Source organism: Musca autumnalis, unplaced genomic scaffold (genome assembly GCF_047663935.1).
Source record: "Musca autumnalis isolate F117 unplaced genomic scaffold, ASM4766393v1 scaffold_3, whole genome shotgun sequence".
NCBI lineage: Eukaryota > Metazoa > Arthropoda > Insecta > Diptera > Muscidae > Musca > Musca autumnalis.
Window position 1 is genome coordinate 1,342,014 of NW_027411866.1, and position 288,358 is coordinate 1,630,371.

General features: G+C 34.9%; 14 protein-coding genes and 3 long non-coding RNA genes across 31 annotated transcripts; 11 read left to right on the plus strand and 6 right to left on the minus strand.

The window, feature by feature from the left end:
* Positions 1–2,510: 2,510 nt before the first annotated feature.
* LOC141396693 (uncharacterized) lies at positions 2,511–11,329 on the minus strand. Of its 3 annotated transcripts, XM_073972326.1 has the most exons (7): positions 11,245–11,329; positions 10,877–10,968; positions 10,179–10,760; positions 9,971–10,093; positions 8,631–9,874; positions 8,381–8,506; positions 2,511–5,325 (listed from the first exon to the last, which is right to left on the minus strand). In XM_073972326.1, exons 1-7 carry the CDS (start codon positions 11,256–11,258, stop codon positions 4,414–4,416), a joined length of 3,093 nt encoding a protein of 1,030 aa, XP_073828427.1. In that variant the 5' UTR covers positions 11,259–11,329; the 3' UTR covers positions 2,511–4,413. The 3 variants fall into 3 exon arrangements, with proteins under 3 accessions (XP_073828427.1, XP_073828426.1, XP_073828428.1); XM_073972325.1 differs by having other exon boundaries at positions 8,631–10,093; positions 11,245–11,296; XM_073972327.1 differs by having other exon boundaries at positions 8,631–10,093; positions 11,087–11,247.
* Positions 11,330–22,873: 11,544 nt separating this feature from the next.
* LOC141399580 (gamma-aminobutyric acid receptor-associated protein) lies at positions 22,874–25,994 on the plus strand. Its single transcript, XM_073978601.1, has 3 exons — positions 22,874–23,125; positions 25,144–25,341; positions 25,406–25,994. Exons 1-3 carry the CDS (start codon positions 23,036–23,038, stop codon positions 25,475–25,477), a joined length of 360 nt encoding a protein of 119 aa, XP_073834702.1. The 5' UTR covers positions 22,874–23,035; the 3' UTR covers positions 25,478–25,994.
* A 9,477-nt stretch (positions 25,995–35,471) lies between these two features.
* On the plus strand, positions 35,472–53,420 carry LOC141399582 (leucine-rich repeat-containing protein 58). Of its 2 annotated transcripts, none has more exons than XM_073978603.1 (4): positions 35,472–36,080; positions 50,807–51,748; positions 52,703–52,919; positions 52,999–53,420. In XM_073978603.1, exons 2-4 carry the CDS (start codon positions 51,243–51,245, stop codon positions 53,365–53,367), a joined length of 1,092 nt encoding a protein of 363 aa, XP_073834704.1. In that variant the 5' UTR covers positions 35,472–36,080; positions 50,807–51,242; the 3' UTR covers positions 53,368–53,420. The 2 variants fall into 2 exon arrangements, with proteins under 2 accessions (XP_073834704.1, XP_073834705.1); XM_073978604.1 differs by lacking the exon at positions 35,472–36,080 and adding an exon at positions 50,655–50,723.
* Positions 36,070–37,863, minus strand: LOC141399581 (pH-sensitive chloride channel 2). Its single transcript, XM_073978602.1, has 2 exons — positions 36,845–37,863; positions 36,070–36,764 (listed from the first exon to the last, which is right to left on the minus strand). The coding sequence occupies exons 1-2, from the start codon at positions 37,767–37,769 to the stop codon at positions 36,190–36,192; spliced, it is 1,500 nt and encodes a 499-aa protein (XP_073834703.1). The 5' UTR covers positions 37,770–37,863; the 3' UTR covers positions 36,070–36,189.
* On the minus strand, positions 38,004–39,057 carry CNPYb (FGF signaling regulator protein canopy b). The gene is made up of 3 exons (XM_073978605.1): positions 38,968–39,057; positions 38,623–38,906; positions 38,004–38,568 (listed from the first exon to the last, which is right to left on the minus strand). The coding sequence occupies exons 2-3, from the start codon at positions 38,793–38,795 to the stop codon at positions 38,088–38,090; spliced, it is 654 nt and encodes a 217-aa protein (XP_073834706.1). The 5' UTR covers positions 38,796–38,906; positions 38,968–39,057; the 3' UTR covers positions 38,004–38,087.
* LOC141399584 (uncharacterized) lies at positions 41,314–43,843 on the minus strand. Of its 2 annotated transcripts, XR_012411877.1 has the most exons (4): positions 43,365–43,843; positions 42,250–42,422; positions 42,034–42,178; positions 41,314–41,972 (listed from the first exon to the last, which is right to left on the minus strand). It is a non-coding gene; the product is annotated as an uncharacterized lncRNA (long non-coding RNA). The 2 variants fall into 2 exon arrangements; XR_012411876.1 differs by lacking the exon at positions 43,365–43,843 and having other exon boundaries at positions 42,250–42,584.
* A 16,789-nt stretch (positions 53,421–70,209) lies between the features above and the next one.
* LOC141399949 (uncharacterized) lies at positions 70,210–73,724 on the plus strand. Of its 2 annotated transcripts, none has more exons than XM_073979319.1 (5): positions 70,210–70,669; positions 70,783–71,272; positions 71,332–71,456; positions 72,642–72,733; positions 72,829–73,724. In XM_073979319.1, the coding sequence occupies exons 2-5, from the start codon at positions 71,115–71,117 to the stop codon at positions 73,444–73,446; spliced, it is 993 nt and encodes a 330-aa protein (XP_073835420.1). In that variant the 5' UTR covers positions 70,210–70,669; positions 70,783–71,114; the 3' UTR covers positions 73,447–73,724. The 2 variants fall into 2 exon arrangements, with proteins under 2 accessions (XP_073835420.1, XP_073835421.1); XM_073979320.1 differs by having other exon boundaries at positions 70,372–70,471; positions 70,917–71,272.
* Positions 73,725–74,455: 731 nt separating this feature from the next.
* Positions 74,456–76,867, plus strand: LOC141399950 (uncharacterized). Its single transcript, XM_073979321.1, has 3 exons — positions 74,456–74,707; positions 75,047–75,181; positions 75,249–76,867. The coding sequence occupies exons 1-3, from the start codon at positions 74,666–74,668 to the stop codon at positions 75,402–75,404; spliced, it is 333 nt and encodes a 110-aa protein (XP_073835422.1). The 5' UTR covers positions 74,456–74,665; the 3' UTR covers positions 75,405–76,867.
* Positions 76,868–76,904: 37 nt separating this feature from the next.
* LOC141399951 (uncharacterized) lies at positions 76,905–79,518 on the plus strand. Its single transcript, XR_012412031.1, has 2 exons — positions 76,905–77,041; positions 77,948–79,518. It is a non-coding gene; the product is annotated as an uncharacterized lncRNA (long non-coding RNA).
* Positions 79,158–82,564, minus strand: ova (ovaries absent). Of its 3 annotated transcripts, none has more exons than XM_073979315.1 (3): positions 82,383–82,564; positions 82,141–82,262; positions 79,158–81,734 (listed from the first exon to the last, which is right to left on the minus strand). In XM_073979315.1, exon 3 carries the CDS (start codon positions 81,630–81,632, stop codon positions 80,166–80,168), a length of 1,467 nt encoding a protein of 488 aa, XP_073835416.1. In that variant the 5' UTR covers positions 81,633–81,734; positions 82,141–82,262; positions 82,383–82,564; the 3' UTR covers positions 79,158–80,165. The 3 variants fall into 3 exon arrangements, with proteins under 3 accessions (XP_073835416.1, XP_073835417.1, XP_073835418.1); XM_073979316.1 differs by having other exon boundaries at positions 82,141–82,249; positions 82,383–82,537; XM_073979317.1 differs by lacking the exon at positions 82,141–82,262 and having other exon boundaries at positions 82,284–82,535.
* Positions 82,565–90,453: 7,889 nt separating this feature from the next.
* Positions 90,454–94,082, plus strand: PPP4R2r (Protein phosphatase 4 regulatory subunit 2-related protein). Of its 2 annotated transcripts, none has more exons than XM_073973641.1 (3): positions 90,454–91,069; positions 91,691–91,879; positions 92,002–94,082. In XM_073973641.1, exons 1-3 carry the CDS (start codon positions 90,853–90,855, stop codon positions 93,594–93,596), a joined length of 2,001 nt encoding a protein of 666 aa, XP_073829742.1. In that variant the 5' UTR covers positions 90,454–90,852; the 3' UTR covers positions 93,597–94,082. The 2 variants fall into 2 exon arrangements, with proteins under 2 accessions (XP_073829742.1, XP_073829743.1); XM_073973642.1 differs by having other exon boundaries at positions 90,473–91,069; positions 92,005–94,082.
* A 277-nt stretch (positions 94,083–94,359) lies between these two features.
* Positions 94,360–99,348, plus strand: LOC141397456 (uncharacterized). The gene is made up of 2 exons (XM_073973651.1): positions 94,360–94,838; positions 94,890–99,348. The coding sequence occupies exons 1-2, from the start codon at positions 94,726–94,728 to the stop codon at positions 95,218–95,220; spliced, it is 444 nt and encodes a 147-aa protein (XP_073829752.1). The 5' UTR covers positions 94,360–94,725; the 3' UTR covers positions 95,221–99,348.
* Positions 99,090–101,528, minus strand: Vsp37A (Vacuolar protein sorting 37A). Its single transcript, XM_073973643.1, has 4 exons — positions 101,292–101,528; positions 100,837–101,169; positions 100,582–100,774; positions 99,090–100,302 (listed from the first exon to the last, which is right to left on the minus strand). Exons 2-4 carry the CDS (start codon positions 100,905–100,907, stop codon positions 99,523–99,525), a joined length of 1,044 nt encoding a protein of 347 aa, XP_073829744.1. The 5' UTR covers positions 100,908–101,169; positions 101,292–101,528; the 3' UTR covers positions 99,090–99,522.
* Positions 101,529–105,641: 4,113 nt separating this feature from the next.
* On the plus strand, positions 105,642–106,108 carry LOC141397457 (uncharacterized). The gene has a single exon (XM_073973652.1). It carries the CDS (start codon positions 105,726–105,728, stop codon positions 106,062–106,064), a length of 339 nt encoding a protein of 112 aa, XP_073829753.1. The 5' UTR covers positions 105,642–105,725; the 3' UTR covers positions 106,065–106,108.
* On the plus strand, positions 105,663–113,186 carry LOC141397452 (uncharacterized). Of its 2 annotated transcripts, XR_012411407.1 has the most exons (8): positions 105,663–106,466; positions 106,525–106,626; positions 106,680–107,080; positions 107,426–108,065; positions 108,124–108,225; positions 108,306–108,688; positions 109,950–112,332; positions 112,829–113,186. XR_012411407.1 is itself a non-coding variant. In XM_073973640.1 (7 exons), exons 1-7 carry the CDS (start codon positions 106,362–106,364, stop codon positions 111,883–111,885), a joined length of 3,669 nt encoding a protein of 1,222 aa, XP_073829741.1. In that variant the 5' UTR covers positions 105,663–106,361; the 3' UTR covers positions 111,886–113,186. The 2 variants fall into 2 exon arrangements, 1 of the variants encoding a protein (XP_073829741.1); XM_073973640.1 differs by having other exon boundaries at positions 109,950–113,186.
* Positions 113,187–115,600: 2,414 nt separating this feature from the next.
* On the plus strand, positions 115,601–195,871 carry LOC141397455 (uncharacterized). Of its 6 annotated transcripts, none has more exons than XM_073973649.1 (5): positions 115,601–116,435; positions 153,263–153,321; positions 154,851–154,902; positions 191,613–193,533; positions 195,507–195,871. In XM_073973649.1, exons 4-5 carry the CDS (start codon positions 193,158–193,160, stop codon positions 195,674–195,676), a joined length of 546 nt encoding a protein of 181 aa, XP_073829750.1. In that variant the 5' UTR covers positions 115,601–116,435; positions 153,263–153,321; positions 154,851–154,902; positions 191,613–193,157; the 3' UTR covers positions 195,677–195,871. The 6 variants fall into 6 exon arrangements, with proteins under 6 accessions (XP_073829750.1, XP_073829747.1, XP_073829746.1 ...); XM_073973646.1 differs by having other exon boundaries at positions 115,643–116,435; positions 195,462–195,871; XM_073973647.1 differs by having other exon boundaries at positions 115,954–116,435; positions 154,851–154,981; positions 195,462–195,871.
* A 9,372-nt stretch (positions 195,872–205,243) lies between these two features.
* LOC141396467 (uncharacterized) lies at positions 205,244–212,382 on the plus strand. The gene is made up of 4 exons (XR_012411168.1): positions 205,244–205,443; positions 205,503–206,240; positions 206,305–206,711; positions 211,976–212,382. It is a non-coding gene; the product is annotated as an uncharacterized lncRNA (long non-coding RNA).
* Positions 212,383–288,358: the final 75,976 nt, after the last annotated feature.

Below are 288,358 nucleotides of genomic sequence, written 5' to 3' on the forward strand. Positions count from 1 at the left end.
CGTTTGAAGATAAGCCATATCGGTCCACTCCTTCAGGTACCTCCCCCACAAAAGTTCAAAAATGTTTGTAAAATTTGTTCATACGGTAACTCTTGAAGGGAGTGGCCGAATTGGCCCATACTTTACACATCCTAATATATCTACTAGATATAGATCAAGTTCAAATATGAACTATATTTGTCCACTCCATCCGATACCTCCCACACAAAATTTCGGATAAGTTCACTTTAAGACCTGCTATCGAATCATTTTGATTTTTGTTGAAGCAACATGCATTCGCTGCCTCAATTACGATCGTAAACGTTTTTTCAGGGGCAAGTCCATACTTCTTGAGCAAACATCCCGAAGGGTGTAAAAGCCCCCTATGGCATCATATGTAGTGGCTGGAAATCCACTTCCATAATGGTCAATGTAGATCCATTCCTTTCAGTATCTCCTCCGCAAAACTTTAGATCTCTAATCCTAATGAACATTTTTGTCGGTTCAAATTCCCAATATTTTTAAAAACCCCTAAATACATACGTTTTTTGGGAAAAAATTATTTCAATATATACAGGCCATGGTACAATTAATTGTACCATGATACAGGCTGAGGGTATATCCATGTTAAATTTGCCTTGGGTATATCTCTGTCGGCAAAGCCGACTGATACTTTTTTACTTGTTCATTATATAAAAGTATAAATTCGTAGTATATCATTTTTCATCATATAAAAATATAACTTATGACAACGGTACGACAGTTGCACGACTACGCCAACCGTAATAAGGGTGATTGTACGTTCTGTCAAAATTGAATTTGTTTAACTTTAAATTGTAAACGCTAGACGTATTTCGGTAGTATTCATAAGAATACATGTGCTCTACTTTTGTGATGAAAACGCTTTGGGTGATAATCCATATTTACATTAGGCAATTTTACTTGCGGCAATTGTCAGTTTGTTGGTGAGAGAGGGTGCTGAGAGGCAAAGGGTTACCATATGCCTCACCTCTCTTTCCTTCAAACTGACAATTGCCGCAAGTAAACTCGGCTAATGTAATTTTGGGCATACAGACTTTATTATTTATGCCAGTAAAAAAACTTCAATTATTTATTTCTATCAAACCCATTCGTACCCATTCATTTAAAAAGAAATTTAAACACATTTTTTTATTTGCTGCAAAAGTCCAAATTTTATTGATTCCATTTTCTTTGTTGATTTCTTGAACGAATTGCACAGGGGTCTTCGTTAAGAAATATTCACTTTCAGATGGCTTTTTAATTTTTTCATTGGTTCACAGTATGTGAATCAAGGTTTGCTATGGGGATTCATAAAACGAACCCAGCAAAGGCAGCTGCAAGAAAAATCTTTATAAAAGACAAATACTGAATAAAATTATAATATATAATTAATTTACAAAAGTGTAAATATAATGCCGATAAGAACAAATAAAGAAACTTATACAACAATTCAAAAGTCTCCAAAAATAAATACAAACAAAACAATAAATATTAAGTACTTAGAAAATGGATGCATTTTGGAAATAATCTAATTAAGGCACAAGTTCAAGTTGTCTAAACAAAAATACATGATTGATTTTGATTACTTGATATGTAAATGGCATTAAGTCGTGTACATGGTACAACATTTTGAAGTTTTCGAAAGAAAATTAGATTATAAATCAAAATGATAGAGCTTGGTAAAATGAAGTTTACTAAACAGGAATTTCCCAATGGATGGGAAAATATAAAATATATATAAAAATATATAAGAAATTTTTTAAAAATTGAATTTAAATGTTTAGAATTATTTCATAAATCTGTGAAAATATCGATGTCTGTGTATGTGTGTAAATGCAAATATCACAATCATTTAATAATTATTTTTGCTATAGTTCTTCTTTTGTTACGAATAAATAAACTACTTTTTCGTATTTTTTCTCTTGTAGATCTAAAAAGTTATGTTTGTGTTATTTTTTGTACAGTAGTTTCATAAATTTAAGAAATGTTAAAAAATGTTAAAAATTAAAAATTTAAAATAAAGATCACAGTCAAATTGCTATGTTTTTTGTTTCGGTTTGGTTTTAAAAAGAGGTTATTTAGTTTTTCTATAATAGTGTGTAAGATAAGATTGGTTTTTATTTATTAGTAATTATAATGTTTGTTTTTTTAGTTTATTTAATATAACTTGTCTCTATTTACTACAAATATGAATATGTTTTACTTTTATTTTATATAAATCGCAACAATTAATGTCTTTTCGTTAGTATAATCGAAAAATCTAAGGAGAAAACAAATTACTTAAATGATTTTAGGCATAAGTCTCTTGGCGTGTCTACAAGCATCCTATCCGAGTTATTGGCATGCTAGTGTCAACAAAGAAACGGGATTTCGTATAGATATTATTACTATCATTTAGTAGTAAAAGTCAATATAAAATATTTACTTTATGCCTATTAGACTGTCGTACCATAATATTTCCCTTACAAGATTAGTAATACATCTGAGAATACATGTTCTGAAATTGAATATTTTATATGTTTTTGCTTGCTTTTAATTGTCAAAGGTGTAAGTACATTATTGTTCTTAGAAATGAATTGAACAAATGCATGTCTTTTCTGTTTAATAGTTTGTTTAATCAAAAACATTTTTTGTATCGGGTTAATGTACAAATGCCAAAGCACATCAAAAAGACAAACTTGTTAAATTATTAAATATTCGATTTTCTCAATATAACTAAATACAAATTTGATTAACAAATTATTCATCTAAGGGACAAAGCTAGTGATAGATAGATCTACCATTATGGTTGGACAATATTTTACAATCTGAATTTGCTTACGTTATGATGTTTTCTTTTTTTATTTATTTTTTTATTACAATTAAAGAAATTTTTTTTACTCATTTTAAATGTAATTTTTTTACAATATATAGAATTGGTTGGAGAGCAAAAATAGTGTAGGTAAAAGATTTTTATTGAAATTGTTTTTAATATATGCATGTTTGCTTTTAAGCAATCACGTTTGCTTTTTTCTTACGAACTAACGAAAATGGTTGTGTTGAACGAATCCTTAGATCTACTAATAAAACGTTTGGTTAATTGAACTTATCGGCTACAACTTATATCTAAATGTAGGTATATCTAAAATTATGGCTTAAAATAAGTCTCAGAACTTACAATTATTAAACTAAAATTGTAATAATAAATCAAAACAAATTAAAAATGTATATAGCAAATAAAATAGGATCGTATGCTTGTCTTTATTCAAAGAAATAATTTTTGTAAAACTGATTTGCAGACAAGACAGTAAAAACATAGTGCATTGCTACTTCAATAGCAAGACATACATACTCTAAGGGCAAAGGTCATTGTGTTTGTTTGTAAATGGCAATAATACAATAATTGATTATTTTATACTTAATTAAATAGAAAATGTTCAAATGTCAAGTAAACTTGTTTATTACAAAGCCTTTAAAATAAAGGAAAAAGAGCTTTTTTTTATATAGTCAAGAATTCTGTGTGGTCAAGACTATAGAAAAGGCGTTAGTCAAATTTGCTGAAAAAACACTTAAGATACGGTCGTTTAAAATAAGGTTAAAAATCAAAACAAAAACACATTCTCATGTAAAAATTTAAAAAAGAAAACAAAAAATCTAAAAAGTAAATTCATTAAAAAAACGTTACATATATCCTTATGTAAAAAATAGATGTGGATTACAATTGTGAGAGTATATATCTCCAATGTTCATATGTATATGTATATATGATGAATGAAGTTTGATTGTGGAAGGCAAAGAACATTTGTGGGCCCAGGATTGATTAAAAATATTGCTGCGTCACGGGAGTGTTTATCTGAATTTAGCTAAACGACAATGAGTTTAAACAACTGCATTAACATTATTAAAAAAATAAAACTCAAAATCTTTTCTTGTATGTATCATATCCTATTGACCTATAATTCTAAATGCTATGCTCTTTAACTTTGTATGCCGCAGAGAATTTCATTCAAATATAAACGTACATACACCTTTCATGTTAGCTTTCATTCATTACAAGACATAAAAATTATATAAAATATATATATATATATAGTTTGTGAATACAGTGTCTGCTTAAATAACGGGTTATAGTGAGATTTATTCCTGTGTATAGAAGTATTTGCGCAGGGTTCTAGGGTTTTTGTATTAGAATCATTTCTTTCTTCAATTGAACTTTGCTTTTAGTATTTTCTACAAATTCAAGTATAGAATAGAATTTGATTATTTTATATCGACATTAAAAGCAATATATGTATATATGGTTTCATTTGAATATGGAAAGAGTAGAGGAAAAAAGCGAAATAAGCAGAAAATATTATTTGCTCCTAAAAGCAAAGAAATAAAGAATTAATTTGTTGAACTAGAGTAGGTGTCGAGATATTTAAAGAGTAATATTTAGTCATGTTTTAAAATAATTCTTTGTGGCTTGCGTTTCGTCTCTGCACTGGAACCACCATGCGCCGGTGACTGTTGCCTACTGCTACCGTGGTTGCGTACATCCAAACGATCAAGTATGACTCTGCGTGGGTTACTACCATTTCCCGGTATATTGGTACCGCCTCTGTTACCTGTAGATGATGATGACGACGACGACGTGGTATTAGTTGAAGCTTTCAAAACTATTCTGCGGTTGGAGGAACTCAAGCTTTGCTTGGATGTTCCACCACCACCACTGTTACTACTACCACTGCCGCCGCGCATTTGCAAATGCCTCCTAGGCAATGACTTGACTGCCGGTTCAGGCGATGGTGTATGTGAGACTCCTCTCTTTTTGGTCATTGTATCTCTGGATGGCGATGTTTCCGGCTCTGAGGCCAATAAATCATCTTCGTCTAGTAAGAGATCATCCTCATCGTAATCCAATTGTACTTCGTCTTCGCAGCGTGAGGATAAACGCCTTGGAGGTTGATGGTGATTTTGTGGCTGCGGCCTAATAGCGGCAACTGTTGCTGGCGACGACGATGATGATGTGTCTTTTATGAGAACAGGTTTTATGACTGCTGTATTGTTTGCATGACTATTCGCAATATCTCTGCCCGAACCGGTCGATACACTATTGTTTAAATGATCTGTGAGGGTTTTCTTGGCCTCTGGTAAAATTTTAGCTGTAGGTATAGCTTTTCTTGGTGTGTTCGCATGCTCATCGAAATTCTCAAGCTGTGTTTGTGGCCGCTTTTTAAGAGAAATTATTTTGCGTTCCGGCACTACCTCCTTAAATTTTTGTGGCGCCTGCTGTTGTAGCCCCTGTGTTTGTTGTTGTGATTGATCATCCTTCTGTGGCTGAGATACGTTGCCGCCACGTTTTTCCTAAGAAATTTTTTGATAATGTTTTGCATGAATTTGGTATGCTAATGCCAGCTTTTGTCTAATTGGAATGAACGGTTCCCTAAATTAATCTCTTTTGCATGTTTACACTAGCTACTACTAGAAAGACATCCGTTTAACGGCTTCACTCTGATCGTTTTAATTTATTAATTTAAATACACAGTTCCGAAATGAACTCCTTAAATTAAAACACTTCAGATAGTCGTATGTTTTTACGAAAGTGTGTAGTTCCTATTCTCAAGAAGCATCGACGACTTCCCCGCAGAAAATGAAATTTTTCAAAATTTAAATTTGCTGTCGGAAAGTGCAGAAAAGGCTATATTCTCCGATTTTGCCACAAATTCTCATCAGTTGTCTTAGTTTCTTGTTTTGATTTTATCCTAGATTACCACGAAATATTCCCCCTCCCTCTATACCAGATAACAAAATTTAACGATGTGCATCCGCCCGTCAGTCCATTAAAAATTGTATTCAAACTCCAGCTCGCAATTACACTGTGATACAAATCGTGGCAGGAGTTCTGACGCATAAATTCGGTTTTGTTGGGTGTCCATGGAAGACGAAAATACCTTTGGTTTCTTAGGGCCACTTCGACACAGTGATATAATGGGGAACGAATTGGCGGATAAACTAGCACAGTCGACTGACTTACCAATAGAGTCATCTATTAGGCCACCAGTGCTACTACATTCGAAAACTTCGTGGTGGTAAATAAGTTGGGTGTACAAACCACTGGTCATATCATGGTCAGATCCCTAACTTCAAGATGGAACAACAGTAGCGTCGACTACTGTAGACTATGTGAAGATCCAGAAGAAACAGAGACGGTCGAACATCCACTATGTAGTTGCCCCTAGCTATACACGAGGAGATAAATACTCTTTCTTCTCTGACATAGATCCCATCTACATATACCAATTTGCCAAAAATCTTACATGGTTTGGCAAATATGTCTAATCAAACTCTGTCTGCTTCTCCACACAGGCGGATAACCGGATCTTTTTCATGACAATCACCCCAGCATCACAAACTCGTTCCTACCCACATCAAACCACAACTTACACTCTAAGCAATAGCCCATATCCAACCACCACCACAACTGCAGCCATCATCCCAATCCCACCAACTACACACCCTTTATCCACAGTCACCAACCATACGCCCAGTCATCAACTGCCACAACAGTAACTACAATGCAATAACCGTGAATCTTCAAACCAACATTTCTCCATCACTTTTTCACCTATACACACCCATCATCACCATTACAAAAATAACAATCAACCACCACACGCAATATTCAGGATGATGACAATGGACCACAAGGTCTCCGAGTGGAGCGGTTGCCAGCTAAGGCAACCAAACCAACCAAACTAAAACTTCCTTCCCCACTACAAAATGTAGCTATCATGATAGAGACATTTTTGGTTTGGGTCAGAAGTAATTTAATACCTCGAAATATCCTTTAAGACTGCCGATCTTAATTGATCGTCGGTCCGTAGTTCATTATAAATTGCAAGTAATGTACAAGATACAGATTATTATCTGGTATTTTATCATCTATCAAAATGTCATAATCGTGGAAAAGAAAACTAGCACCAAGTCATGGTGGTGGGTATAACATGGTCGGTCCCTTTCTTATATGTTTCATGGTTTGAAAAAAAAAAAGCTCGTTTATATTTCCCAATTCCGCATTGTAGAGGATCTACAAACAATTTTGATAGTTTGTTGTAAAAACAACAACTATCAATCGTCCATCGTACTTTGTGCGTCTATTTTAGATCGACATCGACAGTTTTGTTGAGATGTGTGTCCGTCCGCCTCGCCTGTCTGTCCATCTAATCCTTGTAATCACGCTACAAGTCGCAATTTTGATCTGATCGTCACGAAATTTTGGTTGTTGATGGGGGGTTCCATCACGCCTTTTAATTGACTGATAATATTCAGGGGTCGAAATTGGAAAAGACATATGTGGAAAACAAGTTGAAGTTTTATTCTTATGTGAATATCTCCGCTTTTAGTAGGAGCATTCAAAATGCCAATGGAAGAAGCAAAGATCACCTTTACAATAAATGATGGAAGGGTGTATGCATGATGTCTGTAGTCAAACAACGGAGATATCGCAACAGACAGTAATACATCAATTTTTTCCTTTTTATTTTTTCTTCTTTCTTTTTTTGGTTTGAATTCCCAACTTTGGTTGATTGCATTTAAAAAATGTGACCAATATTAAAGAGATTATAAGCTTTAAATTGATCATAGTTTCGTTACCAAAAGTGGTAAAATACTAGAGATATAGAAAACGGCGATCAGGTATACCTTTATTTGTGGAAATTTAATTTAATTCCATGAAGGATATCTCCGCTTCTGGTGGACATATTCCAAGAAGAGAAACTGATAATAAAAGCAGACCGTCCGAGCTTTAAATCAATACCAATACCAATGCGTTGGTGATGATGGTGAAATATCAGAGTTATTGCAATAGGCATAGGTCAAAGCCTATTACAATGAATGTGGTATCCAGATTTGAAGTAATCGATGTACATATATGTAAATTTATGAAAATATATTGATTTCGATGGTGCTGAAATTATTTTTGTTTCAGTTAGCCCTAAGTCATTTGGTATAAAATGCAGAGTGGCTGATAACTTTAGTATCTCCCAAATATAAATGATACCCGAGAAAAGCGTAAGCACAGGGCAATGGTGTAGGTTATTAGTCGACCCCGCCCCGACTAAAGCCTTTGCTCACTTGTTATGTGACAACTCCTTTATTTATTAAGAATTTTCCAAATAATTCTCTACTCTCTTATATGAATCCTTAAGTATACTACAACCCTAAATATTTTAAATATTTGAAATCGAATCATAGGTTCGACATATAACAAGTTAAGCCAATAATTTATGTTTCCTCATTTGATAAAATTTCCACATATACCCACTAATAACTACGTTAAAACACCTATTAGGAACCGTTCAGTCGAAATTAGCTCTCCATCAAAATATACTTTAGAAATAAAAAATTGTGAAGGACTTACCTCGTATTGTTTTTCTTCAGCTGCACGTCGACGTTTCATTTCTTTGTCTCGCATTATTTGTTCTCGCAGCGCCTTCTGTTTTTCAATTTGCAAACGATAGGCACGGGTTTCCTCATCTTCATCAACCTATGACATGGGGAGAATATGGAATTATTGTCATTTTTTAAAAATATTCAAATCGAATTAGATGGTCATGAACATTAGAGTACAAATTCAGCAAAATATAGTATTTTTAATGACAATAACTTACCTCCGGTTTATCACGCTCATTATTATATCGGCCTCTGTTATTTCCAAAATGTCCTCCTCTGTTACCAGGCGAAGGAGATTTACTACGACGACGCTTGCCATAGTTACTTCCTCCTCCACTTCCTTGGTAATCGCGATCTCGACTATTACCACGTCTGAAACGATTGCCTCCAGCATTGCCGCCAGTAGGGCGATTATTATACGCAGGTGCTGGACGATTGCGGTCCCTATCACGATCATCCCTGTCACGACTTCCAGCGCGACCCAATCTCATATTGCCATCATTATTTCCTAGACGATCGCGATCTCTGTCCCGATCTCGTTCTCGCTCTCGTTCACGATCTCGCTCACGATCAAAACGGTCATTACGATTATTGTTAGGGCCTCCGTTTGTTTGACGTTTTGGTGGAGTATAACTTCGTTCACGAGATAGGCTACGTGATCTTGTCCTTGAGCGACTTCGTGGAGAACGGGTACGCGAGCGTCGTACCGGAGACACTTCTCTGGCATGCCGACGTTTTTCTATATGTTCACGGTTTTTAGTAATAAATTCCTCCTGCTGTCGCAACAACTCCTCATCACTTTGTATGCGCGGTGCCTGTCCTCCTGCATTTATGCCCATATACTGGGTTTCTTGTATGAATTTACTAGTAGCTGCTTCTACTCCGCCTTTGAAATTAGGATTTATGAGAACTTTGCGTGGAGCTATCGCTGATGCTGGTGCTGGTTGTGTAGGAATTGGTGTCACAGGCTGTTGATTACTTGGTACTGCAGGCTGGCTAGTCACTTGTTGTGGCTGGGGCCCCGGTCCAGTTTGTGGTCGTATTTGCAATGGAGCAGAATTCATAAAATTTACTTGCCCTGCCATAGCATGTGGCGGTAGTGCTTGTAAGGGTGGTCTTTGCATGCGCATTGTGGGCCTCATATTTGGCGGAGGATTGCCAAGTGGTCCCTCAGGTCTAAACATATTTCTTGGTACGCCATATGGATGACTGAAAGATGCAGGACCATGATTAGCATTATATTCATTTGGTCCTTGTGGGTATATGCCGCCCGGATTCGGATGACGAAAACCTCCCATTGGCCCTGGCCGAAACCCAAATGGATGACGAGGTCGCTGATGGGGATTATTGGGATCAAGATTGGGAGGTATCGGACCATGACCAGGATTGTGCATTGAATTGGGAGAGGGTTGTGGCCCAAACGGGTTAGGGTTGTTTTGTTGGTGAGGTAAAAATGGTTGACCTGGAATAAGAGGATTTGTGGTAGTGTGTGTTAATGTGACTGTGGAAATGTTGCCCAGAGGTGAAAAATGTGCTGGAGACAACAAGGATATATTACCATGATGGGGAAATCGAAGTGGGGGGCGGGGGAATAGGGGAGAGGGACCTCGTAGGGGATGGCCTCGGATAAGCGGGGCGCCATTACGCTTCTGGTGAAGAACAAATCGATTCATGGATTTCTCTACAATAAAATATTAATAATTAATGACGTATAAATATCAATTGATTTATTGTTATGTCGTATTTATATAATTATTGGTTCGTACCTGGCGATTGCTCATTGTTCTGTTCAAATGTTTCTCTTTCATTTGTGGTCTTAATATTGGTGCGTTCTTCACGCTCATCTTCGAAGTCTTCCCTAGGATCAGATATATCGCCATGACTCATTGTAACACTAGCACTTTCTTGGGAGCTAGGTATAGCCGATGAAGCACATGATTCATTTACTAAGCCACTGGTGGTGGAATTTGACACAGTCGATGACTGTTCAATATCCAACTCCTTATTTGAGCTGGATGACACCTCTGTTGATAACGCAGCATCATTGGGTATAGTGGTAGACGGCACATCTTCATTGCAAATGTCGGCATCATTTCCCTCATTTTCACTCTTTGTGCTTCCGGTTGATACATCTTCTTCGTGATGGCTGCCTTCTGTTTTTTTGTTAACAACAGCCGATTGCACATTGGCTATTTTGGGAAGTTCCTTTACATCAGTCCCAGCAGTCGTTTTTAAATCTACATCTTCAGATGTTTTCTTGATTTTATCTTTTATTTGAGATTTAACCCATTCTTCAGCTTCAGATTTTATTTTTTGTTTTTCCTCCTTTGAAACGTCTTTTTCGAGATCTAGAAAAAAGTGCTTGATAATGCGTTGTTGCTACATGGAAAAGTAGGTGAGTAGGGTGGTGGGCGGTAGAACGTCTACACACACAAACGCACACTGCACACTGGCTGCTACTTACCTTCATCTGAAAGCAGGAGTTCATCTTCGTCGGCTCCTATTAACACTTGATCATCTATAACATCACCTATATCATAATTTAATAGGTCATCACTGAAATTTAAAACGGAAAAACAGAAAATGAATTAAATCACAATTTTTATCCTTGTTTTTTTTTTTTTTTTTTGACACGCAGAAAGTAGAAAATTTTGTACGCATAGTATTTTTTCACAATTTTCAAAAAGCCTTTTCGACTTGCGTATTTTGTTATTGTGTTTATTAATATTTAGCATCGCGGGAACATTTCCTTTATAATATTATAGTAATTTTTCGCTTTTTTTGCCCACACAAAATAAATAATTAAAAAATGAAAATTTTTACACAACTTACTTTAAGTCAGACATTTTGATAATGCTGTCAACAAACGTTGCCAATCTTGAATACCAATCAGTGTGACCAACTACGAAGAACGCTGTCAACAAACGTTGTCAACGTTGTCTTGTCAACCAGTGCTGCCAATCGAGGCACATTTATAGAAGTGGCAATCAGTAGTGTGATTCTCTAAAGGCCTGCGTACATAAGCTGCTTTGCCTGATTGCCTTGCTTACCTGCTTCATTTCTGACGTAATAAAAATAATAGAATAAAGACGAAATTTCGAACTGGGTTGCCATCTGTTGGAAATTGGGTCGGCCTTCTTTGTTCTTTTATTTTTTTATTGAAGCAGCAAAGCAAGGCAATCAGGCAAAGCAGCTTATGTACGCAGGCCTTAAAGCCCTCGGCACATACGGTCCGTTTAGTGACACGTTGCGACACGCGTTGTCCCAAAACAGTTAAATTATGTTTAACTTTAATGCGTCAGCCATGTTGTTGTTTTTCAAAAAACTTGGCTTCACTTAGCGCTTTAAGCGCTTGGCACATACGGTGCGTTCTGCGTTGCGTTACAACAACCACATGAAAAAAGTGTAAGTGATTTAATTAATTTAACTTTTTTGGGACAACTCGTGTCCTAACGTGTCACTAAACGGACCGTATGTGCCAAGGGCTTTCAAAAAACTTGGCATCACTTACAATTTTTTCATGGGGTTGTTGTACCGCGACGCTCAACGCATCGTATGTGCCGAGCGCTTAATAGTCCGTTGTGCGTCGCGTCAATAACAACCAAATGAAAAAGTGTAATGGATGCGAAGTTTGTTCTTGAAGTTTTCATGTGGTTGTTGTAACGCGAAGCTCAACGGACTGTATGCATTTGACCCATAAAGGCCTCTGCACATACGAGTTTGTTCTTGAAGTTTTCATATGGTTGTTGTAACGTGAAGCTCATCATTTTTTTGAGTTACCGACAAAAATCGATAAAATTAAAATGCTTATTGCTCTGTTCCAGAACCTGCAAGAAGCTACTAATTTTTACTACCATAACATTGTTTCCTTATGTTATCGAAAAAAATAGTAGATTCTTGCAGTACTGGAACATACCATATATATTCATTAATTAACGATATTATTCAGAAAGTAAAGCCCTCGGCACATACGGTCCGTTTAGTGACACGTTGGGACATGCGTTGTCCCAAAACAGTTAAATTATGTTTAACTTTAATGCGCCAGCCATGTTGTTGTTTTTCAAAAAACTTGGCATCACTTACACATTTTTCATGTGGTTGTTGTAGCGCGACGCACAACGCACCGTATGTGCCGAGCGCTTAAGGTGCCAATAAAAAGTAGTCATAACTTTGCATTTTAATGTTACCGATTTTTGTCGTAATTCAATACTTTTTTCATGAAATTTGACACTTCGAAATTTGCTACCATAAAGTTCTTCTTTTCATCCTAAACGTGTATAAAAATGACATACGACAGTTCTAAATGCTTTATATTTACATTTTGGTTCAAATTTGTTCTATTTTAGAGGATTTTCAAAATGTATTTACATATTTTTCCTGAGAAAATGTTTGGAACGACCCTATTATTCAACTTTTCCTTTGACATATAATGCCTGTTCCAAACCTGCAAGAAGCTACTATTTTTTACTACGATAGTCCCGGTCCACACTAGAGTGATTTCATTAAAAAAATGCATGAAATTATGCGTCTGTAGATCGACCTCCATAGTAGAGTAATTTGCACCAAGAATTCCGCGGAATCTATTCACTTCCTGAGAAATCTGAGGGAAAACGTGCATTTATCAATGTTCAGGAAGGTACATTATGCACAAAAACAACTTCAAAGCTTTCTAGGGTCTCAAGATTTGCCATCTGATACGAATTTTGTGCTTTTTATAAAGTACAATACCTAAAAACGAACAAAATTAAGCAAGGGTCAGCTTTAACGAGGTATATAAGAAATTTGACCCTAAATAACGGCATTTAACCTCCAAAAATTATTTTCTTTTCTCTAAAATATATCTCAGATACCCAGAGATATTCGCCAAAACTAAAAAATGTATAAATTTTGCTACTATTTCCATAAATTTTACGATAATACTCGTATTTCCTTGGGGTGTATGTATACTTTTCTGTGTTGTGAAAATTGAATTTCTTTAATTGTATTATACGTATTAGATTAAAATAAATTTGTGTAATTATGGTTATTTTGTCACCAAGAAGCCAAACAGTGCAGTTCTTGCTATAAAAGCCCAACGATTTAGCCAAAACTGCATTTTTGTAGGGTGTACGTACACATTTCTGTGTCACTGTATATCATTTCTGGGAAATCCATACTTCTCGAGATATATGTAGGCCTTTAAAGTTCTAAATTTTCTTTTAAATTATGATTTTCTTTTTCAATAGCCGGCCTTTGGTAGGGGCAAATCTAGGGAACGGGAACAAAAATTTATTTTAAATTATAAATTTCTCTAATTAGCCAGCATACGGCCGGGGATTTAAGACTTTCTCCTATGGACAGGTGCAAGTCTCGGGAACGGGCACAAAATTTTCTTTCAAATTACAATTTTTCTAAATAGCCGTCCTTCGACCGGGGACTTAAGACTTTCTCCTATGGACAAGTGGAAATCTAGGGAACGCAAACAAAACTTTATTTTATATTATTAATTTTTCTCTAATTAGCCGGCCTTCGGCTACATATTTTTGGAACGTAAAAGGCAGGTAGCTCGGATAGAAATCATCGGAATGGAGTTGGCATTATAGTGAAAGAACATATAGCCAAAAGTGTCATCGGATTCATTCCAAAATCTGACAGAACTATGATAATAAAAATATCAGCAAATCCAGTCAACGTTAATATAATTCAATTCTATGTATCTACAGCAGACAAAAGTAATGACGAGATTGAAACCTTTTACACTGAAGTCGAAGAACTAATAAAAATAACAAAACCCAACGAAATAACCATAATCCAAGGCGATTTCAATGCAAAGGTAGGAAGCGATACAGTTGCAGGTGTAAAAGGAAGATATGGCCTAGGAGACAGAAATGAATGAGGTGACAGACTCATCGAATTTTGTCTATGGACAGGTGCAAGTCTCGGGAACGGGCACAAAATTTTCTTTCAAATTACAATTTTTCTAAATAGCCGTCCTTCGACCGGGGACTTAAGACTTTCTCCTATGGACAAGTGGAAATCTAGGGAACGCAAACAAAACTTTATTTTATATTATTAATTTTTCTCTAATTAGCCGGCCTTCGGCTACATATTTTTGGAACGTAAAAGGCAGGTAGCTCGGATAGAAATCATCGGAATGGAGTTGGCATTATAGTGAAAGAACATATAGCCAAAAGTGTCATCGGATTCATTCCAAAATCTAACAGAACTATGATAATAAAAATATCAGCAAATCCAGTCAACGTTAATATAATTCAAGTCTATGTATCTACAGCAGACAAAAGTAATGACGAGATTGAAACCTTTTACACTGAAGTCGAAGAACTAATTAAAATGACAAAACCCAACGAAATAACCATAATCCAAGGCGATTTCAATGCAAAGGTAGGAAGCGACATGGTACAATCATTACAAGGTAGAACACAGCAAACATCTGATTACAATTTTTTTCTGTGGTCCTCCTATTGTGTCAGACCCGTTTTGACAAAGTTGACAAACGACAAAATAAATTTAAAAAATAAAATCCAATTGAATGCATACAAAAAAATATATAGAGATGTAAAATTGTGAAAACACAAATTACTTCAACATTGCCGACGGGCGCTTTTATTAAACAATTGGACCAGATTAGTGGAATATGCTGTGGATATGTGTTGTGATTGCAGCTTATTGATGTCCAACTTCCGTGTTGTGTCTGTTCGAACTTAATTTGCAACGTTTACTCGGATACGTAGCACGTACTTTTGCTGCAACAATATGGTGATCCGTGTCCATGTTAGCTCCTCGAAACGATGAATATCGAGATGCTTAAATCTGGTATATCAACCTGATTCCTTTATCAGAAGTTTCACTGGGGAGACTGAATTTTCGGACTGTTGGGCCAAAGTTATTCTCCTATCCAATTTCGCCATTAGAATCGCCTAGAATAAATGTAATGTCATGGGCAGCACAACAACCATGTGTTTCTTCTAAGCGCTCACAAAATAAATTTGTTAACTGTTCGTACTTGTCTTCTGTGGATGAATGAGCACAAATAAAACTGATGTTGCTTCTATACGAATTGTAGCAAGTCTTTCAATCGCTGGTGTGAAGCTGCGTCACCGTTAGGTCTTGTTGTGGAACCTTTCCCAATCCATCGTATTTCCTGTATGGCAGTTATATCGGTCTTGTATTTTTCAAATGCATCTGCCAAAGCGTAAACTGCACTTTCTATAAAGGGTTCGAACATTCAATGTGCAGATTCGCTGTTTATAATCTTTAAAACTTTTGTGAGGTCGTAACTTATGTGAGGGTTGTTTTCTGTTTCTTTGTTTTACATAGTACGATGTTTTGAAGGGTTATTAGCCCAATGCCCAACTCCAGTTTTTATCGTTCTTATGTGTAAACATGCTAACACACTACCCTTAACGGATGTTAAAGGTAGCTACCAAGGTGACTCCGGTGAACTCAGTGTCCATTGGGCCGAGCCGAAAGTTTCCTCCACCGTCAAGTTTTCTGAACTAAAATCTGAAGGTACCTTTATATGGGGGCTAAACCATAACGTGGACATACATACATATATAAAATATTTCAATTTAAATATTTGACAATATTTCAAATAAACAAAACCTGTTGCATTTGTTATTATTCATTTGAAGTTATAAGCAAACCGGCTTCAGAGTTGTTTTTTTATAATTTCATGAACCGGCCCAACCTTCTAATAATTGAACCATGGGAAGCGATACAGTTGCAGGTGTAAAAGGAAGATATGGCCTAGGAGACAGAAATTAATGAGGTGACAGACTCATCGAATTTTGTCTGGAATTTAAAATGAAAATTACCAAGAAGCTTATATACTTGGAAATCCCCCCAAGATAGAGTCGGCAATGTGATAAGGAATCAAATAGATTTCATACTTATAAACAGGCGACACTGCTCATCTGTAAGAAAGGTCACAACATACCTTAGAGCAGATGTACCATCTGATCACAATCTTCTGATGCCAAAAATCCACATAAAACTACCACGTCAATCAAATAAAGCATGAAATTGAAAAATTGACATCGGAAAACTTGGAAATCTTACAATAAGGTCTGACGTTTCTTCTCAAGTCAACACAGAATTAATCAATATCGACAGGAATGACGTGGAAAATATATGGAACAGTGTGAAGACCACACTCAATTCAATTGCACGTAACACACTTGGAAACTACACAAAACCAAAAAGTAAAAGCTGGATGACTGAAGAGATACTTCAACTGATGGAATGCCAAGAAATTGAACGACTGATGACACTGCGCGACGACTTTTAGTTACACAAGAAAATGAAAGAAGCAGCCGGCATATGCAGAAATAATAATTCATCAGTCCTTTACAATAACAATAATGACCCCGTTTTTGAAACCGCTGAGAAGAAAAACATCTGAAAAGAATATATTCAAAACTTATTCAAAGATCCTACTAGATCTGATTATGACTACCGGATATCACAGCAAATGACAGGCTAGGCAATCACAAACAACTAAGTTGAAGAGCAATAAAATCCCTCAGTAAACGAAAAGCCACGGTTTCTGATGAACTACCTGCCGAAATACTAAAAATGATAACAATATTGATCTGTCAACGAAACTTTTGAACTATATTTATGACACCGGAAAATACCCCTAGGATTGGCTGAAGTCGTGCAAGTGTTGGTCCAAACATGTAGAAGTGTCCATAAAGACGTTTTTATGTGCTTTGATTCCTACGAGAAGGCATTTGATACCGTACAACATGACAAGCTCATTGATATTTTGGCGTCAATTGGAATAGGGGGGAAAAGAAATTAGATGCATGGTTTAATAAGAAAGGTTAGCCAAAGCTTTATGTCAATTTAAATTTTTTCATTCGAGTATGCCTAAAACTTCAAAACAATATAAACAAACTGTGTATGTGTGTGTGGTGTTTGAATAATATGCCAAACAATTTTAAAAACAATCGAATTCAATGATTTTTAAAATTGTTTTTAGACCATTTGTATGGAAGAAATTGGTGAGATTTGCATTGAAACAATCAGTTGATCATATTCACAACTCGATTATGTGGAGAAAACTTAACTCTTCATTCATTTTTCGCGTTTTTTATAAAATGCTCAAAAAATGCATTGTAAACAAACCCACTTGTTGCTTTTATTTTGAAGTTTTAGGAATTCAAGAAAAACAAGGGTTCTATAGATTTTTTTCATTTAAATCTACCTCTTTACTTATACCCCGGTTACACTATTGAAGGTTAACCCACTGGGTTTAATAGATCCAGTGGGTTAATCTTTGCTGGTTACACTTAGCTTTTCGAGGATATAAACTGTCAGCTGATGTTTGTTTACGCATACATACAAAATAACTAATAAAGTCGTGTTTTACACTTTTACAATTTCTCGTATGAGATATCGTCCCCTCTTTGCTCATATTGATATATTTTACACACAGGGATACATTTTTGTATCATGGTATCAAGCGTACTTTTTGTTAATGTAAAAAAATAAATAATTTTATGATTTTCAAATAACTTTAGATTTATTAACTCCATAAAATCTCATGCGACCAATCGTAAACGTGTAAAACACGACTAACTCTGCTGCAAAAACAGTTGCAACTTTTGGTACTTTTTGAGTTGAGTTGGTTTTTTTGCACAAATACCGAATACAACACTGTATTTTTGGTGGATTTGTGCCGGATTTAAAATAAACCCAGTCGTGAGAGGATTTAATTTTTGTATGGCAAATCTGGTCAGATTTGACCAGATTAAGCAGTAAATCCTCATGAAGTGGGTTAACCCGGCAAAAAGCTGTAGTGTAACCGTGCTATTATACCATGATTAGATGTATTAAAAGTCTGTATTGGCACCAAACCGCACATGTTAATATGACGGAAGAAATATCTATATCCAAAGGAGGATACTACACTAATAGCAGACAGCCTATCAGGTTTACAAAATCTTGTCACCAGACTAACTGCGTGTAGTGAAATATACGGATTAAGATTAAACATCAAGAAAACTAAATATATGATAATAAGCAGAAAAAACTATTGTGAAAACATGAATATAATAATTCACAACACTCCACTCCAGAGAGTGTCGAGCTTCAAATATCTCGGGTTCTCAATAAATGATCAAGTCATGATGATAAAGGTTCATAAAAGCCTATGGCCAGTACTGTTATACGCAACGGAAGTATGGACTCTAAAAGCAGTAGATGTCAAGCGATTAGAAGCATTCGAAATATGGATATATCGGAGAATTCTTAAAATCCCATGGATAGCTCACGTGTCAAATGACGAAACTCAAAATACCGCTTTCAAAATCAATTCTACAAGCCAGTATAGAAGGAAAACGTAGCAGAGGAAGACAAGAGATGTCCTGGCTCCAAAATATTCAACAATGGACAGAATTCCGAAATGCAGAAAATTTAATAAGTGTCGCAACAAATAGAGTATTATTTTCTTATTTTGTCAATGATATATAAAATATTATACATGAAATGTAATATGGTCACTAACAACAATGTTGTTTTTGTAAATTTGTTGTAATTCATGCAAATACCTTATATAAATTTGCCTTGGTAGAGTGAAACGGAAGATGTATCCTAACATTTCATATGTACAGTGACTGTCACTGAAAATGATGCAACCTGAAATAAAAAATGTAAACGTTGATAAATTGAAAACGTGTTGGGATTTCTTAACAATTAAAAAAAAAATTATGTAGGCTGAAGAGTTGCATTAAAGATTGCATACAAAAATATTCCGTTTACAGTACCGTTGTACTAAAATTTTGCCGGAAAACAAAAAATGAGCATTTTTAATGTGAGGATTAAAAATGATGTACCACAATAATCGATTTATAATTTCCAATTTTTTCGCTTTTTATGCAATTTTAGTAAACAGAATGGTGGAACAGAATAATTGGTTCCTATTGTTCTCAGTAGTTTTGTCAATGATTCCGATAGAAAAAATGTTATTATTTAGTCCCGGTCCACACTACCGTGAATTTTATTAAAAAAGTTCATGAAATTAGGCGTTCTTAAATCGAATTCCCCACTACAGCAATTTTATGATTTTACTCTACTATGGACGTCGATCCCGAGACGCATAATTTCATATCAACATTTCAGTGAAATTACTGTAGTGTGGCCCGGGACTATGTATGAGTTCTCATCTCATTTTGATTCATCAATTTTTTTTTATGAATCACACGGCCAGTAGAACATAACATACGAAAAACTGATGGTCTGATGGCACTCTACCTAGGCGTTTACACAAGACAATTTGTTAATCCCACGGCAGCGGGTTCTTTCGTACCGGATTGACCCGAAACCATAGTGTTCCGGCCAGCGGCTGCCAACCCAGCATCAAACCTACGGTTCTATGTCATCAGCATCAAACCTACGGTTCTATGTAAGTTTTTATGCTGCTACAACAACAGCAACAAGATAATAGCTCTGTTCCTTTACGTGCAAGAATCTTCAAGTTTTACCACTTTTTACTCGAAAAGCGTTCCTTTACTTCAGACACAATACAATTCATATGGGAGCAGTTTACAACTTTTACTACTTTTGCCGGTTTTACTATATTCAAAAGTAAAGGAACAGACCAAATATGTCTTCAAATAAAACCCAGACTTACTAACACACATGGTACAATAATACAGGTAGCATTATCATGCCAGCTGATGGTAACATAATGTGTCAATTGCATTGAATTAATGTCAAATTTTGACATCTTATGTTGCCAACAATTGCCGATGCGGCTACCTGTGTATTTGTACCATGCTAACACACATACGTTTCTCTCCCAGCTGTCCGTCACTTTTTCACAGACAGTGGGGTTTACAAATTTTTGACATATTTGTAAAAAATAAGTGAGATGATAATTGAAATGTATTAAAAACAAAAGAATATGGACAAAAACAAAATATGTGAATGGAAAACAAAATGAAACCGATGATTTTCATTCATAATTTTACAACTGTTTTTGAAGTCGTCGGGACGCCTACGTCACGCAGGCAATAGCTCTGTTCCTTTACGTGCCAGAGGTTACCATTTCCTACCATTTTTAACCTGCAAAGTGTTCCTTTACTTTAAAAAGCATACAATTTATATGAGACCAGTTCACCACTTTTACCATTTTATGCCACTGTTACCATTTTTAAAAGTAAAGGAACAGACCAAATTTTTGGGTTTTTGACAATAGCTGTGTTCCTTTACTTACCTTACTTACCTTATTTTTAACCTGCAAAGCTTTCCTTAACCCCAAAAAGTGGTAAAACTGGCAGGAGAGGAGAGAGAGCACTTATGCTTATAGCGCTCGGCACATACGGCGCGTTGAGCGTTGTCTTATAACAACCACATGAAAACTTCAAGAACAAACTTGGCATCACTTACACATTTTTCATGTGGTTGTTGTTTTTAACGCTTGACGCGACTCACAACGGACCGTATGTGCGGGGGCCATATCTCTTCTACCACAGGCTACCAGACAAATTTCTGCAGGTAAAAAATGGTAGAACTAATTTTTCGACATTTTTTTGACGATTATTTCACAATGAACAAAACAAAAAGAAAACAACTGTTTTCCTTGGGTTGTACAGACGAGAATAGAGCGCGTTCTATTCGAAAAATATACATATGTATGCACAAGACACTTTGATTAATTGAAATTTCTGTATGGTTCACACCATGTGTACAAATTTCAGATTTGTAAAAAGTGACAGTTGGTATGCCCCCCATAACTAATTTTTTGAGTTACCGACAAAAATCGGTAAAATAAAAACGCAAAATTAAGAATGAAAACTTCAACAAAAGTTGACAACACTGTTACTATCGGTAGAACTTTATACCCCGGTTACACTATTGAAGGTTAACCCACTGGGTTTAATAGATCCAGTGGGTTAATCTTTGCTGGTTACACTTAGCTTTTCGAGGGTATAAACTGTCAGCTGATGTTTGTTTACGTATACATACAAAATAACTAATAAAGTCGTGTGTTACACTTTTACAATTTCTCATATGAGATATCGTCCCCTCTTTGCTCATATTGGTATATTTTACAGACAGGGATACATTTTTGTATCATGGTATCAAACGTACCTTTTGTTAAAAAAGTGTCTAATGAAAGAAAATGAATAATTTTATGATTTACAAATAACTTTAGATTTATTAACTCCATAAAATCTCATGCGACCAATCGTAAACGTGTAAAACACGACAAACTCTGTTGCAAAAACAGTTGCAACTTTTGGTACTTTTTGAGTAGAGTTGGATTTTTTTGCACAAATACCGAATACAACACTGTATTTTTGGTGGATTTGTGCCGGATTTAAAATAAACCCAGTCATGAGAGGATTTAATTTTTGTATGGCAAATCTGGTCAGATTTGACCAGATTAAGCAATAAATTCTCATAAAGTGGGTTAACCCGGCAAAAAACTGTAGTGTAACCGCACTATTACGACCGCTTCTTATTCGTCGCTAACTTACCGAAAAATATCGTTAATTACCGAATTTATAAGCATATTAATTTTACCGATTTTTGTCGGCAACTCAAAAAATGAGTTATGGCCCCGGCACATACGGTACGTTGTGCGTCGCGTTACAACAACCACATGAAAACTTCAAGAACAAACTTGGCATCACTTTAATTTTTTCATGTGGTTGTTGTTTTTAACGCGTGACGCAACGCACAACGTACCGTATGTGCCGGGGCCATTAGAGAATCGCACTACAGATCTACCATTTTTCCGTTGCTTTACTTTTCTGGTAAAAATGTTCATGAGAGAGCAATCTTGAGCAATTTTGACATTTTTTTTTTACCACTCTTACCATTAAAAAAGTATAGGAACAAAGCTAATTAATACATGAACTCAATTGTCCTGTCATTTGTAAACGCAGGTCCACACTAGAGTGATTTCATTGAAAAAATTGCATGAAATTATGCGTCTCTAGATCGACTTCCATAGTAGAGTAAAATCATAAAATTGCTGTAGTGGGGAATTCGATTTAAGAAGGCCTAATTTCATGAAATTTTTTAATGAAATTCACGCTAGTGTGGACCGGGACTAAGAACGCCTAATTTCATGAACTTTTTTCAATGAAATCAATCTTGTTTGTAAATTAGTCAGTAAACCATGGTGTAAGAAAGAAGGTGATACAATAATAGCAACCTATGTCTTCATTTGCTGTCAAAACATATTTTTAATCAAAAATAAATAACAAATATTTCGCTTCTATAAAAAATATCTGTGTACAACATCTTTGTTTAAGCTTCGCGAATAATATTTTAACGTTTTCTTCTAAATTTTGTGGATATTTCGCGCAAAAAAAAATTTGACAGCAAATGAAGACTACAACCTAACGTCAACTATTGGATCACCTTGTTAAATTCGCCTTGCAGTAAACGAACAAATCTATTGTAGGCGACAACGGCGACAAAATTCAAAGCTGGCCCTGGTATTGTTTTCGTTTTGTCAATCGGCTTCGTTATCTTCGTTGTCAGCTTATTACTGAAAAAAAATCAGTATAAAGAAGGTTAGCAAAGGAATAAGTTGACAAAATTCGATTCCCAAGAGGTTTATATTTTAATTGTCTTAAATCAAAGAATAAATAACAACAAAATGAAATTCATGTATAAAGAAGAACATGTTTTCGAAAAGCGTCGTGCTGAAGGTGATAAAATTCGCAGAAAATATCCCGACCGTGTACCTGTAAGTTAAGTTGTAAGATAATGAAGTTAAGAAGTTTGAAATCAGTTTAGAGACTTATTTTCAAAATATAGAAAATAAATTGGCCCAAAACCTTGGTGGGGGGTTAAGTAGCAAGCAAATAGCGTTAATAATGTCGGAAAATAGCAGAATTTTCAATATATTCTTTAAAATTGCGTCATAAAAAAATAATAAAATTAACAATTAGATACATCTTTTGTTTTTATACAACTTTTTTTTTCTTTCTTTGCGCGAAAGAGAGGTGTATATCAAAGTTGGAAAGAGACAACTCAAAAACCTCAATATCATCTGTTTCTCTGTATGCTTTGTTTTGTTTTTCTTTCTGTTATTGGTCAGCAAAGGGGATGGGATGGGGGTGTAGTTGACAGCTGTTTATGAGTTTTTATTTTTGTTTGTTAGTTAGAAGGGATGATGTGAGGGGGGGGTGATATTACGAAGTTTTTTTGTATGTTTAAACAACAATATGACCCTATTCCACTTTTCAATTCCTTTTTTTAGAAACACTGTAATTTACTTTAATTAATATTACAGGTGTATAGCTTCTCAATAGGAATATATTTATTTATGCACAAAGGACATAAAGGTTCCAAGGTTTATAAGAAAAAGCAGGACTATACATAGATTAAGGGAATTGAACATTGTCTAGATTGCAGAAATCTGAGGGCATTACTCATAGCAGTTATTACTGATTAAATCGTTTGACATTTTCTTCTTTGAAGAGTGTTATTCTTGTTTTTCTATTATTGTTTGTTGTTTTATCTTGTACGTTGTTTTTAAACAAAGAAGATACCTACTACACAATAACACAAAATAAATGTGTAGATGTATTTTGCTGGGAACCACCACATCCAACCACCATTGTCATTGTCCATCCATTTCTGTATATGCGCAATACAGCTAAATAGAAAAAATGGGCAAAACATAATAAAACGAATGCGTAAACAAATAGCTCTCCCACTTATAGTATAAACAAATTATAATATATAATATTAAATAATTGAAAAATAATGTTGAGGCCAGTTTTTATATAGTCTTATTAGGATACTAAACTCATTTCTAAATGTCAATGATTGGTTGGCCTAATGCATTGTGAACACATACATACATTTTAAGAAAGGTTAGAAGGGTTTCAAATCGACGGATTATTTGATATCCAACTCAATTGGGGTTTCTTTATTCTTTGTCCCCTGAAGCAGATAATTAATTTTTACTGAAAAGTATTATAATTATCAGTTAAACACAAATTTCTTTGGATTTCATAGTATACATTTGGTCTGTATCAATTTATTTGGCTTGGTACTTGATATTAAAAGGCATTGTAAAGCACTCAAATACATCTCTATTTATTCATTCAGTACCTTATAAAAATGTTTTTGTTTTATAAACCATACGTTAAAGTCAAATCAAAACTATAAACCATACATTAAAGTCAAATCAAAACAAAACTAAATTCATCAAAATGCTCAACCTCCATATCTAGTTTATTTTCGAATATTAAGAAGGGCAATAGTAGCTAAAATGAAATTGGTTGATTGGTTGAGAGGAAAATATTGAAGCAAGCATCTGCTGATGAAGGTGCATTCAAAGTAAACTAGATCTCGTATTCAAAACCTAACCAAATGCTTAGTAAATTACTTTCCTTTGTTTATAAATGTGTACATAGTCTAATATTTTGAGTTTATTTTTTTAATGAATTTTGCCTTACTTATGGAATGCACAATGCGTCACCACTACAACGATATTAATTTCATGACTTGGCGAAACAGTTTAGTATAAATGTTGTGAAACCTATATCAATAATAAGAAGGGAGGTAGAAGGAATGTAAACATTTCTCAATTCGTTATGCACTTAATTACTAATTTAGTTTCATAGAAACTTTTTTTTGTAAATATTTTGAACACAAATGAAATCGTATTCTTCCACGATAAGGATAAAGTCACGTATTATTGCCAATAACAACACAATGTGTATATATGTATGCGTATTTTTTTCATTCTAGGTTATAGTAGAAAAGGCTCCCAAGGCACGAATTGGTGATTTGGATAAGAAAAAGTATTTAGTACCATCCGATTTGACTGTTGGACAATTTTATTTTCTGATTCGCAAGCGTATCCAATTGCGACCTGAAGATGCCCTCTTCTTCTTTGTTAACAATGTAATTCCACCAACATCGGCCACAATGGGTTCCTTGTATCAGGTTAGTTTCCCACACATAACCACAATCTCCATATAAAATAAATTCAATTTATCTTTGGCTTTAGGAACATCACGAGGAAGATTATTTCCTATACATTGCCTACTCCGATGAAAATGTTTATGGTGGCAGACGTTAAGCCCAGAATTCGGTTGTTTATGTTGGAGTTTGGATGAAAGCAGAATATGATAACAAAAAACAAGTAAAATGTATGCACTTATAAAAAATTCATTGTCTGGAAACATGGCGACATGGACTATTTAAGGGAAATACTATATAACATGAACATAAACACATATGTGCAAGAAAAACAATATTGATCTTCAAAAACAAAAAAACAAAAACAAAAAAACAAAAACGAATTCGTATCTACTCTTAAAAAAATAGTTATAGAAACTAGTTATAATTCATTACTATCTTCATTTCATAATTATAATTGGAAATGCACATTTCTTTTGAAAAATTTTTTACATACATATGTCTTTATTTTGTTGGGGGGATAAGCTCCATTTCTTATAATCCTGGTTACGTTTTTTTCTAGCTTTTTGAAGAAAAGCTTCCTCTACCCGAAAATGTGCATATTATGTATTTTTTAGAAATCATAAGTATATATTTTTTAAAATACACACAATAAATATTAATAAAACAATATTCCCGTTTTTTCTTATTCTCAATAAATGAAATGAAGGATGACTTCCGTATCGTCAATTGCTTTGTGTTGTTTAAACTTCATCAAAATATTTCAGTTGCTCACTCATACATTGTTCCTCGAAAATGCAACTAAATGTATCAGAAATAAAAATGATATGTGTTTGCTTTTTACCTGCGGTTAAAATGGGTATTTTTGCCGTTTTAAAACACGTAACTTCGCAGTTGTCGCTGATTTTCAGTCATTTCTAAAGCAACTGACGATACGGAATATCTCAGCTTCTGTATGGGGTATAGCAAGCAAAACCTGTCAAAACCTTTCTTATGCGAATATCTCCGCTTCTGGTTGGAGTATTCCAAAAGGAATACCCGTCAATGGAAGAAGAAAAGATCTCGTTTATATTGATGCAAAGTATGTTGGCATAAGTGAGCAAAGCGATATATTGCAAAATTCAGTAATATACCCAATATTTAAATTTTTTGTAATCACGCTACAAGTTTGAATTTTGACCGGATAGTGACGAAATTTTGGGGGTAGATGGGGGCCCCACAGAGGAAGAAGCCTATTGATTTTGGTTATAGTCGGATAATATTTAGGGGTCGGAATGGGGAAAAACTCATTTGGAGACAAATTCAAAGTTTTATTCTTTGTGAATATATCGGCTTCTAGTAGGGGTATTCCAACGGCAAAGCCTGTCAATGGAAGAAGAAAATATTACCTTTACATTGGTGTAAAGCAGGTTGGCGAATGTTGTCAAACAAGGGAGATACCACAATAGTCGTTAATGCACCCAATTATTCCATTTTTTGTAATCAAGCTACAGGTCGTATTTTTGATCGGATGGTCACGAAATTTTTGTTGCTTATGGGGGTCCCAGAGAGAAAGAGGCATATTATTTTCGGTAGTAGTCGGATTATATTCCCTAAAAGAAATGTTTACCAGTGAAAAGCTTATGCACAGGGGTAGTGGTGTAGGGTATCACATGGTCGGCCCCGTCCCGACTATAGCCTTTGCTAACTTGTTTTAGTTTATTTTGGTCTTCGACTGATAACATTTTTGAAATACAAATATTTTATTTACATTGTATTAAATGTCTTTTTATATCTATGAAGATTGGGTTATATTTTGTAAAATAAATTTCACCGAAAAACAACACAAGTTTACATGTGTTTTCCATTTTCTCCGCTATTATTCATAGAAAACAACATAAGTCCCAATTTACATTGGGCGAGTTTACTTGCGGCAATTGTCATTTTGTAGGAGAGAGAGGTGAGGCATATGGTAACCCTTTGCCTCTCAGCACCCTCTATCACCAACAAACTGACAATTACCGCAAGTAAACTCGCCTAATGTAAATTGGGACTAAGTATAAATGTGTCATTTTCTGCAACAAATGAAACGCTTATGCGTATACATATATGTTTTTTATATCCTCCACCATATGGAGGGTATAATTAAATTTGTCATTCCGTTTGTAACACAGCGAAATATTCGTCGGAGACCCTATAAAGTATATATATTATTGATCAGCATAAAATTCTATGTCGATTTAACCTTGTCCGTTCGTCCGTCTGCCTGTCTGTTGAAATCAAGATACAGCTCGAAATTTTAAAGATAGAGAGTCAATATTTGGTACATTAGTTTTTATTACTTGCAGCATGGTTGGTATTGAAAATATAGATATATCGGTCCACGTTTTGATACAGTCCCCATAGAACGGTACCTCCCGATTTTCGGTATTTTGAAGGTTTTAGCTTCATTATCACACCGAAATGGCTGAAATTTGGTACGTAGCCTTCTTTAGGGGTATAAAACTTTCCCCCCAGAACTTTTGTCAGTATCGGTCCACGGCTTCATATAGCCCCCATAGAACGGTACCTCCCGATTTTCGGTATTTTGAAGGTTTTAGCTTCATTATCACACCGAAATGGCTGAAATTTGGTACTTAGTCTACGTTGGTGGTATAAAACTTTACCCCAGAACTTTGTCGGTATCGGTCCATGCCTTCATATAGCCCCCATAGAACGGTTACTCCCGATTTTCGGTATTTTAAACGTTGTGGCCTCAATATTCCACCGAACTGGCTGAAATTTGGTACTTAGACTTCGTTGGGGGTACTTAAACTTTCCCTTTAAATTTGTCGGTATAGGTCCACGCCTTCATATAGCCCCCATGGAAAGGTACCTCCCGATTTTCCGTATTTTGAAGGTTGTGGCTTCAATATTCCACCAAAATGGCTGAAATGTATTGAGTCTTCAATGTGATATAAAACTGTTCACCAGAAATTTGTCTGTACAGGTCCACGCTTTCATATTGCCCCATTTCCGACTAAAATTCGTCGGTATAGGTGCACGTTTCGATATAGCCCCCTTAGAACGGTACCTCCCGTCAATATCCCACCGAAATGGCTGAAATTCGTTATTTAGTCTTCCAAGAGTTATAAAATATTCCAGAAGAGTATTATCAGTAAAGGTCCACGTCTTCCTATATCCCCATAGAAGCGTACTTCTTGATTTTCGGTATTTTTTAAGTTTTAGCCACATTCTCTTACCGTAATATAGGAAATTTGGTATTTAGTCTTCTTTGAGTCTAAAAACTTTCCGTCAGAAATTTGTGGGTATAGATCGACGTTTTGAAATAGCCCCCATAAAACGGTGTCTCACATTGTTTTACCGAAATTGCTGAAATTTAGTACATATTAAAGCATAGTGCACACGGTCCAACAAAACTGACAGTCAGCGAGGTCTTTTTCGTTAATATCAAAGTCTAGCTGAATAATTACTTTCCTAATCACTAAATTATACCTTAAATGTTGTATTTCAATCATTTTTAGCTAACAAAATGTCATGGTAGAACAAGAAAAGGTAGCAGCAATACCCAGCTGACTGAACTGGGTTGTAGTGTTAGTGTCAAATTCCATTCGACATTTTATGTATTTATTTCTATGTTCGATGTATATTAGGGATATATATTTTTGAAGAACAAATTTATTCATCAGAAAAAAAAACTATTTCCCATAAAGACGGCTTCATATCATTGACATGTAACCTCCTCCAGGTCCGAACGACATGCCGCACACTAAAACACCGCTTATAGAGGCGGTACAATATTTGTTAATATGTGTGGTATTTTCTTAAACTTGAAAAGAATGAAGCCCTAATAAACATGTGCTTTTTTGTTTTCAAAAGCAAATGATTGAAACATCTTCTCTTTTTTCAATGAATTACCAGCGACCCGAAACATTTTTGCAAGTATTCTACTTTCTGCGAGAAATTATGCATTTAGTGGAATGATATGGAAACATTCAAATTGAAAATCTAACGAGTTTTCATTCATGTTTTCCAAAATATTCAATCAAATGTGAAAAATTATTAGTTTTTTAAATTCCAATAATTTATAGACATTTCCTTGTTTTGTTTACATTTACGTTGACACTAAGGTTTACAAACAAAAACAAATTCCTTTGTGGTTGTTGTTCGAGTTGTATTTGTTGTAGTATTAACTTTACCTTGTATTTGTTCTACCATGACAAAATGTTTTTATTTGCCAGAAAATTGCCATAAAAGTACGTTGACTGCCAGTTTTGTTGGACCGTGTGTACTATGCTTAAGTCTTCTTCATACACGAAAGGAAACTAATTATTCCATTTTACTTCAATACAACTTGTGGTGGAGGGTATAACAAGTTCGGCCCGGCCGATCTTAACGCCGTTCTTACTTGTTTTTTTTTTTTTTATTAATAAAAAGTACATTTAAAAAAAAAATGAAATTTTTTGTTTCTAACGTTTATTTTTTGACAAGCTTTATGAATATGTGAGAAAGAACCAAAACAAAATCATCGACATGTAGCAAATATTACAAAAAAATATTGTTTTCGCTTTCCTGAAAATTTTGATTTTTAGACTTACATAGGGTAAGTGCACCAGTAGTCGGTACTTTAAGGATTATCGCATCTTTAGCCGTATGTAATTCCGAGTCTAAATGTCCAATCAAATTGAATTTAAGTTGTTATGATTCGTTATTTTGTGTAGTTTTAGAATATGTAAACAATTTTTTTGATTATTTCTGTTCAACATGCAAAAATTAAAATTTTAGTGAAATATTGCTTTGTCACCAGTAGTCGGCACCATTACCCAATAGTCGGCATGATATGATCGAGTAGTCGGCATGTTATATTTAAATAAAGAACAAATGCATACTTTATATTTTTCTTAAATATTTGAAAGAACAATAGCTTAAGCATTAGTTATTTAGACGTTTCTAGTTTATTATATACATTTCTATTGATTTTACTTCAAAAAATAAGGAAATTTAAACATATTGTTTAAAAGAATAAGTTCGTACCAATAGTCGGCATCTATTACCCAGTTGTCGGTACCCCACAACGTACGTACTTCAAATCATGGCTAAAATCGCTAAAGTTCCTTCCAAATTGAAACAATTTCTTATTAATTAGCCTTTAAAGTATTTATTTAGTATTTTCTATAATTTTTAGCTAAAAGTAATCGATAAAAACCAATGTTTATAACCCCATGCCGACTTCAGGCAAAGTTTATATTTTTTTGTCCCTAAAGTCGGCATCAGCAAAAATTGCACAATTATAAATATTTGTTAAAAAATTTCTTTTCCTAAAGTGTTCTTTTAACTGTTCTCTACCTATACAACAAAAATGTTGTGGAAAATTTTTTCATTTTAATATAATTACAGAGCTTATAAGGTTAACATCTCCACAATTTTTTTCTTAAGAAACATGAATTTTCGTTTGTGGTGAAAACCCTTCACTGACAAAAACTTAAATTTCGATATAACCAGTAAGGAAAGTATCAAAGTCGGGCGGGGCCTACTATATGATACCCTACACCACTGTGAATATGTAAAATATAAATCGGAGCTATATCCAGATCTTAACCGATTTTGATATAATTTGGCACATTTATTTCCAGACCGAATTCAGTCACAAATTCCAAATATCATTGAAATCGGACTTATATATCGTGTTTGGAGCAGAAAATACCGAAATGGCTGAAATTTGGTACGTAGCCTTCTTTAGGGGTATAAAACTTTCCCCCCAGAACTTTTGTCAGTATCGGTCCACGGCTTCATATAGCCCCCATAGAACGGTACCTCCCGATTTTCGGTATTTTGAAGGTTTTAGCTTCATTATCACACCGAAATGGCTGAAATTTGGTACTTAGTCTACGTTGGTGGTATAAAACTTTACCCCAGAACTTTGTCGGTATCGGTCCATGCCTTCATATAGCCCCCATAGAACGGTTACTCCCGATTTTCGGTATTTTAAACGTTGTGGCCTCAATATTCCACCGAACTGGCTGAAATTTGGTACTTAGACTTCGTTGGGGGTACTTAAACTTTCCCTTTAAATTTGTCGGTATAGGTCCACGCCTTCATATAGCCCCCATGGAAAGGTACCTCCCGATTTTCCGTATTTTGAAGGTTGTGGCTTCAATATTCCACCAAAATGGCTGAAATGTATTGAGTCTTCAATGTGATATAAAACTGTTCACCAGAAATTTGTCTGTACAGGTCCACGCTTTCATATTGCCCCATTTCCGACTAAAATTCGTCGGTATAGGTGCACGTTTCGATATAGCCCCCTTAGAACGGTACCTCCCGTCAATATCCCACCGAAATGGCTGAAATTCGTTATTTAGTCTTCCAAGAGTTATAAAATATTCCAGAAGAGTATTATCAGTAAAGGTCCACGTCTTCCTATATCCCCATAGAAGCGTACTTCTTGATTTTCGGTATTTTTTAAGTTTTAGCCACATTCTCTTACCGTAATATAGGAAATTTGGTATTTAGTCTTCTTTGAGTCTAAAAACTTTCCGTCAGAAATTTGTGGGTATAGATCGACGTTTTGAAATAGCCCCCATAAAACGGTGTCTCACATTGTTTTACCGAAATTGCTGAAATTTAGTACATATTAAAGCATAGTGCACACGGTCCAACAAAACTGACAGTCAGCGAGGTCTTTTTCGTTAATATCAAAGTCTAGCTGAATAATTACTTTCCTAATCACTAAATTATACCTTAAATGTTGTATTTCAATCATTTTTAGCTAACAAAATGTTTTTATTTGCCAGAAAATTGCCATAAAAGTACGTTGACTGCCAGTTTTGTTGGACCGTGTGTACTATGCTTAAGTCTTCTTCATACACGAAAGGAAACTAATTATTCCATTTTACTTCAATACAACTTGTGGTGGAGGGTATAACAAGTTCGGCCCGGCCGATCTTAACGCCGTTCTTACTTGTTTTTTTTTTTTTTTATTAATAAAAAGTACATTTAAAAAAAAATGAAATTTTTTGTTTCTAACGTTTATTTTTTGACAAGCTTTATGAATATGTGAGAAAGAACCAAAACAAAATCATCGACATGTAGCAAATATTACAAAAAAATATTGTTTTCGCTTTCCTGAAAATTTTGATTTTTAGACTTACATAGGGTAAGTGCACCAGTAGTCGGTACTTTAAGGATTATCGCATCTTTAGCCGTATGTAATTCCGAGTCTAAATGTCCAATCAAATTGAATTTAAGTTGTTATGATTCGTTATTTTGTGTAGTTTTAGAATATGTAAACAATTTTTTTGATTATTTCTGTTCAACATGCAAAAATTAAAATTTTAGTGAAATATTGCTTTGTCACCAGTAGTCGGCACCATTACCCAATAGTCGGCATGATATGATCGAGTAGTCGGCATGTTATATTTAAATAAAGAACAAATGCATACTTTATATTTTTCTTAAATATTTGAAAGAACAATAGCTTAAGCATTAGTTATTTAGACGTTTCTAGTTTATTATATACATTTCTATTGATTTTACTTCAAAAAATAAGGAAATTTAAACATATTGTTTAAAAGAATAAGTTCGTACCAATAGTCGGCATCTATTACCCAGTTGTCGGTACCCCACAACGTACGTACTTCAAATCATGGCTAAAATCGCTAAAGTTCCTTCCAAATTGAAACAATTTCTTATTAATTAGCCTTTAAAGTATTTATTTAGTATTTTCTATAATTTTTAGCTAAAAGTAATCGATAAAAACCAATGTTTATAACCCCATGCCGACTTCAGGCAAAGTTTATATTTTTTTGTCCCTAAAGTCGGCATCAGCAAAAATTGCACAATTATAAATATTTGTTAAAAAATTTCTTTTCCTAAAGTGTTCTTTTAACTGTTCTCTACCTATACAACAAAAATGTTGTGGAAAATTTTTTCATTTTAATATAATTACAGAGCTTATAAGGTTAACATCTCCACAATTTTTTTCTTAAGAAACATGAATTTTCGTTTGTGGTGAAAACCCTTCACTGACAAAAACTTAAATTTCGATATAACCAGTAAGGAAAGTATCAAAGTCGGGCGGGGCCTACTATATGATACCCTACACCACTGTGAATATGTAAAATATAAATCGGAGCTATATCCAGATCTTAACCGATTTTGATATAATTTGGCACATTTATTTCCAGACCGAATTCAGTCACAAATTCCAAATATCATTGAAATCGGACTTATATATCGTGTTTGGAGCAGAAAATATCGGCCGAAAATATATATGGTTGCTATATCCAAATCTGAACCGATTTCGATATAATTTGGCACATTTATTTCTAGACTGAATTCAGTCACACATTCCAAATTTCATCGAAATCGGAAATATATAGCGTGTTTGGTAGAGAAAATACGTGAAATCGGCCGAAAATATATATGGGAGCTATATCCAAATCTGAACCGATTTCTATATAATTTGGCACATTTATTTCCAGACTGAATTCGGTTACACATTCCAAATTTCATCGAAATCGGAAAAATTTAGCGTGTTTGGTACATAAAATACGTGAAATCGGCCGAAAATATATATGGGAGCTATATCCAAATCGGAACCGATTTCGATATAATTTGGCACACTTATTTCTAGACCGAATTCAGTCAAACATTCCAAATTTCATCAAAATCGGACGTATATAGCGTGTTTGGTGCAGCAAATACGTGAAATCGGGCGAAAATATATATGGGAGCTATATCCAAATCCGGACCGATTTCAATATAATTTTGCACACTTATTTGTAGACAAAATTCAGTCACACATTCAAAGATTCATCTAAATTGGACGTATATAGCGTGTTTGGTGCAGCAAATACGTGAAATCGGGCGAAAATATATATGGGAGCTATATCCAAATCTGAACCGATTTTCACCAAAAGCAATAGCGTTCTTCCTATGGCTAAAAAAGTTGAAGTCCCCAATTTTCAGCTGAATCGGACAAAAAATGCGACCTGTATGTTGCGAACAAAAATACATGGACAGACGGACAGACAGACAGACAGACGGACGGACACGCATAAATCGACTCAGAATGTGATTATATGTATATCCCCAAAAGGAACTGTGGGTCTATTTCGTTTCCTTTTGTATGTTACATACAAATGCACAAAGACATAATACCCCTTACCACTGTGTGGTGTAGGGTATAAAAATTGGTCCTAGCTCAATGAAATGTTATATAAAGTTAGCTGACAATGTTGTTAAAGCATTATTAAGATTATTTTCCTATTTTGTTTTCTTAATTTTCAGTTATTTGACTTCAAATTCAAAAGGTGCCGACTACTGGTACATTCCGACATTAGGTGCACTTATCCTATGTCGTTTTCCAAGAAAACCACAGAATATATTGTTCTTGCGTTTTTTGGAAAAGCCGAAAAGTTGTCATTAACATGAGAATACTCGATGCTTAAAGAGTTCGGTTTTCACTAGAAAAAGGCTGACTTCATAAATGCAGTACATTGGCACAATTACCAAGGTAGTAGTATCACACCAGTAGTGCTATTCTCTAACACATTTTTTGAGTTACCGACAAAACTCGATAAAATTAAAGCTCAAAATTATGAATGAAAAGTTTAAATAAAAGTTGACAGCACTAGTGCTTTTGGTAGAACTTTACGACTGCTTTTTATTCATCTCTAACTTACCGAAAAACATCGGTAATTGCCGAAATTATAAGTATTTTAATCTTACCGACAATTGTCGGTAACTGAAAAATGAGTTAGAGAATCGCACTACAGCTTCGAATATAAAAAGTCAAATCCCTTTATTAAAAAAATATTTTTGTTGTAATTTTCCCAACAACATAACATATTCAAATATTTACGATGCCACTACCTGGGTAATTGTGCCATGCCAAGGTAAATTTATATAAGGTATATGCAGATGTACACAAAAAGGCTGAAAGTTGCAAAAAGACATTTTAACACCTGCATGACTTAAAACGCTTAATTCCAAGTGATTGCCACTACTTTAATGACAACATTCCTTATGGAAATTTAAAGTTACATAGCACTTAATTTATATTCTCTTTATTTTGTATAAATTGACTTAAATATACCATTCAAGATCATATGTTTTATGTTATAGTCTAATACAACTAAGATAATAAGTAATTAGTGTGGTAGTTGGAATAGACAGTTCACCTCCTTGAGGTCCATTTAAATATCACCGGGAATTGAATCCAATACCTTCAGGCGTAAGCATTTACGAAACATGCAATACCAAATAACGTAACTCACATATCGTCTGAAACTCTAAAACAACTTTATGGGCCGATTCCGTACAGCGAGTCGTGTCGCGTTGCCAAATGCAATTTTTAGATTCCGTACGGCAATATTCGCCTGACGCCGTCAAATTTTGTCGCCGTAATGTTCATTTTCCGGCGACAACAAATTAGCTGTCGCCGTTCATTTTTACTAACGAATAAAAATAAAATAAAAAAATAAAAATAACTTGTTATCGACGATTATTTTCTATCGCTGTACGTAGTGCATTTTTTTAAATTTTGTCACAGAGACGATAGACGACGAGATATGACTCGCCTCGCTGTACGGAATCGGCCCATAAATTTTTTCCAGAAATGTATCCTTATCTGCCTTAAAATATGATGCTAACATTTTCGATATTTTATAAAACCGTTTTCATTTTATAAAGTTTTTTGCTTCTCCTGTAAACTTATGGAAGTCAACCAAGGACTAAATTCAAGACCTATTTGAAAATAAACAACAACTATTAGAAAACAGGTATATATTTTAAACTTTCCTACTATAAAAACTGCATTTAATAATTTACATAAAATAAGGAATGAAAGGATACAGTGTTAAATAAAGCACAACTTTATACAAAACAGATTCAAAAAATATATACAAAGGTCCAGAAAAACACATTGAAAACCAAAAAGGACATTGGGAATAATACTCGTGCCTTGGCATCGATCCATTGCGATATTTGTTGGGGTGTTAGAGTGGTCCAGCCTATTTTATTCTCTTCGTTGTTACAATTGCTACTGTTGCCATCCTCCAAGAGGGCTACATCCATTTTTTGGCTATTTGGCGCAGTTGTAAATGATGTTACCTTTGAAACATTATCACTCTCAGTATCATTTTCATTGATGGTGGTGATTGGAAAGTTGTGTACCGTTAGATAGTTGTTGAATTTCGGAGCTCCAGTTAGGGAAATACTATCGGTACCACCCAGTGTACCCGATGAAAATGAACGCGAGCGAGCTTTGCGCCTCGAAAGGCGTGGAGAAAGAGTTGATTTCAAAATATGTCGACTACTCATGGACTTGACATCAACATTTTGTTTACGCCTCCAAATCGTATTAACGAAGGCAAATTCTAATAAACTGCCAAAAATGAAGAGGGTGCAACCCAAAAACCACACTTCAGATACTTTTATATAGCTGACTTTGGGTAAAGTCTTACCTAGGTGAAGATAAAGGAAATAATTAAATAATAAATGAAATGAATTTACATACATTACGAAAATAAATCGATATACCAACCTTGAGCTGATGCTAGTGTTATAAAGGTTAGCATTGTTGACGTTCCCAGCATAATTCGCGGTGGTGCCTGATCCGCCTGTAGCCAAAATGAAACCCACGATATTCCCACAATTAACATTGAGGGCAAAAAGTAATCCATAATGTAGAAACCAACTTCCCTGGTAAAGTGTACTGTGAACCCTAGAGAACTATAATTTCCCGCAAATGCTCCATGACGTAGATCATTTAAGTCGGCATTTATGACCGTCTCATTGCTCCAGGCCTGTTGTAAAATGTATTCAGTCAAATGGAGATCAGGATCAAACGTTATCGGTCGCTTCTGTTCCCAGTGCAATATCAACTCTGACGTATTGTACATCCAACTTTCCAAATATGTTGAGCAGTGTTGTTCATCAAAGGGAAATTTTTGCAAATTCATCCAACAGTATAGGGTAGCTTTTATACGACTGGAAATGATTACTGTGCCATCGGGGGAAATTGAGGTTAGGATATCTTTTTCGTTGGTGCCCATTATATTCGAATCCCTTTCATTGGCTAAGAATATGTGTGGTACCCATAAATTATCGCGCAATGGTTTCTCACCGAGTATGGGTTGTTTGCGCTTGGGTGCCACTTTGCGAAATGTCAAACGAGGATCGAGAAAGCGAAGTTGTAGTAGAGCGTGAATTTTAAACTGCAAATCGTGGGCTTCTAAATTCTGCATAAAATAGACATACCAGCGAACGTAAACGTCGACAGGCAGGCGATTACCAGATTCCGAGTATGTAATAGGTCTTTCCAGACGGTCATAACGACAGCCATGTGTTAGTCTCTCCAGCAGTTGTGTTTGAGATAAACTGTCAGCATCAACAAGTGAAGGACATTCAATTTCGGCACAATATACACAACAAAAAAGCAGGGCAACTAATGAAATTATTTTTTTCATACTTAAAAACAATGAAAACACGCAACTGATCTTATATATGTGTACCAAATAATCCACGTACTTATATGACTTGGTGAAAACTAACGGTATCGAACAAGCATTAAATGACAAGTGGGAGATGGTAAACAATGAAGAGCTGAATGTTTCAATTCCGCATATCACCGATTGTACTTTTTTCAGAACTGTTACAACAATGGGTACAAATAACTGTCTTCATTATCGAAAGAAATGTCCTTTACTGTGTAAATGGTTTGTATTTATTTGGGACTTGTAAATTAATTGGAATTAAATGCTAAGTAGTATGGAATTTTAATCATGTTACAATTCTCCTGCTCTATCACCTTTGGCACTCTTTCTGTTTGTTATTTTCTTGACATCACCATGTTCTAAGCTTTCTTGAAGGCATTTCTTATCATTCTCATGCAAAACTTGTTCCGCACACAAATGATCTATTAACCCCTTTTGGTCTTGTTCATGGAAATACCATTCATAAATTGTATCCTCATATTTTTCCAACATATCCTCGCATTGGCTTTTCATTTGTGTGACCTCTATGGGTGGTTTGTCCCAAAGCTCCAGCGGAATTCCCAAATCCACCTTTACTCCCTTATCAACTAGTCCATGTAGAGTTTTAAATGTTTCCGACATCCCTTTGGCAAAACGGGTACTGTCGCTGCGTTCCTTGTGAAGATTGTACTCCAAAATCCTTTCGCATACATTTTCTAGAGATTCCAGTAGCCGCAATTCACTCCGACGATATTCTGTTCGTTTCTTGGGTTTGACATCATCTACAGAGTATCTACAATAGGAAACAATTACAAAAAGAAATCTATTTATTTAATCTTCATCTTACCCCGTTTCAATAACATCATGGGATTTTCCAGTTTCCGTAAGGCGTTCTTGGAGTTCTGTGGCAAGGATTTTGCATGTCTCACATTTACTGGCAAAGCGAAAACCTTGTTGTTCTTCAGGAGTAGTGGCAAAAACATATGTCAGTAGAATAAATAATATACATAATTTGAACATTGCTAGAAATTGTGGATGGATCGAGAATCTACTCCAGTTCCCCAGAGTCTAATCTAATCAGCACCTTTTCTGACCACAATTCTATAAGCATTACACCGCTAGACACGACGCCTAGAAAAATACAGAAAGCAAAACAATAGGTGTGTACGATAACTTTCCCAGCAATAATTACTCAGTCAGTTCCAGCAACCTCTCTCAGTGAATTTACTCTCTCAATCAAGAAAAATTGCAGAAAGTTATCGAACAACAATTTGTAAAAACTTGCAAGGAATCAACTGTTTTGAATAAGAAGAAGAAGAAAAGTTTTTGCATCAATTTGATGTTCTTGTTTTCCATGATTTTTTTATATTTTTCAGCTTTTGATGTTTAATTTTTTGATATTTCAATGTTTAATTTTGTTTTCGCCAAACAAAAATAAAAAATAAAACAAAACAAATGTTTTCAAATCAGCTGATCAGACTTGCAAATTTTTGCGGGACAAAAGGTGTGTACGATAACCCAATAATTTGTACAAATTCGTAAAAATTATTGCTGAATGCTGTTCGATAACAAAATTATCCAGCAAAAGAGAGCGAGTTTGGAGAGATTTTTGGAGAGTTTTGTGACTGAGAACTTGCAAATTTTTGCTGGGAAAATTTGTCCCGCAAAAATTTGCAAGTCTGATCAGCTGATTTGAAAACATTTGTTTTGTTTTATTTTTTATTCTTGTTTGGCGAAAACAAAAATAAACATTGAAATATCAAAAAATTATACATCAAAAGCTGAAAAATATAAAAAAATCATGGAAAACAAGAACATCAAATTGATGCAAAAACTTTTCTTCTTCTTCTTCTTTTTCAAAACAGTTGATTCCTTGCAAGTTTTTACAAATTGTTGTTCGATAACTTTCTTCAATTTTTCTTGCTTGAGAGAGTAAAATTCACTGAGAGAGGTTGCTGGAATTGACTGAGTAATTTTTGCTGGGAAAGTTATCGTACACACCTAAATTTTCCCAGCAAAAATTTGCAAGTTCTCAGTCACAAAACTCTCCAAAAATCTCTCCAAACTCGCTCTCTTTTGCTGGATAATTTTGTTATCGAACAGCATTCAGCAATAATTTGTACGAATTTGTACAAATTATTGGGTTATCGTACACACCTAATAACATATTTGTTTTCTTCTTATTCAGTGGAATGATATCATAGGTACTTTAATGGCAATATAGCTCTGTTCCCTTACGTAGTCCCAATTTACATTGGGCGAGATTACTTGCGGCAATTGTCATTTTGTGGGAGAGAGAGGTGAGGCATATGGTAACCCTTTGCCTCCCAGCACCCTCTCTCACCTACAAACTGACGCAAGTAAACTCGCCTAATGTAAATTGGGACGTACATGGAGCATGCCATGGCACTTTTTGTGTGACATAACCTATAAATGTAAACAAATCCTTTATCAAATCGATTTATTTAAGTTTCTTTAAGAAATTATTTCTTTCAGCAAATTATGCAAATTTCTGCTTTCATCAAAACAAACAAATCAGCTGTTTTCTATTTATTGTACATACAAAAATAGGAAGGGCTCTAAAACGAAAAAGTTACACATGGGTTCACACATCATCATGATACAATGATACAAGGTAAGCTCACGCTTTGAGCTCACAGAGTTGTATTCGCTCTGCCGTCCCTTCATTGCCAACAAGAGTTTGACAAACTTTGTATGTATATGTTAAAACATACATACGTCAGGTTTGTTTACATTTCAAATTTGAAAACAATTTAATTTAAAATATTTAAATTTAAAATTTTCAGACCATTTGCAGTCGGTTATGTCTTGTCTGTCCGCCCGTCTGAAGAATAAATATCGAACGGATCTGCTGATGTGGTCCAAATAGCGGTCTTCGTCATATTTTTTCAAATGTTTAATCAATTTCGAGAATGGGGGAAATGTTTACTTCTTCCTCTATAAAAGATGAAAGATTTTTCCATAAAATGGTGCGTACAATAACTTACGACCGGATCAACAGATTTTGTCAAAAATTAATCCTCGCAATATTTTTTCCAGACATAGATTAAGGATGGACTATATCGAGGCAGTCCTTTGAGTACCTCCACACAAAGTTTTCGCTTAAGGGGTGTTCGAGAAACGTTTATAAATTCCGTGTGGTCCTGTTTACAGAGGTATGATGTGTTTCCTGATCAAGTCCATGCTTTCAGACGTACATTTTTGTTCAAGCCTTAAAAATCCTATTGCGACAAATATAAATAGCTGTTGGTCACAATAATTGAAAGAATTAGTGTCAAGCATCCTATTCGATATCGCAGTGATACAGAATTAATGCGAAGTATTGAAATCCACAGCGTCACTGATGCGCATTTGAAACGCAGAATACACACTAAATAATCAACAGGTAGAAAACTGAGGTAGCATGTGCAACAACTGAAAAAAATCCTGCGGTGACAACCTAAAATGGCTGTTTGGCAAGACAACAATTAAAATGACTCCACAAGATCTAGCTTTTACAATCATGACAACAATATCGTATTTTTCCCTTGGAAAGGTTTTATTTTTTAAAGATAAAACATACATACATAGATGTCGGTTTCTTAAGAAATATGTAAAACTTTAGTTAGTTAAATTTTATACAGAATCTTACATTTTGCTGCTTTAAAAAATATATTCTAACAAAGTTTATAAGATTTCAAAAGTTTACATCTTCTTGGGGGGTAGCGGGCAACTTCTTTCTAGATTCAAAGACGTTCTGCAACATTTTAGCGCGGTTGGCAGCAGCTTTGCTGGCAACAACAGGAAATTGGTTTTTAGCCAATTCAATTAACATTGGATTGATACGACGAATACGGCCAAAGATCTTCTTGCGTGGGTCACGAAGTACCTGCGGATTTCTTCAGATATAAAGTTGGGATACAAATCGTTGTTAGAAATCTTGGAATGAGGAAGCTTCAAGGTGGAACCACATTTGCAAAAAACCCTCACCACTGCCCGCACGGAATCTTTGGGGTTTGTACACCTTTTGGATTCTATCCCAGATGATTCTAGCCACATGATTAAATTGGCAGATACATTAACCTCCAGCGGCGGAAATTCTTAGTAGAGGCAACCATTGTTTTGATTTATATCGCTTCCGAAGACCTTCCCCGTGTCCGCGACGAGTTTGCCAAGATTCCGTAGAGGTTTGATGATCTGCAACAAGGAACACATATGAATTTATGCAATTCATCATCACTCCAACCCATTTACTTACCGGGTTGTTACTGTCATCATTGTTTGGTTATGTTGTTGGTTGCCGAAACGCTTTTGGTATCAGGTCAATCAATTGGTGTATTCGTTGACGGCTTGTAAGCAAAAGTTTCTTTTCCTCCATTTGTTCATTGCTTTTCGAGTGTATCCTGAGGAGCGTGATACAGAAAAACACTGTTTTTTTAGGGATTTTTCACAGAATTTCTTTTTGAGCGCTTACCATCTTTCTTGACAATTTTCCCATAATTATTGCATTCTGCAGCCCTGAATTGCATTAACAAGAACAAGCGCGAAAAAAACTTAATGCGAATTCTTCCGAAATTGTGCCAAAGATTGTCGCATCATCACTTAATTGGAATTTATTTGTTCCAATAAAAATTATATACATACATACTAAATAAAATGTAAATAAACAATTGTTGTTGTCATTGCCATACAATAACAAAAACAACTTTCATTTCGTTTCGAACGCATGGTTGTATTTGGCAGCTCAAGGACGGCTTTTTCAAATGAGATTACCTTCTTATTCTGCCATGACACATCATTTTGATAGATGAAATTTTTTATATGGATCACACTAAAGCAGGCCTGCTCAAGGTGCGCACCTGAGCTGTCGGTGTGTGTCAATTTTCTCACACACACAATTTAAAAAGAGAGCTTTTGTTTTTGTTTTGAATATTTTCAAAATTAAAAATCAGTCTCTATTGAACATTCAATGAGGAAGGTTCTGTTTTCGAATTTGTCTATGAATTTATATGCGTACACTGAAAAAATGAATGAAGATACTGAATACGAATTTTTATTTGCCTAAAATTTTTACGGCAAATTAGAGTGTTTGGTTTGTCAACGCACTTTGGTTTGTCACGAACTTGATTTGCAACAAATTATAACATCAACAGTCACATTTGGTCAAAATAAAATAATTATTCTACTCTATATTTTGAAATATAAAATAAAAAAAACTGTTACGATATTTCTCACAGTATACAGAGAGACAAAGGAAAATTGAAATTTGTGTATTTCAAAACCAACACAATTACAAAATGTGTTTGTATGTGTCTGAGCAGGCCTGCACTAAAGCCCTGTTCCTTTACGTTCAAGAATCTTCAAGTTTTACAACTTTTTACTCGAAAAGCGTTCCTTTACTTCAGACACAATACAATTCATATGGAAGCAGTTTTCAACTTTTGCCGGTTTTACCATTTTCAGAAGTAAAGGAACAGACCATAAGTGTACAACATGTAGATGTAAAAAAATGCAAAACATACACATGAAATACACGTAATGTAATATAGCTATAATATAGCTCGTGGTTCATACGACGTCGATATTCACCGTCAACGCAAATCGGCCCGTAGATCTTTCGAAGAATTATTCTCTCAAACACACCAAGCACTGCCATGTCTGCTTGCGCAAGTACTTCGGAGCCATACATCAGCACGGGTAGTATCAGTGTTTTGTAGAGCGTTATTTTTGTTTGACGAGATGTGGCTTTGTTTTTAAACTGCTTACGTAGCATCTGCTGGCCACTACAATTCTTCTTTTTATTTCACAACTGTTTCTATAAAAATTTGATATGAAAACTTTTATAAAGAAAAACAAAATGTCAAATGGAAAAAATATAAAGGAAATATTTTTCATATCAGGCCCATACCTATATACGTATGGAACGTTTTGTATGCATGTATGTGTGTTTTGTATTTTGAAAACAAAAGCCCAACAAAACCTGAAATCGAATTAATTGCAAAGGAAAATTATTTATTTTACGAATGAAAATAATTAAATAAATTTTGGTCACGGATTTGGTGTTTTAAATGTGATTTTGTACTCATCGTATTTGGGTAATACGGACGCTCAGATAGCGTTGTTGTGATAGAAAGTCCCAATTTACATTGGGCGAGTTTACTTGCGGCAATTGTCATTTTGTAGGAGAGAGAGGTGAGGCATATGGTAACCCTTTGCCTCTCAGCACCCTCTCTCACCAACAAACTGACAATTGCCGCAAGTAAACTCGCCTAATGTAAATTGGGACAAAGGTGAAATATTTGTGTACGTCCCGTCGTTATTTAGGTTTAGCAGCCAAATTTTCATAGAACAAGAATCCGGCCCCTGTAGTGGGATTCTGTAACTAATTTTTGCTGTTACGACAAAAACCGGTAAAAGTAAATCGCAAAATTATGACTAAAAACATAAAGAAAAATTTGGCCTCGCTGTTTGTGTCGGTAGCGACTACATTTTATTCATCATTAACTTACCAAAAAATTCCGTTAATTATAGAAATTATAAGCATTTTAATTTTACCGACAATTATCGATAACAGCAAAATTGAGTTAAGGGGAGTACACACTATCATTCAAAACTGACAGTCAACGTACTTTTAGGACAATTTTCGGGCAAATAACAGCTTTTATTTAGGTAAAAACGTTTGACATACAATATATACGGTGTTATTTACAGATTACAAAAAAAATTTTTCAGTTAGGCTTTGATAGACCTCGATGACTGTCAGTTTTGCTTGTCAATGTGTACTATACTTTACAGAATCCCACTACTGATGCCATTTGTTGTGTTTACGTAGGTAGAAGTTATAGGAATCAACTTCCACAGTTGGTCCGAGCTCTCACCGACTACCGCCAGACCCACTTTAGCAGATTCTCCTTCCACCTTCATAAAGGTATCATTTACTTCTTTTACTGATCCTCCCATGAAAATCATAATGCAAATAATTCGTTTATTAAACAATAGAAGATGGAGCTTTGTACATATTTGGTATGTTCCAGAACCTGCAAGAAGCTACTAATTTTTACTACGATAACATTTTTTCCTTTATATTATCGGAAAAAATAGTAAAAATTAGTAGATTCTTGGAGTTCTGGAACAGATCAAATGTTACGAATGTAACTGATAGGTTTAAGTTAGTTTAGTTTAATTTCCGTTAATTTAAAAATTTGAATTATAACGTAAAGTTTGTATTACGCAGTTACTTTATTTAATTCTTATGTTACACGCTAAAACTTTCATACGAAACTTTCCCATTATTTTGCCGTTCATAGATCGAGTTCCATACAAAAGTAATTTTATGAAATTACTGTAATGGGGAACTCGACCTAAGAACGCCAAAATAATGGGAAAGTTTCGTACGAAAGTTTCAGCGTGTAACATAAGAGTAAGCAACAACAACTACCATGTAGAACTCTCTTCATCATTCTAGTCGTTACATTACCTTTTGTTAATGTTCTTTTGTTTGTTTTGCCATAATAATGTAATTATCGTTTAGTTCCTACTTCTTGTATTTCGTGTAGTTGTTTGTTGTTGTAATTACGTCATTACTGTGCTTGTCTACTTGTATGTATGTGAGTATGGTTGTTCGCTTAGTGCGAATGTGCGTCTGTGTGTTCGCTGCACAGATTCGAGAGGTTGCCATATGTTCTAGATATTTCTAGACCAAGGAGATTTTGGGTATAAATAGAGTTACGAATGGCAACATTGAGGAGTTGTGTTTTGAGCGTTGAACTGAACAAATCGGTTAAATAAGAGCTGCGTGCTAACTAGAGACTTGCTGTGTGCTTTGTAATTAAAGTCGGTTCTAAATAAGTGAAATAAAGTAAATAAAGCATTGTAGAAACGTAATCTAAAACGAACCCTGTTTTATTTGGTACAAATCGTATCGGGGAATAAAACAACGTCTACACGGAGATTAGTTAAATCTAATTCCGTAACAATATTATTGATTATTTTCAATATGACATCCAATTTATATTATTAAAACTGTATAATTCTATATAGTAACGTAGTTACAATTGGTTGAAATTTCAAAAATATGCAAAAATCTGATGTCTAATCATCAGAATAAGCAAGTATCAAGTGGCTATTGGTGTAGATAGTACCACTTCTTTTGGCGTTTGCCTCTCGTATAACCTTTTCCAGCAGGATGTTGAAGAGATCACACGAAAGTCTGTCTCCTTTTCTGAAACCTCTTTTGGTACAAAACTCTTCGGAGAGGTTCATTCCTATTTTAACCGATGATCTCGTGTCAGTTAAAGTCATTTTTCAAAGCCGAATGAGCTTTGTTGGGATACCAAATTCAATCTGGTCAATGTGTTTTACAGATCCTTGTGTACGGAGTTTCACCCCCTTCACACCTCTTACCTATAAACTCATTTTCATTTTAATGAAAATTTTCATAGTCATAATAGTAAGGCCATGTTTATATTATAGCTTTTTGCAGGGTTAACCTACTTTATGAGGATTTATTTGAAATATAATCAAAGGAATTGGCATTTGAAATCCAGTGGGTTTGTTAAATCCGGCTATATATAAACGTACTATAAGTTTCCATTTACGAAATCCACTCGATTTCAACTGTCAATTTCATTGATTAAACGTCAAATGAAATCCAATGGATTTCAGATGAGTTTTCATTTGACGTATACGCAAAGGAGTTGACAGTTGAAATCGAGTGGATTTCGTAAATGTAAACCAAGCATAAGACTTAGTTTGAAAACAAGTACTTGTCAAAATGTATTGGTCTGTTCCTTTACTTTTGAAAATGGTAAAACCGGCAAAAGTAGCAAAAGTTGTAAACTGCTCCCATATGAATTGTATAGTGTCTGAAGTAAAGGAACGCTTTTCGTGTAAAAAGTGGTAAAACTTGAGATTCTTGCACGTAAAGGAACACGGCTTATATTACATCCTGTTTCTGTATGTCGAAAGAAGAATGTGCGCGAATGAAACACGCCCAAACTCTTGTGTGTTTTTCAAATTTGTTTTTTGATTTCAAGCAAAAACAAAGGTAAAATTATTTCGAAAACTAAAGTTTGGGCGTATTTCATTCGTACACATTCTTCTTTCGACATACAGAAACAGGCGGTTAATGGTGAACACGAAGAGAGAATTTGTATGGTGAATCGTACGAAAACCTAAAGGCGAGCGTTCATTTTGTTCATATATGACGGTGGTGCTAAAAATATTTTGTGCTTTACTGCCTGTTTCTGTATGTCGAAAGAACGAGAGAATACTACCAAACTCTTGTGTATTTTCCAAATTTGTTTTTTGTTTGGAAGCAAATAAAGGTAAAAACATTTCGAAAACTAAAGTTTGGACGTGTTTCATTCGCACACTTTTTCGTTTCGACATACAGCGGTGGTGCTCAAAATTTTTTGTGCATTAGTCTCTCTGAACGAGTCTTTCCTTTGCTTAACGACGACAGATGAGAATAAAGAGAACATATATTGTTGTTGCAGTCACGTTAAAGGGTTGTTTACACCATCTATCAATGTCGTGTGAGATGTCAAATTTTCTAACTGCGAATGTTGTACACATAGTATGACCACTATGAAAATTTTCATCTATCAAAATGATTTGGCAACTCATATGTAAATTTTTCATTTAGGGAGCGCTCTATTTGATACGGCATTCTTGTATGTAAACATAAATTTATCAGCTGTTTTCTGGCATTCTCAAAAAAAAAAAAAGAAGAAGAACAAAATCTTTTAAAAAAGAAAATGGAAAGTTATGTATATTTAAATATTTAGAAAAGTAAAGAAAGAGTGTTTATAATGTAATTTTCAGATCGATTGGTCGAAAGAAGCAGTCTTGGAAATGATTGCTTTGTGGAAAAAACATAAATGCCTCTATAACCCCAAAAACCTATTCTACCACAACAAACATGCTAGATATTCATTTTCCTTTAACCAAAATTAAAATTTGCGCAAATTTGCAACTCAACAATAAATGTAAACAATGACAAAAAAAGGTGTTTTTATATTTATAGGTTATGTCATACGAAAATAACACTTGTAGGTATGAACGCACAAATTGAAAGTTATATGGATGACGTCAATTTTGACAAACATAGAGAATGTCGAATGGGTGAAAGAAATGACAGCTCATATGACATTGATAGATGGTGTAAACAGCCCTTAACGTATATGGGTGATCTTGGCTGACATACAGAAACAAGCTGTTAGTCTCTCGGAGCGAGTCTTTCCCTTGCTAAACCACTACAGATGAGAATAAAGAGAACATACATATGTTGTCGTTGCACTCACGTTAACGAATATGGGTGATCTTGGCTGATCTATGATGAATATGTAATCTATTTTCCTCCAAAAATATTGAGCGAGTCAAAAAAATCTTCATAAAGAAGGTTATTGGCAGAAAGAAAGAAGAAGCTGAATTGACAGATTTTCGGAAACAAGCGCAGGGAATATGCAGAGATTGTTAACATTCACTGGATTTAAAACAGCGTCAGGGGAGAGAGCGCCCACGTGCGCTCATTTAACGTTGTTTTCAATTTCACCAATAACAACACCTCAGTATTTTAGAAGCCATGCACAATATCCAAAAAACCAAATACTTAAAAAACTGTTGGTCCTGTAGCAATTAAAAAAGTATGTAACATGGATCTATGGCAAACCATGTGGACGTTGTTTTATTCCCTAGTACGATTTGTACCAAATAAAACAGGGTTCGCTTTAGATTACGTTTCTACAATGCTTTATTTACTTATTACACTTATTCGGAACCGACTTTAATTAATAAGCACACATCTTGTCTCTAGTTAGCAGGCAGCAATTCTTTAACCGATCTGTTCAGTTCAACGCTTAAAACACAACTAACTCGTCATTGCTATTTTCCCCCTGTCTTTATACCCCAAAAGCCCTGTTCCTTTACGTGCAAGAATCTTCAAGTTTGGCCACTTTTTACTCGAAAAGCGTTCCTTTACTTCGGACACCATACAATTCATATGGGAGCAGTTTACAACTTCTACTACTTTTGCCGGTTTTACCATTTTCAAAAGTAAAGGAACAGACCACAAATCTCCCTGTTCGAGAGTCCTCTAGAACACGTCTGGCAACACCTCGAATTCGCACAAATGTGTACTTTTCACGATATGTTTTTTACATATGAGTTGTCACTTTGCATATACATTTTGTATGGGAGAAGTGACAACTTATATGTAAAAAACATATCGTGTAAAGTACCCAAAAGCGAACAACCAGACTCACATATATGGGGAAGATCAATACAAGAGGACAAACACTCTAATGACGTAATTACAACAACAAACAAATGCAAGGAATAAGAAATGACAACTAAACGATAATTACATGATTATGGGGAACAAACAAAAGCACATTAATAAAAGTAAAGTAAGAACTAGAATGATGAAGAGAATTCTACATGGTAGTTGTTGTTGCTTAAATAAAGTAACTGCGTAATAAAACTTTACGTTACGATTCAAATTAACGGAAATTAAACTAAAATAACTTAAACCTATCAGTTACATTCGTAACAATATTTTGGCAAAAAACCGGTCAACATCGAACTTCTTCTGCAATATTAATATACATTTTAATAACTGCGAAAAGAATCTTTGTTCCTGTGTGCAAAAATATCATATTTTGTAGCAAATTATTGAAATTTAGGGCTAAGGAAAATCACTATCCACTGTCTATACAGTTGGACACTCAGCCCAAACTAGTTAGTCCTGACTATTTAGTTTGCTGTCAATAACATTATTGTGACATAAAATTCAAAGGAAATCAAATCACAATAATGAACAATCTATTATGTTTGTTGTCAAAAGTTGTTAACAGAACTCTGAATGGCCGACCTACTATCCTAGAAAAGAGAAAACTGGTTATATTTAATTATAAAAACAGCAGAAATAAAAGGAAATTTTGCTTATTTTTGAATATTTAGTCGAATGTAGTTGAAATAATGTGCAAAAGTCACGAAAATATAGAAATAATAAATTTTGTGAAAAATATAAGCCAGCCAAAATCAAGAACTGGGAGGGAAGGTAGAGGAATCTCTCTATATTTTCGTGACTTTTGCAAGTTATTTTAACTATATTCGACTAAATATTCAAAAATAATCAAAATTTCCTTTTATTTCTGCTGTTTTTATAATTAAATATCACTAGTTTTCTCTTTTCTGGGATAGCGTTTTTCCTTAGCGCTAAATTTTAATAATTTGCTATAAAATATAATATTTTTGCACACAGGAACAAAGATTCTGTTCGCAATTATTGAAATGTATACTAATATTGCAGAAAAGGTTCGATAATGAACTGTGTTTTGGCAAAATATTTAACAAAAGTTACAAAAACCGAATATTTTTGACGCGTAGAAAACAGGGTTAACAACGTTTTCTTTGTTATTTTCGCTTATAGGGTTGCCATGGATCCATGTTACATACACATTTCAATTGCCACAGGACCAACATCTTTTTAAATATTTGTTTTTTTTATATTGGGCATGGGCTTCTAAAATACTGGTTAAATTGAAAACCGAATATTTTTGACACTCACTGTATATCATGTTTGGGAAGTCCGTATTTCCCGAGATATAGGCTTCGAAAATTCCGAAAACCCATATGATTTTTGACAAAAAAATAATTTTGAAAAAAAATATGATCGCGTTAGCCCTGTTCATCCTCTGTACATAGGAGAAAATCTTAAATCCCGGCCGAAGGCCAACTATTTTTGACAAAAAATTAATTTTTGAAAACTTTCTGTGGAAAAAGTTTCATATCCAGCCACTACATTCAACTTGCTCCCTTTTTGTTCAAAATAGTCTGACTTTTATTATTATGACACTTCTATCTATACATTGTTTCACTTAGGGTGATTTTGAAGTTATAATTTACAGTAATTTATTGAATTGGAAAAACCACTGAAACGTAGATGTAATCATTTTATTTTAAACAATATTCTTCTGTTTTTATTATATATTGTTTTTAACAAATTGTATAAACTTTGACCTTTACAGATGTGATGCGAGTGTCGAGAATAAGAGCCTTCTTAAAGCACAGATGATGTTGATGATGTATTGAAACGGCCACAGCTAACTACGTGCATACATATGAATACATTCCAACAATTAAATAAATGTAGACTTAAACGTTTTTAGCGCAGATATTTATGTCTGACTAGAAGAGATTAAAATCATAGAGATCATCAGCTTAAACAACGAACACAAATGTTTCGGTAGTCATTTTGAAAGCGTACGTTTTTAAATACGGACGGAATACGAGAATACGTAATCAAAAAGTCAAGTTGAGAGAATTCGAGTAATTTTTAAGCCTCCATCAGAAAATGTGAAAACCTATTGCATATTGAATGTGAAGAACAATACATTTTCTACCTTCTTTAAATAGTAATAGTCAAATAATATTCCCAAACGAAATATACATACATAGATCAACATGGAGGTGTATACATCCGACAGTAGTGATACAGATTCTCGCGAGCAAAAAACTTTGGATTACAGTCGTATGAATTTGCGGGATATTAGCCTAGAAAATGATCTATACTCCGAAAACAAGCAGCGTCTCAAGTCCCAAAAGGACATAGAAATTCTTCTGCTCAATCATAATCGACTCAAATACTTACCAGCAACAATAAAAACTTTTGTAAATTTGAGAACTTTGGATTTAAGTCAAAATTGTTTAACGGAGTTGCCCGAAGCAATAGCCCATCTACCATTTTTGGTGACATTAGTTTGCAAGAATAATCAACTGACAAATCAATCTTTGCCCAAATCATTTACCACATCGAAGAATCAGCAAAGCTCCTTAAAGGAATTAAATTTGAGTGGAAATCTTCTCACACACTTTCCAGAACAAGTTATCGAGTTGAAACAGTTGAAGTACCTATATATTGGTGGTAATCAAATAACATCCATTAGCAAAGATATATGGAAAATGCAAAGGTTTGTATTAACACAGTAATTTCTGTGTTGAAACGAAATGGTGAAATAAAATGGCCGTAAAATCGCACATTTAATATGTATACATACATATTAAAACTGAGTAACAATAAACACAATTGATAATCTTTTCATTGCGGGTCATCAATACTATGAAAAATCTTCATGTTCTCCGAAATCTCTTTATTAACATTACTTGCTGTTTAGTTCAAAAATCTGTTCCTTTCTTTGTCTTCGTGCCTTTTCAGTTTCTTTCTTTAATTCTGTAAAACTTTTAATTTAATTTATTTTTTTAGCATTATAGTAACAAAACCATTTTCGACCATTTAATTACACAAAACATTAATTGCACTACCCTGAGATGAAATAAACTTAGCTTAATATTCATAAAAAATTTACTTGTAAATTAAAAGGGCGCAAGTTTCAATTACAAAAATTGTAGTTAAGGAACATTTTTTAACACTAATTTACAAAAAGAAAAAATGAATATTAAAAATTGAATCAACATAATCCCAGTTTTGCAATATAACACAGTAGAAGACAAATGAAATATGAAAACACTAAATTTCATGAGATTGGGCATATAAGACCAGCTTTCTCTTATAAGTTTTCGAGGAAAAGCTGTTAAAGATTCTGGCAAAAAAAATCTCACAAAAAATGATTTCTCCAAAAACTAATTCATTCTTGGCAAGACAAGCTGTGTGTTTCTTTTATGCCTACAAGAGGGACTAATGATGAAAGGCAAAACACGATTATGGTGTAATTTTTAATCTTCTTATTATGCCTGCTCCAGAACCTGCAAGAATCTACATATTATTTTTACTACCATAAAAACTGTTCCTTTATGATATCAAAAAAAAAAAAAAAAGTTAGTAGATTCTTACAGTTATGGAACCGACCAATTATCTTTTTCTAATTATTATATGTATATTGTTTTAATAACACTTCTTCTCACAGTCTCCAGGTCCTTTCAATTGGTGGAAATTTATTAACGGAGGTCCCCGAATCGGTTGGTCTCTTAAGCCAACTGCAAGCATTAGTTCTCTGTGATAACCTGATTGAGAATCTGCCCACAAGTATCGCCCGCTTGAAAATGCTCAAGTCACTACTGCTGCACAAGAATCGTTTGAAACATTTGCCCAGGGATATTGTAGCATTGAAAAACTTAGCAGAGGTAGATATAAATCGTTATTAAATAGATAAACATAGGCATGTTGTAGGTACATTAATTTTGTTTTTGTTCTTTTTTACAGTTGAGTTTGCGTGACAATCCATTGGTAGTTCGTTTTGTCCAAGATATGGCTCTGAATCCTCCAACCCTAATGGAATTAGCTGCAAGAATTGTTAAAAACACCGGTGTAGAGATCAAACCCGGAGATGTACCTCAAACCACATTAGAATATTTGAAGTCTGCAAATTGTTGTGTGAATCCAAATTGTAAAGGTGTTTTCTTTGATAACCGTGTGGAGCACATAAAATTTGTAGATTTCTGCGGGAAATATCGTGTCCCATTGTTACAATATTTGTGTTCATCAAAATGTATCGAACAGGAGGAAGAGCCAAGACGGCAATCTAGCAGTAATGCAAGTGGATATATGTTACGAAAAGTGTTATTGGGCTAATCAAAAATATATATGTATGTATATAACCTAATAAAAATCTCTCTATGTATATATATCCGTGCATTTTAAGGAACGAAGGTCTGTTTATGAAGATTTATTTGACGTATACGCAATGGAATTGACATTTGAAACCCAGTGGGTTTATGTAATCCCGTTATATTTAAACGTAATACAAAATCAGAATAACCACCACCGCCACTTTATCTATCCATTCAATAAAATCTAAATAGTACCAAATTTAGTACCTTTTAAATACGAATTTTCAAAAATACCTCCATATCTCAATTCCACTCCAACAGTAATCTATATTCCAAATGTGAGGATTTCGACTCCATCCATTCTACAAAACCAAAATCGTACCAAATGGTACACATAAGTACGAATTTCCAAAATCATCATTATATCTCAATCCTAGACTTCAACAGTAATCTTAAGTTTGTTTCAGGTTTCCAGCTCAACCCCTTAACCCAAATTGTTCCAAATTTAGTACTTTTCGTACACATAAGTACGAATTTCCAATACTCGAGTTTTCCAATACTCCAACAGTAATCGTTTGCCAAATTTCAGTATTCTGCATACCCTAATCCAAACTTTACCAAATTCAGTATTTTTTTGTCCTTTTCGTACACTTAAGTACGAACTTCCAAAACTACCTCAATCCTACACACCAACAGTAATCTTAATTCTAAATAACAGAACTCCAGCTCTATCCGTTCCCTAAAATCCAAATTGTACCAAATTTAGTACCATTTAAAACTCTTCGTGTACATTAGTACGAATTTCCAATACTCGAATTTCCCACACTCCAACAAAAATCACTATTCCAAATTTCTCTTTCCTAGCTCTTTACGTTCACCAGAATCCATATTTAGTACCATTTAGTATTATTCGTACGAATTTCCGAAACCACCTCCACCTCGATTTGCATACACTGTTTTTCATTATAAAGGGGAGAGTAATGCCTTTCGAACAAGTCATAGATTTTTTAATTGGTTAACAAATGGCTAATTAATAGTGGTTTAAGTGTGACAAAAACGCCTTAAAAAACAGTAAAATGTTTTTCCTTGTGATCTAGGCTGCGTAAATGACACCTAACAGTACAATTGTTTACAGTTAGCAAGTATGAAATTTAGTTGGCTTTCCAAAATGGGAAAAACCAGCAAAATCCGTTGAAAAACCAGTAGGAAAAGACCAAAGTCGGGCGGGGCCGACTATGTAATACCCTACACCAGTGGAATTATGTAAAAATGGAATAATTAGTATACATTCCAATACTAACACATAATACCCCTTATCACATAGTGGTGTAGGGTATAAAAAGTATATAAAAACTGCAGAGTGCTTAAAATCTAGCGGTACTTTAATATGGAAGCTATACCAAAATTCGGGGCTATATCAAAACGTGGACATATGAGCTGTGTTCCAGAACTAAAAAGTTTTTACAATTTTTACGACTTTTACACATTTTACTCGAAAAAGCGTTCCCGTACACAAAAAAGTTGTAAAATGTTCACTTCTCTTTAAACAAAAATGGCGCTGAATGACGCTCTCTTTAAAAACTTTTTACACGACAAATTTGGGCGAGTAAAAAAATAGTAACATGGTTGCCGGCGTCTGATTGGCTGATACGCCGACTTTGACATTTGTTCCAGTTTTTTGAGGTATTTTCCATTTTTCCGTTCCCGAACTATTTCAAAAAACGTGTGTGTGAGAACAAATTTTGTGCAGTTCTCTCTTTTACGAGTTTTACCATTAAAAAGTACGGGAACGAAGCTATGTATGTCCATAATTCTTGGTGGAGAAGTTTTTTAATAACCCAAAACAAACATTAAAGTAAATTTTTTGAACTCATTAAACTCCAAATGGCAGATTGAAGCCATATTTGGCGAAAATCGTTAAAATACCTAAAATCGGGAGATACCGTTAAGCTGGAAACACATACAACGTTTGAGTAAAGTTTTGTGTCGTTTTGGCCGTTTTTACACTGTTGGGCATGATGCCGAAAAATTCAAATTCATTTGAAATATATGCCGGCAAACAGATAAACGCTGGACTTTGGCATCGTCGTCGCCCTGTTGTTGTTGTTTTTTTCTCGACGCCCGACGCAAAACTTTAATCAAACGTTGTATCTGTTTTCAGCTTTATATGGGGGCTACAAAAAAAAAACATGGACCTATCTTAACAATTTTAAGTGGCGAAATTTCGTGGCCACTGGGAACCACTTATGTAAAATTTCAGCTAGTTCAAGCAGAACATGTGGCTAAGATCCCTAAAATACCTTAAATCGGGAGGTATCGTTATATGGGGACTATACCGAACCGTGGACCTATCTTGACAATTTTTAGTGGAGCAATTTCGCGGCCATTGAGAACCTCAAATATAAAATGTCAGCTAGTTTGGGCAAAAAATGTGGCTAAGATCCATAAAATACCTTAAATCGGGAGGTATCGTTATATGGGGACTATACCGAACCGTGGACCTATCTTGACAATTTTTAGTGGAGCAATTTCGCGGCCATTGGGAACATCAAATGTAAAATTTCAGCTGGTTTGGGCAACAAATGCGGCTAAGATCCTTAAAATACCTTAAATCGGGAGGTACCGTTATATGCGGGCTATACCAAAACTTGGACCGATATAGCCCATCTTCGAACTTGATCTTCCGACGCACACTGGTCGAAACCACTGATCTAGCGGCGCAAAAGTCAAAAAATCGAACTATAAAATTGCGAAATATTTTCCATTGTATCGATTACAGACACTTTGCAGACAAAGATTTTGTTTTTTCATTTTTGTTGTTGTAAATATTCACTCAGTTATTCACTATCAAATACAAGAATTTTTGCTGTATCAGATTTTAAAAAATTGTTGCAAAAAATTAACTTCATATTTGTTTAAATGTTAAATAAATTCGTAATGAAAATGGACAAGATATATTTTTAATTAATAGCAGAGGGTGTGATTTAAATTATAAAAATTAGTTTGGGGTCTGGAAGTACTTAGTAATATAGCAATAAATTTTTAAAAAATTCAATTTTTTAGTGTTTTTATGGGTTGTACGCGCTTGTTCCATAGAGTGCATCTTGTAAACTTGGCCGAACTTAGGTCCGATTATTTTTTGGGGAAGGAAATTTGACTCTCTGGATACTGAATAACCACATTCGGGCTGCAAATATTTGCAAATCTTTTGATGACTGCACTTTTAATATAAGGGATTTTGCATGAAATTCATACAAAATTAGATGTGCATTTGTATGGGAGCTAAATCAAAATATGGACCTATCTTGAGAAATGTTTGCAAGGAGCAGTTTTACCCCCGGCGGCACTATAATACCATATTATAGCTAAATATGTTATTAAATATCGTTTAACAAGTAAAAAATCAATGAATCGGGGGTACCATAAAAGGGGCTACATTGAAACATAAATCCGTATTGAAAATGTTTTGCAAGAAGATTTCATACGCTGTGAGAACACGGAATGCAAAATTACAGCCACGTTGAACTAAAAATGTGGTCATGATATTCAAAATACCTTAAATTGGAAGGTACGGTTACATGGGGGCTATATCAAAACGTGGACCTATGTTCATAATTTTTGGTGGAAATATTTTGTGACCACTAGGAAGTCTAAGTACCAAATTACAGCTAATTTGCTACGAAATTGCGGCTTAAATCCTCAAAATACCGAAAATAGGAAGGTACCGTTATATGGGGGCTATACCAAAACATTAGCCGATATTGTTAATATTTGGCCCATTATTACCCACAGGTACAAGCTGAGTTTGTGCAAAATTTCAATGACGTATCTCAACTCGTTTGCAAGTTATGAATTTCGCGCCGCTAGATCAGTGCTTTCGACCACCGTGCGACGGCTAAAAAATGGTATTCCCCAATTTTCAGCGAAATCAGTCAACAAATGCGACCTGTATGTTGCGAACGGACGGACATGCATAAATCGACTCAGAAAGTGATTCTGTGTATAACCCTAGAAGGAACTATGGGTCTATCTCGCTTAATTTTGTATGTTACATACAAATGCACTAACACATAATACCCCTTACCACATAGTAGAGCTGGCAAAAAATCGATGGCACTATCGATAATATCGATTGTTATTTAAAAATTCAATATCGATAGATAGTTTTACCTATCGATATTATCGGAATAAAAACCCCTAACCTGAAATTCATTGAAATAAATAGAAATTTCGCTACTTTTCGGTTATGTGTGTGTGTGAAAGTAAGCCCGTAGTCACACGTACACATTTTTCGGTAAAGTAAAATGTATTTTTTATATTTTTTATAAAATAAAAGCAATTGTTTATTCTCCTTTACATTTCTGTGAACTACTTGAGCAAAATTTCAAGAAAATCATTGACATTTCCGCCATTTTCATCTCCAAATTAATGGTGTTGACAACTTAACGATAATATCGATAGCAATCGATATTTTAAAACATTATATCGAAAATATCGAATGTTGGGAATATCGATGGTTTGCCAGCTCTAATACATAGTGGTGTAGGGTATAATGAATGAGTTATGGCATTTTTTGTGTTTCATCTTTTTGGTTGCCTATCGATATTATCGGAATAAAAACCCCTAACCTAAAATTCATTGAATTAAATAGAAATTTCACTGCTTTTCGGTTTTGTGTGTGTTCGGTTCGGAAATGTAATGTTTATTTTTTTTATATTTTTATAATATAAAAGCAGCTGTTTATTATTGACAGTTGAAATCGAGTGGATTTCGTAAATGTAAACTTAGCATAACAATTCATTTTCAATTTTGTCAATCGATTAAAAAGTTGTTAAAATTTCTTTTGTTTTTGTAACAACTACAAAACAAACAAATAAAATTGTTGTAAAATAAACAATGAGTAAAGTCGTTAAAAATTAAAGCCATTTCTACACGGTCTGCTTTTTACATATTTATGCATAGCATCTGCCACTTTTTTCGCCCATACGTAATGCCTTCTGCACGGCACAATTTTATTTTTTATTCGTTTTCTCTTGTTTTCGTTATTTTTATTGCGTACTAACAAAACAGCTGTTTTCCTTTTTTTCTATCATGGATGAGAATAGAGCGCGTTCTAATCGCAAAATATTGGCCTGTTCCCGTACTTTATAAAGTGGTAAAAGTCGTAAAAGTTGTAAAAGTCGTAAACGATTTTCATATAAATTTTGAGTACGGGAACGCAAAATGTGTAAAAGTGGTAAAAATTGTAAAAACTTTTTAGTTCTGGAACAGAGCTTATGCATATGTATACCCATATTACTTTGATGCATTAAAATTGTTGTATGGTTAACACCATGTGTACAAAATTCAGATTTGTAAAAAGTGACAGTCGTTATGTATAAAACATTCCGTGTAGAAACCCCATTAGAGATCGGTGAGAAATAATCAATTATATATACCTCGTCTCACTCCTGTATTGGAGATGTCTTTTCATGTGAGTGTTGTGAATTTTTAATACTTTACCATCGGGCCTTAAAGCTATGTTTACATTTACGAAATCCAATCGATTTCATCTGTCAAATAAATAGGTTAAACGTCAAATGAAATCCAATGGATTTCAGATGAGATTTCATTTGACGTTTGAGCTAAGGAATTGACAGATGAAATCGAGTGGATTTCGTAAATGTAAACTTAGCATAAGTTTTTCAATACCTAAAATGTTCTAAGGAGCATTTATTTCAATATGTCAATGATCATGGATTTTAAAGCTTGTTTTTTATTTTTTGTTTGCTTGTTAAAGCGTTGTTAATGTCATTGCATAGCTGGTACGGATAAATTGTTTTGTTCCTAGTGTGATACAAAATGAAATTTTTCCTATCTTACATTATGTGTGTTCGTTTACTCAAAATTTGTACAAATTGTTACTGGATGTTGTTCGTTTACTCTACAGGCCAATACAAATGACCTTGGTCGTTTACAAGAAGTTACTGGGCTTGTACAAATTTGTACAAATTATTGAGTAAACGAACACACCTATTAATACACATTTGGTCTGTTCCAGAACTGCAAGAATCTACTAATTTTTACTATTCATTCCGATAACAGAAAGCAAAAAATGTTATCGTAGTAAAAATAGTAGCTTATTGCAGGTTCTGGAACAGGCATTTAGTTTTAAGTTTCTGGAGTAGTAATTTTATTGTTGTATTTGGAACCGTTTTGGCCCTGTGGGCTAAGTACTGTGTTTTTTTTTTTAAATAACTAGGCGTTTACAACGTTGTAAAAGTCGTAAACGATTTTCACATAAATTTTGTGTACGGGAACGCAAAATGTGTAAAAGTGGTAAAAATTGTAAAAACTTTTTAGTTCTGGAACGGAGCTATACATACATTTGTCGGCTGTCTTCCAGCTGTCCATAATTTTTTCACAGACAGTCGGGATAACAAATTTTGACATTTTTGTAAAAAAGAAGTGAGATGATAATTCAAATGTGCTGAAAACAAATGAATATGTACGAAACCAAAATATGTGAACGAATGACGACAATAAATCGGTGATTTTCATTCATAATTTTACAACTGTTTTTTCAGTTGTTTGGACGCCTAGTCCCGGTCCACACTAGCGTGAATTTCATTAAAAACGTTCATGAAATTAGTGGTCTGTTCCTTTACTTTAAAAAATGGTAACAGTGGCAAAAAATGGTAAAAGTGGTGAACTGGTCTCATATAAATTGTACGCTTGTTAAAGTAAAGGAACGCTTTGCAGGTTAAAAATGGTAAGAAATGGTAACCTCAGGCAGGTAAAGGAACAGAGCTTAGGTGTTCTTAAATCGAATTACCCACTACAGCAATTTTATGATATTACTCTGCCATGAAGGTCGATCTAGAGACTCATAATTTCATGCAATTTTTTCAATGAAATCACTTTAGTGTGAACCGGGACCTACGTCACACAGCCAAGTTTTGTGTTTTTGACAATCAATACATGAACTCAACTGTCAAGTGTAAAGGCAGGGTAAATTGAATTGAATTGAGTTTGTTTTTTTTTTTTTGACATTGGTACCAGTAGTGGTATTCTGTATCTCAATTTTGCTGTTATCGATAATTGTCGGTAAAATTAAAATGCTTATAATTTTGTGTCATTTCTGGTAGATGAATAAAATACAAAGTGCTGCTAAGTCTGTTAAGTTTCAATTTGTCTTTACTCTTCTACCAGAAATGACACAAAACTTTACTCAAACGTTGGATGTGTTTAGGGCTTTACTTTTCTGCAAAACTTGTCGAAATCTTCATTTAGCAGATGAAGCAAGAACAGATTAAATGGAGAGCGGAGGAAACACGCATGGTTGCGATTGAATTCAATGGAGAATTTTAATAATTTGTGTTAATGTAATAAAGTTCTTAATATTTTTGTGTTATATGCCATTTAGATATGACATCATTAGCCGGATTTAGCTCATTATCAGGTTTTATTTGCTAAATCCGGTCAAAATCTACCAGATTTCCCATACAAAAATAAATCCTCCTATTGAGTGGATTTGTTTTAAATCTGGCATAAATCCTCGTATACAACTCTGTTTTTTGCAACATGTTGCTAGAAAATACAACAAGTTGCAGGCTGGCACAAGAAACAAGGTAGATGCATCGGTGAATTGCTACACTAAAATTAATTGAAAATGTAAAAATTTGTAAACAATGTGGAAAAATTAATTTTTTTGATGTACAAATTTATTTTGAATTAACCAAGACTAATATGTATGATGTCTAAACGATAAAATAATTCGTTTATTTATTTTAGATGGGCAAACTGCGATAAAATAATTCTTTATTTGCTCTTTAGTTAGCATTAGTAGCATAATGTGCTAACATTTTCAGTATTAAACAATAAATTTGTAATTTGACGTATGTTTTTTGAGACGAATTCAATTTACAAAAAATTCTTTTGACGTTTCAAATTCGATCAGATGGGCTGATGCATCTACCTTGGTAATTGTGCTATGAACAAAAATCAGCTGACTGCCATTAAAATACTCCAAAATGTATATCTAAATGCAATGAGATTTGTACTGGATTTATTAAATCCAGTCGAGGATTTATGGCTAGTCTAAATTAGCTATAACTCTAGTTTTCATCAATTGTCAGTCCCCTTTTGATGTTTATTAAACGTTGTCAGGTTGGACAAATAGTAGCAGAGGTTGCTTCAGCCTATTTGATCGAATTTGAAACGACAAAAGAATTTTTTGTAAATTGAATTCGTCTCAAAAAACATACGTCAAATTGCAAAATTTATTGTTTGATACTGAAAATGTGAGCACATTATGCTACTAATGCTAACTAAAGAGCCATGGTAGAACAGGAAAAGGTAGCAGCAATACCCAGCTGACTGAACTGGGTTGTAGTGTTAGTGTCAAATTCCATTCGACATTTTATGTATTTATTTCTATGTTCGATGTATATTAGGGATATACATTTTTGAAGAACAAATTTATTCATCAGAAAAAAAACTATTTCCCATAAAGACGGCTTCATATCATTGACATGTAACCTCCTCCAGGTCCGAACGACATGCCGCACACTAAAACATCGCTTATAGAGGCGGTACAATATTTGTTAATATGTGTGGTATTTTGTTAAACTTGAAAAGAATAAAGCCCTAATAAACATGTGCTTTTTTGTTTTCAAAAGCAAATGATTGAAACATCTTCTCTTTTTTCAATGAATTACCAGCGACCCGAAACATTTTTGCAAGTATTCTACTTTCTGCGAGAAATTATGCATTTAGTGGAATGATATGGAAACATTCAAATTGAAAATCTAACGAGTTTTCATTCATGTTTTCCAAAATATTCAATCAAATGTGAAAAAATATTAGTTTTTTAAATTTCAATAATTTATAGACATTTCCTTGTTTTGTTTACATTTACGTTGACACTAAGGTTTACAAACAAAAACAAATTCCTTTGTGGTTGTTGTTCGAGTTGTATTTGTTGTAGTATTAACTTTACCTTGTATTTGTTCTACCATGCTAAAGAGCACATAAAGAATTATTTTATCGCAGTTTGCCCATCTAAAATAAATAAACGAATTATTTTATCGTTTAGACATCGTAAATATTAGTCTTTGTTGAATAAAATCAACTTTGTACATCAAAACAAATTTAATTTTTCCGCCTTGTCTACAAATTTTTACATTTGAAATTATTTTTAGTGTAGCAATTCACCGATGCATCTACCTTGTTTCTTGTGCCAGCTTGCAACTTTTTGTTTTTTCTAGCAACATGTTGCAAAAAACAGAGTTGTATACGAGGATTTATGCCAGATTTAAAACAAATCCACACCGATATTTTTGTATGGGAAATCTGGTAGATTTTGGCGGGATTTAGCAAATAAATCCTGATAATGTGCTAAAACCGGCTAAAGCTGTAAACAGATACAACGTTTGGGTAAAGTTTTGTGTCGTTTTGGCCGTTTTTACACTGTTGGGCATGATGCCGAAAAATTCAAATTCATTTGAAATATATGCCGGCAAACAGATAAACGCTGGACTTTGGTATCGTCGTCGCCCTGTTGTTGTTGTTTTTTCTCGACGCCCAACGCAAAACTTTAATCAAACGTTGTATCTGTTTTCAGCTTAATGGTGCCATATCTAAATGGCATATTATAGCTCATTTAGACTAGCCATAAATCCTCGACTGGATTTAATAAATCTAGTACAAATCTGATTGCATTTAGATATACATTTTGAAGGATTTAAATGGCAATCAGCTGATTCTTGTTCATAGCGCAATTACCAAGGTAGATGCCTCAGCCCATCTGATCGAATTTGAAACGTCAAAAGAATTTTTTGTAAATTGAATTCGTCTCAAAAAACATACGTCAAATTACAAATTTATTGTTTAATACTGAAAATGTTAGCACATTATGCTACTAATGCTAACTAAAGAGCAAATAAAGAATTATTTTATCGCAGTTTGCCCATCTAAAATAAATAAACGAATTATTTTATCGTTTAGACATCATAAATATTAGTCTTGGTTGATTAAAATCAACTTTGTACATCAAAACAAATTAAATTTTTCCGCCTTGTTTACAAATGTTTACATTTTAAATTATTTTTAGTGTAGCAATTCACCGATGCATCTACCTTGTTTCTTGTGCCAGCTTGCAACTTTTAGTATTGTTACGAATGTAACTGATAGGTTTAAGTTAGTTTAGTTTAATTTCCGTTAATTTAAAAATTTGAATTGTAACGTAAAGTTTTATTACGCAGTTACTTTATTTAAGCAACAACAACTACCATGTAGAACTCTCTTCATTATTCTGGATGTTACCTTTTATTAATGTGCGTTTGTTTTGTTTTGCAACAATCATGTAATTATTGCTAGTTTGTTACTTCCTTATTTCTTAAATTTGTTGTTGTAATTACGTCACTCGTATTTCACCCATGTATGTATGTGAATGTGGTTGTTCGCTTATTGCGAATGTGCGTCTGTGTGTTCGTTGCACAGATTCGAGATGTTGCCAGATTTCTAGATAATTCTAGACCAAGGAGATTTTGGGTATAAATATGAGATTCCGGCCAAACAGTGAGCAGTTGTGAATTTTATACCGAAGTGTAAACATCGACTAGTAAAGAAGTAAAGTAAAGCTGTGTACTTAGCTATAACAGTCAGCTCCGAATAAGTGTAATAAAGTAAATAAAGCATTGTAGAAACGTAATCTAAAACGAACCCTGTTTTATTTGGTACAAATCGTACTGGGGAATAAAACAACGTCTACACGGAGATTAGTTAAATCTAATTCCGTAACAATTGGTGTCAGCAGTGAGATTACGATCATCCTACAATGAAGATTAAGGATCTGCGAGTGGAAGACTTGAAGAAGGAGCTAAGTAAGTTGGAGTTGTGTTCTACTGGCAACAAGGCCGAACTACAAAAACGCTTGTTGGAAGAGTTCGAGCGCCGTGGAATGAACATCGATGAATATGAGTTCGAGAAGGAGGAAGTCGAGTTATCGGCAAAGGGCGAATCCAGCGTTGAGGAAGTTTCGTCGGTAGCTGCCAGGGGTGACGATTTGAAATCAATGCTGGCTATGATGATGGAGAAATTAGATGCTAAAATGGAAGAAAATTCCAGAAAGAGCGAAGAAACTTCCAGACTTGTGATGGAAATGAAAGCAGAAAACTGTCGAATGAGCGAAGAAACCTCCAAACTTATGATGGAAATGAAAGCAGAAAATTCTAGGATGTTTGAAGAAAATTCAAGAAACTTAAAAGAGGAGTTGGAAGAGAATTCTAGAAAAATTAACGAGAAACTCGAGAACATCACGATAGTGATTGAAAAGAGAGTAGAAAACATGGAGGTGCAAATTAAAGAGTTGGATAAAAAGATTTTGTCTGTTGACGAGAAAGTTCTGGCCCATGATGAGAAATTTGTGAACCTTGAGAAGAAAATGTCGGAACTGGAAATCAAGGGCGGCCCAGTGAGAGCTATCCATAACACGTTAAAAATTAAGCCTCCTGTGTTCGACGGCTCAACCTCTTTCAATGTGTTCAAATTACAGTTCGAGACCGTGGCTGCTAGAGATTCTTGGAACGACAACGACAAGGCTGTATCACTACTAATGGCATTGCAGGGCGGTGCTGCTGAGGTAATACAGACTATTCCCGCCGCTTCTAGAAACAGTTATGGAGATATTATGGCTGCTCTTGAACGTAAGTACGGTGGCGAACATAAGCAAAACATCTACTTAATGGAATTAAGGGGAAGAATACAGAAGCCAAATGAGACCTTACAGGACTTCGCAACGGAGGTAGAACGTTTGGTGCTAATGACGTATCCAGGAGAAAACCATCCATTGTTGGACCGTATGAAAATCGAAACATTTGTGAATGGTATACGTGACCCCGAGATCAAACGTGCAACGTATGCGTCACCAAAATCGTCGTTTGCTGAAACCGTGTCGTACGCCCTTACGCAAGAGACGGCAAGAATAATCACCAATCCCCAGACTCACAAGGTCCGCAAACTGGATACCGAGTTCGATGAACCCAAATCTCTTACTAACGAGATGGTGGCAGCATTGAAGCAGGCATTAAGGGAAGAACGTTATACGGCAGCACCAACTAAGGCCAGGGGTAGGTGTCACAATTGCGGCAAAATGGGTCATTTTGCGCGTGATTGTAGAGCGAAGCGCAAGCGATCGAGGTCATCGTCACCATCCCCGTCAAGGGAAAGTAAAAGAGTGGTTCAACGTTCTGCAAATGAGTCACCGTTAAACTAAATCGAGCCAGTCCAGCGGGGCGTGAACTGGCTCCCATCGACGACGGCCCCACAATCTCCATAGCGATTGTACAGCAGAAAAACCACAACCTTACAACAACTGGTTACATCAATGGCGACAAGCGAATTCTGACCTTGGATACAGGCGCATCAAAGTCAATCATCAGATCAGATCTGGCAGAAGGAAAGATAACGCCACTAAATGGAGTCAGACTGCGCACAGCAACGGGGGAGCCTGCGGCAGTACATGGAAAGATAACCGTGAGACTTACTATTGCCAATAAATCGGTCGACTACGAGTTTATAGTGGCTGATATCGTAGACGAAGTTATCATAGGCGCAGATTTTATGATTGCCTTTGGTCTTAATCTGGATATGAAAGAACGTGTGATGACATGGTCCAATGTGGAAATTCCATTAAATATGGGCTACGATGAAAACACACCTATTAGACGTCTGACTACGGAACATCCAGAGATTATACCGCCTTGTGCCGAAACATTGATATGGGTACCAATGGATGGAGATTGTGGAGTCGGGAAATTGTGGGTGGTGGAACCAGCAGAGAACAAAAATAGTAACATCTTAATAGCGAATGCCCTGGTGAAAAGCAACGACGATGGATTGATTCCAGTTAGAGTTTTGAACCTGTCAGATAAGCAAGAACAAATTTGCCAATTTTCCGACGTTGGACAATGTACACCAGCCGAAGCTGTAATCAATTTGGAAAATAACACCGAAAAATCAGCAGCCACGGAAAAGAAGCACCTCGATGGTTACATCAAAGAGTGGACACAGAACTTATTACCTTCCGAGAAGAACAAGGCCAAGCAGTTATTATGGAAACATGCCTCTACCTTTGCGTCTACAAAAGGGCATCAAGGAAGAACATCGGTGGTGAAACATGAAATAAACACAGCAGACGCAAGACCAATAAAACAGGCCCCAAGAAGCGTTCCACTGGCAAAAAGGGACGAAGTCCAGAAGTTGATAAGCGAAATGGAGGAGAGTGGTGTGATCGAACCGTCGTCGAGTCCCTGGTGTTCCCCAGTAGTTCTGGTCAAGAAGAAAGATGGAAGCACCAGATTTTGTGTGGATTACAGAAAACTAAATGATGTCACCAAGAAAGATAGCTACCCGCTCCCAAGAATCGATGACACACTAGACACCTTAGCCGGGACGGCATGGTTCTCTACCCTCGATCTGCAGAGTGGTTACTGGCAGGTAGAGATTGCCGAAAAAGATAAGGAAAAGACAGCGTTTGGCGTTAACGGCGGTCTCTGGCAATTTAATGTCATGCCATTCGGGCTCTGCAACGCCCCGGCCACCTTTGAAAGGCTGATGGAGCGGGTGCTGAAAGGATTGCAGTGGAAGTCGTGCCTTATATACTTGGATGACATCATAGTCATGGGACAGACCTTCGACGAACACCTCACGAATTTAAGGAATGTACTCCAGCAGCTATCGTCTTCGGGTCTGAAACTTAACCCGAAGAAGTGTAACCTCTTCCAGCGAGAGGTGAAGTTCCTAGGGCACCATGTGACGACGGAGGGCGTATCGACGGATAGCGAGAAGATTAAAGCCGTCAGAGACTGGCCGCAGCCTCGAAACCTCCATGAGCTGCGAAGTTTTCTGGGTCTCTGCACCTATTACCGTCGGTTTGTCCCCAATTTTGCCAGCATTGCCGCAAGCTTACACCGATTGACTCAAAAAGGGCAGAAATTTCTGTGGAGCAACGATCAGGAAGAGGCATTCCAAAAACTCAAGGACATGCTCTGCACAGCCCCTCGTTTGGCGTACCCTGTACCCGGCGGTAAGTTTGTGTTGGACACTGACGCCAGTGCATACGGGATCGGTGGTGTCCTTTCCCAGGAAATAGACGGCCAAGAAAAAGTCATCGGGTACTACAGCCGAACATTGTCTAAGCCTGAGAGGAATTACTGTGTGACGAGGAGAGAGCTGCTGGCAGTTGTGGAGAGTATCAAACACTATCACAAATACCTGTATGGACAGCCCTTCCTGCTAAGAACCGATCATTCCGCCCTGCGATGGCTGCTCCAGTTTAAGAACCCGGAAGGTCAATTGGCCCGCTGGATCGAGAGGCTTCAGAGTTATGACCTAAGTATCGAGCACAGAAAAGGTGGAAAACACGGTAATGCTGATGCCCTGTCTCGTCGGCCATGCAAAATTGAATGTAGACATTGCTCGAAGGCTGAAGCCAAAGCAAGCATCGTCGATGTCCGGCTACTGCAGGTTGAGTCCGGTGAGGATTGGTCGGCGGAACAAAGAAAAGATCACACCCTAGGCAAAATAATTTCTGCTATGGAAACGGGCGAGCGCCCTAGTCGCAAAGAAATAGCGCCCGAAAGCCCACTTTTGAAATCTTATTGGGCCCAGTGGAACAGTCTACTTCTAATAGATGGGTGCCTACATCGTAAGTGGGAGAGCGACGATGGAAAAACTCACCGCAACTTGATTGTCGCGCCAGACTCCAAAATAAAAGATGTCTTGTCAGAGTTTCACGATGGGCCAAGTGGAGGACACCTTGGTGTGACAAAGACTGCCGAAAAGGTAAAGCAGAGGTTCTACTGGGTCGGCTGTCAGAAATCCATCGCAGACTGGATTGCCAACTGTGAGAGGTGTATAAGAGCTAAAGGTCCAACCCGGAAGAGTCGAGGCCACATGCAACAGTATAATTCAGGAGCTCCATTTGAAAGAATCGCAATGGATGTGGCTGGACCGTTTCCAATAAGCGACTCTGGGAACCGGTATGTCTTAGTGGTCATGGATTACTTCAGCAAATGGCCAGAGGTTTATGCCATTCCCAACCAGGAAGCCAAGACAATAGTGGATGTGTTTAGCAAGAATTGGATTTGTCGCTATGGTGTCCCATCCGAGGTTCATTCCGATCAAGGAAGAAATTTTGAGTCAGCGATCTTCAAAGAAATGTGTGACACCTACGGAATCAAGAAAACGAGGACAACGCCCCTGCATCCACAATCAGATGGCATGGTGGAAAGATTTAATCGCACCCTGGAAGAGCATCTACGAAAGGTGGTAGATAGCGGCCAAAGAGACTGGGATGATCATATTCCAAAATTCCTACTAGCCTATAGGTCGGCCATTCATGACTCCACATCTCGAACCCCAGCCAAAATTTTGTTCGGGAATGAATTGAAGCTGCCTGGTGACCTGATCTTCGGTGCCACACCAAACCCCGAAATTGATAACGATGAAAACAGTCAAAACTCTTTCAGTGAAGTCCACGATGCAGTACGCCATCGGATAAAAATGGTCAGCAATCGCATGAAGGCGAGGTACGATCGAGCGGCAAATACTGATGGGTTCCAAGAAGGGCAACTGGTACTATTGTTTAACCCACAACGGAAAAAAGGACTATGCCCCAAATTACAAACGCACTGGGAAGGCCCCTACAAGGTAGTCACGAAAATAAATGACGTCGTGTATCGCATACAGAAGAGCGACAGCCCTAGATCAAAGATGAAGGTGGTACATCTAGAACGGTTGGCCCGCTATGGAACGAGAACTGTGCCAGGTCATGAGGAACAGGCTTAAGCGGGAGGCAGTGTTACCAATGCCCATACCACAGAGAGGGAACTGTGCCTATTCGGGACGAACAGGCTTAAGCGGGAGGCAATGTTACGAATGTAACTGATAGGTTTAAGTTAGTTTAGTTTAATTTCCGTTAATTTAAAAATTTGAATTGTAACGTAAAGTTTTATTACGCAGTTACTTTATTTAAGCAACAACAACTACCATGTAGAACTCTCTTCATTATTCTGGATGTTACCTTTTATTAATGTGCGTTTGTTTTGTTTTGCAACAATCATGTAATTATTGCTAGTTTGTTACTTCCTTATTTCTTAAATTTGTTGTTGTAATTACGTCACTCGTATTTCACCCATGTATGTATGTGAATGTGGTTGTTCGCTTATTGCGAATGTGCGTCTGTGTGTTCGTTGCACAGATTCGAGATGTTGCCAGATTTCTAGATAATTCTAGACCAAGGAGATTTTGGGTATAAATATGAGATTCCGGCCAAACAGTGAGCAGTTGTGAATTTTATACCGAAGTGTAAACATCGACTAGTAAAGAAGTAAAGTAAAGCTGTGTACTTAGCTATAACAGTCAGCTCCGAATAAGTGTAATAAAGTAAATAAAGCATTGTAGAAACGTAATCTAAAACGAACCCTGTTTTATTTGGTACAAATCGTACTGGGGAATAAAACAACGTCTACACGGAGATTAGTTAAATCTAATTCCGTAACAGTATTTTCTAGCAACATGTTGCAAAAAACAGAATTGTATACGAGGATTTATGCCAGATTTAAAACAAATCCACTCAATAGGAGGATTTATTTTTGTATGGGAAATCTGGTAGATTTTGGCTGGATTTAGCAAATAAAACCTGATAATGGACTAAATCCGGCTAATGGTGTCATATCTAAATGGCATATTAGGCAATATAGTTCCTGGAGCAAATCGATCTTTCTAGTTCCTTTTACCAAAGTATAGTTCCAAAAAGTTCCGACAGCGATATACATAGTTCAATGTATCTTTCTCTTTCATTGTTCTTTCTATTTCCCTTAGTTCCAAATAGTTCCGAGAATGAAGTAGTTTAACGAATCTTTCTCTTTCTATAATTTAAAGGAATTATATGCACGACTGGAGCTGGAACTATATGAATTAAAGGAACTATATAAATGAAAGGGCCGGATATAGTTCCAATAGTTCCTTGTCCGGAATAGTTCCTTGGAACTAGTTCGTTCTGGATCTACACAACTCTAATGAAAACAGAAAACATTTATTAAAAATATAAAAAATAAAAAAATAAATATTCAAATAATTAGGTAAAGCAAATAAAACCTTTGTACGTAGGCGGTAGTAACAAATTTGTAAAAGGAGGGCACTTGTTTAGTCTTGATTCGGTAGTCTTCTATCCATTTAAATTTGTTGTTTATAATTCTAACAATAAAATACAAAAGTTTGTGTTCGGTGACTGACAAAATTCCTAATAAATATACATATATACCTTCCAGATTCAAAAGGTAACTATAAATCCGCCTAAAATATATAATATATACTCATCATAAATGTAATCTATGTTTATTTAAATTTAAAACCGATTCAAAATTGTTTTTATTTTTTAATTTCTTTGTAGGCGAAGAAGACAAAGATTTACATAACCTACTTAGTCTTATCGTTCTTAATAGTTATTGAAATTAATTTAGTATTTGTTTATTACTACAGTTTTGTGTTTACTGTATGTATGGTTGTAATTTTTGTACTTGCTAGACAATAGTAATTATAGACACTCAATCTTATCTGGGCTGTGGGCGAAAACTTCCCAAACAGTTGGCTGAACAAAACCTATTCGATACCTGATTTACATATAAGTTTGTGGCTCCGTATGTAATCATTTATTGCAAGGCGCTCTTGATAAATAGATTTAACCTCGGGAAATATTTGTACATTACATTTGTTGTAAATTAAATGTCGCCTAGTCCAAAGTGTATTTATACTTGGCAATTTGTTAAATCAATCTACAGAACTAGCGCATCACTAAATAAGCACTATTCTCCATTGACAAGCAGCCAAAACTCAATTTTAAATTTGAGTCATATACGAAGTCACTCCAGCTTTTTCCACAAGTAAGTAAATTGGAATATGTGATATGAAAGTATTTCAATTTCGAACATTATTTGCTAAGGTATCAAAGTATAATGGATGCTCCACCTGAAGTATTTAAGGGTCTGTTGGATCGTTTTAATGGTGTTACGATAGATTCTCATAAAGAATTCGAGGATGGAGTAAATTTTCCTGAGAAATTGGAAAGTAAGTGAATATAGCCGTGACAAAATCGTCTATTTAAATTATGTTTAGTATTATCGTAACAAAGTCCACTTGGCCATTTAATTCCAATTTATGAATTCACATAAATGAGAACCATGGTACAATTACCAAGGTAGTGAAGGTAGTGGTATTACACCAGCTGTTCGAATATGAAATATCAAATCCCTTTATAAAAAATATTTTTGTTGTAATTTCCCGAACAACATAAAGAAAATTTTGACATACTGTATTCAAAAATTTACGATGCCACTACCTGGGCCATGATACAATAAGAAGGTAGCCTTATCAGCCCAGCTGAAGCACAGCTGATGGTAACATAATGTGTCAATTGCATTGAATTTATGTCAAATTTTGACATCTTATGTTACCAAAAACGGCAGTTGCTGCTACCTTCTTATTGTATCATGACCTGGGCATATGCTACTCCAAAATCTTAAAAACTAACAATTCATTTTCAATTATCCAAAAAATTATAATCAAATAACAATAAGAAAAAAAAGAAATCAGTTAAAGAGAATAATATATTAAAATTAATTAATCAGCTATGCAACATTTATATTTCAAGAAATTTACTGCAACGCACAAGCAATACATATTAAGTTGGCATATTCCACTGAACACACACAAAACAGAATTACATTACTGTGAGATCAAATAAACTTAATTGTAAAATTATAACAAACTTGTTTATAACAAAGTACAACAAAATTGAACTTTTTTTAAATTACAAGAGCACCTGCATAGATTATAAAAAAGGACCAAAGTATAGACGACAAGTGGGGAAGTTCCCCCCATTTCTACACTTTTGAAAACAATTCGAGTTTTGATTGCTTGGATTCGTTGCATTTTAGGCATATGATGCCTGTGGCAATAATGCTGCCAATGCGAGGAATCTTTTGGCTAGAAAGTTTAACCCTCAAGCGAGTCATTAAAGGGAATTTTTTGGTCCCTTTTTCAAAAAAAATTTACCCTAGGCATTTAGCGTACCTTTCGACGTAAAATTTCAAAACGCCGATACACATGTCTTCTATTATTGGTCCTGTAATTATTTTAACTATAATTAAAGAGGGCATCTAAACAACTCACAATAATTTATTCGAAATAAAATGGAAAACTGTGGCTAAAAAGATTTTTTTGTTTGTGCAACTATATTTTTTTTAATTTCAGAATCATTACAATATTGGAAGGGACAAAAACGTCGAGGCGTTTGGTTCAATGTCAAAACAGAACACTCTTCTTGGGTACCACATCTAACAAAGGTAAATAAAAGCACAACCAATGTTTGAGAAGAATATTTGTAGAAACTTGATTTTTTTAAATAGTTGTATGGTTAATTCATTACGTCATGTTTTAGGCTGGATTTGAGTTTCACCATGCCAATCAGGGATATGTGGTTCTATATCGATGGCTTCCAGAGGATGAATACGAAAATATACCCGTATACGCACACACAATGCTCGGCGTTGGTGGGCTTGTTGTCAATGAGAACAATGAAGTTTTAGTTGTGTGTGAACGTTTCTCTCTAATCCCAAATAGTTGGAAATTACCGGGCGGATATGCCGAACCTCACGAAAACATAATTGACGCGGCTATAAGGGAAGTGCGCGAAGAAACAGGAATTGAATGTGAATTCAATACCGTAATTAGTTTACGTCATTCCCACGGTGGCATATTTGGCTGTTCCGACATATATTGTGTTGTAGCCCTTACACCAAAGTCATCAGATTTACGACGTTGTGAACGAGAAATAGCAAAATTACAATGGATGCCGATCTCTGAATATTTGGAGCATCCAAATGTCCATGAAACAAATCGGCATTTTGTGAGATGTTTTCTAGATTACCAGAATCGTGGAATACGCTTTACATGCGAGATGGGAAAACATCAAGTTTTGAAAAAAGAATACTGCTTGTATTACATGAAACCCATTGACAAAGACCAGGAATTTTCTGAAAAGACACCGAAATTATAACATTACAAGATATCTTAATGAAAACCAAAGTACTTTATATGTATGTATATATGTTGATTGTAAGTAAAATAAATAGTGCATTTGTTATAACTTGAAATGCGTTCTACACGTTAGATGGGAAAACATCAAGTATTCAAAAAAGAGTACTGAGTACCAAGGGATTTCTGAAATACGCCGAAATTATGACATTAAAATATATGTATATTAACAAAACCCGATGTACTTTATATGTATGTATATTGTAAATAAAATAAATAGTGCAATTGTTATAACCTTAAGGGTGTTTGGTGTTTTGCTTTCTTCAGCTTCCTGTTTTATGTATGGTAATACAAAATCTTATTGGCTCATTCGTAAAGAGAGCAAGGAAGCGGAAATTATTAACGATGCAACTGTAAATAGCTATACAAATATTACGTCAATTGGCTATGTATATTTTTGCTTCTATTCCCTAATGATGCCCAAAGAAAACATATCCTTTTCCGTATATGCGCAAAGCTTCTATATGGGACTTTTCCTCAATTTTGTTTATCATTTTCATACAATGTAAACAAACAATTTTCACTTTTGTAGACAAACCCAAGATAAATTATAAACAATAGGATGACAAAATAATGTATGTCCTTTAAACAGATAATGAGAGAGAGAGAATGACACTTTCCTTTTTTACAACTTATTTTACGGTATCTTCTCAAGCAGAGAATATGGACAGATAGCTTGCATAAACTAGGAGAACTTTTTTATCATGCGTAGTGAGGTGAAGCTTTTTATAAGAGTAACTGTTATTGTAACAACATAAGTGCCGGCTTTAGACAATATCCAACACACATGAAAATTGAGATGCTGTGTAAAGTTGGAAATAAAAGGAAATGTATCTATGTATGTTGGAATTTATGAGAGAAGAATAAAGCAATAGATAGTTAATTCCCCAATACAGAGCAAAGTTCAGCTCAGTTCACGATACACAATAAACAGCAGTTGGTATAAAAAGGAAGGTCCTTATCCTTCTATTAACAGTTAGGAAATTGAGGTAAACACAAGCAAATGTAGGATTGAAGCTGTAAAAAATAAATCTGAAAAAATATTAAATAATTTACAAATGTTCATCAGTGGCATCCGAATAAGTTATTTATCAGCTGTGTTTGTTTGTAACACCCCTTAAAGTTATTAGAATAAATTAATTGCCGACAAAGGATTTTATTAAACCTAACAGTTTAAGGAAATGGACTCATCATATCAGGATTTAAGCGACTTGGAAAAATCCGTAAGTATTCATTTTAATTAATGTTGACATTTCTTGAACATTTGACCTATATAAGAAGATGCCATATAGTTACACCCAATAGTGGCATCATCATGTCATTGACACCTTCAATTTAACTCTAAAAAATAAGAATTACCATGTATTCGAATAGTGGCAACATGAATATAGCTTCACAATAAAAAAGGGAATGAGCTTAACATCGTTCTGGTTTTAATATGAATGCTCATAGCAAAAACAAATTGCAAGAACTGGGAAAATGGACATGCCGAGATGAGATTCTAGCTTATAACAAATTCATGAACTCCGATATCTTATATCTATTATTTTATTTGCATATAGGTCGCCCATGCCGGTTCCCAATTAAATTGCATGGCACATAAACTGCATGAAGTTGAACAGCGATGCTTGGATTGCAATAATTTGGAGGATATCGATGACACATGTGTCTTAGAGTTATTGGAGTCTATGTCAGAGGTACATATATCTTTAGTAATTGTTATACAAAATAACACATTTGGAATATAATCTGATCTTTTTATAGGTACGAAATGAATATATTAATCTTCGGAAGGACATCCAAGAGGTGCAGCAACTACAGCGTGACGTTACAACATCAATACGTTTTCAGATGCGACAGATGCATACAACATATCAGGTGTTAAAAAAGCGTTTGGAAATAAAAACAACTCGGAAGTAGAGGAAGTGAGAAATGGAAAACGTAACGTAATTTCCTTTCCATTTCCGACGTCTTACGCGCTTAAAATTCAATCAAAGAATGAATACAAGCTTGAAGTACTGTAGCAGTTGCAGGACATAATTGACGAATCTTCTATGAAACTCAATTAAGATACACTTTCTCACAAATCTCCATTTACACACGAACAAGAAATATATTTATGTATGTGTTTTAACATGTTTAAGAAGCATTTTGTTAACGTCTTTAATTTACATAGAAACTGTTATTTTTAATTAATACAAGGGAAGCAATGCCTTAACACCAAAAATATCAGTTAGAACATTACATATGAAGTTTAGAATACATGTTCTATATCCAAATAATGTATTAACATAATGTCTGCTCCAGAACCTGCAAGAATCAACGAATGTTTACTAAGATAACAACTTTTCCTTTACTTTATCGACAAAAATAGTAAAAATTATTAGACTCTTACAATTCTGGAACAGACCAATAATCTATCAGGTTGTGTTTTTGTAATATGTTAATTCTATATGTACAGATCTCCTATTCTAGGAGAACTTTAAAATAACTTTTTTAAAATATGGTTTTGGTTTTAAATTCGTTATTTATAGATGTCAATTTAGTCAACAGATTTATGATGAAAAAAGTAATATACATATAGTCAATCGTTATAAGAAATTATATGTCCTAATTACGAGCCTTTTAAAAAGCTTTTGTCTTAATGTAATTGTTAAACAATAAGTATAAATGTCGGATTTTTGCACAAATAAATTTCTATGCTTCTTAAGGAAGCCCAGCTTAATCACAGATTTGTTGATTTTAAAAACAACAAGTTTTTAAAGTTGCTGTAGTTAAAATTGATTTACTTTAGGGAAGGGCAGATAATACTAGTTTTGCCCAACGCCACTTGGACTCATCAGTTCTCTTAGTTCTTTGCATTGAAGTAAAGAACTCTTCCCCAATTTTATGACGACTCGGGCTCAAGAATAAATGTGACCGACGAATTCGTTTAACTACACCCACTTTAAAAACTTTTTGTTTTTTCCTGAACCATTCTAAATATTTAATTAATCTAAAAAGTTACTGGAAAACATGTGTGTGTGGAGACTTGATAGCAAAACCTAAATACACACAAGTTTAATATTTGGACCCAATTTGTCAAAAATGCGACGCCACGATTTTTTCAATTATGTATAATATTTTTCCAAAGGAATTTCCCAAAAATTAAAATTTGTAATTAGGCTGAATGTGTCAAAAACCAGTACAGAAATTTACATGTGCAAAAACTCGACAGTAGTTCCATTCCAAAAGACTTTTTAACAAAACTCCACGCATAGCTTCACTGTTTCGTTAGATTATAGAATTTGTAATACATTGTTTTTGTAATTCTGAACATTTAGACTATGTATTGTTTTTATGAGCACATCACTGAGAAATAAATCCAAGTATGTCTTAAGAGCATCGCGTTGTGTGTTTTATTCTTCAATGAAATGTTTAAGAAAATGCAGGTGATATGTTCAAATGTCAGCTGCTAACAATGAACGAGACACGGACATGAAGATTAATTCTGCATGTGTGTGCAAGTAGAATAACACGAGTATACGAGCTATGTCTATGTTTCCAGCTGCTCACAGGTAAGTAATTAAAAAAAACATCTAGAAAGGAACACTACCCGCTAGAAAGATGTAACTACCCAGCAAACCAAATGTCGGATGTCCGACACGTCTAAACAATTTCGGAAGCAAAATCGTTCAGATTTCGTTCCGATTTCTTTACGAGGGGAAATCGTTCAGATTTTTTACCGATTTCGAAGCGAATGACTGCCCCCTTTTTTATACATAGTAATTATTTTTTTAGTAGTTTTAATATCGCTCCCTTGTTATATTTAAGCTATTTTATATAATATTAAATTGAACATTATACTGTAATATACAGCCTTAATTGATATAATTAAATAAATGAATGTCGGAAATAAATTTCTCTTCCGAATTTCCTAAGGAGTTTCTTCCGATTTCGTCACGAAATTAGACCGAAATAGATCCGATTTCTCTCCGACTTTTTGTAAACCACTTCATACAACTTTCGTTAAGAAATCGTTAATATTTCGAATCCGACATCGGACTTAGTATCCGAATTTCATGCCGATTCCGTTACGGTGGCCAGTTCCACTTAAAACCCCTCACGGTGCAATCAACTGTAAACTTTAACATGGGGATGTAATAGGAGGCAACCAATTGATGCTCTATGCATTACCCGTGGATGTTACAGTATTAGCTCCAAGTTTACAGTCTTATACCATTATATTGTACCGTTCCGCCCTTCTCTTTTTGTTTAAAAATCGTAGACCTCTCGCCGTTTACTTGGGGATAAAAAGATGAGCATTGGTTCCCTTCGCATTAATTGGGGGACGATTTTGTACTAATTGCGAATTTTAATTGCTAGCGGATAGTAACACTTGCAAATAACTTATTTTTTTTTAAATAAAGTTTAGAAATACATTTTACAAAGTTCAGTTCTAAAGCGAATTTTTGTGTTTTTAGGTTTATTATAGCACTCTTATACCAGATCAATTGGCAAATCGACGTAGATGACTTTCTTGCATCCTGCTTAAAAAACGAACATACATTTTCTGTATCTGAGGTTTAGAATACACTTCGTGGTTGATCAACAGCGAGGAATACTCGCACTATAAACATAAACACAATCAGCCTTATTACGGTTGGCGTAGTCGTATCCAAAATTGCAAGTTGACGTGTCGAAACAACTGATTGGTATTATGAATATATTCGTCCTTAAAATTAATAGAATTGTTAATAGGTCATGTTTAAGTTAAATTTCCAATTTCTTTAAAATATTCACCAAAATTATAGATACACGATTTCGATTTTTGGCAAAACGAGTCGAATCGTTTTCCATCACATACCTGAATATATTTTTTTAATTGTGAAATAATTCGTTCGAAATCATCTTTTGAACAAGAACTAAGAAATTAGCATTGCTGGAATTGTTATACGAAGCCTCTTAACAGTAGTGGGATTCTGTAACTCAATTTGCTGTTACCGACAAAAATCGGTAAAATTAAATCGCAAAATTATGACTAAAAACATAAAGAAAAGTTGGCATCACTGTTTGTGTCGGTAGAGGCTAGCGACTACTTTTTATTCATCGTTAACTTACCGAAAAATTTCGTTAATTATCGAAATTATAAGCATTTTAATTTTACCGACAATTATCGATAACAGCAAAAACGAGTTACAGAATCCCACTACAGATTTTCAATAGAAAGTTTGTCATCTGATAAAAACACGAAAGTTGTCATACAAAAATGAATTAAAGAAGTAAAATTTTTACTTATTTTAGTTATTTTCCTTTTATTTTATTAGTTTTTACTTTTTATATGCAGTCGTTAACAAAATCGGTCACGACTCTTTCCTCGTATTTCAACGACATACGTGATACCGATTTGTCGTATCAAAAAAAATAAATGTTATTTATAACCCAAGAAATCCGTCCAGGGAATGATGAATGCGTTTCTTTCGACATTTTATGGATCTTTGATGCTATATAATAAAAAATGTTCGTAGTATATAATTGTTCATCATATAAAAAATGCAAACTACGACTACGCCTACGACATTTGAAAGAATACGACTACGCCAACCGTAATAAGGGTGAATGTCTGTTCATAGTTTTTTCGATGTCATAAAGTCTTCAAATCAAACCTATATACATACAACAACACAAATAAAATAACATGCTATTTATGTATTTTTTATTTAAAAAATGAAAAGAATTCTAAAATACTGTACACAAGTAATTCATTTCGTTTATCTCTTATGCGAACAAAACTTCAAGATTTTTTCCAGTTTATCAAATTTATACCCATTGTACTGTATTTAAAAATGTTATTTTTACTAAGTTTACATATGTATTTGTTTTTCTGTTTATTTTCATCTAGGGATATAACATTACAAAATAAATTAATGAAAATTAGTCTTAAAGATTCTGGTAGAAAAATATTCATTATTTTCTCAAACAAAACATGAAAAATGAGTCCATTTTTATTAACAAGAAGAAAACAAAACGCAAATAATAAATTGATTTATATGAAGAATGCTGTTTTTGTGTGTTTAATTTGTATTTGTCAAACAGTTTCGCCAACACTTTATCTGCAGCATGATGGTGTTGTAGATTTTTCTATTCAAGGAAACTAACTTATAAAAGTTTTCGTTCATATCTCGTATACACTTTAGGAGCATACTTATTGTCTCTCATTTAAGTATGATTACCAGCAGACAGCGGAATTTGCATATTTTTCAAAAATTCGCGGAAATATTCGCATAATTTTGGATGCATTAAATATTTTTTTGTCATATTCGTACATAATGGTGTGTTCCAGAACCTGCAAGTATAGAAGACTCTGCCATTTTTGGAAATTTTATATTTTCCTCTTTAATTTTGAAAAGTTTCACAACACAATGTAAACTGAATTATTCTTTTTGAATTTTTGAAAACTATTCAAATTCCTCTGTCTATTTATCATGCATTAGATATACTGACATTCTTATTCTGCATTAATTATTTCGAATAATAACATACGATAAGAAATCAAAAGTATACCGTATGAAAATGGTAACGATGATGATCATGAGAGTAGTATCATCTAAAATTTCTGTTCACAGGTTTGACATTAAGGTCTTTAGAATTCCTTTTACTTGGTTATTATTACAATATCATTATATGTAGAAGTGGTATATGCTAATAGTCTATTATGTACGATATATTGGATGGTCGATAGCTGATTTGATTGTCTTCGTCCTCATCGGAAGAACACAAGTCAATTGTATCGACAATAATTTCAGCGGATGGACACGATGATATCTTCCAATTTGAACTACGGCAGTTGTCACGTGTAAGTTTTATATTTAGTTTGGTGCTGGGAGCACTCTGTCGTCCTTCATTAATTTTTTTCAAACGCACTGAAATGGGTTTGCAGCGTCTCAGAAGATTTGAATTGAAGAGTAAGACATTTTCGGTTCGTCGTTTCTGGGAGAACTGGCGACGTGGAAATATATATAGATGAGTACTGTATTCTTGTGGTTTTTTAAAACTACAATGTGGTGTGGATGTTGACTGTTTTTTCTCCAAAAATTTTGGTCGTGTCGTTAATTTCGACAGTAGCGGCGCTTGACAGAACCGCTCAATCCGATCCAAACGTTCGCTCAGATATTCAGGTGTTATGGAAGTTTTTGTTGAACGTAAAAGAAGCTGGCCTGCAGGAGAGGAGAGGGGAATTGTGGGACAACGCCACACAGAATGTACCGCTCGACTTCGTCGTGAAATACGTTTCTTTTTATCTACAATTTGAAATCGACTATCAACATTTAACGGTTCAGCGGGCGTTCCATTCCAAGTCGATTCAAGTTCTTTCGATTTCTGAATTGGTTGGACTTGATTTTTAGCTGTGCGACATTGCAGGTTAAAATTCAATAAAAATCCTATGCGCTGTTCGTTGTCTTCCAGTGTGGTGCTACATTCTGGTGGATCAGGCTCTGGAGTGTCGCAAAGTATAACATCATCATCATCGTCGACACTACAAGTCTTTTCGTGGACTAAAATCGCTTCTTTAGAATAAAGTTCGGCATCGCAATTATCACAAAGATATATGTCAAAGGGAGCAGGTTCTACCATCTGTTGCAAAGAGTTTCCAGTCAAGTGGCCATTTTTGGACTTTTGCTGTAGTAGACACTTTCTTAGCCTCTGTGGTTGGTCATACGACATATTTTCATTGCGAAACGTAACCAACAACTTATTACTGCGGCGATCAAATAGCGACGTCGTTGAGTTGTAGTTATTGATGAAGCGAAGACTTGCATGTTCGTAGGAGGACAAGTCATTGCAGAATCTCAGGAGAAAAACACTTTTGTGGAATTGGTAACATATCAGAACAACCTCTTTCAGTTTTCCAACCCAATTGCCGTGAAATGTTTTTGGCCTTCGTAGCGGTATACAAAATGGTAAGTCTTCTGGCCACCATTCCGGTTCGCTGCACTCAACTTGACCTTGCAAATTGATGTGACCCAAGGAACATTGTACCATAAAGGGTATAAACTTTTCTAGCTGAGACTCGGAGATTTTATCTAATGATGTGGGATAGCCGTTTGCAAATAGCAGTGGTAGGTTCGATATCATATTATTCTGTTGGATTTCTTCTCGCTCGTCCATTTGTTGGCTCTGCTGTAGTCTATTGTATTAGTAGCAATAGTTTAACCGTGTGTTTCAATATAACACGATGCTGAATAGTATAAAACGCCAGTCCGTTTTCGTCTGAAAATAAATAATTTTTGAGTTTAACATCTCAGATCCATCTAAGCAATAAAGTAATGAATATGTTCTGTTTTCTTATATGGAGAGCATTTTATTTGGATTTCTGGATGAACCTCGCCTTGTTAGATAACCTCAATATCTACCCCGGACAAATCTACAACACAGCAACAAAAATACAAGAGACGCCATCAACTTAAGAGTGACTTTGTGTGAGATGAAGTTATGAATCGAACAAAATAAATATTTTTATTAAATGTGAAACGCCCTTCATTATCATAGCATTCCTCAACTCGAAATCAAAAACAATTATGCACCATAGATTTTAAACAAATTTTCAATTGTCTAAAATTGTCCGTCGACTTGTAGGTATGTGTATTGTATTCGCTCCCAATGAATGGTGGTTTACCTCCTATATAAATGTAATGTGTAAAACCAAACTTCCACTGCTAAAGCCGTTCCTTGTGCGTTTCCCTCTTTCAATTGTATCATAGTACGTTGCAAATATCCACCAAATCCTGGAAGTGTTTGCTTAAATTAGAAATAAATTACATTTTAGTTACTGTTCTGCTCGCTCTCCTTTGCGTAGTTGCGTAGGGAACTACTGAACCAGCAAAGTCTGCAGGATGGATTGTGACAAAATTAACTAACCAATCGTGAAATTGCGAAACGGAATTAACAGAAAATTAATATTCCGTCAAACATATTTCTATTTTCATGTTTTTCCTAAAAATTATAATTTTTATGTAGTTTTTTTTTTTGTTTTGCACAGGCGGTTTGTTGAATACTTGGTAGTTGGTAATCATAACATCCTCTTAAGCATAGTACACACTGACTGGCAGTCATCGAGATGTATTTCGATAATATCAAAGTCTAGCTGAATAATTATTTTCCTAACCTCTTAATAATACAACTTTACATATTGTATTACAAACATTTTTAGCTTAACAAATGTTTTATATGCCAGAAAATTGTCGTAAAAGTACGTTGACTGTCAGTTTTGAATGATAGTTGCTCTGTTCCTTTACGTGCCTGAGGTTACCATTTCTTACCATTTTTAACCTGCAAAGCATTCCCTTACTTTAAATAGATTACAATTTATATGAGAGCAGTTTACCACTTTTACCATTTTCTGCCACTGTTACCATTTTTAAAAGTAAAGGAACAGACCAAGTGTGTACTCCCCTTTACACGGCGTATAGCGCCTAAAGCTGAAAACAGATACAACTTTTGATTAAAGTTTTGCGTTGGGCGTCGAGAAAAAACAACAACAACAGGGCGACGACGATACCAAAGTCCAGTTTCAGCTTTAAGCTGCAAACACATACAACGTTTGGGTAAAGTTTTGTGTCTTTTTGGCCGTTTTTACGCTGTTGAGCATGATGCCGAAAAATTCAAATTCATTTAAAATATATGCCGGCAAACATAAGCTCTGTTCCTTTACGTGCAAGAATCTTCAAGTTTTACAACTTTTTACTCGAAAAGCGTTCCTTTACTTCAGACACCATACAATTCATATGGAAGCAGATTACAACTTTTGCTACTTTTGCCGGTTTTACCACTTTCAAAAGTAAAGGAACAGACCAATAATAACGCTGGACTTTGGTGTCGGCGTCGCCCTGTTGTTGTTGTTTTTTTTTTTTCAACGCCCAACATAAAACTTTACTCAAACGTTGGATGTGTTTTCAGCTTAACCCTGCGTTTACACACGACAGGACAGTTGAGTACATGTATTGATTGTCAAATCCCAAACCTTGCCTGTGTGACGTAGGCGTCCAGACAACGGCAAAAACAGTTTAAAATTATGAATGTAAAACGCCGATTATTTTTCGTTCACATATTTTGCTTTTGTCATGTTCTTTTCTTTTCAACACATTTCAATTATTATCACACTTATTTTTACGAAAATGTCAAAAATTTGTTAACCCAACTGTCTGTGAAAATATGATGGACAGCTGGGAGACAGCCGACAAATGTATGTATGTGTTAGTAAATCAGAGTTGTCTGTCTGGTGTAAGTGCCTAGTTAGTAAATCAGAGTTGTATTTGAAGACAAATTGTCTGGTGTAAAGGCCTAGGTACATAAGCTGCCTCGCCTGCTTGCCTTGCTTGCTTCTGATAAGTCCCAATTTACATTAGGCGAGTTTACTTGCGGCAATTGTCAGTTTGTAGGTGAGAGAGGGTGCTGAGAGGCAAAGGGTTACCATATGCCTCACCTCTCTCTCCTACAAAATGACAATTGCCGCAAGTAAACTCGCCCAATGTAAATTGGGACTAAAAGCATAAAATAAGGGCAACCCAGTTCGAAATAGGGATACGTATTACCAAGCAAAAATCGATCTTTCGATCTTTTGATTCTTACTTAGAACTCAAGAATCGATCTTCCGTTCTTTTGATTCTTACTTGTGGTGACAAGTAGAGTTGTACAATCTAGTTCATTTGAAAGATCTAGTTGAATAGAGTTGGGTAATCTAGTTCCTTGTACTAGTTCCAAACCGTATGAGTAACATCATGAAATACACGCAGTTTGTTCAAAGAAAAAATGTGGGCAATTGGAACTGCGAAGTGAACTAGACAGTTCCATATAGTTCCTTTGGCACAACTGTATTGTTCAATAGTAAAGCTCTTTTAATTGAACTAGTTCAGTAATCTAGTTCATAGCTCACAATCCAGTTCAATCGTTCGGTTCAGAATCGTTCACCGGCTCTTATACCCCGGTTACACTTAACCGGATTAACCCAGTAGGTTTGGATTTCAAATGTCAATTCCATAGCGCAAACGTCAAATAAATCCTCATAAAGTGGGTTAACCCGGCAAAAAACTCTAGTGTAATAGAACGTTTATATATAACCGGATTTAACAAACCCACTGGGTTTCAAATGTCAATTCCATTGCTTATATTTCAAATAAATCCTCATAAAGAATATTATATTATAAACATGGCCTTACCGTGCTATTAATCGTTCGCTTGATGAAAACACATACATACACCAAATAGGAACAAACAATAGAATAATATAATTCAATTACTCCAGAACAAAAATCATACATTAAAGCCCTGAGTACATAAGCTGCCTCGCCTGCTTGCCTTGCTTGCTTCTGATAAAAGAATATAAAAGAAAAGGGCAACCCAGTTCAAAATTTGCTCGGCCTCCTTTATCCTTTTATTTTTATTATGTCAGAAATGAAGCAGGAAAGCAGGCGAGGCAGCTTATGTACTCAGGCCTTTAAATATTTTCATTCCATTCATAAAGAAAGATTAAATTGGTATTAAACCCCGTTTGCACTTTACCGGATTAACCCAGTGGGTTTGCGTTTCAAATGTCAATTCCATTCCGTAAACGTCAAATAAGTCCTCATAAAGAAGCTTAACCTGACAAAAAACTTTAGTCCAAACGCCGTTTTAATTTAAGAAAAAATTTCGTTCATTAGGTGGCTGGCTTAAGCTTAAGACACATCTAAAGTTTGAGTAAAGCATGGTGGTGAATTGCTTGTTTACATTTCGTATGTGATTTTATTCACAATAACGCATTTTGAAAACTGGTATGAAGATCAGCTGTTTTTGGCGTTACACCTTATTCCACCAGTAAAGTTTTGTGTTGGGCGTAGAGAAAAAAACAACAACAGGGCGACGTGGACACCAATGTCCAGCGTTGATATGTTTGCCGGCATAAATTTCAAATGAATTTGAATTATTCGGCATCATGCCCAACAGTGTAAAAACGGCCAAAACGACACAAAACTTTACCCAAACGTTGTATCTGTTTACAGCTTTACCATTAAAAAAGTAAAGGAACAAAGCTTCAGTGACAAGGGTAATCACCGGAAGTGATAGCTCGAAAACACAACGGCGTTTTTTTGTATGTAACACCGTACTCTACGATTTTTTTCTCTTCGTCTTCGTTCTCCTTGCAAAATTTTATTTTAATTCGAGCTCTTCATTCGGAGGGTTCGGTGGGGAGCACGTCTTTTTTCTTTTTGCTGTTGTGAAATCATATTCCATTCTTTGTGAAGAATATTTTTTTGTCGGCTGAAAGTTACTAACTAATTTCCCCTATTTTCCTTGGGAATTGGTTTGCTTAGCAATTGCAATTTTTACAACAGGATATAATTTAACAGAGAAGGAGCGTCACATAATTTAGAAAGGCTACTAAAAAGAGGAGAAAAGATTAACTTTGTCTCTACACCTAAAACGCGACATAGTTTCTGTTAAATACAAGCTCTGAAATACGTCACACAGGCAAGGTTTGGGATTTGACAATCAATACATGTACTCAACTGTCCTGTCGTGTGTAAACGCAGGGTTAAGCTGAAAACACATCCAACGTTTAATGGTATAAGCATGGTATAAGTAAAGAGGTAGATTTAAATGAAAACAATCTGTAGAGCCCTGGTTTTTCCTGAATTCCTATTACTTCAAAATCAGTAAACACAAAAGCAACAAGTGTGTTTGTTTATAATATATTTTTTGAGCATTTTGTAAAAAACGCGAAAAATGAATGAAGTGCCATAGTTTCTCCACATAATCGAATTATGGATAAGATTAAATGTTTATTACAATGAAAATCTGAAGAATTTCTTCCATACAAAAGTTCTTAAAACAATTTTAAAAATCATTGAATTCGATTGTTTTTAAAATTGTTGGCATATTATTCAAACAGCACACACACATACAAAGATTGTGTATATTGTTTTGACGTTTTAGGAACAGTCGAAAGAAAAAAAAAATTAAATTGTCAGGAAGCTTTAGCTAACCTTTATTATTAAACCATGGGTATAAGTAAAGAGGTAGATTTAAATGGAAAAATCTATAGAACCCTTGTTTTTCTTGAATTCCTAAAACTTCAAAAGCTCTGTTCCTTTACCTGCCTGAGGTTACCATTTCTTACCATTTTTAACCTGCAAAGCGTTCCTTTACTTTAACAAGCGTACAATTTATATGAGACCAGTTCACCACTTTTACCATTTTTTGCCACTGTTACCATTTTTTAAAGTAAAGGAACAGACCAAAAATAAAAGCAACAAGTGGGTTTGTTTACAATGCATTTTTTGAGCATTTTATAAAAAACGCGAAAAATGAATGAAGAGTTAAGCTGAAAACAGATACAACGTTTGATTAAAGTTTTGCATTGGGCGTCGAGAAAAAAACAACAACAACAGGGCGACGACGACACCAAAGTCCAGCGTTTATCTGTTTGTCGGCATATATTTCAAATGAATTTGAATTTTTCGGCATCATGCCCAACAGTGTAAAAACGGCCAAAACGACACAAAACTTTACCCAAACGTTGTATCTGTTTACAGCTTAATAAAAGCTTAAAAGCTGTAAACAGATACAACGTTTGGGTAAAGTTTTGTGTCGTTTTGGCCGTTTTTACACTGTTGGGCATGATGCCGAAAAATTCAAATTCATTTGAAATATATGCCGACAAACAGATAAGCGCTGGACTTTGGTATCGCCGTCGCCCTGTAGTTGTTGTTTTTTTCTCGACGCCCAACGCAAAACTTTAATCAAACGTTGTATCTGTTTTCAGCTTAAGTTTTCTCCACATAATCGAGTTGTGAATATAATAAACTGATTGTTTCAATGCAAATCTCACCAATTTCTTCCATGCAAATGGTCTAAAAACAATTTTAAAAATCATTGAATTCGATTGTTTTTAAAATTGTTTGGCATATTATTCAAACACCACACACACATACACAGTTTGTTTATATTGTTTTGAAGTTTTAGGCATACTCGAATGAAAAAATTTAAATTGACATAAAGCTTTGGCTAACCTTTCTTATTGAACCATGCAACGTTTGAGTAAAGTTTTATGTTGGGCGTCGAGAAAAAGCAAGAACAACAGGGCGACGACGATACCAAAGTCCAGTTTCAGCTTTAAGCTGCAAAGTTTTCAGCTTTAAGCTGCAAAGTTTTCAGCTTTAAGCTGCAAACACATACAACGTTTGGGTAAAGTTTTGTGTCTTTTTGGTCGTTTTTACACTGTTGGGCATGATGCCGAAAAATTCAAATTCATTTAAAATATATGCCGGCAAACATAATAACGCTGGACGTTGGTGTCGGCGTCTCCCTGTTGTTGTTTTTTTCTCAACGTCCAACATAAAACTTTACTCAAACGTTGGATGTGTTTTCAGCTTAACCCTGCGTTTACACACGACAGGACAGTTGAGTACATGTATTGATTGTCAAATCCCAAACCTTGCCTGTGTGACGTAGGCGTCCAGACAACGGCAAAAACAGTTTAAAATTATGAATGTAAAACGCCGATTTCTTTTTATTTTTCGTTCACATATTTTGCTTTTGTCATGTTCTTTTGTTTTCAACACATTTCAATTATTAGGTCTGTTCGTTTATTCAATAATTTGTACAAATTTGTACAAGTCCAGTAACTTCTTGTAATCGACTAAGGTCTTTTGTATTGTACTGTAGAGTAAACGAACAACATCCAGTAACAATTTGTACAAATTGTAAGTAAACGAACACACATATTATCACACTTATTTTTACGAAAATGTCAAAAATTTGTTAACCCAACTGTCTGTGAAAATATGATGGACAGCTGGGAGACAGCCGACAAATGTATGTATGTGTTAGCAAATCAGAGTTGTCTGTCTGGTGTAAGTGCCTAGTTAGTAAATCAGAGTTGTATTTGAAGACAAATTGTCTGGTGTAAAGGCCTAGGTACATAAGCTGCCTCGCCTGCTTGCCTTGCTTGCTTCTGATAAGTCCCAATTTACATTAGGCGAGTTTACTTGCGGCAATTGTCAGTTTGTAGGTGAGAGAGGGTGCTGAGAGGCAAAGGGTTACCATATGCCTCACCTCTCTCTCCTACAAAATGACAATTGCCGCAAGTAAACTCGCCCAATGTAAATTGGGACTAAAAGCATAAAATAAGGGCAACCCAGTTCGAAATAGGGATACGTATTACCAAGCAAAAATCGATCTTTCGATCTTTTGATTCTTACTTAGAACTCAAGAATCGATCTTCCGTTCTTTTGATTCTTACTTGTGGTGACAAGTAGAAGCTCTGTTCCTTTACGTGCAAGAATCTTCAAGTTTTGCCACTTTTTACTCGAAAAGCGTTCCTTTACTTTTGACACAATGCAATTCATATGGGAGCAGTTTACAACTTTTACTACTTTTGCCGGTTTTACCATTTTCAAAAGTAAAGGAACAGACCAAGAGTTGTACAATCTAGTTCATTTGAAAGATCTAGTTGAATAGAGTTGGGTAATCTAGTTCCTTGTACTAGTTCCAAACCGTATGAGTAACATCATGAAATACACGCAGTTTGTTCAAAGAAAAAATGTGGGCAATTGGAACTGCGAAGTGAACTAGATAGTTCCATATAGTTGCTTTGGCACAACTGTATTGTTCAATAGTAAAGCTCTTTTAATTGAACTAGTTCAGTAATCTAGTTCATAGCTCACTATCCAGTTCAATCGTTCGGTTCAGAATCGTTCACCGGCTCTTAGGCCATGTTTATATTATAGCCTTTTGCTGGGTTAACCTTTTTTATGAGGATTTATTTGAAATATAAGCAATGGAATTGACATTTGAAACCCAGTGGGTTTGTTAAATCCTGTTATATATAAACGTACTATTATACCCCGGTTACACTTAACCGGATTAACCCAGTAGGTTTGGATTTCAAATGTCAATTCCATAGCGCAAACGTCAAATAAATCCTCATAAAGTGGGTTAACCCGGCAAAAAACTCTAGTGTAATAGAACGTTTATATATAACCGGATTTAACAAACGCACTGGGTTTCAAATGTCAATTCCATTGCTTATATTTCAAATAAATCCTCATAAAGAATATTATATTATAAACATGGCCTTACCGTGCTATTAATCGTTCGCTTGATGAAAACACATACATACACCAAATAGGAACAAACAATAGAATAATATAATTCAATTACTCCAGAACAAAAATCATACATTAAAGCCCTGAGTACATAAGCTGCCTCGCCTGCTTGCCTTGCTTGCTTCTGATAAAAGAATATAAAAGAAAAGGGCAACCCAGTTCAAAATTTGCTCGGCCTCCTTTATCCTTTTATTTTTATTATGTCAGAAATGAAGCAGGAAAGCAGGCGAGGCAGCTTATGTACTCAGGCCTTTAAATATTTTCATTCCATTCATAAAGAAAGATTAAATTGGTATTAAACCCCGTTTGCACTTTACCGGATTAACCCAGTGGGTTTGCGTTTCAAATGTCAATTCCATTCCGTAAACGTCAAATAAATCCTCATAAAGAAGCTTAACCTGACAAAAAACTTTAGTCCAAACGCCGTTTTAATTTAAGAAAAAATTTCGTTCATTAGGTGGCTGGCTTAAGCTTAAGACACATCTAAAGTTTGAGTAAAGCATGGTGGTGAATTGCTTGTTTACATTTCGTATGTGATTTTATTCACAATAACGCATTTTGAAAACTGGTATGAAGATCAGCTGTTTTTGGCGTTACACCTTATTCCACCAGTAAAGTTTTGTGTTGTGCGTAGAGAAAAAAACAATGTTTGCCGGCATAAATTTCAAATGAATTTGAATTATTCGGCATCATGCCCAACAGTGTAAAAACGGCCAAAACGACACAAAACTTTACCCAAACGTTGTATCTGTTTACAGCTTTACCATTAAAAAAGTAAAGGAACAAAGCTTCAGTGACAAGGGTAATCACCGGAAGTGATAGCTCGAAAACACAACGGCGTTTTTTTGTATGTAACACCGTACTCTACGATTTTTTTCTCTTCGTCTTCGTTCTCCTTGCAAAATTTTATTTTAATTCGAGCTCTTCATTCGGAGGGTTCGGTGGGGAGCACGTCTTTTTTCTTTTTGCTGTTGTGAAATTATATTCCATTCTTTGTGAAGAATATTTTTTGTCGGCTGAAAGTTACTAACTAATTTCCCCTATTTTCCTTGGGAATTGGTTTGCTTAGCAATTGCAATTTTTACAACAGGATATAATTTAACAGAGAAGGAGCGTCACATAATTTAGAAAGGCTACTAAAAAGAGGAGAAAAGATTAACTTTGTCTCTACACCTAAAACGCGACATAGTTTCTGTTAAATACAAGCTCTGAAATAAATTGAATTACGTTTTTGCTAACTGAACATGGTTACTATGGAGAATGCAGAAGAGGTTATGCAAATATTGGACCGTTTCACACGGCTCAAGCAAAAGGAAATACCAAAGGAATTAGACGAATATCTGGGATATGTTGCTAAAACTGGTGACACAGTTTTCAAGTGGTCTTCACTGAAATATTTGTTCCGTGAAAAACTCTTGAACGTGATCAAAAATTTCCACGATTCCACACCGCGAATTGATGGTAAGTTTTTTCAACATAAAATACACACAATCTATGTACATACATAATTTTCAGAGTAAGATCTCGTTGAACCGGCTTTTTATACATACTTTGTACTGCAACTCCTTTGAAGGCAGAATAAATTCGACTTTCACTTTGGTCTGGAAAAAGTGTTGAGCATTTCCAATAAATTTGCCAAATTCTCCAGACAGATTTTTGCTAAAATAATATTTTCATAAAGCGCTTTCTTTTGTTAACCTTTTACGAAAGTATTTATTAAATCTTCTTTTTTTTTTTCTTTCTAAAAATAACACAAATCAGTGAGTAGAGACTCTGTATGTGTAGAAACACGAGGAAAAAAAAAACAATTATTTAAACAGTAAAGACATGCTCTGGGTTTCGACAAAGTAGAGATCCATTAAAAGCCCAACTAATTGTTGGTTTCTTTTGTTTGCTTGTCGAGAGCGCTAAAATCATTTCCCGTCCCTTCAGTGTTTTCAGTTTATTTTGCCGGCTTTTGTCTTAATGAGGTTTAATTGTTTTTTTTTTCTTCATTAATTTACTTTGAGCGCATATACAAATACAATTTTATCCAGAATTTCGAGCTTTATTTACCACGTATTTCATTTTACTTTTTTACAGAAATTCCACAGTATCCCAATGTTGACCCTTTCAACTATGAAAGCATGAAGTCTTCCTTGCTGGAGCGCTTGGAACTGTTTAATGCAGCTCCCTTTACAATACAACGTCTATGTGAGCTCTTGATAGATCCTCGAAAACAATATAGCCGTATTGACAAATTTATGCGTGCTTTGGAGAAGAATATTCTTGGTAAGCATTGTTCATGTAAACCACTAATGCTTTAAAATGCCATATATTTCAGTTGAATCTTTTCAAAGCATTTTTGGTTAACATTTTATGTTATTTGTTATTTATTGAATGAACATTTTCAGTAGTTAGCACCGTAGAGCCCGGACGCAAGAGAACTGAATCAGAAAATGGGGATTCATTGGACTCTGTCGTTAATGGTGATCTTTCTTTGGATGTAAATGTGGACATTGAAATGGAATCCGATGGTATGTTTAATAATTCCGAAAGCACCAATGGCAATGGTACAGCAACAAAAGCTGAAGTTGAAGCAGCAAAAGAGGATCCTAAAGCAGAAGATGTTGAAAAATGTGTCACAAAGAATACTCATGCCAGCGACGATGACAATTTGCCAAATCCAAAGAAAGCGAAACTGGACTTACCCGAAGATTCCAAGGGCGATATGGAAGAATCGACCAAAACTGCAGTAGAGTCCGTGGATAAAGAGAGTACGGAAGTGAAGCAAATGCAATGCGATGAGAAACCATCTGAACCTAATACTGTAAAAGACGAAGAACCAACAAAAAATGAGAAATCACAGAACGATTCCACGAAAACACAATCCGAAAAAACTGAGGAAAAGACTGAAGATGTTAAAGTCTCTGAAGAAGCAGAGGCAACTAAAAATGATACTACAAAAGATGAATCGGATACAAAACAGAGCAATGACAACAAGACCGAAGAAGCAACTTCGAAGTCTGAAGAGGATGTGAAAACAAATGAAGATAAAGTTGGTAACATAGATGATGAAATTACTGAGTCTAAAGAGAAGTTACATTCTAACGAAGAAGGTAAGAAGACACAGTCCGAAGTTTCGGCAGATATTATCAATAAAGAAGTTGCTGATGAAGAAAGTGACAAAACAAATCCACCCAGCGCAGAAACAGAGACGGTTAAACATGAGGAAAGCAAAGAAAATGAAATGCAAAGAGAAGAAATTTGTACTGTGGTGGAAAAACAAGAGACTGAAATAGGGGAAAAAAATCAAGCGAAACAAACAGATAAAAGAACAGAAAAAATTGAAGAAACAGCAATTGAAATAGAGAAAAATCAAGAAGTTGAAAAAAAGATTGAAACTGAGCAAACAGCAGAGAAGGAAGGTGTTGCGACAGAAGCTGCTGTTGAAGCTGAAGAGAAGGTGGCAACAACGAAAACTGAAAAGGTACCTGAAAAGGGACTTGACTCTGAAACGAAACCAGAACCAAGTGATAAACAAGAGGATGACTCGAATCAACTCAAGGCTGAAAAAGTAACCACTGCAATATCAGACAAGATTACTGAAAAACAAGATATCGAGTCAGATGCCACCACTGCCAGCGCTGTCGTCAATACTGAAGTAGAAGTCGAGAAAAAAGAAGAGAGTACTGCTGAAAAATCCAACACCGCTTCGGAAACAACGACAGAAGTAGTGCCACAAGCCGAAGTGAAGCCACAAGCGGATGTAAAAGAAACTAAGGAGGAACATGTAACAACACCTACACTTGCCCTAAACGATCAACCGATGGAAGATGCCGCCATAGATGAGGAGACCCCATCGGTTGATGAAGTGGTAATGGAGGAAGCCCCTACAACTGATATGGCTACCGAAGATTTACCATCCACTGCACCTTCATCTAAGCCCGAAGAAGAATCGTCTGGTATGGAAGTAGATGATACAAGCCAGGAAGCAATGGATCAGTAATTAGCTACCACTCGTACTACTAACATTCACATTTCACAACTTATATTTAAAATAGAGACTAAAGACGCTATAAGCGTTCAACAAAACAAACACGACAGCAAGCATTTGTTGTGTGACGCTGCGATCGACAAGACCATTTAAAATGTAGACTGTATAAGAAACAAGTGTGGAATATTCCAAAAACCCCTACATAAATTCAATCAATATTCCATCTAGCAGTTTATGCCAAGGACAACATTTCTATGAAATTATCCCAACAAATTTCCTTTTTACATTCATAAAAATCTCGGATTTAGTATTACCATTTTATTTTGTGTTTTTGTGTAGAATTTGTATCATTTTCGCTAGGATTGAATTTGATTGATAATTACTTTTGTCTAATTTGTTTTGTGTTTATTACAAATAATATAATCTAGTAATTTATAACAAACAATAACAAAGCAAATACATACATACAATTGAATACGTATTTAAATCGTCAGAAAAGTGTTTTATTTTGATTTTAATTTGATGTGAGTATTGTACGTGGTATTGTTCCCAATTTTTCCCCAAATCGAAAGTGTACTAGCCAAGAATACCTTACTTACTTACTTAGAGGTAGTTTACACTATCTATCAATGTCATATGACACGAAATAAAAACATTCCATACATATCTACCCGCGCAGGCAATGTGGAGACGTAATTTTATTACAATTTTGCTGGTGTGGACGCATAACTTAAATGGCGTAAGGAAAATCCCCAATATTGCACATATTAGCGACTATATAATGATAGAAAATTTCATGCCATATGACATTTATGGGTCTATCTTGTATTGCCACTAAACTTGAGTTGCGTTGTCAGTTGTCTGCGCGACTGAGACGAAATGTTGTACCATTAATGTCAACTCAACTGGGTGGTCGATAAACATGTTATCGATCAGTGTTTTTTCAAACTTGTGACCTCTATTCGCAAAAAAAAAAACATTTTAAAAAGAATTGCGCTTTGGATAACTCTTTTGTGTATTCTGGACAATATTTTAATATTTTGGCTGAGTTTTCGAGCAAATTTGGAAAACAACCCAAGATTGGAATATAACCTGCCCATTGAATCTTCGGATCGTCAAGTTTTATTTGCTGTCCCAAAAAATGATAAGTTCGGTGGAATTATTTTTTGATGATGAAGAAAATGTAAAGGACATTGCATCAATTAGAAGAAATTTGAGGGACAAGTCGAATCCATTGGAATTGCCATCTGCACTGTAAGCTGATGATCATGTGGAAAGATCTGTATAATCAGTAAATTATTTCAGGTTTAAGGCGTATTTTGGATTGGCAAAGGATGCCGTAGTTTACGTTGTGGAAACGTTAAAGGATGACTTCAAAGAAAGTTACATATCAACAGGAATACCCCCACTTTTAAAAGTGTGCGCAGCGTTGCGATTCTTGGAGGACGGAAGTTTTCAAAAGTCCCATGGCAATGATTTCAACAATTGCATGGCTCAATCTACATTGTCGAGTGTATTGAAGGAAGTTGTCCACTTGATAGAGGACAAATTGTGCCAAAATGGGATCGTTTCGAAGTTGACAGAGGAGGAAAAAAGGCAAAATAAAAAAATTCAAAAACGAAATTCCCTGGTGTAGTTGGCTATATAGATGGAGGATGTTCTTCATTTGTACTTAAACTGAACCTACTGTATTTGTCACCAAATTCATTTGCAAAAGATTTGCTGCTGTCCGCTCCAAAGGCGATAAATTCACTTATTGTGATGGACCACCACCAGTGTCGTTGAAGTTTATTTTATTTTGAGGCATTTTCTTTTTCAACTTTGCTTTAAAGTGAATCCAGACTCTGCCACTCTTCAGGTGTTCGTGTTGGAGGTTCATGGCTGTTTAAACTGTCCGAAATGGACCTCCACGCTTCATCCGCTGTGGCTTTGGTTTCACCAAAACTCCGGAACTCCTCAGGCTAAGATTGGAATTTCACTCAGTTTATCAATTAATATTTCGAACTGCTGCTTTGTCGTTATTTTCACCATATTGATACACAAAATTAATCAATAATTGTTAACAAAATGTTTATTTTTCCTTCTATTTTACTTCTTGTTTCTTCGAAAATGTTCACTGCAACTGAAAATTGGTGGTTGCTGAAAAACAGCCGCTTCGTCAACTGAGATTCGCAACTTCAGTTGAGGGTTGCCATACGTGGATCAATTTTGACAACTGGCAACGCCACTCAACGATAATTGTTATCGATGATCGACCCCTTACATATACAGCCCAATTATGAACGGCCTCTCACCGTGAGTTTTCTCTTTCTCGCCTCCTCCCCTATTATAAACATCATATCGCCGTGAGTGATGTTATGTTCTCACTGTACCCTTATTATAAACAACAAGAGGGTGAGCAAAACTCACGTTCGTGAAAAAATTAGCTATTACAAATGTAAAAAAAGTGAGAAAAAGAGGCAAATTTCTGCTGAAATTTCTCACTACCGAAATCAAAGTGAGTTGAACAAAAAAATTTAAGTGCGAACATTTATTTTAAAAAATACGAATATTTTGTATCTGTAATGATAATTAATTGTATTTTAGGTTGAAAGTAACAAAAAATAATAAGAGATTTTTTATGTTGTGAGGTTATTGTTGACCTTTGGACGCTATTTTCTTTGGTTTTAATTTGGCTTGAGGTCAACTTAAAAATTTAAAAACAAATGGGCGTTTTTGTTTTTATTCTTATAAAAAGAAAGAAATATCATTATTATAAATTTCTACCATAATGTTTATAGTTGCATAAAATGAATGTTCTTGTTTTTTAAAGCTTAGGACATTGACCGCTAACATTTTTTCAGAGTTCTTTACGAATTCGGTCTGAATCTCTGAATTCTTTCAGAATTTGGTACAAAATTGGGTCTACCTTCAGTTCCAAGAATGGCATGTAACTATCCACTGGAGTTATATGACTAGGTTTGGCATCGCACCATTAAAAGACGCAGAGTGCTGTGCATGGTGCTATCAATAGTTGTGTCTTTTTACTTTTTCAGTAATAATTATTCAGTAACTTCTTTTCAGAGAGTAAGAAAGATTTTGCTCTTTGATACGAAAATAGAGAAAAAAGTAAAAAGACAGCATTTAGTAAACTTTAGCAAGATATCAGTTGATAACCAAAACAAAAACATTGGCGCCAATGCATGAACGAAAAAATAACTCCAAATCAAAGAAAAAGTTCTTTAATTTTAAGCAAAATAAATAAAAATAATGAATATATTAATAAAATAATCAATAAATAATCCTGAATCGTAATATTTATAGTATTTTCCCACAAAAATAAGATAAACATTGAGCAGCTGCCCATTAGCAGATGATTAAAAAACAGCTGATCGAACTTGCTAAATGTTGCTGGGAAAAATTCTTTCAGCAACTTTTTCTTCTCTCGCTTCGCTCTCTTTTACTGAACTTTTGTGTAAAAAGACAGCATTTAGTAACATTTCGTAATAATTATTACAAATTATCACGTAAAAAGACACACCTAATATTTGCCTAAGAATTTAGACGACTGCAATATCCCAAGTATAGTTGAGCAAAAACTACTCTGGTTTGTTGTGGACTTTATTCACACTATATTTGTTTACATTAGAACCTGCGACTATGTGAAAGCTATTCAAAACTACTTGAAATGCTTGTTGAGCAAGGGATTCTATCCAGTATGGTTGGGCTTCCCTCTCTAGAACGTGAAGATCATTCTTGATGGACCTAGGGTGTCGGGCCAACCCACCCAACGTTTTAGTTACAGTACTTGCTCGGGCATTACCGTGAGAGCCATCCCTATCTCACGGTAATGCCCGAGCAAGTACTGTAACTAAAACGTTGCCCGTGGTATGTATCAGTGAAGGAAGGCCTAAATCGAGTTTTCAGGTATGGACAGATAAAAAAGGTACATTCTGCATAAAGCGGCTCACAACTATACAAGGACCCAATCAGGAGCAACCCATGTCTGCAATTGTTATTCCTAGAGAGAGTAATGTACACGATTTGGATCTTTTGGGGTCGCAGTCTTGGAAAGAATGGGAGATGGTGCTAAACACAACTTCCACTTCATTTCCTTGGTATTCCTCAGAATTTGCCATTTCTGTTATCACCCAAAATGCAACATTAAACATTTACTTATTGTAGCCATTTAATGACGTTTTTAAACGACATTTGTTCACTTTTTTACGATTTTCCAATAAATTTCACGAATTCTTCAGTGTAAATAAACAATTTTCACATATCTGCCAAAACAAAAGAACAGCTGTTACAGATGTTGCCATGTTGTTTTAATGTTGTATTTTCTTTTACCAATATCCATGTTCTTTTACAGTGGATTGTTAATAACTGACATTTTTCTTGCTAGAAATGTTTATTAATTTGAAAATTTATTTATTTTTTATACAAAAAATAAGAATTAATTAATTTCAAAGTTATTTGTGCAAAAAATGACGGTATGGCAACACAAATTATTATTTCAAGGGTTCACAAGTCGCGCCATTATTTTCCATTTTCCGACTTGTCAACCCTTGTTCACTTTTTGTGCTCCTCCCTGCTCAATCATAATAGCTCGAGCAGGTGAAAGTGAACTGCAACTCACTTGTGAGTAGCTCCCTACGTGAAGATTCATAATCGCTATGATAGTGTAAACTACCCCTTAGATGGCTTTTATACTAAGCAGAACGTCTTGTTCAATAAGCCGAACTAAGAATATAGCCATGTTTTGTGATATCTTCTTCAACTTGGTCTTTCTATCGGAGTTTTGGCCTTCCGGGCGTATACCGTCGAGTGGCTGACTTCCGAAACGCAATAAATGCGTTGTTTCGGTTATGGCTCATGTTTTGTGAAAGTATTTAAAATGCACACGGTTGCAAAATCTTTCGAATGCACCAGTTTTCTACCTGTGGCTTATTTTGCTCAACAGAGACGTTTTTGAAAAAAAAAATACTTCCTTCCTATTCATACCGTATCACTTCGATGTGAAATAGAATGCTTAAGACTTTAACCCAGCAACTGACGTTTCGCAAATCAGCGCATGTAGGACTAGTTTGTTGGGACAATCCTGGCAAAACAAAGTAGGCTGACTTCAGTATCGTCAATTGCTTTACAAATGACTGAAAATCTGCGAAATATGTTTCTTAACGCCGTTGTAATTAACAAGCTACGCGATTCAAAACCTCAGTTAAAAGGCAAACATGTATAACTTTTATTTCTGATGCACAACAGTGTATGTGTAGGAGGAACAGTGTATGAGTGTGCAACTGAAATATTTTGACGAAGTTTAAACAACACAAAGCAATTGACGATAAGGAAGTCAGCCAAAATTCCCTATTACTTCATAGCCTTCGACAGTGCATCTTTGAATACTTTAAAGTCCTACACTTGGAAAATATGTTGCTGCTCAATGTCGGAATGTATTGTTGAAGGGAAATATAACTTATGTACATACGTTTTCTTACATATAAAATGATAATACTTTGTATGACATTTCTTTATCACATCACATTGTACGCAGTATGTTTTTCTTTATTTTAATGATAAATAATCAAATGTTAACATAATAAACTATAAAGACCTTAGGTTAGACATCTCGTGCATATATAAACATTTTTATGAGAGCTACATACATTGAAAGAAAATTAAATGATATACATAATTTTACCTAACTTTAACAAAACAAGGAAATGAACAAAAGAAATAAATAAATAGATCTGCACAACAAAAGCAGTAACCGATACAATTAAAATTAGACTATTATTTATTGAGAAGGAAGGAAGCAAAATCTCAGCTCCAGGCTAGAAGTTCAATGCTAAAAAAGTTTCGTATTTGTTCTATTTAGTATTGAGATATAGTTGTATTTACTTTAAGCTCAATTCATAAACAGTACACACAAGGACAAGGCAATCGAGTTCTTTATTTCTTATATACCAGCCCTCTCAAGTGCCGACAGTTGTTGTCCCAGCCTCTCCTCCTTTGCTTTGCGCTCTGAGCTTAGTTTTTTCGAGTGCGTATAGTTTTGCAAAAATGTTTGCACATCAATTTTGCCATTTAAAAATTGTTCCACATGCCTTTCACATTCGGTGTCAGCATTTGAAGCAGCAATTTGTAGAAGCTCTCTGATGTGCTGGGGATTATATTCCTCCGTTTTCTTCAAATACTTTTTATTCAGTTCATCACATTTCTCACCCAAATGCTTTAGAGTAGTAACATCATCACTTAACTTGCGCTTGAGCTCAACGAGATGGGTTTCTTTGGACTCGTTTTCTTTGGATATGTTTTCAACTTGATTTATCATTGAGTCTAGTTCTTCGTTGAGTTGTTGGACCACGGACATTTCTTCAATGAAATCTTCGAAAAACTCCGGATCATTATCAAGTTGTTTGAGCTCCTCCAACGAAAGGGTGGACAAGTTGGGGAAACTTGTATCATTTAGTCGTGGCGATGACAGCTTGATGGGGTCATGAGGCGACGTTTCCTTGCTGCTGTTGGCACTGTTGGATGCACCACTGCTAGTGCCACTGTCTAAGGATTTGGCCATTTGCAAGGGAGGATAATTATGCGAATGCGGAACACTTACATGCGCTGAGTTGGCATTATTGGTAGGATTTGGGCTTTGTGATTTTATAACTTGAGGGGGGAAGCGTTCAAATTCACGGATGATAGCCTGGACTATCCGTCCTAGTTCGGAATGTGGAGAATACTAAAAAAAGGTCAAAGTTATATGAGTTTTTTTCTTATTTAATTATCTCGTTATGGAAGAAACATGCGATATCCTGTAAAAATAAATATTTTTCTTCGTCATGGTCATATTTAATGATTTCCCAAGTTTAAGGTCATTGATAACGTCACTGTCGATTATTTAAAGTTTAATTCCCTTGAACCTTTTTTCGCCAAGGATTTCCTCCTTGTGTACGAAGACATCACAAAAAATGTCATCCAAGGACAAGTGTACATGCATAAGTGCACTGTATTTACTTACATTTAATAAACCTGGAGCTGATTCTATTTCGCCTGTAGTTGGATTAACCCAATGATGCTGGATAATAGGAGAAATGATCAATTTGGGGCGTTCGTTAGGGAAATTCAAGCCCAGCAGGACAGTCAGGATAAAATTACGACCACTCGACTCAAAATGAACGCAAAATTCCGCCAGCTCTGACACTTCAACGACACTGCAAATTAAGATCGAAAAATTACATAAATTAAAAATTCCAATCGCAGAAATAGCACTTACTTGTCGTTAAATATTTTCAGTGTATCAATTTGACGCCGAATATGTTGCAAACGATGTTGAAATGCACTCATTTTGAAGAAAATAAACAAAAAACACAATTAATTCAAACAGAGATTGAAGCGAGCCGATTCTCAGACTGCGGCGCGCCGTCGACACTCTTTTTTTAAAGGTTCAGCCGTCAGCCGATTTAAAAATCGCCGCTGTCAACTTGACTGGAGAGTTCTACTTCGTTAATAATAGGTCTGTCTTGTTGCTTTCACAACAAAAATTGTCCAGCAAGAACTTCCTCAGAGAGCATGGTACAATAAGAAAGGTAGATGCATCGGCGAATTGCTACAACAAAGCAACTTTTTTTGTAATGTAAACTGTCAAAATTTTCGCCAAATGGTCTCTTGTTGTCTCTTTTTATCGCTTGTGTTTGTCTATAAAGTGTAGACATGCTATCTCTTACTTACCGAATCATATGGTTTTTTGTTTTGATTTTTCATGGCGAATTCCTAGTTTTTTGACGTTTTAGATTCGATCAGCTGGGCTGGCCCCGTTAAAGGCCTGCGTACATAAGTTGCCTTGCCTGCTTACCTTGGTTGCTTGTGATAAAAGAAGAAAAGGGCAACCCATTTCGAAATTTGTTCGGCCTTCTTTTATTTTTATTATGTCAGAAATGAAGCAGGAAAGCAAGGCAGCTTATGTACGCAGCCCTTAACGGTCCGTCTTACCTTAACATACTCAAAATTTTTCTATATCACCATGGTTTAATTAAGCCCTAAACAAATCCAACGTTTGAGTAGAGTTTTGTGTCATTTCTGGTAGAAGAATAAAGAAATATTGAATTAAAATTAAATTAAAAATATTAAAATTGGTTCGGCCTTCTTTATTCTTTTATCATGCAAGCGGGCCAGGCAGCATAAAGCCTTTACCTAATTAGCTGCGTGTTGCGTGTGCGTTCAAAAAAAAACAAAAACAAAATACCTACATGTATTTGTTTTTGTTCTCAATTTGAAATACATGTATTTTGTTTTTGTATTTTTAAACGCACACGCAGTTAATTAGGTAAAGGCTTAAAAGCCTCGACACATAAAGGTCTGGGTTGCTTTCTGCTTCATTTCTGGCATAACAAATATAAAAGAATAAAGAAGGCCGAGCGATTTCGAACTAGGTTGCCCTTTTCATTTTTATTCCAAAGATGTCAATATTATAAGATAGGAAAAGTCAATTGTGAAAAATTAACTGTAGAGGGAGTTAACCTCTGTTGCTACGATATCATAGCAACATTAGTCCCAATTTACATTAGGCGAGTTTACTTGCGGCAATTGTCAGTTTGTAGGTTCGAGAGGGTGCTGAGAGGCAAAGGGTTACCATATGCCTCACCTCTCTCTCCTACAAAATGACAATTGCCGCAAGTAAACTCGCCCAATGTAAATTGGGACTTAGTTAAACGAAAACTGTTACTCATTGGAATATTGACAAGAAAAACATTAAAACTCAAATTTTACGGCGTTGGCTTTTGTTTTTTTATTAAATAAAAAATAAGAAATAGTGAAGAAATAAATTTCAGCCACAAAACACGACGTTAATGTTTTCTGCCGCGAGAAATGGGAATCAAAAACGATTGGCATTGCTGTTATCTATTCCAGTGTGTTGTGTAGCCATCTGTAACCAAAATGTGGAACTATTAGCATATGTTTTTGGAAAATGCATTTGTTCGGGTCTTTATTGCTGTACGTCTTTGGAATAAAAAAGAAAAGGGCAACCCAGTTCGAAATTTCCTCGGCCTTCCTTATTCTTTTATTTTATTTTATTTTTTTTTTTTTTGAGTAGTGCATGTTTTGTAGCTTTTGGAACCGCTCTTGGCCCTATGGACTAGGTTCCCATTTATGAAAATAAATTGAATTGAAAAATAAAGCAGGAATGCAAGGCAATCAGGCAGAGCAGCTTATGTACGCAGGCCTTTAAGAAGGCCGAGGAAATTTCGAACTGGGTTGCCCTATTCTTTTTTATTCTTTTATCAGAAGTAAGTCCCAATTTACATTAGGCGAGTTTACTTGCGGCAATTGTCAGTTTGATGGAGAGAGAGGTGAGGTATATGGTAACCCTTTGCCTCTCAACATGAATGTATTGGTGAAAATGGTTTGTCCCGGTCCACACTAGAGTGATTTCGTTGAAAAAATTGCATGAAATTATGCGTCTCTAGATCGACTTCCATAGTAGTGTAAAATCATAAAATTGCTGTAGTGGGGAATTCGATTTAAGAACGCCTAATTTCATGAAATTCACGCTAGTGTGGACCGTGAGTTTGTAACTTTTCTATTATCTTGCCAACACTGTCTGTCTGTAAACGCCTAGTTATGTACCCAGGCCTTAACAATTAAAAGCAACAATTTATATAAGAATAACTCACCACTTTTGCCACTGTTACTACGAAAATTACCAGACAGAGTCGAGACAACTAGGCGGATGTTTGAATGTATTAGTCCCGGGCCACACTAGAATAATTTCACTGAAATTTTAACATGAAATTATGCGTCTCTAGATTGAGTTCCATGGTAGAGTAAAATCATGAAATTGCTGTAATTGGGAATTCGGCCAACGAACACCTAATTTCATGAAATTTTTTAATGAAATTTACTCTAGCGTGGGCCGGGACTTAGTAAATCAGAGTTGTATTCCCAGCAAACCAATCGTACCGACATCTTAACGAAATCGGAACAAAATTCGGACTATACGTCCGATGTCTGATCAGTAGTGCGATTCTGTAACTTTTTTTAATAACGAACCGACATCGGTAGTTAACGAAAATATTCGGTTGAGTTAACGAATGTCCTATTCTGTAACTTTATGTTACCGATTGTAGAAATCGTTAATTCATACCGACGAATATCGATTGGAAGGAAATGTCAAATATTATATTTTAATAAGTATTAAAATATATTTTGAAGCTGAAAACATTATTTCGTCACGAATACAAAACATGAAGCAAACAATTCTGACTTTTGAAGGAATGTGGCTCAAATGTGTGTCTTTTGGATGGCTACGGATGCCAGTAATGAAGCATTTCTTAAGATGTTTTTATTGTGTGTGTGATTTAAAAGTAATAAAAGTGATAAAACCACCATTCATCTTTTTAAAAGCGCAGTTGTATTTTTTATTTAAAAGTTGGGATCATATTTTGTGTTGTGGCGCTCTGTATCAAAATTCAGCTGTGATATTTGACATGACTTAAGCCCCTTCAGTGATCGTTACCGTCATTTGAGTTTACATATTCACATATTCAATTCACGCCCACATTAAAAGAAATTTCTCATAGCGGAGAGTATGAAAAGTTCGAAAATCCAAGCTTATACGCCATGTTTAGCATTCTGATTGTTAGTGATGCTGGGTTTAAATCTATGGGATTATCACAGAACAAAGTAGGTTATAGTAATACTCTTCACGTGTCACGTATTGTGTAGGACATTGGTATAGGTCTTACATAGCAGTATCACACTTGAGTTCTTTTGAAGCATTAGCTAACGTTTTTCCTCTTTAATAAGTAAAACAAAGGTTAGCGCAGTCTTCATACTTAGGGTAGTAGCATGGGGCAGCTTTGCCAATGTTGCGCCTTCGTCAGCGCCGATTTAATTGATGCTACATTTAGATCTTCCAAGGGAAAGTTATGAGTTAATCGAAGATCTACAACTTTCTCTTTGGTGATCTTTATGCAGCTTCAATAAAATCGGCGCTGGCGAAAGAGCAACAGTGGCGGAGCTGACCATGTATCCTACATAATTAACCCTTATGTTAATGACTTAAGAAACATTTTTCTCAATAAGGCGGAATTTATCTTGTATACCCTTCTTATTAACATAACTTATGTTCATATAAAAACGCCTTTGTTAAGAGAAATAGGCTAAATATTGCAATCATGTACTGTCGTTAAGACTTAACAACTACTTTTTTTTGGTTGTTAACTTAACAATAATTTTCGGTAATTAACGACAAAATTTACCGACAAAAATCGTTAAAATTGGTTACAGAATAGCACTTACCGAAAATTATCGTTAACTATCGACATTCGTCGTTAATTCTGTCGTTAAGGAGTTACAGAATCGCACTACTGAACTATTTCCGCTCCGAAAAATCGTTTAGAAATCTGAACGACGTTGCTTCCGAAATTGTTCAGACGTGTCGGACATCCGACATTTGGTTTGATGGGTTTGCAGACAGTCTGTCTTGTGTAAATGCCAGGACAGAATCAATCGTCGCTTGCTTTGTTTGCTTCCCAAATGTCAAATTATAAGGGAATGCTAGAGCCTCCTAAGGGAGAACGCAGGCTGATTTGCAAAGAGGCTCTGGCAAAGCAAGCGACGATTGATTCTGCTCTGGCCTTAAACGCCAAGTTAGGCGGCTATCAGACCATCTGCTTTTTCACATGTATAGCTCTGTTCCAGAACTAAAAAGTTTTTAAAATTTTTACCACTTTTACGCATGGTTTAATAAGGGTTCTATAGATTTTTTTCATTTAAATCTACCTCTTTACTTATACCATGCTTTTACGCATTTTGTGTTCTCGTACACAAAATGTTTCTGAAAATCGTTTACGACTTTTACTACTTATGGGTACTTTACACGATATGTTTTTTACATATGTATGTGTTGTCATTTTGCGTATACATTTTGTATATAAAAAGTGACAACTCATATGTAAAATACATATCGTGTAAAGTACCCATTAATAACGTGCGGGAACAGGTCATATGTTGTCACTTTGGGTATACATACTAATATACAGAACAGCTGATGTCATCCCATTAATTCATCTTTCGATCTATTATACCCTAACTTGTTTTGTTTTGGTTCCGTGGGTTAGGCTGGTGGATATTTATGTAATACCGAATACAGCCAGCGAAAACATGTCCTTATTTCGCATGAATTGGCTTAGACGATTGGTGAGACAGAATACCAAACCAATACCCGAATTGGAAGCTGCCCTGTGGAAGCGTCGTCTCAGCGTAGGCTACGCAATTCTAGCATGGAATGCTTTTGGATTTGTATGTTATCTGGCATTCAGTGGAAAGAGTGATTGGGCACATTATCATGGCTTAAAAAGTGACGAAGAAAAACAAGAATCACAGGCTGTACAATTTAGCAAACGCTTAAACGTAGAAAAGGGGAAAGTTATACGATATTCCGGCTTTAAAAAAGTGGAGGAGTTTGAGTTCGATAATACAAAAGATAAAGATAGTAATTAATGAATACAATTTGTTAAATAAATAAGCACCTTCCGCCTGCAAAACGTTTTGACTTGGTTTGATTTTGTGTGCGAGGGAGGTGGAGGAAGGGGAGACTCACAGCTCAATTAGTAAACAACTATCGTCATTCTCATAAACAGAACTGCATTACGTTGCTACGTTACATGGCGTACTAATTGAAATCGCGCGCGTTTTTGCCATCTGTCATTGGTATGTAATTGTTGTGTTGTTTGTTGGTATACGAGAATTTTAGGTCCATTAAGCTCATAAATTAATAAAAATACCATAAATAAAAAGATGAATAAGTGCTACCTATGTAAATCTAACAAGGAAGATGATATACAATTCGGGGAATTCTTGAGAGATCGTAAAATGGGATTTGGAGTACACACTTATTGTTTGGTAGGTGTTTTTATTTGTTTGCAAAATATGTTGCGGTAAACGTCTCCTTTAACATTAGTACTTGTCCTCAAATCTCACACAAAATGGAAATGATGACGAAGGATATCTTGGTTTCCTGAAAGCTGATATTAAAAATGAGGAAAGACGAGTCTCACAATTGGTAAGTAGGGCAGACGAATGTGAAGACAAAACTACATTTTTTCCTGTTTCTAGAAATGCTGTTACTGTCGACGAACTTACGCCAATATTGGCTGCTGTGAAAAGCGATGCCATAGGACTTTTCATTTCATATGTGGTTTGGAAAATGGCGCAGAAAATCAGTTTTGTCAGTCCTATAGATCATATTGTCACAGACATAGACGCAAGTCACCTAAACTTCCAGATAATGAGACAACATGTTCAATTTGCTATGAAAAACTGTTAGAGGACAAATCAGCTCGTAATGTGGGTTGGAGCATTGTACAGAGTCCCTGCTGTCGTAATGGATGGTTTCATAAATTGTGCCTGCAGAAATTCGCCAAAACCGCTGGTTATTTTTTCAAATGTCCTCTGTGCAATGATGCTAAGATATTTCGGCAGAAACTGCCGTCTCAAGGAATATTTATTCCCAACCAGTAAGTAATCAAAACATTAATACACCCAACCATACCATTGCTATCGAACACGATATCGTTTTCGAATTTTCCTCGATAGTTTTACGGATATTTTGTTCGAAAACGACACACGAACATGAATTGAAAAAGATTTATTCATCGCTCAGTTTGTGGCAGGAAAACTTTCGATTTCGATATAATTTTCGATCTTTTGGCGAACAAAAGAAAAACACAAGAAAAATATTTGCCAAACGTTGGAATTTGTTTTCGAAACTTGTGGCAAACATACGAAAAATATCAGCAACTGGTATGGTGGGTAATTTCTACCAAATGCACATACACATGTATGTATAAACATATTTACAGAGATGCAGCTTGGGAATTGGAACCGAATGCATTCGCAGAACTTATGGAGCGACCGAGTGAATGTGTAGCTAAGGAATGCCAAAATAAGAATGGACGCAACTACACATCCACTGCAAATCCTTTAATATTATGTTCCACTTGTGGTTCGATTGCAATGCACAAACAATGTTTACCACATCCCCGCAAGGGTCGTTTCCATTGTGCAGATTGTACCATCGCTTTTCAAAAAGACGATAGAGATGACGAGAATGCATTACTGTATGACAATGAGGTAGAAGAAATTGATGTTTGTCACGTCAGTGATAATGAAGATTTGAATATTGTCGAGAGACTCTTATGTGACGATGGCACACAGAACGAAACGGAACAGGACAGTGATTCCGATTGTGAGAATATTAAGATATCACATAGGCGCAGAACGAGGATTTTAAGTAGCGACTCCAATAACAGTGATGCACCGAAAAAACCTACAATGGGTTTAGATTTAATTGTAACAAGCTCCAGCGATAAAGTTGACGCTGCTTCAGATAGAAGGTTGGACATGTGTTTTTTGTGTAAATCTTCTAAAAAGGATGAATTCCAATATGGTGATTTTTTGAAAAATGAAGAAATGGAGATGGCAGTTCATACATTTTGTTTGGTATATTGCCTTCTTTTCAGCTAGCGACTTGATAATAAACTTAAACATTTACTTTTAGTATTTGTCATCTAATCTTGCACAAAATGGTGCGGACGAGGAAGGTTTCCTGGGTTTTTTGAAAGGAGACATCAAAAAAGAAGCAATGCGAGTTTCACATCTAGTAAGCATAGTTGTTCTTCTTAACTTTAGTACAAAAGTAATGGACGAATTGAAAATACAACCTGTATTTATTTTTTCTAGAAATGTTGTTATTGTAGAAAAACCTTTGCAAATATTGGATGTTGTCAGACAAAATGCCGTCGGACATTCCATTTAATTTGTGGCATTGAAAATAATGCCGAAAATCAATTTTGCAACTCCTATAAATCGTACTGCTGTAAGCATAGACAGAAAAAGGTAGCAGCGCCACCGCCAGGCACGACATGTTCGATTTGTTATGAAGTCATGGATACCGACGAATGGAAGATTGTTCAGAGTCCATGCTGTCTTAATGGTTGGTTTCATAAGTTATGTCTGCAGAAATTTGCCAAGACCGCTGGATATTTCTTCAAATGCCCACTCTGCAATGACGTGAAAACATTTCGCCAAAAGTTACCCGCACTTGGTATATTTATTCCGAATCAGTAAGTAAATGGTTTGTTAAGAAATCTAGATCAATTAGACAAGGTTGTTGTCGGATTAGTATTTTACATATTAATGTCTTACTTTCTCAACCTCGGATCTTAAAAAATACAACTTTTCAGGAGAGACTAAAAACGATTTATCTTTTGATACATCGGTGTTTGGGTAAAAGTGTAAAATGTATTTATTAGGTAATTGAGTACAACCATGCATATTAGGAGTAATAATATATTAATCTTTTTCCTTTTAAACATTTATTAGCATTTATTAAGATACGAGTTTTCTGCATTAACAATAATTTTAATTTTTTTTACTTGATGAATATGTTACGAGTTTTAAATTCACAATTGAGAACAAAAACTAGTTAGTTGACCACACTTTAGATTCACACGTTGTTATATGGAAGTACACTTTAGTTCCTTACGTGCACATACAGTGACGAGCCAAAATGAGTACATGTTGTCTAATTTCAACGTATTTTGTAAATAATAACACCGCGCAACATGAACAAAGTAACCATATTTGGACACTGCTGCGTCATTGAAGAAGAAAAAGAGGAGACAACATTTGCTGTTATGGGCTTTCAAAGATTAGGGTCCTAGATGTCAAAAGGTATCATTTTGCTCTCTGAGGCAAAGATGTATAAGAAACTTATCAAAGAAGTTTATTGATATTTTAGGCACATTTTTAGTAAGTTGTTTCATTGAAATTTGAACAGTGTTTTTAGTACTTTTCGTACCCTTCTTTTACGAATTTTCACAAAAACAAACTTATTACACACCTACACCTTAATATGAACCATCACCCAAAATTTCAATATTCTAGATTCAGCCGTTTCTCCTCGATGTAGATTACCAGTCAGTCACTCAAATTGTACAATTTTAGTACTTTTTGAAACCTTCCAGTAAGAATTTCCAAAAATCCAGCCTTATCACACACCTAATCGTCAATAGAAACCCTCACTCAAAATTTAAGGATAGGAGCTTCCGCCGTTTCGCCTGGGAATTAAGATACGAGTATGATGCAGTTACGAAAATAGGAGTGAATTGGACACTAGAATATACATATTTTATTCATATTTACAGAATAGCAACAAAATATTGAGATAATAAGTTGTTGCAGTAATAAAATATAAAAATTGCAATAGTTTGATATGAAAAAGTCAAAATCGCATTTTCTAAGATCCGATGTTGAGAAAGTAAAGCATCGATATGTATGTAGCTCCGTAATGATAAGTCCAAAGAATAATTTTACTTTTACTAGGGATGCAGCTTGGGAATTGGAACCGAATGCCTTTGCTGAACTTTTGGAACGTCCCAATGAATGCTCGGCAAACAAATGCGAAAATGATAAAGGGCGCAGTCAGTCAACATCAGCTAATCCACTTTTATTGTGTAGAACTTGTGGTTCAACGGCAATTCACAAACAATGCTTACCAAAGTCCGCCAACAACAGATTTCATTGTAATGATTGTACGATTGCCATGGAAGAAGAAGACAGTGGACGGGAAAGTTTGAATTCAAATGAGAATAGATATGATTTAGATGACAACAAGTTATGTAATGTAAGCTACCATGAAAATATGGCCATTATAAATGGTTTGATTGGCGATGATGAGACATCTTCAGATGAGGAAATAAAAACTAACCGACGCTATAAAAACAGGTTGTCCAGTATAGAATCAGTAGTTCAAGACAGAAGATGTGATAGAACGCGACTTAATAAAAAACAGCACTTTCATTGCAACGAACAGAGCACCATTTATTCGACAGAAGACGATGATGATGAAGTAGAAATAATCTGCAATGAAGATATAACTTCAGCATTGAATGGAAAATCAGAAGGAAAAACTCCAGACGAGAATGCTGTCAATACATTCACAAGGTATAAAGAAAGAAATCCATCATATTGGGGTCGTGTTATAAGAGATTCTAGTGACGACGAAGTGTTAGTGGAAGTCATGTCAGATGAACAAATGAAGGGGAGTAAATCGCTAACGGGTATTTTGAAGAGAACTGAAGTTGAATCAAGAATAGAAAGTGAAGATGATGATGATTGCAAGCATAACATTCCTAAAAAACAACCCAAGATAGTTGACGAAAACAATGAGTGGTTCTCAGATGTTAATAAACTATCAACCTCTGACGAAGAAAACGTTCTTAAAGTCAGTCGGAAAAGAAAAAAGATAAAATCAAGTGTTATAAAGAGTGACAACGAAGAGCAGCACAATATAAAAATAAAGTCTGAAATTGCTATAATAGATTGCAATAGACAGCATGCCACGTCGGGTTCAAAAATTTTAACACCAATTGATTCTAGCAGCGATGATGACGATAATGACACTTTAAATGAAAATCTCAAAACAAGAACGGAAAACAACCCACCTGGACTCACAGATGAAGAAGAATCTGACGAAGATGACGATCCTTTGGAAAATTTTACCAAATTAATCGAGAGACAAAAGCAAATTAGCTGTATTGCTCAAAGAACGAGAAAAAGAATAACTCACACAAAAAATCCTTTGCAATCAGTTGAGAATAAAATTGTCAAAGATGATGTTAAGCTAACGAAGACTATAACATTCCAAAATCAAGAGCACCAATCTCTGCCAAAACACAACAGTTTGGATATTTCATGCATTGCGAAGAGAACACGTTGCAAAAGTATGGCATCTGATCATGTTGTCGTAGTTGAAGAAAGTAATAACTTAATTCCTGCCAATACCTCTTGCGTTGCCATTAGGACTCGCGGAAGGCGAAAAACGATGTGTTCTGAAACTGTAGCAGAAAAGAAAAAAAGAGAATCGCAAGAAACTTGTCAATCTTATGAAAAATCTACAATTTTTGAAAAAGAAAACGAAACGGATGAAGAAAGTAATTACAATGACGATTGCCTGAAAAGAACCGAATGTGAAAAGAACCCACAAACCGATGAAAAACATAGTCGCTTTGAACTATCATGTATTGCAAATCGAACAAGAAGACGTAAATCGTTTTCTAATGATATGCCGAAAAAACCTTCGACATCTTCCAGCAATCCAGTGTTGGCAAATATTAAATTATCTACGCATCGTTACAATCATGCGTGGCCTAAGCAAAATGAGGAAGTGGCATTTTTTAAATCTAAATCAAGAAAGCAACAATTCTATTATCCAAATAATAATCACCATCCCCACAACAGTAATCGAAAAAGGAACTGATGTTTCTTTTAGCATATGAAATCTCCAAGGCGTGTTGAATAATTAGTGGCATCGACGTATTGGAATAGGTTATGTCAAAAATGTTCTTTAATGTTAAATGTTCTTTGGGGAAATTACAACAATAATAATTTTACTACACAGTGCGATTCTCTGACTCATTTTTGAGTTACCGACGGTAAAATTAAAATTCTTATAGATTCGGTAATTAACGATAATTTTCGATAATAGGATGTTTATATTATAGGTTTTTGTCGGGTTAACTAACCTTTCTTATGAGGATTTGTTTGACGTATATGGCATTTAAAATCCAGTGGGTTTGTTAACGTACTATAAGTTAGCCATGAATAAAAAGTAGTAGTAAATTTCTACCGACAGTAACAGTGTTGTCAATATTTTTTAAACTTTTCATTCATAATTTTGCGTTTTAATGTTACCGATTTTTGTGAGGTAGAGAATCGCACTACTGTTCAATATGCCTTGGAAATGTCCCACATATATTTATGTCCTTCTTCGGTTTCCGTTCTTATGTCAAATATGTTAAAACGACAAATTATGTTCGAAAATAAATAAATGTACATACGTAATTATAAATATTAAAAAATAATAATTAATAAGTTGAGTTAAATTTCATCAAACCATTTGCGTCGAACTAAAAACTCATGTAATGCTCATGTCAATTTTTGTCGAATGCTTCTATTGTCGTTATATATGCTTGTAAATTTCAAATATCAGACGCATAATCATATCATACACATCCCTGTAAGCCTAGCTGTAGTGCGATTCTCTAACTCATTTTTTGAGTTACCGACAAAAATCGTTAACATTAAAACCCGAAATTATGACCGCTTTTTATTCGTCGTTAACTTACCGAAAAACATAGGTAATTACCGAAATTATAAGAATTTTAATTTTACCGACAATTGTCGGTAACTCAAAAAATGAGTTAGAGAATCGCACTACTGATGTCTTCTTTTGCTGTCAAGCAAAAATATACCTCTACAACTTCTTTATTTGAATTTTCTCAATAATATTTCGTTGCTTTATTCTTTCCGCTGCATTCCTAGCCACAATATCTTTTGACATCAATAGAAGACTAAGGCCTGAATTTGCTTTCTGGGTAACCTTTTTTTCTTATATTGTTTTTAATTAAAAAACTCATTTTTGCGCTGTATTTTACGTTGAGCGTTTCTAAACATATTTTTAAAATAATAATTAAGTAAAGAGTGTGCATTTTTTAGTATTTATATAAATCAATATTACTAACATGAATAAATACAAATATTCAAGAGTTAAAATTTAAATTCAATGTCTTTTCTTTTTACAAGAGAGAAACATCGGCACCATACTTGTTGTTAAGGTGTTATTTATTGCATTTTGTCAACTTTTAAGATTTATGACCAGCAGACTCAGATTTTTTACGAAAGGTCAGTTTAATCACTAGCAGGGATGTTCCGTATGACAATTCTTTAGGGTTTCGACCGTCGAAAACGTCATATACCTGAAAAAGAAGTAGTAAACTTCGTTAACAGTAAAACATTTGTGTTATTCAAAAGAGTTCGTCTAGTATATATTAGGGGAATAGTTTTATTTAAAGTCTAGCTAACGGAATTGGGTTGATTTTCTAGATAATGAAGCATATCCCCCTTGTTATATTTTGTTTATTACTGGCATATGCTAAGTTTACATTTACGAAATTCACTCGATTTCAACTGTCAAATTCATAGGTTAAACGTCAAATGTAATCCAGATGAGATTTCATTTGACGTTTGAGCTATGGAATTGACATTTGAAATCGAGTGGATTTCGTAAATGTAAACTTAGCATATGCCAGTAATAAACAAAATATAACAAGGGGGATATGCCTTGGCATGTAGGCTCTGCTCCAGAAGATACAAAAAGCAACTATTTTTTACAACGATAACATTTTTTCCTTTATGTTATCGGAAAAAATAAAATAGTATCAGTCGGCTTTGCCGACAGAGATATGCCCTCAGCCTGTCTATATTGAAACAATATGATCCCAAAACACGTATGTATTTAGGGGGTTTTAAAAATGTTGGGCGTTTGAACAGACAAAAATGTTGATTAGGATTAAAGATCAAAAGTATTGCGGAGGAGATACTAAAAGGAATGGATCGACATTGACCGTTATGGAAGTGGATTGCCAGCCACAACATACTGTGCCATAGGGAGTTTTAACACTCTTCGGGCTTTTTGCTCAAGAAGTATGGACTTGCCCCTAAAAAACTTTTACCATCGTAAATGAGGCAGCGAATGCAAGTTGCTTCAACAAAAATCAAAGTGATTCGATATCAGGTCTTAAAGTGAACTTATCCGAAATTTTGTGTGGGAGGTACCGGATGGAGTTGACAAGTATAGTCCATATTTGAACCTGATCTATATCTGGTAGATATATTAGGATGTGTAAAGTATAGACCAATTCGGTCACTCCCTTCAAGAGTTACCGTACGAACAATTTTTCCGAAATTTTTTGAACTTTTGTGTGGGAGGTACCGGAAGGAGTGGACCGATGTAGCTCATCTTCGAACTTAAACTAAGTTTGGGCAAAATATTACGAAAGCCAAAATTTGAACCGAATCGGTTCATCCGTTCGGGAGTTATCGTGCGCTCCCGCCAGCAGGACAGACAGAAGGACGGACATGGCTGGATCGACTCCAAATTGTCTGAAACACTTTTCGTCCAAACATACTTGGGGTCTAAAACCATTATTTCGATGAGGCACATTTTCATCGTATCAAAGCGTATATACCCTCCTTAGCCTAAAGGCTGAGGGTATAATTAGTGCAAAGTGACAACTCATATGTAAAAAACATATCGTGAAAGTACCCATTACTCAATAATATGTGTGTTCGTTTACTCAAAATTTGTACGAATTGTTACTGGATGTTGTTCGTTTCCTCCACAGCACAATGCAAAATACCTTAGTCGATTACAAGAAGTTACTGGACTTGTGCAAATTAGTACAAATTATTGAGTAAACGAACACACCTAATTTGTCGTTACTCAATAATTTGTACGATTCCAGTAACTTCTTGTAAACGACTAAGGTGTTTTGCATTGTACTGTAGAGTAAACGAACAGCATCCAGTAACAATTTGTACAAATTTTGAGTAAACGAACACACATAATGTGTAAAATGTTGTAAAATACTTATGTATATGTGGCAATGAATTTGCAAAAAATTACACACCTCGGTAAATTGCACGTAAAAATTACAAGACGCTTAGGTCGCGTTGAAATTACGGTCATAATTTTAGGGAAAATATTCATTAAGGTTGTGACTTTTTGACCTTTTTTATTTCATAAATGATTTCCTTTTGCGAGGATGAATCAACGTTTGGCTATTAATGATTTAAATAACTTTTAACCCATTCAAGCTCCGCTCATTTACGTACAAGAATCTTCAAGTGTTACCACTTTTTACTCGAAAAGTGTTCCTTTACTTGATGTAAGCATACAATTGATATGAGAGCAGTTCACAACTTTTGCCATTTTTACCATTTTAAAAGTAAAGGAGCAGACCATTAAATATTGTAAAAGGTCACACACAAACCACTTTGAAATTATATTTTTGTGAATACTTTATGCAGAAACGGCTGATAATTTGAATTGTGTTCTCTTTCAGTGTTGCCAACTATTTTTACTAAAATCTTCCTCTTCTTTTTGGGCAAAGTGAGATGATTACAATTTTTGTGAGAGCGAGCTTTTCACACTTGGGGAGTTCATGGCACAAATAGCAGGTAGATGCATCAGCAAACAACTACAACAAAAACGAGTTCAGTACTGTGAAATGTCAAAAATGTTTTCCAAAAATAAAGCGACTCACACATTTTTTTCAACAACATTTTGTTAGGCAGTTATTAATAAACGTATTATAACAAAAATCCGTCAAAAATTCACAGTTTTTCTTTTAAATTTTTGTTTTTTAATTTTGTGTTTTAAATTACAACAACTTTTTTGACAGCTCACAGTACATTAACTGGGCTGACGCGAGTACCTGGATTGTGCCGTGGGAGTTTGAACATTTCGCTCGAAACAGTTTGTTTCAGTTCCGATTGAAACTTACGACAAACAACACAGGAAGCTCGTGAATAGAGAAACGTACGCTAAAAACTTTGAAAATATTATTTGTTAATAAAAGTATCATATTTTTTATATCATTGGATTAAAATAATACACAAATTTAACGATAAAATAAGTAAAATAAAATTCTAAAAAAGCAGAGTGCATACAAATTAGCAAATTGGAATACATTTACATGTTTCTAGAAAAAATACTTTGCCAGCTGTTAAACAATTCATTTTTTCAGTTTGCGGTTCAAACCAAAACCGAGCAATAATAATTTTTTGTGTGTAGAAGTGAAGTGACAGTGAGTTGGTTTGGTTTATTTGTATATTGAGAGTGTGTGAGAGAGAAAATAAGGTTATCAGTTCAAGAAAAAAGAAAAAAAAAACAACAAGTAGAGATTGAATTTCAGTTGGTCCAATACAAAATACAGAGCTGGAGCTGAAAACCGGATTTATTACAGGGTAAGCATCTTGAAATTTTTGTTTTTACATAGTATGTAAGTGTCATGAATTTGCAAAAAAAAGAGCCCAAAATACCTATACCCCACAATTTACTGTCGTCACAACAACAAGTGTTGCTTGATGGCACGAAGAAATACATACCACCAACATGAAAATTATCCGTTCGCACCTTTGTTCCTTTGTTGAAGTAACAACAAACATGGATATTGTTCGGGTTCGTTAGTTGTCCTTTTCGTCGAGTGTATTCCAAACGATACATTCACCCCCTCCCCATACACACACAAACAACACAAAATATAAGCGGTCTTCGTCTTAACAAAATAAAAAAATGAAAAGAAAAGCAAAACCGAACAATGAATGACTAACAGACCCCCCCAAACAGAAGTCCACGCCATATGTGGACCACAACAACATTATATCCCACAGCCCCTCCACAACACAACTTGCACTTACGTCCCACACCATTTCACTGTGGAAATGCACCATTTCACTGTGGAAATTGGCATTACTACTTTATACATACATACCTATGTATTTATGTAATTTGAGACCATGTTGTTTTGGTTTTTCTTCTGGAAAGCCAACAGTTAATTTTACCTTGATGTTTATTCTTTGAATAAAAGGAACAAAACGGAACATTTGATTTCGATGATTTCGGCAAAATAATTGTTGCAACTTGCAATCGTTTCCTGTTTTGAGAGCACATATGTACATACATATGTATGTACATACCCTACCTATCCTTTGAATATTTTATTAACACTGACCTGAAATTTAAGTTACTGTCTTAAATTATTGTTAAAAGCCTGATGACGTCGTTCTGCTTAGCGGCTAATACAAAGTTGAGTATTCGTAAAGAAAGTGAATAGAAGTTGAGAAGAGGGCTTAATTGTCTACTATTTTAATCGAGCCTTCTCTCAATCTCCCTCTTTTTGTTCTTGTTTTCTCGATTTAGCAAAACAATAATAATCAAGTGGGGCAGTGGGGGTGTTTGGTTCTGGTGGTTATGTATACATGTGAATCTTATCTGTGTTTGTGTGTGTATCCATCGTGGAGTTGTTTAAACACAACAACAGTCATTTTCATTGTTGTTGCTTTTGTCTACAGTGTATACGTGCGTTTCTCCACAATACGAAGCCATGAATGGTCAACAAACGAATGAACGAACGAAAGAACGAAGAGCAATGAATAACAACAACGCATTAATTCAGGTTTGTTATTTTGTTGCCTCGTTTCGTTTGGGTTTGTTTTTATTTTGTTGTTATTGGTATTATTGATGAACGAGATTCTTCGACGCGATGACGAACAAGTTTGTGTTGAAGAAAAAACAGATTTTTTTGTTAAACCGATCGGAACAATATTGGGCTTAAATGTCGTTTAGGAGCACCTCTCGGATCGGGCTGAAATGTTTACAGTAGATAGCCCTTGGCATCCTGAATACAACGATGTATAATTTTCCGGGGGAGTCCATACTTTCCGAGATATGGGTCTTGACATTTTACAATTCTAACGTGGGCAATATGGGCATCGTTTTAAAGCTTAGGGGTAGTTTACACTATATGTAAATGTCATATGACAAAAAAATTTCCATCATTATATAGTCGCTAATATGTGCAATATTGTGGATTTTCCTTACGCCATTTACTTTGCGCGTCCACACCAGCGAAAATGTAATAAAATTACGTCTCCATATTGCCTGCGTGGGTAGATATGGAATGTTTTTATTTCGTGTCATATGACATTGATAGATAGTGTAAACTACCTCTTATAGAGAGTACTTTTATGCACCCGACCTATTTTTATACCTGTTTATAGGAAAATGTATTGAATTCCTGTTCAAAGCCGCCTACTTAGGAAACTTTAAATTTATAAGAAAGTTTTGTTTGCGTAGCCCACTTTTGTCCCTGTCCATAGGAGAAAGTCTAAAATCCCCGGCCGAAGGCCGGCTACTTAAGAACACTTTCAATTTAAAGAGAGTTTTGGTCGCGTAGCCCAATAATAAGTTAGTCCCGGTCCACACTAGAGTGATTTCGTTAAAAAAATTGCATGAAATTATGCGTCTCTAGATCGACTTCCATAGTAGAGTAAAATCATAAAATTGCTGTAGTGGGTAATTCGATTTAAGAACGCCTAATTTCATGAAATTTTTTAATGAAATTCACGCTAGTGTGGACCGGGACTTAATAAATTATTATTAGAAAAACTAATTACCATTATTAATTATTGGCAGCATTGGAAAGTACTCTTCGTGAGCTTTAAAACGAGTCCCATATTGCATGGGTTTTAAAAATAATGGTGATAAAAGTAAAAAAGTCAAGACCCATATCTCGGGAAGTACGGACTTCCCCACGGAAAGCTATATATCGTTGTGTTCAGTGTGCGAAGGGGTGCCCATAAACAACCTAAAGGTGCCCATAAACAACCTAAAGGTGCCCATAAACAACCTAAAGGTGCCCATAAACAACCTAAAGGTGCCCATAAACAACGTAAAGGTGTTACAAGTACGAAATTTCCGAAATGTCAAGACCCATATCTCCGGAAGTATGGAGTTCCGCCCGGAAAATTATATATCGTTGGAATCAGGGTCCCATGGGATACCTATGGTAAAAATTTCGGACCGATCCGAGAGGTGCCCCTAAACGACACTTGTTCCCAATATTGCTTGAGGATATGAGCGTTGGAAGGAAAAATCATTGTATTTTGGATTGGATTTTCTCGAAATTTCATTTTTTAAATCGGTGCCAACTCCCTCTATCTTTCTCGAAAACTAATGAACCGATTGACTTACATATGTTTTAGTAGATTTAATTAGAATATCAAAACAAACACAAAGGAAAAAAAAACAAACCCCTCTAAAGTTGACGACCCGCAAACGTTTTAAGGACCATGATCTGCGAATCCAAACCTTGAATGCTCGCATCCTTTATAGAAAAGGTGCAGTTCTACTTGAAAAGTAGAAGGGCGATATAACTGCCATACAGGAAATACGATGGATTGGGAAAGGCGTCACAACAACACTTAAAGGTGACGTTCTGTATTATAGCTGCCATGACACGAAGCATGAGTTTGGTAGTGGAGTTTTAGTTGATCGGAGGTTAAAACATCTGGTCTCCAGCTCCAACAATGAGGATCAGACCAAAGATATATTTTACGAGCGCCATGACATTAAACTTATTCTAGGCGATTTTAATGCCAAAATTCGAAAGGAGAATATCTTTGGCCCAACCGTAGAAAAATTCAGTCTTCACAGTGAATCATCTGACAATGGAATGAGGCTGATATACGTACTATATTTATGCATCTCGATATTTATAAGGGCACGTGGACGTCTTGCTTGGTATAAAATATAATACCTGAATATAAGGTATTCCAGTTTCTCCATAAGGGGATTAACCCCCAGTTTTTGTAACTTATTTTTGTTCGTTCGTCTATATTCGTAATAATTTAGGCATTCATAGCTTAGCCCCCAGATGACATACACATATAATTTTTCGTATACCCGTTCCATATATCGTTAAGGATTCCTCATTTAAAAATCAGCGCTCTGCATTTGCGCTAAAGCGAGTAAATCGACATACAAAATTTGACAATTCGTGTGAGAAGAATAAACATTTTTACAAAAACTGGGGGTAATACCTATATTTGATAGGTTTTATGGTATTTGGCACACTTTTTGGGTTTTATTATGCTAGTAGAGGATAATATCTATCCAATTAGTAAAAAGAAGACATTCCAATACTATTAAGAGAGGAAGTTGTGCTGTGTTGTGGGTTGTTTCAAAATACTGCGCTGAGGGACAATTTTTGCCCCATATTTTCAAGAGGTATTTTGATGTTTTCAAAGCGAAAATCGGACTGTTTTAGATTGGTTCATTTCCGCCAATATTTATCCATTGCATATTTCTTTGTGGACGATTCGCCATTGTTTATAGGGTCTCATGCGTTTTTCCGTTTGTCTGAAGAACCTCAATGGTGTTTTTTTATTACTGGAATTTATTAAATTCAGTACAGTTAGACAATTATTACCCGCAAAAATCATAAAAATTCACAATGACTAAAACATTGCAAAAATGGTTAGTCTTAAAAAACTGATACTCCAATTCAGTACGTTAGATCCTCTCCTTTTGGTACCATGTCTGCGATAGTTGTTGGTTTTACAATTGTCAAGAATTGCATTGACTTCCACACAAATCTTATTTCACCACGAGTTACCTACATATACCCACTGTAAATAAAGCAATTTATTTCATTTCTATCTTAAATTTGCGTATACGCAAATATTGTGCATTATATAGCGTCATGATATTAAATGCGCAAAACCAGCTCTGAAATAAACACAAAAATTGCAAGTGATTGACCTTATTATGGAAATGCACTTGCTACAGTTTATTGAATTATTTTTTGCCTGCAAATTGACAGTCTTAACTGACTGACAATGACAGCGGTAAGCTGATTTTGATTAAAAAAATAAAAATGTTCATTGGATACTATTGGGAGTGTTTAATTTTTTATTATGAAAAACAAATTTTATGGCTGATTTGTATTGAAATTTGGAGAGATCTAATTAGTAAAGTATCTTCGACAAGCAATCGAATCAGTCATTACATAGAACACTGTATCGGAAACCACAATGAAAAACACTGTTCTCGACAATGATTATTCATATTTCTATTTTTTTATATTGAAATAAAATACCACAATTGTTGCCACATAATGGAAAATAATTCAGCATTCAGTTTCAAGTTTGGTTTCCAAGAAAATAAATGTTGACTTCATTCTAGATGATTCTAGATGTTGATTATTTCATATTAATGATTTTTGCACGATTCAATTTTTAGTTTAACAACTTGAATGCACCCAACATTGTACGGAACGATTTACAGAGAATTTTTACACAATCGATGTGAGACGAGCACAAATGAGCGGCTTAAGACAAAAATCTAAAGGCATTGACAAAACATCAACTTAGTGAAGAATTAGTTACGCAAGCTACAAAAAAGAACTGTCCGATATTTACGCTCTACTTGTACAATCTGCTTGCTTGTATATTGTATTGCGTATCGGCTAAAAACTTTGTAACTTCCACAGCACCAGAGAACGATCATGAATTCAATGGCGGTAATGCTAAACAATTCATAGCTAATGTCTTTGTATCTAACGAAACTAATAACAAACCATTTTAATTTCATTCAATATCTGAAAATTGTATTCCTTTGCCGATAAAGGACTTTTATCTCTTTTAGAAAAACTAATTAACCCTAAAAGTAAAGTCACCTTTTATTTGCTGTTTTTTTATAAACAAAACTTTGTGCATTAACTTTTTTCTTCACAACGTTTGCTGTCTTGTTCGTCTGTTTGTTCTTTGAGTACATTTAATTTTAGATGTTTACTAAAACAATGTTGTTTATCATTTGCACTTCGTGTACACGCATTTTGGGTGCGACAAGTCTCGGCAGATAACAATGAAATCCTTTACTTGTGTCTGAGTTGGGAGGTCGTCTTTGTGTCAGCAGATTGTTTGTTCCTGTATTGGAGTAACAGATTACGCACGAATTTTTAACGGTTTGTTAAAGAAAATTGGTTATTTCCCTTTTTAAAACTGACTAAGCAAAAAGCACACTCACAAATAAACAAATGCTTTTGATTCTTCCAATAGGTTAGAAATTAACATTTTCTTCGTGACACGGAGAAAGGATAGAAAAGACAAACAACAAAACCAATTTTCATAACTTATCAAGCCTTTAACGAACGATGGCATTGGTGGCTCGTACATTACAACATGACATAATAATGATTGATGTTTCTTATGTAGTATTATGTAATACTTTTGCCAAAAATTGAATGAATATGATGTGTACATTAAAACTACCCGTTAGAAAAGGGTGTGAAGTCTTCAAAATATGGAGATTTGGATGATTCCCAAGGTATCTTTTCTGTCCCTAGACGTTTTTAAAACAGTGATACTGGAAGCGTTCTATGTTATGCTAATATTTTAGCATACATCAATAATGAATGAAAAGTCGATAACCCTGTAATAGGTGAGCAATCGATTTTAAGCTATAAAAATGGTGCAAATTACACTCATAAAAAAATAAGTTTTTCGTAGGCCACAAATGCATATTTCAACAAGGTTGCAGTGTTTTTCTAGGGTCTATATCAAACAACAGTAAAATGTGTCTGCGTGTAAAATGTTTTTGAAGTGGAACTAAATTCCGCCCGAAATTGCGCATTTCCTACCCTTACCGGGTTCTCTTTTTAGTTTTTGCAAACGAGACAAAAACAAATATGTTGAAGATCACTTTCGCCAATCTGTAAACAAAGCATGTAATAGTGTGATTTACTTGTGTGCTTTGTTAGCTTTACCTTGTACTCTTCAAATACTCCCACTCGCGAGTAAAATCGAGCATATCTGAGCTCTGCATATGGGCGAATAACAATCCTTACTTCTCAAGACTCTAAAACAGTGTCGACCAAGGAGAGCGAATCCACAATTGTAAATGTATTCAAAATATTGGCAATTTATGAGAGTGTGTTGGTAAGATTGTATGCACGCAAGCTACAAAACAAAAACAAATCAAAATATTCAGGGTTTAAAAGCCAGCATCTAAAAACATTAGCATTAGCTCTACACTTCAACTGCTACACAATATTGACACATACGGCTAAATAAGCAACCGAAAGCATATTTATTTTTGTACATTTTTGCTTATTCAGTTTTTTACGCCTAATCTTTTTTGCGTTAGGCATAATCAACAACCACGCTACATATTTAGCAGTCGGCTGACCATTCGTAAGAACGAATTAGCATTCGAGGGTGTTTTTTTGATTAGAGTTACCAACACAGTAATAAAAAATGTGTCATTTAATGTCAAAATGCCTCCATCATATGGTAGAACCTAAAGAAGACAATTATTATTGTTTAAAAATAAAAAAAATATAAACAGCTTCACCAAAAATTCACATGTCCTTTGAACGAAAAAGTGGCATTAATTACATCATGATTTTTAATGCATTACACTGGTAATAGCCCATTTAGATATGACTTCATTAGCCGGATTTAGCACATTATCAGGTTTTATTTGCTAAATCCAGCCAAAATCTACCAGATTTCCCATACAAAAATTAATCCTCGTATTGAGTGGATTTGTTTTAAATCTGGCATAAATCCTCGTATACAACTCTGTTTTTTTGCAACATGTTGCTAGAAAATACAAAAAGTTGCAAGCTGGCACAAGAAACAAGGTAGATGCATCGGTGAATTGCTACACTAAAAATAATTTAAAATGTAAAAATTTGTAAACAATGCGGAAAAATTAAATTTGTTTTGATGTACAAAGTTGATTTTAATCAACCAAGACTAATATTTACGATGTCTAAACGATAAAATAATTCGTTTATTTATTTTAGATGGGCAAATTGCGATAGAATAATTCCTTATTTGCTCTTTAGTTAGCATTAGTAGCATAATGTGCTAACATTTTCAGTATTAAACAATAAATTTGTAATTTGACGTATGTTTTTTGGGACGAATTCAATTTACAAAAAATTCTTTTGACGTTTCAAATTCGATCAGATGGGCTGATGCATCTACCTTGATAATTGTGCTATGAACAAAAATCAGCTGACTGCCATTTAAATCCTCCAAAATGTATATCTAAATGCAATAAGATTTCTACTGGATTTATTAAATCCAGTCGAGGATTTATGGCTAGTCTAAATGAGCTATAACCCTGATCTCAAAAACAATTGTTTGCTGAAAACATGTCTAAGCCGTTGAAACTTTGTTGCTTATTCTCTTTTCTGATATGTGTTGATCATGTGGGCTGCAAAATATGAATATGCATGCCCGATGCTATTTTATTAAAGCGACAATAGGTGTGTCTTTTTACGTGATAATTAGTAATAATTATTACTAATGTTGCAGATTTTGACAGTTGTATAAAGGAAAAGTTGCTGAAAAAAATGTTTCAGCAACATTTAGTAAGTAAAAAGACACCCCTAATATCAAATAGCATCAGCATCGCTAGCAATATTTTTATGAAATTTGTTGCTACATGTTGCCGTTGTTCATTGTTGCTAAACATATTTCGAAGAAATTTTAGCAGGCAAAGCTGCAAATATTCGGTGCTTTTGCTAATATGGCGTTAGCATTTTAAACCCTGAAAATATTCTTTCTTTGCTTTCGGATCGTATGGGTGTGAATTGCCGAAAATCTTCTTAACCAGCGACAAATGGCTGTTCGGCACTGCTCTAAAACAACAAATTACCGCCTATGCTGTTCAACTTTGTCTTGTGCTTCGATTATTGCACAGTTCTGCATTGTTGGTTGATACGTTTTCTTGCAATGTTCTTAATCTGTTTTTAATTTGTCCCAGCTCAGAATATGTAGAGTAAAGGTCTCGCTACATAATAAGCCCCATTTATCAATATTTGATGTTCTTAAAATAATAAATAAAAGTAAAATTAATCAATTTGGCAGGCTTGTTTATTTTATACGCAATATACATCGGATGAAAATGAATTCTGGCGCAAAATCGGTCAATAATAAACATGTATGTGTACATTTGTATGTCCCGACCAATGGAAGTGAGAAGCCCTTTTTCTGTAAAAGTTTTGTTCATAACTTTTACATACAACGAACCAACGTAGCTCCGAAATGGTAATTAGAATACAGAATGTCGTATGGAATTTAACATATGATTGCTTAAGTCTGGAGTATATGACAGTGAGTGGTCCGCTTAAGTAATTTTACCATGATTAATATAATAATATAGTACATATAATATGTGCCATTTATTAAGTCAATCAAACACGTACACAAGGGTTCATCGGCAGAGCATTTTGTATGGGCCGCATTACTGCATGAATTTCTTTTCACCGTCACAGGTATTGTCTTCATTAAAAGGACACATTTTCATTTTGGCTTTGTTTATGTACATACATACATACATATGTGAAAAGCCTAGTGTACACCTTCTTCGTGTCGTTGTTGCAGAAATATTTTGCAATAATGTTGGGATATCAATGGCCTGCCACAAAATGATTTCAATTGATTTGGCAAAAAAAACTGTTTTCATTTTTATTGTAAAGTTCAGTGACAGTCTGGCAAATATTTTAGGGGTTAGACAGCTACCCCGTTTTACCAAAGGTGGTATTTTGTTTCAGGTAATATGTGATGTGGTCCAAATAATGACAAATGCCAGAGAAGCACACACACAGATGTATTTAGTAAAATTGTAAGAACAAATATTGAAATTAAGAAATGTAATGAACCCTTAATGATTTAAAGCCTGGTTTTCTAATACCGAAAAGTCTTAAACAAAGCAATTGAAGCTAAAATCCGAGTTCTTTATAACGATTTTTTGACATTTAATGTCATTGCGATATAATAGAATACCTTTCATGGTTTGAAATATTTTTTTTTTCTACAATTGAATTGTTGCATGTCACGCTGTTGTATGTCAATTAAAATTCTGCAAATAAAGCCTCCCCTAGAATATTCTAGTCTTGCAAATACTTAGTTTGCCATTTTGATTTGCCATAAATGTTTATATTTTTATAATGGATTGCTTGTACTTTATATGTATGTATGTGATGATTGTGATGATTCAACTTTCTTTACCACAAATACAAATAAATATTCTGCTTTTAAGAATCGCATTTATTTTCCTCATAATTCTGAAGAATGTTTAAAAATTTTTTAGAGCAAATTTTATAGAGCACGTAAACGAACGCACAGCTACATACAAAGTTTTGGCGGATTGTACGTGCGACACTAAATTATTCTGATGATGACGTTATTTCCAATACATGTTTGTACTGGCACTGACATTCTGGGCACTTGGCACTTGTTCCTTGTTGGTGGTATTAGGTTGGACAACGTGTGTTCCAGTTCACAGCGGACATGCGACTTTCATTTTAATGACAGAAATTCTGTGATGACTTTGTTAAACGCATATTTTTATTCCCATAGAACTTCTTGTCTATTTGAATGATAGGGCGGAAGAGGAAGGATAGTATCTGTAGGTGTAGATAAAAAGTTAAGTGCTGATTGAACGATTGATTTATTTATAACAAACCAACAAAATGTCTAATGGCTACACTATGCAAGTTTTTGTGTTGTCAGTAGCGACGCAGCTCAAGCTATTTAAATGCATTCGCCCGCTGAAATAGTAGAATGTGTTTGTTACTAGTGATGTATTCCTTTTTTCGATCTGAATAGATATTTTAGAAGATGTACCAAATTTTCAATTTTATAATGACAAAGAAAAAATTAATGAATTTTTGCTAAATTTATATAATGTTATAGACAAGAAAATCCCAAAAAATACTATGTTAATTTTATCTCCACCAAATGACGGTAAATTTTTTTCTTTGATTCATTTGTCCATTTTTATTTAAATTTTGGTTATTAGTTATCGTATTGTGACGACGACAGGCGGGCAGCGCAGCCGAGCAGTCAGCAAGAGAATTTTCCTTCGGCAGCTATTGGCCGTACGCCATGATTAAGCTAATCAGCGGAACTTAATGATGAACCAACTACAATAACTCTTAACTAGCTAAAGTCGACTTCAGTAATTGCTGGTGAAAGCAACAGATTTTTGCTGTTGTTATTATAAATTATTATATGTACCTAGTATAAATTATATTATGTATATTATAAACATTTCTTCTTTACCAGGGAGCAATGAGAGTAATGACAAACTGGCAACTAATTATAATGATCCTTGGAAAATAAATCGCTTTGTATTTCATCATTCCACTCTTTCCCCTTGCGCACATCAGAAAGTGTGGATAATTTCGCCAAGTTCTTAGCTTCCATTTCAAATAATCTCCTTGGTACTCTTGAAATGTGTTCTTGTAATCATCATTGTATGTTTGTAAGTACGTATTGATGTGCGTGAGTTTGTGGTTTCGCACTTTAATTCAAGTGTTGATTGCAGCTGAATTGTTTGATATTCAATTTCAAAAAAAAAAGGCAAAAACGTCAATAAATGTCGATGGCTGTTCTTCTACATTTCGCATTAATTTATTTGCTTTTAAGTTTACACAAGACTCTTCTATATACATAAAAATAAATGATGAAACCTTATCTGTATGACATTTTCTTATTAAATATTTATGTATGTATATTGTTTTATATACTTACATATATGCGGTTTTTTATTACAAATGTTTGCACATAGACAGTATCAGAAACTCATATAAAACTTTATATCCTCATGTATTATTATTTTTGAAATTTTAGAGTCACTTGGGACAACACAGAGCAGCGGGTTGGTGAATGTATTTGTTTGTATTCATTCATATGATGAAGGGAGTTGTTAAATGCCTGAAACCATTCTAAATGATTGATTTTTCTTCTTCTATTTCTATGTTCATTCTGTGTCTCTTTCCCAAGACTCGAGGCAGTGATACATAATAATTGCTTATTCAATACACACAAAGGAACAAAAACTTGTGTCATGGTGTCCTGTAATATGTGGATTAGGGCACAAATCTTAAATATACTCTCTAAATATAATAAAACAAGAATAATTCATATTTAAAATGTGAAGACAAATTTCATTAGAAACATATGGCCTGTTCCCGTACTTTATAAAGTGGTAAAAGTCGTAAAAGTTGTAAAAGTCGTAAACGATTTTCATATAAATTTTGTGTACGGGAACGCAAAATGTGTAAAAGTGGTAAAAATTTTAAAAACTTTTTAGTTCTGGAACATAGCTATAATTTAAAGTCAATATTTTTCTACAATTGATTAATGACCTGTTTCTCTAAGACGATTCGAATTCAAATTCGCTCGAGTTACTACTATTGTAGAATTTTTTTGTTTGATTAAAAACAAAAATAAATCAAATATTTAAAAAAAAAAAAACAGATGTTTGGTAGTAGTTTGAACGAATTTGAATTCGAATCGTATTAGTGAAACAGGCTATAAATCTATTGAAAACCGTAATTTCCATTTTAACATTTCCAATCCATTCCACTAAATGGATAAGTGGTCGCAGAAAGTATAAGTATATTGAAAAAGGAGAAGCTACTTTTGTTTACAAAAAAAAAAAAAAAAAACACATGCTTAGTAGGGCTTCAATTTTTTGAGGTGTTACCAGACGTGTTCTAGAGGACTCTCGAACAGGGAGATTTTGGGGTATAAATACAGGGGGAACTAGCAATGACGAGTTAGTTGTGTTTTAAGCTTGAACTAAACAGATCGGTTAAAAAAGAGCTTCGTGCTCACTAGAGTCAAGCTGTGTGCTTAGTAATTAAAGTCGGTTCTGAATAAGTGTAATAAAGTAAATAAAGCATTGTAGAAACGTAATCTAAAACGAACCCTGTTTTATTTGGTACAAATCGTACTGGGGAATAAAACAACGTTACACGGAGATTAGCTAAACCTAATTTCGTAACAATATTTTCGGCCGATTTCACGTATTTTCTGTACCAAACACGCTATATATGTCCGATTTCGATGAAATTCGGAATGTGTGACTCAATTCGATATAGAAATAAATGTGCCAAATTATATCGAAATCGGTTCTGATTTGGATATAGCTCCCATATATATTTTCGGACGATTTCGAGTATTTGCTGCACCAAACACGCTATATAAGTCCGATTTCAATGATATTTGGAATGTATGACTGAATTCGTTGTGGAAATAAATGTGCCAAATTGTATCGAAATCGTTTAAGATTTGGATATAGCTCCCATATATATTTTACATATTCACAGTGGTGTAGGGTATCATATAGTCGGCCCCGCCCAACTTTGATCCTTTCCTTACTGGTTTTTTTCTGAAAAATCATCGAAATAAATAAAAATCGAAAACAAAAATACAAAATGTCGTATAGAATCGTTTAGAACAGCACATCTCAGTCAGCTGGGTATTGCTTTTACCTTTTATTGTTATACCATGATGTTGTATGTAATATTAATGTATGTTTTTTTTTTCGCATGTATTGTTTTATTTGTATAAGAAAATAAATCGCCTGACTTTTACAAATTGAGTATCGTGGAAATAGTATTTTGTGAGTTAATTGAATATTAATCAAAATACTAAAATTTTCAGCCCAATTTTTCGCAACTTATTCATTCTGTTAGTTTATTTGCCGTCAATAAACGGGCCAATTGTTTCTAAAAATACATTTACAATATTTCATCATGACTAGAAGGTCAGCAACATCAAAAACCGGTAGGGACATAAATACTTTTAATGTCTTAAAACAGGTATTTTAAAGTACACCCTACGAAACAACACATTCAAAATATTTTGCGAATTATATATGAGTTAATATGAAATACATATGCATATTTATTAAAAATAATACCCCGTTATTTCAAATTATCTTGTGTTATTCTTTGGGGTTTTCTATTTGTTTTGTTTTTCAGCTCCAGCTAGGTGTTAACGGCTTTCGAACTAAAGCCATTCAGTTAACTTCATAGTGAACAAATGTAGTAAACTGCTTAATATTAATTTATTGGAAAATTTTTTATTTTTATTTAATATTAATATTTTGAAAAAAAAACAACCTCCTTTCGATTCTCTAACTTATTTTTTGAGTTACCGACAAAAATCGGTAACATTAAACGCAAAATTTTGAATGACAAGTTCAAATAAAAAATGACACAACTATTACTATCGGTAGAACTTTACGTATATATTGGTAATATTAGGTGTGTACGATAACTTTCCCAGCAATAATTACCTCTCTCAGTGAATTTTACTCTCTCAAGCAAGAAAAATTGCATAAAGTTATCGAACAGCATTTTGCAAAAACTTGCAAGAAAGGAACAAAACAAAACAAAAACATAAATTTTAAAATTGCAGTTTACTTATTTAATGCTTTAATCCTATCCACAATGCTTTAGAATCTAAAAAATGTGATTAAAAGTCAGCTGATCAGACTTGCAAATATTTGCGGGACAAATTTTCCCAGCAAAAATTTGCAAGTTCTCAGTCACAAAACTCTCCAAAAATCTCTCCAAACTCGCTCTCTTTTGCTGGATAATTTTGTTATCGAACAGCATTCAGTAAAAATTTGTAGGAATTTGTAGCAATTTTTGGGTTATCGTACAGACCTATTGTTAATTACCGAAATTATAAGCATTTTAATTTTACCGACATTTGTCGGTAACTCAAAAAATTAGTTACAGAATCGCACTACTGTTTATTCATAGTACGGTGAGATGTCATTTCCATAAAGATTTAGAATTGTTCCAAAAATTAATTTTTCTTGGGACTCTATCACAAAAAAAAAAACAATATGAAGAAAATGTCCGAATCAGAATCGCCAATAACCCAATTTACCTTTAAAATACCTCTAAACCAGTACAGAACCGAATATTACCCCTAATCGCATGTATAGTTGACACAACCACACATATAAATATGAGCATTAGGTGTGTACGATAACTTTCCCAGCAATAATAACTCAGTCAGTTCCAGCAAGCTCTCACAGAAAAGTTTACTCTCTCAAGCAAGAAAAATTGCAGAAAGTTATCGAACAGCATTTTGCAAAAACTTGCAAGAAAGTCAGCTGTTTCCGAAAATGTATGAAACTTGTTTTTTTTTTATTTTTGCCTTATTAAGGCGAAGGTCATTTATAGTGTTATTTAATTAATTCTCTTTTGAGTTGAGCTTATTAGACCTATTATATACATTGAAAAATTAGGAGTCTACAGAAGTCCCACACATTCAACCATTACGCTACGTTTCACAGGTGGTTAATCCGATCTTCAGGCGTATTGAATGTTGTTTTTGTGGCAGACGAAGGCAAAGCTTGGGAACTAGTATATATATCGCACCTCATTAGATAAATGCATATGTGAAATTATGTCAGCTAATTGAAACTCCAAACTTTTTCCTATAGTCCTCTTGGTAATCCCATTTTTCAATGTTCACAAATACTATGGTAAGTTTTATTCTTACGTCATTAGTATTGCTCTCCTATATCAGAAGATTTTTGATCGTAAATTATTGTCTACTAAAGTTTTGACAAGTTGATGGTGGCTCAGAACCCTAAGACGCCGACAACCTTGACACTTAGTTGTCGGAGACCTAGGTTCGAATGATATTTTAAACAAAACGGAACAAAAACATAAATTATAAAATTGGAGTTTACTTATTTAATGCTTTAATCCTATCCACAACGCTTTAGAATCTAAAAAAATGTGCAATTGTGAAATTTTCTTGGTCAAAAATGTTAACATTTCAAGTTGTTTACATTGAACAGGTGATTAAAAGTCAGCTGATCAGACTTGCAAATTTTTGCGGGACAAATTTGCAAGTTCTCAGTCACAAACTCTCCAAAAATCTCTCCAAACTCGCTCTCTTTTGCTGGATAATTTTGTTATCAAACAGCATTCAGTAAAAATTTGTACGAATTTGTACAAATTTTTGGGTTATCGCACAGACCTATTGTATTACAAAGTACTTTAAACAATTTACAATTTGTGATCTTTGCACTATTTTAGATTACAATTACGTTAAAAAATAATATAAAAACGGCAGCCTGCAAATATTTTGTTTTGATGTTTTTTTTGGAAAGGTGAGAAGTAAGCATCATTCTAATTAACATGAGCTCGCTATTCACCAAAAATATCATATCAACAAAGCTAAAAAAAAAACAAGTGAACATTCCCTTCGTCGGGATGAAATGAATGATATTGGTATCGGTCAGCAAATTTTACAATGTTGCCAGTTCGCTTTGTAGACATTACTCTCTGTAATGGAGAGTAATATGAAGTTAAGGCATTTCGGGGAATACTTAGGACGTAAACAGTAAAAAATAAAACACCTTGAAATAATTAATAGAAAATATGTACGACACTCTCTGTGCATCCCTACTTAAAAAAACTACCATGCCCTAAAATTGCCAAATATTATACCCACACGAATTATTGAGTTGTATGATTGTTATTTTATTAAAGTTTTATTATATTCTCCTAACCGACTTTTTCAAAATGTTTAACAAGGCAAATATCCCTCGGTTGTAAACGTAACCTTGTACCAATGTCTTTAACCTGATTTTCTTTTATAATAAAAAAAGTTTCTCCCACACTGAAGAAAAAAAAACCTATTAAAACTTTTGTTAATGGAGAAAATATTTAAGACTGCAGATTGAATAAAAAATCCATTGACTACAAAAATAAAATAAGACGGCAACATTGATGTGTAAGGAAAGAAATCCAATAATTTTAATTCATCTGGGTAAAATCAATAAAATTTGAGATATTGATTGAAGAGAGATTGTAAAAGGTGGTGACAGGGCTAAGCTATCGCAATTGTCACCAACTTTTTGACGAATTTTTTGGCCTCACGAATCTCTTATCTGTTCCATATTTACATTTTATTGGAAATATCACTTGATAAACGATCTACCTTTTGAGACCTTCTTTGGTACTGGAAAATGTCTACTTTAAACACGGATGAGGGTGGTATGTTTCAATTTCTTCTGTTAGTCCTTTTCCACAATTTTGTGTAATGTGAAAGTCCTGTAGACCGTTGACTTACAAGATAAGAAGGTTACCTAGGCTATTGTTTGACAACTATCACGTCTCCCAGTGTAATATTCACTACCCTCTAAATATTCTGACCTTTTGGGCCCAACAAGTATATAGTAATCGTTAGAGACGTCGAAAGGGACAGATTTTTAATATTCAATGATTTGGGATCTCAAAATTTTTAAACCATAGTTTTCGGTTCTTTCGAAATTGTTATTGATATCAGAAAGAATCTAAAGGTAAGGTCACATTAGGCAAATATTTGCTCCAGCGTCCGGCAGTGTGAGCTTACTGAGAGCAAGTGAGCGCATACTGCCGGTCGCTGGAGCAAATATTTGCCTAAAGTGACCTTACCTTAAGCAATTAAAATGTTCGAAAAGGACGTTTTAAGAAACACATAATATCGTCACCATAAATGCCCGAAGACGTAACCCACAAAATCAAAACTTTACAGGAGAAGCAAAAAACGTTTTAAAATGAAAAATTGTTTTATAGAATATCAATCTTATGAGGGCGATTATTTGAAGTATTATCAATCGTGTACTATTGGGAGTAAGTAATGAAACTAAAACCGCGAAAACGCTTGGTTTTGCAATCTGTCATTACAACAACATCTGCAATGTTACTCCATTTTCCGAAATGCCATTTCTTGAATAGAAACGTTATTTTTGAACATATAAGCTGAAATTTTACCAGAGCATGTATTTTAGCTTAATGTATCAGATTCCATCAAAAGACTAATTTAGATTTTCATGCCGGTTACGTCTTCGGGCATTTATGGTGACGATATATAGCTTTAATTTGGGTATTTTAATATGATGATATAAAAGTCGTAGAAAAAATAGAAATTGCTAACGCAGAATAAGCGATATGGATGCCTATAAACCGTAATTCTTTAATAGTGACAACCATTAGAATTGAAAGTTAACCATTTGTCCGTTTCTATTTTTCCATTTTGGGAAATTTTCATTGAAAATGCTCTATGGGCTGCTGCTGTTGCCTACCCTGAGGAAACAACAAAAAAGGAATGAATGTCATATACTTGTGAACATTGAGGAAAGGATTTAATGTGCCGTCATCAGCACAAGGAAGGGGGAGGGGGTGTGGATTCATTGAAAGCAGATGCCCTGTGACAACAACGCAAACAAAAAACTATTACCAACAAAGCAAAGTTTGAATCGAAATATACATACATACATACATAGTGGGCCGAATGATAACGTCCAAACTCTGGTGGGCGTTAATGTCATTTCATTCTCTTGTAAAGTGAAATTCCTTTTCAGTTAAGACGGAAAGGGATTCAAAGTGAAAAGACTCAAAGTTTTGTCACTTCATAAAATACGTTTTACACATTCCAAGTTTTCAAGACAAAAACGTCTTCAGGGAATACTTGAGGAGGAGATTCGTATGACTGCTGTGGCGTATGTTAAAACATTGAATTTTAAAGGGAATTAGTATTAAGTAATATTCTATAAACATTAAAAAATTACATTTTGCTGGTGGAAAAATAAAAGTAAGGACATAAGTAACTAGGACATCGAACGAACACTTGCAAACTAGAGTTGGGTAATCTAATTCCTAGTTCCTTGTACTAGTTGCAAAACGTATGAGTAACATCATGAAATATAACGTGTGATATTAGGTATACGCAGGAGTAACTTCGTAGCATTGCTTTTTTGCAAAATAAACAATTCTATAGATATTGGGGATTATTCTATCATCCTTATGTTGAAACGGCGGAAAGACAAAATGCACGGGGAATTATCGTTCTAAATAAGCCCCATTGAATAAAAATTGATTTTGTCGGTGAAATTTGTGGCTTGAAGTATTGTTTGCCGCACAAATATCTATTTTGCTCCAGTTTGCAACTCATTTCATTGTGTCATTGCAAAAAAATCGGGTCACTACCCCCAACCCCGAATATTATGCAACAATTGTAAGCCAACTTTTTCTTTTGTCCTAAGATTCTTTTGGTATGCAATGACGTTTTTTGACCTCTCCCACCCATTCATTTACTGTTGTTTTTCATTATGCTGTTTCTTCTCTCACTGACTCTCACTCGTTATTACTCTTTGTCTCTCAGTTTGATTTTTCATGCACTAGATGTCAGTGACACAACATACACATACAATTGCATAGACTATCGCAACATAGCAAAGCCAAATGACGAAGAAACAAAAATCCATTGAGAAAAAAACCAAATACCACCCCATGCACTTTTTATGTACCCCACCGTGGAACCATGGATGACAAACTGACAGTTGTGTGCTTATCAAACGAAGCAGAAACTAAAAAAAAACAAGACAAAAACCAAGCAAAACAAATAAAGTTTTAATGTTTTTACTTTCTCTGCCATTTTGAATTTTTCTGTATAGTTTTGCACTTTCTCATAGCTGGGTCGTACGTTCGTTTTCTGTTGTTTGTTTTTCTTATATTTTTATGCCGCCGCAATGCATTGTCTGCCTACCCAAAGTCTGTGTGTTATTCAGTTAGCTAGTCATGGTGAGTTGTTATTGTTGTGTTCCATTAAGTAGAACGAACAGCACTATATTTAGAAGGAGGTTGCATAGGCCATTAAACTATGATGATTCCAATGTTTAAAATTGCCGACTAGCAAAGTATCGAGTGCTACTACATGCCGCCACCACTGCTGGCGACGATGATGATACCCTGCAACTATCCACTATGCTTCGCAATTTCAGTACTTGCTTGCAAATTCCTACGCTCGTACGTTCTATCCGATTTTGTTTGGTATGTAGGTTAAACCTTGTTGGGTTATTTGTTTTAATGGCGAATGTTGGGCTAAGCAAATATTCTGGCAAAGATTAACACCAAGTGAGAGAGAGGTATTATTAGAATTTTAGCTTTTTGTGTGACAATATCGTTGAAAACATTTCAGCGTAATCTTCTGTTTTCTGCACCATTGAAAATGTTTGGACTGTGATTTTTAGATGGGAAGCTTTGCTTGCAACAAAGATGGGATTTTATAGTTGTTTAGCGGTCACAGACAACAAGGGTGAATGTGAATTAAAGTACACCAAGACCTCGATTTGCGTCGTTTTACTTTGCGTTGTTTGCGAAGTTGCGTCGTTGTCCAATCAGTACCAATTTTCACTGTGCGTCGTTCGATTTTCGATGTTGCGTTGTTGCGTTGTTATGGGTTCGAAGCGTTAATTTTTTTGGAAAAAATGTGATTAGTTGAGTTGAAAGCTGTATTAGTTGTGGAACAAGTTCATCACTATGAAAGTCATAAGTTTTTTTTTTCAAAATCGTTTGAGATTTTTAACCATCTTCCATGCATAGTGGTTGGCGTTAAGAGGTACCGTTCTATACATACATACATATATCTAATGAACAAAGTTTTACCTCAAAACCTATTTTAAAAGCGACGTATTTTATTGACGATTGATCACAAAGGAATAATACGATGTGCAAATTTTGGAACAAAACGATTGCTTCCTTCGAGATTTATCGTTCACACCTATCTTCGAACTTAAAATAAGTTTTGTCAAAATATTACGAAGTGTTTACCGATATCGATTTTTCCTGTCGATAGTATAGATTGTTTTTAAAATTCAATATCGACAAATAGTTTTCTCTATCGATATTATCGAACTAAAAACCCCTAACCTAAAATCTTTTCAAACAAATGGAATTTACGTGGTTTTTCGTTTTGGTGGATGTGAGAAAGTAATTGTGGAAAAGCAGTAGTAGTAGTTAGTGAAAAATAAAAAGATTTTATTAAATTTATTGTGTATTTTCATTAAATAAAAACGGTTATTTTTTCTCTTTTATATTTCTGTGAAATACTTGTGCAAAATTGTTGGTGATCGAAAATTTACGACAATATCGATAGCTTTCGTTACTTTGATATCGATAGGAATATTGATAGTTTACCATATTACTAGATTACACTTTATCATTTTTGAAAGACAGTCAACTTAATTTTAGGACATTTTTCTGGCAATTAAAAATTTTGCTCAGCTAAAAATGATTGAAATGGGAAAAGTAAAGTATTATTTAGAGATTACAAAAGTAGTTATTCATCTAGACTTTGATATTAACGTAATATAGCTCGATGACTTGGTCACTGTGTACAATGCTTTAAGTCTAATCTCGAAGCTCTGATTCGTGTAATCTCTTCAAACTTTTATTTGCTACGTTTCCGATAAGAGAATGCAAAATATTGAATGACCATTTATAATAAGAAATCGATCAAGAACAGTTATTTTTCCGTTAAAATATCGCCAATACTTTAAGTGAATTGGAGCAATATTTGAAATGATTATTTAAAGTCTCTTGTACTTTTTATTCCCCCTTGTTTTGCAATTTCATTTCCCTGGGGTACCAACAAATAATTATCATTCCATTATCCTTTCAAAAGCAACGAAGCAAACTAAAGCATTTTATAACATTTAACTTGACTTGAAAGAATGTTGAAAAAGGAATGAATGGAGGCATGCCACAGATCAGGTGGTTGGTCGTCTAACATCAGTTGTCTGCTGCTAACGCATGCATGCATATTTTGCAAAAGTTGTTGAAACAAAGATGAAGATATTATAAGATAGAAAACATTAATGACATTACAGATCGCATTAAGATAGTGACAATGCCAAAGAAGACATTTGAACAAAGGGTACCTGTACACTGCCTTAATGCCAATTTTATTTGTCGCACTTATTTCGTTTCAGAAAAATAACTTTCCCTAGTGGCCACTGTGTGACAGGCTTTCAACGTCAGATAAACAATGAATAGCTAATTAATTATTTAGCTTGAAAACAACCCATTTAAGAAGTGATAAACATTGTCAGCTTCTGGCCACAATACAAACAATGCAGGAAAATGACAACAACAAAATGTTGGCTCTTAGATTCCTGACCATGTTTATGCGGCATTAATGCATAATTATATTGAGGTGCTTAATTTATTTTTGAGCAGTAATTAGTTGGTGTCCCTTTTGATGTTGTAAAGGTATTTTGTGAAAGCATTCGCAGACAAGCATTCTACACGGTGGGATAATGTTTATGGTCATTAGTTTAGGCTTACAATTGTTGTAAACGTCGTAATGGTTAATTATCTCTACGTGATAAAGTAACTGGTATAGCGAACGAGAATATGCAGGTTCAGATAAAACCCATGCCAAGTTTCGATACAGACGTATGGACTTGCAGGGGTTCTAAATCTACTGAATAGGTTATAACCGACATTTAATGATCCACCTGAAGATATTTGACTTCAGTTCTTATAGATAATTGTCTCCGAACCTCGATAGCCCCAATCCATGGCACAATTAGCAAGGAAGTGGTATCGTAAAATGTTGAATATGTTATGTCAAAATGTTCTTTATGTTGTGTGGGGAAATTAGTTCATATTTATATTAGGCAATTTTTCTTGCGGCAATTGTTAGTTTGATGGAGAGAGAGGTGAGACATATGGTAACCCTTTTCCTCTCAACACCCTCTCTCACCGACAAACTGACAATTGCCGCAAGGAAAATTGCCGAATGTAAATATGGACTAACAACAAAAATATTTATTTTATAAAGGGCCTTGACACTTCATATTAGACAGCTGGTGTGATACCACTACCTGGTAAATGTGCCATGCCCTAATCGTAACGTTCGATTGTCTTTCATAGACAATTCCTTAAGCTGCGTACACGTTGTCAGTTTTGAATGACTATTTTGCTCAAATAATCGGTTGCTTGCTAGTGTGACCGTTAGTTTTTGTAGAGCGTTCTTCTTTAAACTTAAACTGGGTCCTTCTGAGCTCATTAGTTCAATCAGCCGGCGGTTTCAGTTTCACTCAATAGTAATTTTTTTATTAAGTTCCATGTCTAAATTCAGAATGGCCGATTGGTTTATAGGGTTGCTGTCCTGCAATTTATAAGGTACGCTCCTCAGTGTTTTTCTTCTTCACATCTGGTCTGTTCCAGAAGTGCAAGAATCTACACATTTTACTATTTTTTGTCGATAAAATAAAGGAAAAATTGTTATCGTAGTAAAAATGTGTAGATTCTTGCTGGTTCTGGAACAGGCATATTGGCAATGTCCATCCGAACTAAAAACAACGATTCTGACTGGCCTAGTTATTCTTCTTTTCAGTGAAAAGTTAAATTGAAATTAGTTCTTCAATGAACTGCTGACAGCATCTTATCTTTTACAAACTCGTACCTAAGATTTGCTACGTATTCAACCTGCGGTACTATATGTTGGAAATGTAGTCATTTCGTTTTCGTTCCCTGCAAGCAAAAACCATCGCGGAAGTGACTTAGGCGTGTCGTCCAGGGCGATGAAAACAGTCGCGGCGATAGTCGCAGAAGTCACCCTGAAGTAACCTCCGTTGTGAAGAAATGAACCACGCCGGAGTGTCGTCTTGGAAGTCACTCCAGCGACACTTCTAGAAGATCATTTCGCGATAGTTCTAGAAATTAAAAAAAATTAATTTTTTCTATTTATTTTTATTTGTTTTTTTTTATTTTTATTTTCAATTTTTTTTTAATTTTTTTATTTTCATTAATTTTTTTACATTTTTTATTTTTATTTATTTCTCTTCTCTTTTAGAGAAATTAATCTTTGCAATTTCCGCCTATATTAATTTTGTCATTTTAAAAATGTGATGTTTTGTTGCCTGACTTAGGAAGCGAACCCGGACCTTCAGAGTGCAAAGCGAGTGTGCTTACCACTGCACCACCGTCTCATATAATCATCAAAAAGAAAATGTTCTATATTTGTTCAAATGTGTTGAATCACTAAATAAATGTAAACAATCGCCTTGGAAGTCACTCAGAAGTCACTCTGAAGTGTCGGCATACGCGATAAAACGTACTCACAATAAGGCTATAGAAATTGTTTGTGTAATTCACCAACAATCTTCCTTGGCGTGTCTCCGGAGTGACCTCTTAGGCGAGGGAGTGCAAAACTCACTTCCAATTGCTGGCAGGGTTACTGTACATACTTGTTTATGTATGGATTTACAAAAATATCCAAGGCACTTGTTTGTGTATACGTGTGTCTGTGTGTGTGATATGTAATTATGGTCATTAGTTCATGTGGCCCTTTTATGGTCTTTAGGTTGGCTGAACTTGCCCGAACCAACTGTTGCTAGAGCTCATAAAGACCATTTTATTTATTTATTTATGTTGTTGTTGTTAACAATTATCATCGGGCGATGCGTTCGGTATTGAATCGAAAACAAGTATTTTTTGTGTGTCTGTTGTTATTTCGTTCATTGTCCTTGTCATTCGTCGCCATCCTCCGTGTCGCATTTCTTTTCCTCTTCTACAGCTTGTCGTTGTATTTTGACATGAAGAGCAATTAAAGTTAATTGAAATATTTACCTTGCTTCTCCCATAGTTTGCGGGCTGGTCGTTTCACTTGTCCCCAGTTAGTTAGGTTGCTTGTGCACCATTACAATGGCGAAAATGTCACAGTGGATCCAACACCATCATATCTCATCACATCGTCATTATCTTCATGGGAAGGAAATTGAAAACAAAACCGAAAGCAAAACGGAAATTTATTTTTAAATGTAAGAAACGAAATACAGTTCGTAGTACAAACCCTGTTTTTTGTACTTGAAAGTGGGCCTGCTAATGCGGAAATGTTACCTTTTTAATGGAGATCTTTGAAGGATATTGTAGGAAATGTTCTGCAGATAACATTAACCCTCAGCTCATTGTTCTCAATTATGACAATTATAAAATGTATATAAATCTTCAACCACCTGTCTTCTGTTGATGATGTTCTAAATTCAAAATATTTATGCAAAACTATTGAGCGAATTTGTTGTAATAACATTTCAATGTACTGATATAGCACATCGTCCAATAGACAGCTGCTGTTTATAAATTAAAATTTTCCATTTTATCTCTTATTTTTTTCAATATTTAATCGACATGACTGGCATCCTGCAATTCGTGCAAATAATAATTTAATTTTTTTCAGACAGCCATAAACGGGTATGTTTATTAAACACTTTCTATTCAATTTATAGAAATAATAAACTTTTATGCGAGTCTTTCAAATTTAATTTTTAAACAAAATATTCTATCAATATGTGCGTATTTTTGTTTTCTTTTTATTTTTTCAAGATTATCTCCCACATATGGGAGAAGAATATTTTTGAAATATTTCATTTTAAACAGTGGGGGTAGTGCACTTGGAAATGTTTATCAATAAAATACAAACACAAATTTCTACATGATCAACAGCAAATGTGATAGGTGTCTCCATAGCGAGGAGAAGAGAGGATAGACATATGGGGCGTATGACATCTTTGCTTAAAAGAAAGAAACTTAACACGTTTGCAAGGTAATTCAGATAATTCCTGGCTGGAGTACACCAACCAACCAATTGGTTGGAACGGACCAACCGATTTGGCCCAAACATTGGATCTCGTAATATTTCGTGCAAAATTAGTTTAACTTCGAAGATGGGCCGTACCTGTCCACTCCTTCGGTTACTTCCTCCACAACAGTATTAACATTTGACTATATCGGTACACAAATTTCCTTCAGGTACCTCCTACATGAAATTTCAAGTATTTTCGCGAAAGATCAGTTCGCAGTCCACTATTACGACTATAGTTTTGTCGGGGTCAAGTGCAAAAGCTATATTGGAAAATATTTTTGGGTACCACCCATAAAAGTCGTACATTTTTGCATATGGGCAGATAAAGGGTTGTTCGAGAATCCTTTGAACAAAAATTTTACAGCGATATTATATTATTCGTTGGCAAGTCCATCCTTCCTTATATAACGGCCCAAAGCTCCTACGGTGACCAAATAAATGGCTGGTAGACGAGATAAATATCGAAAGGCATGATTCCCAAAATAAGATGCACCTTTAAATGGGCAATTTCCTTCAGGTACCTACACCTACTCTGCAAAAGTTAAACACTTTTGCACTTTGATCCAAATTAAAATTATTACTAAAACGCAAGCATACATTCGGAACTTCCACAATCGTTAAGATAAATAAGAAGAAGTTTCAATATTTTTGGCGGCGAGTTTATACGATCAAAAGAGGTCACAAAAATTTTGAAAACCCCCCTTAATATATAATATGTATAATTGGGTATATCTCGACTGATACCCTTTTACTTGCTTATATTTGACAATAGTTTATTAAAGAATTTACGTTATTATTCTGTTTGTACCATGGATTCAAGGAAGAACCTAAGGTCTCCACTTTTGTGTCAAGAACGTCAAATAGTTAACAATAAATTTCTATTTTGGGTAAAGTAAAATTCACTCTAGTTCTTTGCAGGAAAAGCGCTGTGATGTGTTGTTGTGTAAATATGTCTATACGTATGAATTGTATGTATAAAGGGAATGGACAGAAGTCATAATATTGATGATTATCATGTTTATATTAAAGCGTGGACAAATATACACCATTATTTTATACAAACATACATGCAATATCAATAGATATACATAATACATACATACATATGTATAGAATTTATGACACTAGTCCAGTGTGTGGTTGTAGGTGTGAATGTCACATACCTACATACATACATACAAATAGTACATAAATTTAAGAACAAAACATCTAACGAGGCAGACACGCATTCAGTGGTATAACAAAATATTCAACAACAAATGCGAAATATGTACGTGGATGTATAATGCAAAACAACAACACCAATAATAACGTCATACAAAAACAAAACAGGTAATAGAAACTAGAGAAGAAGAAGAAAAGAACACAAAAAACAGAAGGAAAATAATGTTCAATAAATATTTGTATTTATTAAAAAATAAAATGTCTGTCATGTGGCACTAGCAGGCAAAGTGGGTGAGCGAATGAATGAAGCACCACACCAGTCAGACACGCACAGTGGTAGTAAAAAAAGCATTTGAAAATCAATAAAACATTTTAATTAGCTGAAGCACAAACAGAACTATATTAGGTGCCCAAGAAACCCACAAAACTGTTTCCCCTACCATTTCCAAATTTCTATTTGAAACCACTGTTCTTTTGAACGAAAGACAAAAAGAAAAAGGCTTTAACGGTGACGTAGTTAAAGGAGTGTTGAAATTTTGTTGTTGAGTTTTTTTACATTGTCATCTATTTCCCACCCAATAAATTAAAAGTTTTAAACTTATTAACAAACCATCCAATCATCTGGTGGAACGGAGGCGAGGCATTACCACAATTATCATCATCATTACCTTTCATGCATGAAAATGCTAATTCGATATATCATTCAATCTCTCATTAAAATGATGTTTAATTTCCCATAATGAAATTTGAATAGAAGTGTGCATACAATCCAACCAATCGCCTATATCCGCCCAATTAAATGACATTGATTTGTCAGTGTCGACTAAATTGCGTATTTTTGAGCTATTTGCAATAAAATACCCAGTTTCCGCTTGTTTAATTGTATTTAATGAATGTTTCAATTTTCTCTACTTGAAAATGGTTAGATTTCAAGTTTTTGGACTACATTTTGTGATAGTGAAAGTGGGGGGTGGGGGTGTGTGTGTGAAAGATGAAACGTTTTTATTTCGAGTTATTGGGGAATTAAATAATGCCCAGTGCCAAATCTAATGGGTATTTATTATAGGAGGGCTTTTTAAATCGCCTTTTTCCTGATATAAATAAGCAAGTGTGTTAAAAATATTGTCTCTCGTCTAAGCCATTCTCCGAGTTGTAATGCAGTAAATTTGTCAAAAAACCTGTTTTATGCAATCAATTCTGGTGAAAAATATCTCAGCTCCCGTATCAGTGATCCTTGGTGATGGATGGTGTTAGTACCCACCATCTGGCTATATTTAAGTAACTTTATTCATACTATGTATAATGGAACTCTTTGCATTGTGTAACTCTTGTAGCCACTAAGGTTAGGTTACACTGTGCAGTGCTTCGGTCGTTGTTTTTTTGTGTTATTATTTTTTTTTTGTCAAAATGTTGGCTTGCCTTATCTTTCGATCGCTTTCGATTCATACAATTACAGTTAATTAGTTTGTTGTGTGTTGTTGTCATTTCCTCCCTCAACAGTTATTTATAGAACACTTTGGCGATTGTTAAAAAAGAAGAAGAAGCTATTAGAAATGTTATTAACGCAATACTAATATGATAATGGTGTATGGAAATTTCATGTAAATACTATAAGTCAAACATTTCACATTAAAGCGAATTGAAGTGTGTAATTCATTAAATAATATAACAATAAAATTAAGTCACTTTTGTTCAAGAATGGTTTTAAAAAAATCGAATTTTAGTAGCATATTATAGGCAAATCATAATCATTGAATCTTAAATTTCCCTAAAAACATGATTAGTTTTATAGAGCCACATGCGAGAAGAAAGTGCTATAATTTACACATTTTTAATGAGATGTTCAAAGCGATATAATATATTGTTACGAATGCAACTGATACGTTTAAGTTAGTTTAGATGAATTTCCGTTAATTTGAAAAATTGAATTGTAACGCAAATTTTTATTAGGGAATTACTTCATGTTTGTCTGGTTACCCTAAAATTTGTAACAATTTGTACTAATTGCTGCTGGAAGCCATCTGTTAAAACAAAAGTCAGCAAAAGAGAGCGATTCGAGAGAGACATTTTCACAGTTCTTTTACTGAGAGTTTGCAAATTCTTGCTGGACAAATTTCTTCCAGCAAACACTTGCAACTCTTTTTCTTCCTGCAAAACAATAAATCAGCTGTTTTAATTATTCGGTGATTTATGTTTGAAAACAATTTGATTGTGGAAATAAGCAAGTCAGCAAGTTTCTTGTAAACAAGTAATAAAGTGTCAGTCGGCTTTGCCGACAGAAGTATACCCTCAGCCAATGTGAATTGAAGCTTTCATCTACGGACAGATAGAATGTATTTAGCGTCACTTCAGAATTTTGTGGCCCTTTTTCAACATTTGAACTTGCCAACAATGTGGATTAGGAATTAACACAAATGTTGAACTTTTTTGGGGGAGGTACCCTTAAGAGATCCAAAGTTTGGACCAAATTGGTTGCACCATATTGGGGAGAAGTACCAAAAGTTGGGGACCGGTATTGCCACATGAAATTAAGTTTGGATAAAATATGACGAAGACCAAATGTTGCACTAAATCGGTAGAACAGTTCGAGAGCCACATATGGTGACATAGGACCTTTTACACCTTTCGGGATGTTTTCTCAAGAAATGTGCACCTGCTCCTGAAAAAAACTTTTACCGTTGTAATGGAGGTAGCGAATGCAAATCGCTTCAACAAAAATCAAAGTGATTCGAGAGCAGGTCTTAAAGTGAACTTATCCGAAATTTTGTGTGGGAGGTACCCAAAGGAGTGCACAAATATAGTCCATATTCGAACCTGATCTATATCTGGTAGATATATTAGGATGTGCAGAGTATGGATTACATCAGTCACTCCCTTCAAGAGATATCGTGCGCATATTTTTTCCGAAGATTTTTGAATTTTTGTGAAGGAGGTACCTGAAGGAGTGGACCGACATGGTTTATCTTCGAACTTAAACTATGTTTGGACAAAATATTACGAAGGCCAAATTTTGGTCCGAATTGGCAGATCCGTTCGAGATTTATCTTGCACCCCAACCACTACACACGGTGTCAAAGCAGTTTTTTGCACCTTTCAGGCTATTTTCTCAGGAAGTATGGACTTGCCCCTTATGAAACTGGTACCGTCGTATGGGGGACAGCGAATACAAGTTGCTACAACAAAAATCAAAGCGATTCGAGAGCAAGTCCTAAACTGAAGTTTTCCGAAATTTTGTGTGAGAGGTACCCGAAGGAGTCCATATTTAAATCTGATCTAAGTCTGGTAGAACTTTTACTATGTACAAAGTGTGGGCCAAATCGGCTACTCCCTTCAAGAGTTATCGTGCGCACAAATTTTCCGAACATTTTCGAACTTTTGTGGGGCAGGTACCGGAAGGAGTTTACCGATATAACCCATCTTCGAACTTAAACTAATTTCGGGCAAAATATTACGAAGGCCAATTTTTGAACCGAATCCGTTGCTCCGTTCGAGAGTTATCGTGCGCACCAGCCAGCCAGCCAGACAGACGGACGGACATGGCTAAATCAACTCCAAATTGTCTGAAACACATTACGTCCAAACATACTTGGGATCTAAAACCATTGTTTCGATGAGGCACATTTTGCCAGTATGAAAGTGTATATACCCTCGTTAGCATAAATGCTTAGGGTATAAAAATTCATTTTTCGTGCTCAATAAGTGGCCATAACCCCTTAATGGCGGACTAATTGTTCTGATTTGGCAAATCAGCTGATTGTTTGCTGGTTTTTGCAGGGAAGGTGTCTGTTTTCTTTTTACATTTTTCTTGCAAAAGAGAATAAAAACTTCTTACTCTCCGAGAAAGCTCTTGCTGGACAAATAAATGGTCCAGCAAGGTCCAACAATTGCTGTGTAGAATTGTCTCAATCTTTCCAGTCCTTACTTTCCATGTTTATTTTGTTATTGTTGTACATTTATCTATCATGCAATTATCGCTTAGTTTCCCCTTATGTTGTTCTTGTACTTTTTTATATTTGTTTTGATAGTTCAATTACGTCATCGCTGTCTGTTGTGTTTGTATCCCGTATATTTGTGTGTTGTTGTTGTTTTTCGCCTAGTGAGAGTTGGTTTCTAGACGTTGCCAGACCCTATAGAAACTTCATCAACGAAAAGCGACGGGATTCAAATACCAGGAGATTTGGAGAAAGGCAGTCAGTTATGAATTTTATCGCGACTTGTAATCATCGATTAGTAAAGATGTAAAGGAAAGCTGTGTACTTAGTAATTAAAGTCGGTTGTGGATAAGTATAATAAAGCATTGTAGAAACGTAATCTAAACCGAACCCTGTTTTATTTGGTACAAAATGGTATCGGGAAATAAAACAACGTTTACACGGAGATTAGTTAAATCTAATTGCGTAACAATATATTTAATTTCTTAATTTCCCCCGGATATACTAGAAGGGACAGGGGGACTGCTCAAAATTGGATTTTTGCAATGAGGAGAAAGTTATATTGAAGTTCATGTGGTGTTTAACCACCACAGAAAATGTACAATGTATTTTCCAGGTATTGAACTCATGACTTTCCCGGCAGGAGAGGGCCATTCTGTTTGACATTGCCCAGGCGAACATAATATCTGTTCTTATTGAACGGACAAGGGGGACTATTTGAATGAACACATTTCTATATGGCCAAAACGCCCAAAAAATTTAACCAATAATACTAAGTGAGGTTTCCCGCTAGCCAAGGTAGTTTGGCTGAGGGTATGAAAGGGGTATTGAAAATGTTTTTTTTTTCATTATCACTGCAACAACATTTATTGAGCTGTTTGTTGTTTTTCTAAAGTATCTGCGACTGGCCACACACAAAACACTAGTCACACAGTTAATGAATAAATGTGCAAATAATCCTCATCACCAGCAAATGACGTCATATCATATGCTGGCACAGAAATACATATTTGCATTTTATTGCGCCTCATCATGTTTATTCAAAATTGTTGAGAATTTTCCATGACGAGACCCTGAATTTTGTGACAACAGTGTTACCAGCTTCGGCAGTGAAAGCGGAATGCAAACATTCCACAGTTTGTTCTTTTTGTTTTTTTGCAAAATTTATTACTTGCAGACATTCCTCAAAGACTTTGGCTATGTGCACTGAACACGCAACGTCCATTTAATGGCCTTAGAATATTGAGTCAGAGGATTTTTTGTTTGTTTTTACGCCACCATATGCAATTTCATAATTTACTGTTATTAAAATTTCCAATTGTTGTTGTTGTTTTTTAAGTTTGCTGTAGATTTTACTAAATTTTATCACCGTTGAAGTTTTCATAACACATCAATGCCAATCGTAACACATTGTAATTTATACGCATCACACATATTCTACATTCGTTTATGTGTACCGAAGTATCACATATCTACACACATAACAATCTGACTCCAGGAAATCCATTTGTCATTATTGTTCCTGTTGGAACGTTGGCGAAATAATGCACACGTTCTTTTATATCCAATGTAAGATTGTTATACTAATCGCGTTCATAACAAAACCCTTGCTACTTCCCAGTGGTTATGCTGATTTCAATATTGATAACAAGGTTTATAGCAGGTCGATTGATAAGTCCAGTTTGTCAGAAACGGATGGAGATGAAGGTGCCTCTCTAAAAACAATAAAGTGTTAAGAAAACAACGAAAACCTTGTTACAAATTGTTAGTGAAATCTCTTAAGACACTCTTAACACCACCCTCTTAAGGCACATGTACTTAAATATAAATCTATTTAGAATAGATCAGCTCAGTTTAAGGGGTACAAGTTTGGAATAGATGATTATCTTGGAGTTTGAATTTTTTTTCTTTTTTTACTCTTTGACTATTTTGGAAAGTGCTGACAATAAATAAATACATATGTGACTGCCTTCTATTTATTCACTCACACACATATGCTATAGTGATGGTCCAAAGCAATGTTGCGTTATTTGTATTATTTCCACTAACAAAACAGATATGGAAAATTTGTTTTGGCAATAAATGTCTAGGTTTTCATTTAGCGGATTTCAAACGAGTCATAATTGCTGCCACTGAATGGCGAGTGCAATAAAATTGTATAAAAGAATAGAATACAGTTAATATTGTTTTCAAATTCTTTTCGAATGTGTGATAGCGTACTTTATTATTAGCAATGTGGTGGGATTTTTCTGTTTATTTTTGGGCGGCAAGTACAAATCACTTTTCGAATATAAATGTCAATTTAGAATGCCCGCCTTCATGATAATGCCGAAGCTGGACATACATACATACATATGTGTATATGAATGTATGAATGTGATGGGGGAATGCTTGAATTACTCATAAATGTAGTTGTTGGTGGAAATACACACTTGGTAAACATCAAAGTTCGTCATGGCGTATGAGTTTCATGAATATGAAATCATTAGCTGAATATTAATCATACGTAACGTATTTGCATTCTCTACAATCAGTAGCCTACTTTCAGAGATGTGAATTTACATTACCAATAATTGCGTAATATTATACCGTTTTGATTAATAATTAACGCGGGTTGTTTCACATAAGAGGGGAATTTCGATTAGATTTGCAGTTTCCCTCTTCCACTTGTTCAAGACTAAAGACTGTGTATGTTTTATTCTAGTTTTACCTTTATTTTATGCATAAAATGTGATTGTTTCTGTTTCGTCCATTTACCGGACATATTTAAATGAATTTTTTTACAAATACAATATAAAAAAGTTTAAAAGCTTTAGAAATAACCCTGACGCCATTTAAAAAAAGAATGAACACAAGCCGAAATCTAATTAATCATTACCAAAGAATTTTCTCAAATTCAATCTCTCAGACTAATTTGTTTCGTAATTAGTTTGGCTTATCAACGTTTCAATTTTCTTAACCATAAAATACCGTTTTCAAAATTGTTGTTTCTCTTATCCCCATAAATCCTTAAAGCTCTTTTTCTGTTGTTTAATTTATTTTAGATGGAACTTGAAATGATTTATTTGACAGCCAACCGATATGGTCCATTTATTTAACAGCTTTTTCTTTGTTTTGTATATTTGGATGTTTTGAGTTTATCACGGCTTTGTTGTTTTTATTTCAAGTTATAAAAGGTTTTACAGTCATGGACACACAATAGATTTGTTGCTTTGTGTTAGTGCGAGTGTAAAGAATTCGATTGTTTTTTAAAATTTAAGAGACTGTCGACATCATTCCCCTTTCTTTCTCTTCCTCTCTATTTCCTTTTTTGTTATTATTTAACAGAAAATCTTATAGAAAGAGACTTCCATAGTTTTTATTACCAAACAGCAATGTCTTCCTTTTTTCTTGGCACAGGATTTGGAGAAAATCAATAAATAAAAAAAGTTTACCCCAAACCCGTGTCCCTTCCTCGAGAAACTATTGCATTACTTTCCAGAATAACATATTTCAATAATAATTTATTTCAAATTTTCACCAAGAAAGAAAATTATACAGTCCAGTAAAGTTCAATTACAAGTTTCTTTTTCCTTAAATATGTAGAAGGGGGTTTTAGGCAAAAGCCAACAGTAGGAAATACGGCAGGAGAAGCAAGCAGGCCATTATAAATTTATTATAAACACGTATGTGTGCGTATTAAAGCAACAGTCAGTTGTGTTGCTAGGGAAAAGTATTTGACTACTTTCTAGACGTTATAAAATTCCAAAGCAAAAACCAGAAGGCAAAGCACCGAAAAAACAACAACAATAGTAAGATATTCCGTAGAATATAATGTGGGCTGATATACATACATATGTATGTATGCGTACGTTTGTCTGGGTGACGAATGAAAACAACTCCCTTTGCAAAAGGATACTGCTGCCACTGACTGGCACTCCTCTCATTTGGATATAATTTCATAAAAGAAATTTTAGTACAACCAGACCAGCCATATGCTTCTATTTTGTCTGGAATAGAGAAACAACATCTAATTGAAATTCATAGCTTTTATGATGTGTTGGCTGGCAGCGTAAACGCTTGATTACATTATGTGAGTGCGTGTATGTGTGTGTTATGAGGTAATACTAGGCATATGAATGATTTCTACACAAAATAAAACATCCTTTCTCCACACCTCATTCCTACCCTCCTAATGGCGACAACTAAACATTGGAACATCAGTAAGTCATCACTCAATCTGATTCCGACTGGATTGCTCCTTAAGGGGCTTCTTCTTCTTCATCTGTATGACATAAGAAGATTAAAATGTCAATACGCAAAAAGGCTACATGTTGTGAATATTAAATTATGATCTCATAGATGGAGAATTGTACTCCCAACGTTTGCAACAATACCAGAAATGGTTAGACAACAATGTGTGGTTTTATATGATATCTATAGTTGTATATACATATTTAGTGAGTGGTGGTAAATAGTTTGCCCTAGATGACGGCACTATTTTCTTAAAGATGAACTGTCATTTAACTTTAAGAAAATATACTTGAGGGTTTTTACATCCAATTCATTTGGCTTTTCTGTTTACGTCAAGTTCCATATGTACATATGGTTATCCCAACAATGTAGATGTATTACCCACGTAATTTAAACCATTTTCCCCATAAGGTACATGTAACTAACCGTCAAGAACCGTGGATGTAGCATCACACAGTATTTTTGGGATATATCGGATACAGTTTCCATACCGCTTAACTTTTTAAACCTCTGTTTCCGCAAAAACTCGAGTGATGTGACGGTTTTTTTTTTAACTTAAAAGGAAACCATCCACAGGAAACGCGAATTAATCCGCAATATTTTCAAAAACATTTTTCGCAATTTTTTTTAATTTTTGCCGTAGCCGTTTTCGCCGATCTAGTAGATGTATTTTCACGATCTATGAGTTACTGATAACACGTAGTTGCACTTTTCACTCACTACTCCGTTTGTACTTTATTAAAATATTTTTAATTAATAACAATCATACGCACTGGGGTTACAATGTTAAGGAATACAAAAGAAATGTTGAAACACGAAAAAAATGCCAAACTCGTCCTTTTTAACCGATGTTAGTGCTTTTTCCATTTTCGAAAGCTTACTTCGAATCCTTCTTCGTTGTAATATATACATACATATGAGGAAAAGACAAAATTTTGTAGCTTTCCATCGAAAAATTTTATTCACGCATATTTCAGCAACATAGATTACTATCCGCTTTATATAAAAAATGTGTCTACATTATCCACAAGACCTGAGCATCTTAGGTATTTACGATTACATAGATATTCATACATATTGACATTGTATCCATAAGCCTGATTCTATTGCTTCTTTACTGCACTTTTCACTTGACTACAGACATCCTTTTGTATTGATGCGGGTTATAATCTGATTAGGGTTGTCACTGTGTCGTTACAGGAATTGAAATGTTGAGGAATTGCTTTTTGAATGGCTTCGTTGTTTGTAAAATCTTGTAAATGGATTGGTGGCGGATGTCAATTGAATGTTTTCTCTGTATGTCAGGTCCATCCCTCCCTCCCTAGCCATATTTCATTGTCGCTGTCGTTGTATTGTCATCATTGTGGTTACCGAGGTTGCTAGTTTTTGTTGTTCTAATTGCATTTTCTTGTTTTAATTTGTATGAACAACAGTTGTCAATGTTGTCACCCCATTGGATTGGACCAGCAAAGTAAATTGGGTTTATGCATGTTACCGGTATAATGTAAACAAGGAAATGACTGAAATTAGGAGTTTCAGTAACAAATGTGAGGGGAATATAAAGGGTGTCCCAACTAGAACGCGATTTTTAAATTTGGCGCCATTCGAAATGTCCTTGTTTGATATTTGAACAATTGTTATTGTTTGCTGGTAGAAGGTACGAGGTTGGTAAAAATGGAGCGCTACACGAATGAACAACGCACTCTCATTGGTATTGGAGAGACAACATGAAAACGCTGATTTTGCCGTTAAAATCATCTTCAGTGACGAGGCCCATTTCGTGGCTTCGTCAATAGGCAGAATTGTCGCATTTGGGTTGAGGAAAATCCTCAAGTGATTCACGAGAAGTAAATGCATCCTCAATGGGTCACTGTGTGGTTTTTGGGCTGGAGGAATCATTGGACCTTTTTTATGAAAATGAGGCAGGTCAAGCGCAAATAGTCAATGGTGTTCGGTATCGTGAAATGATAACCAGTTTTTTTCTTGCCTAGAATTGAAGAAGTGAATGTGGAGGGCATGTGGTTTCAACAAGACGGCGTCTTTGGAAATAAAAAGATGCAATTTGAAATTCACAAATGCAAATTTGCAATCTTGGATGTATAAATAGGGGCTCCAAATGGCGAAAATTGTCTAGCAACAACAACATCTAATAGCCTGAGGATGTTAGCCTAACCAGCTAACGAAACAATCGTCGCATAACGGTTGATGTGTGTGTAGGACATCGCTAGCTATAAATTTTTCAATGTAATCTCCTTAGGTCATAGAGCTCGATTAATTGAATTAAATTGTAAGTTAATATTTCTTTTAAATTTAGATCTGTTGCATGTTGTCTACCTGGTAAACTCTAAAATCTTGAATAAAGTAATCTAAAATAATACTTTAAAATGATATAGACTGTGCCCACATTTGTGGCAACGTTCGTGGGAGTTTTTTTATTAACAAAGTTGTTGTGTCACAGACATTTATTCGAGATGATGTTGCCAAAAGAATCCCTCACACACATACATACACATGAGATACATGTATTTCTAAATATTTAGACAAATATTTTCATGCTGTGTTGTTAAGCTACACAAAAAATGTCTTAATAAATTCTGCGCATATTAAAAAAATAATTTCATATTTATTTTCATTCTTTCTTTTTAGGAAAGTTTTCACTTGCTCCATGTCAGAATATTGGGATTTACTGCACACATCAATAAGAGGTAAGGACATTTTGAATGACTACCAATTGTTAAGTCAAAGGCAAATATTTATAACGTTTAGATGCAATCAGAGAATTGATTAGTTAATATTGGAATTTGAAAGATTACACTCTAAAATCCATACAATACACAAATTTTGGGGCTTCTAGTGCTTGCATGTGCAGGTCGCTTTTAACATGAACTACACATATTAGCTTTGTTCCAGAACTAAAAAGTTTTTACAATGTTTACGACTTTTACACATTTTACCCGAAGACCCGTTCCCGTACACAAAAAAGTTGTAAAATGTTCACTTCTCTTTAAACAAAAATGGCGTTGAATGACGCTCTCTTTAAAAACTTTTTACTCGACAAATTTGAACGTGTAAAAATAGTAACATAGATGCCGGCGTCTGATTGGCTGGTATACCGACTTTGACATTTGTTACAGCTTTTTGACGTTTTTCCATTTTTGCGTTCCCGAACGTTTTGAAAAAAATTTTGTGTGAGAACAATTTGTCTCTCTTTATCTCTTTTATGAGTTTTACTATTAAAAAAATACGGGAACAAAGCTATTATAATCAATGCCTTAGCCGCGATGAAAATGGAATGATTGAAACATATCACAGTTTCTCGTTAAATATTTTACCCTAAGTTAGTAACGATACCAACGTTGAAATGGAGCGATGGACCAATAAATATCGCACCAAATGTGCATTATGTGAACACAATGGCAAATGGGGGATTCCCTCAATTTCTATCACAGTTCACTAGAGGGATAATGATGCAATCACTAGATGGCATAAAGAGGCCAATTGAATTCACTCATGCTGTCGAATCGCATCAGAACATTAACAAACATTTTGACTGCTTGGAGATATTTCAATCACAATAGTGATGTTATTTTACTCTTTACGTGACCTTATTAAATGTACATATATTCTTAAGACGAATATTTTAATTTTGGTGCCTTAAACAATTAATTAGGTTCAATAATCTTAATTATAAATAATTTTGACATACTCATATTTGCCCGCCCGCCTCTTTGATATTTTAGAAATTACACGTTTCACTTCTCGTTAGTTAGGCATAATTGTGTTAATGGCGTTATTCTTTTGATCACACATTCCTTTGTGGAAATCTAAAAATAGAACGGATAGCACAGTTAATAGAACACAAATACAAAAATCATAACATTGAAATAATGTCATGGCATTTTGCCCAAAGCACAGTGTTTTGAATGTGTCATCAAATGTTTGGATGTTATAAAAATTCCGATCTCTCTTCTTTGCAATGGCAATTCAAATTAAAATATTTAGTTATATATTAATTTTCTGGATTGTTTTATAAAAACGACAGATGCCTATTAAAAAAAATTTAATTTTATTATATCTTCAAAAACTAATCTGTTATGTGGCCACAAACGTAATCCAGCTAATTGCTTAAGCTTCTTAATAATGACACTTATAATGCATGCCATAAATCAGCTTAAATATTCAAAAATTTGTCCTTTGTAGTCCCTAAAATGACGTTGTTTTTTTTAATTTACAGCTGAAACTATCAGATGACTAACTATATTCATAAATCATCCACTCTAAAACGGGTAAGAGTTAACATCTACATTATATTGGGTCTTAATATAATATTCGTGCAGTGTGGCAATTCTGTCTATAATCTTATAGGTAAATGAAATGAGAAAGGTGCGGTACCTACATATATTTAATTGAGTCATTTCAGAAAAGTTCATGGTACGCTTAGATATAAATACAAAGTACAGTCGAATTTATCTATAAGGAATCGTTTTATTAACCCACTAAACGCCAGGAACTTTTTTCAAAAATGTATAATTTTTACAGTGTTTTATTTTTTGTATTCACTTTTATTTTCATTTCAAAGTCTTTTTTAACGTAACTTGTTTCCTTAAAACTTCTAGTTTTTCTCGGAATCGGATATCTTTTAAACGGACAGTGGCAAAATCCAGTGGTGTACATTTGTATGGGAAATTGATGTTTTTTTTTAAATTATGGATAAAGTAAACTTAATGTTTTGTCAAGCCCATAAAGCCAGATGTTATATATTTTTAAAGATATCCTCTATGTCTTTCATTTTATAAAATATTTTTTATCGTAGATTCGATTTACTTTATCAGTAATTGAAAAATGCTAATTTTCCATACAAATGTACGGTAGTGGATTTTGTCACTGTTCGTTTAAAAGAACTGCTAACTTTGCTGTGTAATACAGCTTTATCTTTGCTTTGTATTCACAAAATATATTTTTAGAATATCACTTTCACATCTTTTCTAACTAATCTCAGCGTGGGATGTGTGTAACTTATCTATATACTTGATTTTTTTCATTATAAATAAATTTAAAAATCTCTTTTAGAGTAGAGTTCGATTTGAGACAAACCGTTTAAAACTGCACATGTCAAATCTCACTTTATGAATGAGAATGGACAGATATAGAAGTAAACTATAAGAAAATAATAAAAAGTCCGCAATAGATCACATTTCTAATTTTAACTGCAATTTTGAACCTATTTTTGTGGCGTTTAAACGACCAGTGACTTTAACCATAAACAATAATCTTTCACATTTATTTCAATACAGTAGAATCTCGATAATTCGTAATCCAAGGGATCGATCAGTTTTTACGAATTATCGAGGTTTTCGATTTAGTGAGGTTGCAATGCGAAGGAAATGATTTCAAGGGACCGACAGCTTATACGAATTATGGACAATTTCGATTTTCTGCTGTACCAGTAAACATTTCATGAATCTAGAAAAGATCTTGACATGCCCGCAAATCTTTCATAGCATTCTCTATCGAGTTTTGGTGCTATGACATTTGTGTACACAGACCGTAAAAACCCCGGGCAATACACATTATAGATTTTTCTTTAATAACATTGACCCAAAACTGATCTGCGTGAAACATGCAGGGCAGCTAGACTCCAGTTTCATAACAACTTGTCAATTCTCTCTTTTTATATCTACTGTCGTTTACCGATATTAAAACACGCACATTTTAAGCTCCCTGATCTAAATTCTAGAACACTGTCACATTTGAGATACTTATCTCAGCGATGTCTCTCTACACACTATTCACTATTAAAAATAAATGAAAATTAATTGGCAAACATGTCTATATTTTAAGTCATGTTGTCATGTATTAATTGTTATATTAGTAAATCAATTAGTTATAACAAATCTTGACTGATGGCTAGTGCCAAAAAAAATGTGGCAAGCAAAGAACATAAAAGAGAAACTATGAAAACTATTAGCATTAACATATGTATGTATATGTATTTGTACAATGACAATACTCTCGTACTAATATGTTTCCAGATTGTCTTTAGTTTCTCCTAAATACCTTATATTTCTTGAAAACAATGCTAGACACAGAATGCTTCATTGGGAAAGATATCTTCAGATGGCTCAAACTACAGATTTTTTTAAGTGTCTGCCGGTGGAGCCATGATGGGGCTTCCTTGTATGTCATCTTTGCAAAATTTTCTATATCTTTTTTGGTTCCCTTATATCGTAGTTAGGGCTGTACAAAATGTTAGTTTCTTACTCGGAAGCATTAGCAGTAGTGGTAGCACCTTTGCTTTTTTTACATGTGATTTGCTGTCAGACATTTTGTTGGGCGAGATATTCTTTGAAATTTCGTTTTTGGTGTCTCCTACATTAAAAGAAATCATAACAATAAAATCTGGTCCTCCTCCCATCCAAAAATTTACATGTTCTGAAACACTCCCTTTCATTGACTGGTTTCAAACAAAACATGCAATATGTTCCGGGGGTGCATGACAGTAACGGTGTTGGGATAAATGGTTTTTTGGGTTCAGGGATATGAAAACAATATCTTCCTCTTACATTGACACGATATTATAGACCCTAGTGTAGAGGAATTGGGCTAATGCCAAAGGTTTACGTAACATATGGGCACGGATCTGAAGCGTTCGGTCATATTTATGAATAATATGTTGTTATATTTGACTCCTATATATCCAGGATTAATCATCATAGTCTCTAGATTTCAAATCTATTGACTACTTACAGAAAAAATGAACAGAAAATAGAGGCTCATTTTATGTCAAAATTACACGAAGCGGTTACACGGACCGAATGCGGGAAATATCACCGGATTTCAATAAAATAGGGATACGTAAAATCGATTTCGGTTAATCGATTATTAACCGTAAAATTTCCAAAAGTCGTAGTCGACTATTGACTGTGCGAAAACCGAATAATCGATTATTCTTAGTCGACTTTCGGAAGACGGAGTCAACTATTATTCGTAGTCAACCAATAGTCGTAGTCTATTATTATTCGTAGTCGGCTATTAATCGTGGTCGACTATTAGTCGTAGTTGACTATTGGGTGTGCTAAAACCGCATAATTGGCGGTACTTTTTTTATACATATAACCATCACGGATCGCATCAACGAAAATGGTCGATTATATTCGATTATAATCGGTTTTCGGCGGTTAACGATTAATCGAAAGTCGACTTTTAGAACACTCTCAAATAATCGACTAACCGAAAATCGAGTTTTTTTTCACGAAAACCGATTCACTGCGTATCCATACAACAAAACACTGGATGATTTAATGTTTATTGTTCCAATATTATGAAAATAAGTTCAAAGCAAAAACAACCCCTTATTTTGAAATAGAAATAAAAAAATCTTGCGATTGGCAAAAGTGTAAACTTTATTTTGACGCGTCAAATTTTTATTATAATTTTTTTATTTTGGTAATCTTCATTTATTTCCTATTGAAACATTGGAATGGCCTAATTTTTTCTAGATTTTAATTTACCACTAAATATTTAAAAAAGTTACATTTATATGTTATACGTATAATATCCCTATGTCGGTGTAATAATGCAATCAAAACAAGTGGGAAAAGCGTTAAGTTCGGTCGGGCCGAACTTTTTATACCCTCCACCACAAATTTCAGCCATTTCGGTGGATTAATGTAGCCACAACCTTCAAAATACTGAAAATCGGAAGTTACCGTTCTATGGGGGCTATATGATGGCGCGGACCTATACCTACAAATTTCTGGGGGGGGGGAGTTTTATACCCCCAACGAAGACGAAATACCAAATGTCAGCCATCTCAGTGTGATAATGAGGTAAAAACCTTCAAAATACCGAACATCGGGAGATATCGTCCTATGGGGGCTATATCAAAACGTGGACCTATATAAACATTTAATAGTAGAAATGTTTCTTAGCCTCTGGAAACACAAAATACAAAGTTACAACCGATTCTGTTGTCAAATGGGACTAATACATTCAAAATATATTAAAATGACGCGTACTTTATATGGGGGCTATACCAAAACGTGGACCTATATAAACCAACTATAGTAGGAATGTTTTTTGGCCCCTGGAGATACAAAATACCAAATTACAACCAATTCGGTGGTAAAATGGGACAATTATCTTAAAAATTCCTTAAAACGACGACGCGTCACGCATCATTTTGTATGGGGGCTATACGAAAGCGTGGACCTACATAGCCCGCTTTCAATACCAAAAGTCCTACGTACAAATAATAGATTTTCCCAAAATTTCATCCACCTACGTCAATCCGTTCGGACGCTAGAGTGATTTCCACAGACGGACAGACGGACGGACATGGCTATATCGATGTAGAATTGCACTATGGTGGAGGGTATAAAAATGTTGAGAGGTGTAAACTTTATTTTGACGCTCACTGTATTACCTTCATTGCTATTGCATCGCATCTGAAATTAAAAAAATATATATACGGTAAATTAAAGAAGGGATTATATCAAATTCTTGTTCCTCATAGCTCTTGGCTACTCCCTCTGGTTCCGTCATTCTTGGCGCCTCTTTTTGCAACAATGGAAAACAATAACTGTCATAAAAATGTAATTTGTTATTTGCTATTAGTAACGTGCACGTTTTTGTATCCCGGCCAAACCTGTGCTAACCTTGAACATAATGAAGGCAGTAAAGTATCCAGACATACTTACATTTGTGAAGGAGCAAAACTTCCTTCGAACATGCAATGGAAACATTTTTAGTAAATAAAAGTGGCAACATTATAGAATAGCATGGCCGCCAAACATTTACAGTGTCGGCTTTTTATGAGATCATCAAAAAGTTGCACAGTTTAACACGAAACACTTTAAGAACCACCTTAGGAATATCTTGTTTCCAATTTGAATACGTTTCCCTTAATGTCTCTTCACAAAGTTCGATAAAATATTGTGCATTTATCATTAAATTTGTTTTCCCACAATCTCTTGTCTTGTCTTGCAGAAACAATTTTCTATTAATCACATGGAAAACAAATGGAACAACAACAACAACATCTGACAGCTAACTGATTGAATGAATGACTGACATAGATATATGCAAATTGATTATGACATTTTATAACTTCCGGTGTGCTGTATCGGGATAAACATCTGTGTTTGGCTGACTATTAAAAATTTTGTTTGTTATGTTATCCAGTTTGTTGTCTCCCTCCCTCTTGTCATATACTGGCGAAGAAAATGGTAAAACGGCAAATGAAAAAAGGCGAGAAATAAAGTGCTCTATGATTTATATTTTTGAAATTTTCTTTTGATGGAAATTTATGAGGCTCCATCTTGGTGCAAAACAACTTTTCAATTAAATCAATGAACAGATAATAGTCAGGGGAAATTGTAAGAGGAATTTGGTTGCAGAGATGTTAACAATGTGGTGACGTTACGACGATACATGTCATCACAATCGTTTGTGAAGTGAGGTTTCTTATGGGTGGTGTTGTCGCAAATCAATCTTGCACAATGTGCATACACACATAGTGCATACAAATGCATATCGTTGATAAAGATCAGGAGGCAAGCGGTATATCGAAATAATCGAGTCTAATTATTATTTCTCAGTCATCTGAATACCACAACACGGCTAAAGTTCTACAAATACATTTGCATTGTTTTTCTACGAATCTGCTTCAGCTTAAACAATTTCTTTCTTCTTTTGTTAAATTAATAATAATGGAAATAATATGAAATCATCTGAATACTTTATAAGTATATCGTTCACATACAAACACAAATGAAATACATACATACATATATATACATGCATACTTTTGCCTGTATGCAATCTGGTGTGTGAGATTGTGGTGATCGTTTATGGGATCGCAATTCGAAAGTTCTTTAAGCGATTTGCGTTTTCTATAAATTTAGAAATACGAGACAATAATCGGACAGACAGACGACAGGCTGGCTGACTGACAGGCGGCAAGTCGACGAGGAGAGGTATTGCATTGTTTATATTTGTTTACTTATTTCACTGCCTGGCTGTTTAGCTGATTGACATACGTGACATCATTTTGAATTGCGATAAAAAATCAAGTTTAGTATGCGTCGCACCAGAGCTTGATAGAAATGTGTACGAAGTGTGTGGTTGGCCGGCTGGGGGTATGACTGTGGTTGGTGGATTTGCACTTGGACAAAACAAAATGATCACAAATAAACATTTCACCCCACCCTCTCTCAACTTGTTGCGAAACATAGTATTCGTATTTGTCATCTCGACCGCATTAAGTTGTGGTATTTTCACCAAGTACTTGGACTCAGGGTCATTTCTGTCAAGTCATTGTTGTTTTGAGTTGAACTGAATCACTGGTTCAAGATAAAAATACATACAAGTAAAACAAGAGCAGCTTCATCACAATAATTAAAGTGCAATTTTAATGAAAACAAAAATAATAATAAACAAGTTAACAGAAACCATTAAGTAATTCGAAAAATTTCCAAGTCTCACAATCCATTAATATTTGTCAACTGACAAACTGGGAGAAGTCCAAATGATAAAATATGTATTCATAAAATGAAGGGTGTGGAAATTAAGCTGGAAATATGACAACAAAGTCAAGTTCATTTAATTAAACAAAAACCACATTTTCGGTGGGGGTAATTGTTCTTATGACAAATGTAAATAAAACGTTTGCACAGAGTTCAAATTTTAGGGCTACCATATTAAATGAGCGAATTATTTAAATCCGTTTAGAGACTTTTAGACTAAAGAGGATTGTAGCAAAACAAAAATATTTCAAAACACTAACTTTTTCTTGAGAACAAACCACTCAAATATTCTCTTAATGTACGTAAACCCACCGTTATTAACAAAGGAAAAACACTCTATACCTAACTGATATTTTTCCAATATTGCTGGCTTGCAATCTTTGAGATTAGATACACCCCTCTTTCTTTCAGGAATAAACATTCATTTAACATAGCCAAAGTATGTACCTCTACTTCGTATTTACCTATTATTATTGAAATTGGTTTTTCACTTTTTTTCGTTTATATCTCTCTCTCCCTCTTTAATGGAATTACTTCCATTGTATTTGTCAATTTATTTTCGTTATCTGGAAAATTTATGGAATACCATAACTGAATGACATAGTGACATAAATGCACTACCAACTAATGTATCGCATTGTTGTTGTAGTTTTATTTCCGTAATAAGAAAAAAATCAATTCCAACAACAATTCAGAGACAGAAAGGTTGTTAACCGACTATCATAGACAAATGGTAGATCTATATTGAGACATTGCTTGCATGTATGTATGTCAACCGAAAACACACATACATACACGTCTATCTACGATTATGCCATTGACTAGATTTGTGTCTAAAGCTAAAACTATTTCAGGAATTTATGGCCAGCAAAAAAAATATATAGTCATAAGTACATTCTTGGAATTTTGCCATAAATGTCTTTGGATAAAAATGTGCGAACAAAAGTCAACGAAAACAAATTGCTCGAATCATAATATTTTTTAATAAACTGTTAGGAATTTACTAAAAATGTCGTAGTAACAAATATAGATACAGTCGAACTAATCTATAACGTAGAACCTGGAGACGACGAACATAGTAAGTTATAGAGAAAATTCGTTGTAAAGGGATTATTTCCACTTGTGCCTTAAAAACAACTTCGTTATAGAAAAGTATTCGTTACAGGGAAGTTCGTTATAGAAAGGTTCGACTGTATTAATATACAGTAATAAACTAGTATGTCACAATTATTTCTGTTTGAATGGAACTCTAAAATACACCAAAGCTCTCTCTCTCTCTCCCTCTCTATCTAGCATCCGTGTAAAGAAAAATTAGAGGAACGATTCGTATAAAAGCATAGTTTACTTCAGTTATGAGCATTCAGCAAATAAGAGGGCTGGCGTTTCTTATTTGGGATTACTACTTCTATTTTGCTTTTCAAAATAGCCAGGCTTAATCCCATAGTCGTTGTTTTAATACTTTATTAAAACAACTTTAATTTATTAGTGAGAAAGTTGGCGATTGGGGTAAGGCAGGCAAGTCTATAGTTTCGGATCTCGGCACAGATCCTCATCAGTTTACTTATGTCATAAGCAATACCAACAAATTAGTTATGTGTTTTCCAACGAACACATAGTAGTGGGAAAGATTTGATTTTGTTTGCAAGTGAAGTTGCAATAGTTTAGGTAGTGCCCAAGAAATTCTTTGGACACGTATCTATTTGAGCTAGCAATTGACACTTGGGTATAAAAAGTTTCTTGTTGAAAAAACAAAAAACAAGGGAACTGATGAGGATCTGTGGCGAGATCCGCAACTATAGTCTTCCCTGCCTTACCCCTTGGTACATCCCCAATTTTTTCCCACTAATAAATTAAAGTTGTTTTAATACAATATTAAAACAAACGACTATGGGATTAGGCCGGACTATTTTGAAAAGCAAAATAGCATTCAGCAACTTTAAAGTTGGTTCGTTGACTCTTTGTATTTTTTTCCGAAGCATCAAGAAATCAATGATTATACGTTTTTATACCCTCAGCATTTATATACACTTTCATACGGGCAAAATGTGTCTCATCGAAATAATGGTTTTAGACCCCAAGTATGTTTGGACGAAATGTGTTTCAGACAATTTGGAGTCGATTTAGCAATGTCCGTCCGTCTGTCTGACTGGTGCACACGATAACTCTCGAAAGGATGAACCGATTTGGTCCAAAAGTTGGCTATCGCAATATTATGTCCAAACTTAATTTAAGTTCGAAGATGGGTTATATCGGTCCACTCCTTCCGATACCTCCCCCACAAAAGTTCGAAAATGTTTGGAAAATTTGTGCGCACGATAACTCTTGAAGGGAATAACCGACTTGGTCCATACTTAGCACATCGTGATATTTCTACCAAACTTAGATGAGCTTCCAATATGGACCCAATCGGTCCACGCCTTCGGATACCTCCCACACAAAATTTTGGAAAAGTTCAGTTTAGGACCTGCTCTCGAATCGCTTTGATTTTTGTTGCAACAACTTTTATTCACTGCCCCACATACGGCGGTACAAGTTTTATCAGGGGCAAGTCCATACTTCCTGAGAAAATAGCCTAAATGTTGCAAAGAGCCCCTATGACACCGAGTGTGGTGGTTGGAGAGCAAGATAACTCTCGAACGGATCTGCAGATTCGGTCCAAAATTTGGCCTTCGTACTATTTTGTCCAAACATAGTTTAAATTCGAAGATAAGCCATATCGGTCCACTCCTTCAGGTACCTCCCCCACAAAAGTTGAAAAATTGTGCGCACTATAACTTTTGAAGGGAGTGACCGATGTAATCCATACTTTGCACATCCTAATATATCTACCAGATATAGATCAGGTTCGAATATGGACTATATTTGTCTCCTCCTTCTGGTACCTCTCACACAAAATTTCGGATCAGTTCACTTTAAGTCTTGCTCTCGAATCACTTTGATTTTTGTTGAAGCGATTTGCATTCGCTACCTTCATTACGACGGTAAAACAGCCTGAAAGGTGTGTCTTAGTGCAGTTAATTCCTAATCCACATTTTTGTCGGCAAGTTCAGATGTCCAAAAAGGGCCACAAAATTCAGAAGAGACCTTAAATACATTCGATCTGTCCGTAGGTGAAAGTTTCACTTCACAGTGGCTGAGGGTATATATCTGTCGGCAAAGCCGACTGCCACTTTTTTACTTGTTTCTTTATAAAATGTAATTATTTTGCTTATTTACATAATATTTTTGTTTAAAAAACTGTTGAAATAAATAATGAAAAATTTATCTCATTTACGATTTCGCTTGCCTGCTCACAGACAACGAGATACAAAACAAAATTAAGAAAAACATATTTTTGGATATTTCTTTCGATGTTTCATTCATTTTTGAACTTAATTGTCCTCAAAAACGATTCTCTAGATTAAACAATTAAGAAAAATTTGAAAAATATTCACTTATTTGTGTTTCAACAAAAACCGAAAGAGATATGATTGGAAAAATTTCATCGTTCTGAGTAGGGATTTATTACGCATTCGCGACAACAAACTTTGACCGTTCTGCAAATGCCTGTTAAGGGCCTTTTTCGAAAGTTTGCCACTTTTGCCTTTTTGGTTACAATAAATCATATCTATCATCTCTTTTTTTTAAGTGCCGTTGTTGGGCAAAGATGCATGAAGAACAAAAAACGTTTTTGGAATGCAGGAGTTCACCTTCCTTTTAAGTCACGAATGCAGATGTTTTCTTGACAAAACCCAACGCATTATCTTTTAATTCATATCATAGACTAAAAAATGTGTAGACAAAAAGTTATCTTGCCGTTTAAAACACGCAGATATTTTGAGCACCCATGCTCAAAGTCATCGATGCGAAGCCACGTTCCTTTTAGAGAAAATAAGCTTAACGTTTTCTCTTTAAAATTAAACTTCCCCACAAAATACTTACACTGACATATTTTGAATACTTCTAATTTAGGTGATAAATTTAATGGGTTCGTATCCTTTAGATTTTCTGCATGGGCAAACTGGTAGGGCGGAAGGGTTACAGCTCTTCTGATAAGTAAAATTCTCCACAAGTAGTTGTCCATTACACAGATGTATATCTCATAATGTATTTCAATCAGCACCATTTAAATTTTAATTACTTTTTTGTTAATAATTTCTTATAATTTCTTCTTTTATGTTTTGAAAATTATTTGAAAGACATGTAAAATGAAAAAAATCTATTAATGTAGACATCAGTTTTGACGTGCTACAGACACAAACTGACACTTCTGCCTAATACCATGGCAAACATTTGTAATGTATTTTTAGTCAATCTCTTGGTCGGCTGATAATTTAAGGCTTTTCAGGGCATAATTTGTAAGATGTTCATGTTAAACAACTACTTGGCAAAAAGAATGAATACAATGGCCTGAATTTGATAATGTGGGAGTATTTGTATTCATTCATAAACGATGATGATAATGATGTGTGCCACAAATTCCATTACACATAAATATGTGTGTACATAATATGTTTTACAAAAGGATGGTTCGAAATGTTTACAACATTCATTCTTCATACTTCAGATTTCTTCTTTCTCTTACGTTTTCTAAAATATTCAGTTATTCCCCCCCTGCCTAATATCCTTAGGTATTCAAGCATTTGGTAACATACAAGTCATTGTCCTCGAGTGCTTGCATGTCATTGTGTGTGCTCGTATTTTGGCGTTGTTCAAGGACTACTTATTTTGGCTGAGTAGTATGAATATCAGCAGTAACACAGCCATCGCTGCCAACAACAACGACCCGAAGAGGCACGTAATCGTCATTGTCTTCCTTCATTGTTGTATTGTTCTACACTCATGAGGTACTCATAACAAATTGCAACGTTTTATTAGCGAAAGTAGGTGATGTGAAATCAAAGAAGAAAAAAAAAATTGAAATCCTTCATGAGAAATGCCAAAGATGAAAATGAACGACACTAATATCGGGGCGATTTGGTCAGAGAGGTATTAAAGGTTACCCCATTACAATCACTTGAACCAATTCCACCGATGAAGATAATGACTCAAGAGTCTAGGTTATGAAGAATATTAAATTTGTTATATTAACAATAATAAAATCGATTGTAGTATGCGTAAATAGGTTTTATGTGTATAACGCTAGTGCTAGCTAATGAATATATTGTAAACAAGCAAAACATTGTTGTTTTCATAGATTGAAATGACATAATTTTCCACACCATGCATAAAATTAATGAAATATGTTTGGCGCGTTTTATTCGCCATGAAATATAATTAATTTGTTACACTAGACAGACAATTGTTGGCAAATATGTGATACAAGCATTCCCTCCCAATACGAATTTCCAAACACTAAACTTTCTCTCACCCTTTCACCCTAGGTATTTCTCACTTTAACCGTTTACACAATACCAAAATGGTTTTGGTACCAACATGTTACCAAACTTTTCGTACACATAATTAAAGGTTTCAAAGCTTACTTCCTTATACTCAACATATATCCCGACCGCAATTCACTTTTCCAGCTTTATATGCTCCGCTGAAAGCAATTATATTACTATTTAGTACTTTTTGTATAAATAAGTGCGAATTTTCAAAACTTCATCCCTACCTCCACTCTAAACAACAATTGCTAATCTAATACCGATTTTCAAATTTAAAAATTCCACCCCTTTACAAAATCACAAATTGTACAAAATTCTGTACCATATAGCAAATACCAAAAGGTACCAAATTTTGTACCATTTGCCACTTATCGTACACGGCTTTCCAAAAACAACTTGCATAACTCACTTCTTTCGTTCACCTAAATCCAAATTATAGCCAATGTACTTTCATTTAGCACTTTTTCATAAGTACGAATTTCCAAAGTAACCGCAATCCTACACTCCAACAGTAATATGTTCACGCAAATACAAATTGTATCGAATTTAGTATTGCTTCGTGCACATTAGTATGATTTTCTAAAGTTACCTCCATATCTCAATTCTAATTCTAACAGTAATCTTAATTCCAAGTTTCACTCACTACCATTTAGGACTTTTCGACCTTTGGTACACCTTTTTTACTCTTTATCAGTGACCCTTATTCCAAATTTCAGCACTATTCGTTAATTCAAATCCAAATTGTACTATATTTAGTACTTTTCGTACACTTTTAGTTCGAATTTCCAAAAACCTGTCTTTGTTACTCTCCATCAGTCACCCTTATTCAAAAGTCCAAGATTCCTGTCCTATCCGTTCACCCAAATCCAAATTGTACTAAATTTAGTACCATTTAGTACTTTTCGTACCCTTATAGTTCGAATTTCCAAAAACCTTTCATCGTTACTCTTCATCAGCGACTCTCATTTCAAATTTCAGGATTCCACCTCTATCCATTCACCCAAATCCAAATTGTACTAAATTTAGTACTTTTCGTGCACATACAGTTCGAATTTCCAAAAACTTTTCTTTGTTGCTCTCCACCAGTGACCCTCATTCAAAAGTTCAGGATTCCAGCTCTATCCGTTCACCCGAATCCAAATTGTACTAAATTTAGTACCATTTAGTACTTTCGTTAATCTCCATCAGTGAACCCTCATTCCATATTTCAGGATTCCAGCTCAATCCGTTCACATAAATCCAAATTGTACTAAATTTAGTACCATTTAGTACTTTTCGTACCCTTATAGTTCGAATTTCCAAAAACCTTTCATCGCTACTCTCCATCAGTGACCCTCATTCCAATTTTCAAGATTCTAGCTCTATCCGTTCACCTAAATCCAAATAGTACTAAATTGAGTACCATTTAGTACTCTTCGTACACTAATTGGCAGAATTTCCAAAAACCTTTTTTTGTTAATCTCCATTAGTAACTCCAATTAAAATTTCAGGATTCCAGCTCTATCCGTTCACCCAAGTCCAAATTGTACTAAATTTAGTACCATTTAGTACTTTTCGTACCCTTATAGTTCGAATTTCCAAAAACCTTTCATCGTTATTCTTCATCAGCGACTCTCATATCAAATTTCAGGATTCCATCTCTATCCGTTTACCGAAATCCAAATTGTACTAAATTTAGTACCATTTAGTACTTTTCGTACCCTTATAGTTCGAATTTCCAAAAACCTTTCATCGCTTCTCTCCATAAGTGACCCTCATTCCAAATTTCAAAATTCTAGCTCTGTCCGTTCACCTAAATCCAAATAGTACTAAATTGAGTACCATTTAGTACTTTTCGTACACTAATAGGTAGAATTTCCAAAAACCTTTTTTTGTTACTCTCCATTAGTAACTCCATTTCAAATTTCAGGATTCCAGCTCTATCCGTTCACCCAAGTCCAAATTGTACTAAATTTAGTACCATTTAGTACTTTTCGTACCCTTATAGTTCGAATTTCCAAAAACCTTTCATCGCTACTCTCCATCAGTGACCCTCATTCCAAATTTCAAGATTCTAGCTCTATCCGTTCACCTAAATCCAAATAGTACTAAATTGAGTACCATTTAGTACTCTTCGTACACTAATTGGCAGAATTTCCAAAAACCTTTTTTTGTTAATCTCCATTAGTAACTCCAATTAAAATTTCAGGATTCCAGCTCTATCCGTTCACCCAAGTCCAAATTGTACTAAATTTAGTACCATTTAGTACTTTTCGTACCCTTATAGTTCGAATTTCCAAAAACCTTTCATCGTTATTCTTCATCAGCGACTCTCATATCAAATTTCAGGATTCCATCTCTATCCGTTTACCGAAATCCAAATTGTACTAAATTTAGTAACATTTAGTACTTTTCGTACCCTTATAGTTCGAATTTCCAAAAACCTTTCATCGCTTCTCTCCATCAGTGACCCTCATTCCAAATTTCAAGATTCTAGCTCTGTCCCTTCACCTAAATCCAAATAGTACTAAATTGAGTACCATTTAGTACTCTTCGTACACTAATTGGCAGAATTTCCAAAAACCTTTTTTTGTTAATCTCCATTAGTAACTCCAATTAAAATTTCAGGATTCCAGCTCTATCCGTTCACCCAAGTCCAAATTGTACTAAATTTAGTACCATTTAGTACTTTTCGTACCCTTATAGTTCGAATTTCCAAAAACCTTTCATCGTTATTCTTCATCAGCGACTCTCATATCAAATTTCAGGATTCCATCTCTATCCGTTTACTGAATTCCAAATTGTACTAAATTTAGTACCATTTAGTACTTTTCGTACCCTTATAGTTCGAATTTCCAAAAACCTTTCATCATTACTCTTCATCAGTGACCTTCATTCCAAATTTCAGGATTCCTGCTCTATCTGTTCACCCAAATCTCAATTGTACTAAATTTAGTACCCTTTTGTACTTTTCGTACACTTATAGTTCGAATTCCCAAAAACCCTTTGGTACATCTTTCTAGCTCTCCATCAGTTACCCTCATTCCAAATTTCAGAATTCTAGCTCTTACCGTTTGCCCAATACAAAGGGTACCATATTTAGTACCTTTTAGTACTTTTCGTACACTTCTAGGTCGAATTTCCAAAAACCCAGCCTTATCTCACCCCTACACCCCAACAGCAACCTACACCCAAAATTTCAACTTTCTAGCTTCAGCGGTTTCGTCTGGGCGCTGATGAATCAGTCAGTCAATCAGTCAGTCAGTCACTCACCTCACTACTCTTTTATATATATAGATTATTAATAAGGGGCTGAAGACCCCATTTACTATGCATATACATATATAAACATATGTAAATTAAAATTTTAGATAATTATGTTTTAAAATAAAAAATTAGAAATTATTTGAATCATGGTACAATAATCTAGAAGGTGGGGCAGGTTCGAAAAAGTTATGACCTGGGTATATTTGTTATTCTGTCAGAATTACTATAAATAAATATGCAACAGGTTGTAGTGTTTATTTGTGTTTTTGGGCCAATAACTAAAAATGCGAAAAATTGATAGAAGACCCGTTTTCTTGTTTCATCGCAGTGCTGATGAACTTCATTCCCACAAACGCTGTAATAATAATTTTCATTACAACTAAACTTTAATACGACATTTTGTTATATTTTTCAAAACAATATACACATATAAAAATTGTGTATAATGGTTTGAAACAATAAGGGCCCTTAATATATGCTTTCTTTTACTATTGCATGGATTTGAAAACGCAAAATAAACCAATTTGGAGGCATTAAAAATATAAGTTTCACATCGGAAGTTAATGCCAAGAATGTCCTTTTTGAAATTTAATTATCACTTTTATCTTTAAGTTAACCGGAACGCTACAAATCTGTTCGTAAAATCCCACCAAAAAAAGACTTATAATAATGGGAGTAAGGGGGCTTACATTGTAATGATTGTACCATGATCTGATCTCTCTTAAGTTTTTATTTTCAAAATTATGCCATAATAATTTTGTTAAATGTGTTCTTTATGTCCTCTTTAATGACTTTAAACTTCTTTCGATTGCCATTCTAAAGGGGGAATGACATATACTCGTACACAGCTACGCCAATGAAATTACATTTGCCGGATTAGCACAACATAAATTACCACCTAACACACATTTCATGGAATTTACATAAATACTTAAAATATACTCTGGCATATTTTACCCAATAAAATACGATATAAGCTTCCATTATAGGATGAAGGAACAAAACATTTATGAAGAATACTGCATTACATGAGGGTGCTACAAACGTACTTACTTACATACGTACGTACGCACGTAAACATAAAATAAGAATGAAAACTAAATATAATTGCCAACAAAATCTGTGCGCCACCACCACCTGTACTACATTACAGCCTTATAATAAAAGCTTTATTCAGTTGTTATAAATAATACAAGGAGAACAGTTAAGAAATTTAAATGAAAGCAGAACATAAACAATACAAAGCATTGTTCTTTTTGTTATTTTCTTTGTTACTTGGAATGGACTTTTGAACAAGCGCTTTTGAGAATCTAAATTACAGGAGTATGCTTCTTTGTCTGTGTCTTTTTCATTGTCCTTTGATTTGAAGAAAGTGATTTCTCTTCACTTAATATATTATAAAAATCTATTGTTTACTACATATGGATGTATGTAATGTTGGGGACATTTCCTGAGTATTTCAGCCATGTAAAACTTCTCTACAAAAGTGGTGTCTTAGACACGCCGTTCGGACTCGGCGATAAACTGTAGGTCCCATATCATTGAGCTAATATGAATCGGGGTGCACTCATTGGTATGAGAGAAGTCTCCCTTGTCCCTTATGGGATGTTTGTGGATGAATTATATATATTTATGTATGTATACATACATTTACATATATAGGAAACTGAAATGATGAGTGAGTGAGTGACTGACTGACTGACAACTGGATAAAACGTATACAGCTATATTCTACAACATTTTGCTGAGAGTCAATATTACTATGAAGCAAGCTAGGTTTTTGAAAACTCTTCCAAAAAGTACAAAAAATAAATAAAAAGCGAATTATATGAAAAACATACATTGGTATTGATATTTCAATACAATGATAATATAAATGACTTGCAACAAATTTTGTGATTTATTCGAAATTCTTTTAATGCGATCATCAGGTATATGTAAATAAATGAATAATAAAACATGGAACTAGTGTAGTGTGACTACTGTGTAATATTTACACTCGACGGAAGTAGTCACACTGCACTAGTTTTAATTTTATTTATAAATTTGTCAAAAAATTCCAAAATAGTAAATTATTGCAACAGATCGCACGGTGCTCTTGAAGCAACTTTAAATGGAAGCTGCTTACACCTGGGAAGTTTTTGCGGATTCTAAAACTACAATGTTCATAGATGAGAAAAATCAAAAAACAAAAAAAAAAATGCCGGAGCGCTTTTTAAATAAATCGCGATTCAAGTTGACATTTTAGTGGTTTTTTAGGTTTTCACGATTATGTTGAAAACCGCAGGTCCTATCGAAATAGGACTAAAGAAAATTTTGTAGCTATGAAAATTCTCTACATGATTGACCTTTATAATAGTTTCCTATGTTTTACCGTTATTGAGATATAGAAGTTCAAATTGGGACAATGCATTGACTGTATCGCCTCCTTACAAAACAATGGCATGACTGCAATTTCCCAACTTAACTTATATATCTCGAAAATGGTACAACCTAGGAAAAAATTACGAAAGCCAATTTTGTAGAGCATTTTCACAGCTAAGGTCCCATTCCGATAAGACTTACCGTTTTCAAGCAAATCGTTAACATCTATATATCTCAAAAATGTTAAAACCTATGAACAAATCATAACAGTCAATCCTCTAGAGAATTTTCATAGCTACAACATTTTCTTCAGCCTCGTTTCGATAGGAATTGCGGTTTCCAAGCAAAATCGCGAAAACCTAAAATATACCTAAAAATGTGAATTTTGACCGCGATTTATATAAAAATCTCTCCAGCGATTTTTTCTTGTTTTTGGATTTGTCTCACCTATGAACATTGCTGTTTCAAAATCCCAAAAAACTTCCCAGGTGTAAGCGATTTTCACTTAAAGTTAGTTAAGGCGCACCATGTATGAACTTGTTTTATAAGGTAGCGATACAGTCAATGCATTGTCCCAATTTGAACTTCTTATCTCAATAACGGTAAAACCTATGAAATTATCATAGAGAATTTTCATAGCTACAACATTTTTTTAGTTCCATTTCGATAGGACTTGCGGTTTCCAAGCAAAATCGTGAAAACCTAAAAAATCCCTAAAAACCTGTTTTCGAATCTCTTTTATTTTTGTTGTAACGACTTGTATTCACTGCCCGCTTACGGCGGTACATGTTTCATTAGGGGCAAGTCCATACTTCCTGAGAAAATAGCCTGAAAGATGCAAAAAATACCCCCTTTGACACCGTGTGTAGTGGTTGGACCGCGAGATAACTCTCCAACGTATCAACCGATTTGGTCCAAAATTTGGCCTTCCTAATATTTTGTTCAAACATAGTTTAAGTTCGAACATAAGCCATACACAAAATTACGAATAAGTTCACTTTAAGACCTGCTCTCGAATCACTTTGATTTTTTTGAAGCAACTTGCATTCGCTGCCTCACTTCTTTAGAAAACATCCCGAAAAGTGTAAAAAACCCCTATGGCACCATATATGGTGGCTGGAGAGCACGATAACTCTCAAACTAACCCATTCGAGCTAAAATTTGGCCTTCCTCATATTTTGTCATACTTTCACTTCGAAGATAGACAATACCGGTCCAAAACTTCCGGCACTTCCCCGAATATTTAAAAAATATCACTTAAATAGTATGCACGATATCTCTCGAACGAATTTGGTCCAAACTTTGGATCTCCTAATATTTTGTCCAAATTTAGTTTAACTTCTAAAATGGAGGTGTCTAAGTGCAGTTTAAGGTCTGTTCGAAGATCCTTTGGAAATGTATACCGATGCTGTTCGTTGTTGTCCTGGTTACAGCGGTATTATGTTTTCCGTGGACAAGTCCGAAAAATTATGAATCCCAAAATAAGATTCACTTCCACAATGGACTATGTCGGCCTACTTTTTTACTTGTTATTTTTTTTTTAATTTATAGACAATATCGTTTGGTAAAGAAAGGCAGATAAAGGTTAAGAAAACCTGTTTGCTTCGATAAGGTAGAGGAGCAAGAACAAATCATACTCATTATCTTCGCTCACTCTCAAACCCCCGATTTTTTCAACAGAACTTTCATCTTCGGCTTTCCTTTTTCACTTGCAAAAAATCTTCGATTGTTCAGCGTAACTGCAATGAAATTCTGTAACTCATTTTTTGAGTTAGTCCATATTTACATTAGGCAATTTTCCTTGCGGCAATTGTCAGTTTGTTGGTGAGAGAGGGTGTTGAGAGGCAAAGGGTTACCACATGCCTCACCTCTCTCACCTACAAACTGACAATTGCCTCAAGGAAAATGGCCTAATGTAAATTGGGACTAACTGACAAATTTAAAATGCAAAATTATAATTGAAAAGTATCAATAAACGTTGACATCACTCTTTCTATCGGTAGAACTTTACGACTACTTTTTATTGGTTGCTAACTTACCGACAAATATCGTTAATTACCGAAATTACAAGCATTTTATTTAATTAATTAATAATTAATCGAGCTATATGACCTAAGAAGATTATATTAAAAAAATAAATAAATTATATCTAGCGAAGTCCTACACATCAACCAATATGCGATGTTAACATCATCAGGAATATTAGATGTTCTTGTTGCTAGACAAATTTCGTCATTTGGAGGACCTATTTATACGAGTATGTACAAGATTGCAAAATTGCATTTGTGAATTTTAAATTAAAGCTTTTTATTTCCAAAGACGGGTCATTTGTCCCCCTTCTTTACTAGAAATCAGTTTTTTGAATATTGCATCATATCACAATCGGCAGCTTTTTTCCGTCGTATTGTTTCCTTTTTAGGGTGAAGGCCATTATTTGTGAGATTATTTAAATTTATTTAATTAATCGAGATATATGACCTGAGGAGATTATATTGAAAAAAATATATCTAGCGAAGTCCTACGCATTTTAATTTTAACGATTTTTGTTGGAATCTCAAGAAATGAGTTAGAGAATCGCACAACAGATATAAACAGACTGAGAGTAACTATATTAAAGCCGCCACGTTCATAGCTGATCTGAATGCGATGGAATTTATTTCGAATATAATTATGTTTATTTTAATATTGGTTACATTTTTTGTTCTAGCCACTTTAAACTTCTTTATTAAGTGTCATCATACTACGTTCAATTCGCATTCGATAAGCTATAACTAGAATCGGCCTGTACTCCTTGAGGCAAAGTCTCCTTTTGTTCCTTAAGTTCCTGCTAAAAATGTGTCTTCTCATTGAAAATAAGTTATTTTAAATAAAGAGTTGAACTCATTAATTGTCTTACAAAAGAACATTCAATTGAATCGTTCAAAATACATACATATATTGATAAGGAAGTTTGTTTTTATTGTTTCAACGCTTTTCTCTCTGACATTTTTTATTTCTCCTTTGTTATAGATAGGTATGAATTCAAAAAGAATTATACACTTGAAATTATTATCAATTCGCATATCGCAAAATAATATTCCACATACACTCCTCAGTGCACTCAGTTGAATTTAAATAACGACGTAAAATATAAAATAATTTACAAGTCTGTTGATTCGATTAAAAAAAAAATAAATAAATAAATAAAAAGTAAGTAGAAGTGGGTCATAAATTTTTCAAGTGCAGTATTTGGTTTCGAAATTCCACAAATGTGAATTTTTATTTAAGCACAACACAAAACAAAACAACTTTCTTATCTTTCAGTGTGGTAGTGAGAGTTATTTAGAATCCCCAACATGACAAAGAAACACAAAAGGAAACAACTTTTTCTCTAATCCTGCATTGTATGTTTTGTAACCTAATAACATATGCAATTGTTGTTGCTCCTTTTGAGCCAATATGAAAGGAGAGAACTCTAATGATATTTTTCTTGGTGATTATTCCCTGACTTTTGCTGAACTTTTCTTCTTCTATGGCAGTTTTATTCAATTCTCCCCATTGTTAATGTATTTTTCTGTTTGTGCTTTTATTTGTGTTTAAATTTATGTTTACTTTGGCACCAAACTTATTATTTCCCTAGCTGCAGATGTGTTAGGACGCAGCCGGCACAGTCACAGGTGTTATTTGGCACCGAAAAGTGAAAATTATCATCAATGAATGAAATACCCATTCTTATCCCCAAGTTGTTGTTTAATGCCACACCGAGTAAGAAACCCCTTAGCCCCCTCCCCACTGGTAGATTAATTCATTGAATAATAATGGTGGGTGGGTTGGTGTTTGGGTGTGTGTGGTATTTGTACATTGGGGGCCAACAACGTACTACGTGTATGTCGTTAGAATCACTTATTTTATTACATTTTATGCAGTTTTATTTGTTTATCTCATTTTATTTCAACAATCACACAGGGAAAACAACAAATAACAAATAAAAATAATAAGTAATAATAATGTTTATCAACAACAGTGGTTTTTGCGTTCTTTTTATTATATTTAGAAACACTTAATCATCAAACGGCTAGGTTGCGGCCAATGAGTGGATGGATCTGCGCCATATCTAACCATTTATCCATTAATCAAATGAATAACAATTTAAGAGTTGATGAGATTGTTTTTATTTTGGTATTAAATATTCGATGTATTGCTCTAGAGATTGTAGCAATTAAAAAAATATCATTCGTACTCCGTCAGTTATGAAAGTAAAGAATCAAAGCTGTACGTACGTAACACAAGGATTGTGTATAATAATACACGGGCGGGGATCACGAATGTAATCCTAACGTCCTAAATTGTTACCAAAGAAAAGAGCGTTTTTCTTACTAAAAATGGTAAAATGATTTGAGAAATCGAGTGGATTTCGTATATGTAAACTTAGCATTAAACCATACGGAAACGCAAATGAAACTTACAGCCAGTTTCTGTATATCGAAAGAAGAATGTGTGCGAATGAAACACGTCCAAACTCTTGTGTGTTTTTCAAATTTGTTTTTTGTTTTGAAGCAAAAGCAAAGGTAAAATGATTTCGAAAACTAAAGTTTGTTTCATTTGCACACATTCTTCTTTCGACATACAGAAACAGGCTGTTAAACTTTCAAAGTGGAAGTTCCATCTTTGGACATGATTTTATTTTATTCAATAAATATTACAATGTGCCAAATTCGGACGAAATCGAATACATCTGTCAAGATTAATCTCGATCACCAATCATTTCAGTTTTTGACCGTAGAGCTTGTTTAGAACTTTCGGGCAAATAGGAACACCAACATATCAGAAATTCATTTCTAGAGGGCCACTAGACCAAATAAGATATTTTGGAAGCAAAATTTAAAAAAAAAAATTGGGTATTTTCGCAAATTTTTGTTTTTTGTTTTTGCATTTTGTTATAGTACTGTCTGTTATCTGTCTTTCCATTAGAGTTGTAATATCTAGTTCATTTGAAAGATCTACTTCAATAGTTCAGCTGTTTTAACTGAACTAGTTCAGTAATCTGTTCAATTATTCGGATCAGAATCGTTCGCCGTCTGTTAATCGTTCGCTTGATGACAACGCATATACATATACACCAAAAAGTGTGAGTTTCAATTATGGATTATGTGTTTTTGTATTTCCATAACGGTTTTGACTTATTGTACTGTATCGTACTATGTCTATATAATATATTATTATATATACTTACATAAATTTGCTAATTTTTTAACACAAAATCTCTCTCTCTCTCTCTCACTGTATTGATATACACACCAGGGATGGAAAATTCAGTACAATAGTATTTTTTCAGTACCATTTCACTACAAAAAGTACCGAAGGAAGTACCCCCGCGATCAATATCTGATAAAAATGCAAAATTAACACTTTGCTTCTAAGATTGACATATTTAAAAATCTGGGAATTTACCAAACATTAACCTACATTGATCATGTTTTCTTCGTGGATCTCTTCCACCCATTGAGAATCCGAATCCAGTCACTACAGTAGACTAATAATTTAAAAGACTTCACTGCGAGCGGTATCGTAGTACCATTTTTAATTTTCAATACGAAAAATCCTAGGAGTAATATAAGCCTTTGTTGTTGTTTTTTACTGAATAAAATAATTCAATTTTTTCTAACAAATAATTAAAAAAAGATACCTTTTCAATAAAAAAATACCATTTTTGTACTTGTTGAAATTTTTAATTTTCCATCCCTGATACACACTATTTTTGTTTACCACCACTGTGGTTGTTTACCGGATTTTCCATTTGCCATTGATTTGATAATTGATGAGTTGTGGCGCACCGTTCTTTCGCCTATCTTCAATTCATAGATATACGAATCGTTCAATTTGTAGTCGCTACCTCAGTTACTTATTGGTGATGGGGTTGGTTTATATTTACATATTTAAATTGAATTATTGCAATCAAATTGAGTTAAATCATTTAAATAAATTATAAGGTTTTAGTGTAAATTTGTGGTGGGTGCTTTGTTATCTCTTGATTTAATATCATGATTGATGGGGTGCACTCGGCGAAATTTATGAGTTCAATATACAGTATCGGCCAAAACTAAAGCACCCCCTCAGTACATTTTTTTAAAATGAAAATTTTTTTAAGAAAACAATGTTGTAATCTTTATATATAAAACTCAATTGTCGTTTGTTGGTAATTGAATCAGTTGAAAACGGCCAGAGCGATTTGGATAATTTTTTGTGGAAATGTTAGTCATAGTCCAGTTTAGGTTTTTATGCAAAGAAAACTTGGCCACGCCCACTTTTCCGCCCACTTTTATAAATATGTTATATCTACGGAACTACTCAATAGATTTTTCTGAAATTTGCAGGGAACGTAGAGTGATGGCCCCCGGTTGAAATAGGCTACATATTTGGTTGAATTTCGGATCGGACGGGGTACCTCCCCTATGCCCTATTTTTGTAAAAATGCAATATTTGCAACAATTACAAATGTATCGCCTTGAAAATTAATTTCCGAATCAATGGCGATTGTGTCTCCGACCTTACGTGCTTACTTGGGGCATTAAGACTGGACAACGCCCACTTTTTTAAATATGTTATATCTACGAGACTACTAAATCGATTTTCCTGAAACTTTCAGCGAATGTACAAGGTTGGTCCCCGATAAAAATAGGCTACATATTTTTTGACTGTCGGATCGGGCGGGTACCTCCCATATGCCCTATTTTTGTAAAAATGCAATATTTGCAACAAATACGAATGTATCTGTTTGGGAATTTATTTGCGAGTCAATGGCGATTGTGTCTCCAACCTTACGTACTTTTTTTGTGACTTAAGATCCGACCACGCTCACTTTCTAATTAGGTTATATCTACAGGGGATTTTCAAGAAAGTCGTGATTTGTCTAAACTTTTAAATCTTTATAAATAAACATCAAATATCGTTCGTTGGTAATGGCGTCAGTTGAGAACGGCTGAACCGATTTTCGACTTGGGTTTTTATGCAAAGAAAATTTGACTATGCTCACTTTTACGCCCACTTTTTTCAATTTTCTATTTTTATCATTTCTACAAAAACTACTGAACCTATTTTCCTGAAATTGCCAGGGAATGTAAATAGGCTACAAATTCAGTTGAATGTCGGAAAAGGCGGGGAACTTCTCCTATACCCTACTTTTTTAAAAATGTTATATTTACAATAATTACGAATGTATCTATTTGGAAGTTAATTTGCGAGACAAATGTGGTTGTGTCCGACCTTACCTAATTTTTAAGGAACACCAGACTTTACCATACCCACTTTTTAAAATATGTTACATCTACAAAACTACTGAACCGATATTCGTGAAAATGTCAGGGAATATACAGGCATATTTTCTTGAATTTTGAAGAGGGCATATTAAAAAAAACGCCTTAACTTTATGAATAAAAAAAAGGTTGTCATAACCCAACTTGGTTTTTTGGAATGAAAAGTTTACCATGCCCCCGAAAACAGGTTACATATTTTATTGAATTCCAGAGGGGGAATCTCCCCTATGCGATATTTTTTTAAAAAAAAACGTTATATTTAAAAAATTATGTATGTATCGGAATAAAAATTTACGGATTAATCTACAATCTAGGTACTTCTTTGGGGCCTATAGGCCCGACCAAGCCTGTTTTTTTAGTATGTCATAACTCCAATACTACTGAAGGGATTTCCATAAAATTTGCAGCAAAATGTGGGGTTGTTATGTGGGGTACCTATCCATGCCTTTCTGTTAAACGCTGTAAGCCAAACTTATGATTATATCGGTTTCAGCATACATTTTGGTAGGCAATGAAGTTGTGTGCACCCTAGGACCGGACCAGGCCCACTTTTTTAATATGTTATATCTTGAAAACTGATGACCACGCCCACTCTTTTCAAAACATTATTTTTCCAATACTACTGAACCTAATTTTCAGAAAATATTCAGGAATGTCCCGTGGTCTACAAATATAGACGAATTTCGGGGCCTATTATTTTATAATCGGTGTATTTGTTAAACTTATGAGTGCATCAGGTTGCAAATTAGTTTCCGAGACAACGGTGGCTGTCCCCCGATCAAGAAAAACTATATATTTACAAATGTACGTAAATGGTGAGGTTCAACTGTCCATCAGCCATGAAAAGCTAAAACATATAGAACATAATAAATCCTAGAAGGTACAAATTGGCGAAAAATCCGACAAAGTCCGTAAGAGAAAAGAAAGGTTACAGACAAAATCTGTTGATAAATTTAAAATCCTTCTCGGTTTGACAATGGAAGAAGTGAGGTAGAAAATACCTACTTTTGAATTAAAACTCATTACGACGGGCCAGCAACGCGGACCGGGGTCTGCTAGTTTTTATATATATTTTTCGTTTTCTTTATTTATATCCATATTATTAGAAAACACAATCAGAATGTATTCAGAATGTAATAAACAAAAGTTAAAATTCAAAAATCATTTTAGGTCGTAAATGTAACCGGACAAAACTAAAGCACCCCCCAATTTGAAGTATAACAAAAACGATTGAAATCAATATTTAGTTGCGTATCCTTTATTCTGGATGACACAAGCACATCTTCTAGGCATAGAGGATATTAAATTATTAATAAATCTTCTTTAGTTTTGCAATTTTCTCGGTTGACATTTGAGTTAACGATCTCCCATAAGTTCTCTATTGGGTTAAGATCAGGGGATTGGGCAGGCCAATTGAGAACTGCCAACAAATTGGTTTGGAACCACTTTTGCCGTATGTTTTGGGTCGTTGTCTTGCTGGAATGTCCATCCGAGAGGCATTTCTTCTTCAGCATAAGGAAACATCACGTTCTGTAATATGTCACGATACATGAAACGATCCGTTATTCCATCAATTTTATGAATTGGTCCAATCCCTTGCCCCGAGAAACAACCCCAGACCATTATGTTCCCTCCTCCATGTTTTACCGTACCTTTGCAATATTTAGGATTCAATCGTTGCCCATTCGGTCTACGAATACGCCTCATACCATCTGAATCCTTTAAATTAAACTTAGATTCGTCAGAAAATAACACAGTTTTCCATTTTTCGACATTCCAGTTGAGATGGGCCTTGGCGAATTCAAGTCTGGCTTTTCTGTTTTTTGATGATATAAAAGGCTTTTTTGCTGGTCGTCGGCTGAATAATCCGGCGTCTACCGCTCTTCGGCGAATCGTTCTTTCGCTAATTTGTAGATCTAAGCGATTTCTAATTTGAGTAGATGATGATGTAGGATCTTTTTGAATTGTCCATATAATTAAGGAGTCTTCCCGTCGCGAAGTTTTACGTGGCCTTCCTCCAGAATGAGTAGGAGATGTGCGACCACTCTGCAAAAACTTGTTTATTAGCCTCGAAATAATTGATCTGTTGATCGAATATTTTGTACTCAATTGATGTCTGGATAAACCAGCTCTCCAATCTTCGAGAATTCTAATTTTTAATTCACTTTTGTACTTATTGCGTGCCATTACTCTTATCACTACGAAAACTTAAAAAAAAATGACAATTTTCGCACGAAATTCTATCAAGTTCTTATTCTTCTTAACACTTCAGCTTACTACCTGCTTTATTTTTAGAGTGCACCGTTAACTAATACAGTAATGGCACAGTAGCGTACTAAATTTCAGATCACTATACAAGGGGGTGCTTTAGTTTTGTCCGGTTACATTTACGACCTAAAATAATTTTTGAATTTTAACTTTTGTTTATTACATTCTGAATACATTCTGATTGTGTTTTCTAATAACATGGATATAAATAAAGAAAACGAAAAATACAAATAAAAATTACAACATTGTTTTCTTAAAAAAATTTTCATTTTAAAAAAATGTACTGAGGGGGTGCTTTAGTTTTGGCCGATACTGTATATTAAAATATTATATGTAGGTATATTTTATAAATCTGTTGCAGCGCGCTACCTTATGTTGTTGTAACAACAAACCACACATATTTTCACTTTTAATTGTGTAGCAATGGAAACAATCTCTTAATGAGTTTTGGGTGAGTTTTGTCCATTTGCCGTTTGAACTTAAAAAGGAAGAGAGAAAATTCACGGGAAGTTTTCATTCAAAATAAAATAAAATTCGAATTATTCCATTTGTAATTCGAAACATTTATTTGTAATCGAAAAAACACTGAGTACAAAATCAAGATAATAATTAAGCGGAACATCAATATGCTCTGGAACATTAAATACAAAGCTCCAATATTTTATTGGCATCAAATTGTTATAAGCGTTGCTCTCTGATGGAACAAGCTATGTTTAAGGCAACTGTCTTAAAAAAACGTATGTTTAAAAATTTGATCTAAAAAATAATACATATTTTAATTTGTAATGCCCTCTGCGGCTGGATTAATGTAGGGATGTTAAATATTGCAATTTTTTAAGCATTGATGGTTACACTTTGCAGTACCAGCATTTAGCGTGCATTGAACAACAACAAAATACCCATGTGTTTGCGCCCATGAAATAGTTTCTTTGTTTTAAAGAGTAATGCCATTTTTTCTTTTCTTCCCACTACTACACTGACTACTTTACTTGTTTTCATTGTGCCTTCCACGTTGTTTCCTTTTTTTTCTTAATACAGGTCTTGGTATTTTAATTAGCCTTTGTCTATATTTTTGGCGTTTATAAAATGCACGAATAGGTCATTGCTTTCTTTATGGCAGAAAACAAAACTGGTAAACATTTATTTCTTTAATTTGTGACATTCTACAGAGAATGGCGTATCAATTAATTAAGTTTCCAAAAAATCCAATAAGTCTTTCAAATTAATAATCTTAATAATTATAATAATGAGCCACCCTCCATGGCATGATATGTTTATAGACCACGAAAACGTCAAATATATTTTATAAAGCCACATTAGAAAATTGGAAACTAATTTTATTGGAAAGGAAAAGGTGTGGGCCATTGGCATCGCTAATGAGTGAGAGTGAGATTCTCTAAGGCATTTTTTGGTTACCGACAAAAATCGGTCAAATTAAAACGCAACGCTATGGGAAGAACTATGCGAGTACTTTCTATTGGTCGCTAATATACCGAATAATTAATTTAATTTTAACGATTTTTGTCGATAACCAAAAAATGCGTTAGAGAATCCCACTACAGAACTCCTTATTTTGGGATTAATTCGATAAATGAACAATTTTTTTAGAGTTTATTGGTTTGTTAGTGGTTTGAAAGCTCATGTACATATGTCAAGCTAAAAGTGGTGAATTTCTTCTAAAATAAAAGAAAAATTAAACTACTGCTTTTCGAGCTACTACAAAAATATTCTTATGTAATGTTATAAAGTTTTACCCTCAGCCTGTGTGGATTGAAGTACTTTTTTCCCAAAAAACTTATGTATTTAGGGGGGTTTTCAAAATTTTTGGGCGTATGAACCGACAAAAGTATAAATAGGATAAAGCTCAAACATTTGCGGGGATATCGATAGATAGGGCTTTTTTATGACAGGGCCACTATGATAACCTTTGGTAAAAATGTCCAAAGGATACTCGAACAGACCCTTAACCACACAAAAATGTTGATCATTTTGTGGGTGGTACCACAAGGATTGGGCAGATAGGGCCCGAATTTGAACGTAAACTAAGTTTTAGCAATATTTAGAGACTTAATGTTTGGACCAAATCGGTTGCAAAGTCTATGAGACATCGTGCGTACCATTTTAGCGAATATTTTCTAACTTTTGTGGGGGAGGTACAGGAAGGAGTAGACCTACTAGCACCATCTTCGAATTTCATCTTATATTCAAAGAAATATTACAATATCCAAAGTGTGGACGAACGCAGTATTCGGTTCGAGCTCTCCAGCCACTACATATGGTGCCATAGTGGGTTTTTTTACAACTTTCGGGCTATTTTCTCAAGAAGTATGGACTTGCCCTTAAAAAACTTTTACTATCGTAATTGAGGCAACGAATACAAGTTGCTGCAACAGAAATCAAAGTGATTCGAGAGCAGTTCTTAAAGTGAATTTATCCAACATTTTGTGTGGGAGGGACCCGAAGGAGTGAGCAAATATAGTCCATATTCGAAACTGATATATACCTGGTAGATTTATTAGGATGTGTAAACTATGGACCAACTCAGTCACTCCCATCAAGAGTTATCGTGCGCACAATTTTTCCGAACATTTTTGAACTTTTGTGGGGGAGGTACCTAAAGGAGTGGACAGATATGCCTTATCTTCGAACTTAAGCTAAGTTTGCACAAAATATTACGAAGGCGACATTTTGGACCGAATCTGCAGATCCGTTCGAGAGTTATCTTCTCTACACCCGGTGTCATAGGGGTTATTTGTACCTTTTAGGCTATTTTCTCAGGAAGTATGGAAGTGCCCCTTATGAAACTTGTATACGACGGTGGGCAGTGAAAACAAGTTGCTGCAACAAAAATCAAAGTGATTCGAGAGCAGGTCCTAAACTAAACTTTTCCGAAATTTTGTGTGGGAGGTACCCGAAGGAGTGGACCGATTGAGTCCATATTGGAACCTCATCTAAGTCTAGTAGAAATTTTACGATATGCAAAGTATGGACCAAATTTGTTACTTCCTTCAAGAGTTATCATGCGCACACATTTTCCGAACATTTTCGAACTTTTGTGGGGGAGGTACCGGAAGGAGTGACCCATCTTCGAACTTAAACTAAGTTTGGACAAAATATTACAAAGGCCTAAATCGGTTCATCCTAGGGATACGGAGTGAAATGCAATAATCGGTTTTTCGATTGTACGGTATTCGTGAAAAACTTAAAACTCGATTTTCGTTTAGTCGATTATTTGAGAGTGTACTAAAAGTCGACTTTCGATTATTCGTTAACCGCCGAAAACCGATTATAATCGAATATAAACGACCGTGACGTATATATGTATAAAAAAGTACGGTCCATTACGCGATTTTAGCACACCCAATAGTCAACTAAGAATAATAGTCGTCCACGATTAATAGTCGACAACGAATAATACTGGAATATGACTAATGCTCAACTACGAATAATAGTTGACTACGTCTTTCGAAAATCGATTATCCGGTTTTCGCACAGTCAATAGTCGACTACGACTTTTAGAATTTTTACGGCTAATAATCAATTAATCGATTAACCGGATTCGATTTTACGTATCCCTGGTTCATCCGCTCGTGAGTTATCGTGCGCGCCAGCCAGACAGACAGACGGACATTGCTAAATCGACTCCAAATTGTTTGAAACACATTTCGTCCAAAAACATACTTGGGGTCTAAAACCATGATTTCGATGAGGCACATTTTGCCCGTATGAAAGTGTATATACCCTCGTTAGCATAAATGCTGAGGGTATAAAAAGGACAATCAAAATATTTTTAGTTGAATTTACGACCAAAACTGTAAATATTTTAATTGATAGTGCTAAATCCAATACATTTGAAGTTTGTTTGAAAAAAAGTCCTTTGGTAGTATCCAAAAACAGGCTATTGGGCAATTCAGTGGATTTTATAAACAAAACCTTTATTGATTAGAGTTGCTTAACACTCTGGCTATTACCTCAAACAAAACATAATGCTTGGTATCCCATAAATTAGTGTATTTTGATTTATGAGCCAAGCTTCAGCCAGTTTCCATTAATCCTTTATGAAAGGATCGGCCAAAAGACCGCATTTATAATGCATTTATTCCTCGACCAAATAATATTAGGTCTGTCGGGTTACCCTAAAATTTGTAACAATTCGTACCAATTGTTGCTGGAAGTCGTCTGTTAACACAAAAAGTCAGCAAAAGAGAGCGATTCGAGAGAGACATTTTGACAGTTCTATTACTGAAAGTTTGCAAATTCTTGCTGGACAAATTTCTTCTAGCAACTCTTCTTCTTCCTGAAAACAATCAATCATCTGTTTTTAGTTTTTCGTTGATTTGTGTTTGTGAAAATTTAAAACAATCTTATTGTAAAAATAGCAAGCCTAATTGTATTGTTTTTTTGGAGAACAAAGTTACACAGTGGAAAAAAATCCTTTTTGGGTTATTTTCTTTTTTTATTTTTAATAAAATACAACATTTTTGATTCCTTCATTGGCGGACAAATTGTTCTGTTTTGGCAAGTCAGCTGATTTTTGCTGGGAAGGTGTCTGTTTACTTTTTACAATTTTCTTGCAAAAGAGAATAAAAACTACTTATTCTCTGAGAAAGTTCTTGCTGGACAATTCTTGCTGGGGAAATAACCAGACAGACCTATTATGAGGTACTCAGGATGTTAACTTTGTGTATACAATCAATTTCACTTCTATTCAAAAAATGTTTAAAGCGTGAACGGTTGAAACTTAGTTTTACACCATTTTGTGTTAATCCGGTTTTGATTACACTATGGTTGGTATACACCATACTATATTTTTCTGCATAACATACTCACGTTTTTCGTTCAAAAATACTTGATTTAGATTAGTTCTCATGGAAAAATGTGTTTTATACGATTCAAAACCTAATAAATATATTCGTAGGACAACTTCAAAAGTATTTCTTTAAAGTTTGCTTTCTAACAAAGCGTTTAAAAAATGGCTCATATCTGCAAATCATCCAATTTTTCAAATATAAACAAAATAATTGTTCTGTGTGCAGTTAAGATACTGAGGGCCTCAAAACATTATTTGGTTGAGGAATTAATGCCTTATAGATACGCATTTTTGGTCGATCCTTAAATTGAATTAAATACACAATTTTATGTGGTACCAATCATTATGTATTGTTCGAGGTAACAGCTAGAGTGTTAAACAACTCTAATCAATAAAGGTTTTGTTTATAAAATCAATCAAATTTCCCAATAAGTGCTCAAATTATAGGAAAAATGGCTGCAAGGTCAATAGCCTATTTGTGGCCACATCCAAAGGCCTTTTTTTGTTTTCGTACAGCCTTCAAATCTATTAGATTCACTACTAACAACTAAAATATTGACAATTTTGGTCCTAAACTCAAATAAAAATATGTTTTAATGTCCTTTTTCTTCCACACTTCCATTTTTTTTAACAAAAAATTTGATGACGATTTAGTATATTGTTTGTGTAAACAGTAAACAATTTAAAACAAATTGGCACATTTCTGTTAATGAATTAACAGTTGGGATATCAACAATGTAAAACAAATACAAAATAAGCGAAAATGGAGAAGTGTAACCTTGTTTATTTAACCATACCCTCGGTGTTTATGGGCACTCCTATTGTTTTGAACACAGCTGTATAATTTATGGTTATCTTATCGTTTGGTGCATGCCGAATCTATACTTTAGATATAAGAGAAACATTAAAAAATCTCAATTACTGTGCGTGTGTTTGATTATTTTGTACCCCAGAGGAATTTGCCTGTTGTAATGTTATTCGCAATATATGAACGAACAAAATTCGAAATGAATGATTTTTATATAGTATGGAATTGAACAATAAACTATGCTATGAATTAGATAAGTAGATATACCTCTATTTTATCAATTACGATTTACATGTTGCTCTTCTGCCATTCAATAGCCGATTTATGTATATTTTCTATGACAAAGTCTAATATTGATAAATAATAACGAATCATTCATTCAAAAATTACAGAATTTGTCATATTTTCCTAAACAATTCATACATGCCAAAGCAATCCTTGTTTTGCCGCAAATTAGAAATTGGAAATGTGAAAGCACAGGAAGTTCGTATCGTCAGCCAAAATAGAATTGGGAACAATAATGTTATACCCCCCTCACTGCCTCCATCTCTCTCTCACACAATATTTTATAAATGGTTTATTGACGTGATAACAATCGAGTAACACACACACACACTCACAGACTGTTGTTAGACAAGAAGCAACAGCAGACAATTTAATGTCGGCTTGGTACCCACACACAGCCACAAAACACAACGTTTGATATGTTTAACATAACAAGTACAGATGTAAGTAATAAACATAAATTGTTTTATTGTTAAGGACTTCTAATTCGATTGACAGAACAAAACAAAAATATTTTAGCTAACCACAGCCTTGCGACAGTTGGAATTGTTTAGTTGGTGTTTAGGTGACTATCGAAACAATTCGAGCACAAGTTCTAAAATTATTTGAGATTTTTTTTAAGTACTTCATACAATACAAATGATGGCGTATGATCAATTTTTGGTCGTAGGCCAAGCCATACGACCCCGTGTACCAAATAATTCATTACATTTGCCAACGCGTAAAGTTTATAATGCCTCGCATTTTCACGACAATCGCTATCGCCATGAAATTGCAAATCATTATCGCGATTTTAAAATGCGCCCGCGTTTGCGTCGCCGGAAACGTAACATCTTATCCTATAATTTTAGTAAAACCGCATCGTCTGCGATACGTGAAGCACCTTCGGAATATTTAACTGAATTACCAATGGCCATACAGAATTTACCAAGGTAAATATTTCTTCATCAATTTAAGACATTTCTCTGGAATTTGGGAAAGTGATGGGGATAAAGCGTTTAAAAACATTTCAAATCTTAAAGGAACCAGTACCAAATCGTATCTTAAGATGTAAAAATATGTACATTAGAGTGGTTTTAAAAAATCGATGTGGGATTTTTTATGCTGCAACCTCCTAAAATGTTTAGTTTTGTTAAAAATTAAGATTGCCAAAGTTTTAGCTTAATCGGAATATGTTAACACGTGCCACTGGGGCCTCAAAGTTTCCATGGACCCTTTATATAGCCAATATTAAAATATGACCCGATTTTCATTTTTTTTTTTTGGAGGATTACTTGTTTATTACTTGGGGTGCCAACGTGGTGCAATGGTATGCACACCCGCCTTGCACGCTGAAGGTCGTGGGTTCGATTCCCCGGCCAGGCAAACATCAAAATTTTCAACGTTGGCAAAATACCCCTCAGTAATGTTGGCGACATTTTCTGAGTATTTCTGCCATGTAAAACTTCTCTACAAGTGGTGTCTTAGGACACGCCGTTCGGACTCGGCGATAAACTGTAGGTCCCATATCATTGAGCTAATATGAATCGGGGTGCACTCATTGATATGAGAGAAGTCTCCCTTGTCCCGTATGGGATGTTTGTGGAACAATTATATATATATTACTTGTTTATCCACTACAAAGAACTGGTAAACTGTTTTCATCGATTGTAGATCGATTTCTTTAAAATTTGTTTGGGGCCAAAGACGAATTTTCACAAAATCACTCTACAGACAACATTTATTGTCCAATCGATGAAAACAGTTTACCAGTTAATTGTAGTGGCTAAACAAGTAATGCTACAAAAAAATTGAAAATCGGGTCAGATTTTAATATTGGCTATATAAAAGGCACATGGAATCTTTGAGGCCCCAGTGGCACGTCATTACATATTCCGATTGAGCTCAAACTTTGGCGATCTTAATTTTTAACAAAACTAAAAATTTTAAAAGGGTGCAGCATAAAAAAAATCCGACATCGATTTTTAAAACCACTCTAATGTACATATTTTTACATGTTAAGATAAGATTTGCTACGATGCTCCGACATCGATTTTTCAAAACCACTCTAATGTACATATTTTATTGACGATAGTATAAACACTTACGTTTTCATTAAGCATTTGCATATTAAGAATGCAACGCTAATTTAAATTTTTGAACTTAGCGGATAAAAATGCAACTATGTAAATATTTTCTAAGTAGTACCATTGATCTTCATACTGGAAATATGAAAAACTTTAATTTTTGGAAAACTACTTTCTAGAGCCATAACTTCTGAAGTAGGCTGTATATTTTAATGAACCGACTTGATTTTGAAAGAGTGGATGTTGGAAAATGTCCACAACAAATTTATAAACATTGCACTTTCATAGGACTTCGCCTGTACGGTGATGGTGGCTGAAGTCATCTGGTCACAAAAAATCACTCCTATTTTTATGATCTCCAGAATTTTTTTCCCGTAAGTTTATTAACCTTTGTTTTAAATTTGAAACAAAACATTATATTCAAGTGCCTTCGATTTTGTTGATGTTTTGTGTAAACAACACATTTTCTAATTTAGTTGGTGCCAAAGGAAATTTAAAACTTTGAGTTTTTGCAGTAAGGATCTTTGTCTGTGAGACACGACTTTCTTGTAATTATAACAACAACAAACAATGCCTGAAATCAAGTCACTTTGTTGTCGTCGTCTGATGTCAACCAGCAATATTCACAACACTGCTTTCAGCCATTCAGGGCCTTTTTGCTGTTGCTTTTGGCCTAATCTCAGGCTAGTTCGTTGTGGGCAGATGGTAAATATGAAACTAATTACTTACAACGCAAGCCATTAATGCCACTCTGAAAGGCATTAATCCTAACAACTACATACATATGTATGTATGTATGTACATGCAAACCATATGAACGGAAGAACTAACGAACGTGCCATTCTACAGGTCCATTGCTTTTCGTTGATGTTCGAAATTTTACCTTTACATTCCTAAGTAATATGATGCAGAGGCGTCCATATTAAAATCTAAATGCATGTATGTGTGTATATAATACTAAGTATACATACGTGTATTGGTAAACATGTCCTATGAATGTGTGCATGTTGCTGTTTCTTGATAGCATCTACAAACGCTTAACATTCTTGCATAGCTCGAGTATAATACATTTCTGGGTGTGTGTTTGTGCGTCAGTCGGTGTGTATTTTTGCCTCAAGGGATTAAACTATATGTAAATAAATATATGTAAATAAATTACTTGCAAAAATTTGTGTAAAAATAATAATGGCGACAGCGAAAAATAACAACACAGAATATAAAACAAGAATACTGGCAAATAATTGCAGAGGACAGCTAAACTAACAACGGGTTTTAATTGACATGGGAGAGCTCTTGTATTACACGCAAAATACAGTACACTGAAAGAAAATTACGCTGTATCAATGACATTTTTCACTGATTTTGAACTAACTTAAGACTTAATTGTACATATTAATGAAGAAGTTTCACTGAGTTTTATAAAATAACTTTCATTATTGTTTCATAGTATTAATGTGGAAGTTTCATAGAAATAATAGAATTGTAACTTCTAACTACTTTATTGAATTAATAAAGAAGTACATTGCATAATTGAGGAAATTTCTATGGAATAATGACGAAACTCATTATTGTTATTTAATGAAACTTTTCATTTATTCAGTTAAACTCTATGTTAGTTCAAAATCAATGAAACATTTTTCTTTCAGTGTATTACTGTGGCCGATAAAGAGCTATCAAGGCCTGGCCATGGGCCTGCTTAAATTGATATTTAATTTATTCATCGATATTTTATCCATTATTGATTCTACAAATAAGGCAAGAAACCTCAAATCTATTCCTAAGAATATGACATTTGTTCTGACCAACTTTGCATAAATAGATTAATTTGTCGCAGATTTAAAAAAAAAAAAACATAAATAAATCTCATCAGAAAATAGAATCATTCCATTGTTCAAACATTTATTTACCATTTTGTTGTAATTCAATTCAATTTTATTTTTCTTCCACACCTTGATCTCATTACAGATTTGAGAAAGAGTATACAACACGTGGACAACGACGATTGTGTGATGACAAACGTGACGATTTAGTTTACAACGACACCCTCAAGCGCATTCAAAAGGCTACAAGAGAAGACGTCAACAATCTTGAAGCTTTGAGGAATTTGGTTAGACGCCAGCTGAAACAATTTCAGAGGTTTGAACCAAGGTATAGTACCAAGAAGAAGAAAACGGCAAATGTTTATTCATCGTTGGGAAAGTGCAATTTCCAGAAGTCAACAAGCAGCAACGACGACAACATACAACAACAGCGACGACGTCGTAGTTTGGGAAAACTTGAAAGTGTTGATGGACTGCTAACAAATAAGCACCAACAACAACAACAACATCAACAATCATCGCAATTGCTCGTTGGGTACAAAGAAATTCCATTTACCAACGATTGCTGTGTAACACGAACCCTTCGCCAGAGACGCAATTTAGTTTACCAACAGCCATAGCAAACAGCCACAAGCGGTGTATTGGCAAAAACTAATACCAGCCTATCACATTTTTTACAACAAGCAACCGATTATTACCAACAAGGTTTCCTCAATAGCATTGAATACTTGAAAAACGTAGGTGAACGCAATCGACTGCGACATAATCACTTGCCACAGAGACAATTGCGTAATTCCATATACGACGATTGCACAAACGACTCGACTACAGGTGCATCTGTCACTGAGCTGCAACAGAGCTCAGGCATCGATGTTGTTGTCGCCAACGAGGACGACTATAAACAAAAGCGCCGTTGCATTTGTAATCCAATTTTAAAAATCATCGCCAAGAAACGTTCTTTTCGCATTTACCGTTTCAACGAAAAGGAAAAGGCATATCCGCTAGACGCCGACACCACTAGTACGCATTGGCCTATACGTGTTCGAATCAAGCCAGTCGACAGTGCTGCAGTATTACCACAGACAAGCGGAACTGGAAACGGCAAAGGAAATCATCAATCAACAAAGAATTCTGAGCCGCCAACGGAGGAGGACAGACAAACAAGAAGCCGAATCAAATACGACCACTCTGGGTATAGCATGAATTTGCAGTTACAACAACAAAAGCCAAACTACAATCAATACAATCAGCAAACAAGTGCTCATCTCAACTATCCCGCCAAGGAATACTTAATTGATGCCCTCATTGGCAATCTACAAGAATTAGAGATTGACGAGTATCCTTTGAATTTGCCCCGCATCACATTGAGTGACTACACCGACAAATATCCGACAGAATTAGCAACTGCATCATCACAGGAACAAGGCGATACATCACGTTTAAATAGCAGCAGACGTTGTCTGAATTCGTTTCTCTTAAGTCGCCAGGAAAATAACATTGAATTACCCCTTTCGTACACACTTGGTGTACCACTTGAATCGTCAAGTTATCAAAGTGAAGCTAGACCACCGTAATACAATACAAAAGACATCCATATTTCCTTATCCCAAAACCACAAACAGAAGTTGTTCTAGACGTTTGTACGTTTAATTTTTGAGCCAGCAGACAAATTTATTGGTTTCACTAAACCATGGTGGCTATTGAACATCGTTCGAAATCTTCGAATACTACAACGTCAACATCCATATTATCGCCCACTTCGAATTCATCGGTTAATTCGGCCACAACATCGGTTACATCGACCACTTCCCTATCAACCAAATCGACAACCACCTTAACGGTAAACAAGAAAATGTCCACAGAACCAGAAACATCGTCCTCATCCAAAAGTGCCGTTAGCCAACGTCAAGTTGAGGCTAAAGTATCGAAGAAATCGCACAAGGATAAGGATGGTGCTGCCGCTGCTGCCAACAATCAGGAAGCAACGAAAAAATCATTGAAATTGGATTTAAAGGGCAAAGAAACCGATTTGGAGTCACTCAAATCGCCAAAATCCCCCATCGGAGGTAAGTATCCTCGACCATTTGGTCACCACCAGACCAAACCAATAGACAATGGAAAGATATCTCAGAAGTTAGATAAGAGGAACTGTTTTTGTTGGTGATTTGTTGAAAATGAAAGTACCTTAGATCTGACCGGAAAAACACAAAAGGGCGTATTATTGGCACAATGAAGATTCTCATATAATGTAATCCCTTTTTTTCGAAATTAGCAACAAATATGCTTTCACTGAAGACAAGACCGGGTAGTTTCATTTGCTTTCGGTTTTAATCATATTGTTACTCCGAGAAACACCTACTGTATATGCGGAATTCAAGGGAATTCAATGTTTTCATGGGTATTATCTCCACGTTTTCAGAATTGGATTGCTTTTAAATTCCATAAAGCATGTTTACAATAGAGCGATTTGCAGAGTTAACTTCCCTTATGAGGAATTTGTTGACTTATATACAACGGAATTGGCAATTTAAATCCTCTGGATTTTGTAAAATAATTCAATAGCTACGGTAGTCGACTTTGTCACTGAGCCTTTAAAAGGACAACGACTTTTGTGGCATGTTTTGTGCTTTGTGAATTCCAATCACATAATTTTTAAACTCTGAATACTTGTCTATGTCCATATTTATATTAGACAATTTTCCTTGCGGCAATTGTCATTTTGAAGGAGAGGGAGGTGAGGCATATTGTAACCCTTTGCCCCTCAACACCCTCTTTCACCGACAAACTGATAATTGCCGCAAGGGAATTTGCCTAATATAAATATGGACTAACTTGTTAAAATGGAAAAAAATTGAACCTGGGTCGTCATCAAACAACAGGAAATGGTGTTATGGATGACATACTACAATACGACGGAAAAAACCGTCGATTGTAATATGATGTAATATTGAGAAAATTGATTTGAAGTAAAGAAGGGGGACAAATGACTCGTCTTTGGACAAATAAGCTTCAATTTAAAATTCACAAATGCAATCTTGTACATATAAATAGGGACTCCAAATGACGAAAATCGTCTAGCAACATCAAAATCTAATATGCCTAATGATGTTAACCTAACCAGTTAACGAAAAAATCGTCGCATAGTGGTTGATGTCTAGGACTTCACCAGATATATATTTTTTTGTTCAATATAATCTCGTTGGGTCATATAGCACGATTAATTAAATAATTAAAAAAATGTTTAATTTGACGGATGCTAAAGTTTTAGTTAGAGTACGTGGAGATTTCTGTCTTAAACGAAACTTTATAAAAGTGAAAACAAAAACACAGGAACTTTAAAAACATAAAGAAAATGTCTGCACAAAAATATCGTTAAATAACACTGTTTTACTTGCCTTTTTGACATGGATCAAAATTATATCCCCAATTTTGCGATTTAAACCACTGCCGGCCAATAAGAGGGCACACAAAATTCGGAATATTGACATCTTTTGACAGTGTGTTACGCATGCTGCAAAACAAAAACAAATCAAAATATTTGCTCTCTTTTGTGTGCTCTTTCGTTGCCTTCGGGTCGTGTGTGTGTGTGAATTGCCGAAAAACTTTGTAACTTCAACAATACCATAGAACGGCATTGATTTAAACAAAATAATTCGCCCGTTTCAAAATTCATTGTGATCTTGAGGAAGTACTTCTAACCAATCCTACAGAACAAAAAGAAGAACTTCTTGTGTACTTTCATTTTATACAATCCCCATGGACAAGCTTCTCTAATTCTAAGAAGGATTCTTTAGCATAAGATAGAATGAAGTTACGGCCGTTGTACATGTGCGAAATACTGAGATTTCATTTCGCATTGATGGTGAAGGTCTAATTAGTCACAATGTATCGGCGCTCAGACACGGCCTCATTACGTTGCTGCTTTGCGATAAGTTTTGACTAATCGGACCTTGGTGTTGTGTTTTATAATATTGTCTGTTTTCTCTGTCTTTAGGTCGTTTAACTCACCAAACCTCATTGTCTTCGTCCGTTGATGTAGAGGATCGTAAAACATTGCGTGAGGCCCTATACCAGGGTATTTTCCATCGTCATCGAAGAACTATTTTCGCCTTTGGAAGTTTTCTGCGCATGCTTCGTAGCCGCAACTCCCAATACAACTCGATACGCAGTGCATCTGAGGGCGAGGCCGAGGTTGAAGAGGTCAGATAAGATGAGGAGTTGGTGGTGGTTGATGGTGGTAAACATGACAACATAAACCATGATGAAACTGGAAAATAAACAATTCACATCTTTTTTAAATTAAGGAAATGTATTTTATAACAAAAACAACAATCGATAAAACAAGAATATATACATACATACATAATTATATATACATACATAATAATAAATTTAACATGAGCATGTATTGTATTTATGATGAAATGGGAACAAGTTCATAGAATCCATTTTGATTTCGTTTTCGTTCAAAAAAAAAGAAGATTTTGTTAAAAATCAAAGAAAGTTAAAAAAATTATAATAAAATAACAGGTGAATGAAAACACTATTTTTCGTAGAAATTTATATAAAAACACAAAGCCAACCATACCTACATACATTTTATATGTTTGTATGTATAACGACGTAATTATTCTTATTATACATATAATATCCATTGGCTTTTTAGATATAACCGAAAAGAGTAAAAAAAAACAAACTAAAAAGAAATTTCAAGCTTCAAATTTGAAATAAAAGAAAATTAAAATTTAAAATCATAACCTTATGTTTTAGTTGAGTACTTATAAACATTTATAAATTTCACACTCATAAACATACCTATATTGAAACTTATTTTTCAATCCACCAGGATATAAAATTAGCATTCCAGTTTTGAATCTTTAGTTGGTTGTTTTTTTTTCAATTAATTTCTTATATGATTATTTTGCAGTACTAACACTATTAAATATCATTAAAACAAATGAAGTTATTAATAAAATCTAACAAAAAATACTTTATTGGCCGTATTTGTGTTTTGTTGTTTTTATTTGTTCAGCTATTAATTTGTTTCATTCATGATTTGTATTGATTTAATGCTTGAAGAACCAGATTTCCGTCATAGTTTTGAATGTGATTGAAAGGACAAGCATGAATTTAATGTTTTATTATTTCTTCTCCACTGATCCGCCCAATATGGAAACATAGTCATTATCTTCATATGTGGTTTTTATTTTATAAATACATAAAGGTTTCAACTTGTTTACAATGATTAATTACCACAATTACCAAGTATTTATTTTTACATAAACAATATGTACAAATAACAGACATTGTTTTTGAATTGCTTATATTTATTTTCACAAATAATATTACTAATTATTTAAAGGAAACCCCAAAAACAAAAACTGAGTATAAATAATAACATAACAACAAAACAAAGATTGATGCCATATACTCTCAGTTAACAATATCAGAAATTTTATAGTATTAATTGTTAGCAATTGATGCATATAACAGGTAACTTTTCATATCCACTGATAGTCTTTTATCTATCCTATTATTTTTTTATCAGAATTCGTGTTGCAAATTTTATTTTCAAAAGCAAACTATGGTACATGCATATGTATGTACATACATTTATTACTTCTCATTAGCAATCTGTGCTAAAACGGAAAAATCGAAATATGTCGATAACGATAACAGTGAAGAACTAAACGGTAAAAGATAGTTCAACACTTGGCCAGATTTTGATGTGCATGTGTTTGTTTTTGTTTCCCACAGTGATGTAGATATTTCTTTAAGAAAATTCCATGTACCACAAGTCAGAAATTGAAGTAGTTTTTATTTTATTTTTCATTTGAATTGTGCTGAATGATAAAACATGTCAGCTTTTTCAGCATCCCTTCATGTTCATGGCCTAGGAAAGCCAAAGACTCTAGGCCTTAATCTTCTAAGATCTAAAACTAAACTACAAATCTTTTTTTTTCATTTATTCAAGAATAAATAAATGAAGTACTGGATATTTACCATCGCCGAAACATGTATACTACATATATCCCCAATATCAAGGAAACAAAATCAAATATTTTATATTTTCAAAAAAAAAAAAAAGACAACGATTCATTTAACTCTAGTTCCCTCTCTCTCTCCATCTTTACCAGTTCTACATTCTGTATAGAGCCTTTGGTAACAAAAAATGTTAAAAAGAATTATAAAAATTGCTATACACATTGCTGGAACAAAGCCTTAAATAAAATATATATACATACTTAGAAGCATACAATATATAGTTATTCAATATGCATAAAACGCGTTAACTAGAAGAAATAAATACATATACATATGTAAAAAAAAAACAAATTTAACTAAGAAAGCTTTCAAACTTATTTGTTAACATTCGAAGAAAAACAAAAGTAAATAAACAATTCTATTGGTTACAGTTTGTTTTTAAAGAAAGAAACAATATTATATAATATTAGCTATGCTCTGTGGGAATTTCTCATATATTCAGATATGTACTGCGACATTCCAAACTTATATAAAATATTAAAATTATATATTTTTGAACTGTTGTGGAACCTTTAACATGTTCAGTGGTGGCCAATACATTTGCAACAGATAGGGACCCGAAACCTACAATCGTATGTTTTTCGAGACCAAGACTTCTGAATTTTATTAATAGACGATATATCTGCACTCTTGACTTTGAATTTTATTAAATTGACAACTGAAATGTGAAGAAATTTCCATTATTTCTAAAGTTTCTGACTCTTGCGCCCATGCCCATGCTTCTTACGTATGAGCCTCCACTCCGCAGATAAAGTACGAATGACTAATATCAGTTTCAAAATTTTTGTTCACTTTTTAACTTCCCACAACAAAAACAAATGGTTTAAGTTATATAAAAGATGATATTTTACATGGGATTTGGTTTAGTTGCATATATTTTCACCATTAAATTATGTATTTTATTTATTTTTGAGGCAATGATTTATAAATAATTGCAAAAATACTTAATTTTACTTTCAAATAAATATTTTAAATACAATTTTCTAAAATGTGCAATTTTGTTGCAAATGTATTGGCCACCACTGTATGTAAATGTTATTTTCTCAGTAATTCTAAACAGTGATTGAGCTAGATGAACTCCTCCCTAATTTCTTCCATCTAGAGGCGAAAACAAACAAAAACTATCCCTTTTTACTTAATTTCAAAACATTAGGGTCTGTCTAACTAATATTAAATTATTCTAAAACAACACATTTTTCTACAGAATATAAAAATATAATTGGCATTAAATTATATAGTTAATTACGACAAAAAAAGAGAAACAAAGTTGCATTTCAAAATAAATCCCCATTTAAAACGGCAAAAGCAGAAGATAATTGCAAAATAAAACACCGAATTAAACATTATTGACAATTATAGCGACCGAAAGACGGAAAAGACAAAAATTAAAAAAAAAAAATAATAATAAAACAAAAACATTTACAGCAAATAAAAAGTTATAAATTCTAAAATATAAAGTGATTTTTATTCATAACACAAACTTAACTAATCGTAGGCTCGTGCAAAATGTAAAATACATATCGCACCTTTTCAACAAAAGGGTAATAACTCAAAATTTCTGTTGATAGATTACTAGTGTTAAATTTCAAAATGTTGAGTTTCTACCCTTTTGTTGAACAGCTACGATATGTATGTATCAGAAAATTTTTACTCAATTTTATGTCCTAATGATTGTATCAGGTCAAGTATCACTGCTGTGTCCTGGATATCCTGCTGTTGGAGGAGAAGAGAAAATTTAGAAATTAATCGATACAGAGAAAATCATTACCCTGTATTAAATATCAAAAACCCAAAACTTGCCTGTGTGGCGTAGGCCTCCCGACAACTGCAAAAACAGTTGTAAAACTATAAATGAATCATATCATGGATATATAGGGTGTTTTTTTAAGCTAGATAGAACTTTAAATTGTAACAAGTAAGAAAAGCGTTAAGTTCGGTGGGCCGAACTTTTTATACCCTCCACCACAAATTACAGCCATTTCGGTGGATTAATGTGGCCACAACCTTCAAAATACCGAAATTCGGAAGGTACCGTTCTATGGGGGCTATATGATGGCGTGGACCTATATCTACAAATTTCTGGGGGAAAGTTTTATACGCCTAAAGAAGACTAAATACCAAATTTCAGCCATCTCGGTGTGATAATGAGGCTAAAACGTTCAAAATATCGAAAATCGGGAGATATTGTATTATGGGGGCTATATCAACGCGTGGACCTATATAAACATTTTATGGTAGAAATGTTTCTTAGCCTCTGGAAACACAAAATACAAAGTTACAACCGATTCTTTGGTCAAATGGGTCTAATACATTCAAAATATATTAAAATGACGCGTACTTTATAAGGGGCCTTATGTGGGGGCTATACCAAAACGTGGACCTATATAACCCAACTTTAGTAGGAATATTTGTTGGCCTCTGGAGACACAAAATACCAAATTACAACTAATTCTGTGGTCAAATGGGTCTAATACATTCAAAATATATTAAAATGACGCGTACTTCATATGGGGCCTTATATGGGGGCTATACCAAAACGTGGACCTATATAACCCAACTTTAGTAGGAATATTTTTTGGCCTCTGGAGACACAAAGTACCAAATTACAACCAATTCGGTGGTAAAATGGGCCAAATATCTTAAAAATTCCTTAAAACGACGACGCGTCACGCGTCATTTTGTATGGGGGCTATACGAAAGCGTGGACCTACATAGCCCGCTTTCAATACCAAAAGTCCTACGTAAATATAACATATTTTCCTAAAATTTCATCAACCTACGTCAATCCGTTCGGACGCTAGAGTGATTTCCACAGACGGACGGACATGGCTATATCGATGTAGAATTGCACGCTGATCAAGAATATATATACTTTGTGGGGTCTACAATGATTATTTCGAGTAGTTACAAACGTAGTGACAAACTTAATATACCCCCATCCTATGGTGGAGGGTATAAAAAGTAACACAAAAAATTAAATTTTGATGAAACTTTTTTTATTTGTTTCAGTATACTCTGACAAATCATCATGAATAGACTCACGCTTGAACAACGCTACGAAATTATCCAAATTTACTTTGAAAATCAGCCGTCGATTCGACCCGTTGTTTTATCGCAAAATTGTGTTCAGCGATGAGGCGCATTTTTGGCTTAACGGGTTTGTTAATAAGCAAAATTGCCGCATATGGAGTGAGACCAATCCACAAGAGACCCTACAGACTCTATTACATCCAGAAAAATGCACCGTATGGTGCGGTTTTCACGCTGGTGGAATCATCGGACCTTATTTCTTCAAAAATGAGGCCGGAGCTCGCATTACGGTCAATGAAGATCATTACCGCACCATGATCAATGATTTTTGTTTGAAAATATGGATGATATTGATCCGGAGGAGATGTGGTTTCAACAGGATGGCGCTACGTGCCATACGGCGAACGCAACCATCGACTTATTGAAATCAAAATTTGGCGATAAGTTGATTTCGAGAAGTGGACCTGTCAATTGGCCTCCAAGGTCGTGCGATTTGACACCTCTCGATTATTTCCTGTGCGGCTACGTGAAGTCACTGGTTTATGCTGATAAACCAGCAACAATTGATGCCTTGGAGGCCAGCATTGTTAGTGTTATTCGTGACATACGGCCAGCAGTGCTCGAAAAAGTGGCCAAAAATTGGACGCCCAGAATGCACTTCGTCAAGAACAGCCGCGGTGCCCATATGGCCGAAATCATTTTCAAATGTTAATGTCACGTATTGATCTTTCGAATAAAAAAAGTGTTTGATTACAATTTAATTTTTTGTGTTATTTTTTACAATTTCAAGTTCTATCGCGCTTAAAAAAACACCCTTTATTTTTGTTTTCCGTTCACATATTTTGTTGTTGTTCACGTTCTATTGTTTTCAACACATTTCAATTATTAGCCCTGTTCCTTTACGTTCAAGAATCTTCAAGTTTTACAACTTTTTACTCGAAAAGCGTTTCTTTACTTCATACACAATACAATTCATATGGGAGCAGTTTTCAACTATTACTACTTTTGCCGGTTTTACCATTTTCAGAAGTAAAGGAACAGACCAATTATCTCACTTATTTTTACAAAAATGTCAAAAGCTACCCTAACTAGAGTTGGGCAATTGAACGACCTAGTTCACTGTCCTAGTTCAAAAACGTATGAGTAACATCATACAAACTAACGTGAAATAATAAGTATACGCATTTTGTTCAAAGAAACGACCGGTGTTCATTGAACTAGATTGTGAACTAGGTAGTTCAATATAGTTCAATTTGCACAACTCTAACCCTAACCCTGCGTTTACAAATGACAGGACAGTTGACTTCATGTATTGATTGTCAAAATCCCAAAACTTGCCTGTGTGACGTAGGCGTCCAGACAACTGCAAAAACAGTTGTAAACATTTGAATGAAAATCATCGACATCTTTTTGTTTTCCGTTCACATATTTTGTTTTTGTTCATTTTCTTTTGTTTTCAACACATTTCAATTATTATCTCACTTATTTTTACAAAAATGGCAAAAATTTGTCTTCCTTCCTGTCTGTGAAAAAATGATGGACATCTGGTAGACAAACGACAAATGTATGTATGTGTTAGTAAATCAGAGTTGTATTTGAAGACAAATTGTCTGGTGTAAACGCCTAGTTAAGCTGAAAACAGATACAACGTTTGATTAAAGTTTTGCGTTGGGCGTCGAGAAAAAAAAAACAACAACAGAGCGACGACGCCCAACGCAAAACTTTAATTAAACGTTGTATCTGTTTTCAGCTTTACTCAGTGTGACCAGTAGTGCGATTCTCTAACTCATTTTTTGAGTTACCGACAATTGTCGGATAAATTAAAATGCTTATAATTTCGGTAATTACCGCTGTTTTTCGGTAAGTTAGCGACGAATTAAAAGCTGTCGTAAAGTTCTACGAATAGCACGAGTGTTGTCAACTTTTATATAAACTTTTCATTCATAATTTTTCTTTTTAATTTTACCGATTTTTGTCGGTAACTCAAAAAATGTGTAATAGTCATTCGTGCAGATGAGGTACTAGATGGTCTGGCTGCGGCTTAGCTCGCCGGAATGGGTAGGTTCTGTTTCTGCATCGACGTTACATATAACATTTTTTTGTACCTGAATGAAATTCTCTAACGGATTTTTAAATTTGTGAATAAAAAGAAAACAATAGTAAAGATGGAAAACATATGTCATCTAAATACAAACCTTCTTGCCTTTTTTGATCAAAATGTCTACACGACAGATTTCCATCTGATGAGGTTGAGATGATTTTACCTCATTTGGCTACCCGCCCCTTATGACTTTACAGCCATCCTTGGTATTTCTGGCGCCAAAATTATCAATAAGAAATACCCCATAAATGTAAATCAACTATATGATGCCTATTCAGACCATTTTAGGAATTTACTCAATCATTTTTTAAACATTAAATTTAATTTTCAGGACTTTTTTCAGGATATATGAATTTCTATATTTAATCATTTTTAAATATTTTATATGCAATCCATTACAAATTTAATACTAACTATTATATCAAGTATAATGTTTATATATATTTTTTTGATAATATTTTATATTGTATAATCAATTTCTTATGTATAATGTATAATTATTTATATAGTTTCATGTATTTCACATTTTTTTTTAGTGACATTCTAATTTAGGTTTAAACAGAAAAAATATAATATCATATTCATATTTTTATAGTTCGATTTATATTATTATAACCTTAGTTATTTCTGTAGTTATTATGTTATTTATATACCCAATTCATTATTGTTATTTATCTATTTCCTTATTGAACTATAAAACTATCAATATTTTTTTATATTTATTTACAAATTATCTATAGAATTTAGGTTTTTTTTTACATATGAATTACAGTGATTATCTTTTTGGTGTAAATATAACACCATTTATAAAAATAAAACGTTTGAGCCTAAAAATATGCTCTAGTTAGTTAATTGAATTTCCAAATATCTTTGCAAGTTAATTTTAGTATAAATTGAAAGGTTATGTGAAAGAAAACTAGACCACGTGTCTAGGAATGATTGATTACGTAAAATAGATACTTTCCCTTGCAGGTTTGGAGATAAAAATTTTAAGTTTTTTTTGTATATTTAATAAATGACTTTTTCTTTGTGTTTCAATACGTTTTTGGGGGAAACTTATGTGTTATAATTATAACAATAAATATTGTTGTCGTGCTTTTCTGTACTCACTCATTTCATCTTTGTACCCTGGCGGCATATTGTGGTATCAAATTTTATGATAGATTATATAATATACATCGTATTTTGGACCACAAATTTAATTTCAATGGTGATGTTACGTTTACCTTATGGAATATTGTGGTCAATCCTACTATAATGTTCATAAGATTGAAACCACAATATTCTTAACGAGAAATATAAAAAAAATAATAATTACCTTACATGAAATATGACATGGAATATTGTAGGAGCATTGCTTACCCAGGATGATGTTTGGTAATTAATTATAATGAAAATTATGACGATTTTATCGTCTTTATTAAATAATTTCTTCGTGCACCACGTTCACAATGTGATAGTATATAATATTTTAAAAAGTTAATGTCGCTCTTAGTTTCAAAAATTAACCTCAACTTAATCTCAGAGATAGTGATAGAAAATTTACTGCGACTTGTCTTGTTCACTGATTGAAGGAAATGGCTGATCAAACGTGGTGTACGTACAGGGTGACATTTTGAATTTAGAATATACTGTCATCATCGATCAAATTGCGACTCTGGTGGAACCTAATTTTTGACTAGGGATATATAAGTCTAATTTTTAAGTGATTTGACGAAGCCCAAAGTCGAACTGTCGTTTAACTTTATAGGTAATAAATCAAAAGAAATAAATAAGTTTCACTTTCGATTACCTTTTTTTTCATAATTTAGAATTGAAATATTTGTTCTAAATATTTACAACTCCGCAGAATATTATTATGACTTTATATTCACACATGGATATGATTTTCAAAAGTTAAACAGAGTGTAAACATGTTGCTAATACTATCTTTACTATTAATATTATGAGCTGGGCTATATTGAGTATAGATCTATCATCAACCAACCAATCAAAATCAAACCAACCAAAAACCAAATGTCCAATGTAAACCTGCTATCAAATTGTAATGGTGCAGACCATGGCGTGATAATACAGGTACCACACGCTAGTTGTCAAAATGCACTATTGTGAATAAAATCACACATAAAAAGTATATAAGCAATTCACAGAAATGCGTTATTGTGAATGAATTTTGATGTTTGGTTTTGTTAATGGCACAAATGTTGTTAAAGATTTAACACATTCCATTTTTGGACGAAGATATATTCGACAGGCTACGTAAAGATCACAGCATTAAGAAATTTAATTCTTTCGTCGTAACAAAGCCTTTAGGCCATAAGTAGTTACATGATACAACATTAACTTAAACTCCATCAAGCTGTCGGAAATTTGTTTATGTTTTAAAACAATTAATTTACCATCACATTACGTTTGACATTTGCTTCGACCTCTATTAGCATGATACCAATTAAAAAAAAAAATAGTTTTGTTAATCAAAGTCACATGTAAATAGGGCTAAATATAAACATACTAATATACGCATGTGTAAACGTACTACTGTTCGTATGGGTCATGGAACGTATTTTAATTTAATGACAACAAAAAAAATTACGTTAACCAACACTGTATAGTGGACGGACATTTGTTTACATTTTATTTTCTTTGAAGAAATGCAAAATTATCAAAATTATGCCGCAGAAATAGAAAATACGTAAAAATGGAATAATAGCCAATATATGTGGCTATCACAAAGCCAATTGCATTTCACGAAACCCGTGAAGTGTAAATGAATTGGGATTCATGGCAATATTGTTTGCTGGTAAGTATTTCGCATATTCAACTACAAATTGTTTCTAACGTTGAGTTTATTGCATGTAGGTGTTTTGTGTTCATGGCTACAATGGGATACCAACATAAAGGAAGGAAAGATTGCAAGTTATTTGCCATCAACATGCATCATGCAAAAAGGATACGGTTTGCTCTGACCAGACATTGGATTCTTGGAAAAAGACAACATTTCATTGATGCGTTTTTTTTTGCGCACACACATACACACAAGATGCATTTGTTGTCTTTTTGAGGTGGCTGCATATGCATCGTTTAAACCATCAGGAGAGTATAATCCAATTCGAATTATTTTGGTGACCCTAATATATTGAATTGTTGTCTTTTCAGGTACATATTGCATGGGTTATTCTCTACAAGAACACTAGGTTTTGTTACCTGTGCGTAATGGGCAAGGATGTATGAACACATTAACTAAAATGTATGGAGACCCAAGTATACGATCTTGTACACATTGCGTGGAGTCGTAAAAACAAATAAGATAATGAAATACCATCGTGAGGGAGATTGTAATTCTACCTGACTATCACATTGGGATTTGTCTTTGGTGCTTTGGTTACCATTTTCATGGTGTTATTGCATTTCATATAATTGTGTTATGCTTATGGACATACTTCAATCGAAAAATCTGTAATGACATAAGGAAATTTGCATGCCATCTGTGCCACTACCAATGTTACAAGTCACCGTGTTAAGCATTATGAACAATATTCAAGATGAGGGAAGAAATTTCGTGAGGATATTGTTCAAATTTTATACATGAATCAACAGGTCAGCATTTTTCCAATTGACTAGCTTCATTAGAACATTTTCTGAATATGTATTTTTATTTTAGGTATTATGAAATGTGTGCCCCTTTTATGACTCTCTTGTGTGGGTGTATGGCAAAAATTTGTGTGGCGTTAAAATCATCGTCAATACAACGCAGAAGGATAAAATGGTCAGTGAGTGTGAATTACGTTGTTGTTGTTTTAAATCGTCTTGTGTGGCAGAAAGATAAGTAATTTTTGCATTTTGAATTTTTGGTGACACTAATATGTTTTTTTGTTTGTTTTCAGGTCAATTATCGTTTTGGTTTGTTATTAAAGTTTTCTTTATTTTTTTTTAGATGGAATGTTAACAAACTGAATGCAGACGGTTGTCTAAAAACGGATTGAATGACAAAATGGAGTTTTCTTGGCAGGAAATCAACAACAACGTGGACTAAATTCAACAATGATATGTACCAGTGGATTTATATCGGTGAGAAATACTATAAGTGTATATACTATGCGAAGATTTGTAGATTAGATAATTGAGGTCGCTTATTGTTTCAAATGTTGGGCATGAATGGTGCCAATTAGTTTACCCTTTAGTGTTTCTATCTCGTAGTAACAATTTCCAAGTGCTTTTCGTATTCTGCACTTCAGCCAAGGTTTGCACAATTTCGCATTTATGCCTTTTGCAAAGTTACTTTGCACGAAATTCTTTCTGAAAACCTCTTGGCCAGGTTGGAATGTTATTACACGACTTCTCTTGTTATATGATTTCACATTCCTCTCATATGCTTCGTGAATCTTCTTGTTTATTTTATGGTGCAAAATCTGCATTCTATCCGATACAGGTAAAATGTCCATTGTACCGTCTTCCAAAGCATTGAGTTTTTTGAGGATTTTATATGCATCGGCATGTGTAATCATGTTGTAGCCAGTAAGGGCAAAATATGGCGATGTGCCTGTTGATGTGTGAAGAGTTGACCGTAATGCACATTCAATTTTGGGTAATTTTTCGTCCCATTTAGTTTGGTCTTCATTTAGGTAGCTTCTTATGCTGCTGAGAATGTTTTGGTTTACACGCTCACTCGCATTAGATTGCGGTGCGTGTATGGCAGACCTAATATGTTTTATGCCAAATAATTTTAACATTTCCTTAAATGCTTCTGACGTAAACTGATTTCCATTGTCAGAATGTATATATTCCGGCACGCCAAACTTATAGAAGACTTCCTCAATTAGAAATTTGTTCACATGAACTGTGGTAGCCTTCGTCATTGCTTTTAATAAAACGAATTTTGTTTTATGATCTAAAACAATAAAGATATAGGATTTACCTGACTTTGTTCTGGGATATGGTCCCAAAAAGTCAATGTTAATCTTTTGGAAGGGTCGTTGAGTTACAACCTCATTTCCCATTGGCGGCCTCAATACTTGTTTGGGATGTTTAATTTCTTTACATACATCGCAGTTTTGTATGTACTCTTTTATATTGGTGGCCATAGACGGCCAATAAAAGTATTGCCGTATATTATGTAGTGTCTTTCCCATGCCACTATGACAAGTGTCTTTCTCATGTGATTTTTTAATTATTTCTTCTGTCAGTTTTTCTGGAAGCCAAATTCTCCAGCATTCTTCTTCATTCTCGACATTATCATTATTAAATTTAACCCTTTTATAAACTATGCCATCAGAAACTTTAAGGTCTGGTAGCCGATCCTTATTTTGTTCAATTGTATCTACTAAATTTAAATATGTTTCGCCTTTAAATTCTTCGGAATCAAAATTTATATATGTAGTAGAATCCATGTCTATTTCGTCCATATTGAGACGAGACAACATGTCAGGTACTACATTTTTAACGCCTTTACGGTGCTCAATAGAAAATCTATAACCTTGGAGTTTTAAGCTCCACCTTGCTAGTCGTCCATTCAGGTCCTTTTGGCTCATCAGCCATTGTAGACTGGAATGATCGGTGATGACTGTGAAGTCCATCAACTCGATATATTGCCTGAAACGTTCTATAGCCAGTATAACGGCAAGACATTCCTTTTCTGTAGTCGAATAATTTCGTTGGGCACTGTTCAATTTCTTTGAAAAATACTCTATGGGATGTTCCATGTCATCATTATCTTTCTGAAAAAGAACAGCCCTAACGCCGACATTTGATGCATCACATTGCACATTAAATGGTTTAGAAAAGTCTGGGCTAGAAAGAACGGGACTAGAAACAAGGCAAAGTTTAAGCTTTTCGAACGATTCTAAGGCTTCTTTAGTCATTTGAAATTTAGGAGTTTTCTTAAGAGAATCGGTTAATGCCGCTGTTAGTGTGGAGTAGTCGTGGATGAATCTACGATACCATCCGACTGTACCTAGAAACTTTCGCACATCTTTTTGCGTTTTTGGAGGTTTGATATTAATGATCGCTTCAATTTTACTTGGGTCAGGTTTGAGCTTACCTGCTCCAACAATATAGCCGAGGTACCTCAACTCTTTATAACAGAATTTGGACTTTTCCATATTAATGGTTAAGCCAGCTTCTGTTAAACGGTTGCCAACAATTTTTAACATCTCGACGTGGACATCAAGGCTCTGAGAAACCACCAATAGATCGTCCAGGTACACAAAAACTCGGTCTTTCAACTCTGGAGGAATCACCTTGTCCATAAGTTGACACATCCGTTGAGCAGCATTGCACAGTCCGAAGGGCATTACTTTGAATTGGTAATGTGGCCTTCCTTGAACTGTGAATGCTGTCAACGGGCGACTTGATTCCTCCAGAGGAATTTGCCAGAATGCGTCCTTTAGATCTATTGCGGATATAAAGTGGGTGTCACCTAGCCTAGCAAGCAATCCATCTATGTTCGGGAGTGGGTATGCGTCTTTGCGCGTGACTTTATTCAATTCCCGCGCATCGAGACATAGACGATTCTTGTTAGGCTTTATAACTAACGTAACTCTGTTATTCCACTCAGCGTTTTTGGCTACTTCGATGACATCTAGATCTAACATCCGATCTAGTTCATCATACATGAGCTTCTGTACGGCTGGGCTCACGGGATAGTACCTCATCTTTTTTGCAGTGGCATTTCCTATGTCTATGACATGGCTTTCAAGATGGGTTTTCCCAAGGCCGTATTTGGTGTAACATCGAAAAGTTAGCTTGGCGTTTTCTAGTTTAACATTGTCTTCGTACGACAAAGTGTGCATTTTAGTATCCTCTTCTATCTCAAAAGCCTGTTTCTCAGAATCTTTGGTTTCATTGATTTTAAACGAAATATTAATATCAAACTCTTTCCAAAAATCGTAGCCTAATATGAGGCACTGGTTTAAGGTTGGAACTAGGTAAAAGGTCATTTCTTTTTCCTTGTCTCCACACTGTACACTAGTCCTGATTTTACCGATTATTTGTTGTTGTTTCCCATCGGCGGTTTTGATGCATGATTTGAAGTTTAAAATAGGCACATTCATCTTTTCTGTATTCTCAATACAGTTTCTACCTAAACAGCTGACTGATGCTCCACTATCCATCAAGCCAGAGAAATCAAACCCATTCAACTTTACATTCAAATATGGCCGGATGTCGTTACCGACTTCTATGCATGCAGAAGCTATCTCTTTTCTTTCCCATTTTCTTTTTAAATAGCCATTTCTGGCTTTGGCTACCTTTTTTGTGATTTTAGGTTCGAAATCTTTGAAAATGACATCCCTGATTTTATTATATTTCTCTAACCTTTCCTCGTAAGGAATAATCGGTTTTAGTTTTCTTGTTGGGTTTGCTAGGTTGTGTATTAGTTTTGGAAGAAGTATATGTGTTTCATGTTCTAATTGGTTGTTATGTTTGGTTGAATCAATATTGGTTATGGTTGAATTTACTGGGCTGGTTCTTTCTGAGAACATGAGGTCCCAGTTCTGCCCATGTTCTTCTGTGGGTTTCCCACGCAATTTGGGCATTTAGGTGACGTCACACCACTGAACCCACATTTGTAACAAAATATGTTACGCTGTTCTAAATCGCACTCTATGAATGAATGCCCAAGTTGTTTACAATTCCAACAGATCATTTGTTTGTTTGGAATGTTTGTTTTCTGGATTGCTTCAATATCTGGATATTGTTCATCCTGATTATTGAATTCCAATTCATGTAGCCTTCTAACATATGGTTGTTGTTGACGGTAGGACATGCGTTTTGAAATAGTGACTTCTGCACGTCGGCACTCTTCGATAAGGTCATCGATTGTCTCATTATTTTTGGCATATATTAATTGCACTAAGCCCTCCTTAAGATTATCTTTGATAATCCTGACAATCTCAAATTCAGGGATGGGAATGCGCATTTGATTCTTTAATTTTACAATTTCTGATATGAAAATATCAGCTGATTCTGACGAAAGTTGCCGACGATCCATTATTTTTCTTTGAATTTCAAAATCGCTTTCGAAATTCCTGAATTTCTTTGTAAAATGATATTTTAAATACCCCCATTCTCACAGTGGATTTTGCTGTCGAAACTGCCAAAGCCAATCATATGCTCTGCCTGAGAGCAAATGATGGAAACCCTTTACAAATATGTCCAAAGGACAATTATAATCCAATCGTAAGGATTCTGCGCGAAAAACGAATTCTTCAACGCTGATCGCCTTTGAAGAACCGTCAAATTTTAAACCCCATTTTTGCATTTGCAAAGGTGTCATGGGTTTAAAACTATAGGCTAAATTTTGGTTGATTTCTTGACCCTGTGATACTCCTACATAGTTAGGTATGTTATGCTGATGTTGTTGTTGTTGGCGTTGTTGTTGCTGATGGAAGTTATGGTTTGGTTGTTGAGGAATTGGTATCTGAGGTACTGAACTATTTCTTGGGGGATCTTGTGTAAGATTTAACGAATCTAAAGAATTTATCACTGCTTGTGGAATCATAAGTGCTAGCCTATTTTCCATGTTTTGCATTGCTTCTGACTGTGCTATTCTCACAGATGCACTGATAAATTCTCTTAGACTTGGGCCATTATTACTGTTAATTGGTATTTCAAGAATGTTGTTCTCATGCAGAGTTGGGAGTGTAGCATTGTTTGCTGTAAGGCTGCTAATAGAAGGTCTAGGTGCTGATGTGGTAGATGCTGGTGAGGAAGAATTTTGTGGACCTGTTGGTACCGATGTCCTAATTGACATGAGTGGTGGTATACCTGTACCAACAATAGTTGAGTTTGCATCTTGTGCAGAAGATTGTGAAATATTCATGTTGTTGTTGGTATTTATTGGTTGATTAGGTAAACTACTACTATATGTGGGCTGATTATTAGTAGATATGGGTAGCGTATTGCTATGTGTAGGAATAGAACCTGGTTGATGGAAAAAGTTATTCAAAATTGCAGTATGAGATGTACTAGCTGTAGGTTGATCTAAACTGTTTCCAGAAGGATTGGTTTTTCCCGCAATTCTACTTGATGATCTTGTAGGTATTGCATTCGTATTCTTGTTAGGCATTGTAGAAAGTGTCAGGAAAATGTGTTCAAGATAAATCTGAGTACAAAAAAGGAGTTGAATTCAGAATTATTAACCGATTAATTATTGTGCATTGAATTAGCAATATATTATGGAAATTTAATTGTGTTTTATATATCCAATTGAATATTTAGTTGTATGATTAGATAGAAAATTTTGTTTTAAATATCTTTATAAATTTAAATTGTATATGCAAATATTGACATAGAATATTAATACTTGATTTCTTTTTATTTCTGTTTCTTTTCAGGTAAATATTTAGTAATATTAGTATAATTTTTATGTTTTTTTATAATTTTGTATACATATGTTTTTGTATTTGATGATTTTCTTTTGGATAATGTTTTGTGTTCTTTACTTTGATTTTTTTATAAAAATGTTAATTCAATAATAATTGTATTTTTAATATTTATATTTTCAATAATTTTGTATATATTTCTGGACTGAATTTAGGTCATCATATAGTGATTAATTTTATTCAATTAATTTTGTTTTATGGAAATCTGTATACAATTTTCAAACATTTTCTATCATATTAGGCTTTTCTAATTAATATTAGAAAAATAAATAACAAGAAAATAAAATTGTTTAAATATATTTATTTTTGTCTTTTTTTAAATAAACAGATAAACAGTGTATGTATTATTTTGAACAAAATCCTGTTGTTTTTTTTTATTGGAATAGCTGGAATTTTCTTAGAAGGCAGTACTTAGATTAAAATATTGAAAATAGCAAAACAATTGGGTGGTCTGTACCTTTTGAAGTTCGTGGGAACTACGCCAGAAAAGTAACTAATATATACTTAGCTATATAGCCATGAAATATGATTCCATTCCCATTGTAGTATCACTAATTCAATTGGTAAATCTACATTTTTCTATATCTGTATATCGGTACGACATAGTATGGATCTTAAAAATCCTGCTGGGATACCGACCTACAAAATATAGTCAATGCAGAGTTTGGGATATGGAAAAAATCTAAACTTTTGGGTGGCTCGGAAGTTGGGCGCCATATATGTAATAGTCATTCGTGCAGATGAGGTACTAGATGGTCTGGCTGCGGCTTAGCTCGCCGGAATGGGTAGGTTCTGTTTCTGCATCGACTGTACATATAACATTTTTTTGTACCTGAATGAAATTCTCTAACGGATTTTTAAATTTGTGAATAAAAAGAAAACAATAGTAAAGATGGAAAACATATGTCATCTAAATACAAACCTTCTTGCCTTTTTTGATCAAAATGTCTACACGACAGATTTCCATCTGATGAGGTTGAGATGATTTTACCTCATTTGGCTACCCGCCCCTTATGACTTCACAGCCATCCTTGGTATTTCTGGCGCCAAAATTATCAATAAGAAATACCCCATAAATGTAAATCAACTATATGATGCCTATTCAGACCATTTTAGGAATTTACTCAATCATTTTTTAAACATTAAATTTAATTTTCAGGACTTTATATATGAATTTCTATATTTAATCATTTTTAAATATTTTATATGCAATCCATTACAAATTTAATACTAACTATTATATCAAGTATAATGTTTATATATATTTTTTTGATAATATTTTATATTGTATAATCAATTTCTTATGTATAATGTATAATTATTTATATAGTTTCATGTATTTCACATTTTTTTTTAGTGACATTCTAATTTAGGTTTAAACAGAAAAAATATAATATCATATTCATATTTTTATAGTTCGATTTATATTATTATAACCTTAGTTATTTCTGTAGTTATTATGTTATTTATATACCCAATTCATTATTGTTATTTATCTATTTCCTTATTGAACTATAAAACTATCAATATTTTTTTATATTTATTTACAAATTATCTATAGAATTTAGGTTTTTTTTTTACATATGAATTACAGTGATTATCTTTTTGGTGTAAATATAACACCATTTATAAAAATAAAACGTTTGAGCCTAAAAATATGCTCTAGTTAGTTAATTGAATTTCCAAATATCTTTGCAAGTTAATTTTAGTATAAATTGAAAGGTTATGTGAAAGAAAACTAGACCACGTGTCTAGGAATGATTGATTACGTAAAATAGATACTTTCCCTTGCAGGTTTGGAGATAAAAATTTTAAGTTTTTTTTGTATATTTAATAAATGACTTTTTCTTTGTGTTTCAATACGTTTTTGGGGGAAACTTATGTGTTATAATTATAACAATAAATATTGTTGTCGTGCTTTTCTGTACTCACTCATTTCATCTTTGTACCCTGGCGGCATATTGTGGTATCAAATTTTATGATAGATTGGTAACTTTTCCTTCTGGTTTTGTTCGGTTCTTGTTCAAGATGTGTGATTTTTTTTATAAGAAAGCTCCCTCAAAGTAATGTGGTTGGTAATTGTATTGATAACTAGATGTCTCATGTGGCATTTTGGTATCACCATCTATACATCGTATTTTGGACCACAAATTTAATTTCAATGGTGATGTTACGTTTACCTTATGGAATATTGTGGTCAATCCTACTATAATGTTCATAAGATTGAAACCACAATATTCTTAACGAGAAATATAAAAAAAATAATAATTACCTTACATGAAATATGACATGGAATATTGTAGGAGCATTGCTTACCCAGGATGATGTTTGGTAATTAATTATAATGAAAATTATGACGATTTTATCGTCTTTATTAAATAATTTCTTCGTGCACCACGTTCACAATGTGATAGTATATAATATTTTAAAAAGTTAATGTCGCTCTTAGTTTCAAAAATTAACCTCAACTTAATCTCAGAGATAGTGATAGAAAATTTACTGCGACTTGTCTTGTTCACTGATTGAAGGAAATGGCTGATCAAACGTGGTGTACGTACAGGGTGACATTTTGAATTTAGAATATACTGTCATCATCGATCAAATTGCGACTCTGGTGGAACCTAATTTTTGACTAGGGATATATAAGTCTAATTTTTAAGTGATTTGACGAAGCCCAAAGTCGAACTGTCGTTTAACTTTATAGGTAATAAATCAAAAGAAATAAATAAGTTTCACTTTCGATTACCTTTTTTTTCATAATTTAGAATTGAAATATTTGTTCTAAATATTTACAACTCCGCAGAATATTATTATGACTTTATATTCACACATGGATATGATTTTCAAAAGTTAAACAGAGTGTAAACATGTTGCTAATACTATCTTTACTATTAATATTATGAGCTGGGCTATATTGAGTATAGATCTATCATCAACCAACCAATCAAAATCAAACCAACCAAAAACCAAATGTCCAATGTAAACCTGCTATCAAATTGTAATGGTGCAGACCATGGCGTGATAATACAGGTACCACACGCTAGTTGTCAAAATGCACTATTGTGAATAAAATCACACATAAAAAGTATATAAGCAATTCACAGAAATGCGTTATTGTGAATGAATTTTGATGTTTGGTTTTGTTAATGGCACAAATGTTGTTAAAGATTTAACACATTCCATTTTTGGACGAAGATATATTCGACAGGCTACGTAAAGATCACAGCATTAAGAAATTTAATTCTTTCATCGTAACAAAGCCTTTAGGCCATAAGTAGTTACATGATACAACATTAACTTAAACTCCATCAAGCTGTCGGAAATTTGTTTATGTTTTAAAACAATTAATTTACCATCACATTACGTTTGACATTTGCTTCGACCTCTATTAGCATGATACCAATTAAAAAAAAAAATAGTTTTGTTAATCAAAGTCACATGTAAATAGGGCTAAATATAAACATACTAATATACGCATGTGTAAACGTACTACTGTTCGTATGGGTCATGGAACGTATTTTAATTTAATGACAAAAAAAAAAATTACGTTAACCAACACTGTATAGTGGACGGACATTTGTTTACATTTTATTTTCTTTGAAGAAATGCAAAATTATCAAAATTATGCCGCAGAAATAGAAAATACGTAAAAATGGAATAATAGCCAATATATGTGGCTATCACAAATGTGTTAGAGAATCGCACTACAGATCTAAAAGTTTTGTAGGTAAATCAGCATTAAAATAATGCTAAAACAAATATTAAAATGCCAAAAAACAATGCTAAATTTAAAAACTTGTTTTTAGTAAAATATTCCCTCTACCATAGTCGAAGGTCACACTAGAGTGGTTTCATTGAAACTTTTAGGGATTCTTAAATCGAGTTCCTCACCACAGCAGCTTCATGATTTTACTCTAGTATGGAAATTGACCTAGGAAACCTGGATTTCATGAAATTGTTTCAACGAAACCATCTAGTGTGACCAAGGACATAGTATTGAGTATATGTATATTAATTATGGTCTTCCGTTTGTAACGCATTGAAGTAATTATTTGGGACCCTATAAAGTACAGTATCGGACAAAACATTTGCAACAGACACATACAATTTAGTTTTAGCGCTATAATATTTGTTAAAATCGACTTTTGTTCTTCATACTCCAAAGGAAACAGCCACAATTCGTTTTTGTACCTTATAACGGTGTTTCACTTTTAATAGCGCACTTAAAAGAAATATCCCATATTTCAGCAAGACAAAACAATTGCAACTCACTCCGCTGCTATATAAATAAGGCTCAAATTATGATTTTTTACATTAATTTTGGGTCGCATCCAGATTTTTATTAGTTAAGGGTCTCTTTAAGACTGAATACACCAATTTATAAAGTTAGAAAAGTTACATAATGAATAGGAACATAATATTTTAATTTAATTTTTATTTGGCTCTTGACACGTTTGGAAAATGCCTAGGAAATCGAATAACGGGGGAATATAATCTAGTATTATTCCTCAAAATATCTTATAGTTGAATACGAAGTCCACTCAAAATAAAAGAAATGCATTTTTCACGTTTTTGTGTGATTTAGTCTGCTGAAGTCCATATAACGAGGGCCTGATGTGAATAACTGCCCCATATCGGGCCCATTTATGGAGGTTCCTTAAAACGACAAAAGTGAAAAATGTTAGTTCTGTATCGGAATTAACCATAGAAAAATATTACGATTATATAAAAACACTTGGACTATATATGGAAGCCCCTCTTGTCATATTCTCAAACTTACTGGCGACTAATGCCCCACCAGGCAAAATGCAACAAATAATTAAGTTGGTAATAGTGAGATGGTGTCTGTATTAGAGTTGGACAATATGTACATACGATGTGGATGATTGGAACTGCGTAGTGAACTAGATCGTTCTACTGAAATAGACTGACACAATTCCAGTCTGTATATCGTCCAAATGTTATTATATTATCGTAATGTTTTTTCTAAGGTTAATTCCGATACAAACACAACATTTGTCATTTCTGTCGTTTTAAGGAACCTCCATAAATGGGCCCGGTATGGGGCAGTTATTTACAACAGGCCCTCGTTATATGGACTTCAGCAGACTAAATCACACAAAAACGTGAAAAAATGCATTTCTTTTATTTTGAGTGGACTTCGTATTCAACTATAAGGTATTTTGAGGGGTTATACTAGATTATATTCACCCGTTATACGATTTCCTAGGCCTTATCCAAACGTGACAAGTGTCAAATAAAATTTAAATTAAAATATTATGTTCCTATTCATTATGTAACTTGCCTAACTTTATAAATTGGTGTATTCAATCTTAAAGAGACCCTTAACTAATAAAAATCTGGATTTGACCCAAAAATAATGCAAAATATCATAATTTGAGGCTTAAAGCTGGTTTGCATTACGAAATCGAGTCGATTTCAAACTGTCAATTCCTTTGCGTATACGTCAAATGAAAACTCAAATGAAATCAATTCGATTTCATTTGACGTTTGAGCAAAGGAATTGACAGTTTGAAATCGACTCGATTTCGTAATGTAAACCAGCTATTATTTATATAGCAGCGCAGTGAGTTGCAAATGTTTTGTCTTGCTGAAATATGGAATATTTCTTTTAAGTGCGCTATTAAAAGTGGAACACCGTTATAAGGTATAAAAACTAATTGTGGGTGTTTCCTTTGGAGTATAAAGAACGCCTTAATCCTGAAAAATTTAACAAAAAGTTGATTTTTACACGAAGTCTGACCTTAAATAACGTCAATTAAAGTACAAATATATTCCTAATTTGTCTAAAATATATCATAGACAACCAGAGACATTCGATAAAGCAATAAAATGTAAAATTTGTATTGCTTATTCCATAAATTTTACGGTAATCTTAATATTTCATTGGATGTACATATGTACACTTTTTCCCTATTAATTTTTTAATTTTTATAGAATTTACCGTTATGGAATATATTTTTGTTGTATGTAATATTGTTAATTAGGGATATGAGAAAGAACTATGTACTTGGATTTTCATAAAAATGCTTCCTTGCCCTTAAAACCCGAGATTTATAGGGTGTATGTAGACTTTTTTGTTGACTTTATATTCTTGGCCAGGATAAAATTGTGAGTCGATTTCCGACCGTAGCGACGTCCATCTTCCTGTGGTAATCACTCTAGCATACACAAAAATAAAGATAGGACGCTTACTTTGGAAAGACACGTCTTTTGTTTGCAGGCAGGTCAAGTTCGAAGAATAAAAACAAAAACATTTTTTTTTTTTGTATTTAAACGTTGTCAACCTGAATAGGAGTGAATACTCCTTTAGGGTTTATTGGCCGCTATATCGCCACAACAAGCAGTAAGTATTAAATTTATTTTATTTTGAAGCCCGTAGGCGTAATCACTAATTATATAGGTTAATTTTCGAAAACGCACATGTCAAGCGATAGCCCAACATAACGCCATTTTGTTTTAAAGCCCGTAGGCGTAGTCTCTGGACGGTGAGCCGTCCAGTACAAATCTCATTGCATTTGTCCGTGTTTAAACGATCAAACTGGAATGGCAAATTTTCTTCTCAATTTCTTTTAAAATTTCCTTGCAGTTTAGACACGCAAATAATGTTTGTGTCAAATATCTGATTCTTCTTCACACTCATTTCCTCGTTTGATCGTTCAAAGACAATACTAAGACGATAATGCTTATAGAAATTAAATTAAAGTTCATTAAAAATCAGTGTTCGGAAACAAACAGTACCTTATAATGAGGTACCGTACATGTACACAAACACTAAACAAATTATAAAGTTTATGTACACGTACACAAACATTAAAAATCCATTTTAGTGTTTATGTACGTGTACCCAACGATATTCGAAAAGTTCGTCATACACACATTTTTGGTACGCAACCTCCATCGTAATGTAACAACCACGTACCCAACCGAAAAGGTTGCGTACATCAGCGCGTACATTAAAGAACCACGTAGAGTACATCATAATGTACCTTTAGCAAAAAAAGTGTTGGTAGGGTACACTTACATTTGTTTGGTTAATAAGGTATTAAAAATATTAACTTTAATTTTTGTGGAATATATAAAAATGAAATACAAGTAAATATAAATGAATTGCTCTGTTCCAGAACCTGGAAGAAGCTACTATTTTTTACTACGATAACATTTTTTCCTTTATGTTATCGGAAAAAATAGTAAAAATTAGTAGATTCTTGCAGTTCTGGAACAAACCAAATATTTACCTTCAATTTATTAGGACTATAAATGTCATAAATACTTATGCAAGAAGTTAGTAATGCCTAAACAAAACGCTCTCATCGAATATCTAAAATCTTTACATTTTTCAAAAGGGTTGCTATAGGGCTGTAGTTTATGGAGGAGTTTTTTATTATTAAAAATCGTGTCATTTGTATTGTAAAAATAGGCGGTTCATTTTCAAATTTTAGCAATGTCAAGAAAGCATCGAAGAACAGTTTGTTTTCAGTATCAACATCATCTTACAAAAAGAAATGCTACAACACCACAATAAGAATTACGTTTTGCTTTTTTATGTTTATCCAAATTATGAATTGCCTACTGTGAAGGCAACATCCTTCCATACAGGTAGAATTATCGGAATTTTGGTTTTGATAAGTTAGAAAGTCAGAATTAGGTAGAAATATTAAGTCTGTCTGGTTACTTTCCCAGCAAGAATTGTCCAGCAGGAACTTTCTCAGAGAGTAAGGGGTTTTTATTCTATTTTGCTAGAAAATTGTAAGAAGTAAACAGACACTTACCAGCAAAAACCAGCAAGCAATCAAAAACAGAACAATTTGTCCGCCAATAAAGAAGCAAAAATAGAAAAGAAATTGTCACAAGTATTTTTCCACAAATTTGTTCTCCATAAAACAATAAAATTAGACTATGTTATTTCCACAAAAAAATTGTTTTTAATTTTCACAAACATACATCAACCACAAATTAGAAACAGTTGATTGATTGTTTTCAGGAAGAAGAAGAAGAACTGCTTTGCCAGTTGCTGCTAGAAGAAATTTGTCCAGCAAGAATTTGCAAGCTCTCAGTGAAAGAACTGTCAAAATGTCTCTCTCGAATCGCTCTCTTTTGCTGGTTTTTTGTGTTAACAGACGACTTCCAGCAATTTTAGGGTAACCAGACAGAGCAATTATTCCTCGCACACCAAAACCATAAAGTACCTGTCCCCATGGCTCAATTATTAGAAGGTTGGGCAGGTTCATAAAATTTTTAAAAAACAACTCTGAAGCCAGTTTGCTTATAACTTCAAAATTAATACATAATACATACATGCATACCTTTTCGTCAGATGCTCCTAATAAAGCAGCATATTCTTCTTCCAAGACATCTGAAATTGTGACACTGGATTCGTCCAAAACATTTTTCCAACCTCCGGGTTTCTTTACGTTTGGCATAGCTCGGATATAAAACACACGACAAATGTATTTTTCCCACCAAGCGGATATTAAAGCACGTATTGAATTTAGTTTGTGAATTGTCAAGTTTTATACAAAAACAACCAAATCTGTTTACATATGCTCTGTTCCAGAACTGCAAGAATCTAAGCTCTGTTCCAGAACTAAAAAGTTTTTACAATTTTTACCACTTTTACACATTTTGAGTTCCCGTACACAAAATTTATATGAAAATCGTTTACGACTTTTACAACTTTTACGACTTTTACCACTTTATAAAGTACGGGAACAGGCTATACTAAATTTTACTATTTTTTCCGATAACATAAAGGAAAAAATGTTATCGTAGTAAAAAATAGTAGCTTCTTGCAGGTTCTGGAACAGAGCAATAAATTCAATAAATATTTGAATTCAATACATATATTTTGTCGTTTGTCAACCATTGTCAAAACTGTTTTGACACAATAGGCGGACCTCAAGAAAAAATTGTAATCATATGTTTGCTGTGACCTACATTGTAATGATTGTACCATGATACATACAAACATTTGTGGTCTGTTTCTTTACTTTAAAAAATGGTAACAGTGGCAAAAAATGGTAAAAGTGGTGAACTGGTCTCATAGTCGATGGTCAGACTAGCAAGGTTTCTTGAAACCAATTTCGGTAAAGTTTCTTTTCAAGTTTCGTTAGTGTCCACACACGTTAACGTGAAATTTAAGATTTTTGCGTGTCCTTTTTATTTTACCATTCGCGTTTGTTGTGTTTCTCATACCAATAAAAACAAAACAGACATAAATAAACCAAAAAAACAACATAAAATAATTAACATTAATCTATATATATAAAAGAGCTTAGTGATGACTGAGTGAGTGAGTGAGTGAGTGAGTGACATGTATATCATCGCCCAGACGAAACCGCTGAAGCTAGAAAGCTGAAATTTTGACTGTGGGTTGCTGTCGGTGTGTAGGGGTGAGATAAGGCTGGGATTTTGGAAATTCGACCTAGAAGGGTACGAAAAGTACTAAAAGGTACTAAATATGGTACCCTTTGTATTAGGCAAACGGGAAGAGCTAGAATTCTGAAATTTGGAATGAGGGTAACTGATGGAGAGTTAGAAAGATGTACCAAAGGGTTTTGGGAAATTCGACCTCTAAGTGTACGGAAAGTACTAAATTTAGTACCAATTGTATATTTTGAACGGGTTTAGCTAGAAACTTGGAATTTGGTATGGAAATGAAGGTTGGGAAGTGGTGTTTAGAAAAGGAAATGGTTTGAGAAATTCGTACTCATGTGTACGAAAAGTACTAAATTGTACTAAATTTAGTACAATTTGGATTTGGGTGAAAGTATAGAGCTGGAAATCTGAAATTTCGAATTAAGATAATGTGTAAGTGTACGATTGGTATAAGGGGTAGTTTTAGTACTTATGTTTACGAAAAGTGCTAAATGGTACTAAATTTGGTTGAACGAATATAGATGGAACCCAGCAATTTCGTACTTATTTCGTACAAAATATGGTATCCATGGTATAAATAAATAAAAATAAATTTGGTACAATTTGGATTTGGGTGATCGGATAGAGCTGAAAACCTGAAATTTGGAATTTATATTACAGTCGAAGTGAAATATGGGGGTAGTTTTGGAAATTCATACTTATGTGTACGAAAAGTACTTAATGGTACTAAATTTGGTAAAATGTGGATTTGGATACACCTGGAAAACTGAAACTTGGAATTAAGATTCCTGAAGGATTGAAGGACTGAGGTAGTTTTGGAAATTCGTAGTTTATGGGTACGAAAAGTACTGAACGGTACTAAATTTGGTACAAATTGGATTTGGGTGAACGGATAGAGCTGGAACCTTGAAATTTTAAATTTATTTACTTTTGGAGTGTAGGATTGAGGTAGTTTTGGAAATTCATTCTTATGGGTACGGAAAGTACAAAATGGTACTAAATTTGGTAAAATTTGGATTTGGATAGACCTGGAAACCTGAAATTTGGAATTAAGATTACTGAAGGAGTGAAGGACTGATGTAGTTGTGGAAATTCATACTTAAGGGTACGGAAAGTACTACATGGTACTAAATTTGGTACAATTTAGATTTGGGTGAACGGATAGAGCTGGAATCCTGAAATTTGGAATTAAGATTACTGTTGGATTGAGTTAGTGTTGGAAATTCGTACCTATGGGTACCGAAAGTACAATTTAAATTTAGGTTTACGGACAGAGCTGAAATCCTGAAATTTTGAATTAAGATATCTATTGGGGTGTAGGATTGAGCAAAATTTGGTAATTCGTACTTAGGGGGTATGAAAAGTACTAAATGGTACTCAATTTGGATTTGGGTGCACGGATAGGGCTGTAAATCTGAATTCGGGAATTAAGGTTACTGATGGAGTGAAGGATTGAAATAGTTTTGGAAATTCATACTTATGGGTACGGAAAGTACTAAATGTACTAAATTTGATACAATTTGGATTTGGGTGAACATACAGAGTTGGAATCCTGAAATTTATAATTACGGTTACTTATGGGGTGTAAGATTGAGGTAGTTTTGGAAATTGGTACGGAAAGTACTAAATGGTACTGACTTTGGTATATTTTAGATTTGGGTGAACGAATAGAGCTGGAATCCTGAAATTTGGAATTAAGATTACTGTTGGACTGTAGGATTGAGTTAGTCTTGGAAATTGTTACTTATGCGTACGGAAAGTATTAAATGGTATTAAATTTGGTACAATTTAAATTTAGGTGGACCGATAGAACTTGAATCCTGAAATTTGGAATTAAGATTACTTTTGGAGTGTAGGATTGAGGTAGTTTCGGAAATTCGTACTTATGGGTACGGAAAGTACTAAACTGTGCTAAGTTTGACACATTTTGGATTTGGGTGAACAGATAGAGCTGGAATTCTGAAATTTATAATTAGAATTACTTATGGAGTGTAGGATTGAGGTAGTTTTGGAAATTCGTACTTATGGGTACGGAATGTACTAAATGGTACTAAATTTGGTTCAATTTGAATTTGAGTAAACGAATAGAGCAGAAATCCTGAAATTTCGAGTTAAGGTTATTGTTGGAGTGTAGGGTTAAGGAAGTTTTGGAAATTCGTACTTATGGGTACGAAAATTACTAAATGGTACTATATTTGGTTCAATTTGGATTTGAGTGAACGGAGAGAGCTGGAATCCTGAAATTTAGATTACTGTTGGAGTGTAGGGCTGAGATAGTTTTGGAAGTTCGTATTTGTGGTTACGAAAGTGCTAAATGGTACAAAATTTGGTACAATTTAGTTTTGAGTGGACAGATAGGTGGAATCCTGAAATTTGGAATTACTGTTGGAGATAGTTATTGAAATTCGTACTTTCATACGAAAAGTATTAATGGTATTATGAATAGGGATGGAATTCGGAAATTTGGTATTATAGACCCTCTTGATGTGTAGGGTTGAGATATGGATGTGGTTGTGGATATACGTACAATAAGTGTACGAAAATTACAAAATGGCACAGAATTTGGTTCAAATTGTTATTGTGTAAATTAGTTGAGCTGAAATTGTGAAATTCGGTATTACGTATACGTACTTATGTATACAAAAATACTAAATTGCGGTTGGGATTTAGTTTTGGATAAAAGGCAGTAGTTTTTTTAACTCATACATATTATAAGTACTGAATTTGGACCAGTTTGGTGTTGCTTGAAGGGATAAAGGTGGAATTTCGAATTGTTGTATGAGGGTTGGTGTTTAGATAAGGATTTTTTGAGATGCATACAAATACTGAAATCAGGCAGAGGGCTGGCTGACTTATTGAAAAATACGAAATATATTAAATGGTATTAAATTTGACGTTAGTGTAGCAATGAAGATGGGATTATATAATTATTGTGTGAAAAGTACAAAATTGCAATAAATTTGGTATTGGGAGTACTAGAAGTATTAAGTAATACTAAATATTGAAGCACTGGTATTGAGTGAATCGATAAATGAAATTTGTTGTGACGACCACTGCTGAGATTGGATCAGAATGTTTATTAAAATCCAACTTTAAATGTATGAAAGGTTTCTACATGTAATACCGTTGGCATTGGGTGAACAAGTAGAGCTAAAACTGTAACATATGAGGTAAGGTTCTGGATTCTAAAAAGTTTACTGAATAATGTACTATTGTTTCTATGTTAACACGTATTCGGTTTCTAAATAATGTAATAATTTTCCACAAACATCCCAGGCGGGACAAGGGAGACTTCTCTCATATCAATGAGTAGTGCATCCCGTTTCATATTAGCTCAATTATATGGGACCTACTGTTTATCGCCGAGTCCGAACGGCGTGCCTTACGACACCACTTGTAGATAAGTTTTACATGGCTGAAATACTCTAAAAATGTCGCCAACATTACTGAGGCGTATTTTGAAAATTTGATGTTGCCAGACCGGGGAATCAATCGCTTTTCTACATCACAAATTCCAAAATTCGGTTGGAAAATGTGGATAAAATTTTCAAAATATCCATACCGTTCTAATAAAACATGGACTGAAATTTAAAATGTAGGCCGCTGTTGAAGTGTAGAGGTCTTTTTTTGAGATTCGAACAAAACGTGTACGAACAGTACTTGAAAGAAATTAAATGTCAATTCAAATAGGTACACGGTGCTCTTGAAACAATTTTAAATGGAAGGTGCTTACACATTGGAAGTTTTTGCGGATTCTGAAACTACAATGTTCATAGATGAGAAAAATCAAAAAACTAAAAAAATCGCGATTAAAGTTGACATTTTTAGGGGCTGTTTAGGTTTTCACGATTTTGCTTAGAAACCGCGAGTCCTATCAAAATAGGACTAAAGAATATGTTGTAGCCATGAAAATTCTCTAATGTCAACTGAAATCGCGATTTATTTAAAAAGCGCTCCGGCGATTTTTTTTTTGTTTTTTTGATTTTTCTAATCAATAAACATTGTAGTTTCAGAATCTGCAAAAACTTCCGAGGTGTAAGCACCTTCCATTTAAAATTGTTTCAAGAGCACCTTGGGTATTAATAAATAAAATTGTTCAGTGTTCACCATACCCAGCAAAAAAAAATGGAAGTGGTGCAAGTTGGAGTGAGGATTTCATTACATGCATGGATGCGCTTCCAGTGGACTAATGAAAAAGGCAATCCTTTTCCTCACATTTGGATTACATCCAACAAGCACTTTTATGTATAAACGATAAAAAATTCAATTTTCATTCAACAAATGAAATTAAAGTAATACGGCGTTTATATTATAGTTTTTTGCAGGGTTAACCTTCTTTATGAGGATTTGTTTGAAGTATATACAATGGAAATGACATTTGAACCCCAGACCCACTGGGTTAACCTTGTTATATATAAACGGCCTATAAGAATAAAACTAAAATGTCTTATTAATGGCCTGTTCCCGTACTTTACAAAGTGGTAAAAGTCGTAAACGATTTTCATACAAATTTTGTGTACGGGAACGCAAAACTCGTAAAAGTGGTAAAAATTTTAAAAATGAAGTGCTTCCTAGCTGCGTGCTGCGGAAGCAAAATATAGTGCTTCCTAACTGCGTGCTGCGGAAGCAAAATGGCGTGCTTCCTTTCTGCGCGCTCCCTTGTAAAATTCACTGAGGAATTCATAGAAAAAGAAGTACTTCGTGACACTTGCACCAGTGATTTAACTGCTTCCGTGGATGCAAACTTTTTGCTGGGTATTAAATATTGTTATTTGAATATTATTCCTCTTCCGCATACGAAGTAGTATAAATTGCATGGATTGTGTGTCAAAGTTTGCTTAACAAACGTCGTAAGAAACGAGACTGCAGATTCTATAGGTGACGATATTTTGCTCTCATGTGATTGATTTGACAAAGCTGACCCTTGTATTTCGTGAGACTTGGATGCTTCTGTACCTAATTTCGATACGGAACTCGACATCATCATATAAATTGCATGGATTGTGTGTCAAAGTTTGCTTAACAAACGTCGTAAGAAACGAGACTGTAGATTCTATAGGTGACGATATATTTGCTCTCATATGGACATGTGATTGATTTGACAAAGCTGACCCTTGTATTTCGTGAGACTTGGATGCTTCTGCATCTATCTTCGAAACGGAACTCGACATCATCATATAAATTGCATGGATTGTGTGTCAAAGTTTGCTTAACAAACGACGTAAGAAACGAGACTGTAGATTCTATAGGTCACGATATATTTGCTCTCATATGGACATGTGATTGATTTGACAAAGCTGACCCTTATATTTCGTGAGACTTGGATGCTTCTGCATCTATCTTCGAAACGGAACTCGATATCATCATATAAATTGCATGGATTGTGTGTCAAAGTTTGCTTAACAAACGAGTTATGAACCAGTTATGGTTTCCTTCTTCCAAGAATAAAAGATGGGTTTTTGGTTTTACCGATTTTTGACTTTATTTTACGATGTCACCTTTCAGAATGATTTTGTTACAATTATTATTTATAAAGCAAGTATAAAACAAAGTTACAATAGTGCAATATCATCATAAATGCTATTTTACAAATTATGCTTTTTAGTCTAGATTGGTGGTGAAATATGGGCATGAGGTTGTCGTTCTATTTTGGTTGACTGTAGGAAGTAAAGTTGAATGTATCTTTGTATGTTTATATTATTGTATTGGTCAGCTTTTTGGTGAAATGTAAGTAAGAGGTTATTGTTCTAATTTAATGAACTGTGAGAAGTATATATGTATGAATGTATGTTTGTGTGTGTGTTTATATTTATTTATATGGTTACATAAGAATGTTTTGTTAAACAATGTACATGTATGTACAGGTGTTTATGTAACTCCTCCCCTCCTAGACTGAGGCGTTTACCAAAGTGATCGGTTGGTATTAGACTCAGGTATTTGTTTAGTAATTTCTTGAATTTTTATGGTGACTTTTCTTTTGTGCGAAAACCAGAAAAAGCTTAGCAGGACAATTGCAACGAGAATAAATGTAATTGTTGATACACCTATAATGTTAGTTGTTATTTTTAAAGTTTTAATTTGCTTAGTATTATTTAAATGCAATTCTTCTAATGCTTTCAGTGATACAATTTTTATATTTTGTTTCTCGCATGGAGTTGGTTGATATATTGCAGGTTTTGTTTGTAGATATGTTGTTTCGAAGTTTGAAAATTTCTGGTCTCTTATGTAGATAGTTTCATTGTTAAATTTTATTAGAAAAGTGCCGTTCAAGTTTTTCTGTTCTCGATTTATAATTATTTTGTCGGAGAATCCGTTAAGGAGGATGAGTCCAGGAGTAATTAATTCAATTTCAGGTATGTGATAAGCTGTAGTTATGTCGCAAGAGGAGTCTAGACTATTTAGAATTTTTGGAATACATGATGAATTACTTATATCTAGTAACAGGTTTTTCTCATATATATTTATAGAATATCCGATTTTAGTCTTGTTTTTAATGCCATAGTATTAGTCTTTGTGCTTAATTATTTCATTAAATTCAATGTTTACAATTTTGTTATCTCTTTTTACTGGTTTAATTAATATACTTTCATAAATTGTGTTTGTTGTTATTGGAATTTTTATTATGTACAATAAGTTTAAATCGTTATATAATACGGATATTTCTGATAGTTCTAAAACTTCTTCTATTGAGTGATATGGTATATTATCGGATTTTATTCTGTCGAGAGCTACCCTAAGTTCTTGTTTATTTAGTAACATCGAGTTTAATACATTTAATTTGGCATATTGTAGGGCATATTTTATATTAACATTTTCTTCTTTAATTAATCTGATTTTAGTTTGTAAGTTTAACATAACTTCTATACGAATATCATCATTATTTTTAATGTGATTAGTTATGGTGTTAGTGATTTCTATTAATTTATTGATTTGAGTGTTCAGTTTGCTATTGATAACTGTTTGTTGATTGTTATTGTTGTTGAGTGAGTTCAGATTTTGTGTCACAATTTCAAAGTCTTCTCGGTCGGGAGTACCGGCTACATATTTCCAAAGTTTACCCAACACATCTATTGATCTAGTTTTTCTTGTGTTTGGAACAATAGGTTTTATTGATTCAATTAGATCAGTGGTGAGTTCCAATTCGTGTTTTAACAAGGGTACCATAGTATTATTATTGGGTAAGATTTTTATAGTCTGTTGAATGTGAGACAAGAACGCGTCATATTGTGTCATGTCTATGAAATGGATTATTCTGTGGGTACCTTCTTTAATTTTGGCTGGCTTTCCGTAAATTTGAATAAGATAAGTGGATGTGTAATCTATAATTTCCGTTTCTGCACATGCTGAGAAGGATAGTCCGAAAATAAAATATATGTGTCTGAAAATGGCAAATACAATTTGTTAAGATTTCCTTTTCCGTTTTATTTTAGATTTATGGATTTTCTTATTGTCTGTGGTAATCACAGTCAATTTTTTATTGGTTTTGATTTTATGTTTACTAAATCGTGGAGTGAGCTTACTTCGCCTACACTCTTTTCTGTAAATTTCCATGTTTTCTTCTAAATTTTCTGCATCTTCCCTATTTGCGTTTAGTTTAGTAATCCTCTTTGCAGTATCTTTCTTTAATTTGTCTTTTATTAAACCATACAATTCTGTCTGGAATGATTTAAGCTTTTCTAAATAGTCGTGTTGTGAGGTGTATTCTATGTTTCTATTGAATTTGTAAGTACGGCCATAGAATAGTTCGAAAGGGGTTAATTTGGTGGCGGAATGTATGGAATTGTTATATGTTGTTAGAATTTCTGAGAGGATGTCGTCATGGTTGGCGTCTACGTTTGCCTTTTTATATTTTTGCTGTACTATTCTATATATTTCTGTCATTGTGGAGTGCAATCTCTCCACTGGGGCATTACTTGAACTTTGTTGGAAAGAGGTAATATGCAGTTCGATAGAGTATTGTTTACAAAAATCTTGAAAAATATTTGCTGTAAATTCAGCGCCCTGATCACATACAATTTTGTTTGGTAAACCGTGTATGCTCAAATAATGTCTAATACTTCTCAAAACGTTTATACTGTGTCTTGAGGGTATGGTATATGCTGTTGCGTACTTTGAAAATTTGTCAATTATTGTCAAAATATTTCGTTTATTTATGGTGTATATATCTATGTGGATAATATCTAGAGGCTTTGAGGGAATTTCTGGGTTTTCGAATTTAGTTTTGTGTGGTCTTCTGTCGTATTTAAGTATGTGACAAGTGTCGCAATTATTTATTGTCTGTGTTATTTTGGATTTCATAAATGGGAAATAATAGTTTCTCTTTAAATGATAAAGTGTTTCTTGAATACCTCTATGGTTGTTTGAAATGTGGTAGTCGCGTATAATTTTCTCTTGATCGTCATCGTTCGTGATATCGTCTAACTGTTCCATGCATCGAATCAACTTGAATATTTTATTATGTGCAAAATATTTTGAATATGTCGATTGGACAATTCGAAAGATTTCGTCAGTTGTTTTGATAGCCAGTAACTTGTTTGGAGGGATGAAATTTTTGAATATAACTGTTATAATGGATTCATTAAATTCTGGACGTCTAAATGTACGTCTTTGTTTGCTTTTAAATATTGTTTCGACTCTCATGGGAGGCCCTCCTGTTGTCTGTATAAAAATAATTTGAATTGAAAATTCGTTTAGGGGTCTTTCTGATATTGGTATTCCGTCATTTGCATCCTCTTCTGCAGAATGTACAGTAGATCCTGATGTGGCTTGAATTGAATGGTCTTCTAAAGCGTTCAGTTCTATTTCTTTTTCATCTACAATTTCACCTTTTTGTTCGTCTATTTTTACCCTACTTAATGCGTCGGCATTTGTGTTAGCTTTGCCCTTTTTATATACAACTTTGTAGTCGAATTCTTCCAATTTTAGTCTCCAACGAAGTAATTTTGAATTAGGTTCTTTTAAATTCATAACCCATGTTAGTGGCCTGTGATCTGTAATAATTTTAAATTTCCGTCCGAAAAGATATGGTCTGAAATATTTGGTCGCCCACACGATTGCGAGGAGTTCTTTTTCAATAGTAGAGTAATTGATTTCAGAACTAGACAAAGTTCTACTCGCGTAGCATATGGGTTTATCGCCTCCTATTGGACCTTGGGATAATATTGCTCCGATCGCAAAGTTGCTTGCATCTGTTGTTAAGTTAAAAGGTTTATTGAAATCGGGATATTCTAGAAGTGGATTGTTTGTCAATATGTCTTTGCAAATTTCGAAAGTTTGAAGGTACCGCTCATTGAGTTCTATTGTTTTATATTTCTTTAGACATTCTGTGAAAGGTTTAGTCAGTCCAGCAAAGTTATTGATAAATTTGCGATAGTAACCCAATAGACCTAGAAAGGTTTTAATTTCCTTCCGAGTTTTCGGTATTGGAAAGTTTTTCACAGCAGAAATTTTTTCAGGGTTAGGTCTTATTCCATCAGTTGATACAATATGACCTAAAAATGCACAGGATTTGTGTAAAAATTCTGATTTGTCAAGTTGTATCTTCAGGTTGGATTCTCTTAGTCTATTGAACACTTTCCTTAAATTGATCATGTGTTCTTGTAAGGATTTTGAATAGACTATAATATCATCGAGGTATACCAAACAGACAGTACCTATTAGATCTTTCAAAACGTGGTCCATGACTCGCTGAAAAGTAGATGGGGCATTTTTTAAGCCAAAAGGCATCCTGATGAATTCAAAATGTCCACCTTCTACTGAAAATGCAGTCTTTTTCACGTCCCTCGGGTGCATTTCTATTTGGTGAAATCCACTTGCGAGGTCCAATGTGGTGAAATATAGACTTTTTCCTAGCTTGTCCAGGATTTCGGTAATATTAGGTATGGGATAGCGGTCACAAATTGTTTTCTCGTTTAGTTTTCTATAATCTATGACTAAACGCCACTTTTGAACGTTACTAGCATCTTTTTTCTTAGCCATCACCCAAACTGGTGCGCTCCAAGGAGAGAAACTCCGTCTTATTATACCCTGATCTAACATTTTGTTTATTTGTTTCCTAACCTCATCTTTATGAACGTACGGATATCTATAGGATTTAACATACACGGGTTGATCGTCGGTTGTGTTAATTTGGTGTTTAATTTCATTTGTGAAACTTAGGTTCTGACCTTCTTGGAAGAATATGTCGTCGTAATTTCTGCAAAGGCCATGCAGAGCTTTTCTTTCTTCTGAATTTAAATGGTCCGTACACAATAATGAAAAAATGTCCTTTGTAATTGGTTCTGTATTAGTCTCTATGTTAAAGTTATGAACTTCAACAAATTGTTGGTTGTTAAAAGGTTGAGTGTGGATTGGCTGTTCTATAAGTAGTGTTTTTGAATTAAAAGACTCATTTGTTATTTCTACTAGACTATACCAATCTTCTGCGCTATATAATCCTTCTGATATGTAAAGAAAAGGTTGTAAGTAGGTCTTTTGTACGAAAAAGTCTCCATTTTTGGTGTCAACGGGAATTTTAACAATCAATTTTGAGGTTGGCGGGATTTCAATTTTGCCTGACGTAAGATTTGGTTTTGATAAAAGTGGAAGGATTGAATTATTAGTTAATAGTGTTTTGTTGCCTAGATCAATTTTAGCATTTAATTTTGAAAGGATGTCCAAACCTAGAAGACCATCGAAATAGTCATGGAATTTAAATATGAAAAAATCGATTCTACCTTCTTCTCGAAATTCTACAAACATGGGAAGGTTTATTTTCTTATTTAATGTATGTTTGTTCAATGCAGTTATTATTGTAATAGAGTCACAATCTTGGTAAAATTTTGGGTCAATGAGATTTGGGTCGATGAAGGAGGACGATGCCCCGGTATCTATGAGAAACTTAAGGGGTCTACCATTTGATGATGAAATATTTATATATGGCAAAGTATTACCATGTAAATTTATATCTAAGTATCCTGTTGGTCTTGCGAGGCTTCTAACGAAAAATTTGGTTGTTCTTCAATACAATTTAGAGTTTTGTCTTCATATTCATAGTATTGGTCAAGATTGGGTGTATAGTTTGGTTCATTAATTTGTTGTGTATCTTCCCAAGAGTTTACGTTTCCCTCGGTTATTGGATACTGATAAACTTCAGGATATTCATAAGTATTTATATTGTGGAATTGTTGATTTCCTCGAAATGCGTTTTGACGCGACTGGCCACTTTGGTTTGTCACTCTGTGGGAATTACCTGAGCTAGTATCCATGGGTTCCATAGGTGGTAAGTTGTTTCTTTGTGGGAAATTATTTTGGTTTTGAGGTCTTTGAGGAAAAACATTCACGTTTTGAGGCGTTGAAATTGTAGCGTTTAAGTTTTGAAATCTTGGAGGAGTTGTGTTTAAATTTTGAAATCTCGGAGGAATAATGTTTTGGTATGTGGGTTTTGGTGGAATATAGTGATAAAATGGTCTAGGTTGATATATTTGTGGGGTTTTTTGGACAAAATTCTGGCGTATATTTTGTTGTTGATGGGTGTTTGCCTTCCTGTAAAACATGTTCTGTTCCTGGATACAGAATGTAAAGGCTTCCGTTAAGGATTTTGGCCTCATGGCCCTAATGCTAGATCCCAATGGTTCTCTAAGGCCAGCTAAGAATGTATTAAGACACATTTCCCCAAATAGAAGTTTCTTTGCAGCAACCACATTTGGATCAGTTTCATGGATATAAAGGTTGTTATTGATGGTCGCTTGGACCTCGATAACGGAACTGTAGAACTGTTCAATAGTTTGGTTGTTCTGTCTTAAATTATGAAGGTCCCTAATTAAGGTTGTTTCATTTCTTTTGTCTGAGTAGTGTGTTACTAAATTGTTTTTAATCTTGTCCCATTCTAGGGGTGTCCCGTACATGTTTAGTACTTCATTTGCAGGTCCAACAACTTTATTCCTTATAGCCCTAAGGACAACCTTAGCAAATGGTGTACTACTGTATCCCTGTAGAACTGTTAAAATTTCGTCTACATTATTTAAAAATTCATGTAATAACCGTGGATTGCCATCAAATTGAGGCAAATCTTTTACTGCATCGGGAATTCGAAGCGATTCGAATGCTTCTTTGGGAGGATATTGTGAAACATTTGGTGTGTCTGGCATGATGAGCGATATTTCTGAAATATTTTCTTGGTCTATGGTACGGTGTTCAGGGATACTTGAAAGGATGCTTCGGTAAGGACTATACCTAAACACTCTTCTCATTACTTTCTATGTGGGTTTATCTGAAATCACTTATTCACACATTCACTATTCACTTATTTAATTGAGTCAAATACATACAAGTAAAAAGGTTAGAGGAGGGTCTAGGAAAGAATCGCTGACCTTTAAGCTTGTATGAATCTGTTTTTATAGATAAGAAAGGTACTGCACAAAATAATTATTCTTTGCAAATATTATATTATACAGTAGCCTTTTTGTTCTATTTTGTTTACTTAAAATAAATCTTATCTAACACTTTCTTAGTCTAATTTCTTACAGTAAGATGTTCATTCTGGATACTGATGTTCTCTCAGTGGTGACCTGGGTGGCTTTGGTGTTATTCAGTCGTATGGGTTCCGATGGGGTTGTTTCCTTGAGCTGTCCTGATATTCCTTCAGGTTTCTCGAAATGTTGTTTGCTGATGTTCCTTCAGCGTATTTCTTCCCTTGAGCTTTGCTGATGTTCTCTCAGCAATTTTTAGGTTAGTGCCGTTGACTGCGCCAGTTATGAACCAGTTATGGTTTCCTTCTTCCAAGAATAAAAGATGGGTTTTTGGTTTTACCGATTTTTGACTTTATTTTACGATGTCACCTTTCAGAATGATTTTGTTACAATTATTATTTATAAAGCAAGTATAAAACAAAGTTACAATAGTGCAATATCATCATAAATGCTATTTTACAAATTATGCTTTTTAGTCTAGATTGGTGGTGAAATATGGGCATAAGGTTGTCGTTCTATTTTGGTTGACTGTAGGAAGTAAAGTTGAATGTATCTTTGTATGTTTATATTATTGTATTGGTCAGCTTTTTGGTGAAATGTAAGTAAGAGGTTATTGTTCTAATTTAATGAACTGTGAGAAGTATATATGTATGAATGTATGTTTGTGTGTGTGTTTATATTTATTTATATGGTTACATAAGAATGTTTTATTAAACAATGTACATGTATGTAAGAAACGAGACTGAAGATTCTTTAGATGACGATATATTTGCTCTCATATGGACATGTGTTTGATTTGACAAAGCTGACCCTTGTATTTCGTGAGACTTGGATGCTTCTGCATCTAATTTCGATACGGAACTCGATATCATCATATAAATTGCATGGATTGTGTCAAAGTTTGCTTAACAAACGTCGTAAGAAACGAGACTGTAGATTCTATAGGTCACGATATATTTGCTCTCATATGGACATGTGATTGATTTGACAAAGCTGACCCTTGTATTTCGTAAGACTTGGATGCTTCTGCATATAATTTCGATACGGAACTCGACATCATCATATAAATTGCATGGATTGTGTGTCAAAGTTTGCTTTACAAACGACGTAAGAAACGAGACTGTAGATTCTATAGGTCACGATATATTTGCTCTCATATGGACATGTGATTGATTTGACAAAGCTGACCCTTGTATTTCGTGAGACTTGGATGCTTCTGCATCTAATTTCGATACGGAACTCGATATCATCATATAAATTGCATGGATTGTGTGTCAAAGTTTGCTTAACAAACGTGGTAAGAAACGAGACTGTAGATTCTATAGGTGACGATATATTTGCTCTCATATGGACATGTGATTGATTTGACAAAGCTGACCCTTGTATTTCGTGAGACTTGGATGCTTCTGTACCTAATTTCGATACGGAACTCGACATCATCATATAAACTGCATGGATTGTGTGTCAAAGTTTGCTTAACAAACGTCGTAAGAAACGAGACTGTAGATTCTATAGGTGACGATATATTTGCTCTCATATGGACATGTGATTGATTTGACAAAGCTGACCCTTGTATTTCGTGAGACTTGGATGCTTCTGCATCTAATTTCGATACGGAACTCGATATCATCATATAAATTGCATGGATTGTGTGTCAAAGTTTGCTTAACAAACGTGGTAAGAAACGAGACTGTAGATTCTATAGGTGACGATATATTTGCTCTCATATGGACATGTGATTGATTTGACAAAGCTGACCCTTGTATTTCGTGAGACTTGGATGCTTCTGCATCTATCTTCGATACGGAACTCGACATCATCACATAAATTGCATGGATTGTGTGTCAAAGTTTGCTTAACAAACGACGTAAGAAACGAGACTGTAGATTCTATAGGTGACGATATATTTGCTCTCATATGGACATGTGATTGATTTGACAAAGCTGACCCTTGTATTTCGTGAGACTTGGATGCTTCTGCATCTAATTTCGATACGGAACTCGATATCATCATATAAATTGCATGGATTGTGTGTCAAAGTTTGCTTAACAAACGTGGTAAGAAACGAGACTGTAGATTCTATAGGTGACGATATATTTGCTCTCATATGGACATGTAATTGATTTGACAAAGCTGACCCTTGTATTTCGTGAGACTTGGATGCTTCTGCATCTAATTTCGATACGGAACTCGATATCATCATATAAATTGCATGGATTGTGTGTCAAAGTTTGCTTAACAAACGACGTAAGAAACGAGACTGTAGATTCTATAGGTCACGATATATTTGCTCTCATATGGACATGTAATTGATTTGACAAAGCTGACCCTTGTATTTCGTGAGACTTGGATGCTTCTGCATCTAATTTCGATACGGAACTCGATATCATCATATAAATTGCATGGATTGTGTGTCAAAGTATGCTTAACAAACGACGTAAGAAACGAGACTGTAGACTCTTTAGATGACGATATATTTGCTCTCATATGGACATGTGATTGATTTGACAAAGCTGACCCTTGTATTTCGTAAGACTTGGATGCTTCTGTACCTAATTTCGATACGGAACTCGACATCATCATATAAATTGCATGGATTGTGTGTCAAAGTTTGCTTAACAAACGTCGTAAGAAACGAGACTGTAGATTCTATAGGTCACGATATATTTGCTCTCATATGGACATGTGATTGATTTGACAATGCTGACCCTTGTATTTCGGGAGACTTGGATACTTCTGCATCTAATTTTGATACGGAACACGATATCATCATATAAATTGCATGGATTGTATGTCAAAGTTTGCTTAACAAACGACGTAAGAAACGAGACTGTAGATTCTTTAGATGACGATATATTTGCTCTCATATGGACATGTGATTGATTTGACAATGCTGACCCTTGTATTTCGTGTGATTTGGATGCTTCTGCATCTATCTTCGAAACGGAACTCGATATCATCGTATAAATTGCATGGATTGTATGTCAAAGTTTGCTTTACAAACGACGTAAGAAACGAGACTGTAGATTCTATAGGTCACGATATATTTGCTCTCATATGGACATGTGATTGATTTGACAAAGCTGACCCTTGTATTTCGTAAGACTTGGATGCTTCTGCATATAATTTCGATACGGAACTCGATATCATCATATAAATTGCATGGATTGTGTGTCAAAGTTTGCTTAACAAACGACGTAAGAAACGAGACTGTAGATATTATAGGTCACGATATATTTGCTCTCATATGGACATGTTATTGATTTGACAAAGCTGACCCTTGTATTTCGTGAGACTTGGATGCTTCTGCATCTAATTTCGATACGGAACACGACATCATCATATAAATTGCATGGATTGTGTGTCAAAGTTTGCTTAACAAACGACGTAAGAAACGAGACTGTAGATATTATAGGTCACGATATATTTGCTCTCATATGGACATGTGATTGATTTGACAAAGCTGACCCTTGTATTTCGTAAGACTTGGATGCTTCTGCATATAATTTCGATACGGAACTCGATATCATCATATAAATTGCATGGATTGTGTGTCAAAGTTTGCTTAACAAACGACGTAAGAAACGAGACTGTAGATATTATAGGTCACGATATATTTGCTCTCATATGGACATGTGATTGATTTGACAAAGCTGACCCTTGTATTTCGTGAGACTAGGATGCTTCTGCATCTATCTTCGAAACGGAACTCGATATCATCATATAAATTGCATGGATTGTGTGTCAAAGTTTGCCTAACAAACGTCGTAAGAAACGAGACTGTAGATTCTATAGGTCACGATATATTTGCTCTCATATGGACATGTGTTTGATTTGACAAAGCTGTCCCTTGTATTTCGTAAGACTTGGATGCTTCTGCATCTATCTTCGATACGGAACTCGACATCATCACATAAATTGCATGGATTGTGTGTCGAAGTTTGCTTAACAAACGACGTAAGAAACGAGACTGTAGATTCTATAGGTCACGATATATTTGCTCTTATATGGACATGTGATTGATTTGTCAAAGCTGGCCCTTATATTTCGTGAGACTTGGATGCTTCTGCATCTAATTTCGATATGGAACTCGATATCATTATATAAATTGCATGGATTGTGTGTCAAAGTTTGCTTAACAAACGACGTAAGAAACGAGACTGTAGATTCTATAGGTCACGATATATTTGCTCTCATATGGACATGTGATTGATTTGACAAAGCTGACCATTGTATTTCGTGAGACTTGGATGCTTCTGCATCTAATTTCGATACGGAACACGACATCATCATATAAATTGCATGGATTGTGTGTCAAAGTTTACTTAACAAACGACGTAAGAAACGAGACTGTAGATATTATAGGTCACGATATATTTGCTCTCATATGGACATGTGATTGATTTGACAAAGCTGACCCTTGTATTTCGTGAGACTAGGATGCTTCTGCATCTATCTTCGAAACGGAACTCGATATCATCATATAAATTGCATGGATTGTGTGTCAAAGTTTGCCTAACAAACGTCGTAAGAAACGAGACTGTAGATTCTATAGGTCACGATATATTTGCTCTCATATGGACATGTGTTTGATTTGACAAAGCTGTCCCTTGTATTTCGTAAGACTTGGATGCTTCTGCATCTATCTTCGATACGGAACTCGACATCATCACATAAATTGCATGGATTGTGTGTCGAAGTTTGCTTAACAAACGACGTAAGAAACGAGACTGTAGATTCTATAGGTCACGATATATTTGCTCTTATATGGACATGTGATTGATTTGACAAAGCTGGCCCTTGTATTTCGTGAGACTTGGATGCTTCTGCATCTATCTTCGATACGGAACTCGACATCATCATATAAATTGCATGGATTGTGTGTCAAAGTTTGCTTAACAAACGTCGTAAGAAACGAGGCTGTAGATTCTATAGGTCACGATATATTTGCTCTCATATGGACATGTGATTGATTTGACAAAGCTGACCATTGTATTTCGTGAGACTTGGATGCTTCTGCATCTATCTTCGAAACGGAACTCGACATCATCATATAAATTGCATGGATTGTGTGTCAAAGTTTGCTTAACAAACGACGTAAGAAACGAGACTGTAGATTCTATAGGTCACGATATATTTGCTCTCATATGGACATGTAATTGATTTGACAAAGCTGACCCTTGTATTTCGGGAGACTTGGATGCTTCTGCATCTATCTTCGAAACGGAACTCGATATCATCGTATAAATTGCATGGATTGTGTGTCAAAGTTTGCTTAACAAACGACGTAAGAAACGAGACTGTAGATTCTATAGGTCACGATATATTTGCTCTCATATGGACATGTAATTGATTTGACAAAGCTGACCCTTGTATTTCGGGAGACTTGGATGCTTCTGCATCTATCTTCGAAACGGAACTCGATATCATCGTATAAATTGCATGGATTGTGTGTCAAAGTTTGCTTAACAAACGTCGTAAGAAACGAGGCTGTAGATTCTATAGGTCACGATATATTTGCTCTCATATAGACATGTGATTGATTTGACAAAGCTGACCCTTGTATTTCGTGAGACTTGGATGCTTCTGCATCTATCTTCGAAACGGAACTCGATATCATCATATAAATTGCATGGATTGTGTGTCAAAGTTTGCTTAACAAACGACGTAAGAAACGAGACTGTAGATTCTATAGGTGACGATATATTTGCTCTCATATGGACATGCAATTGATTTGACAAAGCTGACCCTTGTATTTCGGGAGACTTGGATGCTTCTGCATCTATCTTCGAAACGGAACTCGATATCATCATATAAATTGCATGGATTGTGTGTCAAAGTTTGCTTAACAAACGAAGTAAGAAACGAGACTGTAGATTCTTTAGCTGACGATATATTTGCTCTCATATGGACATGTGATTGATTTGACAAAGCTGACCCTTGTATTTCGTGAGACTTGGATGCTTCTGCATCTATCTTCGATACGGAACTCGACATCATCACATAAATTGCATGGATTGTGTGTCGAAGTTTGCTTAACAAACGACGTAAGAAACGAGACTGTAGATTCTATAGGTCACGATATATTTGCTCTCATATGGACATGCAATTGATTTGACAAAGCTGACCCTTGTATTTCGGGAGACTTGGATGCTTCTGCATCTATCTTCGAAACGGAACTCGATATCATCATATAAATTGCATGGATTGTGTGTCAAAGTTTGCTTAACAAACGACGTAAGAAACGAGACTGTAGATTCTATAGGTCACGATATATTTGCTCTCATATGGACATGTAATTGATTTGACAAAGCTGACCCTTGTATTTCGTAAGACTTGGATGCTTCTGCATCTATCTTCGAAACGGAACTCGACATCATCATATAAATTGCATGGATTGTGTGTCAAAGTTTGCTTAACAAACGACGTAAGAAACGAGACTGTAGATTCTATAGGTGACGATATATTTGCTCTCATATGGACATGCAATTGATTTGACAAAGCTGACCCTTGTATTTCGGGAGACTTGGATGCTTCTGCATCTATCTTCGAAACGGAACTCGATATCATCATATAAATTGCATGGATTGTGTGTCAAAGTTTGCTTAACAAACGTCGTAAGAAACGAGACTGTAGATTCTATAGGTGACGATATATTTGCTCTCATATGGACATGTGATTGATTTGACAAAGCTGACCCTTGTATTTCGTAAGACTTGGATGCTTCTGCATATAATTTCGATACGGAACTCGATATCATCATATAAATTGCATGGATTGTGTGTCAAAGTTTGCTTAACAAACGACGTAAGAAACGAGACTGTAGATTCTATAGGTCACGATATATTTGCTCTCATATGGACATGTAATTGATTTGACAAAGCTGACCCTTGTATTTCGTAAGACTTGGATGCTTCTGCATCTATCTTCGAAACGGAACTCGACATCATCATATAAATTGCATGGATTGTGTGTCAAAGTTTGCTTAACAAACGACGTAAGAAACGAGACTGTAGATTCTATAGGTGACGATATATTTGCTCTCATATGGACATGTAATTGATTTGACAAAGCTGACCCTTGTATTTCGGGAGACTTGGATGCTTCTGCATCTATCTTCGAAACGGAACTCGACATCATCATATAAATTGCATGGATTGTGTGTCAAAGTTTGCTTAACAAACGACGTAAGAAACGAGACTGTAGATTCTATAGGTCACGATATATTTGCTCTCATATGGACATGTAATTGATTTGACAAAGCTGACCCTTGTATTTCGGGAGACTTGGATGCTTCTGCATCTATCTTCGAAACGGAACTCGACATCATCATATAAATTGCATGGATTGTGTGTCAAAGTTTGCTTAACAAACGACGTAAGAAACGAGACTGTAGATTCTATAGGTCACGATATATTTGCTCTCATATGGACATGTAATTGATTTGACAAAGCTGACCCTTGTATTTCGGGAGACTTGGATGCTTCTGCATCTATCTTCGAAACGGAACTCGACATCATCATATAAATTGCATGGATTGTGTGTCAAAGTTTGCTTAACAAACGACGTAAGAAACGAGACTGTAGATTCTATAGGTGACGATATATTTGCTCTCATATGGACATGCAATTGATTTGACAAAGCTGACCCTTGTATTTCGGGAGACTTGGATGCTTCTGCATCTATCTTCGAAACGGAACTCGATATCATCATATAAATTGCATGGATTGTGTGTCAAAGTTTGCTTAACAAACGACGTAAGAAACGAGACTGTAGATTCTATAGGTCACGATATATTTGCTCTCATATGGACATGTGATTGATTTGACAAAGCTGACCCTTGTATTTCGTAAGACTTGGATGCTTCTGCATCTATCTTCGAAACGGAACACGACATCATCATATAAATTGCATGGATTGTGTGTCAAAGTTTGCTTAACAAACGACGTAAGAAACGAGACTGTAGATTCTATAGGTCACGATATATTTGCTCTCATATGGACATGCAATTGATTTGACAAAGCTGACCCTTGTATTTCGGGAGACTTGGATGCTTCTGCATCTATCTTCGAAACGGAACTCGATATCATCATATAAATTGCATGGATTGTGTGTCAAAGTTTGCTTAACAAACGTCGTAAGAAACGAGACTGTAGATTCTATAGGTGACGATATATTTGCTCTCATATGGACATGTGATTGATTTGACAAAGCTGACCCTTGTATTTCGTGAGACTTGGATGCTTCTGCATCTAATTTCGATACGGAACTCGATATCATCATATAAATTGCATGGATTGTGTGTCAAAGTTTTCTTTACAAACGACGTAAGAAACGAGACTGTAGATTCTATAGGTCACGATATATTTGCTCTCATATGGACATGTGTTTGATTTGACAAAGCTGACCCTTGTATTTCGTGAGACTTGGATGCTTCTGCATCTAATTTCGATACGGAACTCGATATCATCATATAAATTGCATGGATTGTGTGTCAAAGTTTGCTTTACAAACGACGTAAGAAACGATACTGTAGATTCTTTAGCTGACGATATATTTGCTCTGGATTGTGTGTCAAAGTTTGCTTTACAAACGACGTAAGAAACGAGACTGTAGATTCTTTAGATGACGATATATTTGCTCTCATATGGACATGTGATTGATTTGACAAAGAAAACGAGACTGTAGATTCTATAGGTCACGATATATTTGCTCTCATATGGACATGTGATTGATTTGACAAAGCTGACCCTTGTATTTCGTGAGACTTGGATGCTTCTGCATCTAATTTCGATACGGAACTCGATATCATCATATAAATTGCATGGATTGTGTGTCAAAGTTTGCTTAACAAACGACGTAAGAAACGAGACTGTAGATTCTATAGGTCACGATATATTTGCTCTCATATGGACATGTGTTTGATTTGACAAAGCTGACCCTTGTATTTCGTAAGACTTGGATGCTTCTGCATCTATCTTCGATACGGAACTCGACATCATCACATAAATTGCATGGATTGTGTGTCAAAGTTTGCTTTACAAACGACGTAAGAAACGAGACTGTAGATTCTATAGGTCACGATATATTTGCTCTCATATGGACATGTGTTTGATTTGACAAAGCTGACCCTTGTATTTCGTGAGGCTTGGATGCTTCTGCATCTAATTTCGATACGGAACTCGATATCATCATATAAATTGCATGGATTGTGTGTCAAAGTTTGCTTTACAAACGACGTAAGAAACGAGACTGTAGATTCTTTAGCTGACGATATATTTGCTCTCATATGGACATGTGATTGATTTGACAAAGCTGACCCTTGTATTTCGTGAGACTTGGATGCTTCTGCATCTAATTTCGATACGGAACACGACATCATCATATAAATTGCATGGATTGTGTGTCAAAGTTTGCTTTACAAACGACGTAAGAAACGAGACTGTAGATTCTATAGGTCACGATATATTTGCTCTCATATGGACATGTGATTGATTTGACAAAGCTGACCCTTGTATTTCGTAAGACTTGGATGCTTCTGCATCTATCTTCGAAACGGAACTCGATATCATCATATAAATTGCATGGATTGTGTGTCAAAGTTTGCTTAACAAACGACGTAAGAAACGAGACTGTAGATATTATAGGTCACGATATATTTCCTCTCATATGGACATGTGTTTGATTTGACAAAGCTGACCCTTGTATTTCGTGAGACTTGGATGCTTCTGCATCTAATTTCGATACGGAACTCGATATCATCATATAAATTGCATGGATTGTGTGTCAAAGTTTGCTTAACAAACGACGTAAGAAACGAGACTGTAGATATTATAGGTCACGATATATTTCCTCTCATATGGACATGTGTTTGATTTGACAAAGCTGACCCTTGTATTTCGTGAGACTTGGATGCTTCTGCATCTAATTTCGATGCGGAACTCGATATCATCATATAAATTGCATGGATTGTGTGTCAAAGTTTGCTTAACAAACGACGTAAGAAACGAGACTGTAGATATTATAGGTCACGATATATTTGCTCTCATATGGACATGTGATTGATTTGACAAAGCTGACCCTTGTATTTCGTGAGACTTGGATGCTTCTGCATCTAATTTCGATACGGAACTCGATATCATCATATAAATTGCATGGATTGTGTGTCAAAGTTTGCTTAACAAACGACGTAAGAAACGAGACTGTAGATTCTATAGGTCACGATATATTTGCTCTCATATGGACATGCAATTGATTTGACAAAGCTGACCCTTGTATTTCGGGAGACTTGGATGCTTCTGCATCTATCTTCGAAACGGAACTCGACATCATCATATAAATTGCATGGATTGTGTGTCAAAGTTTGCTTAACAAACGTCGTAAGAAACGAGACTGTAGATTCTATAGGTGACGATATATTTGCTCTCATATGGACATGTGATTGATTTGACAAAACTGACCCTTGTATTTCGTAAGACTTGGATGCTTCTGCATATAATTTCGATACGGAACTCTATATCATCATAAAAATTGCATGGATTGTGTGTCAAAGTTTGCTTAACAAACGTCGTAAGAAACGAGACTGTAGATTCTATAGGTCACGATATATTTGCTCTCATATGGACATGCAATTGATTTGACAAAGCTGACCCTTGTATTTCGTGAGACTTGGATGCTTCTGCATCTATCTTCGAAACGGAACTCGACATCATCATATAAATTGCATGGATTGTGTGTCAAAGTTTGCTTAACAAACGACGTAAGAAACGAGACTGTAGATTCTATAGGTCACGATATATTTGCTCTCATATGGACATGTGATTGATTTGACAAAGCTGACCCTTGTATTTCGTGAGACTTGGATGCTTCTGCATCTAATTTCGATACGGAACACGACATCATCATATAAATTGCATGGATTGTGTGTCAAAGTTTGCTTTACAAACGACGTAAGAAACGAGACTGTAGATTCTATAGGTCACGATATATTTGCTCTCATATGGACATGTGTTTGATTTGACAAAGCTGACCCTTGTATTTCGTAAGACTTGGATGCTTCTGCATCTATCTTCGATACGGAACTCGACATCATCACATAAATTGCATGGATTGTGTGTCAAAGCTTGCTTTACAAACGACGTAAGAAACGAGACTGTAGATTCTATAGGTCACGATATATTTGCTCTCATATGGACATGTGTTTGATTTGACAAAGCTGATCCTTGTATTTCGTGAGACTTGGATGCTTCTGCATCTAATTTCGATACGGAACTCGATATCATCATATAAATTGCATGGATTGTGTGTCAAAGTTTGCTTTACAAACGACGTAAGAAACGAGACTGTAGATTCTTTAGCTGACGATATATTTGCTCTCATATGGACATGTGATTGATTTTACAAAGCTGACCCTTGTATTTCGTGAGACTTGGATGCTTGTGCATCTAATTTCGATACGGAACACGACATCATCATATAAATTGCATGGATTGTGTGTCAAAGTTTGCTTTACAAACGACGTAAGAAACGAGACTGTAGATTCTATAGGTGACGATATATTTCCTCTCATATGGACATGTGATTGATTTGACAAAGCTGACCCTTGTATTTCGTGAGACTTGGATGCTTCTGCATATAATTTCGATACGGAACTCGACATCATCATATAAATTGCATGGATTGTGTGTCAAAGTTTGCTTAACAAACGGCGTAAGAAACGAGACTGTAGATTCTATAGGTGACGATATATTTCCTCTCATATGGACATGTGATTGATTTGACAAAGCTGACCCTTGTATTTCGTGAGACTTGGATGCTTCTGCATCTAATTTCGATACGGAACTCGACATCATCATATAAATTGCATGGATTGTGTGTCAAAGTTTGCTTAACAAACGATGTAAGAAACGAGACTGTAGATTCTTTAGATGACGATATATTTGCTCTCATATGGACATGTGATTGATTTGACAAAGCTGACCCTTGTATTTCGTGAGACTTGGATGCTTCTGCATCTAATTTCGATACGGAACTCGACATAATCATATAAATTGCATGGATTGTGTGTCAAAGTTTGCTTAACAAACGGCGTAAGAAACGAGACTGTAGATTCTATAGGTGACGATATATTTCCTCTCATATGGACATGTGATTGATTTGACAAAGCTGACACTTGTATTTCGTGAGACTTGGATGCTTCTGCATATAATTTCGATACGGAACTCGACATCATCATATAAATTGCATGGATTGTGTGTCAAAGTTTGCTTAACAAACGATGTAAGAAACGAGACTGTAGATTCTTTAGATGACGATATATTTGCTCTCATATGGACATGTGATTGATTTGACAAAGCTGTATTTCGTGAGACTTGGATGCTTCTGCATCTAATTTCGATACGGAACTCGACATCATCATATAAATTGCATGGATTGTGTGTCAAAGTTTGCTTAACAAACGGCGTAAGAAACGAGACTGTAGATTCTATAGGTGACGATATATTTCCTCTCATATGGACATGTGATTGATTTGACAAAGCTGACCCTTGTATTTCGTGAGACTTGGATGCTTCTGCATCTATCTTCGAAACGGAACTCGACATCATTATATAAATTGCATGGATTGTGTGTCAAAGTTTGCTTAACAAACGACGTAAGAAACGAGACTGTAGATTCTTTAGCTGACGATATATTTGCTCTCATATGGACATGTGATTGATTTGACAAAGCTGACCCTTGTATTTCGTGAGACTTGGATGCTTCTGCATCTATCTTCGATGCGGAACTCGACATCATCATATAAATTGCATGGATTGTGTGTCAAAGTTTGCTTACCAAACGACGTAAGAAACGAGACTGTAGATTCTATAGGTCACGATATATTTGCTCTCATATGGACATGTGATTGATTTGACAAAGCTGACCCTTGTATTTCGTGAGACTTGGATTCTTCTGCATCTAATTTCTATACGGAACTCGATATCATCATATAAATTGCATGGATTGTGTGTCAAAGTTTGTCTAACAAACGACGTAAGAAACGAGACTGTAGATTCTATAGGTGACGATATATTTGCTCTCATATGGACATGTGATTGATTTGACAAAGCTGACCCTTGTATTTCGTAAGACTTGGATGCTTCTGCATCTAATTTCGATACGGAACTCGATATCATCATATAAATTGCATGGATTGTGTGTCAAAGTTTGCTTAACAAACGACGTAAGAAACGAGACTGTAGATTCTTTAGCTGACGATATATTTGCTCTCATATGGACATGTGATTGATTTGACAAAGCTGACCCTTGTATTTCGTGAGACTTGGATGCTTCTGCATCTAATTTCGAAACGGAACTCGACATCATCATATAAATTGCATGGATTGTGTGTCAAAGTTTGCTTAACAAACGACGTAAGAAACGAGACTGTAGATTCTATAGGTGACGATATATTTGCTCTCATATGGACATGTGATTGATTTGACAAAGCTGACCCTTGTATTTCGTGAGGATTGGATGCTTCTGCATCTAATTTCGATACGGAACTCGATATCATCATATAAATTGCATGGATTGTGTGTCAAAGTTTGCTTAACAAACGACGTATGAAACGAGACTGTAGATTCTATAGGTCACGATATATTTGCTCTCATATGGACATGTGATTGATTTGACAAAGCTGACCCTTGTATTTCGTGAGACTTGGATGCTTCTGCATCTATCTTCGAAACGGAACTCGACATCATCATATAAATTGCATGGATTGTGTGTCAAAGTTTGCTTAACAAACGACGTAAGAAACGAGACTGTAGATTCTATAGGTCACGATATATTTGCTCTCATATGGACATGTGTTTGATTTGACAAATCTGACCCTTGTATTTCGTGAGACTTGGATGCTTCTGCATCTATCTTCGAAACGGAACTCGATATCATCATATAAATTGCATGAATTGTGTGTCAAAGTTTGCTTAACAAACGTCTTAAGAAACGAGACTGTAGATTCTATAGGTCACGATATATTTGCTCTCATATGGACATGTGATTGATTTGACAAAGCTGACCCTTGTATTTCGTGAGACTTGGATGCTTCTGTACCTATCTTCGAAACGGAACTCGATATCATCGTATAAATTGCATGGATTGTGTGTCAAAGTTTGCTTAACAAACGAAGTAAGAAACGAGACTGTAGATTCTTTAGCTGACGATATATTTGCTCTCATATGGACATGTGATTGATTTGACAAAGCTGACCCTTGTATTTCGTGAGATTTGGATGCTTCTGCATCTATCTTCGAAACGGAACTCGACATCATCATATAAATTGCATGGATTGTGTGTCAAAGTTTGCTTTACAAACGACGTAAGAAACGAGACTGTAGATTCTATAGGTCACGATATATTTGCTCTCATATGGACATGTGATTGATTTGACAAAGCTGACCCTTGTATTTCGTGAGACTTGGATGCTTCTGTACCTATCTTCGAAACGGAACTCGATATCATCGTATAAATTGCATGGATTGTGTGTCAAAGTTTGCTTAACAAACGAAGTAAGAAACGAGACTGTAGATTCTTTAGCTGACGATATATTTGCTCTCATATGGACATGTGATTGATTTGACAAAGCTGACCCTTGTATTTCGTGAGACTTGGATGCTTCTGCATCTATCTTCGAAACGGAACTCGACATCATCATATAAATTGCATGGATTGTGTGTCAAAGTTTGCTTTACAAACGACGTAAGAAACGAGACTGTAGATTCTATAGGTCACGATATATTTGCTCTCATATGGACATATTTTTGATTTGACAAAGCCGACCCTTGTATTTCGTGAGACTTGGATGCTTCTGCATCTAATTTCGATACGGAACTCGATATCATCATATAAATTGCATGGATTGTGTGTCAAAGTTTGCTTAACAAACGACGTAAGAAACGAGACTGTAGATTCTATAGGTCACGATATATTTGCTCTCATATGGACATGTGATTGATTTGACAAAGCTGACCCTTGTATTTCGTGAGACTTGGATGCTTCTGTACCTATCTTCGAAACGGAACTCGATATCATCGTATAAATTGCATGGATTGTGTGTCAAAGTTTGCTTAACAAACGAAGTAAGAAACGAGACTGTAGATTCTTTAGCTGACGATTTATTTGCTCTCATATGGACATGTGATTGATTTGACAAAGCTGACCCTTGTATTTCGTGAGACTTGGATGCTTCTGCATCTATCTTCGAAACGGAACTCGATATCATCATATAAATTGCATGGATTGTGTGTCAAAGTTTGCTTACCAAACGACGTAAGAAACGAGACTGTAGATTCTATAGGTCACGATATATTTGCTCTCATATGGGCATGTGATTGATTTGACAAAGCTGACCCTTGTATTTCGGGAGACTTGGATGCTTCTGCATCTATCTTCGAAACGGAACTCGACATCATCATATAAATTGCATGGATTGTGTGTCAAAGTTTGCTTAACAAACGACGTAAGAAACGAGACTGTAGATTCTATAGGTGACGATATATTTGCTCTCATATGGACATGTGATTGATTTGACAAAACTGACCCTTGTATTTCGTAAGACTTGGATGCTTCTGCATCTAATTTCGAAACGGAACTCGATATCATCATATAAATTGCATGGATTGTGTGTCAAAGTTTGCTTAACAAACGACGTAAGAAACGAGACTGTAGATTCTTTAGCTGACGATATATTTGTTCTCATATGGACATGTGATTGATTTGACAAAGCTGACCCTTGTATTTCGTGAAACTTGGATGCTTCTGCATCTAATTTCGATACGGAACTCGATATCATCATATAAATTGCATGGATTGTGTGTCAAAGTTTGCTTAACAAACGACGTAAGAAACGAGACTGTAGATTCTATAGGTGACGATATATTTGCTCTCATATGGACATGTGATTGATTTGACAAAACTGACCCTTGTATTTCGTAAGACTTGGATGCTTCTGCATCTAATTTCGAAACGGAACTCGATATCATCATATAAATTGCATGGATTGTGTGTCAAAGTTTGCTTACCAAACGACGTAAGAAACGAGACTGTAGATTCTATAGGTGACGATATATTTGCTCTCATATGGACATGTGATTGATTTGACAAAGCTGACCCTTGTATTTCGTAAGACTTGGATGCTTCTGCATATAATTTCGATACGGAACTCGATATCATCATATAAATTGCATGGATTGTGTGTCAAAGTTTGCTTAACAAACGACGTAAGAAACGAGACTGTAGATTCTATAGGTCACGATATATTTGCTCTCATATGGACATGTGATTGATTTGACAAAGCTGACCCTTGTATTTCGTGAGACTTGGATGCTTCTGCATCTATCTTCGAAACGGAACTCGACATCATCATATAAATTGCATGGATTGTGTGTCAAAGTTTGCTTAACAAACGACGTAAGAAACGAGACTGTAGATTCTATAGGTCACGATATATTTGCTCTCATATGGACATGTAATTGATTTGACAAAGCTGACCCTTGTATTTCGGGAGACTTGGATGCTTCTGCATCTATCTTCGAAACGGAACTCGACATCATCATATAAATTGCATGGATTGTGTGTCAAAGTTTGCTTAACAAACGACGTAAGAAACGAGACTGTAGATTCTATAGGCCACGATATATTTGCTCTCATATGGACATGCAATTGATTTGACAAAGCTGACCCTTGTATTTCGGGAGACTTGGATGCTTCTGCATCTATCTTCGAAACGGAACTCGATATCATCATATAAATTGCATGGATTGTGTGTCAAAGTTTGCTTAACAAACGTCGTAAGAAACGAGACTGTAGATTCTATAGGTGACGATATATTTGCTCTCATATGGACATGTGATTGATTTGACAAAGCTGACCCTTGTATTTCGTGAGACTTGGATGCTTCTGCATCTAATTTCGATACGGAACTCGATATCATCATATAAATTGCATGGATTGTGTGTCAAAGTTTGCTTAACAAACGACGTAAGAAACGAGACTGTAGATTCTATAGGTCACGATATATTTGCTCTCATATGGACATGTGTTTGATTTGACAAAGCTGACCATTGTATTTCGTAAGACTTGGATGCTTCTGCATCTATCTTCGATACGGAACTCGACATCATCACATAAATTGCATGGATTGTGTGTCAAAGTTTTCTTTACAAACGACGTAAGAAACGAGACTGTAGATTCTATAGGTCACGATATATTTGCTCTCATATGGACATGTGTTTGATTTGACAAAGCTGACCCTTGTATTTCGTGAGACTTGGATGCTTCTGCATCTAATTTCGATACGGAACTCGATATCATCATATAAATTGCATGGATTGTGTGTCAAAGTTTGCTTTACAAACGACGTAAGAAACGAGACTGTAGATTCTTTAGCTGACGATATATTTGCTCTCATATGGACATGTGATTGATTTGACAAAGCTGACCCTTGTATTTCGTGAGACTTGGATGCTTCTGCATCTAATTTCGATACGGAACACGACATCATCATATAAATTGCATGGATTGTGTGTCAAAGTTTGCTTTACAAACGACGTAAGAAACGAGACTGTAGATTCTATAGGTCACGATATATTTGCTCTCATATGGACATGTGATTGATTTGACAAAGCTGACCCTTGTATTTCGTAAGACTTGGATGCTTCTGCATCTATCTTCGAAACGGAACACGACATCAGCATATAAATTGCATGGATTGTGTGTCAAAGTTTGCTTTACAAACGACGTAAGAAACGAGACTGTAGATTCTTTAGATGACGATATATTTGCTCTCATATGGACATGTGATTGATTTGACAAAGAAAACGAGACTGTAGATTCTATAGGTCACGATATATTTGCTCTCATATGGACATGTGATTGATTTGACAAAGCTGACCCTTGTATTTCGTGAGACTTGGATGCTTCTGCATCTAATTTCGATACGGAACTCGATATCATCATATAAATTGCATGGATTGTGTGTCAAAGTTTGCTTAACAAACGACGTAAGAAACGAGACTGTAGATTCTATAGGTCACGATATATTTGCTCTCATATGGACATGTGTTTGATTTGACAAAGCTGACCCTTGTATTTCGTAAGACTTGGATGCTTCTGCATCTATCTTCGATACGGAACTCGACATCATCACATAAATTGCATGGATTGTGTGTCAAAGTTTGCTTTACAAACGACGTAAGAAACGAGACTGTAGATTCTATAGGTCACGATATATTTGCTCTCATATGGACATGTGTTTGATTTGACAAAGCTGACCCTTGTATTTCGTGAGACTTGGATGCTTCTGCATCTAATTTCGATACGGAACTCGATATCATCATATAAATTGCATGGATTGTGTGTCAAAGTTTGCTTTACAAACGACGTAAGAAACGAGACTGTAGATTCTTTAGCTGACGATATATTTGCTCTCATATGGACATGTGATTGATTTGACAAAGCTGACCCTTGTATTTCGTGAGACTTGGATGCTTCTGCATCTAATTTCGATACGGAACACGACATCATCATATAAATTGCATGGATTGTGTGTCAAAGTTTGCTTTACAAACGACGTAAGAAACGAGACTGTAGATTCTATAGGTCACGATATATTTGCTCTCATATGGACATGTGATTGATTTGACAAAGCTGACCCTTGTATTTCGTAAGACTTGGATGCTTCTGCATCTATCTTCGAAACGGAACACGACATCAGCATATAAATTGCATGGATTGTGTGTCAAAGTTTGCTTTACAAACGACGTAAGAAACGAGACTGTAGATTCTTTAGATGACGATATATTTGCTCTCATATGGACATGTGATTGATTTGACAAAGAAAACGAGACTGTAGATTCTATAGGTCACGATATATTTGCTCTCATATGGACATGTGATTGATTTGACAAAGCTGACCCTTGTATTTCGTGAGACTTGGATGCTTCTGCATCTAATTTCGATACGGAACTCGATATCATCATATAAATTGCATGGATTGTGTGTCAAAGTTTGCTTAACAAACGACGTAAGAAACGAGACTGTAGATATTATAGGTCACGATATATTTCCTCTCATATGGACATGTGTTTGATTTGACAAAGCTGACCCTTGTATTTCGTGAGACTTGGATGCTTCTGCATCTAATTTCGATACGGAACTCGATATCATCATATAAATTGCATGGATTGTGTGTCAAAGTTTGCTTAACAAACGACGTAAGAAACGAAACTGTAGATATTATAGGTCACGATATATTTCCTCTCATATGGACATGTGTTTGATTTGACAAAGCTGACCCTTGTATTTCGTGAGACTTGGATGCTTCTGCATCTAATTTCGATGCGGAACTCGATATCATCATATAAATTGCATGGATTGTGTGTCAAAGTTTGCTTAACAAACGACGTAAGAAACGAGACTGTAGATATTATAGGTCACGATATATTTGCTCTCATATGGACATGTGATTGATTTGACAAAGCTGACCCTTGTATTTCGTGAGACTTGGATGCTTCTGCATCTAATTTCGATACGGAACTCGATATCATCATATAAATTGCATGGATTGTGTGTCAAAGTTTGCTTAACAAACGACGTAAGAAACGAGACTGTAGATTCTATAGGTCACGATATATTTGCTCTCATATGGACATGCAATTGATTTGACAAAGCTGACCCTTGTATTTCGGGAGACTTGGATGCTTCTGCATCTATCTTCGAAACGGAACTCGACATCATCATATAAATTGCATGGATTGTGTGTCAAAGTTTGCTTAACAAACGTCGTAAGAAACGAGACTGTAGATTCTATAGGTGACGATATATTTGCTCTCATATGGACATGTGATTGATTTGACAAAAGTGACCCTTGTAATTCGTAAGACTTGGATGCTTCTGCATATAATTTCGATACGGAACTCGATATCATTATATAAATTGCATGGATTGTGTGTCAAAGTTTGCTTAACAAACGTCGTAAGAAACGAGACTGTAGATTCTATAGGTCACGATATATTTGCTCTCATATGGACATGCAATTGATTTGACAAAGCTGACCCTTGTATTTCGTGAGACTTGGATGCTTCTGCATCTATCTTCGAAACGGAACTCGACATCATCATATAAATTGCATGGATTGTGTGTCAAAGTTTGCTTAACAAACGACGTAAGAAACGAGACTGTAGATTCTATAGGTCACGATATATTTGCTCTCATATGGACATGTGATTGATTTGACAAAGCTGACCCTTGTATTTCGTGAGACTTGGATGCTTCTGCATCTAATTTCGATACGGAACTCGATATCATCATATAAATTGCATGGATTGTGTGTCAAAGTTTGCTTAACATACGACGTAAGAAACGAGACTGTAGATTCTATAGGTCACGATATATTTGCTCTCATATGGACATGCAATTGATTTGACAAAGCTGACCCTTGTATTTCGTGAGACTTGGATGCTTCTGCATCTATCTTCGAAACGGAACTCGACATCATCATATAAATTGCATGGATTGTGTGTCAAAGTTTGCTTAACATACGACGTAAGAAACGAGACTGTAGATTCTATAGGTCACGATATATTTGCTCTCATATGGACATGTGTTTGATTTGACAAAGCTGACCCTTGTATTTCGTAAGACTTGGATGCTTCTGCATCTATCTTCGATACGGAACTCGACATCATCACATAAATTGCATGGATTGTGTGTCAAAGTTTGCTTTACAAACGACGTAAGAAACGAGACTGTAGATTCTATAGGTCACGATATATTTGCTCTCATATGGACATGTGTTTGATTTGACAAAGCTGATCCTTGTATTTCGTGAGACTTGGATGCTTCTGCATCTAATTTCGATACGGAACTCGATATCATCATATAAATTGCATGGATTGTGTGTCAAAGTTTGCTTTACAAACGACGTAAGAAACGAGACTGTAGATTCTTTAGCTGACGATATATTTGCTCTCATATGGACATGTGATTGATTTGACAAAGCTGACCCTTGTATTTCGTGAGACTTGGATGCTTGTGCATCTAATTTCGATACGGAACACGACATCATCATATAAATTGCATGGATTGTGTGTCAAAGTTTGCTTTACAAACGACGTAAGAAACGAGACTGTAGATTCTATAGGTCACGATATATTTGCTCTCATATGGACATGTGATTGATTTGACAAAGCTGACCCTTGTATTTCGTAAGACTTGGATGCTTCTGCATATAATTTCGATACGGAACTCGACATCATCATATAAATTGCATGGATTGTGTGTCAAAGTTTGCTTAACAAACGGCGTAAGAAACGAGACTGTAGATTCTATAGGTGACGATATATTTCCTCTCATATGGACATGTGATTGATTTGACAAAGCTGACACTTGTATTTCGTGAGACTTGGATGCTTCTGCATATAATTTCGATACGGAACTCGACATCATCATATAAATTGCATGGATTGTGTGTCAAAGTTTGCTTAACAAACGATGTAAGAAATGAGACTGTAGATTCTTTAGATGACGATATATTTGCTCTCATATGGACATGTGATTGATTTGACAAAGCTGACCCTTGTATTTCGTGAGACTTGGATGCTTCTGCATCTAATTTCGATACGGAACTCGACATCATCATATAAATTGCATGGATTGTGTGTCAAAGTTTGCTTAACAAACGGCGTAAGAAACGAGACTGTAGATTCTATAGGTGACGATATATTTCCTCTCATATGGACATGTGATTGATTTGACAAAGCTGACCCTTGTATTTCGTGAGACTTGGATGCTTCTGCATCTATCTTCGAAACGGAACTCGACATCATTATATAAATTGCATGGATTGTGTGTCAAAGTTTGCTTAACAAACGACGTAAGAAACGAGACTGTAGATTCTTTAGCTGACGATATATTTGCTCTCATATAGACATGTGATTGATTTGACAAAGCTGACCCTTGTATTTCGTGAGACTTGGATGCTTCTGCATCTATCTTCGATACGGAACTCGACATCATCATATAAATTGCATGGATTGTGTGTCAAAGTTTGCTTACCAAACGACGTAAGAAACGAGACTGTAGATTCTATAGGTCACGATATATTTGCTCTCATATGGACATGTGATTGATTTGACAAAGCTGACCCTTGTATTTCGTGAGACTTGGATTCTTCTGCATCTAATTTCGATACGGAACTCGATATCATCATATAAATTGCATGGATTGTGTGTCAAAGTTTGCCTAACAAACGACGTAAGAAACGAGACTGTAGATTCTATAGGTGACGATATATTTGCTCTCATATGGACATGTGATTGATTTGACAAAGCTGACCCTTGTATTTCGTGAGACTTGGATGCTTCTGCATCTATCTTCGAAACGGAACTCGACATCATCATATAAATTGCATGGATTGTGTGTCAAAGTTTGCTTTACAAACGACGTAAGAAACGAGACTGTAGATTCTATAGGTCACGATATATTTGCTCTCATATGGACATGTGTTTGATTTGACAAAGCTGACCCTTGTATTTCGTGAGACTTGGATGCTTCTGCATCTATCTTCGAAACGGAACTCGATATCATCATATAAATTGCATGGATTGTGTGTCAAAGTTTGGTTTACAAACGACGTAAGAAACGAGACTGTAGATTCTATAGGTCACGATATATTTGCTCTCATATGGACATGTGATTGATTTGACAAAGCTGACCCTTGTATTTCGTGAGACTTGGATGCTTCTGCATCTAATTTCGATACGGAACTCGATATCATCATATAAATTGCATGGATTGTGTGTCAAAGTTTGCTTAACAAACGACGTAAGAAACGAGACTGTAGATTCTATAGGTCACGATATATTTGCTCTCATATGGACATGTGATTGATTTGACAAAGCTGACCCTTGTATTTCGTGAGATTTGGATGCTTCTGCATCTATCTTCGAAACGGAACTCGATATCATCGTATAAATTGCATGGATTGTGTGTCAAAGTTTGCTTAACAAACGACGTAAGAAACGAGACTGTAGATTCTTTAGCTGACGATATATTTGCTCTCATATGGACATGTGATTGATTTGACAAAGCTGACCCTTGTATTTCGGGAGACTTGGATGCTTCTGCATCTAATTTCGATACGGAAATCGATATCATCATATAAATTGCATGGATTGTGCAAGTTTGCTTAACAAACGACGTAAGAAACGAGAATGTAGATTCTATAGGTCACGATATATTTGCTCTCATATGGACATGTGATTGATTTGACAAAGCTGACCCTTGTATTTCGTGAGACTTGGATGCTTCTGCATCTAATGTCGATACGGAACTCGATATCATCATATAAATTGCATGGATTGTGTGTCAAAGAGACTGTAGATTCTCTCGACATCATCATATAAATTGCATGGATTGTGTGTCAAAGTTTGCTTAACAAACGACGTAAGAAACGAGACTGTAGATTCTTTAGATGACGATATATTTGCTCTCATATGGACATGTGATTGATTTGACAAAGCAGACCCTTGTATTTCGTGAGACTTGGATGCTTCTGCATCTAATTTCGATACGGAACACGACATCATCATATAAATTGCATGGATTGTGTGTCAAAGTTGGCTTTACAAACGACGTAAGAAACGAGACTGTAGATTCTATAGGTCACGATATATTTGCTCTCATATGGGCATGTGATTGATTTGACAAAGCTGACCCTTGTATTTCGTAAGACTTGGATGCTTCTGCATCTAATTTCGATACGGAACTCGATATCATCATATAAATTGCATGGATTGTGTGTCAAAGTTTGCTTAACAAACGACGTAAGAAACGAGACTGTAGATTCTATAGGTGACGATATATTTGCTCTCATATGGACATGTGATTGATTTGACAAAGCTGACCCTTGTATTTCGTGAGACTTGGATGCTTCTGCATCTATCTTCGAAACGGAACTCGACATCATCATATAAATTGCATGGATTGTGTGTCAAAGTTTGCTTAACAAACGTCGTAAGAAACGAGACTGTAGATTCTATAGGTGACGATATATTTGCTCTCATATGGACATGTGATTGATTTGACAAAGCTGACCCTTGTATTTCGTGAGACTTGGATGCTTCTGCATCTATCTTCGAAACGGAACTCGACATCATTATATAAATTGCATGGATTGTGTGTCAAAGTTTGCTTAACAAACGACGTAAGAAACGAGACTGTAGATTCTTTAGCTGACGATATATTTGCTCTCATATGGACATGTGATTGATTTGACAAAGCTGACCCTTGTATTTCGGGAGACTTGGATGCTTCTGCATCTAATTTCGATACGGAACTCGATATCATCATATAAATTGCATGGATTGTGTGTCAAAGTTTGCTTAACAAACGACGTAAGAAACGAGACTGTAGATTCTATAGGTCACGATATATTTGCTCTCATATGGACATGTGATTGATTTGACAAAGCTGACCCTTGTATTTCGTAAGACTTGGATGCTTCTGCATATAATTTCGATACGGAACTCGACATCATCATATAAATTGCATGGATTGTGTGTCAAAGTTTGCTTAACAAACGACGTAAGAAACGAGACTGTAGATTCTTTAGCTGACGATATATTTGCTCTCATATGGACATGTGATTGATTTGACAAAGCTGACCCTTGTATTTCGTAAGACTTGGATGCTTCTGCATCTAATTTCGATACGGAACTCGATATCATCATATAAATTGCATGGATTGTGTGTCAAAGTTTGCTTAACAAACGACGTAAGAAACGAGACTGTAGATTCTTTAGCTGACGATATATTTGCTCTCATATGGACATGTGATTGATTTGACAAAGCTGACCCTTGTATTTCGTGAGACTTGGATGCTTCTGCATCTAATTTCGAAACGGAACTCGACATCATCATATAAATTGCATGGATTGTGTGTCAAAGTTTGCTTAACAAACGACGTAAGAAACGAGACTGTAGATTCTATAGGTGACGATATATTTGCTCTCATATGGACATGTGATTGATTTGACAAAGCTGACCCTTGTATTTCGTGAGACTTGGATGCTTCTGCATCTAATTTCGAAACGGAACTCGACATCATCATATAAATTGCATGGATTGTGTGTCAAAGTTTGCTTAACAAACGACGTAAGAAACGAGACTGTAGATTCTATAGGTGACGATATATTTGCTCTCATATGGACATGTGATTGATTTGACAAAGCTGACCCTTGTATTTCGTGAGGATTGGATGCTTCTGCATCTAATTTCGATACGGAACTCGATATCATCATATAAATTGCATGGATTGTGTGTCAAAGTTTGCTTAACAAACGACGTAAGAAACGAGACTGTAGATTCTATAGGTCACGATATATTTGCTCTCATATGGACATGTGATTGATTTGACAAAGCTGACCCTTGTATTTCGTGAGACTTGGATGCTTCTGCATCTATCTTCGAAACGGAACTCGACATCATCATATAAATTGCATGGATTGTGTGTCAAAGTTTGCTTAACAAACGACGTAAGAAACGAGACTGTAGATTCTATAGGTCACGATATATTTGCTCTCATATGGACATGTGTTTGATTTGACAAATCTGACCCTTGTATTTCGTGAGACTTGGATGCTTCTGCATCTAATTTCGATACGGAACTCGATATCATCATATAAATTGCATGGATTGTGTGTCAAAGTTTGCTTAACAAACGACGTAAGAAACGAGACTGTAGATATTATAGGTCACGACATATTTGCTCTCATATGGACATGTGATTGATTTGACAAAGCTGACCCTTGTATTTCGTGAGACTTGGATGCTTCTGCATCTATCTTCGAAACGGAACTCGATATCATCATATAAATTGCATGAATTGTGTGTCAAAGTTTGCTTAACAAACGTCTTAAGAAACGAGACTGTAGATTCTATAGGTCACGATATATTTGCTCTCATATGGGCATGTGATTGATTTGACAAAGCTGACCCTTGTATTTCGTGAGACTTGGATGCTTCTGCATCTAATTTCGATACGGAACTCGATATCATCATATAAATTGCATGGATTGTGTGTCAAACTTTGCTTAACAAACGACGTAAGAAACGAGACTGTAGATTCTTTAGCTGACGATATATTTGCTCTCATATGGACATGTGATTGATTTGACAAAGCTGACCCTTGTATTTCGTGAGACTTGGATGCTTCTGCATCTATCTTCGAAACGGAACTCGACATCATCATATAAATTGCATGGATTGTGTGTCAAAGTTTGCTTAACAAACGACGTAAGAAACGAGACTGTAGATTCTATAGGTGACGATATATTTGCTCTCATATGGACATGTGATTGATTTGACAAAACTGACCCTTGTATTTCGTGAGGATTGGATGCTTCTGCATCTAATTTCGATACGGAACTCGATATCATCATATAAATTGCATGGATTGTGTGTCAAAGTTTGCTTAACAAACGACGTAAGAAACGAGACTGTAGATTCTATAGGTCACGATATATTTGCTCTCATATGGACATGTGTTTGATTTGACAAAGCTGACCCTTGTATTTCGTGAGACTTGGATGCTTCTGCATCTAATTTCGATACGGAACTCGATATCATCATATAAATTGCATGGATTGTGTGTCAAAGTTTGCTTAACAAACGACGTAAGAAACGAGACTGTAGATATTATAGGTCACGACATATTTGCTCTCATATGGACATGTGATTGATTTGACAAAGCTGACCCTTGTATTTCGTGAGACTTGGATGCTTCTGCATCTAATTTCGATACGGAACTCGATATCATCATATAAATTGCATGGATTGTGTGTCAAAGTTTGCTTAACAAACGACGTAAGAAACGAGACTGTAGATTCTATAGGTGACGATATATTTGCTCTCATATGGACATGTGATTGATTTGACAAAGCTGACCCTTGTATTTCGTGAGACTTGGATGCTTCTGCATCTATCTTCGAAACGGAACTCGACATCATCATATAAATTGCATGGATTGTGTGTCAAAGTTTGCTTAACAAACGACGTAAGAAACGAGACTGTAGATTCTATAGGTCACGATATATTTGCTCTCATATGGACATGTGTTTGATTTGACAAAGCTGACCCTTGTATTTCGTGAGACTTGGATGCTTCTGCATCTAATTTCGATACGGAACTCGATATCATCATATAAATTGCATGGATTGTGTGTCAAAGTTTGCTTAACAAACGACGTAAGAAACGAGACTGTAGATATTATAGGTCACGACATATTTGCTCTCATATGGACATGTGATTGATTTGACAAAGCTGACCCTTGTATTTCGTGAGACTTGGATGCTTCTGCATCTAATTTCGATACGGAACTCGATATCATCATATAAATTGCATGGATTGTGTGTCAAAGTTTGCTTAACAAACGACGTAAGAAACGAGACTGTAGATTCTATAGGTGACGATATATTTGCTCTCATATGGACATGTGATTGATTTGACAAAGCTGACCCTTGTATTTCGTGAGACTTGGATGCTTCTGCATCTAATTTCGATACGGAACTCGATATCATCATATAAATTGCATGGATTGTGTGTCAAAGTTTGCTTAACAAACGACGTAAGAAACGAGACTGTAGATTCTTTAGCTGACGATATATTTGCTCTCATATGGACATGTGATTGATTTGACAAAGCTGACCCTTGTATTTCGTGAGACTTGGATGCTTCTGCATCTATCTTCGAAACGGAACTCGACATCATTATATAAATTGCATGGATTGTGTGTCAAAGTTTGCTTAACAAACGACGTAAGAAACGAGACTGTAGATTCTTTAGCTGACGATATATTTGCTCTCATATGGACATGTGATTGATTTGACAAAGCTGACCCTTGTATTTCGGGAGACTTGGATGCTTCTGCATCTATCTTCGAAACGGAACTCGATATCATCATATAAATTGCATGAATTGTGTGTCAAAGTTTGCTTAACAAACGACGTAAGAAACGAGACTGTAGATTCTATAGGTCACGATATATTTGCTCTCATATGGACATGTGATTGATTTGACAAAGCTGACCCTTGTATTTCGTGAGACTTGGATGCTTCTGTACCTATCTTCGAAACGGAACTCGATATCATCGTATAAATTGCATGGATTGTGTGTCAAAGTTTGCTTAACAAACGAAGTAAGAAACGAGACTGTAGATTCTTTAGCTGACGATATATTTGCTCTCATATGGACATGTGATTGATTTGACAAAGCTGACCCTTGTATTTCGTGAGACTTGGATGCTTCTGCATCTATCTTCGAAACGGAACTCGACATCATAATATAAATTGCATGGATTGTGTGTCAAAGTTTGCTTTACAAACGACGTAAGAAACGAGACTGTAGATTCTATAGGTCACGATATATTTGCTCTCATATGGACATGTGATTGATTTGACAAAGCTGACCCTTGTATTTCGTGAGACTTGGATGCTTCTGCATCTATCTTCGAAACGGAACTCGATATCATCATATAAATTGCATGGATTGTGTGTCAAAGTTTGCTTAACAAACGACGTAAGAAACGAGACTGTAGATTCTATAGGTCACGATATATTTGCTCTCATATGGACATGTGATTGATTTGACAAAGCTGACCCTTGTATTTCGTGAGACTTGGATGCTTCTGTACCTATCTTCGAAACGGAACTCGATATCATCGTATAAATTGCATGGATTGTGTGTCAAAGTTTGCTTAACAAACGAAGTAAGAAACGAGACTGTAGATTCTTTAGCTGACGATTTATTTGCTCTCATATGGACATGTGATTGATCTCATATGGACATGTGATTGATTTGACAAAGCTGACCCTTGTATTTCGTGAGACTTGGATGCTTCTGTACCTATCTTCGAAACGGAACTCGATATCATCGTATAAATTGCATGGATTGTGTGTCAAAGTTTGCTTAACAAACGAAGTAAGAAACGAGACTGTAGATTCTTTAGCTGACGATATATTTGCTCTCATATGGACATGTGATTGATTTGACAAAGCTGACCCTTGTATTTCGTGAGACTTGGATGCTTCTGCATCTATCTTCGAAACGGAACTCGACATCATCATATAAATTGCATGGATTGTGTGTCAAAGTTTGCTTTACAAACGACGTAAGAAACGAGACTGTAGATTCTATAGGTCACGATATATTTGCTCTCATATGGACATGTGATTGATTTGACAAAGCTGACCCTTGTATTTCGTGAGACTTGGATGCTTCTGTACCTATCTTCGAAACGGAACTCGATATTATCGTATAAATTGCATGGATTGTGTGTCAAAGTTTGCTTAACAAACGAAGTAAGAAACGAGACTGTAGATTCTTTAGCTGACGATATATTTGCTCTCATATGGACATGTGATTGATTTGACAAAGCTGACCCTTGTATTTCGTGAGACTTGGATGCTTCTGCATCTATCTTCGAAACGGAACTCGACATCATCATATAAATTGCATGGATTGTGTGTCAAAGTTTGCTTTACAAACGACGTAAGAAACGAGACTGTAGATTCTATAGGTCACGATATATTTGCTCTCATATGGACATGTTTTTGATTTGACAAAGCCGACCCTTGTATTTCGTGAGACTTGGATGCTTCTGCATCTAATTTCGATACGGAACTCGATATCATCATATAAATTGCATGGATTGTGTGTCAAAGTTTGCTTAACAAACGACGTAAGAAACGAGACTGTAGATTCTATAGGTCACGATATATTTGCTCTCATATGGACATGTGATTGATTTGACAAAGCTGACCCTTGTATTTCGTGAGACTTGGATGCTTCTGTACCAATCTTCGAAACGGAACTCGATATCATCGTATAAATTGCATGGATTGTGTGTCAAAGTTTGCTTAACAAACGAAGTAAGAAACGAGACTGTAGATTCTTTAGCTGACGATTTATTTGCTCTCATATGGACATGTGATTGATTTGACAAAGCTGACCCTTGTATTTCGTGAGACTTGGATGCTTCTGCATCTATCTTCGAAACGGAACTCGATATCATCATATAAATTGCATGGATTGTGTGTCAAAGTTTGCTTACCAAACGACGTAAGAAACGAGACTGTAGATTCTATAGGTCACGATATATTTGCTCTCATATGGGCATGTGATTGATTTGACAAAGCTGACCCTTGTATTTCGGGAGACTTGGATGCTTCTGCATCTATCTTCGAAACGGAACTCGACATCATCATATAAATTGCATGGATTGTGTGTCAAAGTTTGCTTAACAAACGACGTAAGAAACGAGACTGTAGATTCTATAGGTGACGATATATTTGCTCTCATATGGACATGTGATTGATTTGACAAAGCTGACCCTTGTATTTCGTGAGACTTGGATGCTTCTGCATCTATCTTCGAAACGGAACTCGACATCATCATATAAATTGCATGGATTGTGTGTCAAAGTTTGCTTTACAAACGACGTAAGAAACGAAACTGTAGATTCTTTAGATGACGATATATTTGCTCTCATATGGACATGTGATTGATTTGACAAAACTGACCCTTGTATTTCGTAAGACTTGGATGCTTCTGCATCTAATTTCGAAACGGAACTCGATATCATCATATAAATTGCATGGATTGTGTGTCAAAGTTTGCTTAACAAACGACGTAAGAAACGAGACTGTAGATTCTTTAGCTGACGATATATTTGCTCTCATATGGACATGTGATTGATTTGACAAAGCTGACCCTTGTATTTCGTGAAACTTGGATGCTTCTGCATCTAATTTCGATACGGAACTCGATATCATCATATAAATTGCATGGATTGTGTGTCAAAGTTTGCTTACCAAACGACGTAAGAAACGAGACTGTAGATTCTATAGGTCACGATATATTTGCTCTCATATGGACATGTGATTGATTTGATAAAGCTGGCCCTTGTATTTCGTGAGACTTGGATGCTTCTGCATCTAATTTCGATACGGAACTCGATATCATCATATAAATTGCATGGATTGTGTGTCAAAGTTTGCTTAACAAACGACGTAAGAAACGAGACTGTGGATTCTATAGGTCACGATATATTTGCTCTCATATGGACATGTGATTGATTTGATAAAGCTGGCCCTTGTATTTCGTGAGACTTGGATGCTTCTGCATCTAATTTCGATACGGAACTCGATATCATCATATAAATTGCATGGATTGTGTGTCAAAGTTTGCTTAACAAACGACGTAAGAAACGAGACTGTAGATTCTTTAGCTGACGATATATTTGCTCTCATATGGACATGTGATTGATTTGACAAAGCTGACCCTTGTATTTCGGGAGACTTGGATGCTTCTGCATCTAATTTCGATACGGAACTCGATATCATCATAAAAATTGCATGGATTGTGTGTCAAAGTTTGCTTAACAAACGACGTACGAAACGAGACTGTAGATTCTATAGGTCACGATATATTTGCTCTCATATGGACATGTGATTGATTTGACAAAGCTGACCCTTGTATTTCGTGAGACTTGGATGCTTCTGCATCTAATTTCGATACGGAACTCGATATCATCATATAAATTGCATGGATTGTGTGTCAAAGTTTGCTTAACAAACGACGTAAGAAACGAGACTGTACATTCTATAGGTCACGATATATTTGCTCTCATATGGACATGTGTTTGATTTGACAAAGCTGACCCTTGTATTTCGTGAGACTTGGATGCTTCTGCATCTAATTTCGATACGGAACTCGATATCATCATATAAATTGCATGGATTGTGTGTCAAAGTTTGCTTAACAAACGACGTAAGAAACGAGACTGTAGATTCTTTAGCTGACGATATATTTGCTCTCATATGGACATGTGATTGATTTGACAAAGCTGACCCTTGTATTTCGTGAGACTTGGATGCTTCTGCATCTATCTTCGAAACGGAACTCGACATCATTATATAAATTGCATGGATTGTGTGTCAAAGTTTGCTTAACAAACGACGTAAGAAACGAGACTGTAGATTCTTTAGATGACGATATATTTGCTCTCATATGGACATGTGATTGATTTGACAAAGCTGACCCTTGTATTTCGTGAGACTTGGATGCTTCTGCATCTATCTTCGAAACGGAACTCGATATCATCATATAAATTGCATGGATTGTGTGTCAAAGTTTGCTTAACAAACGACGTAAGAAACGAGACTGTAGATTCTATAGGTCACGATATATTTGCTCTCATATGGACATGTGATTGATTTGATAAAGCTGATCCTTGTATTTCGTGAGACTTGGATGCTTCTGCATCTATCTTCGAAACGGAACTCGATATCATCATATAAATTGCATGGATTGTGTGTCAAAGTTTGCTTAACAAACGACGTAAGAAACGAGACTGTAGATATTATAGGTCACGATATATTTGCTCTCATATGGACATGTGATTGATTTGACAAAGCTGACCCTTGTATTTCGTGAGACTTGGATGCTTCTGCATCTATCTTCGAAACGGAACTCGATATCATCATATAAATTGCATGGATTGTGTGTCAAAGTTTGCTTAACAAACGACGTAAGAAACGAGACTGTAGATTCTATAGGTCACGATATATTTGCTCTCATATGGACATGTGATTGATTTGATAAAGCTGATCCTTGTATTTCGTGAGACTTGGATGCTTCTGCATCTAATTTCGATACGGAACTCGATATCATCATATAAATTGCATGGATTGTGTGTCAAAGTTTGCTTAACAAACGACGTAAGAAACGAGACTGTAGATTCTATAGGTCACGATATATTTGCTCTCATATGGACATGTGATTGATTTGACAAAGCTGACCCTTGTATTTCGTGAGACTTGGATGCTTCTGCATCTAATTTCGATACGGAACTCGATATCATCATATAAATTGCATGGATTGTGTGTCAAAGTTTGCTTAACAAACGACGTAAGAAACGAGACTGTAGATTCTTTAGCTGACGATATATTTGCTCTCATATGGACATGTGATTGATTTGACAAAGCTGACCCTTGTATTTCGGGAGACTTGGATGCTTCTGCATCTAATTTCGATACGGAACTCGATATCATCATATACATTGCATGGATTGTGTGTCAAAGTTTACTTAACAAACGACGTAAGAAACGAGACTGTAGATTCTTTAGCTGACGATATATTTGCTCTCATATGGACATGTGATTGATTTGACAAAGCTGACCCTTGTATTTCGGGAGACTTGGATGCTTCTGCATCTAATTTCGATACGGAACTCGATATCATCATATAAATTGCATGGATTGTGTGTCAAAGTTTGCTTAACAAACGACGTAAGAAACGAGACTGTAGATTCTATAGGTCACGATATATTTGCTCTCATATGGACATGTGATTGATTTGACAAAGCTGACCCTTGTATTTCGTAAGACTTGGATGCTTCTGCATATAATTTCGATACGGAACTCGACATCATCATATAAATTGCATGGATTGTGTGTCAAAGTTTGCTTAACAAACGACGTAAGAAACGAGACTGTAGATTATTTCGCTGACGATATATTTGCTCTCATATGGACATGTGATTGATTTGACAAAGCTGACCCTTGTATTTCGTAAGACTTGGATGCTTCTGCATCTAATTTCGATACGGAACTCGATATCATCATATAAATTGCATGGATTGTGTGTCAAAGTTTGCTTAACAAACGACGTAAGAAACGAGACTGTAGATTCTTTAGCTGACGATATATTTGCTCTCATATGGACATGTGATTGATTTGACAAAGCTGACCCTTGTATTTCGTGAGACTTGGATGCTTCTGCATCTAATTTCGATACGGAACTCGATATCATCATATAAATTGCATGGATTGTGTGTCAAAGTTTGCTTAACAAACGACGTAAGAAACGAGACTGTAGATTCTTTAGCTGACGATATATTTGCTCTCATATGGACATGTGATTGATTTGACAAAGCTGACCCTTGTATTTCGTGAGACTTGGATGCTTCTGCATCTATCTTCGAAACGGAACTCGACATCATCATATAAATTGCATGGATTGTGTGTCAAAGTTTGCTTAACAAACGACGTAAGAAACGAGACTGTAGATTCTATAGGTGACGATATATTTGCTCTCATATGGACATGTGATTGATTTGACAAAGCTGACCCTTGTATTTCGTGAGGATTGGATGCTTCTGCATCTAATTTCGATACGGAACTCGATATCATCATATAAATTGCATGGATTGTGTGTCAAAGTTTGCTTAACAAACGACGTAAGAAACGAGATTGTAGATTCTATAGGTCACGATATATTTGCTCTCATATGAACATGTGATTGATTTGACAAAGCTGACCCTTGTATTTCGGGAGACTTGGATGCTTCTGCATCTAATTTCGATACGGAACTCGATATCATCATATAAATTGCATGGATTGTGTGTCAAAGTTTGCTTAACAAACGTCGTAAGAAACGAGACTGTAGATTCTATAGGTCACGATATATTTGCTCTCATATGAACATGTGATTGATTTGACAAAGCTGACCCTTGTATTTCGTGAGACTTGGATGCTTCTGCATCTATCTTCGAAACGGAACTCGACATCATCATATAAATTGCATGGATTGTGTGTCAAAGTTTGCTTAACAAACGACGTAAGAAACGAGACTGTAGATTCTATAGGTCACGATATATTTGTTCTCATATGGACATGTGTTTGATTTGACAAAGCTGACCCTTGTATTTCGTGAGACTTGGATGCTTCTGCATCTAATTTCGATACGGAACTCGATATCATCATATAAATTGCATGGATTGTGTGTCAAAGTTTGCTTAACAAACGACGTAAGAAACGAGACTGTAGATATTATAGGTCACGACATATTTGCTCTCATATGGACATGTGATTGATTTGACAAAGCTGACCCTTGTATTTCGTGAGACTTGGATGCTTCTGCATCTATCTTCGAAACGGAACTCGATATCATCATATAAATTGCATGAATTGTGTGTCAAAGTTTGCTTAACAAACGTCTTAAGAAACGAGACTGTAGATTCTATAGGTCACGATATAGTTGCTCTCATATGGACATGTGATTGATTTGACAAAGCTGACCCTTGTATTTCGTGAGACTTGGATGCTTCTGCATCTATCTTCGAAACGGAACTCGATATCATCGTATAAATTGCATGGATTGTGTGTCAAAGTTTGCTTAACAAACGAAGTAAGAAACGAGACTGTAGATTCTTTAGCTGACGATATATTTGCTCTCATATGGACATGTGATTGATTTGACAAAGCTGACCCTTGTATTTCGTGAGACTTGGATGCTTCTGCATCTATCTTCGAAACGGAACTCGACATCATCATATAAATTGCATGGATTGTGTGTCAAAGTTTGCTTTACAAACGACGTAAGAAACGAGACTGTAGATTCTATAGGTCACGATATATTTGCTCTCATATGGACATGTGATTGATTTGACAAAGCTGACCCTTGTATTTCGTGAGTCTTGGATGCTTCTGTACCTATCTTCGAAACGGAACTCGATATCATCGTATAAATTGCATGGATTGTGTGTCAAAGTTTGCTTAACAAACGAAGTAAGAAACGAGACTGTAGATTCTTTAGCTGACGATATATTTGCTCTCATATGGACATGTGATTGATTTGACAAAGCTGACCCTTGTATTTCGTGAGACTTGGATGCTTCTGCATCTATTTTCGAAACGGAACTCGACATCATCATATAAATTGCATGGATTGTGTGTCAAAGTTTGCTTTACAAACGACGTAAGAAACGAGACTGTAGATTCTATAGGTCACGATATATTTGCTCTCATATGGACATGTTTTTGATTTGACAAAGCCGACCCTTGTATTTCGTGAGACTTGGATGCTTCTGCATCTAATTTCGATACGGAACTCGATATCTATATATATATATAAAATTCTTCGAGATTGCCATGATGTTCGAAATTAAACTCCTCCGAAACGGCTGGATCGAATTCGATGAAATTTTGTATGTGGAGTTTTTAGGTCTGAGAATAGGTTTTTAGCTATTTTTTATACTGGTCAGTGGAGTGACCAGGGTACCTTCCCCACAAATTTTTTTTAAAAAACGTGAAATCAAAGATAATTTTGAATGTATTGTTTAAAAATTGATTGAAATACTATGGTAATAACTGTCTTGATCATGAGTGGTCATCTCGGAAGTGAAATATCGCGGACAGCCTCATTTTTTTAAAAATTTATAATTATAGGTAATATCCTTAATTTTAGTAAGCGTGACTACAAAAACGCTATAAACACTGGCTTTAATAATTGGGAAAGCGCGATCAACCCCACATTTTGGAATACAGTACAACCCAAATAACGTTAAATGTCCCTTGACCGAAATTCCAAAAAAATCGATTGAGAAATCAGGCAAACATAATTTCAAAGATGGTTAAATAACTAGAACGTCTAAAAAATGTACATTGGTCACTAAAGCGATAGGCCAGAAATTCGGTGCATCTATAACAACGGGTTTTAACAAATCGCTAAATATCAGAGATTATTAGACGTATTGGTACTTAATACAATTGCAATTGTGGCCTCTGCCATTAATGGGTGTTTTGGAAGCAGAATACCGCGATTGCGTCCAATTTTTGAAAGCTTTATTCTTACTGATTAGATTTACAAATTTAGTAGGTAAGACAGCAAACATGGCATGAACATTGAGTTCAGTGCTTGGAATAACTCGATCTAGACCACGTTTTTTTAATACAGCAAAGTCTAGATAACCCCAATAGCATTTTGAAGTCATTTTTATAAATCACAGATGTTTTCATGTTTAGGAGTGCAAAATAATAACGTGCTCAATGAAACATCTCTCTGTTAACAAGAAGTAAAAACGACGTTAAAGTCGACCGGCCCCAACTTTTATGCACACCACCATAAATTATATTGAAATCAGGTTTAAGCCATTCAGGTTGAATAATGTGGCTAAAACATTAAAAATCCCCAAAAAATCGGTAGGTTTAGGTTTTATGAATGAAAACATGGTTTAATACCGACAATTCTCTGCTAAAATATTTGATACCTCCAAGGAAGACTAAATACCAAATATAGCCATTTATCTTGAATAATGCCGCTAAAACCTTGAAAATAATGAAAATCGGAAGGTATCGTTCAATGAAGGCTACATAAAAAACTTCTACCGAATATTCTATGTGGGAATGTTTTATACCCACAATGAAGACAAAAAAACCTCCAAATTATCTAAACTCGGGAGGTATCATCCTATATGCCGATAATTCTCTGTAGAATTGGTTTATACCCCCAAAGGGAGACTAAGTACCAATTGTAGCCATTTCGTATGAATAATGTGGCTATAAACTTGAAAATACCGAAGATCGAGAGGTACCGGTCAATAAAGACTATTTAGAAACCTGGACCTTAACCGAATATTCTATGTTTTATACCCACACTGAATACTAAATATCAAATTACAGCCATTTCGGTGGGATAATGAGACTAAAACCTCAAAAATATAGACACTCGGGCGGTACCGTTCTATGGTAGTTCTATCAAAACGTGGACCTATGCTGATAATCCTTTGCAAAAATGCTTTATTCCTCTCAGGGAGACTAAATTCCATAGTATTGTCATTTCTGTAGGATAATGCGGCTAAAACCTTAAACATTCCGAAAATTGGGCGGTCAGTCGGTGCTATATCAAAATGTGAACTGATATAACCAATTTTCAATACCAAACATGCTACGAGAAAAAATAAGAACTTCTGTACCAAATTGAAAAGCTCTATGTTAAATATCGCTGTATCTTGATCTCAACAGATAGACGGACATCGTTATATTCACTTATTTTTTATGTTGATCACGAATATATACTTTATAGGTTCTGCCACGAATATTCCGATGGTTTACAAACAGAATCATAAAGTTAATTATACCCTTCATATTATGGTGGAGGCTTTAATTAAAGAAATATTCTATTTTACATCTGGAGATACCATTGCATGAGGGTTATACCAGAACGTCGATTTATCGTCAATTCGGTTCAAATATCAAGAGGTATCAATAGGTGTGTACAATAACTTTCCCAGCAAAAATTACTCAGTCAGTTCCACCAACCTGTCTCAGTGAATTTTACTCTCTCAAGCAAGAAAAATTGCGGAAAGTTATGGAACAGCATTTTGCAAAAACTTGCAAGAAAGTCAGAAAATGTATGAAATTTGTTTTTGTTTCTTTTTGATATTTTAAACCAAACGGAACAAAGACGTACATTTTAAAATTGCAGTTTACTTATTTAATGCTTTAATCCTATCCACAACGCTTTAGAATCTAAAAAAATGTGCAATTGTGAAATTTTCTTGGTCAAAAATGTTAACATTTGGAATTGTTTACATTGAACAGGTGATTAAAAGTCAGCTGATCAGACTTTTTGCGGGACAAATTTTCCCAGCAAAAATTTGCAAGTTCTCAGTCACAAAACTCTTCAAAAATCTCTCCAAACTCGCTCTCTTTTGCTGGATAATTTTGTTATCGAACAGCATTTAGTAAAAATTTGTACGAATTTGTACAACTTTTTGGGTTATCGTACAGACCTAATATTAGATAGATACATTGTAGATAGATTACTAAGCCTTACACGGAAATCCAAAACGACGGGCCAGCAACGCGGAACCGGGTCAGCTAGTCATCATATAAATTGCATGGATTGTGTGTCAAAGTTTGCTTAACAAACGACGTAAGAAACGAGACTGTAGATTCTATAGGTCACGATATATTTGCTCTCATATGGACATGTGATTGATTTGACAAAGCTGACCCTTGTATTTCGTGAGACTTGGATGCTTCTGTACCTATCTTCGAAACGGAACTCGATATCATCGTATAAATTGCATGGATTGTGTGTCAAAGTTTGCTTAACAAACGACGTAAGAAACGAGACTGTAGATTCTATATGTCACGATATATTTGCTCTCATATGGGCATGTGATTGATTTGACAAAGCTGACCCTTGTATTCCGGGAGACTTGGATGCTTCTGCATCTATCTTCGAAACGGAACTCGACATCATCATATAAATTGCATGGATTGTGTGTCAAAGTTTGCTTAACAAACGACGTAAGAAACGAGACTGTAGATTCTATAGGTGACGATATATTTGCTCTCATATGGACATGTGATTGATTTGACAAAGCTGGCCCTTGTATTTCGTGAGACTTGGATGCTTCTGCATCTATCTTCGAAACGGAACTCGACATCATCATATAAATTGCATGGATTGTGTGTCAAAGTTTGCTTTACAAACGACGTAAGAAACGAAACTGTAGATTCTTTAGATGACGATATATTTGCTCTCATATGGGCATGTGATTGATTTGACAAAACTGACCCTTGTATTTCGTAAGACTTGGATGCTTCTGCATCTAATTTCGAAACGGAACTCGATATCATCATATAAATTGCATGGATTGTGTGTCAAAGTTTGCTTAACAAACGACGTAAGAAACGAGACTGTAGATTCTTTAGCTGACGATATATTTGCTCTCATATGGACATGTGATTGATTTGACAAAGCTGACCCTTGTATTTCGTGAGACTTGGATGCTTCTGCATCTATCTTCGAAACGGAACTCGACATCATTATATAAATTGCATGGATTGTGTGTCAAAGTTTGCTTAACAAACGACGTAAGAAACGAGACTGTAGATTCTTTAGCTGACGATATATTTGCTCTCATATGGACATGTGATTGATTTGACAAAGCTGACCCTTGTATTTCGGGAGACTTGGATGCTTCTGCATCTATCTTCGAAACGGAACTCGACATCATCATATAAATTGCATGGATTGTGGGTCAAAGTTTGCTTACCACACGACGTAAGAAACGAGACTGTAGATTCTATAGGTCACGATATATTTGCTCTCATATGGACATGTGATTGATTTGACAAAGCTGACCCTTGTATTTCGGGAGACTTGGATGCTTCTGCATCTAATTTCGATACGGAACTCGATATCATCATATAAATTGCATGGATTGTGTGTCAAAGTTTGCTTAACAAACGACGTAAGAAACGAGACTGTAGATTCTATAGGTGACGATATATTTGCTCTCATATGGACATGTGATTGATTTGACAAAGCTGACCCTTGTATTTCGTAAGACTTGGATGCTTCTGCATATAATTTCGATACGGAACTCGACATCATCATATAAATTGCATGGATTGTGTGTCAAAGTTTGCTTAACAAACGACGTAAGAAACGAGACTGTAGATTCTTTAGCTGACGATATATTTGCTCTCATATGGACATGTGATTGATTTGACAAAGCTGACCCTTGTATTTCGTAAGACTTGGATGCTTCTGCATCTAATTTCGATACGGAACTCGATATCATCATATAAATTGCATGGATTGTGTGTCAAAGTTTGCTTAACAAACGACGTAAGAAACGAGACTGTAGATTCTTTAGCTGACGATATATTTGCTCTCATATGGACATGTGATTGATTTGACAAAGCTGACCCTTGTATTTCGTGAGACTTGGATGCTTCTGCATCTATCTTCGAAACGGAACTCGACATCATCATATAAATTGCATGGATTGTGTGTCAAAGTTTGCTTAACAAACGACGTAAGAAACGAGACTGTAGATTCTATAGGTGACGATATATTTGCTCTCATATGGACATGTGATTGATTTGACAAAGCTGACCCTTGTATTTCGTGAGGATTGGATGCTTCTGCATCTAATTTCGATACGGAACTCGATATCATCATATAAATTGCATGGATTGTGTGTCAAAGTTTGCTTAACAATCGACGTAAGAAACGAGACTGTAGATTCTATAGGTCACGATATATTTGCTCTCATATGGACATGTGATTGATTTGACAAAGCTGACCCTTGTATTTCGTGAGACTTGGATGCTTCTGCATCTATCTTCGAAACGGAACTCGATATCATCATATAAATTGCATGGATTGTGTGTCAAAGTTTGCTTTACAAACGACGTAAGAAACGAGACTGTAGATTCTATAGGTCACGATATATTTGCTCTCATATGGACATGTGATTGATTTGACAAAGCTGACCCTTGTATTTCGTGAGACTTGGATGCTTCTGCATCTAATTTCGATACGGAACTCGATATCATCATATAAATTGCATGGATTGTGTGTCAAAGTTTGCTTAACAAACGACGTAAGAAACGAGACTGTAGATTCTATAGGTCACGATATATTTGCTCTCATATGGACATGTGATTGATTTGACAAAGCTGACCCTTGTATTTCGTGAGATTTGGATGCTTCTGCATCTATCTTCGAAACGGAACTCGATATCATCGTATAAATTGCATGGATTGTGTGTCAAAGTTTGCTTAACAAACGACGTAAGAAACGAGACTGTAGATTCTTTAGCTGACGATATATTTGCTCTCATATGGACATGTGATTGATTTGACAAAGCTGACCCTTGTATTTCGGGAGACTTGGATGCTTCTGCATCTAATTTCGATACGGAAATCGATATCATCATATAAATTGCATGGATTGTGTGTCAAAGCTTGCTTAACAAACGACGTAAGAAACGAGACTGTAGATTCTATAGGTCACGATATATTTGCTCTCATATGGACATGTGATTGATTTGACAAAGCTGACCCTTGTATTTCGTGAGACTTGGATGCTTCTGCATCTAATTTCGATACGGAACTCGATATCATCATATAAATTGCATGGATTGTGTGTCAAAGAGACTGTAGATTCTCTCGACATCATCATATAAATTGCATGGATTGTGTGTCAAAGTTTGCTTAACAAACGACGTAAGAAACGAGACTGTAGATTCTTTAGATGACGATATATTTGCTCTCATATGGACATGTGATTGATTTGACAAAGCAGACCCTTGTATTTCGTGAGACTTGGATGCTTCTGCATCTAATTTCGATACGGAACACGACATCATCATATAAATTGCATGGATTGTGTGTCAAAGTTTGCTTTACAAACGACGTAAGAAACGAGACTGTAGATTCTATAGGTCACGATATATTTGCTCTCATATGGACATGTGATTGATTTGACAAAGCTGACCCTTGTATTTCGTGAGACTTGGATGCTTCTGCATCTATCTTCGAAACGGAACTCGACATCATCATATAAATTGCATGGATTGTGTGTCAAAGTTTGCTTAACAAACGTCGTAAGAAACGAGACTGTAGATTTTATAGGTGACGATATATTTGCTCTCATATGGACATGTGATTGATTTGACAAAGCTGACCCTTGTATTTCGTGAGACTTGGATGCTTCTGCATCTAATTTCGATACGGAACTCGATATCATCATATAAATTGCATGGATTGTGTGTCAAAGTTTGCTTAACACACGACGTAAGAAACGAGACTGTAAATTCTATAGGTCACGATATATTTGCTCTCATATGGGCATGTGATTGATTTGACAAAGCTGACCCTTGTATTTCGTGAGACTTGGATGCTTCTGCATCTAATTTCGATACGGAACTCGATATCATCATATAAATTGCATGGACTGTGTGTCAAAGTTTGCTTACCAAACGACGTAAGAAACGAAACTGTAGATTCTTTAGATGACGATATATTTGCTCTCATATGGACATGTGATTGATTTGACAAAGCTGACCCTTGTATTTCGTAAGACTTGGATGCTTCTGCATCTAATTTCGATACGGAACTCGATATCATCATATAAATTGCATGGAGTGTGTGTCAAAGTTTGCTTAACAAACGCCGTAAGAAACGAGACTGTAGATATTATAGGTCACGATATATTTGCTCTCATATGGACATGTGATTGATTTGACAAAGCTGAGCCTTGTATTTCGTGAGACTTGGATGCTTCTGCATCTAATTTCAATACGGAACTCTATATCATCATATAAATTGCATGGATTGTGTGTCAAAGTTTGCTTAACAAACGACGTAAGAAACGAGACTGTAGATTCTTTAGCTGACGATATATTTGCTCTCATATGGACATGTGTTTGATTTGACAAAGCTGACCCTTGTATTTCGGGAGACTTGGATGCTTCTGCATCTATCTTCGAAACGGAACTCGACATCATCATATAAATTGCATGGATTGTGTGTCAAAGTTTGCTTAACAAACGTCGTAAGAAACGAGACTGTAGATTCTATAGGTGACGATATATTTGCTCTCATATGAACATGTGATTGATTTGACAAAGCTGGCCCTTGTATTTCGTGAGACTTGGATGCTTCTGCATCTATCTTCGAAACGGAACTCGACATCATCATATAAATTGCATGGATTGTGTGTCAAAGTTTGCTTAACAAACGACGTAAGAAACGAGACTGTAGATTCTTTAGCTGACGATATATTTGCTCTCATATGGACATGTGATTGATTTGACAAAGCTGACCCTTGTATTTCGGGAGACTTGGATGCTTCTGCATCTAATTTCGATACGGAACTCGATATCATCATATAAATTGCATGGATTGTGTGTCAAAGTTTGCTTAACAAACGACGTAAGAAACGAGACTGTAGATTCTATAGGTCACGATATATTTGCTCTCATATGGACATGTGATTGATTTGACAAAGCTGACCCTTGTATTTCGTAAGACTTGGATGCTTTACAAACGACGTAAGAAACGAGACTGTAGATTCTTTAGCTGACGATATATTTGCTCTCATATGGACATGTGATTGATTTGACAAAGCTGACCCTTGTATTTCGTGAGACTTGGATGCTTCTGCATCTATCTTCGAAACGGAACTCGACATCATCATATAAATTGCATGGATTGTGTGTCAAAGTTTGCTTAACAAACGACGTAAGAAACGAGACTGTAGATTCTATAGGTGACGATATATTTGCTCTCATATGGACATGTGATTGATTTGACAAAGCTGACCCTTGTATTTCGTGAGGATTGGATGCTTCTGCATCTAATTTCGATACGGAACTCGATATCATCATATAAATTGCATGGATTGTGTGTCAAAGTTTGCTTAACAAACGACGTAAGAAACGAGACTGTAGATTCTATAGGTCACGATATATTTGCTCTCATATGGACATGTGTTTGATTTGACAAAGCTGACCCTTGTATTTCGTGAGACTTGGATGCTTCTGCATCTAATTTCGATACGGAACTCGATATCATCATATAAATTGCATGGATTGTGTGTCAAAGTTTGCTTAACAAACGACGTAAGAAACGAGACTGTAGATATTATAGGTCACGACATATTTGCTCTCATATGGACATGTGATTGATTTGACAAAGCTGACCCTTGTATTTCGTGAGACTTGGATGCTTCTGCATCTAATTTCGATACGGAACTCGATATCATCATATAAATTGCATGAATTGTGTGTCAAAGTTTGCTTAACAAACGTCTTAAGAAACGAGACTGTAGATTCTATAGGTCACGATATATTTGCTCTCATATGGACATGTGATTGATTTGACAAAGCTGACCCTTGTATTTCGTGAGACTTGGATGCTTCTGTACCTATCTTCGAAACGGAACTCGATATCATCGTATAAATTGCATGGATTGTGTGTCAAAGTTTGCTTAACAAACGAAGTAAGAAACGAGACTGTAGATTCTTTAGCTGACGATATATTTGCTCTCATATGGACATGTGATTGATTTGACAAAGCTGACCCTTGTATTTCGTGAGACTTGGATGCTTCTGCATCTATCTTCGGAACGGAACTCGAGATCATCATATAAATTGCATGGATTGTGTGTCAAAGTTTGCTTTACAAACGACGTAAGAAACGAGACTGTAGATTCTATAGGTCACGATATATTTGCTCTCATATGGACATGTTTTTGATTTGACAAAGCCGACCCTTGTATTTCGTGAGACTTGGATGCTTCTGCATCTAATTTCGATACGGAACTCGATATCATCATATAAATTGCATGGATTGTGTGTCAAAGTTTGCTTAACAAACGACGTAAGAAACGAGACTGTAGATTCTATAGCTGACGATATATTTGCTCTCATATGGACATGTGATTGATTTGACAAAGCTGACCCTTGTATTTCGGGAGACTTGGATGCTTCTGCATCTATCTTCGAAACGGAACTCGACATCATCATATAAATTGCATGGACTGTGTGTCAAAGTTTGCTTACCAAACGACGTAAGAAACGAAACTGTAGATTCTTTAGATGACGATATATTTGCTCTCATATGGACATGTGATTGATTTGACAAAGCTGACCCTTGTATTTCGTAAGACTTGGATGCTTCTGCATCTAATTTCGATACGGAACTCGATATCATCATATAAATTGCATGGAGTGTGTGTCAAAGTTTGCTTAACAAACGCCGTAAGAAACGAGACTGTAGATATTATAGGTCACGATATATTTGCTCTCATATGGACATGTGATTGATTTGACAAAGCTGAGCCTTGTATTTCGTGAGACTTGGATGCTTCTGCATCTAATTTCAATACGGAACTCTATATCATCATATAAATTGCATGGATTGTGTGTCAAAGTTTGCTTAACAAACGACGTAAGAAACGAGACTGTAGATTCTTTAGCTGACGATATATTTGCTCTCATATGGACATGTGTTTGATTTGACAAAGCTGACCCTTGTATTTCGGGAGACTTGGATGCTTCTGCATCTATCTTCGAAACGGAACTCGACATCATCATATAAATTGCATGGATTGTGTGTCAAAGTTTGCTTAACAAACGTCGTAAGAAACGAGACTGTAGATTCTATAGGTGACGATATATTTGCTCTCATATGAACATGTGATTGATTTGACAAAGCTGACCCTTGTATTTCGTGAGACTTGGATGCTTCTGCATCTATCTTCGAAACGGAACTCGACATCATTATATAAATTGCATGGATTGTGTGTCAAAGTTTGCTTAACAAACGACGTAAGAAACGAGACTGTAGATTCTTTAGCTGACGATATATTTGCTCTCATATGGACATGTGATTGATTTGACAAAGCTGACCCTTGTATTTCGGGAGACTTGGATGCTTCTGCATCTAATTTCGATACGGAACTCGATATCATCATATAAATTGCATGGATTGTGTGTCAAAGTTTGCTTAACAAACGACGTAAGAAACGAGACTGTAGATTCTATAGGTCACGATATATTTGCTCTCATATGGACATGTGATTGATTTGACAAAGCTGACCCTTGTATTTCGTAAGACTTGGATGCTTCTGCATATAATTTCGATACGGAACTCGACATCATCATATAAATTGCATGGATTGTGTGTCAAAGTTGGCTTTACAAACGACGTAAGAAACGAGACTGTAGATTCTTTAGCTGACGATATATTTGCTCTCATATGGACATGTGATTGATTTGACAAAGCTGACCCTTGTATTTCGTGAGACTTGGATGCTTCTGCATCTATCTTCGAAACGGAACTCGACATCATCATATAAATTGCATGGATTGTGTGTCAAAGTTTGCTTAACAAACGACGTAAGAAACGAGACTGTAGATTCTATAGGTGACGATATATTTGCTCTCATATGGACATGTGATTGATTTGACAAAGCTGACCCTTGTATTTCGTGAGGATTGGATGCTTCTGCATCTAATTTCGATACGGAACTCGATATCATCATATAAATTGCATGGATTGTGTGTCAAAGTTTGCTTAACAAACGACGTAAGAAACGAGACTGTAGATTCTATAGGTCACGATATATTTGCTCTCATATGGACATGTGTTTGATTTGACAAAGCTGACCCTTGTATTTCGTGAGACTTGGATGCTTCTGCATCTAATTTCGATACGGAACTCGATATCATCATATAAATTGCATGGATTGTGTGTCAAAGTTTGCTTAACAAACGACGTAAGAAACGAGACTGTAGATATTATAGGTCACGACATATATGCTCTCATATGGACATGTGATTGATTTGACAAAGCTGACCCTTGTATTTCGTGAGACTTGGATGCTTCTGCATCTAATTTCGATACGGAACTCGATATCATCATATAAATTGCATGAATTGTGTGTCAAAGTTTGCTTAACAAACGTCTTAAGAAACGAGACTGTAGATTCTATAGGTCACGATATATTTGCTCTCATATGGACATGTGATTGATTTGACAAAGCTGACCCTTGTATTTCGTGAGACTTGGATGCTTCTGTACCTATCTTCGAAACGGAACTCGATATCATCGTATAAATTGCATGGATTGTGTGTCAAAGTTTGCTTAACAAACGAAGTAAGAAACGAGACTGTAGATTCTTTAGCTGACGATATATTTGCTCTCATATGGACATGTGATTGATTTGACAAAGCTGACCCTTGTATTTCGTGAGACTTGGATGCTTCTGCATCTATCTTCGAAACGGAACTCGACATCATCATATAAATTGCATGGATTGTGTGTCAAAGTTTGCTTTACAAACGACGTAAGAAACGAGACTGTAGATTCTATAGGTCACGATATATTTGCTCTCATATGGACATGTGATTGATTTGACAAAGCTGACCCTTGTATTTCGTGAGACTTGGATGCTTCTGTACCTATCTTCGAAACGGAACTCGATATCATCGTATAAAATGCATGGATTGTGTGTCAAAGTTTGCTTAACAAACGAAGTAAGAAACGAGACTGTAGATTCTTTAGCTGACGATATATTTGCTCTCATATGGACATGTGATTGATTTGACAAAGCTGACCCTTGTATTTCGTGAGACTTGGATGCTTCTGCATCTATCTTCGAAACGGAACTCGACATCATCATATAAATTGCATGGATTGTGTGTCAAAGTTTGCTTTACAAACGACGTAAGAAACGAGACTGTAGATTCTATAGGTCACGATATATTTGCTCTCATATGGACATGTTTTTGATTTGACAAAGCCGATTCTTGTATTTCGTGAGACTTGGATGCTTCTGCATCTAATTTCGATACGGAACTCGATATCATCATATAAATTGCATGGATTGTGTGTCAAAGTTTGCTTAACAAACGACGTAAGAAACGAGACTGTAGATTCTATAGGTCACGATATATTTGCTCTCATATGGGCATGTGATTGATTTGACAAAGCTGACCCTTGTATTTCGGGAGACTTGGATGCTTCTGCATCTATCTTCGAAACGGAACTCGACATCATCATATAAATTGCATGGATTGTGTGTCAAAGTTTGCTTAACAAACGACGTAAGAAACGAGACTGTAGATTCTATAGGTGACGATATATTTGCTCTCATATGGACATGTGATTGATTTGACAAAGCTGACCCTTGTATTTCGTGAGACTTGGATGCTTCTGCATCTATCTTCGAAACGGAACTCGACATCATCATATAAATTGCATGGATTGTGTGTCAAAGTTTGCTTTACAAACGACGTAAGAAACGAAACTGTAGATTCTTTAGATGACGATATATTTGCTCTCATATGGACATGTGATTGATTTGACAAAACTGACCCTTGTATTTCGTAAGACTTGGATGCTTCTGCATCTAATTTCGAAACGGAACTCGATATCATCATATAAATTGCATGGATTGTGTGTCAAAGTTTGCTTAACAAACGACGTAAGAAACGAGACTGTAGATTCTTTAGCTGACGATATATTTGCTCTCATATGGACATGTGATTGATTTGACAAAGCTGACCCTTGTATTTCGTGAAACTTGGATGCTTCTGCATCTAATTTCGATACGGAACTCGATATCATCATATAAATTGCATGGATTGTGTGTCAAAGTTTGCTTAACAAACGACGTAAGAAACGAGACTGTAGATTCTTTAGCTGACGATATATTTGCTCTCATATGGACATGTGATTGATTTGACAAAGCTGACCCTTGTATTTCGTGAGACTTGGATGCTTCTGCATATAATTTCGATACGGAACTCGACATCATCATATAAATTGCATGGATTGTGTGTCAAAGTTTGCTTACCAAACGACGTAAGAAACGAGACTGTAGATTCTTTAGCTGACGATATATTTGCTCTCATATGGACATGTGATTGATTTGACAAAGCTGACCCTTGTATTTCGTGAGACTTGGATGCTTCTGCATCTATCTTCGAAACGGAACTCGACATCATTATATAAATTGCATGGATTGTGTGTCAAAGTTTGCTTAACAAACGACGTAAGAAACGAGACTGTAGATTCTTTAGCTGACGATATATTTGCTCTCATATGGACATGTGATTGATTTGACAAAGCTGACCCTTGTATTTCGGGAGACTTGGATGCTTCTGCATCTATCTTCGAAACGGAACTCGACATCATCATATAAATTGCATGGATTGTGGGTCAAAGTTTGCTTACCAAACGACGTAAGAAACGAGACTGTAGATTCTTTAGCTGACGATATATTTGCTCTCATATGGACATGTGATTGATTTGACAAAGCTGACCCTTGTATTTCGTAAGACTTGGATGCTTCTGCATCTAATTTCGATACGGAACTCGATATCATCATATAAATTGCATGGATTGTGTGTCAAAGTTTGCTTAACAAACGACGTAAGAAACGAGACTGTAGATACTTTAGCTGACGATATATTTGCTCTCATATGGACATGTGATTGATTTGACAAAGCTGACCCTTGTATTTCGTGAGACTTGGATGCTTCTGCATCTATCTTCGAAACGGAACTCGACATCATCATATAAATTGCATGGATTGTGTGTCAAAGTTTGCTTAACAAACGACGTAAGAAACGAGACTGTAGATTCTATAGGTGACGATATATTTGCTCTCATGTGGACATGTGATTGATTTGACAAAGCTGACCCTTGTATTTCGTGAGGATTGGATGCTTCTGCATCTAATTTCGATGCGGAACTCGATATCATCATATAAATTGCATGGATTGTGTGTCAAAGTTTGCTTAACATACGACGTAAGAAACGAGACTGTAGATTCTATAGGTCACGATATATTTGCTCTCATATGGACATGTGATTGATTTGACAAAGCTGACCCTTGTATTTCGGGAGACTTGGATGCTTCTGCATCTAATTTCGATACGGAACTCGATATCATCATATAAATTGCATGGATTGTGTATCAAAGTTTGCTTAACAAACGACGTAAGAAACGAGACTGTAGATATTATAGGTCACGACATATTTGCTCTCATATGGACATGTGATTGATTTGACAAAGCTGACCCTTGTATTTCGTGAGACTTGGATGCTTCTGCATCTATCTTCGAAACGGAACTCGATATCATCATATAAATTGCATGAATTGTGTGTCAAAGTTTGCTTAACAAACGTCTTAAGAAACGAGACTGTAGATTCTATAGGTCACGATATATTTGCTCTCATATGGACATGTGATTGATTTGACAAAGCTGACCCTTGTATTTCGTGAGACTTGGATGCTTCTGTACCTATCTTCGAAACGGAACTCGATATCATCGTATAAATTGCATGGATTGTGTGTCAAAGTTTGCTTAACAAACGACGTAAGAAACGAGACTGTAGATTCTTTAGCTGACGATATATTTGCTCTCATATGGACATGTGATTGATTTGACAAAGCTGACCCTTGTATTTCGTGAGACTTGGATGCTTCTGCATCTATCTTCGAAACGGAACTCGACATCATCATATAAATTGCATGGATTGTGTGTCAAAGTTTGCTTTACAAACGACGTAAGAAACGAGACTGTAGATTCTATAGGTCACGATATATTTGCTCTCATATGGACATGTGATTGATTTGACAAAGCTGACCCTTGTATTTCGTGAGACTTGGATGCTTCTGTACCTATCTTCGAAACGGAACTCGATATCATCGTATAAATTGCATGGATTGTGTGTCAAAGTTTGCTTAACAAACGAAGTAAGAAACGAGACTGTAGATTCTTTAGCTGACGATATATTTGCTCTCATATGGACATGTGATTGATTTGACAAAGCTGACCCTTGTATTTCGTGAGACTTGGATGCTTTTGCATCTATCTTCGAAACGGAACTCGACATCATCATATAAATTGCATGGATTGTGTGTCAAAGTTTGCTTTACAAACGACGTAAGAAACGAGACTGTAGATTCTATAGGTCACGATATATTTGCTCTCATATGGACATGTTTTTGATTTAACAAAGCCGACCTTTGTATTTCGTGAGACTTGGATGCTTCTGCATCTAATTTCGATACGGAACTCGATATCATCATATAAATTGCATGGATTGTGTGTCAAAGTTTGCTTAACAAACGACGTAAGAAACGATACTGTAGATTCTATAGGTCACGATATATTTGCTCTCATATGGACATGTGATTGATTTGACAAAGCTGACCCTTGTATTTCGTGAGACTTGGATGCTTCTGCATCTATCTTCGAAACGGAACTCGATATCATCATATAAATTGCATGGATTGTGTGTCAAAGTTTGCTTACCAAACGACGTAAGAAACGAGACTGTAGATTCTATAGGTGACGATATATTTGCTCTCATATGGACATGTGATTGATTTGACAAAGCTGACCCTTGTATTTCGTGAAACTTGGATGCTTCTGCATCTAATTTCGATACGGAACTCGATATCATCATATAAATTGCATGGATTGTGTGTCAAAGTTTGCTTAACAAACGACGTAAGAAACGAGACTGTAGATTCTTTAGCTGACGATATATTTGCTCTCATATGGACATGTGATTGATTTGACAAAGCTGACCCTTGTATTTCGTGAGACTTGGATGCTTCTGCATCTAATTTCGATACGGAACTCGATATCATCGTATAAATTGCATGGATTGTGTGTCAAAGTTTGCTTAACAAACGAAGTAAGAAACGAGACTGTAGATTCTTTAGCTGACGATTTATTTGCTCTCATATGGACATGTGATTGATTTGACAAAGCTGACCCTTGTATTTCGTGAGACTTGGATGCTTCTGCATCTATCTTCGAAACGGAACTCGACATCATCATATAAATTGCATGGATTGTGTGTCAAAGTTTGCTTACCAAACGAAGTAAGAAACGAGACTGTAGATTCTATAGGTGACGATATATTTGCTCTCATATGAACATGTGATTGATTTGACAAAGCTGACCCTTGTATTTCGTGAGACTTGGATGCTTCTGCATCTATCTTCGAAACGGAACTCGACATCATCATATAAATTGCATGGATTGTGTGTCAAAGTTTGCTTAACAAACGACGTAAGAAACGAGACTGTAGATTCTATAAGTCACGATATATTTGCTCTCATATGAACATGTGTTTGATTTGACAAAGCTGACCTTGTATTTCGTGAGACTTGGATGCTTCTGCATCTAATTTCGATACGGAACTCGATATCATCATATAAATTGCATGGATTGTGTGTCAAAGTTTGCTTAACAAACGACGTAAGAAACGAGACTGTAGATATTATAGGTCACGACATATTTGCTCTCATATGGACATGTGATTGATTTGACAAAGCTGACCCTTGTATTTCGTGAGACTTGGATGCTTCTGCATCTATCTCCGAAACGGAACTCGATATCATCATATAAATTGCATGAATTGTGTGTCAAAGTTTGCTTAACAAACGTCTTAAGAAACGAGACTGTAGATTCTATAGGTCACGATATAGTTGCTCTCATATGGACATGTGATTGATTTGACAAAGCTGACCCTTGTATTTCGTGAGACTTGGATGCTTCTGTACCTATCTTCGAAACGGAACTCGATATCATCGTATAAATTGCATGGATTGTGTGTCAAAGTTTGCTTAACAAACGAAGTAAGAAACGAGACTGTAGATTCTTTAGCTGACGATATATTTGCTCTCATATGGACATGTGATTGATTTGACAAAGCTGACCCTTGTATTTCGTGAGACTTGGATGCTTCTGCATCTATCTTCGAAACGGAACTCGACATCATCATATAAATTGCATGGATTGTGTGTCAAAGTTTGCTTAACAAACGACGTAAGAAACGAGACTGTAGATTCAATAGGTCACGATATATTTGCTCTCATATGGACATGTGATTGATTTGACAAAGCTGACCCTTGTATTTCGTGAGACTTGGATGCTTCTGTACCTATCTTCGAAACGGAACTCGATATCATCGTATAAATTGCATGGATTGTGTGTCAGAGTTTGCTTAACAAACGAAGTAAGAAACGAGACTGTAGATTCTTTAGCTGACGATATATTTGCTCTCATATGGACATGTGATTGATTTGACAAAGCTGACCCTTGTATTTCGTGAGACTTGGATGCTTCTGCATCTATCTTCGAAACGGAACTCGACATCATCATATAAATTGCATGGATTGTGTGTCAAAGTTTGCTTAACAAACGACGTAAGAAACGAGACTGTAGATTCTTTAGCTGACGATATATTTGCTCTCATATGGACATGTGATTGATTTGGCAAAGCTGACCCTTGTATTTCGTGAGACTTGGATACTTCTGCATCTAATTTCGATACGGAACTCGATATCATCGTATAAATTGCATGGATTGTGTGTCAAAGTTTGCTTAACAAACGAAGTAAGAAACGAGACTGTAGATTCTTTAGCTGACGATTTATTTGCTCTCATATGGACATGTGATTGATTTGACAAAGCTGACCCTTGTATTTCGTGAGACTTGGATGCTTCTGCATCTATCTTCGAAACGGAACTCGATATCATCATATAAATTGCATGGATTGTGTGTCAAAGTTTGCTTACCAAACGACGTAAGAAACGAGACTGTAGATTCTATAGGTGACGATATATTTGCTCTCATATGAACATGTGATTGATTTGACAAAGCTGACCCTTGTATTTCGTGAGACTTGGATGCTTCTGCATCTATCTTCGAAACGGAACTCGACATCATCATATAAATTGCATGGATTGTGTGTCAAAGTTTGCTTAACAAACGACGTAAGAAACGAGACTGTAGATTCTATAGGTCACGATATATTTGCTCTCATATGAACATGTGTTTGATTTGACAAAACTGACCTTGTATTTCGTGAGACTTGGATGCTTCTGCATCTAATTTCGATACGGAACTCGATATCATCATATAAATTGCATGGATTGTGTGTCAAAGTTTGCTTAACAAACGACGTAAGAAACGAGACTGTAGATATTATAGGTCACGACATATTTGCTCTCATATGGACATGTGATTGATTTGACAAAGCTGACCCTTGTATTTCGTGAGACTTGGATGCTTCTGCATCTATCTTCGAAACGGAACTCGATATCATCATATAAATTGCATGAATTGTGTGTCAAAGTTTGCTTAACAAACGTCTTAAGAAACGAGACTGTAGATTCTATAGGTCACGATATAGTTGCTCTCATATGGACATGTGATTGATTTGACAAAGCTGACCCTTGTATTTCGTGAGACTTGGATGCT

Coding starts and splice junctions, on each gene's coding strand:
- LOC141397455 (XM_073973646.1), top strand. CDS start 193,158: ATGGTGGCTATTGAACATCGTTCGAAATCTTCGAATACTACAACGTCA. Junction 193,534..195,461: donor GCCAAAATCCCCCATCGGAG/GTAAGTATCCTC, acceptor CTCTGTCTTTAG/GTCGTTTAACTCACCAAACC.
- LOC141399580 (XM_073978601.1), top strand. CDS start 23,036: ATGAAATTCATGTATAAAGAAGAACATGTTTTCGAAAAGCGTCGTGCT. Junction 23,126..25,143: donor AATATCCCGACCGTGTACCT/GTAAGTTAAGTT, acceptor TTTTCATTCTAG/GTTATAGTAGAAAAGGCTCC. Junction 25,342..25,405: donor CAATGGGTTCCTTGTATCAG/GTTAGTTTCCCA, acceptor CTTTGGCTTTAG/GAACATCACGAGGAAGATTA.
- LOC141397456 (XM_073973651.1), top strand. CDS start 94,726: ATGATAAGTTCGGTGGAATTATTTTTTGATGATGAAGAAAATGTAAAG. Junction 94,839..94,889: donor TTGGAATTGCCATCTGCACT/GTAAGCTGATGA, acceptor AAATTATTTCAG/GTTTAAGGCGTATTTTGGAT.
- Vsp37A (XM_073973643.1), bottom strand. CDS start 100,907: ATGAGTGCATTTCAACATCGTTTGCAACATATTCGGCGTCAAATTGAT. Junction 100,775..100,836: donor CTGAAAATATTTAACGACAA/GTAAGTGCTATT, acceptor CTTAATTTGCAG/TGTCGTTGAAGTGTCAGAGC. Junction 100,303..100,581: donor CAGCTCCAGGTTTATTAAAT/GTAAGTAAATAC, acceptor ACCTTTTTTTAG/TATTCTCCACATTCCGAACT.
- LOC141397457 (XM_073973652.1), top strand. CDS start 105,726: ATGTCCTTATTTCGCATGAATTGGCTTAGACGATTGGTGAGACAGAAT.
- CNPYb (XM_073978605.1), bottom strand. CDS start 38,795: ATGTTCAAATTATGTATATTATTTATTCTACTGACATATGTTTTTGCC. Junction 38,569..38,622: donor CATGATGTTATTGAAACGGG/GTAAGATGAAGA, acceptor TTCCTATTGTAG/ATACTCTGTAGATGATGTCA.
- LOC141396693 (XM_073972325.1), bottom strand. Junction 10,761..10,876: donor ACTCCTGCTTTCAGATGAAG/GTAAGTAGCAGC, acceptor ACTTTTTTCTAG/ATCTCGAAAAAGACGTTTCA. Junction 5,326..8,380: donor CTGAAGAAAAACAATACGAG/GTAAGTCCTTCA, acceptor AAAATTTCTTAG/GAAAAACGTGGCGGCAACGT.
- LOC141397452 (XM_073973640.1), top strand. CDS start 106,362: ATGAATAAGTGCTACCTATGTAAATCTAACAAGGAAGATGATATACAA. Junction 106,467..106,524: donor GAGTACACACTTATTGTTTG/GTAGGTGTTTTT, acceptor CTTTAACATTAG/TACTTGTCCTCAAATCTCAC. Junction 108,226..108,305: donor CAATGCGAGTTTCACATCTA/GTAAGCATAGTT, acceptor TATTTTTTCTAG/AAATGTTGTTATTGTAGAAA.
- PPP4R2r (XM_073973641.1), top strand. CDS start 90,853: ATGGTTACTATGGAGAATGCAGAAGAGGTTATGCAAATATTGGACCGT. Junction 91,070..91,690: donor TTCCACACCGCGAATTGATG/GTAAGTTTTTTC, acceptor ACTTTTTTACAG/AAATTCCACAGTATCCCAAT. Junction 91,880..92,001: donor TTTGGAGAAGAATATTCTTG/GTAAGCATTGTT, acceptor GAACATTTTCAG/TAGTTAGCACCGTAGAGCCC.
- LOC141399950 (XM_073979321.1), top strand. CDS start 74,666: ATGGACTCATCATATCAGGATTTAAGCGACTTGGAAAAATCC. Junction 74,708..75,046: donor TAAGCGACTTGGAAAAATCC/GTAAGTATTCAT, acceptor ATTTGCATATAG/GTCGCCCATGCCGGTTCCCA. Junction 75,182..75,248: donor TATTGGAGTCTATGTCAGAG/GTACATATATCT, acceptor ATCTTTTTATAG/GTACGAAATGAATATATTAA.
- LOC141399581 (XM_073978602.1), bottom strand. CDS start 37,769: ATGAAAAAAATAATTTCATTAGTTGCCCTGCTTTTTTGTTGTGTATAT. Junction 36,765..36,844: donor AACACTAGCATCAGCTCAAG/GTTGGTATATCG, acceptor ATCTTCACCTAG/GTAAGACTTTACCCAAAGTC.
- ova (XM_073979315.1), bottom strand. CDS start 81,632: ATGGACGAGCGAGAAGAAATCCAACAGAATAATATGATATCGAACCTA.
- LOC141399949 (XM_073979319.1), top strand. CDS start 71,115: ATGTCGCCTAGTCCAAAGTGTATTTATACTTGGCAATTTGTTAAATCA. Junction 71,273..71,331: donor CACTCCAGCTTTTTCCACAA/GTAAGTAAATTG, acceptor TTATTTGCTAAG/GTATCAAAGTATAATGGATG. Junction 72,734..72,828: donor GGGTACCACATCTAACAAAG/GTAAATAAAAGC, acceptor GTCATGTTTTAG/GCTGGATTTGAGTTTCACCA.
- LOC141399582 (XM_073978603.1), top strand. CDS start 51,243: ATGGAGGTGTATACATCCGACAGTAGTGATACAGATTCTCGCGAGCAA. Junction 51,749..52,702: donor GATATATGGAAAATGCAAAG/GTTTGTATTAAC, acceptor TTCTTCTCACAG/TCTCCAGGTCCTTTCAATTG. Junction 52,920..52,998: donor CATTGAAAAACTTAGCAGAG/GTAGATATAAAT, acceptor TCTTTTTTACAG/TTGAGTTTGCGTGACAATCC.